General features: G+C 41.2%; 27 protein-coding genes, 1 long non-coding RNA gene and 1 pseudogene across 34 annotated transcripts; 16 read left to right on the top strand and 13 right to left on the bottom strand.

Annotated features, from left to right (window-relative positions):
* Positions 1-664: 664 nt before the first annotated feature.
* LOC115687427 (acidic leucine-rich nuclear phosphoprotein 32-related protein 1) lies at positions 665-2,784 on the top strand. The gene is made up of 2 exons (XM_030612986.2): positions 665-1,198; positions 2,168-2,784. The coding sequence occupies exons 1-2, from the start codon at positions 806-808 to the stop codon at positions 2,423-2,425; spliced, it is 651 nt and encodes a 216-aa protein (XP_030468846.1). The 5' UTR covers positions 665-805; the 3' UTR covers positions 2,426-2,784.
* A 786-nt stretch (positions 2,785-3,570) lies between these two features.
* On the bottom strand, positions 3,571-10,414 carry LOC115687426 (importin subunit alpha-4-like). 3 transcript variants are annotated; one of them, XM_056309397.1, is made up of 10 exons: positions 9,573-10,411; positions 8,552-8,648; positions 8,356-8,447; positions 8,110-8,241; positions 7,816-7,999; positions 6,662-6,827; positions 6,321-6,399; positions 5,950-6,078; positions 5,286-5,413; positions 3,571-4,593 (listed from the first exon to the last, which is right to left on the bottom strand). In XM_056309397.1, the coding sequence occupies exons 1-10, from the start codon at positions 9,762-9,764 to the stop codon at positions 4,239-4,241; spliced, it is 1,554 nt and encodes a 517-aa protein (XP_056165372.1). In that variant the 5' UTR covers positions 9,765-10,411; the 3' UTR covers positions 3,571-4,238. The 3 variants fall into 3 exon arrangements, with proteins under 3 accessions (XP_056165372.1, XP_056165374.1, XP_056165373.1); XM_056309399.1 differs by having other exon boundaries at positions 8,552-8,660; positions 9,573-9,713; XM_056309398.1 differs by lacking the exon at positions 5,950-6,078 and having other exon boundaries at positions 9,573-10,414.
* A 4,597-nt stretch (positions 10,415-15,011) lies between these two features.
* Positions 15,012-22,354, top strand: LOC115687425 (protein REDUCED WALL ACETYLATION 2-like). Of its 2 annotated transcripts, none has more exons than XM_030612983.2 (16): positions 15,012-15,376; positions 17,252-17,343; positions 17,868-18,005; positions 18,102-18,158; positions 18,275-18,347; positions 19,070-19,228; positions 19,554-19,703; positions 19,782-20,037; positions 20,118-20,239; positions 20,369-20,455; positions 20,566-20,654; positions 20,731-20,793; positions 20,920-20,976; positions 21,347-21,443; positions 21,519-21,677; positions 22,036-22,354. In XM_030612983.2, exons 1-16 carry the CDS (start codon positions 15,344-15,346, stop codon positions 22,039-22,041), a joined length of 1,638 nt encoding a protein of 545 aa, XP_030468843.1. In that variant the 5' UTR covers positions 15,012-15,343; the 3' UTR covers positions 22,042-22,354. The 2 variants fall into 2 exon arrangements, with proteins under 2 accessions (XP_030468843.1, XP_030468841.1); XM_030612981.2 differs by having other exon boundaries at positions 17,865-18,005.
* A 2,018-nt stretch (positions 22,355-24,372) lies between these two features.
* LOC115687503 (protein WHAT'S THIS FACTOR 1 homolog, chloroplastic) lies at positions 24,373-26,941 on the top strand. The gene is made up of 2 exons (XM_030613102.2): positions 24,373-25,860; positions 26,498-26,941. The coding sequence occupies exon 1, from the start codon at positions 24,553-24,555 to the stop codon at positions 25,777-25,779; it is 1,227 nt and encodes a 408-aa protein (XP_030468962.1). The 5' UTR covers positions 24,373-24,552; the 3' UTR covers positions 25,780-25,860; positions 26,498-26,941.
* Positions 26,942-36,565: 9,624 nt separating this feature from the next.
* On the top strand, positions 36,566-41,968 carry LOC115687491 (pentatricopeptide repeat-containing protein At3g48810). Of its 3 annotated transcripts, XM_056310136.1 has the most exons (4): positions 36,566-36,669; positions 36,749-39,101; positions 40,834-41,492; positions 41,688-41,968. In XM_056310136.1, exon 2 carries the CDS (start codon positions 36,870-36,872, stop codon positions 38,874-38,876), a length of 2,007 nt encoding a protein of 668 aa, XP_056166111.1. In that variant the 5' UTR covers positions 36,566-36,669; positions 36,749-36,869; the 3' UTR covers positions 38,877-39,101; positions 40,834-41,492; positions 41,688-41,968. The 3 variants fall into 3 exon arrangements, with proteins under 3 accessions (XP_056166111.1, XP_030468946.1, XP_056166110.1); XM_030613086.2 differs by having other exon boundaries at positions 36,576-39,101; positions 41,395-41,492; XM_056310135.1 differs by having other exon boundaries at positions 36,576-39,101.
* A 1,664-nt stretch (positions 41,969-43,632) lies between these two features.
* LOC115687507 (protein REGULATOR OF FATTY ACID COMPOSITION 3, chloroplastic) lies at positions 43,633-46,924 on the bottom strand. Its single transcript, XM_030613106.2, has 5 exons — positions 46,548-46,924; positions 45,809-45,863; positions 45,660-45,716; positions 45,034-45,111; positions 43,633-44,490 (listed from the first exon to the last, which is right to left on the bottom strand). Exons 1-5 carry the CDS (start codon positions 46,863-46,865, stop codon positions 44,006-44,008), a joined length of 993 nt encoding a protein of 330 aa, XP_030468966.1. The 5' UTR covers positions 46,866-46,924; the 3' UTR covers positions 43,633-44,005.
* Positions 46,925-48,225: 1,301 nt separating this feature from the next.
* LOC115687454 (uncharacterized) lies at positions 48,226-54,895 on the bottom strand. Its single transcript, XM_030613035.2, has 9 exons — positions 54,122-54,895; positions 53,548-53,677; positions 53,002-53,444; positions 51,321-51,401; positions 51,103-51,201; positions 50,425-50,583; positions 50,151-50,237; positions 49,876-49,947; positions 48,226-48,916 (listed from the first exon to the last, which is right to left on the bottom strand). The coding sequence occupies exons 1-9, from the start codon at positions 54,893-54,895 to the stop codon at positions 48,593-48,595; spliced, it is 2,169 nt and encodes a 722-aa protein (XP_030468895.1). The 3' UTR covers positions 48,226-48,592.
* A 3,585-nt stretch (positions 54,896-58,480) lies between these two features.
* LOC115687455 (F-box protein At5g49610) lies at positions 58,481-60,347 on the bottom strand. The gene has a single exon (XM_030613037.2). The coding sequence runs from the start codon at positions 59,988-59,990 to the stop codon at positions 58,911-58,913; it is 1,080 nt and encodes a 359-aa protein (XP_030468897.1). The 5' UTR covers positions 59,991-60,347; the 3' UTR covers positions 58,481-58,910.
* A 10,484-nt stretch (positions 60,348-70,831) lies between these two features.
* On the top strand, positions 70,832-76,265 carry LOC115687486 (gibberellin 2-beta-dioxygenase 2-like). The gene is made up of 3 exons (XM_030613075.2): positions 70,832-71,283; positions 73,846-74,182; positions 75,793-76,265. The coding sequence occupies exons 1-3, from the start codon at positions 70,898-70,900 to the stop codon at positions 76,051-76,053; spliced, it is 984 nt and encodes a 327-aa protein (XP_030468935.1). The 5' UTR covers positions 70,832-70,897; the 3' UTR covers positions 76,054-76,265.
* Positions 76,266-76,577: 312 nt separating this feature from the next.
* Positions 76,578-80,581, bottom strand: LOC115687485 (alkaline/neutral invertase C, mitochondrial). The gene is made up of 6 exons (XM_030613074.2): positions 79,482-80,581; positions 78,783-78,948; positions 78,387-78,598; positions 77,585-78,078; positions 77,412-77,460; positions 76,578-77,284 (listed from the first exon to the last, which is right to left on the bottom strand). Exons 1-6 carry the CDS (start codon positions 80,247-80,249, stop codon positions 76,958-76,960), a joined length of 2,016 nt encoding a protein of 671 aa, XP_030468934.1. The 5' UTR covers positions 80,250-80,581; the 3' UTR covers positions 76,578-76,957.
* A 17,381-nt stretch (positions 80,582-97,962) lies between these two features.
* On the bottom strand, positions 97,963-100,278 carry LOC115687493 (MYB-like transcription factor EOBI). Its single transcript, XM_030613089.2, has 3 exons — positions 100,116-100,278; positions 99,262-99,391; positions 97,963-98,896 (listed from the first exon to the last, which is right to left on the bottom strand). Exons 1-3 carry the CDS (start codon positions 100,276-100,278, stop codon positions 98,179-98,181), a joined length of 1,011 nt encoding a protein of 336 aa, XP_030468949.1. The 3' UTR covers positions 97,963-98,178.
* A 25,321-nt stretch (positions 100,279-125,599) lies between these two features.
* On the top strand, positions 125,600-149,780 carry LOC115687432 (E3 ubiquitin-protein ligase UPL6). Its single transcript, XM_030612991.2, has 26 exons — positions 125,600-126,189; positions 127,249-127,346; positions 127,661-127,788; positions 129,111-129,222; positions 131,277-131,457; positions 133,220-133,402; positions 134,018-134,200; positions 135,672-135,753; positions 135,926-136,044; positions 136,204-136,502; positions 136,596-136,692; positions 136,899-137,039; positions 139,229-139,312; positions 139,390-139,476; positions 139,644-139,784; positions 139,891-140,016; positions 140,514-140,612; positions 141,260-141,327; positions 141,622-141,688; positions 143,989-144,159; positions 144,240-144,329; positions 146,176-146,256; positions 146,829-146,902; positions 147,427-147,498; positions 147,649-147,738; positions 149,192-149,780. The coding sequence occupies exons 1-26, from the start codon at positions 126,031-126,033 to the stop codon at positions 149,256-149,258; spliced, it is 3,099 nt and encodes a 1,032-aa protein (XP_030468851.1). The 5' UTR covers positions 125,600-126,030; the 3' UTR covers positions 149,259-149,780.
* A 5,069-nt stretch (positions 149,781-154,849) lies between these two features.
* Positions 154,850-157,599, top strand: LOC115687428 (galactinol synthase 2-like). Its single transcript, XM_030612988.2, has 4 exons — positions 154,850-155,303; positions 155,731-156,051; positions 156,664-156,798; positions 157,185-157,599. Exons 1-4 carry the CDS (start codon positions 154,968-154,970, stop codon positions 157,398-157,400), a joined length of 1,008 nt encoding a protein of 335 aa, XP_030468848.1. The 5' UTR covers positions 154,850-154,967; the 3' UTR covers positions 157,401-157,599.
* Positions 157,600-162,341: 4,742 nt separating this feature from the next.
* On the top strand, positions 162,342-162,974 carry LOC115687464 (stress-response A/B barrel domain-containing protein HS1). Its single transcript, XM_030613047.2, has 2 exons — positions 162,342-162,561; positions 162,644-162,974. Exons 1-2 carry the CDS (start codon positions 162,422-162,424, stop codon positions 162,831-162,833), a joined length of 330 nt encoding a protein of 109 aa, XP_030468907.2. The 5' UTR covers positions 162,342-162,421; the 3' UTR covers positions 162,834-162,974.
* A 3,807-nt stretch (positions 162,975-166,781) lies between these two features.
* Positions 166,782-167,700, top strand: LOC130137799 (uncharacterized). The gene is made up of 2 exons (XR_008816241.1): positions 166,782-166,951; positions 167,100-167,700. It is a non-coding gene; the product is annotated as an uncharacterized LOC130137799 (long non-coding RNA).
* A 488-nt stretch (positions 167,701-168,188) lies between these two features.
* LOC130137749 (stress-response A/B barrel domain-containing protein HS1-like) lies at positions 168,189-169,674 on the top strand (annotated as a pseudogene).
* Positions 169,675-173,843: 4,169 nt separating this feature from the next.
* LOC115664048 (pectinesterase inhibitor-like) lies at positions 173,844-174,320 on the bottom strand. Its single transcript, XM_030585995.1, has one exon. It carries the CDS (start codon positions 174,318-174,320, stop codon positions 173,844-173,846), a length of 477 nt encoding a protein of 158 aa, XP_030441855.1.
* A 771-nt stretch (positions 174,321-175,091) lies between these two features.
* LOC115664049 (DEAD-box ATP-dependent RNA helicase 40-like) lies at positions 175,092-180,109 on the bottom strand. Its single transcript, XM_030585996.2, has 4 exons — positions 180,051-180,109; positions 179,466-179,805; positions 176,646-177,019; positions 175,092-176,554 (listed from the first exon to the last, which is right to left on the bottom strand). The coding sequence occupies exons 1-4, from the start codon at positions 180,107-180,109 to the stop codon at positions 175,477-175,479; spliced, it is 1,851 nt and encodes a 616-aa protein (XP_030441856.2). The 3' UTR covers positions 175,092-175,476.
* A 2,825-nt stretch (positions 180,110-182,934) lies between these two features.
* Positions 182,935-184,509, top strand: LOC115664050 (stress-response A/B barrel domain-containing protein HS1-like). Its single transcript, XM_030585997.2, has 2 exons — positions 182,935-183,122; positions 184,105-184,509. Exons 1-2 carry the CDS (start codon positions 182,983-182,985, stop codon positions 184,292-184,294), a joined length of 330 nt encoding a protein of 109 aa, XP_030441857.1. The 5' UTR covers positions 182,935-182,982; the 3' UTR covers positions 184,295-184,509.
* A 3,996-nt stretch (positions 184,510-188,505) lies between these two features.
* Positions 188,506-189,276, bottom strand: LOC130137747 (pectinesterase inhibitor-like). The gene has a single exon (XM_056309769.1). It carries the CDS (start codon positions 189,151-189,153, stop codon positions 188,587-188,589), a length of 567 nt encoding a protein of 188 aa, XP_056165744.1. The 5' UTR covers positions 189,154-189,276; the 3' UTR covers positions 188,506-188,586.
* A 558-nt stretch (positions 189,277-189,834) lies between these two features.
* Positions 189,835-190,660, bottom strand: LOC130137748 (uncharacterized). The gene has a single exon (XM_056309770.1). It carries the CDS (start codon positions 190,658-190,660, stop codon positions 190,220-190,222), a length of 441 nt encoding a protein of 146 aa, XP_056165745.1. The 3' UTR covers positions 189,835-190,219.
* LOC115687465 (ATP-dependent RNA helicase-like protein DB10) lies at positions 189,835-198,795 on the bottom strand. 2 transcript variants are annotated; one of them, XM_056309767.1, is made up of 8 exons: positions 198,643-198,795; positions 196,739-198,019; positions 195,785-196,006; positions 194,452-194,520; positions 193,656-193,925; positions 193,204-193,554; positions 191,390-191,667; positions 189,835-191,298 (listed from the first exon to the last, which is right to left on the bottom strand). In XM_056309767.1, exons 2-8 carry the CDS (start codon positions 198,002-198,004, stop codon positions 190,680-190,682), a joined length of 3,075 nt encoding a protein of 1,024 aa, XP_056165742.1. In that variant the 5' UTR covers positions 198,005-198,019; positions 198,643-198,795; the 3' UTR covers positions 189,835-190,679. The 2 variants fall into 2 exon arrangements, with proteins under 2 accessions (XP_056165742.1, XP_056165743.1); XM_056309768.1 differs by having other exon boundaries at positions 198,637-198,722.
* Positions 198,796-217,606: 18,811 nt separating this feature from the next.
* Positions 217,607-221,096, top strand: LOC115687514 (uncharacterized). The gene is made up of 6 exons (XM_030613111.2): positions 217,607-217,913; positions 218,799-219,180; positions 219,726-219,922; positions 220,009-220,147; positions 220,352-220,511; positions 220,806-221,096. The coding sequence occupies exons 1-6, from the start codon at positions 217,843-217,845 to the stop codon at positions 220,829-220,831; spliced, it is 975 nt and encodes a 324-aa protein (XP_030468971.1). The 5' UTR covers positions 217,607-217,842; the 3' UTR covers positions 220,832-221,096.
* A 1,345-nt stretch (positions 221,097-222,441) lies between these two features.
* LOC115687453 (protein GFS12) lies at positions 222,442-234,029 on the top strand. Its single transcript, XM_030613034.2, has 16 exons — positions 222,442-222,746; positions 222,866-222,978; positions 223,425-225,557; positions 225,793-226,120; positions 226,211-226,432; positions 226,589-226,661; positions 226,750-226,955; positions 227,040-227,102; positions 228,170-228,381; positions 228,517-228,628; positions 228,747-229,268; positions 230,275-230,582; positions 230,680-230,923; positions 230,999-231,072; positions 231,332-231,467; positions 233,661-234,029. The coding sequence occupies exons 1-16, from the start codon at positions 222,621-222,623 to the stop codon at positions 233,808-233,810; spliced, it is 5,022 nt and encodes a 1,673-aa protein (XP_030468894.1). The 5' UTR covers positions 222,442-222,620; the 3' UTR covers positions 233,811-234,029.
* Positions 234,030-237,728: 3,699 nt separating this feature from the next.
* On the top strand, positions 237,729-239,881 carry LOC115687511 (uncharacterized). Its single transcript, XM_030613110.2, has 6 exons — positions 237,729-237,876; positions 238,006-238,129; positions 238,235-238,404; positions 238,563-238,854; positions 239,307-239,473; positions 239,566-239,881. The coding sequence occupies exons 1-6, from the start codon at positions 237,846-237,848 to the stop codon at positions 239,718-239,720; spliced, it is 939 nt and encodes a 312-aa protein (XP_030468970.1). The 5' UTR covers positions 237,729-237,845; the 3' UTR covers positions 239,721-239,881.
* A 1,827-nt stretch (positions 239,882-241,708) lies between these two features.
* Positions 241,709-244,163, top strand: LOC115687510 (uncharacterized). Its single transcript, XM_030613109.2, has 6 exons — positions 241,709-242,131; positions 242,258-242,387; positions 242,478-242,647; positions 243,027-243,318; positions 243,759-243,925; positions 244,012-244,163. Exons 1-6 carry the CDS (start codon positions 242,101-242,103, stop codon positions 244,161-244,163), a joined length of 942 nt encoding a protein of 313 aa, XP_030468969.1. The 5' UTR covers positions 241,709-242,100.
* Positions 244,164-251,502: 7,339 nt separating this feature from the next.
* Positions 251,503-253,602, top strand: LOC115687509 (uncharacterized). The gene is made up of 6 exons (XM_030613108.2): positions 251,503-251,592; positions 251,757-251,886; positions 251,981-252,150; positions 252,355-252,646; positions 253,083-253,249; positions 253,348-253,602. The coding sequence occupies exons 1-6, from the start codon at positions 251,562-251,564 to the stop codon at positions 253,503-253,505; spliced, it is 948 nt and encodes a 315-aa protein (XP_030468968.1). The 5' UTR covers positions 251,503-251,561; the 3' UTR covers positions 253,506-253,602.
* A 17,530-nt stretch (positions 253,603-271,132) lies between these two features.
* On the bottom strand, positions 271,133-271,654 carry LOC115687466 (uncharacterized). The gene has a single exon (XM_030613049.1). It carries the CDS (start codon positions 271,652-271,654, stop codon positions 271,133-271,135), a length of 522 nt encoding a protein of 173 aa, XP_030468909.1.
* Positions 271,655-273,643: 1,989 nt separating this feature from the next.
* Positions 273,644-274,633, bottom strand: LOC115687467 (uncharacterized). Its single transcript, XM_030613051.1, has one exon. The coding sequence runs from the start codon at positions 274,631-274,633 to the stop codon at positions 273,644-273,646; it is 990 nt and encodes a 329-aa protein (XP_030468911.1).
* Positions 274,634-282,805: the final 8,172 nt, after the last annotated feature.

The following is a 282,805-nucleotide window of genomic DNA, read 5'->3' as shown; positions in this document are numbered from 1 at the left end:
TTAAGAGAGAGAGGCTAACATGAGGAGGCTAACACAAAATCAAATGCATTGACGATTTTACTATCCATCTGGAACCCCCCACTAACCTTGTGAATTAAGTGACACCCAAGTCAACAATCATTTACACGTGATAGAGTGGATAATCTAACACGCGCCATGAGTTTGATTTTGATCCAAACGCCAGATTTCGTTCCTTAAATATTACATGTCGATTTCTAATCTGAAAAAGTAATTGTCGTTTCGATCATCGTGGTCTATTGGAATTAAGCTCGAGATGTTTTTATTCACGACCTTCTTTTTAATGAAATTATGAAATCTTCATATATTAATTTCATATTGATTAAGCTGATCACTAACGATAAATGGCACCACAGGCCCAGGATAGAAACTAGCCCATGGCCCATGGGCCGTTCAACAGAAGCCCAAACCGGAAAATATCTCTCCACGTGACAGGCACGTGCCTGCCCAGGGCCATGAGGGCGCCGCAAAGCCGGCATCAACCCTAGATACAGGCCCTCGAACGTGGACCCTCCGATCGATCGCCACGTCATCGATCCGCGTCCGGGTTTCCTTTCGACGGCCGAGATCCGGCCTCAGGGCCGATGCTAGAACAAACGCACAGAGGCTCCTTCGCTCTCTCTCTCTCTCTCTCTCTGTCTCTCTTCCTCTCTCTCTTTCTCTCTCTCTCCTGTTTTTTCTTAATTTTCGCGAATTTTGATTTTTTTCCCTGGAAATTCCGTTCTGCAAAATTTTCCCGAGAAAGTTCCCCCAGGCGACTTTTTGTCCTTTCTCTCTTTCCCCGGAGATGAAGCTCGTGGAGGAAGAAGAGATAGCGTTCGTCGAGAAGGAGGAGGAGGAGGAGGAGGAGGAGGAGATTGAGGTCTCCAGCGGGGACGAGGAGGAGAACGACGGCGTGGAGGGCGGCGGCGCGGGGGAGGAGGAGGACGGCGGGGAGGAGGGCGACGGCGGCGGCGACGGCGGCGAGGACGACGACGACGACGAAGAGGATGGCGATGGCGACGAGGAGGACGACGACGACGTGCAGGAGGTCTTCCCCGCGTCCGGTGGGCCCGTGGCGGTGGGCGGCGACAGCGACGACGATGACGACGACGACGACGAGGATGACGACGCCGAGGGCGACGACGGCGGCGATGACGACGATGACGACGACGACGACGATGAGGAGGCTGAAGATGAGGTAATCTAATGACCTGAATCTTTGGCGGTTCCGCTTTAAGCTCAGCTAACTTGTTGGTTCGATTCGTAGCTATGCTTGAGAATTGCTTGTGCGTCTTTCCTATATGGCTGTTGAAAAATCGTTGCTTTACCAGTAGTCGTATCAGTTCGAGTTCAGAAAAATTTCATCTTTCTCGTGTCAGAATCCTCTCTCCCTGCTATGCTGTTCTAGATCGAGTAGGTTGCATCATGGAAACAGGATGAGAGAGAGAGATCCGCGTGAGCGAAGCAGCATCTCGTCCACTGGATTCACGTATCTAGGGTTTATCTTCGAGGCTAGGAATTTGGGCACGCTAGTACATGAAATTGCGGGAATGGTTTTTTCGGGGCTGTTGTGTCGAGTATTGAGATCCTGGATTTTCAATTTCCACTGTTCTATGAATTTCTCTTTTGTGGATTGTTTCTCTGTAGGGTTCAATCTTTCACCGTCTGTTCTGAGCTCTGTTCATTGGTGAAATCCTAAGTTCCTAGCACCCTGGTATCTGATCTTTGCATCTGCGTGATTTTTGGAACCTTTGACTGCTTCGATCTTGCAAATTTCTTGGGTCCTTCAAGATATCCAGGGATCTTTGCTGAAAAATTTGCAATCTTTTTTTACCGGATGAATTCGGTTTGTTCCGTCTACCGATTACTTGGATCTTTTCCAGGTATCTGACCTTTTGAAAACAGATTCTTGAATGCTTCAACTCAAAAATGGGATTTAAGTGGAAGGGCAGTCAAAGATTGAAATGGGTGTTTCTTGTTTGCTTCTCAGAGAAGTGACAATCGCGAGAACGTTCGAATTTTCGAGCTTTCAAGCTTGATAGATCTCTAAATCTAGGATTCGAAGTGGGAAAAGGAAAATGAATAAATAAATAAGACTGGTGCATCTCGAGTTTATGCTGAGTCCTTTCGCTTAAGCCTTGCTTACTGATGCAAATGAATTCTGTAGGAGGAATTGGGAACTGAGTACCTAGTCAGGCCTGTGGGTCGTCCCGAGGATGAGGAGGACGCGAGCGACTTCGAGCCTGAGGAGAATGGCGAGGAAGAAGACGTCGACGAAGAGGACGAGGAAGACAGGGATGGGGACAATGCTGGCGGGAAGGTCGAGGCTCCTCCGAAGAGGAAGCGATCGGATAGGGACAACTCTGACGACGACGACGGCGGCGACGATGGGGGAGAGGATGATGAGAGACCCTCCAAGCGATAGGCCGAGGGCGTGGCCCTTCCTGGTCTGAGCAATGACTTTGACTTATTTGACTCTCTATTTTCTCTCTCAAAGCCCCCTCTTTGCAGCAGGGAAAAAAAAAAGATAGCAGGTTTTCAATTGGAGTAAGCTTTTTTTCTTTTGGGTCGCTTGTATCCTCAAGGTGCATTTAGGATGAAGAGCATAACTCTTTGTATGGTCGAATGCATAGTCACATGGGGTTTCGACAAAACTGTGTTGCAACAAGCTGATTTAGACATGTGACTCCTTGTGTAAGTTTTAGGAGATTCGGGAACATTTCATTGGACACAGTTATGTTTTGTAGGGTTTTCTTTCCTATAATTTAAGAGTTTCTCTGGTTAGGGTCCTAAATCGTCCTTTTATGTGGGTCTTTTGAACGTGCGGTATGTCTCTATCTCGACACCTTACCTTCCCACTTTCCCTGTCTTTTTGGCCATTTTCTCGGTTCATTAAGATGAATATGATTTTTGGCGAAGCTCGACTTGGATGTCAGCATGGTCAGTTTCTCTTTTTCTTTTTCGATTGAGTGTGTGTTCCAAGCGGATGCGCCATCCCTTTGCGGTGATATGTTCAAGATGATGACAAATCCACACGAAGAGCTTCCTTTTTTCAAACTAAGGTGCAGCTGCAAAGAGCTTTTTTGAACGTTAAACCAGTCGAGATTTTATTTTTCTAACTGATGATCGACAGATGAATTCGACCCGCGAACAATGATTGACCGAGCAAGGATCAACTTCGAGTTGGCTTCTAGGATGGTTGTCTAGCGGTGGACTCGGTTGCTACGTCACCGGTATGTCCCTAACCAAGTCCCGAATCTCCTTACAGATGCAATGTAGATGTAGGTGATGACCCTCCAACCCTAACTCACACTTATTTACTAAAGTTGAGTTTCTGAGTTCCGACCTTCACGATGGTTTATGTTTCTTTCGTTTTCACCATTCTATAGTTTTGAATAAAGGAGTCCCCGCACACATTAATCTTTCAAGTATAAGTCCTCATTATCGAATCTAGCGACCACAAATTGCGTTGGCCGCGATTCCTTCGGTGCCTTCAACTAAATTACCCATATTTGTACGTTTACCTTCATTTACAAACATACCAGAGGGCTTCCACAGCAACATTAGTACACAGAGGAACTGAAACAGTTTACTCTTGACAAAAAAAACTTAGCATAGTATTTTTCCTGTTACAAACAAATGTAAATTCATGTATAACACTGTCCGTAAGTAACATCACATGTTTTGCTAGCTAATCGATGCCATCCATAAGATCGGCCAAGAGAAACTAGCCCTCCTCAGAAAACATCTGTAAGTGTTTTAGCTAAAGAAAAATTCTAATCAATGCCGGTTACTTACCAAGCAAGAAGCCATGCATCATGTCATCTGGTTCTCACAGATCTCAATGCCCTAGTCATCTGACACTGCTCGAGGAGGATTAATTTCTCTCGATTGACCATGGCTAGCCAGTAAAGCATTGCAACGTTTGCTTGTTACCATGGATAGTGTTATATAGACTTACATGCTTCAAGGAGCATTCCCCTCGTCCACAACTAATATGTTTCCTCTGGGATTCCTCCCCGACGTGATGTTGCACCAAAACTACTAAGGTAAAAAACGAGTAAACACAAGTGAGACATACCAGCCTAGCAGTAGCATATGATACTAATGTGCTGCCACAGTTATCCTCTGCAATAGCAACAAGCAGTGAACAACAGATCAGAACAGCATCACCTTGCAACTGCGTGCATCTTTTCGTAGCCAAACAACAAAAAGCTTCTCACAAAGCAAAGTGCCGATCAGGAGAGACTGAGTCTTCCAATATTAAATCCCGTGTCAGCTCCAAAATAAATGCTATGTAATTCTTCTTCTTCTTCATTTTCCTCCTTGTTGCAATACTTTTCCAAAATCTTCACGGCTTGTTCATAGACCTCGTTGTTCTTGTGACTCTGGAGGTCCTCGATTTTGTCCAACCCCTCACATTCATCAATCATGCGCAAATATACATTGACCTGGAAAATACCCCGTTCTTTGTTTGTTTCACCGCTCTCTAGAATGCTTTCCACACCATCTAGGCACACCATTATGATCTGAGGGTCGGAGCAAATAAGGAGATCGCAGAGCAGCTTGATACAACCCTGGCTCACCAAGTATCTGCAAAAACAACAAAGGTCGAAATTCTGTAAATCATGTTGAAGTGTTCAATCAAGAACTCACACTTCCATCTACTAATATAAATCTCTAAGCTAATCAGATGCAGTCGGATAATTCAATTTGATATCATCCAACCCTCCCCTGCCATCACTGTCGCTGTCACTTCATTTCAAATCATTTCCACACTTCTGGATTTGGTTTAGTAACAGCATGTGCGTGAGAGAGGGCTTTGAAGTGTTTGGACATTGAACACTACCACAATCCGCTTGCGTAATGGATGGATCCATTATGATCTCCGACAACACATTACTGCATAATACATTTAACAACTGAAAAATGAACTGCCGATTATATTTTTTCTAGTGAGACTTTCCTTTTTTTCCTTACTCTGCAAGTGCAGTCAACATGAATTGGAATTGCATTCCCTGCTTCATCAATCCTCGTAGGTAAAGGGATGAAACAACCCTAGACAAACCATATGACTAGCAGAAGACGACAAGAATGACAATCTCAAAGTAACTAACCAGTTAGTTTAGACATAGACATGAGCTACAGACATTTAATTCTCTTCAGCTATAAAAAATGAATCGCAACGGGAACAGTATGGGCATGATTTCCATCTTTTGGGTGATAACCAGCACGAGGTTCCACATGTTGTGTTGGAGCAGAGTAAATGTAGATAATAGACATACTGAATTTGTTCATGGGACCCGCCAGAGATGGCATTTGAAATAGCCCATGCAGCCTCTTTCTTAATTTCAAATTCGGCATGTTGAAGAAGGCTCACAACAGGAGGGATGATGTTTGCTTCCATCACAGCCTGAAAAGGACAATAAAACCGTTTTTACAAGTTTGTGCAAGCACAATGACCTATGGAAATATTTCTTAAGAGTGTCAACTTCATAATTAAAATGCTATGTCTGATAGCAAAATCCATACAGGTTGATCAAGTTATCATTAGGGATTAAGATCCTGACTTGTCTGGCAATGTTATAGATCTATCAGATAAGCAAAAGCTCCTTTTAAAAAATTTAAAAACAAACAAAAGGGGAAAGAGTGATAATTCTGGCATTCGATCTTGAAATGTACTTTTGAAATACATTGGAGGTTCCTTGACAAGAAAATCAAAAGTGAAAACAATTACTTCATTGAAGGAGAGACTGCTCTGTCCAGGGATAAGTGACAAGGTACCATCAATTATAGGAAGATTCACCCAGGAATTCAGGATAATGACGGGACAGTAATTTACAACAGCACAAACAATCAAAAGCAACTACAAAAAGGTCTTAATAGACACTTATTTCATATTCAATGGTCAATACAATATACTATGCTATCGTCGGATAGAGGTTTTGCCTGAATTTGACTTCTGTTACCCGCTGTAATATTTGAAATTACCCAACAAGCTTCTTTCTTGACACTCCTCTCACAATTCTTTGTCAGAATTTGATATAAAGGAGGCAGTCCTTGATTGTCAATTACAAACTGCAACCGAAAATCAAGTCTTTAGGTAAGGATAAAGGAAGCTTGGTTTAATCTTGGAAAGTATCTACGAATCCCAAGACCAATGAAACAAGTCAAAAACATCAGTCACATGAATGCAGTTACTTCAAGTTCAGAGATAATCGGAGATGCGTGTTGTGCTGCTGGGATTCTAAAAGACCTAATGCTTTCAAAAGACTGAACTACGTTTAGTATTTTCAGCCATATAAGGGAGATGGAAAGACCTGAGTCTGAGCATCGTTGCCTGACACAATGTTCCCCAAAGCCTGAAGAGTCGGTACCAGGACCTTAGGTGATGGATGCCTGCAAACGAACCACATATGAGAAAAGAAAGTGAATTGACACAAAAAAAAAAAAATGGAATCCTTAAGTGAGATATCCGCCCTAGTGTCGCTTTGTATATACCAAGACCCTATCAGTATTCATGAAGCTTAAGTGTTTCACCATTTTACTATGCTCCGTTTACAAATTGGCCTTCTGTATTTGCATGCCCAGACTAGAAATATATATGTAGCAAACCCGACATTCTTTTGCCATGCTAGACGGCCCATATATATCATCTTACACGAGAAGTTCTAGAAGCCGTGGACAAACTCCTGCTTCAATCACAAACTGGATATTCTGATTTGAGCCATCAGAAATAAAAGATAGAGCCCAGCACGCGTCAATCAATACTTCTACATCTTCTGAATTAATGAGGTGCCTGAGGGCTGGCAAGGCCGGCTTAACCTAAATGCAGCAAAGACAAATCATAATCCTCCAAATAAACTAATAAACTATTTTAGAATTCTGAAAGACAGGATCGGAAATTGTAACCATTAAATTATCTGACTCAAGTTCACGTTCAACTCAATAGTATAAGATGATCAAACTCGAAGGTGTGTTGGAGCAGAATCCTTTGTCTCAGTCATGATTCTTTCACAACTCAGGTTCAGTTAACAATCGAAGCACGGGGACTCAATGATATGGTGAAATTCACTGAAGAGCCTCAGTTTGTTGATTTCTACCAAACCTTTGTGGTTTGTCTCATTCTAACAACTTAAAGATGTACTAACTAAGATTTAAATCGCATGTGATTCTAACTTGAAATTCGACTACTAAATCGGCTAAACCGCTCGATCGGGACTAAAATCCTCATAATAGACATACTAATGCATTAGGTATAAAAGTCACATTTTGATACCCCTTCCTTGCCATGAACTAAGAAGCAACATTTCTTTTCCTTCCCTCGATTCTCTTATAGTCCATTAGAACAAATAATGAAGAGGGCAATATAACTTCTCCAATCATTTCTTGAACAATCAAAAGTCATCACAGGGTCAACATCATTACTCTTCTCAGTCAAGGGAGACATTACTTGAATCTGCTTTGTGTTTTTTTTTTTTTGGTCGAATCTGCTTTGTGTTTGTGTGTGTGTGCATGTATGTGTGTGTGAGAGAGTACTTATGGGTAATGAAAGAATTGCACTTGACAACTTCCTGTTTTACCTTTAAACTACAATTGATTCTCATAAAGTTTGATTAAACATGTTATATTGAATTTATTTTTGTAAATCCCAAAATGTGTAGTTTTGAGGAGCTGCACTTCCTTTTTCAGCTATTCTAGATCTCATCAGCAAATCTTATGGTCCACGATTCATTTCTACAAAAAATGTGACTTGCCATTGATGTTTCGGACCAGATTTTGACGACTACAGAAATTAACAACGATTCCTTTCCTGTTCAAATGGAGGCGGAGGCTTCCCACGGCATAAGTTGGATAAAGTCCAAGTAGTGCATTTTATCAGGGCCAACTTTGGATGTCCATCTAATTGAGCCAATAGTGGGACTAGAGCGCCTCCACTTAACACATGGTCCCTGCAATTTGGCGAGTCACCGGCAATGTTTCCCAGTGCCCAGACAACCTGCTTGATTCATGGGAATCTAGGTTAAATCATCTCATCCATCATATTCACCAATTTTTTTTAAGAAATCAACTCAAAGAATTGTTATGAGGTAAAACAAAAAACCCAACCTGTTCTCGAACATCAGCAACAGAAGAGCTAAGAAGTCGCACAAATTTAGGGATAGAACCGAGTTGGATGATGAGTTGTATGTGATCTAGTCTCCCAGAAGCTATATTGGCCAACGCCCACGCAGCCTCAATCTGAAGATGAAGAAAGATTATGACATCATGGCAAATGACGTAAATGATTTCCTTTTGCCTGCAAGAACTAAGATCTCAGTGAAAGAACATTGATAGAAACTAAAAGGACCATACTTGTAATTGAGGAAAACGATACTCATCAAGGAACTGCACGAATCGAGGGATGACTCCTGCTCCGACAACCTCGTCGATCGGAAGGCACTGATCTTCGCAAATATATGATTTCGACATTGATCATGCAAACATTCCGACGACAATCAAGCTAAGGTAAAACAATTAAAGGAGGAAGGAAAGAGGGCTTCGAAATTACCAGTCGATAATAACTTCCTGAACTGTGTGGTTGCTTCTAACTGCCGGATAGAATCACTCGATAACACTGCTTGAACCATCAGCGAAAGATGTTCCAACTGTCATGAACACTGGTCAGAAACTATTGACCCGACATTAGCATATCCACAGATGACTTGTTTTCAATGGATAGTACTACATTCTGCAGTAATGGCTGATGAATGCGAAAGCCTCATTCCATGTTAGTCATCGAAATAGAACTACATTTTGATTTTTTGATGTTAACTGAGGTAATTTAGCAGTTGCCCCGCCACTTTCAACAGGTTTTGATCGATGGGGTTGGAATTGGTGAGGCTGTTGTTGTTGCTCGCGTTTGATGATGTCGGTGATCAAGAATCCCACTGAATCTATTGTGTGATGTGTGATAATGAAATCAGGTAAAAACCCAACTCTCTCTCGAACTTTTTCTTCTTTGCCAGACTCTTTTAATTAACGTGAAAACTCTGTTCCCAATTCAGTTCCTTTTATCTTGACCATATATCGCAGAAGACGGCACCAGCACGCACATAATTGGTCAACCAGTCTCAAAGTTTATTAATGGATTGTGAAAAGCCAGGACTCTCTTGATGGAGCCAAACCCTCTAAGGACCAACCCAAAACTATTTCAGGGGATGAAAGTCGCATTTCGCAGGCCCACCTTTTCTGTTTCTGCCTAAAGCAAGTGCTCCAGATTGCTTTATTGCCTCGCTCAATCAACCCCATTCCTCTCCTTTCTTTTTCTTGTTTCGCCCCCAGCATTTTAGTTTCTATAAATAACAAGTCTTTACCATCAACAAGAACTATGACTCACCCAGAAAACTAAGTTACACAGTGACCCAAACGCACTCCAGAAAATAAAGAGCAACTGAGGGAAGTCAACAACAATTGAACACAATCAAACGCTGGGCAAGATGCAAAGACTGATAGAGCACACTAAACAACGGTAGAACGAATTAACATACAAAAGAAAAATGCAAGATGAGAAGAAAAGGAAAAAGGAAGACCTTGGGTTGAAGATGATGGAGGTGCGCATTGTCAATGAGGAGCGACCCATTACGTCGCTTCTTGAGACTGTCAAGCCTCTTGCTCTTCCTGATCTGCACCAGCTTCTCCTCCCTCTTACTCCTCGCCTCGTCTCCGCTCACTGCTTTCTTGTACCCGTTCTTGCGCGCCGCGCTGGACGGTCTCAGAGACATTGCTTCACTCCTCCACCCGCTCCGTCTGTCCAAGGTCCTCCTCGATCGTGGGTCTGTCGTCGGCAACCTCCAAGAAAGTGATCAGTGGAGAAAAGGGCGGATGCAGAGAGAGACTATGGCAAATGGGCGTGGGAAAGCTACTTTTGTTGGATAAAATAACAGCAAGACGAGGACCAAGACAGCCTCGGGCTTCGTGCAGAGTGGAGAAAATGTTGGGAGAGGGAGTGGAACAGTCGCCACTCATGATAGCGCGATGTCTTGTCAGTTTGACTTTTCTGCCGCGGGAGAGGGTCGTCGATCCTTCCTGCCTCCCTACCGTTACGAGCGAGAGAGAGCAATGAAAACGGAGCCCAAATAGGGGCGAGGGCGGCAGCGGTCGAGCCCACGGCGGCTGAACTACAATTCACTTCGAGACGAGCCAAGATCGTGGCGGCGGCACACGGCGTCCAGCTCGATCGAATCCGGCGGTTCCAAACGGTGGCGACGGCCCTTCCATGGCCGTCAACGTCGACGTCGCGGTGGCCATGGAGAAATCAGTGAGCTCGAAGAGGCTGGAGCGGTCATGGTGGGTGTTCAAGGGGCGACCTCTAGCGCAATGGTGGTGTTCAAGGGTGGCTATGGTGGCTTGCTGCCGCAGTGGTTGGGATTTTCTTTCATTGAAAGAACAAATTGCACAATTTTAGTCAAAGAGAATTGATACTAATCATCCAATTAATATTTATCCGTATGTTGCTGACGTGGCATCATCCCAGAAGAATACGTCGGGTGTCCGCATGGATGTTTAGCTACCGATTTAATGGTGTGTTAGTTCCATTTTAGCAATTTTCGTTCGTGCATTCAACAGGGACGCTATATTGAATTAAATCTTAAAAGTCGAGATACTCAATTAAATAAAAAAAAAGTTAAGTAGTTGATTGAAAAAAAATGGACAAAAATTCCGCGCGTCATTCTCCCTAAAATACATATGAATCGAACATAGATCTCCTAATCAAAGAGTGAATGGGAGTGGAGGAACATATGATGAGGAGAGATTGTTGCAATCATAATTATTTAGGTCATTAGTTACATTAATTGGAGGTGACCAAATAGACACAATACTAAAGGCTCTTTTTAGTCTCTCTCTCTCTCTCTCGCTAATTACTCCTCTTTGCATGAAGAGAGAGAGAGAGAGTGTCCCAAGTGGTGGGGAGGGGGTGGCTATCAGCCTATCGCTAGCAGACTCCTTTCGTCTTACTAATCGTGTGCGTTTACACCAAAATATAATCAGGTCATCGATAAACGCGTTCTAGGCACGTGAGCATGAAAGACTATGTAAGAAATAAGTGAACATTACCATGTGCATAGCGTTTTATCGATAATGGTAGAGGATGATGTCTGACCAACCGATGATGATGCTCCTCGGTGATATCTACTCAGTTATCGATACATGGCGATGTGGATATTGGCAACGAGCAAATGGCAAGATGCTGTCTGAAGATCTTTAGAGGCGCAAACAGCATAGTCATATGGCTACTAGTTTAAAGATAAGCGATCGAAAAGTAATGGACCCATCAATAGAGGGACACACGGAGGCATGATTGCGAGGTAGATGAGATTGGGAAGAAATGGACGCACATTTTTTGAGGAAACAGTTGCCATTTGAATATTACACCATGTGATGTGGAAGATAGAACCACAGAGCAGTACGATCGTGAGACAGTTGCTGATGGACAATCACCGGTCGTTACTAGAACAAAATCATGGAGGCAACGATGCTCGTTTTTAGGAAGATGACCATTGGAGAAAGAATCTAAGGATCGCAGGTAAAGAATGCCAAAGAACAAGAGAAACATGGAGACAACCACAGAAAACTGTCCATTAATAATGCAACTGCTGAGAACCATCTAGAAGCAGTTACGGCAAAGCCATTATAAATATCACCAATCATATACTAGAACCCATGCACAAATCAAATAAATTTACTATATTTCAGTATATTTACTAACATGTACCGCACTTTACTTTCCTAGTTATAACTCTTAGATTCGCGTCGTCAATTAAATTCCGGCATGATATTCGAAAAGCCAACAAACTGTCTAAATGGAGAAAGGAAGAAAGAAGCGGCTGAGGAGTAGGGATCGCCGCGCAGTGACGATGCCATTGTACAAGCATCGATGAGGAAGCAAGCGAACTAGCCACAATTGCCCTTGCCGAAAATCATATCCCAAGAAGAAGGGAGAAATTACCAAAAAAGTTTTAAGCATATTGCGCTTGTACCAATTCTGTTATAAACTTTTCAATTTGGCTAATTGAATCCTTTCGGCTAATTTTAGCCTGAAATCACTAACGTAGATGCTATATAACACGGGTAGTACTGACGTGAATATTTTTTTAAATATATTTTAAAAAAAATATTAATTTTTTATTGTATTTTTCTTTTTCTTTTTTCTCTTTGCTTTTTTTTTTTTTTTTCCATTGGGGCTACTCTTATTGGCCGTGAAGGCACTAGCAAGGCCACAATGGTCCTAGGCGAAGATCTAGTGAGGGTCATTGTGCCCTACCCTGCGATCGGCAAGGCCTTGATGGCCTGGCCCAAAGCCTTTGCGCCCTCGCCCACGGCCGGCAAGGCCACGATGGCCTCACCTAGGGGTGTCAAAACCAAACACAATACCCGAACCGAAACACGAACCGACCCGATCCGAACACGAAATTTTTTTATTGGGTCGGATTGGGTTTCAACTTGTTTGGGTAACAATAAAGATAATTGGGTATTGTTTTGTATTTATTGGGCTCAGGTACCCAAGCCCAACCGAAACAAGGAAACCCAAACAAGGAAACCATTTAGTTCTCTCTTCCACGTCTCTCTCACTCTCTCGCTTCTTCTGCGTTCTCTTCTGCGATTTCTGAGTCCTCCATCCAGGGCTTCCGCAGCCTCGCCGAAGGCAAGACCATCGAGTTCCCGATCGAGTCCGACGACAACCGCACCGGCGACATGGCCAACGCCAATGTTGCGGGGGGCACCCCCTCCCCCGCGCGGAGCAAGCCGGCCGGCGGAGAGGCCGGGGGCGGCCTGCTCGGGTCAGGCGCGTGGCCCGCCCTCCTGGCGCCCGCTAGGGCTCCCGCTCCTTCCTCGTCGAGGTCGTCGCCGGAATCCCCCGCGCTGAGGACTTAGCTGATGGGTTGTCGGAGCTGTTCATATCGGAGGTGATTTTTTTTTTTTGGGCTTTTCGATTTTCTTTTCGTTGCTCTGTTTGGTTACCCGAGACGTGTCTTTTGTATCTGGACATTATGGCGATCTTCTTTCGCTACTGGATTATTACTGGAGAGTGTTAGGAGCGTGATGCGTTGTGTATTGGATTTCTGCTGTGTGTTCGTTCAAATATGCCTCTGGAATTGTAGATCTTCTGCTTCTTAAAATAGAGCATGAGTGAACATATAATTGAATGCATAGGAGCAAGATAATGGGGAGTTGGGATGGATGAGAAAAGGTTCGTTTGGCTGAGTTTGAAACACGGAACCCGACCCGGCCCGACCCGACCCAATCACTTAGCTATATCTTGTTCGGGTCTTGTCTCGGGTCGGGCCGAGCACACCTGTCTAGTATTTTGGGTCAGGTCGGGTATCATGTAAACCCGACCCGACCCTACCCATTGACACCCCTAGCCTCACCTAGGGCCTTCATGGCCGATGAGGGCCTCTCCCCCGGATCTGGCGAGGGCCTTTGGGGCCTCACTGGCCATGAGCGAGGCCTTCGGCCTGCAAAGGTAGGGGTGAGCAGTTCCCGGTCAAGTCCGGTCCAACCCAAGAACTAGGAATTGGACCGAGAGGATCGATTTTCAGTTTTTAGGACCGAAGATCGGACCGGTTAGTCTTGGAACAGTGGACTGGTTCCAATGGGACCAATCACTTATTGGTAAAGGCAAGAGGGAATTGGGGAAATTAGATTAGGCTTTCTATTTTTTAAATTTTTTTAAAAAAGTAAATAAATATATATATAATTAGAAAAATATATATTTATTGGTCCGATCCGGTTTCTACCCTAGAACAGGGAACCGGACCGCTCGAAAATAGGTTCCACTTACAGGAACCAAGAACCAGACCGATATTCCCGAGAATCGGACCACACCGATCGGTTTGGTCCGGTTTCGATTTTGGCAGTCCATCTTGATCACCCCTAGGCGAGGGATGTCGGAGATTCTGGCCGGCCACAAAGAAAAAAAAAGCAAAGAGTATAAAAAATCAAAAACTTCAAAAAAATCATTAAAATATTATTAAAAATGTCAACGTCAGCGTCGCCGGCCGTGCCACGTAAGATGATCGGCGTCCACGCCAGCGATTTCCGATCAAAATTAACCGAAAGAGTCAATTGACAAATTGTCAAAAGGTTTAGGGATAAATTGGCTAAATTAAAAAGTCTAGGGCTAAATTAGTATAAGCACAATAAGTTTAGGACTTTTTTGATAATTTTTCTCGAGAAGAAGAAGCAAGAGGCAAGCAAGATTAGAAAGGCAGGAATGAATCTGGCAAAGCTAAAGATTCACATCGAAGTAAGAAGGGACATCGTGTCAACTCTCACGTTTCTCCTGGACATTCCACTTTAAGGATGATTACCGTGACTTGAAGTGAAGATGTATTTTTTTCAAGAGATAATGACAATAAATAGTTTTTGAATATTGGCTCAATGTGTAATATAGTACGTGAATTTTTAATTTATTAAATATGATCCATAAACTTTACTTCAATGTGCAATGTGATCCCTAAATTTTTAATTCGTTCAACATAATCCATGAACTTTTAGTACATGTCCAATTTAGACCCTGAACTATATGAAAATATTCAATATTGTCCTTCCATGATTTCAATTTTAGGGACAACATCGACCATTTTCTATAATCTGAAGACCAAATTGAACATGGTCAAAAAATTCATAAACCACGTTGAACAATTTAAAATTTTAGGATTAACATTATATATTGGGCTAAAATTTAGAGATCATATCAAACAAATTAAAAGTTCAGGGATTACGTATTACACATTGAGTCAAAGTTTAGGGACAATTTGTGCCATTTTTCCTTTTCTCAACACCGAACGGGCTCGTTTTCTCAACTGCAGGGGGCCATTCGAGACAGAAACTCAAGTTTCAGGGCCAATTCTGCGAAAGCGCGCCCACTTCAGGGGTCGAGTCGCAATTTTCCCCTAAATTCGTCGGTTGCGGATAAGACACGGCGCGGCGCGTGAGGCGCGATACCGTATAAATACTCTCTCCGTTCGCGGCTCGCTCATCTGTCCTCTTCGCTCTTCACTGTCACTCACTCCGACTTTAAACTTCATCAATGCGCCTGTCATCCACTTCGTAGCTCCCAACCGCCACGCGCTCCTCCCGCCGCGATCTCCCCTCGCCCGCCGCCTGGTGCCGGTCGGATTCTCCTCCCCCCTCCCTCCCCGCCGCTCCCGCCGCGCCGCCGGAAGCTGAGCTCGCCGGCCGGCGGATCCGGCTTCTTCGCCCCTCCAGCGAGCTCGCCCTCGCCGGTGAAATGCTCGTTGCTTGACCGGCCCCATCGCGTCCGAATCAACCGGCTCGGTGTTCGGATCCTCTAGCTATGGTGATCTCCGGTCCCGTGACTCCTGGCCAGGTGCGTCGCTGTGAGGACTAGCGTTTTTCGTTCTTTTGACGGTTTTGAGACGATACAGCGGTAGATCTCGCATTGCGTTGGTAAAATTTTGCTGGATAATGAGCATATGCTGTTGTGAAGTAGGGATTTGAGTTCGATTCTGGAGATGCGAGCATTGTCCCGATGCAAATTTGTGTCGGCGTGGTGTGACGGTGGATCGTTTTATTGAAAATGTTGTATTTTTTCTGTAAGTAGATCATCGCACCTTGTCTCTCATCAAGATATAAGGGAGTCAGTCCCTATTACGGTTTGCATTACTAACTGTGTCACCAAAAAATCAGCAAAAGGTAAGAACTTTACATTCAAAATTCGAGAAAATTGGCTCTGGTTCTTACTCCAGAGCTCACCATCTTCGCAATTGTCTCTAAAATGTCTACAGCTGAATCAAAACTCTTTCCATGGACTGCATCATTCATTTGTTCTCCAAAGAAAAGTAGAGGAAAGCATTCAAGACAAGCCTGATGAGAACAAAAAGTTCTAACATTCCAGCAAATGCAATTTGTAAAATCTGCTTGTAGAGAGACAACAGCTTTCCTTTCTTTTTGCTTTTGGCTAGTTAGAGATAAGTTACATTTTCTAACACCCCTTCAACGAGAGAAGTAGGCACAACAGCATTGCAAAACCTGCTCCCACGAGGGTTTAGTGGAAGCTGGGCAAATTTACATCAGAATTAGAACAGAAGCTTCTGTGAGATTACAATCTTCAGAGATAATCTTAGAAAATAAGATAGATCAATATTTCTCAACAGCTTTCCTCAGTTCCGCATCCAATGCCTCCGTATATTTATCCAGATTTGAGCCCACTGGAAACTCACGAATCTTCTCGTCGAGAGATGATAAGATCTAGAGTGAATGAACATCACAATTGTGTGGAAAGCTTTCAACCCTACAAGGATATGCCCCAATATGTGGTCATAAATCTTCTGGTGGTTAATAATGTTTGCACAAAATTTTAAAGTACATTCTAGTGATAAATAGAAGTCTAGTAAAAGCAAAGTGAGAGCACATGGGGCAGGGGCTGGTGGATAGGTTTATGATTTCTTTTGGAATAGGCTGTGAGTGGATTATTTATAGAAAACATGAAAATTGTAGCAATTCGAGATTGAGAATAATTGCCTATTTTTGACATCGCTCTTTCTTCCTTCTGCAATATGATGAAAGCAAAAATTTGCAATTTTGAGCTCTGAGCAGGCCATGGCATGGCCAGGATATAAAGCCACATCCAAAAGCACATTGCCATTAACATACTGTAGTACTGGAACAATGTAGAGCTTTCCAGTGACACCGTCACAAAGGTCTTCACATGTGTAAATCGCTTCTAAGATAAAAACATAGCAGAAAGCACGTTGCCTTTTACATACTTGAATACTGCACCAATGAAGAGCTCCGGTGACACCTTCCGAGAGGCCCTTCTTTGTAATGTGTTATGCTATATAACAAATAATAAACGAAACATATTGCCCCCAACTTGCACATTTATCAAATTACTTGGCCATCCTGTGATCTGCTCTCTATTACACTGTGTTAACATTCGAACTTTTTCTTACTTGGAGGCCGCGTATATGCATAAACTCTCAAAATCATCTCTCTTCTTCCAGTTTGGATCCAACTAAGATGCCGGTTACCAGATTTTCCAAGATCACCGCTGAATTTGTATCATTCTTTCTGGAGAATGATGTGTATATTGTTAATAGCTCAATAGAGTATTACCATAAGTTTGAAATACAAAGCATGAATGTTGAATTTAGCTTCAGTTTTAATTTGGTTGTGGTGTGGCATTTTAAAAGTGCATCTGATGTGATGTGGATCTTACTAGCGCATTCGAATTATTTATCAGGTTTCCTTTCTAATCGGAATCATTCCGACAATCGCGGCGTGGATTTACTCGGAATTTTTAGAGTACAAGAGAAATTCGGTCTCTTCCAAAGTGTAAGTTGGATTATTCCCCTACTGATGATGTAGAAGACTTATGTTACAACTTGATTTGGCAAAAGGTTTCAAATAACTCGTTTGGTTTCATCTAGGAAAATTGACTGAATTGATTTGTTTGCTGTCTGGGCGACATGTAGTTCTTGACACAATTTATTCTTAGAGTTTTTTATGTTGCATGGCTCCTATTAATTTAGCATGTTTTCTTTTATAATGACAGGAGATGTGTACGGTTAATAGTAACATCTACTTAGTTAGCATTTGTGTTGGTCAAACTTTGGTACGTTTTGCTCATAAAGTGTGGAAATTCAACTGAAGCGCACAGCCATGTGGCACGACTTTCTATATAAGTTAGTGAATAGGAACTGCAGTTCTCCTCTCACAAACTGGTTACTGCCGCAAACCACTTTAGGATACACCATGTTGGTGCTATTGGTCAACAAAAAGCTAAATCCATGTTAACTCATTCTATTTATATGTTTTTGCTTCTTTTGTCTCGTGCTAATTTGTTCTTCTGACAGTAGACGCTCTGATGTCAATTTGGTTGAAATGGGGAATGATGTGGTCAAGGAAGACGACAGAGCAGTATTGTTGGAGGGTGGAGGTCTCCAGTCAGCTTCACCCAGATCTAAAAATTCATCTGCCACATCCCCTATTTTCAGGTGAGTGAAAACTGGGAGCGATGATTTCTCTTTTATGTCCAATTCCAGCCATTCATCACGTGTGACTCAACACGTTACTTTCTATGTTTGCAACAGATTTTTGGTGATGGACGAGACTTTCTTGGTTGAAAATCGATTGACTCTTAGGGCTATGTAAGCAATTTAATGCATTTGTTCTTTCTAAAGATTTGCAATACCTGCTTTTCACTTTTTAATTATTTTTCAGTTAATTGCTCTCCGTCTCTTCAAACTGCTGTTTTTATGTGCAGAGCGGAATTTGGCATCCTTCTCGCGTACTTTTTCTTATGCGATCGTACTGATTTTTTTGGCTCATCAAAGAAGGTCAAATTTGCGAACTTTCCTTTTTTTATGATTGCTTAAGATTCATACTGCATAATGAACGTCATCATAAATACTTGCTTGGATAGACAGATTTCATGAGAATGTGTATAGTCTTATGTCGGGTAAATTCAGTATTTTGGATCGAAACTCAAAGACATTGTATTGCTAAGGGGAAATGATACAGAGAATGAATGCAACAACCTTCATATAATGCGATAATAACTTGGTTGAGTGTAAAGAGACTGGAATGCACCTTTTCTTTTTAAAAATTGCTGACTCCATGGCTTTGTTCTTGTAGTGTTTATAGTGTAGCAAAGCAATTCCCAGTCAGACGGAGCTTGTAATTGTATTTGAGAAGTACATTGAGTTCTTTAATGATCAATTTGGATTTTCTCAGCAAATTAGCATCAACATCTTCATCCCCAAGCGATAAATTACCATTACAGAAGGAGCATTCATCCAATTTTGTAGTGGTTCACCAGTTTTGTAGATGTGGTTTGCATTCCTTTTTCAACTTACATGGAATCCAAGAACTTGTGATGGAAATTATGCAAGATTTTTCTTCAAAGTAGCCTTTTATAACTTCCTTTAGTAGATTCCTCTTATTAATGATGTTATAAGCGCACGCTATATATGTATAGATTGCTAAAAGAATGTCTTTCAATCTTTGTAATAGACTTTTTTTCTGATAATGCTCTTTATACCCTTACCTGTCCATGCAGAGTTACAATCGGGACCTTTTCTTATTTCTATACTTCCTTCTCATCATCGTTTCAGCAATGACTTCTTTCAAGGTGCATGATGATAAGTCACCTATTTCTGGAAAATCTATTCTTTATCTGAATAGACATCAGACTGAGGAGTGGAAAGGTTGGATGCAGGTTAGTGTTTCTTTTGACCAAATTGTCAAAATTCTGAAAGTTTTTTTCTCGGTAGAGCTCTTCTACAGGATAAAGCTCTGCAGCTTTAGTTTTCACTGCTGATTTGACAATTAATGGCTACTTAGGCTGAGAATGTTGACTTTAGGGCACACAGACGTATGCGGGAAAATTCTAACTGTCGCAATCAGCTTTAAATTTTCAGATGATACCATGTGGTAGTCTGGTTCAATTGACTCTGGCTGCATAGAGTTATCTTCGTAGATGGAGTTCCAAAGTCCCAACTGTCTGTTTGGTCGGTTGCTTAGTTTTTTCTTCCATTGTGCAGGTATTATTTTTGATGTACCATTACTTTGCTGCCTCAGAAATCTATAATGCAATCCGCATATTCATTGCCGCATATGTCTGGATGACTGGATTTGGGAACTTTTCATATTATTATGTGCGCAAAGATTTTAGTCTTGTAAGGTTTGCCCAGGTATGTGAACTGCTTAGATGAAGATTGTTTCCCTAGAACTTGCCTTGCTTCCTTACTGAATAACCTCTTGCTGAACAGATGATGTGGCGACTTAATTTCTTGGTGTTATTTTGCTGCGTTGTCCTCAACAATAATTACACGCTTTATTACATCTGCCCGATGCACACTCTTTTCACCCTTATGGTCTATGGAGCACTCGGTATTCTAAACAAATACAATGAAGTTGGGATGGCGATTGCTTTGAAAATCATTGCTTGCTTTTTGGTGGTTATTCTAGTGTGGGAAGTTCCTGGGGTATTTGAACTGGTTTGGAGCCCTTTCACATTTCTTCTAGGTTAGTAATTTTCTAATGACATCCATATAGACATTGACGAAATCCCTAAATCACGCTAAGAAAACATTGTTGTCTTTCAGGTTATTCTGATCCAGATCCTTCAAAACCAAAATTTCCTTTATTGCATGAGTGGCACTTCCGTTCCGGCCTTGACCGCTACATATGGATAGTGGGGATGATCTACGCTTATTATCATCCAACTGTACGTCCCGTGTGAGATTTTCATATTCCTTTATCTGCTTAACTTAAATTTAGCTGGTAAAAGTCTACAGAAGCATTTGCATGATCCTCTCCTAATAGATGCCAAAATTGTGTGCTTCTTATATTGTAGGTTGAAAGGTGGATGGAGAAGCTGGAAGAAGCAGAATGGAAACGCAGACTCCTAATAAAAGGAGCTGTCATATCGACGTCATTAACGGTAATTCATACGGAGGACAAACAATGACAGTAGTATTGGACCATCCTACATTAGACAATGGATTAAGAGCCATTATCCCTGAAAACATTTCGGTCTTTTAAATTTTGCAGGTGGGATATCTGTGGTTTGAGTATGTATACAAGCTGGACAAGATAACCTACAATAAGTACCATCCTTATACCTCATGGATCCCAATTACGTATGATTCTCCCCTTACTTTGTGACATGAGCTTGATGAGGTTGCTTGTTATTAATGGATCATTGCTTTGTGTCAGTGTCTATATATCCCTGCGAAATGTTACTCAGCATCTTCGGAGTTGCACGTTGACCCTTTTCGCGTAAGTTAATTTTATTTGTATTCATATTGAAAGTTCTACGTTCCATGTTGACTGAGGAAGTCTTGAGTTATCTCAAAATTCGGTGGATGATCAATGGATGTTAACAAGGTCGTTTTCTTTTATAAGATGGCTTGGGAAGATAACCCTGGAGACCTACATCTCTCAAATCCATATTTGGTTAAGGTACATAAAGCTTATCAGATGTTTTCACATGCCTGTTGCTATGACTTGGATTACCCAAAATTGGGTTGGTTAAGTGACCATTTGCAAGGAGCATGTGGACCATGACTCCCTACAGTAAACCGTTGTACATGATACATTTGATCTTGTCGCCTCTCTTGCAATGACCATTTCTTTCCAAGGAGCTGCCTTTAAGTTCTTGATTCATGAAATTGGTAGTGATCAGGAATTATACAGCATCGCTTAGAAGTAGTGTTATCTCTCTCAATTCAATCATGAACTTGGTTTGAGCTTTCAGCTTTATTGGTATGCCTGAAGGGAAGCCTGTTGATATAAGTCCAATCTTTAATTCTTTCAATTATTGACCTTGCAGGTCAGGCATTCCGGATGGTCAACCAAAATTGTTGCTGTCACTCATTCCTGACTATCCAATGTTGAACTTCATGCTCACTACCTGCATATACATTGTGGTAAGTGGAGAATTTAAGTTTGCACTACACAGATCCTCTCAAATTCGCACATCACATTCTGTTTCTTGCTTGCAGGTGTCACACCGACTCTTCAACCTCACAAATACACTGAAAAATGCGTTTGTGGCTAGTAAAGATAACAAGCGTCTTTTCAACAATATGATCTCTGCAGCAGTCATCTCAAGTGTTTTATACTCTCTGTCATTTGTTTTCCTAAAGTTCCCTCGGATATGGGTAAGCATCAGTAAATTTAATTGATCTTATTTTCATATCTATTTTCAAATGAGAGTTAATGGTGATTTAGTTTGCATGGAATTCAAAACAATAAACATATCATACTGTGGAGGCGATCAGTAAGTCATAATGAACGATGGGTTCATTTGAGGCATTCCTTCATCATCTGGACTGAAAAGTTCAATGTTAGGTTTCGGCTAAGAAAGGTGATGAAAGTGAAATATACTTCAGTTAGTGTTGTTCATCGATAATTGCTCAGTTCGAGCGACATTGGTTACTGAAAAATAGCTAACCATCAGCTAGTATCTTTCGCCGTGTTAATTTGAAGTCTAAAGTTATGCTTAACTCCTTTGTGCAGGTATAAGATGCGAATCGTACATTCTTTGTATAGAATGATTATTTATCAGTCTTTTCCGTGGGGAAGAGAAGTTCCAGTCCGGCGCACATGTCCGTCATGGTGGATGTGGGAAGTTAGAGTTTTCCATTGGTGGTCGATGCTGGTAAGCAGAGGAAACAGGTGTGATACTTGCGAATGGAAGCGCACTATATCATTTACGACGTGTAAAAATGGCACCCTGGATTCGGCGGCCATGCTTGTCATTCATAATTTTTAACATTTCCACGGATCGTAAAAGAGCAATAACAAGACCGTAATAGCAATGTTTGCTTAGCGCCTCCCTCGCATGGTCCTACTGAACACCGACAAGCATGTCGTCCTCCCATTTGTCTCCCCTCTTGTGCTTGTTTCCGGCTGGAACTGCCTTCAGTTTCCCCTTTTATTGCCTTTAATTACAGTGAACCGTTTTATGGGTTCCATGCAAACATCTGGGCAGGATCTCAGGCGTTTCTTGATTAGCCGGCCCCGGCAGGACCTTTCCTGACGAGCCATGGATTTTGAGACATCAGGTTTTGACTGAAGTTCATGACCTTGTACTGTCATGCTCGAGTTCTACTTCGTGCTTTTCGAAGTAGAGTTGCTTCAATGCCGTGGATCGGAATCGCGATGATGTATCGAAATCCTGGTTACGCAAGAGCTGTTCTTCCTTGACCTCGTCGGGGTAGGTCGTGTTCCTTCGAAGAGGCTTTGCATTTTGGCCAGTTCGCAAGACAGCATTTCCAAACAGACATGGTTGTGGATTGGATGAGCTCCTTTAGCTCGCTCTCACTCTCTTCGTCAGAAATTTATTTTGGATAGAAAAAATTAAGAAGGATAGTTTTAGTTCTATTCATATATTTGCAAATTAAAATATTGTTATTGATTATAAATAAAGTGGAGGAAGGGTTTTGCATGAGATAAACCCGATTGTGCCATTAGCGACTCTTATTGGTATCCAAAAGTAAAGTTTGGCCTATGCGAATCTCAGACAAGCTGCAAGAATTAAAACGAATAAAAAAAACAGAAAAGGTGAATGCTTTAAAATGGCAACATATGATTAGTATATGGTTCAACTAAAATAAGATATTAAGCGAAAAAAGTTGGAACTTAGAGTAGGTAAATGTTTTTTTATGAATGTATTGAATGAGAGAATGTTTAATTTTAAAATACTGATTGTACATGTTGTGAGGGCAACTAATAAATCGAAAATTACAACATTTTCTTATTATGATGTTTGATAAGATCTTTTTACAAATTGTTTTCAAATGATTTGCTTTATTTACGCTATGAAAAGTTCGCCAATCACTCAAGTTGTGCACACATACGTTAATAAAGTAATTTTGTGGGTTCTGTGCTTTTAACTAGATATATAGCCTTTTAGGAACTCTATCGAAGGCAATCGTCCCCTGATGAGGATTTCGAAGCACATAACACAAATTAAGGGTGTGCAAAAGAACTGAAAATCGCCCGGAACTAGTTCGGTTCTTGGTTCCAATTTTTGGGAACTGGTGGGTACCGGTTCAGTTTCCAGTTCCAGGTATAGAATCGCTCGCCTGCCCGCCCGGACCGGACTAGACCGGTAATATAATAATAAATATAATATATTTATTTAATTTTTTTTTTTAAAAAAAAATCTAAATCCCTAAACTAAACTTAAATCGCTCACAGCTTCATATTGAGCCAAGAAACACCTTCTTTCGCTTTTGTCTCACGCTCACTCTCACTCTCTCATTCTTCTTGATCAATGCTCACCTCATCGTTTCCAACTCTCCATCTCTGGCTCCGTCTCCGTCTCCATCTTTCTATATCTTTCCTTGACTAGTGGGATCGATTCCATGGACCCACCCAGGAATCGGACCGGACCGGCGGTTCGATTCTCGGGTGAATCCATGGAACCAACGGGTGGTTCCCGGTTTCAATTTTTCGGAATCGATCCTTAGTGGGTGGTTCCCGATTCTAGGGTTGGAACCGCTCACCCAGACCATATTCATCCCTAATACATACAGATCGGCATTTATCGTGAAAATCAAATTCTAGTAACTTCAGAATGACACGTGAAGTTAAAATTACTAAGCATAATGAATTACCACGACGAATCAAATAGACTGTATTAATTTATGTGGATAAGATGTTGATATTCATAAAAGGAAAACTCAAATCTTAATTCCATTGAAATGCTTATATCAATTTATATATATTATTTTTTGGTCATAATATATCAATTAATATTGACATAATGTAAATATTTAAATAATTATAGTTGACAAAAAAGAGATTTTTTTTTTTTTGGGGTCCAAAAGTGGTTTGACTGAATATCCGTACTACCAGTTGGAGTCAGTAATACATGTAAATGCCTTCTGTTGAAAGCCGCAAGTCCACCAACGACGCCTCCACCTCCTCCGGCGACGACGGCGGCGGCGCCCCCTCCCTTCCCGACGACGCTGCCTCCTCCTCCGGCCACCTCGCCGCCTTCCAAGCGAGAGCGCGCCCATCTCAGGCATGCCCTTCCGAACTCGCTCCTCCTCCTCCTTTGCCCACGCCCTGCAGAAGCTGAGACCCACCACCACCACCACCGCGTCCTCCGCCGCAAGCCCCCCGCTCCACCTCCAGATCCGACCCATCTCCAGCCTCAAGGTGGAGTGGCGCAAGGACCCGAAGCTCGACGAGGCCATCGAGAACGACAAGCGCTACAACCTCTGCGCTCGCGTCGTCAAGGAGGTCCTCAACGAGCCCGGCCAAGTCATCCCGCTCCGCTACCTCGAGAAGCGGCGCGACCGCATGCGCCTCAAGTTCACGGTAAGGACCTTCCTGGATCGAAACCCGGGCCTTTTCGACACTTACTATGATAGGGTTAGGCCAAAATCGGATCTTGTCCCCTTCTTGCGGGCTAGCGATAGGCTCAGGGGGTTCCTTGAGGAGGAGGAGAGGATACACGGCGCGAATGAGCTGTTAATCGTGTCGAAGCTGTGTAAGTTGCTGATGATGTCGAAGGACAAGGTGATCAGCGCGGATAAGCTGGTTCACGTGAAGAGGGAATTCGGGTTCCCGAACGACTTCATGGTGAATTTAGTGCCTAGGCATTCGCGGTATTTTAGGCTTGTCGGGTCCCCGGGAGAGGGAAAATCCTTTCTGGAGTTGGTTTCTTACGAGGCGGAATGGGCGAAATCTGTGATTGAAAAGAGGGCGGAGGAGGAGGCGAGGTTGACGGGGATTCAGGTCAGGCCTAATTTCAATGTCAAGCTCCCGCCCGGTTTTTTCTTGAAGAAGGAAATGAGGGAGTGGACGAGGGATTGGCTGGAGCTTGATTACATATCGCCGTACGAGGAGGTGTCGCATTTGGACCAGGCTTCACCGGAGATGGAGAAGAGGACAGTGGGAGTCTTCCATGAGCTGCTCTCGCTCTCACTGCTTAAGAGGATTCCAGTGCCAATACTGGGGAAGTTCACTGAGGACTGTAGATTTTCAAATGCATTCTCGACTGTTTTCACTAGACATTCAGGGATCTTTTATATGTCCCTGAAGGGAAACATAGAGACGGCCATGTTGAGGGAAGCGTATAAGGATGGTGTGTTGATTGATAGGGATCCCTTGCTTGAGATTAAGGACAAGTTTGTTGAATTAGTGGAGATGGGATGGCGCGAGAGAAGAGAACGCGTGAGGACTCGAAAGGAAGAGTTTGAGAAGGATATTGAGATGATGGCAACGGGTAACATTAGAACGCATTGACCCGGAGTGAAAGCTTTCTACTTGAAGATTAGAGTCACATTGCAGCTTGCAATTATTGACGAATTATGCTGGAAATGAAAGGTAAAGAGCTAGACTTATGAACTGATCCTGTTGTACTAGTTCTTTTCCGAAGAGTGTCCTTCGGTATTCATTAGAAATATCAACTTTTGTGCTATTTTAATTGTCTGTGTTTGGCACAAGTGAGGGAAACAACATATGGATCTTCACATGGCGGTGGATTTTATTACCATGGTGGTTTTATAAGCGGAAGCGCCTTTATTATATTTTAGTCAGAAACTTTGGCCAAAATTTATTATTGGAGATTTTAATTATTCTCTTCAATTCATTTTTTCAGAGCGAATTGCAATCTTTAACTCTATGAGTTGTCGCTGGTCTCTATATTGCTGACAGAAGTCTGCGTCTGCCTTAGCAGTTCTCCTACTGGCTAGTAAAGCCACTCTTACTTGAATGCAACATTTAGTAAAAGTATGATAAGAGAAGTCCTAGGTATCTCATTCTGTCTCTACCCTTAGATAAGGCGGGAAAATGAATTTATTCAACAGGTTTAACTATTCAAGTGTGAGAATCATTTGTCTTACTACAAGCAAATCATCCATTTTATCTATAGCTGCATAGCTGGATAGCTAAGGAATTATATGATCGCAGTATGTTTGAAATTTTTTTTTGGGACTGAGAACGATCGCCAATTTTATTGCAGGAAAAGAAAGTTCTTATGGGTAAGCAGCACCCCTACCACCATGCTTGTGTCACGGGCCGAAAGCTGGCCTTGTGTTCCAGCTCATCAGGCACCTCAAAGGCTTGTCCTTGGGCGAGAAGCTTTCGGCCCATGACACTTGCATAAAGTTCCCTGAAATTTTGTAGGGAAGGCAATCGTGAAATGTCAACTGAACGTTTAGTGGACCAAATTGGAAACACTTCTGGATAGATTAGAATGCTCTTTCCTATTCAGAGGGAGAAAGCTCAGCCCATATGTAATTTTCTAGTCTTTTATCATGTTGGTATTAACGTGGAAGCTTTCACTTGGATTGAGCATGTTGGTTTGAGCAATAAAATGATCACATGCTGAAGAGAAGGCTGTGGTGTATGTACTATGTATGTGATATAGCGGGCAATGATAAGTGTATACGGTGCTTCTATCGGACTCGCATCTTGCAAGCAATCTTTCTTTTGTGGATGATTCGCTGGACATGAAAGCACAGGGAATCAGTATTACTTAGCTCGCAGAACCGATGAACAGAGATGGAGAATTTTAGTTCTAAGTAGTACTGGAAATTCAAGCATGAACTTCCTGTCAGAGATCTCCTGTTTAGTTCAACTTATTTGTCTAATTTGTGTACTCTCACTTATCTGTTGTAGGTTCTTGTTTTTTCTTTATCAGTAAGTATAATACAGAGTCGCATGGGCATAGCCTAGAAAATGACACGGCTCTATAGCCGAAACGATACAGGAACTAAACAAGTAGCCAAAGCAAACTTAAGGTCAATCAAATTACAATAAGATAAATGAGCACATGACTTAGCAAAGTTAATAGTAACTGCTGAAGGAGTGTGTCGATCCTGTTTTTGGTGCACTCTGATCCATCCATACATAATAAACACAAGCACTCAATATGCGCTTAAACTCCTTGTGTAGACTCAACGGATGGTTTTGAGGAATGCCACGCCATGCTGTCCTGAAGTTGGGAGGAACGAACACCGGAAGACAAGATGACTCAGTGAACCCTGTCGACATGAGCATAGGCAGCGCTCAATGAATTGGCAATACCTAGGCGATATAAGCGATCCCGAGGGGGAAGTATCTGCGAAATGACAAGCCACAAAACGAATGCAAAGGCGATAAACACAGTTTCAGGTATTGCCAGTATGAACGAAAGTGCTGGTCCTCCGTTGCTCTCTGCAACATACCCGAGAACACCTCCACAGCCAGGAGGAATTGATACAGGAATGAAGGATCTGTCTGACGAAACCCGCTAGTCCGCCATTTCAGGATACAGAAAACTTGGCGATAGTAAGACACCGCATGAAGAGGTCACTAATCCTCTTAGGAGAACCGCAGCGATGCAATGCGGCCCGCATTGCATCCCACTCAATCAAAATTTATAAGCTTTCGTCACATCCACCTTCAAGGTGCACCTCGCAGGCCCTCGATCAGAATAATAACAATGAAGTAGCTCATGAGCAAACAAGGTATTATCCCCAGTTCTCCTTCCCTCGACAAAAAGGAGACTGCTCGTGCCCAACCGACCCCGGCAACAGAGCACTAACTCGCGAAACGACAATCTTAGAGACGATGCAACGGAACGTAGTGTGACATCCCAAATTTCGTAATAGCATTATAAGAATTGCTATTGGAAATGACCAAAGGTCTATTAAGGTACTTGATACATTATGACCCAAGAAAATCATTGTGATGCATTGGACAATTTAAAAGACTAATATGTGGCCATATGCATAAGTTTAGGGATCAATTACGGTACATAGTTAATGGACACTAAGCAAGGCCCTAAGTGGACATTAAGTGCACTTAAATTGGACAATTGGGACACAAAAATTGTGCCCAAAATACCCCTGCATGGCCAGCCACATATACCCCTAATTTTTAGATTATTTCATTGATTTAAACCCTTAATGATTGCATGCCACCCATCTCACCCAATAGAATTTCATGCAAACGGGGGAAAGAGTGTTTAACACTCAAATTGAGCTCATGATGGGAAATTAACCCTATTTCCCTCCCCCTCTCTTCCTCTCCTTCGGCCAGACCCAAAACCCTCCTCACACTTTCATTTCTTCCTCTCATTTCTCTCAAGCACACTCACTTGCTCACTCATCTCTCTCTCTCACCGCCCAAAACACCTCCAATTCCAGCTTGTTTCATCCGTTTTTGGCGTGACCAGCACTCTAGGGGAAGTGTCGCCGGTCCTAGATAACCCAAGGCAAGGAGATGATGCTTGTTCCTAAGCCTATTCATCTCTCATTGGCCTTGGTTTTGCTTGGTTGTTGTTGTGGATGAATTGTTTGGTCTTGCATGTTGATTTTGTGATGTTAAATGAGCGTGCATGTTGCTGTTCAGGTAAGATTTTGAGTGTGCATGTGAGTGTACAAGGCTCTATTCACCTTGCATGTGTGTTTGTTAAATATGTCTTGAATTTTATGTACTCGGTCTGGTTGATGACCCGACCCGACATATTTTTTGTCCAACCCGAAAGTGGAGAGAAAATTGAGATTTGGTTAGTGACGCGGAGGGTTGGGCCGATAGGCCCAACCTGGAGCAAGCGAACAAATCTCCATGGTGGACCGTCCAAGCTGGAGTAAGCGAACCAATGTCTCGGGGGGGTTCGGGAGCGTAGCCCCCAAGGAAATTTTTTTTGGGGAGCACTATTTATACGGCGGCTAGGTTTTCTCATTGATGTACAGAGAGAATTTTGTTTTCTGAGAGTTTTGTGAGCCGTGAGCTTTTGTCGATGTTTCGACTTCTGAAAACTGTACTCTCCTTTGATTATAGTGGATTCTTGTCTTGCCTCGCCCGTGGACGTAGATCACGTTGTGATCGAATCACGTAAATCCCTGTGTTCTGTATTTGTTTTTCCGCATCTGTTTACAACAGTGTTCTACGGTAAGAACTTGTGGTGCATGTGACCTAGATGGGTGAAGATTGTTGAATAGAGGTGGAAATGGGTATTGCATGTTTATTCAAGTTGCTGAGTATGAGTTTTGTTGGATCAAATTTGGTGGTTTTTTCAATTCGGGCTCATTTCTTGCCCTTGTTCTAGAAAACCCAGATTCGGGTTCCTGTATCTCTCCAGTTTATTATTTTTGTGGACGCTTTTGTAAACCGAATTTCCAGAAATTTCCCTCTTCAAAGTTGTTCCACACATCTTGATGTTTAACATATTATAATTTCAGAATTTTTGGACTTGATTTGTGTAGTGCGAAATCCTACCTTCAACCAGTACAAAACTGCTTAGAATTTGATGTTTCTATGACGTCTATACTTTCTCGATTTTCCACAAACTTTTTTGAGATGATTTTGAACAAACTTCCTCACAAAATTTCTTGGGAACTTCTTCCTATACAACATATAAAAATTTTAGAATTTTTGGAGATTTTTTGGATACGATAAGAAGCTGACTTTGTGGAACCAATGTTCTGTTTCAGTGAGCAACATTTTTGGTAAGGAAAAAAAATGTTGCTCTAGTCTGTCTTTGAGCTAATAAACAAGATACTTACAAAAAGATTTGGGCTTTTAATTCCCATGAAAAATGTTTATCCAAGTGTCTTTCATAACATATCCAAAATTTAGAATTTTCGGAGTCCATTTACTATTTATTTTGAAAGGATTCTCGCTACTATGCAAAACAGAATTACCCAATTTCAAAGATGCATCATTTCTCACTTGAAAACATTGGAATCTTGACTTGATGTCTTCTGGAGATTTAATGTGCACATTCTGAGTTTTCAAATGAGATATGTTAGACTCTGATTTGAGGTCAAATGATGGGGGAAATGAGGTGATATATGTGGTGGCAGAATCTAAATGTGGTGTGAAAGCTACTGTGTATAAGAGAATGTGATGTTACAGTCGTGACTTGTTGTTTTGCACTCATGAGTTATCATATTTGCATGTCGTCATGTACTGGTTATACTTGGGCAATGTTTGTACGATGCCTACGGTCAACGAACCGTGGATGCCCCAGCAGAGGGTTGTTGATGTCGGGAGGAGAATGCCTTGGTTTCCTCTTTAAGGATCAAGATGCCCCGGAGTGTGGGATGATTAATTGTGAATGCCCCAGCGGAGGGTTGTTGTTGTCGGGAGGAGAATGCATTGGATTGTTAAGAAATCAAGATGCCCCGGAAAGTGGGATGCCTATGGTCAGCGTGCCATGGAAGTCCAGTTTGCATACCGGAAGTGACCCACATGGGCCGGCTTGCCACCAGTTGTACCATAAGATGGGGGTGAATCAAATGATATGTACATGAATGCAATATGATGTGTGTGACTATGTGATACATGATTGCTTGATACATATGATTTTCAAAAGAAATGCTAATCTTACTTGTTGGTTTGAAATGCAATTCATGTAGGTGTCCTAGGAATCAAGAGTATGTTAGATAGATAGATTTATGAACTTGTTTTCATCTCTTGTTGAGCTGAGCTACTGCTCACTCCCATTGATTTACTTCTTTTCGGATAGTTAGAATGGATGTCTCACCATTGTCCCGTTATGGATCGCCCGTATATTTTGATAGCTCTTGGGAAGATGTAACTTTTCCAACTTCGACTTTGCTGTTTACTCATCATGTGTCCGTTGTGTGGGTGGACGTTGGTCAGGCACCATTGGTGTCATATCATTTTGTTGCATGGTACGTGAAGTTTGGAGGCGAGCTGTTGGGACCCCTTCTTTTCATGGACGACGGAGGGAATGGAGGAAGCAGCGAGGAGAGCGACTCAAGTGAAGAGAGTGACCCCAAGGAGATGACTGAGACTTAGCGGATAGTAGTGGGGCACGCCTGGGACGTGACATCCCAACACATACATGGGCATTAACATCCAAAAGAAAACATTGAGGAATCCAAAAAGTTACACTCCCTACCGTCACAATGTGGCTCTATACATACACCGCCACTAAACATTATACCCATCGTCGTAATCCATACCAAAAAAAGACCATTACGACATCTTGAAATGGTATCCCCACTCACATTCCACCACCACCATCCCGCTAAGTCTCAATCATCTCCTCGGGGTCACTCTCTTCACTTGGGTCGCTCCCCTCGCTACTTCCTCCATTCCCTCTGTCATCCATGAAACGAAGGGGTCCCAACAGCTCGCTTCCAAACTTCACGTACCACGCAACAAAACGATATGGCACCAATGGTGCCCAACCGACGTCCACCCACACAATAGACACATAATGAGTAAACACCAAAGTCAAAGTTGGAAAAGTTACATCTTCCCAAGAGCTATCGAAATATACGGGCGATCCATAACGGGACATCCATTCTAACTATTTGAAAAGAAGTAAATCAAAGGGAGTGAGCAATAGCTCAACAAGAGATGAAAACAAGTTCATAAATCTATCTATCTAACATACTCTTGATTCCTAGGACACCTACATGAATTGCATTTCAAACCAACAAGTAAGATTAGCATTTCTTTTGAAAATCATGTGTATCAAACAATCATGTATCACATATATCACACACATCATATTGCATTCATGTACATATCATTTGATCCACCCCCATCTCACGGTACAACGGGTGGCAAGCTGGCCCGTGCGGGTCACTTCCGGTATGCAAACTGGACTTCCATGGCACGTTGACCATAGGCATCCCACTCTCCGAGGCATGTTGATTTCTTAACAAACCAAGGCATTCTCCTCCCGACAACAACAACCCTTCGCCGAGGCATTCACAATTAATCATCCCACACTCCGGGGCATCTTGATCCCTAAAGAGGAAACCAAGGCATTCTCCTCCCGACACCAACAACCTCAGCCGGGGCATCCATGGTTCGTCGACCGTAGGCATCATACAAACATTGCCCAAGTGTGATTTATGGACAATAAGCTTATATCATCTAGTATGTCGACCACGATCCAGGGCCTGTGACTTGATCCAACACGCCAAGCATTGAATAAAATCATACTTAGCTCGGATCCGATATGCCTCAATATCGAACCTTTGCCAAGCAAGTCTTGATCCAAACACCATAACGTTCGTACAAGACATACGTTCCCTCTTTTGCGACCGATTCGTGCTTGACTCTTGACTATGTCTTGCAAAACAACAAAGCACACAATCCACACAAACAAGTCTCTATCAAGGCTCGGGTAAAGACACAAGCAAACAACGCATCATATCATCATATCCCGAGATTAGGAAATCTACTTACTCTACTCGACAAAAGCAAGATCTAGTGGGGACCAAGAAGGTGGCGTGAGGGAGAGGTGGTGGTCAGCCAAGTGGGGTAGACGTGAGAAAGAGAGAGACGTGAGCAAGAAGGCCGAATGGTGAAGTAGGCAAGAGAGAGGGAGGCGTGAGAGTTGGTAATGGTGTGAGGAAAAAAGGGAGACTGAGTGGGGACAAGGGCTATTTATAAGATGGTCCACTAATGCCCTTTATGAATAAAGAGCCAAAATTCTAAGTTAATAATGAGGATGGTCTTGAAAGTCTTTGGCCATCATTAGTCTTCTTCTTCAAGCTTTAAATGAGGACCATATGTTGCTAACTTGGTTTCCAAGCTGCTAATCGAGGGTCATGATACCCTATTAGGTCATTCAAGACTAAGATAACAATTATAGCACTTCATTGCCCTTGGCTTCTTCCTCTTATGCGTGAATCACTCTCTCCTCTTGGCTTGGGTGTGTATCCTTAGTCTTGGTCTTCAAGACACAAAATTATTTGTGTCTTTCTCAAGACACCTCAATTATTGGCCCTAGCCTCTATTATTAATACCTTTCTTGACAAGTTCAATTATTGACAACTTACAAAGGAAGTTGTCAAATTGTCTTCTAGCCCATAATTCCCTTTTTGGGCGTGAATCACTCTCTAGACCCCTACGGTTATTGGTTCATGTAAGACAACTCCATTATTGATTCATGACTCTATTATTAGTGGCTTGAGGACTAGGTTTCATTATTGGCCAACTTATCCAAGAATTTGTCAATAATGCAACTACTAAGTCAAGTCAACTTGTCTTCTTATTCCAAGAAGCTCTTAGGCGTGAACCATATGTCATATTTCAAGAACACTCAATTATTGGGGTCCTTGCTTAATTCTAATGGCACATCTTCGTTTGAATACCCAATTTTCACTAAAACTTAACTTAATAAGGAACTAAAGTAATTAGGGGTTTTCAAGTGCCATAAACAATCGACCTTCCCATTTGGAACCGAGGTTCGGTGTAAAATATGTCCGAGTATGTTTGGACACGGCTGAGCCAAAGACCGAGTTGAACGGCGCAAGGTCGAACCAAACGGATTGTCCTAGTACATGGCCTATTCGGTCAAGCATGACTGAGCGCTGGGCCTGGCCGCACGGGCGCAAGGCCAGGACATGCGGGCGTCGGGCCAGCTGCATGGGTACAGGGTCGAATGCGTGGGCACAGTGCCAGGCCACACGAATCGCGTACCGAGCACATTGCCAGGTTGTACGAGTGAGGAGCCGAGCACATGAACGGAATATACAAATGAGGGGCCGGTTCATGGGCTGTACACATGCATTGGTTCATAGGCGGGCATAATGCATGGCCCGTGGCCAAGTCTGATTAGCACGGAACTAAGTCTGGGCCGGAACCGATGGGCACAAGGCCTGGCACATAGGTCAGGCACAATGACTAGCACATGGCTGGGTACGGGGCTGGCCCCTGGCCTGACTAACTGGCTCACGACTGTCCATGACCGGGCACAAGGCTTGGCTTGCATAGCCGGCACAAAGCCTAGTCTACGACCAAGCCACTAGGCTCTTGGCCTGGCACACGGCTCGTCCATGGCCTACCAGACTCAACGCAATGATCAATGGCCAATTTGTGACCGGTCTATATTCGAGCATCAACGATCCATGGTCAACCATTGGTTATCATGTAATCGCATGAAATCGATCCATGTTCGTCTGTAACCAGTGCATAGCCGAACGGAATCAACCGCAACCGACCCATGCCCGCACGGCATCGATCCATGGCCGGCCGAGATCGTTCCACTGCCGACCCTTATAATCGAATGGTCGATCCATGGTCGAATCACTCTAATCGACTTGCGTGATTGGGAAGTCATTTCATTGCCGATCCCTTGACCGATCCATGGACGATCCTTCGATCGAACCATGATCGATCCTTTAAATACTCATTCCGACCACACCAGCCGATCCATGATCGACCCTCAGATCGATCTGCTCTCCAATTCCATGGCCATTCCTTTGGTCGACTCGGTCCAAATTGGGGATGTCACAGAAATGGTGAGAGAGAGAGAGAGATGAGTGAGCAAGTGAGTGTGCTTGAGAGAAATGAGAGAAAGAAATGAAAGTGTGAGGAGGGTTTTGGCCGAAGGTGAGGAAGAGAGGGGGGGGGAAATATGGTTAATTTCCCATCAAGAGCTCAGTTTGAGTGTTAAACACTCTTTCCCCCTTTTGCATGAAATTCTATTGGGTGAGATGGGTGGCATGCAATCATTTAGGGTTTAAATCAATGAAATAATCTAAAAATTAGGGGTATATGTGGCTGGCCATGCAGGGGTATTTTGGGCACAATTTTTGTGTCCCAATTGTCCAATTTAAGTGCACTTAATGTTCACTTAGGGCCTTGCTTAGGGTCCATTAATTATGTACCTTAATTGATCCCTAAACTTATGCATAGGGCCACATATTAGTCTTTTAAATTGTCCAATGCATCACAATGATTTTCTTGGGTTATAATGTATCAAGTACCTTAATTATCGACGTCCCGGAAGTATTTCGTTAATTGTCTAATAGACCTTTGGTCATTTTCAATAGTAATTCTTATAATGCTATTACAAAATTTGGAATGTCACACATAGGACGGAAATCAACGAGCTTCATTTGATTATCCTTGATCAGTGTAAGAGAGATGATGGTAATTGTTGACCTCGTGAAGAAGTTTCCCCCTAGGAGAAAGAATCCACAACCGCCCCCAAAACCTGATCACCCAGTTTGTCGGCACATTTTGAAGAGCTCTGCATCATTGCCATCGAGTCCCGGAGCCTTGTGTTGACCCAAATCGAACATTGCCGATTTCACCTCATCTGTATCAACTGAGGCGAAAAGAAAGCCAAATTTTTATACTGCGCTCAAAAGAGGCGCAACACCTAACTCGATCAGGATCACTAATCATTGTCCCGTCCTTACGGAGATCGTTGGCCTGCGTGCTATCAGTGCTTGACCATGCTGAAGAAAAGAGCCGCAATGCAGTCCCCAAACTCCAGCTATCTAACCCCGAGCTTGCCGTCGTAATAGACTCCCTCCATCCCAACAAGCATATGAAACTCTAGGGACATCATCATACGGCTGTCCCGCCCCCCTCCTCGCGTACATCACCGTCGAGATCTCCTCCGCCTTAGCACGAGCCATACCCTACCGAACAAGTCACTCAGCTCCTCACGATTAAGCTTCTTGAGCCGCTTCTTGTGGGTCTTGAGTCTCTTGATACAACACATACATCGGGTACCAACAAGGGATGAGTACCCGGACCGGTTTAACTAAAGGACCGAACTCAACCAGCTTTACTCGAACAATTATAGGCCTAATCACATGGGGTAGCTTTTTTTTTTTAATCTTGCCCAAAAATTATAGGGATAATGACACAAATATTTCATAAACTTTGGCTCAATATCCAATGCGATCCCTAAAATTGTTAATTTATTCAATGTGGTCCATGAACTTTAGCTTAATATGCAATGTGGTCCCCGAACTTTTAATTTGTTCAATGTGATCCATGTACTTTTGATGTATGTTCAACTTAGTCAATGAACTATATGAAAATATTCAATATTGTCCTTCCATTAATTCAAGTGCACAGACAATATTAAACATTTTCATTTAATTCGGGGACTATGTACCAAAAATTCAGGGATCACATTAACAAATTGAAAATCCATGGACTGCATTGCATATTTGGCTACAGTTCATGGATCACATTGAACAAATTAAAATTTTAGGGACCGCGTTACACTTTTAGCCAAAGTTAAGGTACAATGTCCTTCTCGCAAAAATATATATACGTTGGACATGAGTTTCAAACCTAGGAAACTCAGAAAATCCGTAAAGACACAATGCCACTGATGAGTCTCGTGGTCTGGCCCCTCTCTCCTCCCTCTCACTTACTCTAAAGTTTGCATTTTTATCATGCGAACCGGTGAGTTCGCCCCTCCTCCACCTCCTGGCTTCCGCTCCTGTTGTAGAGCACTCGTCATCTGAGCTCCGAAGTATTGCAGTCCTGCATTTCCATGGTCTCCGCTTCCAGCTCTCGCGATCCCCGCGACGGGTTCGCTCGGTGACGCGTCTCCCGATTCGCGGCAGGTCGCCGGCGGTGCCGCTTCCTTCGGGGCGACGACAATGTATCTGAAACGAGGTTGTTCTCTGCTCCTGAAAGCGCAGAAGAAGCCCCGCATCCCGGTTTTCCTCAACGGTGACGCGACCCCGGTCGTCGGCCCGCCGGGCGAGCCTCCGGGCTGCGGGACCTCGGCCGCCGTCCTCCGCGAAGCCGACGTCGCGAGGAGGCTGCGCCGCGACCCCGACGCCTCGTCGGCCTTCCGGTTTTTCAAGTCCGTCGCGAACGGGGGTATCTTCCGGCACACCCGGTTCACGTACGAGATTGTGGTGAAGAAGCTGGGCCGCGCGGGCGAGATCGACGCCGTGCAGTACCTGCTGCAGCAGATGAAGTTGGAAGGGATCGGCTGCGGGGAGGAGCTGTTCGTGGAGGTGATAGACTCGTATCGGCGAGCCGGGTTGGTGGAGCAGGCGCTCAAGATGTTCTATAGGATTAGAGAGTTCGGCTGCGAGCCGACGGTGAAGATATATAATCACCTGCTGGATGCCTTGCTCAGTGATGATAGGTTCTCGATGATGAGCCCGGTGTATAGTAACATGAAGAAGGACGGCATGGAGCCGAATGTGTTTACTTATAACATCCTTACTAAGGCATTGTGCAAGAACGGTAGAGTGGATGGTGCGCTGAAGTTGCTCGAGGAAATGTCGAACCGGGGGTGTTCGCCGGATTCTGTAAGTTACACGACTATAGTTTCGTCCTTGTGTAAAGTCGGCAAGGTAGAGGAAGGGAGGGAGCTTGCCAGGAAGTTTGGACCGTGTCTCCCTGTTTATAATGCTTTGATTGACGGGTTCTGTAGGGGACGCAGATTTAAGGAAGCTTTCCGGTTGTTCGCCGAGATGGCGGATGAGAATATTGACCCTAACGTCGTCACTTATACGTCAATCATCAGTTCTCTTTCAGATGTGGGGCATGTTGAGCTGGCTATGGCAATTTTCTCTCAGATGTCTGTAAGAGGATGTCGCCCGAATATTCACAGCTTTACCTCATTAATGAAGGGTCTTCTGTTGAAAAGGAAGATTCATGAAGCTCTTGATTGGTGGGACAAGATGATCAGGGAAGGTTTTCTGCCCAATATTGTTTCGTATAATACGTTGTTGCACGGTCTATCCTCTAATGGGAATATGAAGGAAGCTGTACTTGTTGCTAATAAGATGGAGAGAAATGGGGTTCCTCCTAACAGTACTAGTTATAGCATTCTTATTGATGGTTTTGCGAAATCTGGGAGTTTGGTAGGTGCATCAGAGATATGGAACAAGATGATGTTCAGTGGTTGCCGTCCCAATGTTGTCGTGTATACCTGTATGGTTGATGTCCTCTGCAAAAATTTGTTGTTTGACCAAGCATATTCCTTAATATTGAAAATGGCTGAGGATGATTGCCCTCCTAACTTAATAACATTCAATGCCTTTGTTGGAGGTTTATGTGATGGTGGAAGAATTGATTGGGCCATAAAAGTGCTTGATTTAATGAGGAAATATGGGTGTTCCCCTGACACAATTACATATAATCAGTTGATAAATGGTTTTCTCAAGGTAGGCAGGTTTGCGGCAGCAATTGAGATTGCCAAAGAGATGAAAGAAAGGGGGATTCGGATGACTATTATGACTTACAATATGCTTTTCTCTGGTTACTGTCGCCAGGGTATGCTTCAGAGTGCCTTGCAGCTTCTCGGGGAAATGGTGGTCAGAGGGACAAACCCTGATGCTTATACATATAGCATGTTGACTTATGCCTATTGTAACCAGGGCAAGTTTAAGGAGGCCATTCGATTATGGGAAGCTAGCACCGAAGCTGGAGAGTGGCAACCTGACCTAACAGCATACACGCATCGTATTTGGGGGATTTGCAATTGTTTTGGCATGGAAGACGCTGTCGCTTGTCTCAAGAATATGATAAATAAAGGGATATCCCCAAATATTGTCATGTGGAATCTCTTAGTTCGAAATTTTTTTAACGGCATGGGTAGTTTGGGGCCCATTCACATTCTAGATGATCTCATAGGTAATGGATGAGATATGACAATGATGAATGCTTTGAATTTCTCACAGAACATGAGCAGCCAAAAGAATGTCAGGTTGAACCGGGGACAGAATTTGGAGATAGCGTATGAAATGCAGATATGAACTGAGTTGCAGATTCTTGCATGGCTATCTTATGTAACAATGATGTGCTCGGAGCATTTTGTTCCCTTCGACATGTACAACTGCAGTATAAATCCTCTGAGTCACAGATAGAAGGTAAAGGACCTGTATTTTACGTGTCTCTGGTTAAGCATTTTTGTTTTCCAGTTGAAATCGTAAGCAACAAGGATGTCCGATTTAGAATGTTACGAAGTCCCTTGTGATCCAGTATGCTCTGAACAATTTAATAGAATCGTTTTCCATCAGGAACATCATTGGTGTTGTAATATGCACCCATAATGCTTAACCAAACACTCTAAAAACCAACAAGTGTTTTCTTATCTTCAATACGTATGCAAGTACTAGGGTGTTTCTCAATATTTTGGCTTTGATGATGATGACAAAGCTAAGTTATGATAAGTGGATTCTAAACTTTGATTTCATCAATCAAGCCATAGAAATTGGAAGAGACTAGATGTTGTTATGGGCATAATGGGGTAGCACCTTTTTTAATTGATCTGTATTACCTTTGTTTCTCACAACTAATGCTAACCTATGGTGATTTTTGCCCGTTCAAGTGCCACCTGCCTGTGACAGAAGTATGCTTGTACCTAGGCTTGTTGCAAACTATGAAGCTTTAGATTTTGAAATCAAGCTCTGTAACAAAGCAAAACCCATATACCGTCTAATGAAGATAAAATGGGTCATATAAACGCCTGGAGATGAACTCTAATGCGTATTTGGTCCCTTAAATATCCTGAGTAAATAACATAGGGTTCTGACACTCCGTGATTCTATAGTTTGTCATGTAATCAACTTGTTAAGGGTGATGACTAGCATCTGCCTGGAGCTGGAAGTAATGCTATAATTGATATTTAGAGTCCCATAGGTGTGGCATTACATCCGAACAACTTAGCTGTAGATCAGGTGATTATGCTTGGGGCTTCCAATGGGTCTTTCCTGGTTAATAATCCATACTACTTGTATATAGACATTCCCAGGGCACTAGCTTGTATATTTTGTTTTCAATATCCCCAATAATTCTTTCATATGTTGGTCAGCTAGATCAGGTTGGCTTTGTAGATTATCTTTTTATTGGCCAGAACAATTCCTACTTGATAGTGGCTTCAGTGCTCATGACATCGTATCTATCTTCTCATGTACCATATCATAGGTAACTTGGCAGAGAATCCTTGGTATACTATTTTGGACAATCGTCAGTTGGGATTTTGAATACAATTGGAATGTATCCAGTTTCAAAGGGAATTCTCTGCAGTGCCCTCTTTAACCTTTGTTGGAATGCTTTAGTAATATCATTTAATGTGTATTAGGAAGCTAAACTACATAATACTAATTTTGTTCTTGGTGTAAATGTCCTAGTTCAAAGTATTAAAGCTGGTCTAAAACTTCAGATTAGTGGTTAGGATGAACTTTCCTTGTAGAATCACTTGCCTCTCTATCATATATATAGAAATTGTGGGGATTGATATATGATGTGAATTTCTGGAGCTTGAGCAGGATTAGTCCACCTTTTTGTTATTAGAAAAGGATTAGTTCACCTGCTTATTGTCTGAAACTTACCTATCTATCAGAAAATGAACGAACTCCTATGCTGATCAAGTAACTGTGCTTTAATCTAGTAGCCTTAAATGTAATTTCTTGAATGTTGTGTATATCTATCTTGTCGGTGCGGTCTCCTTGTCCCCTTTTCCATTTTTTTTTTATCTTTCATGCTTTGCTCTCTGAATAAGATTTATTTACCTTCATTTCTGCTTAGCTTAGTATTTTGTGAGAATATGTATTTAGGCAGATGAGGTGCCTGCTTAATCGTGCTATGATCTTATTTCAGGGGTCTTACTTCAGTCTCAAGGACTGAGGAAATCTGTGTTTTCTGGCAGCAAGCTTTCTCACCTGATGGTGTTATAAATCCCTCCTTCGTTTGGCAATTTTGCCTGAGATGTCTGATATTTTTATGCACTTGTGCTTTCTTTCAATATCAATATATGAATTCCAAATTCTGAAATTTAACATGGAATTGTTCAAAGATCTCCTTCTCATGTATGAATGTAACTGTAGATCTCGATCGAAATATACATGAACAGTGATGATTCCTTTGCATGTGTTTGCCGGTTCATGATTGACTGCATTTGAAGCAGCCGATGATGGTGATAGTAGCTTGATAAGAAAGAAATGATAGTTGTTTCCAGGTGACAATAGTTTTCTTGTCTGCCCGTGTATGTGCCTTGTCCTCTTTTCTTTCCAATACCATGTCTTACCGTCATGAACTTTACCCTCCTTGATGTGTTCTAGGAGATAATTGTAGCTTGTGAATGAAACTTGCGTTTACCAGTTTGCAAAGAGTATAGATTTTTTACGGTTTTCTTATGGTGAATGCTTCTATGCTTGATAGAATTGTCAGGTCTTCATCATCAGATGGAAATTTCTCTGTAGGAAGAGCATGGAGAATGCAATTTGGCGGAGATCACGGATATTAAATGGAGCATTTTGGTGTGTATTTCCCGCGTTCCAACAACATTTTGTTTTATTTCTTAATAGCTTTCTTTGATAGATTAGCTACCACAGACCGATTTCTATTAAAAAAAAAATGGAACTCTTAGATTCAATCTGTATTCAATGCGATTGCCACTGGAAGAATTCGCGGTTTATTTTTCTGAATGTCTTGTTTCTTCCTGTGTGGGGCAGGAGACCGAAGAAGAAGATTGCGTAGTTCTCGGGATGGGGAATGTCCTCAGGCTGCTGCAAATAATCAGGGGGATATTTTTTCATCAGTTATTGGAGCATTCTCAGACAGTCGCATCTGATATTTGCGGTCTGCTATATTTAAGGCTTCATGTACTTGGTTCTATTGTTGCTCGTGGTATCATTTTAATGCAAATTAGTAATGTTCTCTTGATGTAGGCTTGTTTCTTTTAAAGAGATGAGAAAGGAAGTGATTACTGCTGCTCTTAGGTGTCTTCTAGAAATTGGGCTTCGGTTAAAGACAGAGACGCACGCACTAGTCCCTTGCTTAACAAGGATTGTGATTCTAAAAATACAAACAAACCTGACTTTTCTCCAAGAAGGCCCGACTCCGATGAAGATGTAGACGACAATAACCAGGGATAAGGAACGAAGTTTTGGTAAAGCTGCATTGCTCTTGTACTTCGAGCAAATAAATCATATGAATCCCAAGTTCATACAGCGGAAAGTCTTAAATTCTTAGTTCTTACTGTAGATCACCATGCCGAAGCCCGAAATCAATGTCTTGTGCAAGAGCTACGTCAAGTTTGGTGGTCTTTAGGGGCCACAACTATCTAGCAAGGATTTAGAGGCCCTTTCTATTGAAGGGGCATGGTGGGCAGTCAGCGCTGCCCACCATGGAATGGTTGTCCATTGAATGATACATGACGTAAAAGAAGCGTAAAAGTGGTGCAGGTTTTTACATGCGCTGAACAGATGTTGCAATAAAACGACCATTGATTCCTAGTGAAATGACCAATTATGGCCCGTTTGGTTCGACTACGGGGGAATGTATTTGGGAGAATGCAAATATCTTTGGGCTAAAGGGATTTTCTAAAATGCAAGTAGTGTTTGGTAAGTGTTTTTTAAAATCAACTTGGGCTAAAGGACTTTTGCTAATATTTTTTTTAAGTGTTTTTTAAAATCAACTTGAGCTAAAGGACTTTTGCTAATATTTTTTTTTAAGTGTTTTTTAAAATCAACTTGGGCTAAAGGATTTTTGCTAATATTTAAAATAAAATAAAAAAAGCTTCGGTCGAGCTTAACCATCGGCTGCCGCTGCCGGCCAGATCTGATCGCCGACCAACCATCGACAGCCAGATTTGGTCGCCAGCCACTGCCGCCCGGGGTTGCGCAACCCCAGCAACCGCCGCGTGGGGTCGTCGGACCTCAGGCATTGCCTGGGTTGCGCAACCCTCAGGCGACCGCCTCTTGGGGGTTGCGCGACCCCCAGGCGATGGTCGCCGGGGTCAGGCTAGCCATCAGGCGGCGATCGCTGGCCGCTGGACTTGCCTCTGGGGAAGATGAACAGTAGCGATGAACAATTCAAGTTGCATTCTGAAAATGCAACTTCTCAAAGCATCTCCACCCTTGCATTGGCCAAAAGTCCCTTGGCGAGTATTTCAAATGCAATTGCATCTCCCCAAAGTGAGTAAAAAAAGTTGTCAAACACCATTTGCATTTGGCCAAGGGACTTTAGAGCCCAAATGAGCATTCCAAATGCTGAACCAAACGGAGCCTATGTAGTTCCCCAGACATGTCAAATGCTATGGAAGACAAGAAGTGTATAGCATCGGGGCAGAAAGATACATACCTGGAACAGTTTTTGTGGCAAATCTCAGAGTGAGAATGAGATAATGAAGGATGAATCGAAGAATCCGAGAGCAATTAAGCAGATCCAGCTAAGATCATCTACAAGGCACACATAGCTATATTTTGGCAATCTCTTGATATTTCTTTAATGTTGATGTTGATCTTCATGCGCGTTAAATGACGAAACTAAGAAGAAAGATGCAACGAATGTTCACATCCATGGTCTGGAGAGGCATGATGCACTTGTAGAGCTGATGCGACGCCATGTAGAAAAGAGAGGCTTTGGATGTCTTCAGACATCACACATAATGAAAAATGAAACCAAGCAAGTTCAGCTGCTTTAAAATATTGCTGTCAATTCACAGTGGCCAATTACAGGGATCCATCAAACTTACAAACCAAGCACCTCACTGCTTCTACTCCTAGAACAGAGGGATACCATTTTTGCCCCGTACAAATAGGACTGAAGTATGCATATATCCCAAAATTTCACCTCAGAATCTGTAACTTCAGACAACAAAAGACACGAAAAGAAGCTGTGACAAGAATTCATGTTTTTTTGCGGTCCAAATATTGTGCCTTCGGTATAGGATAGACTTCCAGGTAATGTACCCGGGAAAAGGAAAAAAGAAAGACAGGCCTAATTTTCTCTCTCAAGTCCAAAATGAGGCTGTAATGAGAACTTGAAACTACCTCAGAACTTTCTCTGCTCTTGATCTACTTTTCCCTTTTTTAACTGGAGAAGGTGATTCGCTGCTCTTAGTTTCTCCTTCATCTTCATCACTATTGACCATAATAATGCCATCTTCTTCCTCATCTCCATAGTCATCCATTTCATCCTCTACATCCCAGCTCTCCTCCTCCTCATCTTCTTCTTCATCTTCAAAATCATCCATTTCATCTTCACCATCATCAATGCCACCGCGGAGTTTGTGGAATTCAGGCGGAGGAGGGAGAACTTCTGTAATCGCCTTGTCTCTCTTCATCACAAGATGTCGGATGACCCTCTCGTCCTTATCCAACATGGTCTTAAAATCATTGATCCATTTCCCTTCCAATTCGAAGTTCATTAGAATGTAATGGGCATACTTAGCCTTTCTTATCTTGTATGCGAGTCTACGAAGACCCCAGTTCTCAAATCTCCATACTTTGCCCTTCTTCTCCTGTAGGAAATCTGCAACAAAGGTCTCACAGCTTCACAAACTTTTTGTAAGGCACTCATGCACCTTTAAATAGATCCACATGCATCATGGCACTTGATTTTCCACCATGTCCACCACAAAGAAGGGCTAAGTTTCATTTCAGATTTAGTCATAAACAAATCACTGTTCTAGTACCAGAAGTAATAACCCTGGAAATTTTTGCGATACCCTCAGCTGAGGATTTTTCCCTGAAAAAGAAAAATTCCAGGAAGTTGCCTACACTGTTAGCTCACAGGTAGCTAAAGTAAAAGGTCGTAGATATTAGTTAATGAAAGCGGAGTGCAAGCCAATGTACTTGACTTAGATGAAACCTCAAGAGAACCAAAACAAGTTCAACAAAAATTGATGGTGCAACTGCCTATAACACATCGAAGGATCAAAACGGATTACCAGTCATAGGTGAACCAATTCTATCAATTAGGTGGCTGAGAGACATCCTGCTCTAATTTGTGAACATAACAAATGTAGGATTGCCACTAAGTTAAAAATGATAAAGATGGAGAGGTAGAAATCACCTTCAACTTTTTGATTTACACTCCCAACCTCCTCCACATGCTTCTCATGGATTAGATAAACCACTTCGTAGTGGCGCACTGTACCCAAAGTTAAAGATAGCACTGAGAAGATCTGATGAAAGAAAAACTTCAAAAAAAAAGAGCTCGGCGAACATGAGCCTTATATCTTTTCCTTTGTTTGATGATCATCATCCATGCAAATAACTTCAACTTTGTTAACAGCAGTTATTCTATCTTTTTTGTCTCCAGATTCTTTAAACTAAACAGGAGGAGAAGCATCTCTCTATTTTAACAAGAGCAGCAGTCTCCCTATCTATATATACTGCATACTTCGGATATTGCATCTCAACAGATAAATCTCCGCAGGGGGCAAATCCTCCTACAAGCTCTAGAGTGAAACATTAATCATCGCGAATGTCCCTAATAATACAATGAGCTTCAGTTAACTACTAATGGAATAAATAAAAAAAGGGCACAAACACCAGACTTCGAATAGAGTATATGAAACTGTCAGCAACTCTAGAAGTGCCAGGCCTACAAACTACATGATTTACTCAACAAAAGCTGCAGAAGTATGAGCTTCTATATTTTGGTAGAAGGGGCTTTAATTGAAGTGAATTGCTTACTTTCTGTAACTTTTAAGTTGCTTTCCATCTGAAGGTTCAGATATTCAAAAAGCTCCTCTGCAAAACAACAAGTACTCTTGTCAAGTAACAAGTACGCAGAGTAGTTTCATTATCCACAACTAGGGAAAAAAAACCTGTAAGTTACATACTCTCTTCTGCATCGGCAAACTCAGGTATAAGTTTACCATCTTCCTGTACCTTTTTCTGAAATCCAAGAAGAAAATTAACGTGAGAAGATCCTCAATCATATGCAACAATATCACATTGCATAAATTTTAGAGATAAGACAGGTAATTTCAAAGCACGGCCACGCAAAATCGAAAGGACTTGTGACCAATTATTGTTGCACCGACATTGAAAACTGGAGAGACTGAAAAGCAGTACCAAACCCTTTTTTGTCTTTCCTTTTCCTACTCAATTTAATCAAGAATGTACAGATTTTGCTCCTTACAGCCATCGGGAAGCTGGTAAAACTCAGATGATGTTTGGCTTCTCCTTGTCCTATAAGTTGATTCAATTAGGGGGCAAAATATATTAGATTCTTTGCTAACAACATGTGCTTTTCACCCTAAAATCCAGTTGAATGAACATGCTCTCCAATTTAGAGTGAATAGACGCTACAGTTTCTCACAGAAATGTGCTCGCAAACATTTCAAGAACACCAAAAGTTACAGCAACAACAACACCATACACAAAGACCACATACACCCAACATTCTTCAGGCTCATTCTGTTCTACACCATTCCTCTCGCAACATAAAGTCCCGAAAAATGGACAGGATAAAGTTCCGACCAAGACGCAAAAGACCCAGATTCCAAAACATCAAAATCAGCTTGCACACCTCAAAAAAAACGAAAACGAAAACGAAAAGAAATGGAAGAGCGGGACCTCCTTGAGCAGCACTGCCTCAGGGAACAGCCCAGTGCTCTCGTCGGGTCCAAACAGATAGCCGTCCGAGCCTTTCTTCCCATCCTTGTCTCTCTTCTTAGCACCGACAGTCACGGATTTTCGGGTGCCAACAGGCAAGCAGTTTATACTACACAGAGACCACGAAGAAGGAGATGATGACGACGATGACACGTTCAGAAAAGCTGGGCAGTGGCTCCTTTTCCAAGAGAAACGATCTGGGATTACAAATTTAGGGATGGTTGAGGAAAGCTGCGAAGACGAACAGGAAGAAGAAGACGACTGGAGAGCGAACTCCATCGAGGTTTTTAGCTTTTGGAGGAGCAAAAGCCAGGCAAGGGGAAGGAAGAAGAGAGGCTTATCAGAAAAGCGGGACAAAAAGGACAAACCTTGCAAACTTTCCGTTCGTTTCCCAGTGACTTGCACAAAGGCCCCTATACTTTCATAAAATATGAATTTTGACCCCCCAAAATCGCGTGTAATTTTCGGATTATTATTACGCGCACTGCCGATGTAAAATGTATTCGCTTGCATAACTATCTCTGAGTATACGTGTCATCCAAATGTGGAATGTATAAAAGATTCTTTAAAAAACTCATAAGTTTTCCATACTGGAATTTTGGTTAAACTTTTTACTTTTGAGTAAACAAAATGCTTTTTGCTTCTGTTTAAACATTAAAGAAAAGTACAAGTTCAAACTCATACTTTTACCTCATATATTCATAGAACCTCATGCAACTATAATTTAAATTATCTTGCTATGTATTCTCAAATAGAATACATTACTTAGCCTACAATTCCTTAACAGCTTTTTTTTTTTTTTTGCAATTCGAATTTTTCATACAAAATCTCGATTGCAAGCATTTTCACTGGCAAGGATTTTCTCGATTGTTTTTGTCAATTGAGATGGTTAACCAATTCAACAATGATCTATTATGACGTAAACCATCCCATCTCTTTCTCCCCAACTCAGCAAATCTCTCTCTCTTAGAAGTGAAGGTGCTGGTCGTGGTCGAGTATAGTGCTGGCGATACAATACGATTTGTCGGGCGATGTTAGTTCTCAGTCAATTTCATAGTACTATTACTCGAGACCTGGTGACGCTCAATTCGAGTCACTTTCATAGTACTATTACTCGAGACCTGGTGACGCTCAATTCGAGTGTGGCATTGCTGCTCAAGATCCGGTGGTCATGGTGGTGTAGGTTGGGCCGAAATTTGTTGCGGTGGCTGGGCAGAGGTGGCATTGGTCGAGATTGGTGTCGGCGGTGGAGCTCAGTCCGTGGTGGTGTCGTCCAGTGCCCCGGGGGCAGGTGGCTAGAAGAGGGTTGAATGAGGTGATTTCGGTTTTCCTTGAAAAGGTAGCATTGCATTGTGCGTGAACGTAAGACGTTGGGAAGACAATCGACCTTTACATAAGTAATGGATGTTATTCTGTTCAAATCATAGTATAATTAGCATTACCTTGCTAATGAGATGAAATAGTAGAGAATTCTTATAACAATGCCACTTCCTAGTTAAACCTCTTTTCAGTTTATTCACATTAGGAGTGGCTAACGCCAACTCCTAAGCGAGATGACCTTAATCTTTCCTTTCACTCAATCAGGATAATCCTGCCAATGACCATGTATTCCTCCTGGACTTTGGTTTTTCACTAAATATTCTCCAGCAACTACTTCCATATTTCATAATTACTCATTCAAGAAATAGCCATGTCCAGGTGAAAATCACAGCCAGGCGCCTTCACTTCCTAACGATACAATATCGTCGAACCTCCCCCTCGTCTAACTCGCAGCTAATTTCACTGATGAAGCAAGATTAGGAAAAAGAACAATATTAAAAAGAAAATGCTATACAACCTCTCCTGCTAATCGAAAGGTCCTGCTTAATGTCGCAGTTATGCCCATGCTTCGGATACTGCTCAACTCAGATTAAACTCTCCTTAACCCTTGACCATCCCCAAAAATAAGAAGCTTCATCTCCAACTTTAGGCTAAAGATTGCTCACAATCTACCAAATTGGTTTTGCTTACCACTGTTTCTTCCCCTTTTTCTTCTTCTTACCGCCACTACTGTTGCCACTGCCGCTGAAGCTGCTCTTGGAGCTACTTCCGCCCCCTGGAGATTGGTTCTCCGCATAGGCGCTGCTGAAATTGTCGAAAACGCCAGCCTGCACTGCATTCTGCAACCACTCCAAGAATTCTTCTTCTGTCATGGTCTCCTCAACATTAGATCCTGGAACTCGACCGCCCCTTTGTCCAGAAGCAGTTCCCTTCCCAGCATTATGCTTTGCAGTCACACTCGTGTTCACGTGAAAGCTCGGCTTGTGTGTATTGGGTGCGCACCTCATTCCCTGCAGCAACGTTTTAGAATCATAATCATTATTGTCACAATAGGCACTACTAGAGTCCCCTGCAGAAATAGCGTCTGAAAATAGAAATTGTAGTCCATATCGCCACCGAGAATAAGCTCATGTTCTGCAGCACTAGGCTAATATTGATGGTATATGGTCGCATATAAGAGGACGTACTTCCAAATAGTTTAAGAACAACAAGCAATTCATGTAAAATATTGACCAACTTTAACTTATCCCTCAAATAAAATAATGATCTCATAATGGGTTGAATGCATCACTTGAGAGGCCCCCACCCTCCCCCCCAAATCCAAAGAGATAAAAATAATAATAACAGATATATAAAAAAAAGAGAGGAAATGAAGAATTCTTTTTCCTTCAAGTAAATGATCAAGCTCTTTTTATTCCTCTTATTCTGTTGGATTTAGATCAACAAGCACAGAAACTGGGGTTGACATTACATAAGTCAAAATTTGCATGGGTATATAATCATAAACACTGTGCAGGTGAGACTTAATGTAGTTTCTCCTGTGCTACATGGGAATCCTTTCTACAGAAATGTTCACGAGGCAGTTTTGGTAAGATATTATGGCATTGGACAAAATTTACTAAATTTTAAGAGCCAAGTATAGTAAGCCAAGGAAAAGAAAGGGATACAAACTCATTTCACGCCCACCTTAGAAAAGATGTTTTCATATCTTCATGAAGCATCGGAAGGGTCACCATAACTTACTCAAAAAGATATTATATTATAGGTTGATTTTTTTCAGAGGCAACGCATGCCAACAGTGGTAGAAGAAGCATTATAATGAATTTTTTACCCAAATTATCCACACGAATATAAGTAGATGCACCAGAAACACTTCGAGTAAACATAAAACTCATTGACCGTCTAGAGAAGATTTGGGTTAAAGCACAAAAAGGAGGAAAGAAAAGACTATGGGGACACATTACTTTACCTGGCAGATATACCATTCTGAGGCATCATAAATTCTGCCATCAGCACAAACAAACGCAACAGGAGCATTCATCTGCATGGACAATCATCACCATCAGTAGGATCAATCCACTTCATCAACGCAGACATTATGATCAGGCCTTCTCAGTTCTAAATAATTTATGAAATAAACCATTTAACTGCATAATGAGAGGACAACTGGCAGAACATTCAATAAAGCAAGATATAATTGGTGTAGGAAACCTTCATTGGTTCAATTTAAGAGTTAACAAATACCTTCTGCAATAGCCCAAAAAGTAAGGGTTGAGAAGATTGCTCCACCCATCCATCTCCATCTTTTGCCGGATGGAACTCCTTACAGTCCTTAGACAAGACAAAGGAAACGTAAATATCGAAGGAGAACATTCTTCACGCCAACAATACAGCACGGCACTGACTTTTAAAGAGAGCTTAACAAAGTCTTGCTCTTGCACCATGCCAATATGGTCAATGACATGAGAAACATATAATACATCAAAAGCACGACCAAATTCAGACGGCAAGGGAATACCTGGCACCATCTTGCTTGTGCTTTTAACTTTCTAGTTTGCAACCAGAGATGAAAGCCGTTGCACTTTTTGCAGGCTATTCGCCTCGAATCTCTCAAAGGAACTTCACCGTCGGTCTCTGAGTGAGCAAATCCAGAGGAGAAGAGACCATGACCTCCATTCTGAGAATTAGTTGCTTTTAGTATGATAAAACAGGAGACCACTTTTTACAGTCTCAAGACCCACAAACTTCAACATATCCACCCTCCATCCTCCCCTCTCTCAACAGTTACATGCCCAAGGGTGCACACTAACTTTCATAACAAGATCTCGGTTGTAAATCAGTGGCTAAACAGACCTCATTCATTCAAAGAACACAACGCCTCAATTACTCCAAATTGTCAGTGTAAACTGAAACCTAACCCCTGATCCAGACCTTCGAAAGAATGCAAGCCAGAACCAAGGCAAATTGTAGTGTCCTGGGCTGTCTGAGACAGAAACTCTGTCGTTGTTGCATCTATTGCTAGTCTGTTCACCAAATTTCGTATTGCATTCCAAATGCTCAAGAATTAAAATAACTTTCAGATTACTACATGAGAGAGGCACGTACTTCGGGCAACCCAGAAAAGAGGAATCAAGTCAACTTTCTTATTTTCTTGTAATAAGATGTGTGAGAGATAGAGAGAGATGCAAAAGAATACCTTTTGAGAAGAACTTTGAAACCTACGGAGGCAGTTTAGCAGCTCCTCCCTCCTTAACTCGTCATCATAAGCTTTTCGCTTTACAGAGTCGAGTAAAACCTTGAAGAAGGGTAAGAGGTATAGCTATATAAGTTAGTATAGATCACATATCTCAATCAATTAAATCCAATATCTGTTATTCGCATGATTTGTAGTTTTGGAAGAAAAACCAACTATACCTCATATGCATTTTGAAGCTTTTTAAAAGCCTCTGCTGCCTTCTCATTTCCCTGATTTTTATCGGGATGGACCAGCATTGCCTAAACCAATCAGAAGGAACTTAATTTAGTCAAATATACCTTTCTCTTCCTTCATCAAAATGCCAGACATTTAGATAAACAAGAATCATTTCACATGACAAGTAAAAATTTTACAAAATAACACAACTTTCAGCCTGAGATTTACTGAATTAGGCCAGTAAGCCTCTCATAATTCACAAAGGAATAAGCATTGGCCTAGAACCCGAACAAGAAGCAAGCAAGCCTTTTCTGCGAGTAGAGATGGGTACCTAGATTATTTTACTCCATAGCGCCCTCTTTAGTATTGAATCCTCTATCATACTGACGTTGGACGATGAGTCGCAAAGTGGTGAGAGAAATTGATTGAGAACGTGAAGAGAACTCAGAACAAAAGATAACTCAAAATGAGTAAGTTCCTTTAGGCATACACCTAAACTTCCTACACATCGCACTAAGGGTTTCTCAAGCATCAAATTTACGATAACGATCTCATCATATCATATAATTCAAAGCAAAGACTTGCTAAAGTTCGATATCCTTCACTCATTCTCAAATAAAAAGCAAATTACATGCGTAAAGACAAACTTACGAAATTCTACTCCAAATTGAACTAGGACACTTGAATAGAACACATAAATCCTACTTCACATAGATATAAGAAAAATGTTATCTCCAAACAAAAAAGAGAACTTTTTGAAATCATAATAGAGTTCAACTCAAATCCTAATACACAGGATTGTATTCAATCAGGAGAATCCTAATCCAATTAAGCTCTTCTTCGAGTTGCACAGTGACCCAACAATCCATCCCCGCCAATACTTGATAAAAACAGCGATATTAACAGGTATCAAATTGTTTGATCTTGTTGGCCACATCATATTTCCAAGTACTCAAGATCTTTAGAATTAAATCCTCTATATTATCCAAGTACTCAAGATCTTCTTTGAAGTATTTGTCCACATCTTTTCATTATTAAGCGGATTACTTCCCCGTGTCTTTTCTGCTGAGGAGGTATTGTAGCTCAGATCAAACTGATGGCATTTTTCTAGATACTTACTGTTATAATAAATTATTTTACCTTCGCATTATTCTGAAAGCACACGCATAACTTTACATTTCAATAAAATTTCAGTTTTCTCTGCCAGTTTTATCAGATCCAGCAATTATTAGATTTCGTATGACATTGAACTTCAAGTCTCTTCTAAAGAATAAATGACAATTATAAAGCCTATACAAAGAAAGGGCCAGAAGGGAAAGTTTGAACCATGGAACTCTCAAAATACGAGTTGCGCCGGTATTTGAAAAAAGATACATGGTCGCGGTGTAACATTTGTTTTATACATCTTACGCGTTGGCCATCTGACTTATGAGACAGAGATCTTTCGTTGAGTCAACTTTTACAGAGCATTATGCAATTATTAAAAGCAATTGAGAGGTAGCCCACTGTTCCAGGGGCAAGGAATGAGGGCAGTTTTAATGCTTTGTAGAAGAGTTACTTCTCATGCCATTTATTTGAACATGCACTTATTTCGTGTACGAGTCTGGGTGTGGGGCGTGTCTGGGTAGTTATCTGTGTGTGGGTGAGTGAGTTGGGCGTCAGAGAGAGAGAGAGAGAGAGTACCTTTTTCCTATATTCCCTCTTGAGCAAAGAAGCATCTACATTCTCATAACGATTGATGCCCAGTGCTGCATAGTGATCAGAACAACTCAACAACCGAACAACTTCATCTTCTGAAGTTATTTCAGGATTAGCCCCACTAGTTGAAGGTATTCCCGAATTACGATCAGCCGACAATCCAGGGGCAGCATCTGAGAATGAAGGATGCGATGCCTCGCTGAACGGTTGACCTTGCATTCCAGTTGCTTGTTTGGGTAGATCATTGGGTCGCTGAGGCTGATGTATATTATTCCTCAGGAAGTATATGAGAGCGTCGCTTGAGATGAAAGACAAATTCAAACCAAAAAGCAGGCTCATCCATCCAACATATGCCCAAGCACTGTACACGGCATAGATCGTTGATATGAAAAGTGCAAGGCGTTCATGGCTCAATGTGAATGATATACCTGCATGTACATGAATATTGGATCTAAGCAAGCTTACAAACTCAAAAGCACATTAATAGCAGACATCGAGTTAAGTCTTAAGAGAAAGCCTCGAAGCCATTACCTGCAAGGATGATTACAAGAGCTGTTGTCCAAAAACTTCCATAAAACCACAAGAAGACAGTGCCACAAAGTGCAAGCAGCAAAAGTGCAGCGGCAAACCCCACAAAAATACCCACAAGAACAGCTAGCACCTGAATGAATGCAAACTTCAGTCAGTAAAAAGGAATGCAGCAGAAGCAAAGTGTGCTTAATAGAGTTATTCTGAACATTTCAGAAAGAGTAACTGAGGAATGAATTCTAGGAACATAGACAAAAGAGGATCTGTATCTTACTAGATAAAATCCAGCAACAATACCGCGTGGCTCCAAGGAGTTTGGAAGTGACAACAGGTAATACTCTATGCTTATTTTGATTTCTTCTACTTTGACAGGAAGAAGGAGGAGTTGCACATATTTATAAGCTCAGTTCAGGATGAAATATTGACATACAAACATGAATGGATCCAGGGTAACAGGTCATGTCAGGATGGGAAAGGATAACTTGAACCAGCAATACAATAGGAAGTCAATAAAAGTAGCTTGTGAAGTGATGAGTGACTTTTCGACCTAAAAGGAAAAAAGTGATGAGTGACTTACCGAGACCACAAGAAACTTTAGCATGCCGACCATAGCGATAGCTGAGAAAATTCCACACCATATGATAGAAAAGAAAGATGTAGTCCCCATACGTAGGAAAGAATCGATTCCCCTAAGAGTGCAATCCAACCAAATCATTGATAAGAGAAACATTATGTTCCCAAAGTATACAAGCCATTTCAAAACAACCGGGTAGGCCAGCTCAATCTTCACTTTGACATAGTCACGAGCCTTTAGTATGTCACCTTTTAAATTAATGACAAAAGGTCTTTGTGACTCCAGCCACTCTCCAGCTGCCTTTAGGACACACAAAGCTGATCTTCTCACATTTCTAACAACTAAATTGTCAAATATGTGGACATTTTCTATTAGATTTGTTATATGCCCATTCAGCTTGTGGCCCAGGCCACCTTTTCGGCTATTTTGACAATTATTATCACAATCTAGTCCACCTTGTTCTCTCTCGTGGGACATGCCCATAGGAGATGCATTTTGAATATAATCCCCTGAAGATTCCCCAGACAGAACTGGGTGCTCTAATCCCTGAGCTGCATCTGTCCCTTGTTTATCCATACTCATTAGTTTCCCAGTTCCTTGACTCATGCTCTCAGCCGAAGCATTGCTCGAGTGATGACTGTTCACAGTTGTCTCTTTAGGAGGAATCTTCACGTCAGTAGCTTGTCTTCTTTCTTGATGTGTTTCTGAACCCTTCTTTTTGCCATTCTGTGAGGAACGACTAACCCCATTCTTCTGCTGATTGCCCTTCCTAGCCATGAGTCAATATCCTAGGAGATTCTTCCTGGGTTAGGTACCAAGTTAATACATCCCCATCAATCAAAGTTGGCTTGCCATGCTGATAAGTGTTCTACTGCAATACCATCACCCATATTAAAACAGATGTCAGAGCTTATCTATCACCATTTAGGAAAAATAAGATGCCAACCTCGATGACAGAGCACACTCCACAACTTGAAGATAAGCTTGGTCAAGAAGTTTATGCACCTAAAATCGTAATTTATACCTTCCAAAGAGATGAATTTTACAAACTATAAAGACCTAAAAACACAGTAACATTGTTTTTTTTTTTAAATTTCAACGCAGTAGCTTCCAGTTATAAGTACAAAAAAGCAAGGGAAAAAAAAATCAAAGGTGCTAGAAGTTTTGAGAAATCCATGGTCTAAACCCTCCAAAATCACTTGAAGCAGGGGGGAGCCAATTCCAAACTGAATTACAGGTCAGAACGACTTCACCAAGTAAGCTCTGTTACCCAAAGGCGACTCGACAGTCACTTAGCATAACAAAAGTTGCAAGCTTCCGCTATTTAACCAATACTACTCTGGGGAACAACAGACATAGGTAAGAACTTTCAACGGAATCGAACTGAACACATTCCCAAGCAAAGAAAAGTGCAAATTCAAGACCCAACAACCAAAAAGTTCACTTCCCCGAAAGCATAGCAAAAGCTCCGAATTTGAACACTCAGCCCAGTAATTCAGCTAACAGAACCCCGCTGGATACGAAAATCAAAAGCGAAGCAACACCACCGCCGCACCCAGAAACATTTTCCGACATTCAGCACGCACCACCCGTACTAAAATCACGAATTACAACACCCGAACCCCCTTTACCTCCAAACTACACTCGAAACGGTCGAGAACGAGCAGGAACGCAGCTAGAATCGAGCAATCAGGCACCCGAGAAAACGGGAGGAGCACGCAATCAAACGAACGAGCCGGCAATCGGGTGCAAGAATCACGGAACGCGACGACCCCATCCAGCGAACACCAACCGGAACACCCAAAGGGGAAGTACCTCGAGGCCAGCTCGGCGGCGCCGCCCCCCAATTCGGAGGAGGGAGGGGAGGGAAACACGGGGGGGGCCGGGGGAACGAGAAACCCTAGAAGAAATGGCGGCGCCGGAGAGGGGAACCCGAAGGGACGCGGGGCCCAGCTGCTGCTGCTGCTGCTCCTCCTCCTCCTCCTACTCCTCCGCGGCGGCGCGTCCTCTCCACCGTCATCGAAGCTGCGGTGCGAGGGGGGAGGTTCTAATCTCTGTGCTGTTGTTCATTTTGTCGAAAACCGGTCTGCGTTTGATGATTCCGTCTCCGTGCTGTGCTGTGTTCTTGCTTAGAGAGAGAGAGAGAGAGAGAGAGAGGAGAGGGAAACAGACAAACAAGGTCTCTCCGCGACTGGGCCAACGACACTCGCCGGGAGGCGCGTGGGTCTCCAAGTATGATTTCCCCTTTTTTTTTCCTGGGGTCGGAATTATTGCATGACTTGAAAAAATGTTTTCCTGGAAATTTACGCGAATAAATGAATGGAGGCATTTTTCATCGGCTAGTTATTTGAAACTGATACTAAGCAAATCCTTCCTAGAAAAAATATTTTCCAAATCGTTCGATTTCAATAAGACAAATAAAGCCCGAATGATATGTAAGGATTGAAATGTAGGTCGCCGGAACAACGTAATCGTTCGATCGCCCTGTATCGGATTACTGCTACTCAGAACAATTCCCCTCGAAAAGTTGAGATTGCTAACGGGACACGTCCCGAACCCATCCTCGTAAGTTGGACTTTGTTTCGAATTTATCCAAAACGTATAGGATATTGTGAATGTCATCTCATTCCCGGGGTTTTCGAATAGCTATTACTATCCATACAAATTACTATGTTCCCCCGATGTAAGTTTTTCATTAAGAAATTATCTACCTCCGAAATAAACAATATGCCACGATAGCAATTCGCCGAATAGCATTCTAGCAAAAAAAAAAAAAAATCGCCGAATAGCTGACTAGATTCCGACAAAAATGCATTGATCGCAAAAAAAGCAAAAAGAAAAGGAATGCAAGCTTTAGTGCATTCGATGATAAAAAAAATAAAAAAGCGGTGGGACAAAGAAAAGTTTCAAAAAGTCAAACTTTTTTAGCTTCAACTTTCAATGGCAAAAGGGCTCTTTCGTCTGGTGCCCGACGTCGCGTTTGACTTTCATTTCTAGGATTTTTCCATAAATCTACTTTGTAAGAGATGCTCTATTTATTCGTATTTTTTTATTATTTTCAGAGAGGAATAAAAACTTGCATATAATTTTTTTAATAAAAAAAAATGATGGGAGAAGAATTAGCTTGAAGAATGTACTTTCAATGAGGGCATTCAGCCCCTTTCTAGGCTTATTCTTCCCTGAAAGATAACCTTTTTCTATTCAAACATTCTCACATCTTTAGCTTTTCTTCTTGGTGCACATTTGCTTATCTTTTTAGTGATTAATTTCTAATTCAAAGGACCAAAGGCGAGAAATTTCATATTTTCCATCTTGCCCGATCCATAACCAAGCGTCGGACGGGTGTTTTTGTTGAAAGTAGTTCATAACAAAAGCGGCAAAATCATAGTTTCACAGCAATCCGGGCCATCATATTTTCGACCGGATCAATGGCAGCAACTTAAGAATTTCGTCAAGACGGCAAAACTATGGTATTGTCTCCTTAGGGTCGACCTAAGGTGAGTAGACTATGATTTTACTATGCTCTTGTTTAATCACCAATCTCAACAATCCATTCACCGCTACATGTGCAGACTTCTCGCAATTACGGTGTAACCCTTAACAATTTGAAGCCGAGCGGAATTCAAAGATTGAAAAACAATTCGACTTCTACCAGACATCCCGATCCAAGCAGCAACAGCCTTTCCACGAGATAACGAACCGGAGGCACTCGCCGGAAATAGCTGCAGGTGATTTCCTTCTGGTTCATTGGAACATGACACAGGAAAGTTCGATCCTCCTAGCTTACCAAGCATAGTTCAAATAACCGTTCTGCATCTATAAAGGAAGGCTCACTGGGACGCCGAGTGATCTAGCGCATGGGGAAGGCGCCATTGTCGTCTGCGACAACCCCTGATCTCCAAAATTATCATTCTGCATTTTTTCACTCTCCCATGAACTAGTAGAGTAAATGCACTAATCTTATGCATGCACGTTCGGATTAACTAGAGAAAAATGGAGATCAGATCACCTCCAGAATCCAAATCCAGGGAGAAACTCAAGGGCTAATCGAAAGTCTTCTGAAAGCAGCAAAAGGGCATTCTTCAACTAGTAATAAAACAAATGGCCATGCAAGAACTACGATCGAAGCATGACAGAAAGAGAGTGACCTTCCAAAATGAAATGATGGCAAGTAGAAACCAATCTGAGTCGTGGGCCTGTGGCATACCATTATCATGCAGCTACTAGCTACCAGATAAACTGTTTATGCACAGATTAGCTAAATTACACATTGTTACACCACTCATTGAAATTTATATGAAGTAAGAAAGAACAAACTGCAGTAACAAATTTAAACAGACAAGGAAGACAGACACGGCCACCTTAACAACCACAAAGAAAGAACTGTAAATGCAGTCAAAGTTAAACACACGACATGATAATGCTTTCCAGCATTTACATGATGATACTGGATACATATAATAGCAGGGTTTCTGTTGCTGAACATGGAAATTTGTGTGAACCAAACATTTGAACACCACCTACAAATTGTATTTTAGCTCTAATAGTCCCAGGACACCAATTAAGAGCATACTGACAGCAAGCTCACATCTTGAAAGGTAATTAACCTTCTTGAACTCTAATGTGAAACATGATTCGAAAGAGAATGTCAAAGACTAGTTGATTTATATGGCACACAGCCTAACCACATATGAATCATCATAGAAAAAATTTCCACACGCAACGAACAGCTGATTCAATATCAATACCAGCAACCAGTATGTACAGACTTTCACGGAAAGAACTACCAAACTCATTTACAAGAGAAGATCGCACTGCGAAAAGCATGGGCTGAAAACCACAAGGGGAGTGTCGACCCGTTCTTCACAGAGTACATCTCTTTCCACACTCTTCTCTTTCGTTGATACACCAACACCTGCTTATGAGTGGCCAAAAATAAATATTCACTCGTCTGACTTATCGGAAAAATGCCCGGCACCAAGCCTCGGATGCATCTCAGACTAACCCTATCCACCACTTGCCAATTCTCCATCACGTAATCTTTCAACGCCCAAATGATCATCCAGCCCTGTAAGATCTGAATTATCGATAAGCTCCCATCCAGCTCTAACAGATAAATCCTACTCCCTGCCCCACAACTCAGCTGCTCCGGCAAGGATATTTTCCTCCAGATGTCGTAATGCAAATCGAGTACAAGAATATACGAGGAGCTACCCGTCAACCAGTGAAGGGCGCCGTTAACGAACACGACCTGGTTCCTGCTCATATGCGTGAAATGATCTTCTTGAAACGAGACGATCCTCCTCCACCTGTTCGACTCCGAATCATAGACGAAACAAATGAACGTTCCATCAGGCCGGTGGCCAAAAGTCCGGTGGTAACCCGCCAGCACAACGCTGAAAGTCTGCACAGACAAATCGCAAGCCAAACCCACCAGGGTAGCCTCGCCGTCGGGATGAAACCTATTCATCGCCCTCTCCCTCCTCGGGAGCAACCTAAACTCCCTAGTCACCGGATTGCAGACATAGTGAACACCCTTATCAGGAATGCTCGAGCAACAAAGCAGGCCATTACACGAGGCCCTGACCTTAACTCTATCGTTCAAGAAACCGAGAGAAAAGTCAGAGACACCCCTCGAGCTATCGACGCAAATGAAGGTCGGCACCGAGTCCAACGACTCGGAGACCTCCACCACCACCATGGAGTCCCTAACGGACACTTCATTGTAGAGGCGGACAAAGTAATCCTCCGACAACAACCTGTGCCAGAGCTTGCACACGGTCCTTGCCCTGAACAGAGACTTGATGGGCAATCGGGAAAGAATCTGAATGACGACCTCGTCCGGAAAGAATTCAGCTCCTCGGCGCGTCATCCCTCAAAAACCTTCAATTCCCAACACAGATTGCCCAAGAAAAGCCGAAAGAAGAGACACCCACATCCGCTTTACCTCGATTACGGTCCGCCAGCGACCCGGATTCGGGCGATCACGCCGGAGAACGGAGGCGCGCGTCCTCGGCGACCGACGGAACGGCGCGTGGAGGGGAAGAAACGGAAGCTCATGGAGCCTCCGACGATGGAGATGGAGATGATGATGAGGGTGGGAGCGAATTCGAAGCGGGCATTTCGATCGACGGACCAAGGAAGCGAAGCGAGGAAGAAGAAGAAGAAGAAGCAGAGACGCAGGAGGAATCGTCTTGTCGGATCCATTGCGATTTGTGACGTAATATATATAAAAGCCCGACCTGTGTATTTTGGTTATCATCTGATTTCATTTCTTGGGCCTGAAATATGGTAACTGATTTAATTTTTTCAGATTATTCCCACCAAAAATGTTAATATTTTCCCCTCCCTCGGGATTGTTGATACCTAAATTTTTTCCCGTCAGTGACCCGAAAAATACCTTCCGTTAGATTTTCTATCCATAATTAAGGTCAATGACTCGAAATGGTGACTATCATAAATAACGTTGTGCAAACAGATCCGACGTAGCAATGGATAAGAAAAAACTGAGAGCGTTGCCGCCGCGCCAGTTTTAAACGGCCACACATGCTGCTGAGTCGGATTTCCAACGGCCATATGGAGAGGAGGTACTTTTGGGTTATTGGTACAAGCTTTAAGGGTAGCGGTGAGATAGGGAGGAAAAAAAAGTTTTGGGTAATGATATCCCACGAGGAAAAGTTTAGGATTTTGGCGGAATTGTCCTTATTCGATTTTTATTACAAATGAAAAATGAAACTAAAATAACTTCATCTTTGCCGAACTTACTGATAGAGTTAATTATAATGGATGCGGCTGCTTATGTTGTCTAAAGAGATTTTTAAAATTTTAAGATTCAGTTTAATAGAGGGAAAAAAAAAAGGATGAATTCACTAAGTAACTTAAAAAATGCATAAGAATGAGAGATCCGACGAGTAGTAAATTAGAAATAAGGCTCTATTTGTTTTACGAAAAATAGATTATTCGAAAAATAATTACCTAATGAATAAACGGAGCCTAAGTTTTTGACAAAAAAAAACCGGACCCTAAGTTTACTCGAGACACATTGAGGCCCGTATCTAGTTGGGCTTTGAAAAGCAAAAGCCCAATTGGACCCGTTTCTAGTAACTTTAGTAATCGTTACTTCACTTGGCCCATTAACTTTGTTAAAAAGTTTGTCAATGACTAGTAATGCCACTTCTATTTCTATATATAAGTTCAAAAAGATTGAATGTCTTTCGGGCACTTCTAATGGCCAAACGAAATGAAGATCTTGACTGTCTAATTCCATATTGACTAGCTATGATGCACCCGTTGTCTATCCATCCCAGAAGGCGATTTTCAGCTTGATAAGATGTCAATCGACGACGTGACATGTGACGTCTCGTCACCACGAGTTTTTTTATAAAAAATACGACATTCTATTGGGGGAAGTATAAAAGAAAAAAGTCTTAAATATATTGCATTTGTACCAATTCAAGTCTAAACCTTTCAATTGGATCAATTTAGCCGTAAACATTTTCACGTTTTGCCAATTGAATCCATCCGGCCAATTTAGGCTGACAATCACTAACGTGAACGCCGGCCGCACCCTACGCGGCATGGTTAGCTGACTTGGCCACCACACAAGCCATGGCCGGTGAGGGCTAGCCTCGGTTGAGCAAGGGTCAGCCTCGCTTGGGCGAGGGCAACCCTGACCGCCCATCAGCAAAGGCCAAGGAACAAAAAAAAGAAAAAAAAATGTTTATGTCAGCGCCAATCGTACCACTTAGGATAACCGGCATCCACGTGAACAACTTTCCGACTTAAATTGGCCAGATAAACTCAATTGGCAAAACGTGAAAATGTTTGGGATTAAATTGGTTAAATTAAAATGTTTGCGACTGAATTGACATCAATACAATAGATTTATGACTTCTTTTGTACTTTTTCCCGTTCTGTTTGAATATCGGCAACGTTAGGGTAGATTCAATTAATAGGCCCAATCCAACTCTGTCGAGCCAGGCCCACCCATCTTGTTATTATGATTTAAATTTATTTAATCTATTTTTAGTAAATAAATACGTGAACTTGTAGTCACGCTAAGGTAAATGACTTTTTTGAGTAAAGCAAGATATAAATTAAAAGTGCTATCTTAAAATATTTCATAATTGGAAACAAGAGAGTTGCATAAGCTTTATTACTTCATTTACAAGTATCATCGCGGCACATTCGAATATCTTGTTTTAACGTTGAATTATCGACTCTAGTAAATTTCAATCGATTTGAATTCTTCTGCTCTATTACGTAGTTTGCTGATTAAGGATCCAGTACACTTATGGTGCGTTTAGTAACCATTCTGTTTCCGAAAATAATTTCTGCTCAGAAATGATTTTTTTTTATTCTATTCCTGAAAATAATTTCTAAGTATTTGAAAGCGTTTAGTAACTGCCAAAAATTTATATTCTTTGAATAGAAAAGGAACAAAAATGCGTTTGATAGCTGCACAAAATTTCATTTTATTAATAATATTTTGAACTTTTTAATATTTCTTTCTCTTTTTTGCCTTTTTTTTCTTTTGTCTTTTTTTCTTCTCGTTCCTTGGCCCATGGCCAGGTCGCCAACGCCGGCGACTCGCCATAGGCCAGGGCCAGTGAGGGTTGGACCCTTGCTGCCGCCTTCACCCAAGCCGCAAGCTGCCCTTGCCTGATCCGACGAGGGTCCAGCCCTCGCCAAATCTGGCGAGGGCGGCTCGCGGCTTGGGCGAGGGTCACCCTCGTCAGCCCTGGCCTGTGGCTGGTCGCCGGCCACTAGCCACATGTTAGGAAAGAAGAATAAGAAGATAAAAAATAAAAAATTTATTTTCCATTTCTTATTCTTGTTCCCATAATCGACTTTTTTTTTATTTTTGATTCTGTTCCAAAACTGATTCTGAGAACAAATTTGTACTCGGAAATAAAATATTTATCAAACGTATTTCTGTTCTTTTTTTTGTTCTTGGGAACAAAAGAATAGAATCAAGTACTATTTGGCCGGTTACCAAACAGACCCCTAACCATGGATATGAAATGTGAAATCAAGTTTCTAGAAGGAGGAAAAGTTACCATTGATCACTAATTAAACCTACACTTCTTCAAATCGTATTGATTTAAAGTCGTGTATTTGACTCGTAGTTATAGACTCGGATCAATCGAGATCGAATTGAACGGCCAATATTGGTCAAATTTTTTTTCCCTACGAGATCAAGTCGATAAACGATTGAACCAATCGTTCCAGTCCAGTTTTGAAAATACCGTATGAGATTGGGAACATCATTTTGAATTTGCCGGATTGAGTTCCTACGTACACGAGACTGCGACTCGCGGTCATTTCAACTCCGAAAGCATTATCAACATCTCATACAACAACGTGTGAAGAAATTCATTCATGCTTGATTTAACTCTTTTGATGGTTAAGTTAATTGCGATACTTCTCTAGAAAACTTGTTCACATCGAAAGCTCCATATTTTGGCACGACAACAACACCCAAGACATTCGAAGACACCCCCGCGGGCGCGTCGAATTAAGCAAAGCTAAATTTTAGGGGTCAACACTCTTTTTCATTCGATATAATTTAGAATTATTTTTCCAAATATCAACGACTAAGTGACTAAGCTCACTAAGGTTTTTCAGTCAATTTCTGTCCTAATCCAATCTGTCTAGTGCTGACAAAGACTTTGATGACTCACCCTAGCTAACATCCACCGGGTCTTCCCTAAATTATACACTTCTAAATATGAATTAAATCAATATAGTATAAAGAAAATCCTTTTCATTGACTCGTGGCTTGAAATTTCTCGACCTAAAATGGGTTTTAATAATGCCCTCAAGTCACTCTTGCCCTTGTAAATATCTTATTCCAATAAGTGTACAATGATATCGGGTTCTTCTGCTGCGGTATTACATTCTATATTGGAAAATAACATGCCCACAGCGATAAAGGGTTGCGCTATTTCCACGCTTTGGATACGCACCTTTCTATGTGAATAGACTAATTTGAGCCCGTTTGGTATAATCGTCGCTAAATTGTAGGCGTTGTTGGGGTGTGGTTCATAATCCTTATTGACAAGAAAGCACGGGGTTCAGATTTTATTGATAGTTTTTGCTTAAACCCATGAATAGCTGCTGACTATATATAATATCTTTATTTTATAATTAAGAGTTGTGAGATGCTAATTATAGTGAAATCTTCTGCTGAATATAGCCATAGTTTAAAAGTAAACCAGGATAAACATTGCATCTCAATTTCTCTTTTTCGTCTTTACTCTCTATTTCATTATGTTTATATGCCTAATCCTAACATCTATTGTCGGGATGCATGTGTGAATTGTATTAGAGATATTCCACGTGGAGAATTAGTGCGGTGTGAAGAAGTTAATGTATCATAATTGACTTATAACTCATTGGCTTAAGCTTTTGAGTGAAGGTGGATCTAGCTGGATATGTTGACAGGTTCGGACTTTGACTCTCCCTTGGTGATCTTCCCGGGTAAAAGTATCGGGTTTCTGTTATACGCTCCCAATAGGCATGTTGTGATTAAAACTGGTGGCCTAGGCTGGACAGGCTTTTGCCAAGATTTTGCCCCTCCCCTCCCCATAAATTTTAGGCATGCTTATTTTTTGCCCACGGTCCTAGTTCGGACCAAAGCTACGTGATTTAACCCAGACTAAATAGGACCGGGCCATCTCGAGCCAATCCCGGCCAAAGCCGGAATTTCATATACATTTTTTTGTTGAAATTTTCATTTAATTCCATTCCATAATTTTCTTTTTTTTGCCTTACAACCAAAAAAAAGAATCCTTATGATATTCCATTCTTACTTAAACCGGATAAAGGAATTAAGATCCTCGTTCCATTTCATTCCATCGTACCAAACATGACATTTGTTCAAATTAAAGGACATGTCTTCAGCTATTTAGGTGTGGATAGGTCCCCTCAAGATTAACATACAAAATGGGATCCAGTAAACATTTTTCTTGTTCAATACTCAGAATCCCTCATGTTTAAACTCTAGATATTCTTTAGAGCCGACCGCATGGGATTGACTTAGCGGCACAAACACAAATAAATAGGTGGATTAGGCGCACGATTCAAATTCGATTTCCTACCGTACTAAGTCCAAGTGAACCGTAGTTCAAATCACTCACCCGAATTTAGGCTCGTGCCTAATTTGTTCCACGATATTAATGGGATTATTTTAGTCGACTTTTTGCTTTGCAAAAACTCGTGAAAATGCGTGTTGGTTTTCGTTCCTTTTTGTGAAATACTTTTCTTATTCCACTAACAAAATGAAGAATTTCAATTTATGCCTTTCCCTTTCTTTTGAAATTGGGAAAACGATTGCTAACTGCCCGTCTGAAATTTAGGCAGATTTTTAGGCCTTGCGTAAGTTCTGAAGTCAATCGATGACCAGATTTTCGTCCACCAAGGCCAAATAATGGTACCACCAACGATCGTGATTGATAGGTTCGTGCCAAACCATAAAATAAAAATCCCCATGCTTTTCATTCGAATTTTTACAACCATCGATTCTTGTAAACAAAACGGCGCCGATCCGAGTAAATTTGTTCACGTCAGATCGCCGGCGATAATCGAACTGCTATGTTAGAAATTTCAAGCGAAACTTGGTTGGAACCGGTCGATGATGACCGGACCGCTATATCGGCAATTTCAGGCGAAACTTCGTTAGAACGACACGATTGAATTTTCACGCATGGGTTCGGGACTATATCGAACCAATTGAAAGGTATACGATCGAATTAGAATCCGCACGATTACTTTCGGACTGAAATAACAATTCTCCCATTAAAGGGTTGATGGGGATTGCTGCGGAATCGAAGGAAATCGGATGCTGTTATACTGTGGTTTAAACCGACATGTATTTACAACAATATATAGATATCAACATGAGGTGGCTCCATTTGAAAGGGCACGTTTTCCCTTTCGTTTTTATTTTATTGGAGGCTTCATTATACAAATAACGTCCATATTTATGACGCAATAATAAGAAAATGGCCTAATTCCAAAAAAAAGCACAAATTTTAAGTCGAGTGATAATTATTGTCCGAATTTTATTTTGTTCTGTAGAAAAACACCAACTTTAGATAGAGCGAAAATTTTGGCCTCAACTTTTTTTTGTCTCATAAAAAAACACAAACTTTCACTTAAATCCAAATCTAGCCCCCATTGACTTAGATACATTGATTATCCAACTTGACTATTCCACCTCAGCAATAAATTCACGTGGCTTGCTTACTAGATTAAAAGCACTATTCATTGTCTTATTTTCTGAACCACAGCTTGAAGAATAACGGTGAAACTGTTCATTTTATTCATTTCACCGGTAAGTAAAAAATATCTCCAGATTAAATCTCTCTAGTCAAACTTCGTTGTTTTATCGTAATCTGAAGCTGAAGATCACCGCTCGTCGACAGATGCTATGAATGAGATCCGCTAAGCTCACCACCATAATCTTTTTTTCTCAAACAAATGTCACTTCAGACAGAGAGTCAATGAGGGGTCAGATTTATGATAAGGGTGAAAGTTGGTGATTTTTTATGAGACAAAAAAAAGTTGGAGCCAGAATTGTCCCTCGACCTAAAGTTGTTGCTTTTTTATGAGATAAAAAAAATTCGTGCCAAGATTATCACTCGATCTAAAATTTGTGTTTTTTTTTTAAATTAACCCATGAGAAAACAGGTAATATATTCGTTACGTAAAAAAACAAATTTTCTGGCAATAAATAGTACATGTTCAGATCAAGGCGAGGGGACAAGAGCAGTTTAGCAATAGATAGAAATGATTGTGGATAAGGTAAAAAAGGAGCACAAGGACAACGTTCAGCTCGAGCGAGGAAAGTGCAAAAGTAAAAAGTGAAATGCATGGGGGTGCAAACCCAAGCTACTTCCATTTCTAGGGTTCAACCGCCCAATAGCTTATTTATTATTATTATTAAAAACCACTAATTTCGGAAAATTTTAATAATAGATTATGCTTTGATTGATCAGCATTCATTCACTTATAAAAGAAGATTAACGCTTTGTAAATTAATAATACATTTTGAAAAAAGTAATATATTTCTAATAAAGTATCTATGCTATCGAAGCACGATTAGTCAATAATCTTGCGAAAATGCCAAGCGGTCCTTTATAACATTTTTTCTTATTATATTAAGGCTACGTTTTTTCGCGTAAAAATAATGATTTGAATTTTTTTTAAATGGTCGTTTGTATTGTTTGAAATAGTTAGTCGATGAAAAATGTTTTCATTATCGATAATAATTTATGGTTAAAAATTATTGTGATCGATGAAAATATTTTCTGCTCATTCATTTATTGTAAGCAATGTGAGTGATTATTTTTAAGAAAATACTTCGTGTTGATCACGATCATTTATTTTAAATATGATGAGGTAATTTTTTTCTTCTTTCCTACATATAAGATTTAGGGATAATGGCATAAATAGTCTCTAAATTTTGGCTCAATGTGCAATTTGGTCCATGAACTTCTGAACTTTAGCTTAATGTTCAATGTAGTTCATGAACTTTTAATTTGTTCAATGCGGTCCCTGAACTTTTGGTACATGTTCAATTTAGTCCATGAACTATATGAAAATATACAATATAGTTCCTGAATTTGAATTAATGGAAAGACTATATTGAACATTTTTATAAAGTTCAGGGACTAAATTGAACATGTATCAAAAGTCCAAGGATCACATTGAACAATTACAAGTTCAGGGACCACATTGAACATTGAGTTAAAGTTTAGGGACTACATTGAATAAATTAAAAGTTCAGGGATCAAATTACACATTAAGTCAACGTTTATGAATTGTTTGTGTCATTTTTCCTAGGATTTATTGCCTGATCATGTTAGGTTTTCACCTCAATTTATCACTATATGCACGATGAACAATGCAAATTGCCATTAGTGCACTAGTAGATCTAAATGCATGCCAATCAAGCGTCATCACTCTTTCTCTAAAGAAACTATGCTTTTGTGGTTTATCTTTCCGTTATAAGTTTTTTCTTTTTATGCGCTTACTTCATTCGAACAAACCCTAATTTTCTTGTTTATTGAATAACTTGATTTCACGAAATGAGAAGCGCATTCTCGTATTTCTTACAATACCGTGATTAGTTATATCTATTGCATCATTAATGAATATTATGGTTCTGTTTGTTTCAAGGAAAATAAATGATTTGAAAATTAATTTTTTTAAATAAAAAATATTCTCATCGTTGACAAAAATTCATGTTTAGGTATTTTCGTAAACGAAGAAAATATCTTTTATTAATTCATTTTTCTAAGTGATGCTAGCGATCGTTTTCCGGAAAAATTTTGTTCAAATCATTCGTTTTCAAGAAAACAAAGTATGTTTTTTTAGGGTTAATACCACGAAAAACCCCAAACTGGTACATCGGTGACAAATTTATCAAAAACTAATTTTTTGACAACAAAAAACCAAAAACTGGTACACTTGTGATAAATTTATTCCAAAATAATATTTTGATTATAAAAAACTCAAAACTAGTATACTTATGACAAATTTATCCTTCGTTAAATTGAATTAATACTGCAAAAAATCACAAACTGGCAAATATGCTAAAACCTTAAACTGGCACACTCGTCAACTGTCATGTGTCATCCAACTTAGTTATTTGACTGTAAAATATAATGAAAATTAACGGTGGGTAAATTTGTCATGATTATACTAGTTTGAAATTTTTTACAATTAAAAAATTAATTTAAAATAAATTTATTACTAATGTACTCATTTAAGGTTTTTTGCGGTACGGATCCATGTTTTTAAAACTTGCTAAATAACAGGTACATGGTCGACTGCTCAGGATCTTGCCAGTAATCAAAGTACATGCTATAGTTAACTTTGGTGCACTCCCTAGCCTCCTACTGTATTGACTTTCTGTAAAGGACCAGTAAATCTCACTGGTCGCTCAAAGCTCTAGAAAAGGATTTGCATCCACGTGTAATCTCTTATTTATATATCTACTAATTTAAAATATATATGCTCAAATCTCAATGTGAAATAATTGGCACCCAACTTTTCACTGCACCACTCATATTGAGGCATCGGTCGACCGATAGCCTCTTGCCATCTCGATTATTCAAAAGCCAAAAGATACAACCTACCTTCACGGACGTCTATGTTTCAACTTGAATCAAATCATTATTGCTTGGGAAATATAGAACTTTGGTAATGAAATCAAAGGAATAGGAGACCTTCGAGGGGGATCTCATCATTTGGCTAGGTCCTGTAGAGAAATTTTAAGACATTGTAACCAAGGGCTGGTAGATTAAAGTGAACGCGTAAGTACGATAATTTAAATTTGTGAAGAGAAAAGATGACGAGATGATTAAGAAAATTGAAATAAGGTTCTTTGAGTAGAGCTATCTTGACGATGAATGAAAGTGTACAAAAGAACGTATCGCACGCTACGTTGTATACGAATACATATCATTCTGTCGTATATCGTCTCTATTGTAAATAACTCTTAAAACTCTTTTAATCTCGAGTCATTTCTTTCTTGAAAGGCCTTACTTACTACAATTATAATCTTGTGTTACTATATAACGATACCATAATCACAGCTTTTGTTTCCCTTTTTCATGATTCTAATCTTTCCACGTGAGGCAACCTTTCAACCTTTTTTGGACCATTTGATCTTATGAACATCAAATCTTCATCTTTCAGGGTAGAAGAAATGTCCATCGTCATGACCCGACTCCAATACTGTTTTGAGCAAAGCTGCAGTAATTTTTCTCTTTCCTGTTCAAAAAAAAGAAGAAAACAGAAAATCTCAAATGCATAAATAAACCACTGGAATCTACTAAAGTCAAAACGGAAAAATGCTAATAAGGGTAAGTCTGAATTTAAGGGGCAAATCAATACTTAAAAAGGAAAACAAGGGTAAAAAGTGTGATTAAATCCAGGTCCAGCCACAGCATCGTCAAAAGTCCATGTTCTTGTCGTTGGATTGGACAGGTGGCTTCCTCCTTGTAATAACTCCAAGGATAATACCATTGAAAACCCCAAATCCATCTATTAGCGATAAATTTACTTCAAATTAATTAAAAATTTCAAATTAATATATTTGTGATAAATTTACCCTCCATTAGTTTTCATTAAATTTTACCGTTAAATTGCTAAGTTGGATGACACGTGACAGTGAACGGGTTTATTAGTTTGAGGTTTTTCAGGTTTATCAGTTTGTTGTTTTTCGTGATATTAATCTAATTTAACAGAGGATAAATTTATCATAAGCATACCTGTTTGGAATTTTTGATAGTCAAAAAATTAACTTGGGGTAAATTTATCATTAATATATCAGTTTGGGATTTTTGATAGTCAGAAAATTAATTTTGAATAAATTTATTACAAATATATTAATTTAAGAATTTTTTATGGTATTAACCCTATCTCTCTTCCTCCATAAATTCCTGCTAATTGGAGAAATTATTGACAAACATATCATACATGCTAAAGTGAATTCGGCACGTCGGATTTGATGGGATTCGCGCGAAACTCTCGCGAGATTTATATCTTTATCGGTCAAGATTTAATTTAATATATGCATTGTACTTTTATAAAAGTTTCTCTTTTGACAAACACTAGGTTATCGACGACTTGCCGAGACAAGAAAAGAACTCCCTCCATACACTACCACCTTTATATATATGCATCGTCACCTCTCTCTCCTTCTCTCTTTCATGTCCGTGTAAAGGGAAAGAAGAACAGAGACAGAAAACAGAAAAGCCAGCGGCGATGGTGGTGGCGAGCCCGAGCCCGAGACGGACCGAGAAGGTCATCCAGGCCGCGGAGCTCCCGGCGGTCGACCTCTCGCCGTCGGGGAGATCCGCGGCGCCGCGGCTCATCGTGGAGGCCTGCGAGAGGTACGGCTTCTTCAAGGCGATCAACCACGGCGTCCCCGCCGAGGTGGTGTCGAGGATGGAGGAGGAAAGCGCCGGCTTCTTCGCGAGGCCCGCCTCCGAGAAGCGGCGCGCCGGGCCGGCCGACCCGTTCGGGTACGGCAGCAAGAGCATCGGGTTCAACGGCGACGTCGGGGAGGTGGAGTACCTGCTCCTCGAGTCCGACCCCGCCTACGTGTCGCGAAGGTCCGCCAGCATCTCCGACGACCCCACCCAATTCAGGTACGTTTCCTGGATATTTTGTGCTCCAAAAGCGAATGATTAGTACCACCGATGATCTGTTCTTTAGTCATCGCGTGCATGCGTGCGTTACTTTTCTTTCTTTCGAGCCGCGTTGAACAGTTTGCAAAGATCATTGGTTCTTGAAACCAGATATCTATATAAAGTAAACGCGCGAGTAGCTATTGAAGTAAGCCAAACGGTTTAAATACTCTACGACAATCGCGAGTTAGCTCAAATCATCTGTTTCTTAGGTTAGCCTCGATGCTGTCGATGATTGGTCACCGACGCCGACGCAAAGAGAAGGGTTTTTACGTGGGTGGGTCTGTGGTTTTGTCCAAGATTCCTGCTCGAGGATGGTGCAATCTTTCATTCCCATGCACGCTGATCCATGTGCTAGAGAGAGAGAGTAGAGAGAGAGAGAGGGATTTTGAAGATTAGGAGAACTTGTACGATCTATCTGAACTTCTGAAGCAACTGCATGCAATCGCCTGGTCAAATGGAGGGCTATGAATATCGACCTGATGCACAGTAAAAATGGTTGGAGACTGGTTTTTGCTGGAGGGTTGGTAGCTTTAGTTTAGTTTAGACTGACGGCACAGCTGGGGAAAACAGTAATAGTCAAAGGGACACAGTCCGTACCTGGAGTCCATGACCGGTGTGATGTGTTTAAGATCTCATGTCCTCGAAGTTCAAAGCCAAATCTATTAGGAAAGAATTAGTTGCATATTGGTCCATAATTTTGTTACAGTAAAAGAAAAAAAAAAGCATCTAACCCTAAGTTCGGCGAGTTTGTTCCGCACAAAGCCAACAAGTTGAAAACTATATGTCTTTTAAAAAAATGATTGGTTTTATGTTTCCAAAATGAAATAACAAAAACCCTTTTCGTTTTCATTATCCAAGAAAATATTTCGGCTTAAATTGCTCTTGATAATAAAAGATAATTTTCGCCAACTAGTTTTTTTAAACGATAAACATAATCATATTGAGAAAATATCTTTTCAAAACATCGGTTTTTTGTGGAATATAACGTACCGGCCATTTTTTCTACGATGAGAAAATCCATCTTGGTTAAGATAAATCTTGGCTTGACGAAATTATCTCCCACTTAATTTTGGAGCTTATTGTTTGGTTCAGATGCATTACACCCTTTGTTTGAACAACCGCTTCTTTTTTACTTAGAGAAGACCACTAGCATGCATTTTCACAATTTAACGGGAGCACAAAGTTTGTTTATCTCAAGGATCTAATTAGATGACATGGATAAGCCTGGGTAGCTTTAGCAGTTCTCCTAGAAGATGGGACAAGCTGTCAGAGTTGACGTTTGAAGAGAAGTTCTTTAGGTAGGTTCCACCTTAATCGCAAGAATCTAATTAGATTAATTCATCATTGGAATTCTCAACATCCGTTTGTTTGAAGACTCTACTTGCTTCTTTTCGTTTAAAACATTTACCACTAGTGTCTTTGTTTAACACTCACAGTTGACTTTCAAGGAACACCCCGTCTCCCGATATCTCGAATCTTTTAAGTACTAATTTAAACATCTGAAATCGCATTAAACTCGAAAATTAGAATAATTCTCTTACACTGCACCGAACTAAATGCATCGCTATGCGACGACCGACCGCTCCCATGTATGTATTTCTAAAGTGTTCAACTAGACATCTTCATGTCCAATTTCAGAAGGAAGAGAGAGAGAGGACATAGGCCACTCTCCCTCCAGTCTGGATACAGCAATTAGTAAGGTGCCCAAATTATAAATTTTTTTTTTTGAAAAGAAAGGCTTCAAAATTAGGGAAATTTTGCAAGAATAATGTGAGGGGAAAAATAGAAAAAGAACTAGTGGTTCGAGGACGAGGAGTGACGTGGTGCAATGAACATGAAGTGGCCCCGCCTCCTGCTGCAAGAAAAAGAGAATGGGAGCGAATGACCTTTCGACCAAAGACCAATCACATCACCACCCCCAGATGAAATTTCATACCCAAAAATTAGATAAAAAAATAGGAGACCAATAAATAAATAAATAATAAATAGTGTAGAAGTGACAGGAAACTGAAAACCCCCCTCCTTCCCTTGAGAAAATAGAGTAAAGCATTGGTCACTTTTCCAACCAAATGAAGCAACCCCCAAAAAGAGGAGATTTTTTTTTTAAAAAAAAGGGAATAAAAAATCAGGCATTTAAAATAATATTTTACCTTAGTTATAAAAGAAAATCACGCGGCTCGTTCCAATGTCGGCATATGTGTATTTTAGAAGGTTCTATATATTTTTTATTAGATTTGAAAATAGAAGGTTCTCTAACATTTGGGATGGAAAATGCCTAATGCTCAAATTTCCCACTCTTTTTCTTCACAAAATTGGCAAATTTCCACCCGAATTGTTAGCTCTTTTTTAATTTTTTTAAAATAGCACATAAGCTGATAATTTTATTATTAAATTTTTTTATGTAGAGCTGTGGTCAATGTCAGAGACACATCCATTGAGAGAGTTCAACTTATCAACTTTCTGATGAATTTGTTGTACTTTCCTCTCAATTTTTTTCCCTTTCTTCCCTTTTGGTGACAGCGCTGCTGTGAATGGTTACATAGAAGCGGTTAGGGGCCTGGCCTGTCACATATTGGATCTGATGGCGGAGGGCCTGCGGGCCCCGGACACGTCCGTCTTCAGCAGGCTCGTCCGGGCCCCCGACAGCGACTCGGTCTTCAGGATCAACCACTACCCCCGGTCCGGCGCCGTCCTCCACGGCGAGGTCGGGTTTGGGGAGCACTCCGACCCTCAGATCCTGACCGTCCTCAGATCCACCGACGTGGGCGGCCTCCAGATCTCCCTTGAGGACGGGGTGTGGACCCCGGTGCCCCCTGACCCCGCGGCTTTCTGGATCAACGTGGGTGATGTTTTGCAGGTCTCTCCTTATATCTCTCTTTTTTTGAATATCATCCTGCGAAAGTCTAATTCAAGGAATTAAAGAATTTGTGGACAAGTAACTCAAATATCATGATCCCTAAAAATAGCAAAAAACCCAATTTTCAACACCATCTAAACTGTCGACCCAAAAAAATAAAAAAACACCATCTAAACTAAATAAATTTCATATTTGATCTGTTATATCGGGATTTAGAGTTTCCATCTTGCTTAAAGAACGATGAAGAGGTCAATTTTTCACGTCGTCGGGATTTACCCGCTTATAATGGGTCACCTCGTCGTACATTTAATAGAAATCTAAATGGAATAATCAACAATTACATCTTCAAAGTATTGATCAACGAGCCTCAGAAAATTTTGTAAGGATGCTTTTGTATAATTCTCAATAAAGAAAAACGAAGGAAGGGAAGAAGAAAGGGGGGGCTTCAACTCAATTTGATTGATTGATGGGAGGTAGGGAAGAGGAGAGAATCAGAATCACTGCAGAATGAATCTCAGAGCCTTGCCATGTGGGGGTCCATCCTGTCACAAAAGAGAAAGTACATGGGTCTTTTTTATTAATTACGAGGACTTTTGTGAAAAATTACTAGAAATATTGGGGGGAGAAACTTGAAAAAAGGTGTGTCGAAGGGACTTGCCATTTATGGTTGGCACTGTGTGAGGAGCAACTTCCTAGGAAGATGTTCTGTTTTGAGTCACCCCTTTGGTTCTTTGCTCATGGTAACTTACCCTTTTTGATAAAACTGTCAGAGAAAGCATTTCGTGACCAATTATTCGACCAACACCCATCTGCGGAATTTTCAAGTTGGGTCAGCAACATATTTTTAATTTTTTTTCAATTTCCGACCAACACCCGTGGTAGACGCATGGCTCGTCTTGTCGAATATTTTGTTTTGATACGTAGATATTTAATTGAAAAGACGTATGGAGTTATTAATTGGATCGCGCCATTGATGTATAACTTAATGTCGTAATTTGATTTAGTAATTCACTTTCTTGTAGTATTAACCTTTGGGATTGGGAGTTTATGATTAGGTAAAAGGATAGCTTAGCTTGTCTAGGAACATGGTGAAACTGACATTGGACTTGCTCATCTAAACGTTTCAAGAAATCTTGCAGGAACAAAAATCATTTTTAGCAGGAGTTATGTCCTTTGGTAGATGCCCAATTTGCATTCTTTAACTATTGCATTCTTAGGTTTAACTATTGGCCCGGACGCCCAAACATCAATATATCCTCTAGCGCGCATCATTATCGATCTAACAGACCACGATCCACTATGAGAACAAATTAGATTGAACTTTTGAAAGATTTCCGGGAGTGGTTTTCACTTTTGATTTGCGGCGCACACATTTCGACCCCCAATATTTTTTACTTCAAAATTAAGATCTTGAACCTTTCATTCAAGCTTTTTGATAATTTTTAAAATTTTGCATGTGTGTGTGTACGTATAAATATATATATATATATATATATATATATATATATATATATATATATATATTAGATTTTGGCTTGGTTTATAGATGAAATGTCTCTATTTCTTGACTTAGCTTCTTTTTGTGTTTACTCTTACTTGACTTGTTGCAGGCTATGACGAACGGGAGGTTCTTGAGCGTGAGGCACAGAGCACTGACCAACCCGTTCAAGCCAAGAACGTCCATGGCGTTCTTCGGGGCGCCTCCGCTCCATGCACGGATCGCTCCCCAGCTGGAACTGGTAGCTCCTCGAAGGCCCTGCCTCTACAAGCCCTTCACCTGGGCCGAGTACAAGAAGGCCGTCTACTCCCTCAGGCTCGGGGACACGCGGCTCGACCTCTTCAGAGCTAGCAAAGAAGACGGCATCGATTAGCGAGCAGGTGAAAAGGAGGAGGAGGAGAAGATGGTCTTCTCGTTTTTGCTTTTTTTCTCTCTTTTGTTGTTGGGTCTGTCGTGAAGTGAATTTTGGGTGTGCGGGTTCTTGTCCCCTTCCTCTCTGTTAGCAGCAAGAGAAGCTTCCCGGTGTTAGTGTCTGGATTGGTGTAAGTAAGGGCGAATGAAAGGTATCTTAGGCGATAAATGTTATATTTGGGGGCTTTTATCTATCAACTGATTTATCTCCCTTCGTGTTTGTATCTATCGCATGAGGCAAATTGAGAAAGGTCACGAACACTAGGGTGCCCTTCGCACCGATTTTTCAAAGTCGATATAAAAGAGCTGTGGCTGACGTTTATTTAGCATTAAACGTGACCTGCGATGCAGCTGAAACCATGCAAAATGGTGTGCTGTGGCTAACGTTGATCTAGTATTAAATGTGACCCGCGATGCAGCCGAGATCATGCAAGATGGCGTTTGTTCAAGTACCGATGTTTCTACCAAGTTCTAATGAAGATATACTTTGCAACTTGAATGATACCCATTAGCTTAAGCATATGGATTGAACTTTCTAAAGGTATCATTACGTGTCTGCACTCTACACTGGTTTAGAAATGTGGTGGCGCTTGTGAAAATACAGCCACCTATGACTGATAACTCCTTCTGAACTACAGAGACAATTGCTTCACAACGGTTCAATTAGCCATACAAGTAAATGCTCTACAGCAATGTTGGTTAGAACAAACAGAGGAAATGTCAGCTTCATTCTGATACTTCCCTACCCATTTCGAGTGACATGACATCCATGTTCGTTCGGAAAATGCAGGTCGCTTGATTGTAATTATGTTATCAAGCCGGAGGCGCCTTCTGTTGTCCTTATTATTCGATAAAAGAACACTGCATCAAGTTAAAGACTGAGGTCTAGAGTTGAGCCGCGAACACTTCTTTCGCCCAGATTTACCGAGTGAACAAACACATATCTCCAGAAGCTCGTAATCTTCTTCCCAAAACAACATGGAAGCCAACTCCGGCTTCTCAAGTAGCATTTTCGAGGTTAGAAAACCGGCAATCGTCCATGTTTGGAATAGCCTCGATTGCTTGCCGATGAATCTCCCGCTCCTCGTGTCGTAATATTCAGGCCAATCATCTGCAGAAAGCCTTTTCTCAGCCAAATCGACCGCCTTCTTTGCTAATCCCGGCTTTCCCATCTTGATGCAGGCCAATGTGAACTGAAATAACAAGCAGTAATGATATATACATAGCCATCTTAATTAATTACAGAGCGATCTTATGTTCTTCCCTTAGATTGAAAGAAATATGCCCTTTTTTCCCCTCGAACTGCAAAAGAAAATTTACCTGCCATAGAAGTGTTGGCCAAGATCCGCCGTTGTGGTACGACCATGGGCTGCAAGCAAATGGTGGGAATCAGCATCAGTTATACATTGGACACGGACTGATTGGCGAAAAATGTCAAATAAAGCTATTGAAGAGAGTATTAGACACGAAATGGAATACTGAAAGAGCCTTACGTGTTCTTGGGATCGCTTCCAGTAATTATACGCCACTCTTCAGACTCCAAGGCGGGGTAACAAATCTTTAGAGGCATATGAGCCACAAGATCATCCCATTTGGCTTCAATTAAGTTCAAAATACCCTCGTTCTGCTTCTGGGTACCCAACGAGGAAATGATGGCCCACAGATTTCCAAGTGTGAAGAACCTAAAATCCATATGAGCAGGCTGTAAATTGCCAATGAGATAACCACCCGTCTCCGGAATCCAGTCGACCAGCCAAGACGGGATCTGATCCGGGTAGATATTGAACTTATTTATGGCTTCTGTGGAATACTCCTCTGTATTATATCGGTATATCTCATTGATCTTCTTCATGTCCACCCAATAATATTCTCTTATGTGGAATGAGAGTGCGCTGAGTCGGTTGTTTATGGCAGCCACCAACTTCTTAGTTCCATCATTGACAATGAGAATTTCTCTAGAACAACGTAAAGCCGAGTAAAACAATGCCTGCATATCAGATTCAATCAGCTAATGTTGTATAGAGACGGGAAAGGCTGATGAACAGAAGGTTAAGAAAATAAAGATCAAATGCTGGCCCTAAAACAGTTGTATCATTGTAGCTACCTCATGCCACAATCATGGGTACTGAGCGTACATGCCAAAAAAATTGTGACACAAGACTTTAGAGAATCAGGTCATATTTGGTCATTACACATAAGGAGATATCGGACGCTTTTAAAACTGTCTGCTCTAAAGCAAGAAAATGAGCACATAATCACTAATGTAATAAAAACATTCGGGACATTTCATCTTACTTGAATTTCAAGGGGGTGTCCATGGATTCCCATCCTCCTATCGATCATGCAGGAACCATCGGTGACCAGCAATGTAGGAAACATGTCGAAACCATCAGTTAGACACAAGTTAAGGATCAGTCTTATGCCTGTCTGAACTTCTACTCTCTCTTGCAAAGCATAGTCACCAGTGATCTTTCCGTAAGCTCTCAGCAGTATAATCCACCATAACCCTGCCAGCCGAATATAGTCACATATGGTTCAGATTAATCATGCCAACCATGTCAATAAAATGGAATTATCTTGTAATTCAACTCAGCAACCCCACAAACTCATCTCACAAAATCATTAGCAACAAATCTTCTAATGTTTCGAATGAATCTATCGATATAGATGGATAAACAGAAAGTCTGATACCAGAATCAACTGGAGCAACACGGCCAATGGCTGATTCCCCAAAATCTGGATCTAGAACTTCCTCAGATGCTCCATCACTTCCTTCAAGAGGTACACTACGGACTTTGAAACTAGCTGGCATCAACCCTTGGCCAGGACTATAGCAGTCAACTGTCTTCTCCCAACTCTAACATTAGAGAGAGAGAGAGAGAGAGAGAGAGAGAATTAAACCCAGGAAGGAAAGAAGAGGGGACAAATACTCTGCGAGAGAGCACAAGTCCTCTATGGCAATCTAGTATTATAAATCACTTTCTTGCTGGACAATCTAGTATACTCTTCCATATATTACCTAACCAGGGGTAAAATTATGCGTAAATCAGAATTTGAGTTAATTAAGCGGCTCAAGTGGCTATTTAACATGTATTAAACATGGTTATCAAATATATTGTGTCGGTTTCTTTACACTTTATAATTTTGGGTTCTTGAACAGAGTGAATGGGCATGCTCTTAAGAGCAACCAAAACCAGCCTGCATATACTTTCATGCCTCAGATGGACATGTATCGGTCCTGCATATCATAGATTCAGCAGGAGATAAAAAAACTAGTTTTCTCGCTTCTATAATGTGGAACGAAAAAAAAAAAAACATTTAGAATTTCACACACAAAAATTGCAATAAGAAATGCCAAAGAAGTACAAGCTACTGCAGACATAACGGTACCTGCAATTGCAAGGTGTGAAGCAGAAAGTTCTTGACAATCTCTCCTTCTCCATTAAGCAAAAATGCCAGCGCAGAGGGGACAAAATCACGGATGAAGACCTGATCATAGTTGAGAGCTTGCTTGTCCAAGAGATCGTTAGCCGCGACCGTACCTACAGGGTTCCCACAATAGTTCACTACGGCACTCCGGAGCAACTTCCACGCCTCCTTTTCTATCTCAGACACTTCTCTCTCAACCGTCTTCTCTTGCAACCCTTTCAAACTATCTATATTTACAGTAGAACCATCAGCCTCTATCCTATCGCGATCTTCTTCCTTCGCGATGCCATGATCCGTCTCAATTCTCTCAATCACGAGAGGCTTCACATTCAACCCACCTTGAATGTATATACTCTCGAAGCTCTTCTGATTTACATGAGCTTCGATTGATGTCGAATGGTTCCTAAAATCAGACGCTACGCGGGGTATTACTAAAAGACCCCTCCTACCATTTACCCGACAGCTACCCACCCTAGACTGGCCCCAGCTCGAATCGGAGATACAAAAGGCTCTCCGATCCGGATCCACCGCACACAGATGACCCGAAAACCGGGGCTTACCATAGCCGCGGCGAAACGCGTGCTTGAAGCGTGATTTCGACGAATTGTTGAGACACGGGCTGTTCGACTTCGTGGCCGAGACCCCGAAGATCGAGGAGGATCTGTACCTGATCAGGATTCTACAGCAGGGCTTCACAGCAGAGATCCCAATGGAACTGCTGGTGCTCATCCTGTTCTATATACCACCTGATGTATACTTAAAAGACTAACTATAACCAGGGGGTGATTCTGAACAACACCCAATACAAAGCTCTGCTAAATCTCTAGAAAAGCTAGATGAACAGAGAGATATACAGCGGCTATAACAATTGGAGACTTTGAAGATCTACAGTGACAACAAGTATGGACCAATTGGGCACCACAAAAGAAGAACAGTATAACTTAAGAATTACAGAAGAAAAGAGGAAGAAGAAGAAGAACTAGAACTGATTCGTGACTTACAGTTTCTAGCAAACAGAGGGCGTTGAACGAATGTGTTGGATTTGAAGATTGGTAGATTTCGAGGGAGGGGTTCGAGTTGGCGCATTTATAGAAGAAGAAGGGGAGAGAGGAAAGTTCGTTGACGGTGAAGGTTGGGATTTTTCTTGGAATTTTTTTATTCGGAAGCACGTCGAAATTACTTCCTTGGCCCTTCTTTTCGGCCCCGCACGTGTAAGGTGTTTTTCAAAGGTTGGTGGTGAAATTACTGTTCCGGCCCCGCTCGGGGAAGTGCTGGAGAGGCGGGCGATGCACGGGACATCACGGGCAAATGCGTCAATTGATAATTCCATTTTATGTCCCGTAATTTTCTATTCTAGGAGCTTATACCTTCCGTATTGCCACAACAACCTTCCAAGAAAAGTTCAAATCTCAAAAACGATTTTCTCTTCTTGTCCACGCGCGTACAACTTTTACTTTTCGTCGCATATTTTAAAAGTATTTTCTTTGATACGAATAAATCTCAATAGGATTTTTTTGAAATGTCGCTTCCTCGTATACACAGACGGCGTGTGTACTTTCGCCGGTAAGATTGACGATAAACCATTTGACCACGAAACTAGGAATTTACAAAATTTACTGTCTTGCGAATTGTTCTCTTGAAATCGCGTTTGCATAAAATCACACATTAAAACCCCATGGTATTTCGGGAGTGAAAAAAGAATTTGGTTGCTTCACGCATGTTACAACGTCCGACAAAATTCAACATGGAGGATCAAGCAAGACTACGATAAAATCTTGCTTCATAAAAATCAAAGTTGTTCAAGTATCGACGTCGACAATTAATTAACAGATGGAAACGAAAGCAAAAAAAGATACTCGATAATTAATAGTTGAAATTTGAATATTTGCGCGTCATTAACTATTCAATAGAAACCCGCTGATACGACTACCGTCGTCGCATAAGGTACTGGTACGAACCGTTCTTCGCCGGACATTTTTGGTCGCCGGTCGGATCATCTTGTTATCGTACGCAATCTCTCCGTGTTTTTCCTACGAGCAAATATCTTTACGTTTCGTACCTTTTTTTGTGGTCCGACTTTTTGGGGGTACACGTCACCAATCTTATCGGTCGTCGAAGGGGCAATTTGGGGAGTTCAACTCGGAAGGGGGGGACCACACGCGCGAGGGACAAGAGAGAAGGTCAGAATCGTCAATTCCGAGGGCTCCTTGTCTTTTGAACGGATGATGTGGGTCGGTCGTTTCTCGGTTTCTGTCCCTAAAAAAAACATGTGCGCAAATCGAGAAAGCTCTGTTTTTAATTTTAATTTTAATTTTAATTTTGTGTCTTATTTTCTCAATCCTTTGGAATAGTAAACGCTAAACGGGCCATCTCTCCTGGAAACCCACCGTATAAGCTACGTATGACCCAGCGTACTGACACACGTGGCTGTCTCCAATTGGTCCGGGCATAAGGTGGAAAGTTTCTGGGGAAGGAGACGTATCTTACCTCAGAAAATATCACGATATTATTTAGCGCGTCAAGTCGAGGGAATTTCCGAACAACAAAAAAAAAGAAGTTGGGGAAATTTTTCGACCAGATGTCCGTCTCATGCCCGTATTCGCAAGGAGTGCTTCAATCCGTTTAAGGCATCATTTGTTTCGCGATAGAAAATATAATTTAAAAATAATTACTTATATCGTTTGAAATAATTGATCATTGGTGTTTTCATTTTTTATAATAATTTATATTTAAATATTTTTAAGGATGATGGAAATATTTTTCTTTTAATCATTTTTGTAAGCGAAACAAGAAATCATTTTTAAGAAATTTTTTTTCTAAACCATTCATTTTCCTAATAGATCATTTTAGCTTTTGAGTAAGGTTATTATTGTAAATAAACGCGAGTTACATATCCATCACTTTCCGACAATCTCCACGTTTTTCTTTTTAGGCTTTTCTCCATGCATTACATTCACTTCTCTCTTGCAAACGTGCACGTGGTACGCGTGCGCTTCGAAACACAAATCACAAATTTAGGTGTTGTTTTTGTTTTTTTTTATAGAAATTTGTTGTAGATTTTTATTTTTGTTACCCTTAACGGCTAATTGGACTCTAACTTAAGTAAGGATATTGAATTTTACTAACGATTATCAAAAATATAAAACAAACTGATGGGTTTTAGTAAATAAATGGGCCGCCCATGTTGGGCCAAACCCAGCCCATAAACCTTAAAAGAGCCCATGAAAGAAATAACTGCAAATGTCAGTTATTTTGTGGGAACAAAAGTGAGATGAGAAAAACTCACGTAGGTTCTGAAGTGTGTATGAATTTATTTCATAGTCCAGAAGTAAAAACTCTCACTCACTTGAAACTAAAAGTGAAGAAGGATAGCTATCTCTCTCTGCAGTAGGGGCATTTAATCTGTGGCAAAGAGGTATGTTCGTTTACGTAATATGCTTTGTCCGATCGGTGATTCAAGTATAGAATGGGTACGTTTTCCGCGTTTTAGAATGTGTTTTCGAGATTGTGTTTCTCAACATTGGTATCAGAGCATGTGTTCTTGTTTCCTGATTGTTTAATATGCTTATTACACGGATTGATGGCCGGAATTCGTGAAACGGCGCTGACGAACGCTCGGGTATGAAAACCGACACCCAACTGTACTGTTCGGGATCGTTTCTCGAAATTCCGTGTGATAAATTTTATTTTTGAAGGCATAGGGTCGTAGTGCTCGTTGAGACGAGCAAAATGACGGGTGGAACGCCGCCGGGGGAGGCCGGACGCGCCTCCACGCGCCGCCGCAAGCGGCGGCTACGCCGGCACGTGAGTCGCACGTGCGCATCGGTTACCGCCGCACACGTGCGCTGCACGCGCCATGCTTGCGCGTGTGGGCGTGGCTGACGTCAGTGCCGGTTATATATATTTTTTCTGGGCGAAAGGCCCGGCCCGGTAGGCCAAATATGATCGGTTTGGTCCGATCCGACCCGGTTGCTGACCCATGACCCGACCTTGTTGACCCGTTGACCTGACCCGGTCATTCGTTGACCGTTGACCACCGTTGACCGGCATTGACCACCGAAAAAAAAAAAAATTGGTGCTGAAAGGGGGCAGAATGTGTTTCTTGCAATATTGTATCATGGATTAAAAAGTAATCCTTTGAGTTTTTCTGCATTTGTTGCAAGAACAATGGTACGAAGATGTCAAACCCCCATTACGGCTAGGACGCCTGAACAGAAGGCAAAACTTGCAGAGTTGAGAGCTGAATTAGATAACTATCGATGGGAAAATGGTAATTTGGAGGATCACGTGGTCAAGGTCAATGAGATGATACAGAAAATCATTTGGAACGGTTATTGTATGCCGGACTTTGAGAAGATGAATGTTTTGATCAACACTCTTCCATCTGAATGGAAAAAGGTGTTGCATCAACTATGGAAGGTCAACGTGGTCCCAGCCTACAAAAAGCTTGCAATGGATTTTGTAAGAGAATATTATAGGATTGAGGCAACAAAGATTTCGACCCTAGGGATGAATACAACTTGGCGAAGAATGAATGCGCCATGGAGAAAGCCTAAGGGATACCCGACAGTCTTTTCTTGGTTGCCAAAGAAGAAGATTGATTTTTCTAAGAACTTTGATGAATCTTTCCCTGTGTATAGGAAATTGATAAGGCATTGATTTTATTTTATTTTAGTTCGGTTTTAGATATCTTAGGTGGATAGTACTGTTGGTGTTCATGTTTCTTTTCTATGCTAGATTTGTTCCTTATGTAAATAGTACTTAGTGAATGAATGTTGATGGATATTTTTTTTATTGTGAATAGTTTATGGTACTATTCTATTATGATATCTGTCTTATTAGTATTATCTGGTTGAGTGGGAGTTCTAAAAGTTTTAGTAACTTCAAAGAACATAATTTTACCTTAATGATTATATTAACGATATTTTCACATTAGGATTTTAGACGATGATTGGGAACATAGTGAACTTTCGAATCTAAAACCTAAGTGAAATTATTCATTAATATAATCAGTTTGTGTAAAATTGATGCATAAATAAGTGGCATTAATAATTCGTGCATGTCTGTCTGATATGTTCAGATTCAATGGCTTCAGCAACTAAGAACATAGTAGCTGAGTTGAACAAAGGAGAAACATTGAACGGCGAGAATTATGAAATATGGAACATGAAAATCCAATATGTGCTAGAAGAACAAGAAGCACTAGAAGCTCTTAACCAACTTATGGAAGAACCTGAGGATGGGAACACTGCACAGCATAAGAGAGACAGAGATGCATTTGCTGTATGGAAGAGGAAGAACTCGCTTGCTCGCATCACGTTGCTGAGTAGCATGGAGAATGATATCATTCGAGAGTTCAGGCGTTTTGAGAATGCCAAGGAAATGTAGGAAGCATTAGCAGCGAGATTTGGTCATACGTCGGTGACCAAGCTGAGACAGCTCACTATAAGGTTTGACTCGTATAAGAAGCCTCATGGTCAGTCCATGAAACAACACCTGAGAAAGATGTCGAACATGATCGTTGAGCTGAAGGATGCTGGACACATTCTGACTGATGAACAGCAAGTGCAAGCAGTGATCCGTTCCTTGTCTCAAAGCTGGGAGCGCATGAAGGTGCATCTGACCCATAATGAGAATATCAAGACCTTTGAAGATGCCATGCGCCATCTTGAGTTAGAAGAGGATCGCCTCCTAGCGGCGAAACCAGAAACCGACATCTATTATGTTGGTTCTAGCTCACATGGGGCTTTGAGCTCCAAGCGCAAGCGCGTCGAAAGGTTCATGAAGTGGAAAGGCAAGGGAGCAAGTTCTTTGGGTAAGAAACCAAAATTTAATCAACAAGACAAAGGAAAGCGTTCTTTTATTAAGAAGATGTCGAGGGTGAAATGCTACAACTGTAGCAAGAAGGGCCACTTCGCTCGCGATTGCGACGAGCCAAAGAAGGTAAACTCCCCTTGCATTCTTGAGAACTTTGCCTATGTGTCAAGTTTTGTATTTTTAACTGAGTCAAATCCTTTGTGGACTGTAGATTCGGGAACAACAGACCATGTAGCGAAGGATAGAGATGCCTTCGTGGAGTTCCGACGGGTTCCGACTGGAACGAAATGGATCTATGTAGGGAACAACTCTAAAGCTGAAGTTAAAGGAATTGACATCTGCCAGTTGATGATGCGTGGTGGACGCACATTGTTCCTACATGACGAATTATATGCTTCGGAGATTCGTCGGAATTTAGTGTCTGTGTTAGTGTTGGTTAAACTTGGTTTTAATTTAAACTTTCATAATAGTGGTGTTGATTTGTATCTGAATACGAATTACTATGGTTGTGGATACTTTTTGAATGGTTTTATTGTACTAGATGTTGACTGTGGTAATGTTAACGTTTGTTATTCCCTATTTACATCTTCCAACTCCTATGAAAATGATGTGAATGTGTGGCATGCTAAACTTGGTCATATTGGCCAACAACGAATGCAAAGATTAGCCAAAGAGGGCTTATTAGGCAATATTGAAAAAGTTGATTTGCCTATTTGCAAGCATTGCCTGGCGGGGAAAACAACAAGGAAACCATTCGGAAAGGGTACAAGAGCTGAGTTTCCTTTGCAACTAATCCATTCTGACATCTGTGGTCTAATGAATGTAAGAGCAAGGCATGGGGCTGTGTATTTCATCACATTCATTGATGATTGTACTCAATTTGGATATGTCTATTTGATTTCTCATAAATCTGAGGCATTAAGTTGCTTCAAGAAATTTATGAACTTGGTAGAAAATCAATTAGATAAGAAAATAAAAACGTTTAGATCCGATCGAGGTTGAGAATATTTATTTGATGAGTTCAGAAATTTATGTGATCAAAAATGAATAGAAAGACAGTTGTCTATTCCATATACTCCTCAACAAAATGGTGTTGCCGAGAGGAGAAACAGAACCATATTGAAAATGGTTAGGTCTATGATGGTACAAGCTAACTTACCTATCACTTTTTGGGGTGATGTTTTGTTAACTGCTGCCTATGTACTTAACCGTGTGCCTTCTAAATCAGTTACTTTCACTCCGTATGAGTTATAGACAGGTAGAAAACCCGATTTAAGTTTTCTTAAACCTTGGGGTTGTGCTGCTTATACTCACGAGCCCTCTCACAAGTATGGGAAACTGGGTCCTAGAGGCAAGAAGAGTATTTTTATTAGATACTCAGAATACTCAAAAGGGTATGTGTTTATAGGTGAGCAAGAAAGTGGGAGTATTACTGAATTTGAATCACGAGATGTCACATTCTTAGAGAATGAGTTTCCTAAGAAGGGCGAAATAGGTGAGGACTACTCACTTTTTGAAACCTTGGATCATGATAATGAAATTGATGAAGATCGTCCAAGTGGGAGCAATGTGAGAAATGAGGAATTAAATTCGACTCAATCTCAATTGCAATCGTTTGATGAGACGATACCCTCATTATCTAATCCAAGTGGGAGCGTAATGGAAAGTGATGTACCACGTGTACAATCTCCCGTACGGCGAACAAGTCGTAAAAGTGTTCCCCGACGACGTTTTGACATTGAAGGGGAAACTTTTATGGTCGCTCCACAAGATGAAGATGAGCCAAGAAATATAAATGAGGCTCTAAGTTGCCATAATAAGGAAAAATGGATAGATGCATTGGAAGAAGAAATGGAGTCAATGAAGTCAAACCATGTTTGGGAACTGGTTGATCTTCCAAAAGGACGCAAAGCTATTGGGAACAAATGGGTTCTCAAAATAAAGCGAAAAGCTGATGTCTCAATAGAAAGATATAAGGCTCACCTTGTGGCGAAAGGGTATAATCAACAGGAAGGAATTGATTATGAGGAAACTTTTTCTCCTATAGTGAGATTTACCTCAATTCGCTTTATTCTGGCAATAGTGGCAAGTATGGATCTTGAATTACATCAAATGGATGTAAAGACTGCTTTTCTAAATGAAGAATTAGAAGATGAAATTTACATGGAGCAATCCGTTGGCTTCATTGTGAAAGGCCAAGAACAAAAAGTATGTCGACTTTTGAGATTGATATATGGCCTTAAGCAGTCTTCAAGACAATGGTATACACGTTTTCATAATGCCATAGTGGCCTATGATTTTACAATGATTGATGAAGATCATTGTGTATATATCAAAGGATCTAAAGATCAATTTGTGATCTTATCATTATATGTTGATGACATACTGATTGCCGGAAGCAATATGGAGTTGGTTAATACTGTTAAAAGTTGGTTATCGTCCAATTTTGAGATGAAAGATATGGGTGAAGCTGCATATATTCTTGGAGTTAAGATTTCAAGAGATCGTTCCAAGAGATTATTGTCTCTCTCACAAGAGACTTATATCAACAAAGTTCTTGAACGATTTTGTATGCATGACTGTAAATCCATGGATACTCCTATTGCAAAAGGTGAAGGATTGAGCCGTAGGTTGTGTCCTAAGACTCCACAAGAGAAGAAACAAATGAAACGCGTTCCTTATGCTAGTGCAGTTGGGAGTTTAATGTACGCTATGATGTGTACAAGACCTGACATATGTTTTGCAGTTGGAATGGTAAGTAGATACCAATCTAATCCGGGTCAAGCACATTGGAAAGCCGTCAAAAGAATCATGAGGTATCTAAACGGTACTGCTAATTATTCTCTGAGTTATCAAGGAAAGGATCTGCGACTTGAAGGCTACTCAGATGCTGACTGGGGGGGAGATTTAGATGAAAGGAAATATACCTCTGGATTTGTTTACTTACTGAATAATGGCGCCATATCTTGGAGCAGTAAGAAACAAACATGTATAGCATTATCCATCATGGAAGCCGAGTTCGTGGCATTGTCAGCAGCAATACAAGAGGGAGTTTGGCTTAAGAGATTTTTGGATCATTTAGGTGTTGTTGAGTATGCTGCAAGTTCATTGTTAATCAATTGTGATAGCCAAGCAGCAATAGAATTCACCAAGGATCCGAAATATCATGGCAAGACCAAACATATAGATACCAAGTATAATTTTGTTAAAGATATGGTAGCACGAAAGGATGTGAACTTGCAGTACATATCTACGCATAGAATGATAGCATATCCTATGACGAAGCCAATTCCTAGAGATGTTTTCAATGGTCATGTAAAATCTCTAGGACTGCGTAGATGCTGATGTACTGAATATTGTAATTTCCCTGAATGTTCACATTTAAATGAAATTGTTATATCATCGTTAATGCCTATGAGTTTTTTTTTAATATTTATGCATCTTAATACTTAGTGTATTATGTCAAGAAAGTATATCGGACATATGAGATTAGCCTACTCACACGGGTAATCGCCTCTATTTACCGTGTAATAAATAGAGATGAGACAATTTTAAGCTTATTATCCAGGTGATAATCGAGAGCTCAAGCTTAAAATAAAAATGTCGCCTTAGCTAAGTGCTAAGATGAGGACATAACATTTACTATGTCCGAAAGTAAAATAACCCACATATTTTGCTTTATCTGTCTTTGATGCCATATGTGAGTTCTAATGGATTCTTTAAAAGAGTAGATACGTGAACTCAAGTTTAGACATTTAGTATGTCTGAACTATCATCTGTACGGTATTGAATGTAAAGACATACGCTCCACGGGAAAGGAGTTAATACCGTAGTACGTATTTCATACTACGTATGCATGAGACGACCGAAAAGAGTGGCAAAAGTTTTTGATCTCAACTTTATGCCGTGTGAGACTCTTGAGGATATGAGTTCCTCATTTAGTGCCGTCACGACTCTAACTTATTCTCAAAGTTTCTATTCAGTGGTCGCTATCTTAGGGTGTTGCCAATGGTCATGAATGATTCGATCTAATGGGGCATTTCTAGAAAAGCGAGCTGGACTGAAATAGATAGGTTTAAGGAAAGAGGAAGATCAATTTATTATGATGTCACATCCTATTTTTGTATTCACAGGTCGACTAATTATGATTTTAAGTAAATTATAGTTGTGAATACAATATACGAGATACTAAAAGAGATCAAAAGAGATATAAATGTGACTAATTAATCTAGGGTACTGCATACTATATCTACTCGAAAACGTTATGCCCAATTTGAGCTGCTATGTATTCCTAACAGATGCATGGCAATGAGCTCTCGAAGTATGCTGGTCGCACGGATTATTTGCTAGTATGAATATTGCGAAGAAGATAGAGTTATGTTTAGCCCACCATGTGCGAGTGGGAGATGATGGGTTTTAGTAAATAAATGGGCCGCCCATGTTGGGCCAAACCCAGCCCATAAACCTTAAAAGAGCCCATGAAAGAAATAACCGCAAATGGCAGTTATTTTGTGGGAACAAAAGTGAGATGAGAAAAACTCACGTAGGTTCTGAAGTGTGTATGAATTTGTTTCATAATCCAGAAGTAAAAACTCTAACTCACTTGAAACTAAAAGTGAAGAAGGATCGCTATCTCTCTCTGCAATAGGGGCATTTAATCTGTGGCAAAGAGGTATGTTCGTTTACGTAATATGCTTTGTTCGATCGGTGATTCAAGTATAGAATGGGCACGTTTTCCGCGTTTTAGAATGTGTTTTCGAGATTGTGTTTCTCAACACAAACGATAATCCTTATTCACTTTCTCCATCATCTCTCTCAATCACATGTCGATGACTTTAAATTTCTTCAACATAGCCTTATATACAGCTGGTGCATGCGCCCGCTCTCTCAAGATATATACTTCGTCCCGATCCTCAATTTTCTCCAGCATAAGCCCATAAACGCGCTTGGCACACTTGGGCACAAAACACAACATGAATTTACTTTTAAAAATGAATATATATTCGAGATAAATAATTTCCATTTTTTTTCCTTTTCTAATATTCCAACAAGCAACGACCCTAAATGACGTAATAACAAGCGTCTCAAAACGCATTGATTACATAGAAATATTTAATTTTGCAAGACTCTAATGCCACACGCTACATGAGAAACTTGTGTACCAAAAATCCAAAAAAGAAACCATAAATTTTGTTATGCGTTAATACCAAGAAAAACCTCAAACTGGTATGTAATAAATTTACCCTCCGTTAATTTTTGTTATAATTTACCTTAAAATTGCTAAGTTAGATTACATGTGGCAATTTACGATTATATGAATTTAGGATTTTACCCTCCATTTATTACAGGTGTACCAGTTTGTGATATTTCATAGTATTAATCCAATTTAATGAAAACTAACGGAGGGTAAATTTATCATAAATGTACCAGTTTGGGGTTTTTGGTGGTGAAAAAATTAGTTTTGGGTAAATTTGTCATATGTATACTAATTTGGGGATTTTGAAGGTAAAAAAATTAACTTAGGGTAAGAGGTTTTTTTGGTGGTATTAATCCATTTTGCCTTTATGTAATTATAATTCAAAGTTCAACGCTGAAAATCTCTGTCCACTTCTTCCCCCATAAAATGAATAAAAATTGAGAAAAAGATCTTTTGTCCTCCCCGCACGCGCTTGTTTGCGAAAGTGAGATTCACGGCCCCAACAGGCCTTCTTTCTCTCTTTGGGCCCGGCCCAAAAGCCGAAGCGTACCCCTAAGTCACAGGCCTCTATTGGGCCTCAAACTGTCCATTAAGATTTGCCATGTCATCTAGGGTGTTAAAAAAAAAAGGGAAAATGACACAAACAGTCATTAAACTTTAACTCAATATACAATTTGGTCCTTGAACTTTTGATTTATTCAATGTAGTCTATGAACTTTAACCTAATATTCAATATGGTCCTTAAACTTTCAATTTATTCAATGTGGTCTCCGAACTTTTAGTACATGTTCAATATAGTCCTTGGACTTTATAATAATGTTCATTGTAGTCCTTTCATTAATTCAAGTTCAGGGACTATATTGTACATTTTCATATAGTTCAGGGATTAAATAGAACATGTACCAAAAGTTCAGGGGTCACATTGAACGAATTAAAAGTTCAGGAACTATATTGAATATTAGGCAAAGTTCAAGGACTATATTGAACAAATTAAAAGTTTAAGGACCAAATTATACATTGAACCAAAGTTCAGTGACTGTTTGTGTTATTGTTCCTATTAGATATTGTAGATTTGTAAACATAGCCTTTCTATATTATGTCTAACATAATATTTCTCGAGATTAGTAATAGACGTCCATGCTTAGAGATCGCCGGCGTGCGCCTCGCAGAACGTTGCTCCGTGCGGGAGGGACTCAGAATCAAAGGCCACATGTTGGATTACTCTCGTCTTATTGGGATGTCATGGAGAGTGTTAACTCGATGAGTTTGGAGTTAAACCCCTCAGGGAAGACCTAACCTGCCCACTTGACCTTTTTTAAGTGAGCTTGATGTCGGCACATATGCATAACACCTTCTTTTTTTCTTCTCAATTCCTTTTTTTCTTTCCTTTCTCTTTTTTCTTTTTTCCTTGTTACCCTCCCCCAATCGCCAGCCGTCGGAGGTCGCCGGCTGCTAGCGAGGGCGAGGGTCGGGACACCCTTGCCGGCCACAGGCGAGGCCGACCCTTGCTCACCGGCCTTTAGTGAGGGGCGGCCTCGCCCAGACCTTGCCAAAGGTCGGCAAGGCCCCTGGCAATGGTAGCAAGGGGCCTTCTCGGCCCTCACCCTCGCCAGTGGCTGGCAACCTTTGTCGATTGGTGGAGGTTAATAAGGAAAAAAGGAAAAAGAGAAAGGAAATAAAAAAAAAAGAGAGAAAAGGATAAAGAAAAGAAAAAATTAACTAAAAAAAATTGAAAAAAATATTTTTGAAAAATGTCTACGTCAGCGCCGGCCGTGTCACGTCGGACAACCGGCGTCCACACCAGCAATTTTCGGCTTAAATTAACCGGATGGATTAAATTGGTATCAATGTGAAAATGTCTAAGACTAAATTGATCAAATTGTAAGGTTTATAACTAAATCGGTATCGATGTAATAGGCTTATGACTTTTTTCATACTTTTCCCGAATTTGAAGCATCTCTATGACCACGAAAATGATTAAAATTGTGGATTGAAGGTCTCGGTCGGGCCCATGCAAATTCAAGTTTTGACCTATAGAAATGACTATAATTCTTAAGACTAGGGCTTCGATATCCAAATAAGAATTGTGTTCAGGTATCTGTATCTAGGAGTACACACATCTAATTCTTATATAGGTCCGGACACTAGCCAAAAAAGGAAAAATGATTAACATACATGTGATGCGAGAATCCAACGCAGCCTTCAACGTGTTTTCATGAGTGGAATTCTTAACCGCCCGAAAAAGAAAAAACTCGCGACAATTCGATCAATCTAGTCCATCATCGGCGCGATCAAGTCATTGATTAAGATGGATTTCTCAATCATCATCTCTTCTCAAATGATAAAAGGCACTAACCAAGATTTCCAATGCGAAGGAGATGGAGAAATTTTCTAATAATCAAAGCCAACGTTCATACTATACCTAGAACTCCATCATGAGTCCATACCGAATATGTTGCGGCTTGGAAATGTCTTCGATGCATTTCAGGAAATAAGGCGACATTGGAGCTGATGGACATATGAATGACACTTACCTACTTTTGTTATCCCCAACAGATGATATGTGGCTGTGGGGGCTCGCTTGCAACCCAAAGCTTCACGCAAGCGATCGACCGTGAGGTAGAGCTAGAAGGAACTTTTGATATGTCAACACTAGGTAACAAAGAGAGAAATGTAAGTACACCATGTGTTGCATATGATTAATCCGTCCAATTATTCAAGTTGGTGCTATTCAAGTTGGTGCTGGGACAAGAGTGCCCGTGTGATGACCCGACTCGATTTATGTGGGCCAATCCTCTTAGAAGAAGTACTCGGTTTAAGGAGGGTCTCACGTCGCCTCCACAACCCTCCCTCCCCAGCTAAAGCACTGGAATCTTTTGCCGTTTCCGACCTAAAGTAGTACCATAGTAGGCAAGTAGGATTCTGGAGGTGTACCTAAGTTCTAGAGGCAGCTTCCACGATGTAGCACTTTATTTAATGGTATTCAGTTTTCACACTTCTGATCGGTGCATTGCTCTGATACCATCTTGAATTCTCCTCTTGATCTGCCCTCGTATGATCAATGTTTGGGGCTTCGCTCTCATTGATCAAAGTCCAGTTGTTGTATCTTGATAGATGAAAAGAGCTTTATTGTGTGCATTACCCATTTTGTCATCATCTAAACTATATTGGACTTTGCATCTTGATGAACTAACCCAGAACTCACGCCCATTCAACAGGTACCAGCAGAGGGAATGGCCGTGGAGCAGGCCATGTCGATAACCTCCCGTCCTCACCTGCATGACATCACACGATAGTGAATGTGTTTCCAATCAAGAACAAAAGTTCTAGTCTCGAAGCTATACCACTAGGTCCACTAGATTTGCATCCTCAATTCTAAACTTTCCATTTGCAATTTTCGGTATTGTGCATACACTTCAAATTGCATCTAACATCACTTAGTATTTTCTTCTTATCTACCCATTGCCATTTCTCCTCCAAAAATACCCTTCACTTTTCTAAGTCATAATGGAAAACCTAATCTAAACGACCGATTCTTAGCCACCACTTGTCTCTTGTCCTCATCTCCAGCGTCGTCGTGATCACCTTGTCATCGCCGCCCCGGCAATGCCACCACCCTGCGGCATTCCGTCCCTCGTAACTCCATAGTCAGTCTTCTCTCTCTCCCTCTATTTATATATGCATACATACACACACACACCTTAGGTGCCCCTTTTGGTCGTTGTTGAGCTCAGTAGCTCTTCCTTGCCAGAGGGCCATCGAGGTGACCTTCGGATTTGGAAAATCTCACATTGGTATTATTGAAATATCCCACGTCGCTTGACTATGGGGTTTATATGCTTTTTGTACACATATGATCTTCCTCTACCTATTAGCTTAAGTATTTAGGTTGGACTTTCTAATAGACATCAAGTCTGTAAATATTCTAGGATCTTCAAGAGATAGGGAGAGAATAGAACAAAGACTACATTTTTACTCAATTAACTTTATTTTACACTTTATTATAGAAGGGTATTTAAAACCAACCAATATGCATAGGAAAGGAAATAGTCTAATATAATAAGGAAATCGGCTATCTAAGCAAATAACAAAATATCGAATAATATTAGGGGTGATCAGTTCTAGGGTGGGTTGGTTCTAAACTTGAAACCTGAAACCGATCCTGCTATAACCGATTTCTAGTTTTTGGAATCTAAAACCTACCCTATTTGCCTTGGACCCTGTTTTGGAACCTACCCTGTTTTTTCGGTCCGATTTCAAGGTCTACCCAAGAACCTTTTTTTTTTTTTTCCTTTTTGGTTTCATTTTTTCCGGGTAGCAAATAGGAAAACTTATAACAAAAATCAAAGGTTATAAGTTTGATTATGCAAACAATCTTAAGTATTCATACAAAAGCATATTATCTTAATCCCAATAATTTAATGGACGTAATAAAATAGCATAGGTTTTAGTTGGATATGTAGTTTCTTCGTTACAGAACAAAAATTTAAAAAAAAAGGAAATTGCTCTATATAATGCTTACAAGCCCTTGAGTTAGACTATCTGCAAATAATGATCACCTTCCTCATCCTTTTTGATATAATGCTTTGAATTCTGGCCATATAAAATTGCAAGTGGACCTTTATATAAAACCGATTCTAAAACCGGTCCGGGTGGGTTTTCACTTAGAACCAGAAATCGGACCAGTTCTAACCGGTTCCCAGACCGATTCAAACGGGAACTGGTTCTCGAACCTATTTTTCGGGTGGGCTGGTCCGGTTTTCGGGTAAATCCGATCCGGTTGCACACCCCTAAATAATATCCTTAATATTTAATAATATCTCTAAGAATATTTTCTAATAAGGAAATCTCTAATCTCCATAAATATATTTCATCACTCTCCCTCAAACTAAATAACCCGATTTGACAAGCATTGAAGAAACATATGATTATAAAGTCGACACATTATTCTCATATAGCCTTGATAGAATCGTGTGGAAAGCTAACTTGAATTGCAGCAAACTAAACTGCATCCCCCCGCGTTGCTCATCTTTAGCTACTCGATGCAAGTATGCTTGACTCCGGCACTCACAACTACCTAGAGTTACCGAAGATGAGATGACTAACGAAGGCATAAAGGAAGAGAAGGCTAGGGTTTGTTTTGATTCCTTCTCTTTCGGTGACTCTGAAAATACGTGGGATTTTGTGAGACCACCGCCAATTATTGTAAAACTTTAATTTATTAGATGAATGCATGATTGATTATTTAAATATTCCAAAGCTCCTCAGGTTGGACTTTGGTCTTAGTCTAAAGTGTGAAAATATGCAACTGGGAAGGCAAATAGAGATTTGGAAGATTTGAATTCAGAATCTGTTCTAATTCCACATAAAATTTTGCGAAACATATGCCGATTGTTCTAAAAATCTAAACTCTTGGGTTGAACTTTCTATCAAAGTCGAAGCTAGCATTGCATTATGACCTTAATATGAGGTCGTGACGGCCACGACATCCCTCGCCGAGATCAGAGAGAGAGAGAGAGAAGGAGGGTCGGCCGTGAAGTCCGCGTGCGTCGGATGTACCTAATTTTTTCTTTCTTTTCCCGAAGAGAAGAGCTTTGAGGATCAACGAACGCATGGTGGAGTCCAGCTGTGCAAAACACAGAAGAATTTCTCACCCTGTTTGCAGCTCTTTGAGGTGGTCTCTACGCAAAACTGGGTGCGTACCGTCCGAAGCAAAGTCGTGCGTGGCGTTCCACGACACGAGGAGCGCCATTTCAATGACTCAAAAGCTTCTAGCTTCCGCCAGATTGCGACTCGAGATTTGACCGCTTCTCGGCACGACGTCCGACGTGGCGGACCCTCAGCGACCTGACACCTTCGGGACCACCTCCGGAGGCGTCTCTCGGAACGAGGCACGCGTCCTCCGACCGCCGTCATTCTCTCTCTAGAAGAAGAAGCGCCGCTGCAAGTCGGAGCACGTGATAGATAAAAGAGTAATTCGATATTTTGACATTTCATGAGAACGCTGTGGTATCTATTCTTCACGTTTTGATTATTAAATGAAAGGCCTCGTTTGGTATTCAAAGCTTTTCCATCCATGTAATTCACGTGAAACGAAAATATTTTAATTATCGATAATAATTTATATTTGGATATTGTCGTGGACGATGAAAATATTTTTTTTGTTAATTCATCTTTTCAAGCAATTTAAGCGATCAATTTTAGGAAAATATTTTTCAAATTGTTCATTTTCCGCTGAAGAAACGGAGCCTTAGATAAATGTGATGAACATTGTTGACAAATAGTCGACTATAGTCATGTGTCCGGCCAACTCTACGTGAGTCCTCCATTCCTCTAGGACGTTTGTCTTCTTAAGAGAAAATGTTGGCGGAAATACATATGCCCCTCTCATGTCCCGACTTCTTTGAACTTAGGTGGTTAAGGATCATTCCTTACTAACGTATCAAGATTGATGCCACCGGTATGTAGATATACATGTCAATTTAGTGAATCTCTAGGTTCTTGGAATGGGGTTAATATATAAAGGGATAATTACAAAAAAAAAGTCATAAACTCATTGTACGGATGCCAGTTCATTTCAAACCTTTCAATTTGATCAATTTAATCTTAAATATTTTGACGATTTGTCAATGTAGTCCTTCCTATTTTGGCTGGTAGTCACTAACGTGGATGCTGACCGTCCTAACAACCGGCGCTATCGTGAAATTTTTTTTACAATTCTTTTTACACTTTTTTTCTTTTTCTTTTCCTTTCCTTCTCTTTTTTTCCTTTGATTTTCCCTTCTTCCTCGGCCAATCGCCATCCTGCGATAAGCGAGGACAGGCGACGACCCTCGCCGGGATGAACATGAGTAGTGAGCCGATTTGCCCAAGTTTATTTCTTCTTGTTTCTTTCCTTTCCTCTACATGACAAAAGTATCCTTCTCTTCGTCCCAAAAGTCGATTGAAAACGCTATCACCCACAGTGTTCTTTGTCCCATTAATGGGCTCCAGTCACCCTTTCCGTACTGCAATCAGCAAACGACAAACTAGGGTTTTGGTTGCGAAGTACGTCCACTGTCCGCAAGCGTGATAGCCATTTTGCCTTTCCATCATCATTATTGTTATTTAAAGGAGTTCCCAATGGCTAGCTCACCACGATAAAACATAAGTTGATGAATAATGCAATGCCACGTCTGCAAAATCATTGCCACTAAGCTTTTTAGCAATCTAGAAGATGGGGACTTTAGCCTGGCTCAGGCCCCATGGACATATGTGTTTCTTTATAAAGTTTGCATATGCTTTAATTAAAATATCAAGCATTAGCTCTTAATGAAGTGCTTGAGTGAAAGATGGTGGAACCAATTATTCACCTCTCAACATTATAGAAATCATTCCCAAACATGCTCCCAAAGATGCAATTAGTGGGACACATAAAGTATAAAGAGAATTTGCATACAAATGATTCGATTGATATAGAGAAACCCTAATCCAGACATGCTTCCCCACATAAACAAACAAGCAAACAAGATCCTCAATCAGGACCCTGTTCGTGGCAAATCCTAAAAGCCTGGCGTAGATTATTCTATCTGTCATCCTCTCCTCCATCTCTCCTTATGTTAACTGTCGTTTTTACACAGACACCATCACTGACAAACTCTCTCTGTTAAATGGAGTTAAGCTGTTGCTGCAAGTACAGAACATTCTCGGCGTTCCACAAGTTGTTGGAAAAGTCCCCACCGTCCAACCAAAGCTGATTATTCTGATCCATGGCTTGGAAAAATTCCGATCCGTAGTTGAGGGAATTGCTCGAAGGACTAAAGAGTGAAGACTCCTGGTAGGCAGCTTGGTTAGCTTGGACATAACCCTGATTAGGGATCTCATAAACTGAGATACTATAAGGATCGGCCACGTCGGAAAACGGTGAGACTTGAGTTCCGAGTGAGTCAGATGATGCTGCCGTGCTAGAATTCTCCGGGGTATAATAACTTTGCATGAGTCGAGCACTCGTGAATTCGTTGTTCATGGTTGAAATGTCTGGCAAGACTAGATGTTCAAGGTTACCATTGATTGGTCTATAGTTGGTGCCATTGTCGTTGTTGTTGTTGCAGCTGCTGCTGGTGTTGTTGCTGCTGCTGCTGTTGTTCGCTTTGTAAGCAGCAGCGGCAGCGGTGGCGGAAGCTGAGGCAGATGTGGAGGCGGCAGCAGCGGCTTGTATTCTTTCCACCAATCTAGGCATCCACAAATATCGCATGGTGTCCTTGAATTGCTTGCTATTCACGTCACATTTAAGTTGCTTTGCGTGCTTTTGGACCCGGGTTCTCCAATAATTCTTGATCTCATTGTCAGTTCGACCCGGCAAGTATTGTGCGATTTTTGACCATCTGTAATAATTCAATGTTAAAATTTTACTAAATGGAACTCATCGGACAAAAAAAAGAATTACACATGATGGAGTAACAAAACCAATCTACTAAGGTAACCCCTAATCGTGAAAAACTTCAATAGCCACAGATTGACGCGATATGCAATTCATCTTCATTTTTGGGTAAATCATGATTTTCATGTTAACACGATCTTAAAGTGAAGTTTATGAGACCCAGTGGAAGCAATATAATCTCTTGTTCGAATGATTTCGAAGAAAATTAGATCACAGAAGAAACGGCCAAGCATGCTTTTCTGAGAGAATCACATGTCATGGAAGAATCCATAACCCGGGGATCTCGAGACAGACGGAAAAAAAGCATACCGATTTCCCCAGCGGGAATGGAGATCGAGAATCAACAATTGTTCTTCCAGGGTTATGTTTCCGCGTCGAACATCCGGCCGGAGATAGTTCAGCCACCTTAATCTGCAGCTCTTTCCCGTCCGTCTCAGACCTGTTTCGATTCAAAACAATGTTTGTATCAGAAACTAAGGAGCTTAAATTGTTTTGGTAAAGTTGCTCGCGATGAGAATCGGCAGAAGAGAGAGAGAGAGAGAGAGAGAGAGAGAGAGAGAGAGAGAGAGAGAGAGAGAGAGAGAGAGATATCATTTTCTCATGCAACTTTGGGGGTTAGTGAGTATTGCTATCACAATAAAACTTTAAAGGATCAGTTCTCGAGTGGGTATGTCCTTTTCTATAAATGGGAAGAGATAGAATACCATCAAGTTGCTATATATCAATATCATCTAACTTTCCAGGGAAAATATGAAACTCAACAGGGTCTCCCTCTCTCTCTCTGTCTCTCTCTCATATGCACATGACCATCAAAGTTTCTTTGTTGAACTTTCCTTTTATTTCCAGAGAAAACGTGTAGCTTTCTCTTTCATTTGCTTCACGTTCTATTCTAAGCTTCCCAGGTGCAACTCATGATGATAGATCATGATCCTATACATAAATATATTCCGACATAACTGGAGAGAAAGGAGAGAGGAAAACTAATTAATGTGTGAAAGTCATCAAACGAAACAATATTTATCAACGTCCTAAGAACAAATTCAGCTTAGGGCAAGATCGAAGTATATCAAGGATTCACACTTTCACGCCACGAGTTTCGAGGTCCTGTGAAATCGTGGGAGTTCTAATTAGATGGTCGAGAGAAAGGAGGAGATATAACCGACCTGCAGAGCGGGCGAGGGAGTTCCAGCGGCCTTCGCCGTGGTTAGCGACGTAATTCATGAGCGCAAGGTCTTCTTCGACGGTCCACGGACCTCTTTTCAGATCCACCGCGTCTTCTTCGCTGTGAACGTTGGAATCGCAGCGCGATCGCCCTCGAACATCCATCCTTCTCTTCTGTCCCTTCAATGGAGGAACAAGTTGATTCAACCAGAGAGAGAGAGAGAGAGAGAGAGAGAGAGAGAGAAGAGGGTATAGCTTTGGTAATTTCTCAGAAAGGACCAGATAGAGAGAGAGAGGGAGAGAGAGAGAGAAGAGGGTATAGCTTTGGTAATTTCTCAGAAAGGACCAGATAGAGAGAGAGGGAAAGAGAATTTTGTAGAGGAAGGATAGAGAAGGAGGGTTTTTATAGAAGCTTAGGTAGGTTTGAAAATGGAGAAAAAGGGGGAGAGAGAAAAACAAGCCGCAATGAGGAGCTTTGGTTTAAGTGATTTAATTAAAAGAGCACTTGGGCTTGTGAGTAATTATGAATTGGGGCTACAAACTTTGACATTTTGACTTTTCTTATACTTCTCTCTTTATTTATCTGTTTATTTTAGGAATTTATTTTAGTTTGTGTGCGCACGAGGGAGTTTTTTTATCTGCTTCCTTGGAACTCGTTTCTTGTTTTCCAAACAAGTTGCCCAATGAGCACCTCATCCACATTCCCACCGGGTCTTCAAAATGAGTGGAGGACATCTTGGAAATCGAAGTACATTACGTAGTTTCTGTTGGATAAAGTAGATCATATGTATGTATACTTATTTAGGGATCGACATCATCTCGATTTAGGGATTCAAATTATATATTCTTACTTATTTTGTATTTTATGTGACACATTTGTTTTTTGTGACTTAGTAATGACCACAATTAAGCTGAACAACCCTATTGTCTTGTTTTGATCATGAGTATCGCTACCATATTTGCCGGACAAGGATCCAGTTTAAGATGTGCATATTATGATATGGATAACATGTCCACCCATGATCGCTAGACTCTCGCTACCGTAGCCTTCGGTCAAAGCCGCTACTAAAGCTAGAGTTATCAGCATAGCTTTCTCTATCTCTCTAAGTATGTGTTGCGAGCACTTGCACATGTTGTCTGTTTATCTGTATAGTCTCGAGCTTAAATCAATCTCTAACTTCTCAATTTTAGTCATTGTGAATATCAATAGGCACGATTCACCTATTTCCAAAGGTCAACTATTACCGTAGGTCTCTAAATAGAGGTCCTCAACCTCAAATCAAAGTCAACCGACTATGATCGATTGCAAGATGAGGATGAACGACTATCGAGCTTTGCTTATGATTGAGATTATTGAGAAGTTTCATTTATAGGAGGGAGGAGGGAACGAGTCACTTATTCCATCATTATGCACTACTCTTTCAAGGTGCAACCACTCCACATCGTCATTGCCACCGCCACCGCCACCGCCACTGCCACTGCCACCGCCACCGCACGCAATAAAGAGAGCGGTTAAGAATTTCTAGGGTTTGGGTGGATTAGAAAATTTTATAAGTGTGAGGGTACTTTGAGTGAAATATAATTATTTGAAGATGTGTCTAAATGTGGACCTCAATTATTTCATTAATGACGCATCATCCATTTAAAGGGCCGCCAAAAGAAGTTGGGAGGATCTAAATGCCTAAATGCCTTACTTAGGTACTCATTTCAAGCAACATAACACCTTTAATGCTTCCTTTCCATGTAGAATTCTATTGTGCACTGTCCAAAAGTACGGATTTTGTTTTGCGCCTTGGTAAATTCCAATTGGTAAATGTAAAAGGAAAAAAATAAACTGCTCGTAAATTAATTGATCGGTGATTTTTTTTTAAAGTAACTTGTCAATAATTACCTACACTTTTGTGAAAATTATCAAAGCTCCGAAAAAACTAACTCTTATTTGGGATTACCAGTCTAAATGAAATAGAGTTATTAATTTTTATTTGTCTTGTTTAGCAACCCCTTACATTAAATACTCTTTTTATAGATTACCAACCTACATTAGTGTTACTCGCCAACCTTTTTCCCATTAGACTACCACATATTATTGAGTTACCAATTCTCATTTGAGCTACTTATCGACATTTATTTGGTGTTTCTTTAAAATGCCAATTGTTCTTAATGTTTACAAATTTTTATGGTACTTCTTTGTACCGCCTTATTATCAACCTTGATTAGAACTACTTACTAACTTTTCTTTGATTAAATTACCCACTAGTATTGGGTCACCAACTCTCATTTGAGTTACTTGTCAAGTTTATTTTTCTTTCAATTACCGGCTTTTCTTATATTTTAACAACTTTTATTTACCTTTCTTAATTACACCATTAATTCACCAACTCTTATACGAAATTGCTAACTTAAATTTAATTGATTTATCAATTTTCTCCAATTAAGTTACGTTTATGGATTACCAAACCCTCATTTGAGTTAGTTACCGACGGTTATTTTTTTATTTACCAACTTTCTTATTAGTAACCGAATAGGGAATAAGTTGGCATGTCAACAAATAAAGGTTGGCAATTTCATGTGATAGTTGGTAAATTTAAGATGTTGATAAGAAAGACAACTAAAAGTTGGTAAATACCAAGATAAGTTTATTTTGTCATAAATAAGAGAAGATGGTAATTTGGAAAAATACGAAAATGTTGGTAACTAAGTTAGTGTAAACGATAGTATTGTAAAATTAGTAGATAATTTAATTGTAAATTATGGCTGGTAATAAAAAAAATAGGACAAGTGAAAAACGTAATTTAATAGAAAAACCGGTAAATAAAAAAATAAACATTTTCAAAGACCTTAAATGAGCGTTAGTAATCCAAAATTAATTGGTAATTTAAACAGGAAAAAGTTAGTTAGTTCCTTAACTGTGATCTGTATTATGAAGATGCACTCCCTTGAAGCAAGTTCGGGCAACTTTCTAAAAGTTGTTTGAAGTTGCTGCAACTGCAACTATAAGGTCTTTGCAAATCACCTCATAAAAAGTTACGGCTAGCTGAAACTGCTGTGGAAAGACGTACCGGACAACTTCTTTCTCGTGTTGGGTATTAACATGATTCACCTCGATAAAAAAAAAATGTCAATTGTACCATGCATGGTGATTGATGAGTCAATTGAAGGATAGTTCATCTGCTCAACTGAACAACAATGCTTGTAGACATTCAAAAAGGGATGGTAATTTATGTTCACACGTACAATTCAGGTAATGAATTCATCACTAATGTTATGTTTGTTTCGCGAAAAATGAATGAAAAAACGATCGCTTATATTGCTCGCAAAAACGAATGAACGAAATTTTTTTTCATAGCCCATAAAAATATTTAGACATAAATTGTTGTCGGTAATGAAAACATGTTTTCTTGGTTAATTATTTCGAGCGATATAAGTAATCATTTTTAAAAAAATATTTTTTAAATTATTTATTTTTCCACAAAATAAACGGAGCTTAAATATAGATCTAAAACCACAAGGTAGATTAGGGTAAATTAAAATCTCACCTCTAATGGAAGGAAGAAGCAATGTCTAGCCATTTAGAGGTGACCCTTCTTTCCCATCAATGCTTTAGGGCCAGCAAGAGAGCCCCATAATTCATCCGTAGAACGGCTATTTAGTACTCCCCTTTCTTCGCCAACCTATCTATTTAGATTTTCACCTTAAAAATGCACAAAATCACTTTTGTTTTTTGCTCAAATATCAAAAGCGCACACATTGCTCAGATGCAGTTTTAGGAAATTCTCTAAATTTCTGTTCTTCTAAATTTCTTTTTCTTTTTCTTTCTTTCATTATTGGATTTCGGACCGGCATGTTGCCATGGCCCCGGTGACGGCTGGCGACCCTTGTCGGTCACAGGCCAAGGCCTCCACGCCCTTGCCTGTGATTGGTGACCTCCGTCAGCCATCATCGATCGCTGAGGCCCGACGATTGGCGGAGGGAAATAGCGAAAGAAGACAAAAGGGGAAAAAAATTCAAAATTATAAAAAATTATAAAAATCATCCACGTTAATGCTAACCGTGCCATGTAGGACGGCCGTTGTTGATTGGATCACCACGTCAGCGATTCCCGGCTAATTTGGCCGAAAGGATTATACTAGCAAATCATCAAAATGTTTAGGACTAAATTGACCAAGTTGAAAACTTTAGGATTGAATTGATATCCATATAATAGGTTTAACACTTTTTTGGTATCTATTACTTATGAGCGATTCATAATTGGTTTGTAAAGAATATATATGTGAAGATCGGTAATCGAACAGTGAAACATTCATTCCGAGCCGGAAAAATACTTCTTGATTTGAACTTAGACAGTTTTATGCATATCGTACGTTTTGTCGACTTAACACACACACACACACAAAAGGAGGGACATCACACGTGATGTTGAATCGAAGGTTCGTAAGATCATTCTTTGTTAATAAAACCTTAATATTCTATGTTGTAACTTCATAAGAGTATCTTTTCCCCTTCTATGATCAGCAATTTGTTTAATAGGACTAATGTTTTTGCAATATCCAAAAGAGGAACCTAACATATAATTAAATGTTCAAAGCCAATTCACATATCTTAATGGTTCATATGATTCTCGAGGGCTAAATATCATAAAGATTATTCTAATGAAAAACCGGTACGGCACACCTGCGAAAAGCGTGTCTCGTCGCCTTTTCATAGATTAAAGACAAAAGAAACCTTAGTGCGTCCGACGTGTCTCCAGAATACAAATTTCATAAATTACCAAAATGTCGTGTACAAGTGGGAAGTGGCCACCATCTGGCGTTGTGGTCCGTCTCTTTCAAGGTCGCTAAGATTTGCTTCATCTCTTCTTCTTTTTCTGGATAATGCTTGTTCTAATTCTTTTGCTTTTCTTGGTTTTTCAAGATTCCAACAAATGGAAATTCGTAACATGTATTGGGGCTCATGGTATTTGTCAAGGGAGATGCATAGTTTTGTATATATATTCGAAGTTTCATCAATCGATGTTGATAAAGGGTTAGTTCATGCATAGACGTTTGTTCTAATGGTCGTGCTTTTCCTCCAATTGAGATATGTGCTAATTAATTGTAGGGAAATTACCAAAAAAGTCTTAAGCCAATTGTAATTGTGTCAATTCAGTCCTAGACCTTTTTTTTTGCCAATTAAGTCATAACATTTTACATTTGTGTCAATCTAGTTCATCCGGTCTATTTTAACCGGAAATCACTGACGTAGCACCGGCCTTGGGCGACGATTTGCCCTCGCCAGCCCAAGGGAGAGCGGCTGTCACTTGAGGCTGGCGACCTCGAGAAAAAAGAAAAGAAGAGAAAAGAAAAAAAAATGAAAAAGGGAAAAAAGTAAAGAAGGAAAAGAGAAGAAAGAAAAAGTGCAATAGGTTTAGGACTCAATTGGTAAAAGTGCGAAAGGTTTATGACTTAATTAGCACAATTGCAATAGGGCTAAATTGGCAAAAGTGCGATAAGTTTAAAACTTTTTGGACAATTTTCTCACATAGAGGCTATCAATCGCACTTGAACGACTTGCCTTTTTTAATTTTTTTGAGAAAGAGAGAGAGACACTGGCGGTGTTGGGGGAGTTAACAGTGGCCTCGACGAACTCAAGGCAGCATAATTGAGTTGAGCAAAGCAGTAGAGAGAGACGGAATCATAATTTCTCAATTCTGGAAATAAAGTTACCTATTTTAGTGATTGCGATTTTAATTTATTTATCAATTACAAATTGGTTGGAAAGAGTTTTCTTCGGTCATCATTAGAAATTATCATAGCCTCATTAGAAAAAAATCAATGAGGCGGGCTTAGTGGTTAATGAATAGACTTTGGTTGTGGATTAGACGCTCAACACATATTCGATTACTCAATTCACTAAGTGCAAGTAATTCTACATTTTGATCAATCACCCATCCTTCGACCCGCACTTCACTTGGTCCGTGTAGTTAGTGGGGTAATTTGGGGGACCTAGAGGTTACCCTTCAAAAGCGGGCTTCCTTACCGTAGAAAAATTAACTTTGAAAGACGAACTTATGCCAGTAGATTATTCAGACATGAATGACACCTTCGTCGAATAACCTAAATCACAACCTAATTAACACTATTTGAATTTTTCAGATTTTATATCTATAATAATTTTTGCATTTTAGTCTTAACCAAGACCTAGGGCTGCACCTAGGGAGCCTTCGTCCATTGTGATATCAAATCACGCATTTGTCTAACAATCGGATTCAAAATAAGTTGGTTATGATCTTGAAATTCAAACATGCTAGGATATACGTATTTGCTATGTCAAAATTATGTAGGATAATTATCCAAATAGTTCTAAATTTATTGTATGGAAGCTAATTCAGTCCTAAATTTTTTAATTGTGTCAATTTCATCCTAAACCTTTTAATATTTGTCAATTCAATATAATACGCCAGAAGGGCTACATTGACAAATCGTCAAAATGTTTATAACTAAATTAACATCTTTAAAAGGTTTATGACTGAATTGGCTACCGTATAATAGATTTAGGACTTTTTAAACAGTTTTCCCAATATATGCACCTGCAAAGCACCAAGATAAATTGAAATTGATCGAAAGTGTAATAATTCACATGTGACACATATTACGAGAAAACCAAGCGTGCAAAGAATCACCTTTCTACATTTCCAAAGCCCATTTTTTATACTAAAGTTGGTGTCCTAATCAAAGTACATGTTAAGAATATTAATTATTTATTTGACGATTATTCGAGGATACTTCACCGCTCTATAATTACAGGAAGCTTTTGCAGCAGCTTGGGGTCAAGGGGCACATCATCTCATAGCAAATGTAGAATAAAGTTGAATTTATCCACTATGCTTTATGGTCGAATATTAAAATGTACCGTCCGGATTAAGTAAAAGAAATCCACTATTTGATCCACCCATAATGAGTTTCTTGCAATTAGTGAAGAGATTGCTCGGAATTAATTAAAATTAACTCATTTGTTTATGCAAAGAATAAAACCAATAAAGGGAAAGAAAAAGGGAAACGAAAAGAGAGTCCCTTTTAGACTTTCTGCGCATATATAAGAAGAATTTAATATTTCCCATTTGATAACTTTAATGTTAAAGATATTGAAAAAAATTAAACGCAATAGAAACCGCAAAAAGAAAAATAATTAGGTTATATTACAACTTCAAAAGTTAAACCTTTGCGGTACATATGAGGTAGAAATCATCCTTATAACCTTTTGGGGGGGACAAGTGCTCGTGGATTATCAAATGCAATTGGTTCTAGTTTTTCCTTGGGAAAATGATACAAATGGTCCATAAACTTTAGTTTAATATCCAATATAGTTCATGAATTTTTAATTTGTTGAATGTAGTTCATGAACTTTAGTCCAGTATATAATGTCGTCCCTGAACTTTCAATTTATTCAATGTGGTCCGTGAACTTTTGACACATGTCTAATCTAGTCCCTTGACTATATGAAAATGTTTAATGTTGTCCCTCAACTTGAATTAATGAAGAATAATATTGAATATTTTCATATAGTTCATGGACTAACTTGAACATGGACTAAAAGTGTAAGGACCATATTGAATAAATTAAAAGTTCAGGGATGACATTGCACATTGGACTAAAGTTCAGGGACTATATCGAACAAATTAAAAGTTCGGGGACCACATTGTATATTGGGCCAAAATTTAAGAAATATTTATTTCCTTATCCCTTTTTCCTTTTTCCTTAATTGGCTTTTAGGGTTTTCTTTAGAGAGAGAGAGAGAGAGAGAGAGAGAGAGAGGGGGGGGGGGGGAGTGGTAGATAATACAAAGAAATTGAGAATTCGACCAAAAACAAAGGGAAAATTCCATTTTGGTACCCAAAGTGGAAGCTTTTTCTCAATTTGGTACCCAAAGTGGACACAGTGTCAAAAAAGGGCATGAAGTGCTCAATCAGTCTCAAATAAAGACCCAAAGTGCTCAATTGTCTCAAATAAGGGCCTGGGTTCGCCGGCCAGTCAAATGCTCACCGGCCGGCAAAAAAGTTATTGTTTCGGCACCGGAACAGTAATTTTTTATTTTTTTCTTTCTTTTTTCCTTTTTCTGTTTTTTTCTTTTCCTTTTCCTTTTCCATTTATTTTTTTTTTCTTCTCTTCCCTCCGCCGGCCAAGGAAAAGAAAAAAACAGAAAAAGGAAAAAAGAAATAAATAAATAATAAAAAATAAAAATTACTGTTCCGGTGACGGAACAGTAACATTCTTGTCGATCGGTGAGCATTTGACCGCCCAGCGAACCCAGGCCCTTATTTGAGACTAATTGAGTACTTCGAATCCTTATTTGAGACTAATTGGGCACTTCAGGCCTTTATTTGACACTATGTCCACTTTGGGTACCAAATTGAGAAAAAGCTTCTACTTTGGGTACCAAAATGGAATTTTCCCAAAAACAAATTATTCTTTGTTCGTGGGAAGTGCGAATGAATATATGCATATTCGTTCACATTCATTATATATATGTTTGGTAAAGTGAACACGTTATAGGGCATGAATCACATGTCTCTAGTCCCTTGACAAATAGGAATTGCCTTTCACTTGCTTGTCCTTGCACTTTCTAGGGCTTCTCATTGAGCGTAGAATCCAATACCTTGTTTGTCTTTGAGTGTAGGGCACACCTTTTATACGCCACTACATTGCTTACCGTTCCCCCCTAGGATGTTTTCTCATGTCATGCATAGGAGACAAAGGTTTTTCTTTTTCGTTGTTCAGGACTTTGAGAATAGAGACCCGATTACTGGAGATCCATTGAGCACCCTATATGCTCCACGAATCAATTAGGTATAGGCCTTTGACCTGTGTAAATGGCCATAGTCCAGAGCAGTTTGCATATAAGCGGTGAGATTTGAACAAGTAATTTTTCAATTCCTTAATTAGAAATCCCTTACTGGCCTAATCAATTGTGCCCACCTCGAGTTAAAAGAATGGTGCTTTCATACCAATCTCGTTCATGGAAGAAAAACTACTCACAAGCGCCTTCAATATCCTCGCGAAACTTTTTATCAATTTAGGTAACTGATTTCATGAAAGGTCTCTTAATAAAATTTCCTTTTTATCATCATTAACGACGGTGTTGTTGCAACTTTTATAATGTGCTTAGTGAACACCTTAAAATCACAGCACTCCCAGCAGCAGCTTACAATAACTTCTACGAAACTACCTCCATCTAACTTTGAACTTTAAAGTGCTTCAGTTTTATAATGGGCATCACCAAATACATCAGTTACAACACTTTAGTTTACATTACAACTACACTACAATATAGGCGAGTTTCATTATTTTTTGAACTGTGATCTATTTGATTAGGTAGGGTGTACCTTACCCAATAGCCTTTTTATTTCATCTAATATGGAGTATCAAATCCCCCCATAAATGAATGCATCTACAAAAAGAAAAAAAGCAGAAAAGGGGGGCCACATCTCCCCGCAGATGCATTGTCCCTAATCCATGTACAAGCTTTTTTGCTTGGTAGGTCCAATTCTTTTGCTTTTTAATGTCTGATTTGATGGAGTTAATCAACAGAAGAGGCCAATTGGGGTGTCCTATGCTGCCCCAGTTCCCATAAAAATGCTTTTGTCGGCATATCATGTGGAAATTCTGTAGAGAATATAGAGGGGAATTGGCGGGCGATAGGAGAATGAAACACTTTCTTTCCATTTCTTTATGTCTTTTCCTTGCAAGGTGATCAGCTTACCACGTCTGTTTTAGACACTAGTTAATCATATCTTTGGTTAAGCATTATTCTAGAGCTGCATAATAGAGAGTGAAAGTGAGAGAGAGATACTCATTGTGCGGCGAAATTAGAAAAGCGAAAAGAGATCGGTAATCTTTTGATGTAATTGGATTTATAAATCTTTCTTCTTAAGGGAGAATCTAATGTCATGTTACCGCCGCTATTCACCTCGTCCGTTTACGCTTGTTGAAATGTTTTGCATAGCTTTGAATATATGATTTTAATGAGTCCTGTATGCGTGTTACTAACGCTCGCCTTTTGGCTAATTTTATTTACGATGGTATAGCAGTCTTGATTCAATCTTTTGATAATGGAAACCAGATAAATGCAGTATCTTGGCCTCATGTATTTCTATTTCACTTCGCTTTTCAAGAAATAATCATTACACATCACTTCAATGATTCCATGAACTTTGGCGTCACCAATAATGATCTTGCGTCAGATTATTGGCATATATGTATGTAAGGACTTTAGCAAAGCTCTATACATGACAAATTCCCAAGAACTGGATAAAGGTGGTGAATGCAAACTATTGCTTGAAAGTTTGATGCTCTCATAACATAGTTTAATAAAAGGGACCAGATCAGAACCAAGCATTTTCTTAATGGGTATGTGAACATCTAATCTACTTGTTCATCTGTATTTCAAAAAGTTATGGGATAAGTATGAGAATCCACTAAAGTGAGAGAATATGCTGGTGGTGGTGTGAAAGTGGGTTTAGGTTTTCTGATACAGTGAAGAGATTCCGTGTGGTTCGTGGGTTTTTTTCCTTGTTACTCCCCTAAAGGGAACTGGTTTGGAATAGGTAAAATTAAAATATATCATAAAATAACATAAAATTAATAAAATAATTATAACCATTTCTCCTTTCAGTATACTTTATCCCACCTTGTATTGAAATTCACCTTTGCATGTTCTTAAAATAGTATTGACTATATAGGCATGGACATCTCATATCAAACATTGGGTTTCTGGAAATTTGGAGACTGAATGTCACTGCTTTTGGAAAAGAGCCTCATGACTCGAAGTCTGAGGTGCTATGTGGACAATAACGTGCAATTTTAGGATTTACAGATTAGATGCTGATGTGAGCGAAAAGTAAATCCCATCTAGACTAAATGAGGTCAAAAGGAGTTGTTATTAAAATTTAATATTTCCCTAATTCGGTTTGATTAAACTTTTATAATCTGACCGAATATGTTGTAATATGGGCTCGACTCCAATTGGCCCTTTTTGCGTATTACAATTGACTTTTCTTCGCAGTAACTCCTAGGGTTAGTTTTGTCCTTGTGGAATAACCGTGTGCTCCAGATTAGACATACAACACATGCCCAATTTCACGCGACATCAAATACATGCGATTTTACGAACCTAAGCAAATCCTTAAAAGACTCCATTTTCGTTCTCATCCGGATCTCGGGATCACCGGATGTAATACTTCTAGAGAGTATCCTCTCTCCATGAGGAAGATAAAGATACATCACTAACCTGAGCAAGTCCTTAAAAGACTTCATCTCGATCCTCGTTCGGATCTCGGGACGTAAAACTTTTAGAGGATATTCTCTCACCTTAGGGAAGACAAAGATATAGAGGAATTGAAGTGCGAGTCGTGCGAGCACCGACTTCTTAAATAAGGAATGCATCCATGAAGCCCATCCATAGGATGGGGATAGGTCGCAGAGGCTCTCGTATGAGTGAAAGCTCCTTTCATTTAGTGATGTTACTTCTTAACCGAGCACCAAAGATCCAAAGAAAGCCTACTTTGTTTGTTACTTTATTATCCGGCCTATGAGGTTGGTTAGGTATCTTGTAGATACATGAATTACCTTATGGGCTCCTTGTCATCGACATGAAGGATCTTCGATTGAGACTCCGACACCTTTTAGAGGTTGTTTCATATAAATTTTACTATAAGAGTTTCAACTAAGAAAATGGGTGCTTCGGTTTTCACGAAGTGCTCGGCAAATACCTTACCGTGCTATCCAGTTTCATGATTCTATGGTTTTAAAATATGTGCACACAATTTCCAACACTCAAACAACCAATAGGGATCGAGCTTTAACAAAATTACTCCTCACAAAATTTTGTACACTTTGACGTTCTTCTTTGCCCGCATCGATGGGACTAGGAAGCGGACTTAAATCCGACGATAAGCGTCATGCATGGTACCGCCATGCAAATCTTATCATGTATGCATGTAACATGAATGCCTTGCTTTTGATCGAATCAAAGCTATCAAATCGAGTCGATACCGCTCATGCTACGTACTGTTGGTGTTTGTTTGTAAAACAAACAAAAAAAGCTATTTCCTTGTCCCACATAGGAAAGAAAGGAAAACTTTGGCCTATTTATAAATTAAGGTATTATCCTTTATTATAAATGGAGAAAATGGGTGAATGTGCTAGAACCCACAATACTCGTGTACGGGTGCGCGATTTTAACGTGCACTTGGCGCTTATCACACATGCGTGTCGCGGACCAAAATAAGACTAAATCAACAATTTATTTATATTTTATTTATTAAATTTCGAATTTATTATTATAAAATAATTGTTTTGTCCTATTGAAACAGTGTGACCGTTCGCAATAGAGTGACCATTATTTTTTAATAATTTAATTTCGAATTTTTATTTTTTGCCTAACGGTAATTAGGCTCTCTTATAACCTTTGGAAGGTTGTGTCTGTTTGGACAAAACTGTCCATTTTAGGATACGAAAAAGTATATCCAAAATTGACAGTTTTCATGCTTGAAGAGTTGTGTTCGAATTGCAACTTTTCGGACATGAATAGATGTGTCCGTATTGGCAGTTAGACACCAAGAGTTGTGTTTTATTTGCTTATATATATTGGACAATTCTGTTCAATTGACAGAAGAATAGAACTCCATTCATTTTCGTTTTCTTTAAGAAAAAAAAAATGAGAAAGCCATTTTCTCAATTATTTCGTAGAGAGTTTTAGGAGATTTACTGGAATTGCTATCAAGTATTCTCACCGTGACTTTGTTGTATCCTGAAGGGAATTTGCCAGTAACCTATAGTAACTTCGTAGGGCAAATTGATCCTAAAAGAGAGTGATTACACGCCTCAAAGTCCGACTACATTCCAATTCCTTTTCCTACAAACATATTTTTAATTTCACAACATGTACCACCTAATCCCGTTTCAAACCATCATCCTATTGTTTTCCGATGGAATGTCAAAAAGCAAAGCCGGGTTTTTAGGGGGGAGATGGAGTGGATTTTCCACTTGGACGGTCTGACTTTGATCGTGAACTAGGGCTTGACTTCTCTGCACAATCGAATGTGTACCCGTGTTACATCATATTCACTTATAAAATCAAACTGTGTACTAGCCAGCATTCTCTTCTTCTTCCTCTTCCTCTTCTTCTTCTCCATCTATGAAGCGTCTTTGACCAAACTTGTGCTTCTTAACTCATTATATCTCACCAAAATTTTTGACCTCCCAGCCCGCCAAATACAGCATATGCGTAATATCTCCCTTTTTCTTCGGATAAGTACGAGTTAGGTATACATTCAAAGGGTGTTTGACGAGCGTATCCGAAGACTTTCATGTCACTTCTTCATTCACAAATAAATAATTTAAGCGGTCTCCTATGTCATTAGCTTTTGGGTTATAGCATTAAGCATGGCATGTTTTTAATGAGTAAAAGCTTACGGATACGTACCAGGAAGCAAATTGTATGGGACATCTACGTATATAGACACGCCTGCATGACTATACGAAGAAATTCTATGAAAATAGATATGTTTTTTTTGAAAAAGTATGGTAACATGAAATTAGATTCCATGCACTTATAACATGGTTTACTTGTCTGAACAGCGAACAAGAATTATAATTTGATAAATTGCCCAATGAATAGCTGGATTTTTCTCTAGCATTATTTGGATTTTACAGGAGATTTGTCAAATCCCCAGATGCATCATTGATTCATTATAATAGTAATTAATCTCTTGTGGGCTTCCAGAAAATCCCCAACTTAAAACATGATCTAGATTAGGCAGCAGAAATTAGGCTTTAATCAAGTTCATCTAGTCAAAAGATGGGCGCATCGTTGTTGCTGAATTGTATATACGATAATGCGTATTCGGCGATTTAGACCTCAAGAATGGTTTTGTTTTGTGCTTTCGGAACCATCTTTTTGCATCATGTTGACGGTGGATGAGAGACTCAAATTTGGACATTGCGAACACAATGGGCGTTGAATTCTTTGTTTTCTAATTAACAACTTTGGTCCGGAAGACCATGAGACCGTGCAAGTCGAGACGAGGTTTTTGAAACCAAAAAAGCCACGGACAAAGGGAGACACGAGAGACCAAGAAAGAGAGCTCATCTCATTACACGAAAAAGTTGTGCATTTTAGCGATTAAACTATGAAATTGTGTTCCCTACAGCCTCAACCAGACAACCACTAATGCCAAGCCTACGTAACCCTGTTGATTTCAAACTCTGCAAACACAAAAACTGCCAAGAATCCAAGAATAATCGTCACGTGTCTATGCGAAAGTCGTTTGATACAACACAACATCCGATCGTGCACAATTAGCACTAAAAGGATCGGTAAAACCTAATAGTTTTTCAATGTCATGTTAAGCACGCACGGTGACTCTGCTACATATCAATATCCAAGAAAAGGGAGGTTGTCAACGTTTCTTTTCACTGATTGCTCCTGTCAATTCCCCGCCAAAAGTGATGATAATTGATAGGCAAGATCTGATCCGGGGGCTGCCGTGGCAGCGCCACCCGATGGGGTGGCCCTTCTGAGTTCTCGGCACGTGTCCTTTTGCAGTCCAAACATGGGAACCCACTTTAGGGTTTTGCGACCTTTCGGAAGGAAGACGAGTCTCTTTCTTTCTTTCTTTTTCTACCCTTTTGAGTCATTTAGGGAGAATCATTGAAACTAGTCTCTTTTAACTAGATAGGTTCCTGTCTGTTTTCATAAAACCCTAAAAAGCGGAGTATAATGTCAACTTTGGACCAGAAGGCCAGGTCACGTGGCGTGGACGAGGCTATGCCAAGCAATTTTTCGTGGATCTTCGTCATTTTCTTTCAAGTGAATGTTTCGTTTAAGGAGAGAATCGATCGCCCCCATATCAGATACGATGTGCTCTGATTACCTTCCAATTGTCACGTTTTCGCGTAGCAACGTTGACCCGCAAGAGTATTCTTGGCAACAAAGCTCACGATTTAATCATTAACTTAAGGAGACCCCAAGTCAACTTTCGTCTGAACGTATATTCATCACAATACGTAAGCTTTAATGGTGTAATAACTAATTTGGGAGGCGGATGAAGTAGGAACGGGGAAGTTCAGAAGGAGAAATCGTTTCTGCCATGATCAGGGGTTGCTACGAATAAAGCTCGGTCCTATCTCGATATCGACTCGACCGATTTATGGTGTGAATTCTTCGTCGATGTGACAATGACGATGGAAATGACTAAAGATCACGCATGGCCTTAGCATGCTGATGGGACATGGAACTGCCGTTGCTGATAAGACCGTGATGTATGCGAGACTACAAGGGGAATTTTAGGGTTGGAGTTGGATGTACGCATGACCTTTTTGCACAACCAGGTCCGGATTCAATGGCCCCTCTTCTCCTTTTGTGGAGTCTTTTTCCATGTCATTTTCTAATTACAGATATGTATGCTGAATTTACTTAACTTGTATTCTTTGATCAAGTACTTTTTTCGGAGATAAAGATATCAATAATTCTTGAATTCCTGCGCATGGCCGGGTTGGTGGGCGCTTTCCTTCCCTCCTGGAGCTTCTGGGTTCGAATCCCCGCTCGGCTCCGTAATTTAAGTGGGGGGCCCTGGCAGTGGGTTGCTGGGCTAGTCTCCCCCGAGGTATAGGCGCCCCGATTACCCGTGCGGGCTTGTCCCCGGGGAATGGTGACGGATCCTCGGTTACCAAAAAAAAAAATAATAATAATTCTTGAATTTTTTTATTTGATTTGATTTGATCCCTAAATATTTCTTTTTGCCAGTTAGGTCCTTGGATTATACGGTTTTTTTTTGTTATCATGTTAGTCCATGTGTCAAATGACATATAGGGACGAGAATGATGACATGACAGATTATCGATAATGCCAAATTGGTGCTGACTAGAAAAATAAATCACTGATGTGGAATTGAGAAAAAGGGAAGAAAATCCAAATCGAGATCAGAAACTCTAAGGAGAGATGGAAATAGATGGGGATTGGAGGGGGAGGGAGAGGCTGGGCGGCCCTGTTACGCTTAGAAGGGGGTCCCGTTGGGAAAAAGCCAATCAATCAGAAAGAAGAATGGAAACAGACTTTGAATAGTAATAATACTTTTTTTAAGAAATTATTTACCTCACAACGTTATTAATAATTATTGACAAAAATCCTTTAAGATATAACAAAGTTTCGAAATAAGAATACCAAATAGCAATTCCGGTATTTTTTTAAGAAATATCAAAAGGGAAACAACTGGAAAAAAGTTTATATATCTCTTGAAAGAAAACGAAAATGGAAGTTAAAAGTATTGATAGGAAATGGTGAATGCATAATAGCGAAGAAAACAATGTTTGAACGGATACAACCTTTCAAAAATTAGGAAGTTATGTCCGAATATGCACAACATTCCAAAGGTTAATAAGTTATGTCCGAATAGACACAACCTTCCAAAGGTTGTAATAGCGTCTAATAACTGTTAGGCAAAAAATATTAAAATTCAAAATTAAATAATAAGAAATAACCGTAACTTTATTGCAAATAGTCACGTTATATAGTAGGGTCCAGCTCATTAAGCCCACCATCTTCATTTGCAAGAATAGAAGACTTTCACACTTATATATTGGCCCACACATTCACATCTAACAAGTCCTAGGTCTATGTGTTTAAATGGGTTCATGTGAGCGTGCTGCTCCCTCCGCCATCTCAAATGTACTCACCACCCCCCTCTCCCCCCGCGCCAACTCACACACAGACAGTTCGTCCGCTACCTCAAACGAACACGACGAATTTTAAAGTTGAGCATGCATGGACCATGACCAAAGGGTGCAATGCTGTGCGGCCTTGAGGTGGGAGCTACTTTCAGTATTATTAGACACAAGATGAGAATGTTATATGAACTATCACCCCACATCCATTACGAATGGGTTGTCCATTGATACATAAGTTTTGTGTAACCATCAATAAGCACGACATTTTGAAGGCTATGTGGGAGTCAGCGAGTCACAAACAATATCATGTGGGCGGCGGGCTTGGCTGAGGCTAGCTATTCGCGTTCAATTATATTAGAGCAACGATGGGGGTGTTAACTGTCACGACCTGATCCAATGAGGGTGGGGAATGGTCACCGAAGCAAGAAGGCTGGGATAAGGAGTGTCTCTTGATAGACTTCTAAGATGACGAAGGGTGCAGAAATAAACCGAATTGCGCATCGAATAGGGGGTAAGTATTTCCTAGAATATATATGTGAAATTCAAATCAACTCATTAGAGGTGCCTTTTGATATATCAGCAATCTTTAACATTAGAACTTCAATGTTAAGTGTGCTCAAGTGAGAGAACTACCAAGTTGGCTGACATATTGGTAAAGTGCCTACCTATACATTAGAAGACAAAATCGTGAAGCTTAGTATGAGATAAGCCAAATCAAACAATATCTCGAGTAAACTAATCTAAGAGTGTCACAATATGTTGTCGGAAAGGGATCCCCTCTAGTCGGTGTGTGAATCTGGGACGAATCACGCGGAAGCTAGTGGACCTGTAATGACTAGGTCTAATAAGAGTGGGGAGTAATCACTGAGGCAAGAGGGTAGGGATAAGGAGCAGAACCTGGCAGAATTCTAGGATGGTGAATGGAGCAGGAATAAATTGAATTGCGCAATAAGGGAAGAGCATTCCTATGTGGCACAGTCGGACGACGGTCGTATTCGACATGGACAATTTTTTAAATATTTTTTTGAATTTTTTATTAATTTTTTTCTTTGGCCTGTGGCCGGTACTCGGCCATGGCCACCGACTGGCCATAGGCGAGAGCCACCCTCGCTACCTCAAGTGAGGGCTTGATCCTCGCCACCTAGGCGCGGGCGCCCTCGCCTAATTTGGCCAGGGTCAATCCCTCGCTAGATCTAGCTAGGGTGACCCTTGCTTGTGGCTGATCGTCAGCCATGTCGAGTAACAGCCACTAGCCAAAGGAAAAGAAAAGGAAAAAAATGAAAGAAAAAAAAAAGAAAAAAGGTAAAAAAATTAATAAAATATTCGAAAAATTATTATAAAATTATAAACAAAAAAAGTTGTCTACATCAGCGCTAGCAGTGTCACGTAGGACGACCGGTGTCTACATCAGCAATTTTTGATTAAATTGGCCAGATGGACTCAATTGAAAGGTTTAAGATTGAATTGGTATCAAGGCAATAGTTATAGGATGTTTTTGGTACTTTTTCCTGCTTCAAAGCCATGAGAGCGCAAGCGAAACGCGATCTGAATATACAATATCGTGGGAGCGATGGATCCAAGTGCGACTACCCGCCCTCGTTTAGTAAATCTCGGGACAAAAAGGAACGACTGATCGTCCAAAAAACAATAAAACAACAAGCACTAGTGTACTTTACGTGGACAATGCGGGCTGGCCTCAGAACAAGCAAGTGCTTGGAACTTGCGAATGACAAGCACGTTCTCATTTCCTAAGTAAAGAAACAAGTACAAGGGAACGTGCTTTTCTCACTCTATTCCTTGCGTTGCAAACACTTTGGTTGGTTAAAGCTCGTGCACCATCATAAAGAGGGTCGAATAAAGCTCGACCAAAGGGCCAACAACTTGGATTTAACTACTATTTTGCCGACATTGCCCGGCATTTAAACAATAAAGGGACATGCATCACGCTCTTAGCCAAAGAGCAGATGATTAGAGAAATGCCCAGGTCTAGAAATGAGCCAGTCATTCATACGAAGCATATAACTTAGCATCTCACGGGGTTTCGTCTGTTTCGCGAAAGATGTATGATTTGAAAATTATTTTTTAAAAAATAATCGCTGATATTGCTTACAAAAATGAACTACGTCACATCCTTAGCCAAGGAGCTGATGGTTAGAAATGAGCTAGTCATACATACGAAGCATATAACTTAGCATCTTACTTAGGCTTGGTTTGTTTTGCGAAGAATGAATGATTTGGAAAATATTTTTCTAAACGTTTTCCAAAAAATGATCACTTGTATTGCTTCAAAAAATGAATGAAAAATGTTTTTTTCATTAATGAAAATGTTTATACATAAATTATTGTCGACAATGATAACATTTTCCATTGATTAATTATTTCAAGTAATACAAGCCATCATTTTTAGGAAAATATTTTTCAAATTATTCATTTTCCGTGAAACAAATGGAGCGTTAGAATTGGAGAACTTGTTTTTGCACTGTTTATCACTTGAATAATCTTCTTTTTACTAGCAACAGAAGAAACGCGCACAGGCCAATTACAAAAGTAGAATTAAATATTTAAAGGGGGCAAAATATTTATGTAATTTAATAATTTTATGAAAGTTATTAAAATGGTTATACGATGAAAAGGATTCAAATTCATGTTTGAAATGTGAGAGACTAATGGAAATTGAGTGATAATTATCTTGAGAATCTCGAATTAAAGATGTCCATTAGATAAACACAAAAAAAACTTGTTAGTTTAGCAATTCATATCATGTATGGGCTTTGATTGAACTTTGGGGCATAAAGTTTGAGATATAGACCCTCCTTTTTAATATATAGATACGTTGTTTATGTTTCTACTAGATCACAATGCATTACTTTTCACTCACAACGCCCGTCAAGATCATATATCGTTCAAATTTTAGAAATTGTGAAAGATATATATGGAATCTATACGTGGACATCAATATACTACGGACGTTTCAGGTGCTTAAAATATATAATAAAAAACATATAGAAGTGCATGCGCCCATAAGATTTAGAAAAAGTAAAAACCAAAGTGACTTGAAACTAGTCATTTTTTTTTGTGAAATTACATCCGACGGATTCAAAGTCTAATAATCACTATTCTTTGACAAAATAATAATAATAATAATCACTATTCACCTTTAAATTGTATATTATCACTAAAATAATAATAATAATAATAATAATAATAATAATAATCACTATTCACACTAAGACAGTACAAGATTTATTTAAAAACTTGGCATCGTGTACCGAGCCTCCTACCATTATTCCTGCATAAGGTTTTTCAAAACCTATGTGAGTCTCTGAGTGAATCCCTGCCCGTGCGCTTAATTTTTAATTTTTCACTTGTCAACAATGGATGCTTTCTCACTGCAATATTGTTTCTTTAAGGACGATAGCAAATAAATGGGCAAAAGTCACACCTTTAAATTGTATATTATTGACTCCGGAATTAACGCACTTGATTGGAGTATTACGGCAATTTCAGCTCAGGAATCGGAGGTCGCCTACATGCAAGTTGCTCTCGGTCAAGGTCACCTGTACAGATCGCAAACCTGAAATTTAACCGGTTTATGGATTTGCATGGTATCCATGGACATAGCCGGATCTCTTTGCCCGTGCCCGTGAAGAGACAGAGAGAGAGAGAGGGGGGCGACACCTTTAGGGTATCCTAATCCATGAAGAGGAAGGCTGTGGGCTTGCCGAATGGGCCTTAAGCTTTGGATCTTGGCCCTTTGGTGAAGGTTTGATTACTCAACGGACGGACTGATGCACGAGGCAATGCAAATCGTGGGCTTTTCCCTAACTATTAGTCCCCGTCATCGTTATCCAGCAGCATTTTCATTATAATCAAAAGGCACGAGCGCAGAGTCTCGATTATTCGGTGACCCAAAAGACATCCTGTAAGTCCCACGAACTGCTTAAGCCTATGCTACTGACCTGTGCAAGCGCCCCTAACCCAATCCAACTTGCACGGTACATGGCAGCATTGTTGCCAAGGAATTATTTTCGGCCATTTGCATTTAGAGCAACGGATGCGACACGCGTATTAGCGCTTGATAATCTGAATATCTTCTGTCTTGTTACTTTAAAGCATTTTCGTGGTCAATCTGCTATCTTCCTCAGTGCATATTACAAAGTTTCTGGTAGAGCTCACTACAAGTTGACCAGAACTTTGCTCTTGCAGAAAGCATCAACGCTTTGACCCCGGAGAATGTCAACGGTCAATGGTCAACGAGTTGTTTTATTAAAAGAAAATGGTAAGGGGTCAAACGTGCCGGGGCAAATTGGAGGGTTCGAAGCTATATACGGCCAAGCCCCCAGAGTGTTTTTAAGTCGGCGAGTAATAGTGGGTCAGCTCAAGAAGCATTTTGGATTCTAACTAATGTTCAATACGATAGTATTAGGATCGTACTTCGCTTTCAAAGGGAGTAACGAATTGCAACTTGTTCGTTCTGCTGCAACGCCTAAATCGCCTTTGACCTTAAGAGGATGGTCCTTGGCAAAAACCCTAATTTTTTTGTCACAGTTTGACTTCGGCTCATCCGCCTAATCGTAGAAGAAAAGGACCCCCCATCAAGTCTATTTTGCCGGCTCGATGATATGGTGATTGGGGCTCCCTTTTGACCTAGGGAAGGGGGGCGCGCAAAGTAAGTATTGGTTAAGGGGCCTTAGCCCGTCCACTAGTCCGGCCGATCAAGAACGTTCCATCACTTTAATGCCCCACTTGATTACAAGCTCGCGTTGGTATGCTCGCCACGCAAATGCGATGCCGTTCTTGTATAGCTCGGCATATCCAATATCACGCGTTTGTCGAGTTATCATGTCATGTCGACATTTGCCATGGCATCACATGCCGCATGATCGTTCGCTCATACCGTCTCACGCAGTTGACACTTCGTCGTATGTCGTGTCATGCCTTTTCCACATTATCATTTACTCGTGAGATGTTGTCACATTTCACTCATCGTACCATACTTGTACTAAGTCTCACCCTTTTCTATCAATATGATGAAAGTGTTCAAAGCGGGTTTCGGCGATCGTAATTTCTGACCTAAACCAGTCGAAATGCATTAGATTTTGCAGATGAGCATATCACATGTGCATAATAGAGGTGGAAGGCCAGAAATGCATCCACCAAAAGACTTCTTTTCCTACATGTAGCAATGGCCCTTCATAAGCAATAGCACATTATTGTGCTACTAGGCATGCAATTTCTCTGTGCCGGGCCCAGCACTGTTTCGATCCGGTTTTTTTAAAAAAAATGTTAATTTGATTTCTTTTTGTAATGGAAAAATTCGAACAAACTTGCTCCGATTTTCTTTTTGAATATTAAGAATAATACGGAAATTAATTGAGGAAAATTTGTGAAAGAACATGCCTCCGTTTAAGCAGCAACGAAGTACGAGGACATTTTCAAATAATTTTCAAAAAACCTCACACATACGAGTGCCCTAATAATGAGTACACGCAAATTACACCTAAGAGAATGTTTGATAAATTATACGTCTTCGGTCCCTTGCCATGATTCGGATGATACAATGTCATTATTGTTCTCCTCTTCCCATTGACGTCGTCGAGCATGTTTAGCTGGAGTCAATTTTTGCAAATACCGATCACACCCCACGACAGTCATTTCTAAATTTTTCTCGAACAAGCTGCACCTATTGTCTTCCAAGATCTAAGGGCTAGTACTGAACGTGGAACCCAGTGGTACCGTAGACACCAATGGGGTCATAAGTGACGAGCCATGGTGGAAAGAATCGAAAAACTAGCGGCCTGTTTGACTTGACGATAAGCTAGATGATTCTTTGCCACATATAGTGTGAATAGCTTTTTCGAGCAATTGGCAGTGAATTGAGCTAGAATGTCCCACGACTCTGGACGTTCTTGTCTGCGAAGCCGACGACCTAGTTGCTTGGAGGATTTTCTTCGAGGACAGGGGTATCATCTGAGGAAGCGTCTTAGCAAGGACTATTTTCCAGCTTTCATCCCTGCGATTCCACTCAATATTTTGGGTCATTGTGTCTCGCTGTCATCGAATTCGGCTTGTTGCAGGGGTGAAGCCGACACATATGCATTGTTGGATTGAAACTCACCGAACGAGTCCCACTCCGGCCGCACGATGAAGTTTGGAGTAAGTTGGGATGATTGCAGTTGTTGTTGTTGTTGTTGTTTTTCATTGTGATATCCAAAACACGATAAAATCCTTGTAAGGAGAAGGGAAATAAACGAAGTAAGTGATATGCGAGTGAGAATTGAGGAATGGTAAAAAATGGGCACTTGCCTTGACGTTAGACCTTAAAAATTTCGAGCTTGGCCACATGAGTCCTACCATTGGTTTACCTTTGGAGGCTGGTCGGCCCATTAGGGATCATGGGCCTAACTCGACCCAGCCACGGCCCACGACACAGCGGGCTGTGCTGGTTGTTCTACTTCATCCATCTCAATTCAAATTGAGATTTTGAATTTGAGTGTCCATAAAATTCCAAAAAATACATGCTAATTTAAGTGTCATTTTCTTTTTATAAAATTTAAATTTACGGTGCGAAAATGTTTCATGATTTAGGCATCGGTCTATTTGATTGCTTACGTGCATATACATTTTTTTGGACGTCGGTGTTGATCGCAAAATTTAAAGAGTACCAATTCAACCCAACATGCGCGTGCCATGCATGTGAAAAATAAAAAATATCTCTGATAAAATGACACCCATGGCGCTAGAAATGACTATGGTTATATAAATATTAATCACAATATACAATATTTGATTATATTGAAATAATTATTACATTTTCGACAACTTATATTTTATTTAAGGGAAAAAACCACCAAAAACCCTAAACTTTGTCACATGTGACACATTTACCCTAAATTTTTTTTTGTGACACCAAAAACCCCAAATTATACTATTTGTGACACATTTACCTCAATGTACTTTAGTCCATGGGCATTTTCGTCTTTTTTGCTTTTTCTTTTGTTTCCCTTTCCGGCGAGGGTCGCCTCGCCTAGGTGACAAGGGCGGCCCTAGCCCGACTCAGGTGAGGGCGACCCTCGCCGGCGTCGGGCGACCCTCGCCGGCATCGAGCGACCCTCGCCAGCGTCGGGCAAGGGTCGCCCTCGCCTGAGTTGGGCGAGGGCCGCCCTCGCTTGCCCAGGCGAGGCGACCCTCGCCCGACTCGGCGAGGGCGACCCTTGCCCGATGCCGGCGAGGGTCGCCCTCGCCAGATCCGGCGAGGGCCGTCCTCGCCTGAGTCGGGCGAGGGTCGCCTCGCCTGGGCGAGCGAGGGCGGCCCGAGGTGACCCTCACCCAACGCCGGAGAGGGCGGCCCTCGCCAGATCTGGCGAGGCCACCCTCGCTTGACGCCGGCGAGGGTGGCCCTCGCCCGACGCCGGATCCGGCGAGGGCCGCCCTCGCCGGAAAGGAAAAAAAAAGGGAAAAAAAAAGAAAAAGCAAAAAAGACGAAAATGCCCATGGACTAAAGTACAATGGGGTAAATGTGTCACAAATAGCATAGTTTGGGGTTTTTGGTGTCACAAAAAAAAGTTCAGGGTAAATGTGTCACAGGTGGTAAAGTTTGGGGTTTTTGGTGGTATTTTCCCTTTATTTAACAACTATTGTTATAATAATCATTGGGTTATCATAAATATTATTAATTTTTAATGAACAGATCATTAAGATAACAATTAATTAACATCATATAGCATCATTAAGATAAGAATTAATTAACATGATAGGTAGAGGGAGAGAGAAAATAGACAGTTGTTTTTCGGGTGCATGAACTTCAAGTAATAATCAATACTATGAGTAAGTATTGTAGTAGTTGGCAAACCCATAATGGACCCATGATGGAATATCAATTAATATAACTAAATGTGACTATTGAGCACAATAGGCAAATACAAAACACCGAAGAAAGGTTTAGGGTGTGTTCGTTTCTTACTTTATGAAAAGCAAAAAGGTTGCCCCACATTCAAAAATATTATACTGATTTGAAAAATAAAAACGAAAAAGTTAAATGCGAATTTAAGTGTCAATACTCATATGATGCGAAGATTTCATATCATATCTAATTAACATTGGAACTGAAAAGTACATGGTCACGAGGTTGAGATTATGCGAAAAAATAGAAAATGACACAAATAGTCTATGAGCTTTGACCACATGTGCAATGTGATCTGTAAACTTTTAATATGTTCAATGTAGTTCCTAAACTTTAACCCAATGTTCAGTGTCGTTACCAAACTTTCAATTTGTTTAATGTAACTCCTAAACTTTTGATACATATTCAATTTAGTCCTTGGACTATATGAAAATGCTTAATGTTGTCCTCGAACTTGAAAAAATAAAAGATAACGTTGAACATTTTCATATAATCTATGGACTAACTTGAACATGTACAAAAAAAATCTATGGACAACAATGAACAAATTACAAATTTAGGAACCATATTGCATATTGAATCAAAATTTAGAGATCGTATTGTATATTGGGTAAAAGTTCATGGACCGTTTGCGTCGTTATTCAATGGAAAAAATAAAAGTTTGAAAAGTCGATCAAAGACAAGGCACGTGGCGATAGATTCCATCGAAACGCGAGGACATACCGAGGAATAAAAGGGCATTGGGGATCGGGTCGACCCGCCCAGCGGCCCACACCCACCCGGATCCACTTGATCCGATCCGATCCGATCCGATCCGACCCGATCCGACCGCCCGCCCGGCTCCCGGACTCCATAGTGGCGAGCGAAGTTACCTACAGAATTACAGAGAAGAAGTCGTCGTCGTCTTCCTCCTCCTCCTCCAAGTTACGCAAAACGAGCTCCTCTTCCTCCTCCTCCTCCTCCTCCCTGTCGCCCTCACCGACACCGCGAAGGCAAGGAGCGCGAGCAAGATTCGACCTCCGCCGCAGCACGCCTTCTTCTTCTTCGTCTTCAATCGATCGTCCGATCCTCCTCCTCCCCCTCGCTCTTCCAGCTCCGACGCCGTCGGCATGCAATCGGAGCCGCCGATCTAATCCCCTCGTTTCTCTTCGCATCGCCGCCTTCGGACGACTAGGCGACGACTGCCGCGATTCTCTCGTTCGCCGGTAATTCGCGTCGCCTCGCCCGGCCCCCCGCGATCGTCTCGCGCTAGGTCTTTTTTTTTTTTCTGGGGCGCGGGGGCGAAGTTGGGGGGGACTCTTTGCCTGTTGAAGGATGTTCTTCAGCGGCGATCCCTCGTCGCGCAAGCGCGTCGCTCTCGGGGGCCGCAGCACGAAGGAGAGGGATAGGCAGAAGCTGGTCGAGCAGACTCGGCTGGAGCGGGAGCGGCGGTCGTGGTTGCGGAAGCAGACGCTGGCGGCCATCAAAATTCAGGTTTGCTCGGCTGAGGATATAACTTAGCATGTAGAATTGCTGCTTTGTGCGCGCTTTGGTGGATGACTGAATGGTGATGTGGCTTTTTTCTTGGACGAGCTTCTAGTTGTAGTGATGTTTCGTGGCGCTACATTGGAGTTGAGGGCGATTTCCAATTTCGAGTTTTGTTGAAACTTGATTTGCATTGACCGGGAATATTGTTGTTGTGAAATGGATGGGTGATGATCTTGTATATATCTGGATGAGTAAATTCTGCTTGGCAAAGGGGCCAGTTTTAGTGGGCATGTTAATTTGGGTTTGTCGGCATTCCTATCCCTTTCAGTGGCAAATGCTTATGTTTTGGTGGCATCATTCTTTTTGATGAAATGGAAGCTTCTCTTCTCCGCGTAGTATTAGTTCGATAGATTCGCCATGATAGTTGCCATGCCCCTTGATAAAGTTGAAAGGCTTTAAGTGTCAAAGAATCAAATGCTTTCAGGTGCTACGACTATTGATAACGTTTGCCAAAAATACACATAGACAAGTAGAGATAGGCAATGTAAAAGTATGGGCATCAATTCAGATGGTTTGATTCAAGTTGGAATAACAGTTCATGGATCATGGGAAAGATGATGGAATTTGATTTATTCCTGATGGTAATATGTATTGGTTTTTGGTTTATGGACCCCTGCCCTGGTATCAGTCTTTATTAAATCACGTTTCTGATTCAACTTCAGGGAAAAATAAAGTTGTCCTCTTCTTTTTCTTGATTGAGGTGGGGGTAGAGTTAAGCTTGGAAGAGCCTTTCGTAGTCCAAATTTTACAATTCTAGCCAACAAGTAAAAGAGAAGTGTTTGCCGGAGCAGAGGTTGATTCTAGCGTTGTTGAAGCTATTTGCTCATATGAAGAACTACAAGGCATCTTATCTAGTCTAAGATTGTTGATTGTCCTTATTGATATTTTCTCACTTTTCTCAATCCCAAGTAATTTCAAGTCCTTGATCGAGACTATCTCTTCGAGTGGCAAAATGAATTGTGGTTTTGTATATATGTGAATGTGTTGACCTACTTGTACATGCAGAAAGGCTATAGAGGAAGAAAGGATGTGGAAGCTGCCCGTTTGGATGTAAGAATGGAATTCTATAGGACATATGGGAAGAGATGTGAAAATGTCGACAGGTAGATATGTTAAACCTTTACTTTTAGACCATTGCCCTTAGCTATACAGTGGTAGAATAAAATGTTTTCAGAAAAGTGTGTGTCATGGCTGTCACTCAAGTGCAAGATCATTTATTTACAAGGAATTACATATTTCAGGTCAGAAAATAGAAGGAGGATGTACTAGTGAACATCGTGGAAAATGTTTAACGTCTCTTATTGTGCCCTTATTTCCCCTTTATTTTTTTTTTTGGGGGGGGGGGGGGGGAGGGTTGATAGATTATTCTCCTTCGTATAAGCAATTGATTTGTGCTCAAATTTGTTGCGTATTCCAGGAATTGTTTTGGTCCAGATTCAGTGTTCCTTCGTCAGTTGCTTTTTTTCTTCAATGCACACATTGATGGTGACCTATCAATCCTTCTGGAGGTCTGCTTATTTATTCGGAGATACGTTCATGATAGTGGTATGTTTCCCCACCATTTTTCTCCGAAAGTTTCTCGATTGTGTGAGCTGACATTATATACTTGTATATAGTTTGTTACTTGTTTTTGGGACCTTTGATGACTTCTTGCTTGTGGACACTGTTTAGTTTCCAGGCATGAAACTATTCTCACTTGCAGTTTGATGTTCTTGTGGGCTTGCTTCCCAATTATCATTTGCTAGGGTTGGATTCACATGCTAAATGCTTTGACATTGGGGGGCTTATTTAGAAACACAGTGGGTTTCTCCATTGCATTTTATTCAAAGAGTCAAATAAGGGGAAAAGGGAATTTCATTTTGCTATCTACTCTTACACCCTCCGGCTAACGACTGCCCATTAAAGCGGTACGTGAGCTGAGTTCAGAACGTCATGAGACAATTCTGTCCATATCTGGTGTGGGTGTTAGAGCATTGAGTGGACCTTTCCCTAGTACGAGGGGACCGGGAAGGACGCACCTCTTGGGTATCGGTTATCGTGTCCATTGTTAACGCTGGGTAGCCAAGTGCTGAGCGGATAACTGTTGCAAGCATCTAAGTAGTAAGCCCACCCCAAGATGAGTGCTTTCCTATTCTATCTTCCTTGGAGCCTTCGGTCGCGCACTTGAGACAGTGACGGGTTCTTTGCCCTTGCGAGGATGGAGTGACAGAAATTTTGAGAATACAAGAGAAGGTCATAGCGAGACAACGTTCTAGTGCGTTGTAGATGCTTATCCAATACTTGTGTCATTTGATGATAACATGTGAAGTGTGTGGCTAACCCAATAACAAAAGTTTTGTAAGGGGACTGGAGCAGGCTACCATGAGACAAAAGATCTTCTTCCTAAAGATATTCGATTCGGAATTATTATATGTCCAAGGTCCAATATTGAAATAATTTCAGAGGTTTTCCCGACTTCGTCCATGTCAACATACAATTCGAAATGCCTCGACTTTTTTAGGACAGGTCTAAGTCAAATATCAATAATTTCGGTGGCTACGATGGTTTTTCTCCGAGCTGCCCGAATCTTCGAATGTCCCAGCCAGTCATATATCTTGTGAAAGTCTTCTAGTGTTTACTCTTCTTCCTGCGAGTTTTTTTCTTCATATGCTTGGGCTTTCAAATAATAGGGACATAGTTCTAGTTTGACCATGAATTGCTAAATTAGACTCATAGTTCTTGACATTTGGAACCTTCTTATTCTTTGTTGCCCATCATCTTGTGGTTTCATATTTATCTTTCTTGTTCGTTGCTTGGAGTTAGGGATGGTTCAATTATGTTTTAGTTAATTTCTCTCTGCGAGGGAAATAATCTTTGTTCTGCAACAGGTGACCTTGTGAGCCTCTTTGCTGGAGAAGATTATCTGTCCAGGCAGGCTTTGGTGGACTTTAGAGTGAAACGACTTGCATACTCTTGCATTGATGCTGTATATAAAAATAGGTTGGTTGTATTGAAAGATGTTTTGGTGAATAGAATTGCTGAGTTATTTTATTACTTGCAAAGGGAGAATTATATTTTTCATCCTATATCTTTGGCTTAGTTTCACCTTACATCCTCAACACAGCGGCAACAATAGTACTTTTAGATTGTTGGATATAAATGTCACATCCTCCACCTAACATTATTATATTTCACCTCCTAATTCTCCCTTTATTGTCCTCTTCATACTGATCCTTTATCACTACTATAACATTTCTTCAAAGCCTTGAACTATTGAAAAAGGCTAGAGAATGAGAAGAAACAAGTGCTAGTGGCAATCATGCATATTTCGAGAGGGAGTGGTGCTTGTTTGTGTCAGGTCATCGCAATAAACAAGAGACAATCATATAGCAGGTGAAGGTGAGGAAAAAAAGCCATTGACATGAGCAAGATAAGGTGTGAAGATCAGTTGGACCTTAGGAAGAAAATCTGCCAGAAATAGGGCCCTCTAACTTCATTGTTTTTGGTTGTGGTGGGGGGGAGTCTGTCTAGCCATTTCCAGTGGTTATTTGAATGTTTTGGATGGTCATGGATGTGGTGGTGTCGCGTTTGTCTGCTGGGTGTTCATGTGTATGGTGCCTATAGTGAAGCTTTGTAGTTGGTGTTTGTTGGGTGGATTTATGGGTAAATCATACATGTTGGTTGGACGGTGCAGGGGGTGTTGCGGTGGCAATAGTGGCTGTGGAGGGCATGTTGGTGGTGCCCAATAGGACATTTTGTGTAGGGGTGGTTTTATTGAAGCTTGAGAAAGGATGGAGAGTGGTCATGCTTGCTTGTCGTGTCCCATTTCTAGAAATTTGAAATCATAATAATGTCATTTCCATTATCAAGTGAAACATTAGCTTACACTGGCTTTAATGGGTTTCCAAACAACAGTGCTAAAGAGTTTACAGATATTGTAATCGAAGGGCGAAAAATATAATCTGTGAAAAAGGATGTATAGTGTAATTGGACCTGATATATACGGTGTGAACTGTAGTTTCCCATTTGAAAATAAGTTTCATGCAAAATTGTAATTTTGTTTATTAATGGCTTGATTGTTTGTTCAAATATGGAACCCTTAGAAATCTATTTATATTGTATGTGGAACTGCTGCATTACTCATGTTTTCTGCGATATGTGAACAAAAGCTTAGAATCTGCTGTGATGAGTGGTTAAATAATTATTATAGGACTTTTTTGTTGATTGAGCTTCCATCAGGTGAATACTTCACTGTTTGTGGGGTTTGAACAAATCATTGGGCACTAGCAATAACCATTGCTATGTCCCTGCAAAAGACCCTTGTATTTATTTGGCCATCGAAAAGGCAATGTATAAGGTTTAGTCCTTATTGTGAGTACTCTGGATGTCTGCTAAATTATGTCCCTTGTTACTCTTTACACCGTATGAAGAGTTTGCTAGCTGAAAAGGACTCTAGGAGCCTTATAGAGATCATGAGCAGTGTAGTTGGCCACACCACACCTTGTGTTTTGTGATCTCATCATCCATCCCTTGTACATGTTGGTTAACTGTGCAAATTAACATCTGAACTAGAAATGCAAATGTGGAAGAAGTTTGGTGGTGCATAATGATGACACGATGAGATTAACTCATCTCTGGTGATTTGGACATATGAGAGGCAATTTGAAAAAATCTCCAGTCCAAAGATGCAAGGACTAGGAATTAGGTTTTTGGCCTAGGCTAGATGAAAGTTTTGTAAGAGCTACATTGAAATACTAAAGATGCAAGCGTTAAGAGTTGTATTTAGTGTTGCACTCCTGTTCGGTAAGACTTGTTAGCCGTTGTCTCTGGCAACTCCCTTGCATTTTAGATTTATTTTTTACTGCTTTATGTTATTAATATCTGTGATGTTGTTAGTCATTTCATTAATATGGTAAGTTGACATTGGGTGATGGATTTTCAGGGAGCTTGCTTCCAACTAAAGAGTCTTCTTCCTCATGATAAACATAAATAGGGAACTTTTCAGTGATTTTAATTATAATCTGACGTTCTTATTTAGCCTTTTGTCATTACAGATATAAATTCAGGGATCAACTTATCACGACATCGAGTGAATCTAGCCAACCTATAACTCTCTTGCTGGAGGCAGTAGCTCTGCTGATAGATCCTAGACTTCCATGGGTTTGTAAGACGGTTGGTTATCTCTTGCAGGGAAGTGTGTTTGCTAAGTCTAGAGAGATTGTTCTAGCAGGGCAGGTATCCATCTTCTCTACATTGTATTTGTGTCATCTTTTTTTCTGGTAGTTGTGTTAAGTGTGAACCCCCTTTTTTCCGCCAAGCTTCTTTATTCGGCCTCATTATAGTCAAACATGGGATCATGGTCTGTCTCAGATGACTGAAACAGCACCAGTTAATTTGGCTGTGACTTCTGAGCCTTTAATGTTGGATGATGTTTAGAGGACTACGAGTGGACCGTTGTATAAATACATTTCTGAAATTTGGAAGAACTGAACAAGTTTTTGTTCGTCTAGGTTTTCTCTTTGGCATGTTTGTCCTGGATAAACAAACATTATAGGAAGTCTGAAAAAAGAAATCTGCAAGAAGGAAGATATTTTCATGCGAAAGGCAGATGTGGCAACTGTAGAAGCAGATGAATATGTCTATAAACACAAATATAGTGGATCCTCCGATGCTTGAGGACGACATCCTCAACATCTGAAATTTTGAGTTCATATATGTGAATTTCTTGAAAATATACTTCCACATTTGTTTATGCCCTTTTAACCTCTAATTTGTCGACCAAAAAAAACCTCTAATTTATAGCAGCTAATGGCGGTAGAATTCCTTTAGAATTTGCAATTTGTTGAGATCAAAGTTGTAGTGAATCCAAGTCAATTCATGCAAGACCTTTTGCTAGGTTCCTTTGTTTTTTTTTTTTTTTTTTTTAACACAGTCAATCGAGGAAATAAATGGTTAGAGAAATGATCAGAATGTCTTTATTAGAATACGAGGGGTCTTGCTTGAAAGTTTGATTTTGGTCTTTTTCTGTAGTAATTCATGAATTTAGAGTTAGTAGGATGTCACCTAAGCTTAGGTTTGTGTCTTACTTGTTTTGTCAAGTTATCCAGGATTTGGAGTTCCATGTCATCAGAAAAATAATATTGGTAAATTGCTTTTTTTTCGTTCATAAAAAAGTCTTATTTTTTAATTATCAAAATGATGCTTTTAGTATATAATTTTTTCCTGAGAAACTTTGATTAAACAATGCAATACTAATTATTTTGGATAAATTCATTTATAAATTAATCTCTTGTAGCAATAAGTTGCTTCATGATATGCCAAAAGAAATTGTCTACTAAAGCATCTAAACTTTGCCCTTTTATCTGTTTTCAGAAGATTCTTGTGTTATGTAAATAATCTTAAAATTACTTTCTTTTTGAGTGAGAACAATTGCTCTGACATTTCTGTCAATTTCCGCTGGCCTATATCACGGGGGCTTCTCCAAGTGGCTTGGCCTGAACTATTACAATGTATGCAATTATGTTGTGTAGCTGTTCAAAGGATTCATCATGCAGTCCGTCCTGTTCCCCTTAAAATGAACTGTAAATATTTCGAACCTCCTGCTCGGAGGTGTGCGCTCGTTGTTCCATGGAAGTGTTTATTCGTTTCATTGGGTGGAAATTGGAGGAATTGCTCTTGTTCGGTCATATTCATCTGGGTATATTGATCCTGAGTTCATGGTTTAGGCCTGATTATCTGATCATGTGTTATGAGACTGAAATATATTGAGGGTACCATCTATTCTCTGTTGAATGACTTGACTAGAGAAAATCTGTAATGGATTGGTTTCATATAAGATTTGTAGATGTAGTGTCATGGAACTTCATTCAATGTGTATCTGACTTTTACCCATTACTATTTTTGTGTCGGTCCATTGGTAATTTGTTTATAACTGAAACTAGATATGTTTTGTATTCTCTCTTGTTTATGTGACATCTTAACCCATAATAACATGCAGGAAACTAGGAAAAGTTTTATTTTCAGTAGATCTATCTCTGCATTGGAGTGTGTTCTTTGCCAAATGATCCCTCATACCGGTCAGGAGCCATGTAATTGCTTAAGTATCGATCCTCAACGGAGTTTTTCGTGTCAGCTTCTTACGATTCCTTTCTTATGGCAACTTTTCCCCCATCTGAAGGAGGTGATCCTTTCTAATCTTTCTCTGTTTAGATCAATGTACATTTGCATCTCTTCATTAGGGAATCATCTGTACTAATCTTTGTAATGCCAGTATCTTTGTATTCGAACATTGCGTGTATGTCAGTTGATTAGTTACTAATTATATCAACAACTGTACGTGAGAAAGCAAAAGTCTCCTGCAAAACCATTTTATCTAGATTGTTTAGAACGTTTTATAATTAGTTATTGAAGATTAAAATGCATGTGCAGTAATTGCTTTAATGGACGATATAAATTCTCTCTCCAATGAGCTCATATATGGATATGTGCTCCCTGTATGTACTCTCAACTTCTGTTCCTCCTTCAGTGAAAACTCTAATAAGCATTCCCTTCCCCATCACACACTCACGCAAACACACACACACCAAAGAGGAAAGGAAAATACAAAGATAGAAGACACATAGTGAAAAAGGAAGAATAAGATAAAGCCACTTTGCACCCAACTATTGATAGTATCCTTCTTTTAAATGTGTAGGTTGTCAATTCTTTGGATTCTTCAAACTGAACTACATAGAAAAATACCTAGAAAAAATATTTTAAAACAAAGGCTCTGATGATGGATATGCTCATTTTCCAGGTTTTTGCAGCACAAGGCTTGAGTCAACACTACATACATCAGATGGCACTCTGTGTGAACAATCATGCTAATATATTACCAAAGGATTTATCTCTTGATTTTCCTGCCTATGCCTGCCTCCTTGGGAATGTGTTGGAAACTGCTGGAATTGCTTTATCTCATCCCGGCTGCAGTTTTGACATGGTACAGCAGTTGCAGTTCCCATCTGTTTGATTAACCTTTCAATAATCGTAGCACACAGGATTACCTCCTTTTAAAGTTTTTAACAAGGAACGTAGTACACTAATGCTGAGAAATAATTCGCTGATGAAAGTGCAGTGATTATATCCCCAAACTATGGTAATTCAAATTTGTCTTGGGCAATTTTCGTTCACTCATGAACAAAAAGACCCAGTATTTTCCTTTCTCGTGTATGAGCTGAAAAGTTTTAACAAGGATTAATTAATTTTTATTGGTTGTCCTTACTCTAAGAAGATTCTCAAAAAACTTTCATCCTTCTTTCCATGCTTTAAACTATGTTTTTTAAAGAAGAATATGCTTCAGAGGTTTTATCCATATCCTAGTTTTGTCCTTTGCTAATTGCCAACTGTCTTAAATCTTGATGTCGTCATGCTCTTGGATAAATGATAGCAGGCATTGGGATGCCAAGCCTAGGAAGTGCAGTTGCATATGAGTCGTATTAAATCTCACCAGTTTTATGTTATGTAATCTTTTGCCTGAAAAGGGATGGATGAACATGGATGAAAGAAACTTGTAGAGGGTGCTTCACCACCTACGGTTTCATTTTTGAAGTCTTCTTATTATTCAAATTGTTTTACTAGAAGCTTTCTGTTAAAACTCTTCTCATGATTTGAACTAAAGTCTGGGGCCCATGCAATTTGCTCAATTTATTTAGCTGAAAATAGACTGGTTCATGATTACACAGGAAGTTGGCTGAAAGGAAGAATCTAGTTTGTTAAATACATATGCAAAACGCATATTCTTAATTAGGATTTTTAGGTTAATCACCACATAATATTTCTAAAATCATATCAGTCAGGGTCGTTGGTGCTTGCTTCAGCTAGATTGCCTTGTAGTTCTCCACTTCCATTTTTTCCTCGTAGCAACTTTACAGCTGAATGAAATTACTGCCACAGTATGTAATTCCAAAATGATAATATTTTAGATTGAAAGCAAAAGATGTTCATAGATTGTTTTTTAGTCACAGATGTTCATAGATTTAAGAAGTGGATATCCTGTGACTAGGGTCATGAAATTATGTGTTTTACAGTTTCTGTTATTGTGATTTTCAGAAGTATGGTTCTAACACATGTGAAAGAAGGATTCACTGTCACTGAACTGAACATTTGGAAACTCGTTAGTAGCGCGCATGGCATCTAGCTGCTTCCCTTTGGCTATTTCTGAACACTAGTTTTTTAGTGTTATTGTTGTATATTGTCTGTTCACTTTAGAAAGGATGCCAGCAACAATTGCTTGAGTTCATTAGTAAAGCATAGTATGGGATATTATGTTCATTTATCTTTTCCATTTTGGTGGTTTTTCCAATCATTTTTTTTTCATTGCTGAGGATGCTGGTTTTATATGATCTAAAAGAACTATTTGTTTGATAAATCTGAATCTCACACTCTCATATCTTCTACAATCTTATGATCAGGCTGTAGATATTGCTGCTGTCGCATCCTTTTTATTGGACGCCCTTCCTCCTATAAAACAACCTAGTATGGAGATCAATGAGGGTAAGTTTCCTTGTGAACTATCATCTTCATCAAGCCTTTTCTCTGTCGTGTCCTTTCAGAGATTTTTGGAGGTTGCTCATTTCTGTACCTGGTTGTTAGATGATGACCACGATTGGCACTGGTTGTGAACTCTTTTTTGTGATCGCTAACTGTATGCATGTACGGTGTTCAGGGTCTACATTTGGTGAGGACGACATCATGGCTGGTGATGAAGTGATAAAACCATCCTTAGATAAGGACTTGGAACGGCAGATAGTCAATGCAATTGATCCGCGCTTTCTTCTCCAATTGGTGAGATAGCTTGTAGTAACTTTTCAAGTAAAATTATCAGATTTCCTTGGATTCTCTGAAAGCTTTATTGTTTTTCGTAAATCCTACTATTGTATCTCTTATGTTCTTCTTCTTACTTTATTTCTATGGTTCTTTTACCTTTGTCATTATATGGAGAAGACAAATGTTCTGTTTGGGGGACTGTCGTGCGTTGTTGGTTCACATAATGGAGTGGATGAGAAAGAGGTGGCATCCATCAGCGCTGCTTGTGCTTTTCTGCATGTTGCATTCAACACTTTGCCCCTTGAACGAATCATGACGGTGTTAGCCTACAGAACAGAGCTGGTACCTGTTCTTTGGAATTTTATGAAGCGATGCCATGAAAATGAGAAGTGGTCAACTTTGTCTGAATGTGATTATTTGAGAGGTGAATCATCAGGGTGGCTTCTACCGCTGGCTGTTTTCTGCCCGGTATACAAGTAAGATAAAATCTTTGACTTTGGAGTTGTACTCCATTAACATTTATCAGCTTTTCTCATGATTGATTGGAAGTGCTCTTTGGTTTTGGCCAGGCACATGCTTATGATTGTTGACAATGAAGAGTTTTATGAGCAGCAGAAGCCCCTCTCCTTGAAGGATATCAGATGCTTGATTGTAATTTTGAGGCAGGTAAGATTTGTCAGAGAATCAGCATACTGTCACCTTGTGGAAAATGTGATAGATTACTATTTTGCTTCCAGTGGTTAAAGAAAATTTTTTGTCAAGTCTGATCAAGATGTGTAATAAATGGAAATTCATAAATCAATGCCTTTGATCAGATGCTACAATTAATGTCTGTGAAATTACATACATGGATTTGGTCCTCCGTCCTGCAGGCGTTGTGGCAACTCTTGTGGGTGATGCCTATGACCGCTCCAAATCCACCGAAATCTTCTAAAGCCCCTGCTGATGGCATGAATCGCCTAGATCTCATTAAAGGCAGAGTCAGTCTTGTAGCTTCTGAGCTTCTTTCTCAGGTAGTTGTTTGTTCTTGATTTGTTCTGGTTTTCCTTTGTCACCTTGGGAAAAAGGCTGAGTTACAGTTATTTTAAAGTACACTCGGTGCATAAACTAATCAGTACTATCCTATGAAGGAAGACTTTCCCTCTCGTATTCACCTAAGTAGTTACATGCTCATCTTCTTAAAGATACTGAAATCATAGGCGAATAGGAATAATATTGGCAAGCCAGGAAAAATAATGTGTTAAAGTTATTCCCATACTTATTAAAAATCAGTACTGATAATTCTTTCATGCACAGCTCATGGTTAAGAAAGCCACCAAAGGAACTTCATCTCTCTTAAATCCATCCCAAGGTTTTTTGTTTTTATTTTCAAAACACATCTTATTGTCTTAGTGGTAGCAAGACTTGATAGGAGACAAATGTTAACTGTTTATTGTTTTTTCAGATTCATTTTGATCTCGTCTTTTCTCACTTGACTGCACTCGATCTAACGAAGAACTCTTATGTCTACTAAACTAATTTTGTGTATATGTTGGTGTTAATCATTCCAATTCCATGCCATACAACATGGCTGGTCATATTTCCATCTTATGGAATATTTTCTTAAGCTTAAGTGTTATACGACTGTTTTGCAAATTACCATATATACTTCTCCACTTCATCCATCCTTTTTGTACTTTGTGGGTGAACTCTCCAGCGATTTCTCCATCCTTTTGCAAAGAAAAATACTAGATACTGGAATTGTTCAATTTTTGGTATTTCTTGGTCCCTAATTTTCAGTACTGTTAGAATTTCTACTAACTTCTATAGTTGCATGGTCATTAATGGTCCATGGTAAATCATTTCGATAGGGTTAACATGTATAATATGAATGTAAAAGTTGGAAAACCGAACAACTTTTCATTAGCATGCTAACTCAAACAACTCTATTAGAACAAGTGATCTCAAATCATAGTTCTTGTGATATTAGCTTCTAGAATTCTACTGTGGCATGCACATCAATTGCAGTCTCTTCAGGTTGAAAGACATAACTCATTGACAGGTGTGCTGACATGAGATAAAAGTGAATCTTGATTGAAAACTGTGAAAATCAACTTACATAAAACTGTTACTTTTGCTTGATTTTCTCTTCTTTCTCACTCTTTTGCTATCTTGATTTTTCTCTTCTTTCTCGCTCATGCCTTTCTAGAAAGTTGATGATGCAGTGAAATTGAGAGTTCTCTCTAGCTTGTACAGTCGTTGAAGTATAGAGATGAAGTGGTTGGGCAGCTTGAATATGCTAATTTTTCATGCTTGTAGCACCACAGTTTTGTCTAAACCGGATCAATCGGTTTCTTATTTACATTCTGTATTTTTTGAATAGTTATGTTTAGTTCCATTCATTAGAAGAGAAGGTTACCTTTGATTTATTCGATACATTTATTCAGAACGAGGAAGCAGTACTCCTCACCCTCCCAAAAGTCTTCATTGAAGAAAGATTAATAAAAAAGTTCAAAAGAACCACTATGAATATGCAAGTTTAAGCATAAAAATCAGATTCCTGCGAACTTTCTGGTATTCAGTCACCATAGGGATTTTGAGATAATAATTCTATATAAATTGTTTTATCTCCTATGGTGATGGAACTTTAAAATTCATATTAAAGTTTCTTATAATGATTGTTCTGAAGTTAATTTTAGGAATCACAAGGACAACGTTCTGATGTAATTAAACTTCCAATTCACAAGTACAACTATGGAGAAAAGCATGGTGATACTTATAGATTCTATACGTTTATGTATTTAAAATCTGATGCATCTTATAAAACTAATGAAACTTGACTTTTACAACTATTACAATCTGCCAGTACAAAACAGCTAGATGTTATTGCAGTTTGCTTGCCAAAGAGAATTGAGTGCCACCCAATCCTTGCCCCCACCCTAAAAAAAAAAAAAAAAAAAAAACTAAAACCAACAATTAGACAATTAATCATCAATAGGTTCTTCAGCCCAAACTAGTCTCAGTATCTTGAACTTTAGCTTGTTGCAAACATAGAACAAAAGCTGTCTTATCTGCAAACATTGGGCATGAAATTTATATTCCCCACGAGTTAGCAAGTAATTCTGGATAAACTGCGATCTCTGTTATTTTTGAGAGAACAAAAGTAGTATTTTGAGAAAGCTGTGATGTGGTTTTCCCTTCTAACTTTTGAAGTCCTATGAAGTTGCAAGATTGGAACAACAGAAGACAGTTTGCTCCTTCCAGTGACTTTCATGCGGATGGCGTGAACGAATTTTTTATCTCTCAGGTACCAATTTTGAATTTAATTTTTGGGATTGTTGTGCCATGACTGATGCAGCTACTTGGCCAACGCCATTTTGTCAGGCTGCAATGGAGAATACCAGAGCTAATGACATATTGAAGCAAGCTCCTTTCTTGGTGCCGTTTACAAGTCGTGTTAAGATATTTGCTGTAAGTGATTAGAACATCAGAATTTTTCCTTTGATGAGTAATCTTGGCTGTCATGCAGATTGGTTATTTCACGGAACTTTGACATCGTCATTGTGATTGAGGGTCATGCAAATTTGCTTGTGTTTACTTAATATTCCACGATTAATTTGTTTAAACCGATCTTGCAGTCACAGTTAGCAGCATATAGGCAGAAACATGGCTCTCAGTCTGTTTTTACTAGAAACCGGTTCAGAATACGGAGAGACCATATCTTGGAAGATGCTTATAATCAGATGAGTGCATTATCTGAAGAGGATCTTCGAGGACTGGTAAGATTTCTCTGATTACTTTTTCAGTTGACATAAGCTTAACATAAAGGGCAGGAAGGAGTAGCTTTGTGTTTGTTCAATGCTGACATGGCCATTTTACTCGCAGATTCGCGTATCCTTTGTCAATGAATTAGGTGTTGAGGAGGCTGGTATTGATGGTGGCGGAATTTTTAAGGATTTCATGGAAAATATAACACGAGCAGCCTTTGATGTGCAATATGGATTGTTTAAGGTTTGGTTCTTTATAGCTACGAACTTCAGTCCTTCATTCGTTTTTTCTGCTTATGCACAATTTCCCATCACGATCCTATGCATGATTGAAATTGTAGATGCTTAAACTTTTTCTAGTTGATTCAAACCTTTGCTTTGAGGAAGAATGCAGGTTCTGTTTCTTAATGCTTTATAATATTTTCCTGAAATTGCACTCTTTTAGGATACGGGACTTCTCTCCTCTAGTAAAGTCATAATGAGATTGCTCTATATGGATCTTGGTGGCCTCTAAGATCTGCTGATATTATGCTGGTGATTCTTTTTGCTTTTTCGTTTTCTGCTACAAAGTATGAGGTGGCCACTAGTTGTTTTCCTGTAATCTAGCAAAAGTTAATATCCTCATGAACAAGTTGGTATATCTGAAGCTCATCATATGGACAACTTAGACCTTTTTGTAATTGCCTCTAGGTTTGATGTTGTCATGAAACATCTGTATATTGACTATTCTGCATGATACAGGAAACTGCTGATCACCTGCTCTATCCCAATCCTGGGTCGGGCTTGATACATGAACAGCATCTCCAGTTCTTCCATTTTTTAGGTACTCTTTTGGCAAAGGTATTCTTCCTACTACTGATGCTTCTCTTCATGAAATGTCATCTCTCCTTGTTTTGACGGCAAAACATTCCAGAAGGCATAATTAAACAAGCATTGGGGACTGAGAAAGCCAATCATTAAAAAATTACTAGTTTTGACAGCATGAAATGTCATCTCTCCTTGTTTTGACAGCATCTCCTTGCTTCATGTGCTAAACAGGCATTATATGGATTAAAATTACTAGTTTTTATGTACCAATGGCCTTTTTGTTAACCTATATTATAGTTTCACCACAGAGAAACGATGTTTTATACAGGTTTTTTTTCTTAAACAAAAAGGAGATGTGCCAATTGTGAGAGTGGATAGTCACTTTATTTTGTGCCTTTCTAGCTTTCCTACCATAAAGTTCAAGTAGGATTGAGCCCAATCTACCATCACCTCTGATAGGGCTTAGCTTTTATGGAGCCATAGGTTCTCACTCATGTTGTGTTCGTTACAAAACTTATTTTGACTTATTGTCATGTAATGTTGAATTGTTTTGCATTACATAGGAACTGAAATTTTTGTAACGGTACACCAAAACCTTTATTTGTACCACTCTTATCCATTGAATCAGTTCAAACTGTTTGATAGCGTTGGGCAGGTTTTAATAAATCTTCTACTTGTAGGCAATGTATGAGGGGATTCTCGTGGACATACCATTTGCGACCTTCTTCTTGAGCAAATTAAAACAAAAGTAAGATTTTGTTACCATTTCTGCACTCTATCAATGTCAATAGCCATCCATCAACCATGGTAATGTGTATACATGAATCTAGGTGTGTCATTTCACACCTGAAAATGTTAACCATTTAAAGGATCTGAACTCTACAAATTTGTGTGAAAGTCACTGGCGAACAGAGGCTGGTTTTTTGATAGGTCATTTGGCATTAAAAATGTAACTAATCGAGCAATTCTATTTGGGAAAAAAGAATAAGACTGGGAATTCTGTTCCTTTCTTTGTTTCTTATATTTGTACTATTTGCATCAGGTACAACTATCTCCACGACCTGCCTTCGTTGGACCCAGAGTTGTACCGTCACCTTATTTTTTTGAAGGTAATTTTCTTATTCTTCTGCTTACTCACGACAGGCAAAGGTTCTTGGTTCATGTGCTATGCTTGCCAGTGTTAAACTTTTGCTATGGCTGGTGAGAGGAGAGAGACAAGTTATGGTATCATTAGAATAACAAGTAGCTATAGTAGAGAAAGTGTTCCACTACATTAAAACAAAAGAAAATAAGAAAGACAAAACAAAACATAGCTAGCAGATGAAACAATAGGCAAAGGAGAGACTACCCGGCTTCTGGCACGCTGGTGGGGCCGCAGTGACGGGCTGGCACGCCTATTGGGAGACTGAGTAGCTATCGTTTGAACCGAACATTCAGTTAAATATTACTTTTAACTGAAAAATTGGTATCTGTCAGGTACAGCTAGTCCGAGAGGCACAACTCAATTTCCCATTTATTATTTATTGGCATTTAAAAGCTCGTTTGCCAAGTGTCTGTGTAGAGAAATCCCAGTTCTTACTTCCAAGAGAGTCTGTGTTCAAGTCAATCAATAATACTTAGGATACTTCACCTTCTAAGAGAATCCTTGTTCAAGGCATAAAATATGATGCTAGAATCACGTTAGAGTCCAATTGTTTTCCCTTTCCTGTCCTTAAGATGGACATGCTGAAAGAAAGCCTCCCTGTTCTATTGTAGCTATTTCCAAAGTGCTAGACAATCCATTTGTGAGCTATGTTTTTAATTTCTATCCTTTGAGAAGACATTCTTTCCTGCCAGCATCCTTTTGCACTATGAATCTTCAAATTACTAGCCTAATAGAGCCTTTTGAAAACATTGGGAGGATTGATACCCAGACACCCTTTGTCCATGGGCCGATCAACTGCTCCCAATCTAGCAATGTGATACTTGAGAGCATCTTCGGACAGACCTGACGAGATCACTTCAGTGTCTACCCAAGCCTCCAAGCAATTGAGATATGAGTTGGGAATGAAGATAAATCTCTACATTGGACAATGCACTCTTTCTGAAGATAGTGATTCTTTTGAACAGGCAAACTTTTCTGATTTTCTTTTTCTTTTTAAGTGGATCTCAGACTACCTTTCTGGTTAGATCCTTCATTGTGGGATTCACAGATAATCTGTTAGAGAAGAACCTCCTTTTCCACCCTGGGATGCTGGCCAGCTAAGAACCATCGACTCCCTCACCAACTACAACCGATGGACTCTTTGACAGTTTTTTTTCTCTGATTGTGAACAGCCTATATATACATTATAATGCATTTTTTATTCATGCTTCGTCAGGCTCCACCATATAAAACTGGTTATTGTTTGAACAGCAAACAAAAGGTGAAATCATATGATTTCCTATCCTAAAACTAGTCATAAACCTCTGTCAGTGGCCTGGTCAATCATGCTGAATGCTTCCATACAAAAAAGATCATATATATATATATATATATATATATATATCTCAAGCAAGGTAATTGGTGGAGCTAATCGAGATTATGCCAGATGCACTTTTAACTAGCTCAAAAGCTGAGTTGGCAGAACCACCTCTGCACAAGTTATCTTAACCCTGATTTTGGCATGAAAAGTTCTGCATCAATTATGCTTACATATAAAAGTTGAGCATTTATTGGTCAGTTTAGTAGAACTAAGCAAATTTCCTTTCACTTCAGTTGCCAAAGATAATTCTATTACCATTTTTTTGGGTTAGTGAGTTACAAAGAGTTGAAGAGTTCCTTGGCGACTTGTGATGTGACCATGTTCTGAATTTGGTCTGCTAGAAAATATAAAGAACGAAATTTTACTTATTACGAAAAATTTCAACTTCGATGAGATAGAGGAGAGTAAGGGTCTATTTGGAAAGGACTTAAATAATATTTGAACGGAAAAGAATATATTGTGATATTGTTGTCAAGAAAACTAAGTTGAACGATTCCTTGGTAAACCAAAAACATGATAGCCCATGACCTTTTGTTAGATGATCGATGGCTAGAAATATCCCTAAGAACCTTTTGGGTAGATTTTGTGCAGTGGATGTAACATCTCAAAATTCACTAAGCTTCTGCTGGACAAGTTCATGGGAATTTATCAAATTCCATGGAAATATGCAAGAGGTTTGGTACTCCAAATTAGGATCAATCATTATCAGAAACTATGCAAGTTTTACAAGCCCTAGAAGAGCATTTATCTTGTACTTCCTTCTAGAGTTCATACTCCAGTTGTGATTTAGCTTTTCCAGATCAATTGCCTACTCGGCTGACCATAAATTCTATATTTTCCTGTATGGTTGACTAGATAGGAAACAATGAGGTTTTGATGATAATTTCACCGACTATTGTTGGCAGCATTATGACGGTGACATATCAGAGTTGGAGTTGTACTTCGTCATTGTGAATAATGAGTATGGGGAGCAAACAGAAGAAGAGCTTCTTCCTGGAGGGAAAAACAAGCGTGTTACTAATGAAAGTGTCATCACGTTCATACATCTTGTGGCAAATCATCGTCTGAATATTCAGGTTTGATGAATTCCATTTATTCCTCTTTGGAGTTAGTTTTCCTGAGTGCAAATATGACATTTCATTTAATGTTATTTCAGATAAGGCAACAAAGTTTGCATTTTCTGAGAGGATTTCAGCAGCTCATACAGAAAGAATGGATAGATATGTTTAACGAGCATGAACTGCAGGTACTGCCTTTACAAAAGAAAAATGCCATACTGCAATATGCTTGTAATTGCTGGCTGTCCTACTTTTAGTCTTACTGGCAATTGAAATTTTGGTAGATATTTTAACTTTCGGTCCATCCAGATTGAAGAGAAGGAGATAGCTTTTTAGCCTAAATTTTTTTGGGAAAAAGTTGAGACTAAGTTAACACTGGTTACAGGTTTTGGGTTATCGCTAGTTTTGAAGTTCCTAAGTTTTATGGCATGATTGGTTTATGGGCCATACTTCCATGATTTTCTAAATACATATTTTTTCTAACTGGGCCACTCGTTTTCTTATGGTAGGGTTGTACCCTTTTATGGAGTCTGTTAGTTTTTTATGCTTTGACTTTTATAGTTGTCTTAATTCATTGCCTGAACCATCAGATGTTCTTCCATGGGTTTTTTGTTCATTATTCTTCTTCGCTAGGCACATGTCATTGGCTATATATCATAGTAGAATTGAAAAGGAACAACATTAGTGATCTTGTTGGACCAAGAGGCATAATTGATTTCATGTGTCTAAGCTAAATGAATTAGATGTTATTTTGGAAACGCCATGGGTTGGGTGGAAGCTGAAAGACTAACTGATTGAACGCAATCAGCTCAAGACTGATCCAGTTGGACACTGGGGCATGGGTGTTGCCTGACATTTACTCAAACATTTCCAAATTTCTCCTACCTATATACTCAAATTTTCAAGTATTTATTAGTGTGAATTAACAGCATTAAGTAGGTCGAAAGGCACGCATGAATACAAATAAGAAAATGTTAAAATGATAAAGTGAAATAATTCTTGGCTGAAGCTGGTGATACCGATAATACATGAAACTATAATAGTGGGTAGATTATAACTTTGGAGTTAAGCCACCTGCCACATGACCACTAACCTCCATTCCACTAATATTTTAAAAGTCGCAAAGTAGTCTTTTGATCATCACATCACTCCCCGAGCTTTCCTAGATGACAACCTTCTCATCCCATATGACTTTATTCAGCCTGATTTTGTCAACTTGGTTGTAAAACGTCTCAATCTTTACTGAACATATTAATTCTTGTAATATTGTTCTTCAGCAAGTGCCCCTCCAGTGCTGCTTAGATTTGTTAGTATAATTTCTTCAACTCTCATCAAGGACACCTTTCATCTTATTTATTAATTTATACATTGTCTTTCCTTATTTTGATTTGGAATTCTAATTACCTATTTCAGTATCTATTGTTTTTATTGATTTTCTGAGTATGCTACCCTAAAACACAGCTAATACTGCGGGACCTCTAGTATACTTTTTTTTTTCTAGTATACTTATTCATACTAATATGGGGGCATTATGGGTATGTGGAAGGTGAGAGATTGTCTAGTTGGTTTTCTGTTTTAGAGATTGTAACAAGTAATTACGAGGACTAAAGACTGACTTATACCATATGAAAGAGTTCATAGAGTTTTTGTTTTTATTTCATTTTCTAAAAGTAAATGCAAATATCTTTAGAAAGACAAACGAGTTGACTAATATTTATTAGCAAATTAAGTCAACTTTTAAAATGCTTTAATTTGGGCGTAGGATATTCATAATGCGTCGTTGGGATATAGTCCGCTTCACATCTCTCTTGTCCGAATAATTCTGGCCTGTTAATTCCAAGCGTTCAAAGAGATTTGGTTGGTTATTGTCTATTTCGATATCTAGGTTGGGACAGGGCCTTAAGTTGGATACATTTGGGCTAAGAGGGTTCTCTCTGTCTGTCCGTTGTAGTTGTTTGTTGTCATAGGTTCTTCCTACACCGGATTCTTGAATTCTATTTCTATGTGTATGTGATTCATCCTTTCTTTCTACAGCTTCTTATATCAGGTTCCTTGGACAGCTTGGATGTTGATGACTTGCGGAGTAACACCACCTACGCAGGCGGTTATCACAGTGTGAGTTTCTGTCTTTACCAGGCACGGGATTATGTTGCTAATTGGTAGAATGATTTTGTACTTTTGTTCGGCTTGTGGATCTTATCTTGGGTATTGTTGGCTGTCTCTGAGCAAGCTGTTGCATTTTGTTCTTTAAAATGAAGAGAGTGAGTATTGCTTGATTGCTTTGAGGGATGGTAAAGCCTCTTTTTCTCTTATATTTTTGAAGATTGAGAAAGGCTGTACAAATGAACAAACTGGTGGGTTTGTGAATTTGCTGTTCATTAGCAAAGTTTTATAATGGGAGTTTCATTTGGCATTCTTATTATATCGCTGCAGGGACCGTTGATGTAAAATGAACCTTGTAAGTTTGTGGAATTTGGTTTTCATGATTTTATTTGGTTCGGTGAGACGAAAGACTTTGCAAAGTGCTACTGCTTATGTTGCTTATACAAGATTTAATGGCCAGTGGTTGTCTTACTTCATATATCATCGAAATATTACAGGATGTATTTGCGTTATTAAATATCTAATTGTTGCAGGGAGACTATCTGATTAGGTTACTTTTTTTATGCGTGTCCTTAATATGACAGGAGCACTATGTCATCGAGATGTTCTGGGGAGTTATCAAGGGTTTCTCATCTGAAAATCAAAAGAAATTTTTGAAGTGAGTTTGACACCTTTATTGCTTCTATGAATTTCATTTAGGCAAGATTTTAAGCTGTTTGATGATTGGTCCAGCTAGATTCTAAGCTATGCCTTGGAATTTTCTCCTCATCTATGGAACTTCTTACCTTTTCATAGTTTTAGATCTTTTGATTTTTTCTTTCATGTGTTTGCCTTCTAAACTATTGGATCCTATCTTTCCTTTCGATTTGTATAAGTAATTTATTCATAGGGTAATGCTTTTATTTTTTGCTAAGAGTTGACGTAGCGAACACCTATTATGTGAATTAGCAAGTGGGTACGTTCATTAAATGATGGGACACACAAAATCCAATGGATGTTTGCCTCTTCAACTCTTTGTAAAAGTTTTGGAAAAAACTTTTCTGCATATACCATTACTCTGTTTTATTTGATATTTGTTGTCCCAGGAACTTCATGTCAGTATCCTGCTCTATATTTTGCCTTGAAGAATTTCAAATCGACTCGTGAAATATACCAATTAATAGTCAGTCTCTTTTGCTTCAGATTTGTGACAGGGTGCTCTCGAGGACCATTGCTTGGATTCAGATACTTGGAGCCGTCATTCTGCGTACAAAGGTAAGATACATCGAGCTAAATCTGCTTCCACAAAAGGTCTTTCTATCCTAGTTTTATAATTGATGGGTATAAATGTGCTGTATGGATGTTCTTATCATGTTTGTCTGTGATTATCCTTTTTCTTTCTTATTTGAGTAAAAGTTTTGCCAGGGCTGCTGGTAGTGCTTCTGAAGAAGCTCTGGACCGATTGCCTACATCAGCCACTTGTATGAATCTGCTAAAACTGCCACCATATAGAAGGTTTGTCCAGTTCTCCTATATGTTTTTCTGGGGCCTAATTTTGGATCTTCTCCTGCAATATCCACTAGGATCATCCTCACTGCTTGATAACCTAAAGACACATGCATTTCCGACATATATGGTTCCTTGCTGCTGTCGGTGTCTTGAAACATCGTTGCTCACATTTGCTTGAGTTGCCAGCGATGCAAGTAATCCTAGCATGGTCAACATGTTAAAACATTATTTTACTTGAGCAGGACTTATACTATCCGTGCTATGCACATCTCGTAATCTTGTTGGTCTCTTTCTATTTTGGTGGGATAAGCTCTCTTTTGAAAGATCCGTGCGATAGTACGAGATTGAATTGGTTTTCCCTGTTTAATCTTATTATAAAAAAAAGAATGTATTCTTAACCTTTTCTTCCACAAAAATCCCATTGACATGACTAAAATATAGATTTTTTTTTATCAATGATCATGGTTTTACTAATTTTTTAGACAGAAGAAGTTGTCATCCAGTCATCTGCATTATACTTCGTACAGGGATGTAGTTATTGAAGAACCAACATATTGCACCTGTGCACGTTATAAGATTTTATCATGCAACTATTTCATCTATTATCTCTTTGCTTACATGATTTGAGACAGTGTGAACTCTTTGTCTATGAATTATTCTATTGGTTTTGGGCTGTATAATCAATCTACACGTCTTGCTGATGTATTACATGTAGAGCCCATCTTTTATGTACGGTCGGTTGAAGTCATTATGTGGCACAACCTTCTTCATTGTTATGGCACTACATTAGTTGGTGTGTTAGCACAACTCTTGGCAGTTTTTTTGTTGTATCACTTTGCCAACCGTGTGAATCCATGTGCTCACTGCTTTATGTCATTATCTTCCTAGTAATTTTAACTTTTTTATGTTGAAAGGAAAAGTAATTTATCCGCTTATTTTCCCTTCTAACAACGCAAAAAGAAAAGGAGAAAGGAAAAAGAAATAACACTATTATATACGAAGAGCTCTATGTACAGCAGCGCATGATGCCGACAGGCCAAATATGCATGTTGCCATTAGATTAGAGCCTCAAACAATATTCACTATACAAGGAGAAAAGGTCATGTTTATTTTTCACATGTTCTTCAGTCTTCAGGGATTTCATCCATGCTTTATTCAACCCTTTTCGTCATTTGCTCAAAAGTTTCATACTTTTGGATAGTGGAAACTTGCATATGTATGTAAATGCTTAGGTTGATATTTGGTTGATGTAATTTATGATTTATCATGTAGTTGAGCGCTCTTTTGGTTATGATATCTGTTTTGTGTATGGCTTTAGTTTTTTGAGCTCTTTTTTCATGTGGGCTTGCTCCCCTTTGGTGCCGTATAGTTGATCTTTCTTATGTATAAACGAAATAATCCTCCACTGGGTTTCTATTAATTTTGTGTAACGTGCTTTTAAACGCCCAAATCTCTGCAGCAAAGAGCAGATGGAAGCAAAATTGCTGTACGCAATAAATGCGGAGGCTGGTTTCGACCTGAGTTGATCTACATGTCACATTATCTTCCGAGCACGCTCTGGAGCGCTCCTATGTCAGGGTTCTCGACATTCAGTGGGCGCGAGGCCTGGGTTTTAGATGTCACTCGTGCAAAGTCTCCCAAGGACATCTAAGCCTCCACAGAACTGTGGTGATTGCTGAAGCCCAGGTCGAGTGGGTGTCGATTCATGGGGGGCCTGGTACTGTACATATGGGGTTCGTAAGATGCAGTAGAGAGATCCTATGTATATTAATTGGATGTACGAAAAGCTTTCGGAAGTTGTCTTTGTCATTTAATTTACAGATCGATCTTTAGTTTGTATCTAGGAAAGCATATCGAGTCGTGTACAGTGAAGGTTCAGCTCTTGTATCTGTGTCGATGATTGCATCTCTCTGGAAGCCACCAATTGATGGCCCTATCTTGCAGTTGGATTTCAAGAAGAAACTTTCGAAATGGTATTTTGTAGAAATCAACGGAGCGTTCTTCATCGAAAGAATTACGTTGGGATGAATATAATCTACTTCTAGTCTCGGATGGGTCCGAATTCATTCGCGATGTTATTATGTTAATATTTATGCTGGTATTGATGGATTAAGGATCAAATCAGATTTGGCTGAAGTCCTTTTTGTATTCATATACACGATGCATACATATCTACTGTTATACGTATGATTAGTCAGTTTTAGGTAATTCTGATTCCTTGGAGGTTCACTTGGATCTCCATTGAATTCTTGTTCAGGTATGAATGGAGTTGCTATTTGAATTGGAAAGAAAGATCCTATCAAGTTGTGCTGCCAATGTCGATCTCCTTTATTGTGCCATCGATGTCGGTTTTTATGAACTTTTCATTAGTTGGGCTTCGACCTGCCATGTCCGACAGTGATAGTTGTCATAGGTCTCTCTCATCCATTTCTCGGCAATGCTCTTGATGAGCAATGGTTATCGACGGGCTTAGGTCTCTTCTCTACGTCCTGAAAGTTCGAATCGTTCGCGTTTTACGATTGTCTTAAATTAGCTTATTCCAAATAGGAAATCCCTGTCCGTAGAAGGACCTTCAAATGCCACGTCCACGAAAGAAGGCCAGGTACGTTCCGATCAATATTATTTCCTTTGAGGGAGAGATTCTGTTTGGATTTTTTTATCATGATTTTGGCAGGACTTTAGGCGTGAATATTTACTTGCTATAAAAGGGTTTATCGATTTTACCATAAATGTCGATGTAATGCGATTCTTTCTCTAGATAGATTCCAAGAGTTTTGCTAAGACTTGGCCCTTATATTCCTTGCTCCTACATTTGGAAGGAAAACGTGCGAGGATTGACAATAAAATAGAATCTTGGGTTGCAAGCAGTGACTCGATTGATGGTAAAGAAATATAATTCTTGGTTCAGCTTTCCACCTTAGCGGCAAGGAAAAAGGATTGATCAAATTCTATAGAGTTAGACTCATAGTGATCATTTATTAAAAAATGACTATGGTTATCCAATGATTGAATAACCGGGAGCAGTTTACTTACGACACTTAGTAGTTTCTTGCTATTTGATTCTTCTCCTCTTCATACGATTCAGAATCTATTTGATCATGTGCTTCTGTCTCACTTCATGTGAAGTACGTTTAACCTTTCTTTTTTTCTTCCCTTTTTTTTTGGTTGTAATTAACCCCTTATCTAATGGTATGGAGACAATTGTACCAAAAGTCCAAAATCTATTATACAATGGCCAATTCAATCTTAAACTTTACAATTTGAGTAATATAATCCTAAACCTATTGAAGATTGGCCAATTTGGTCCTTCCAGCTAATTTTGGCAATAAATTGGTAACATAGATGCCAATCGTTTTACAGGGCACGACTAACGTTTACGTGGATATGTTTTGCAATTTCTTTTAACTTTCACGCATTTTTTCTTTTCCTTTTTTTTTTCAATTGTGGGCTGGTGAGGACTCACAGGCCCTTGCTAAATCTGGGCGAGGGCCATATTCCTTGCTAGCCCACGATTGATAAAGAAAACAAAAAAAAAAATTTAAAAATTCAGAAATTTTTTTAAAAAAATGCATAAATTATCCACATCAGTGCCGGTTGCCCATCGGTCGTACCACGTAAGACGACTGACTTTCATGTTAGTGATTTCCTGCCAAATTTGGTTGGAAGAACTAAATTGGCAAATTTCAAAAGATTTAAGACTAAAATAGATAAATTGAAAATTATAGAAATGAATTTGCTATTGGATAATAGGTTTTGGACTTTTTAGACAATTTTTTTTATAGTAGATATAAGAGATAAAGGAAAGAACTAGGGAATTGTCTATCTTTATAACTGGTATCTTATCTGCGTATCCCCGCCCCAAACGGAGTTCAAGAGTTCCCAATCTTGATATACTCGAAAAAAGTTGTCTTCACATAGAAAGCAAGAGTGGATGGTCGTCTATTGTCCTTGCTTTCTCCATTGCAAACTAAAGAAGCACATACCAACAAAAAACTTTTTGGCCGCCATGGACACTTGTTTACACACCATGTGAGGAGAGTGAAAGTGGGCCTACAATTTCTTTTTTGCTCATGCGGAGAATAAAATGGAAATGACCGCCCCCAAAATACCCCCCCCACCCAAAAAATTGGCAAGAAAAGCTTATCTCCACGTGGTACAAAATTCATGGATACACATGCAATAAATTTCTTAAACGTGTAGATTCTTTCCATGATGAAAGAGACCACCTTAAAATAGAAACTCCGAATTCACAAAATATCTCATTTATAGCGTAAATTAAATCAGATAAGAGTTAAAATCCGGTCAGTCGCCGAAAAAAAAGACATGACTTATAACTAATGATATTGTCGAGAGCGAGCGTGTGTCAGCGTCTTCAACCCACATTTATACAAGTCCGTTACTTAACCAATAAACCGAAAGTCATATTACCGCAGAAATTTTTGCGCACCAAAGTCAATTGCTTTAGTCATGATTGCCTCATGCTAGAGCAGTGCAAAGCCATTTCTTTCATGCAATGATAGGTATGCACCACACGTTCCTGCCTAGTCATGCATTGAATCATTCAACACATCAATTTTGTGTTAAACTCGTAGCTTTCTGCAGTATTTAAGCTTCTCATCAATACCGAGTCCTTTTGGAATTTCATTTTCGGGTCCTTGTAGAAGTGGTATCAACGTATTGCGGTGAAAGACACCATCACCAGAAGCTGGCAAAACCGCAAAGGTGGTGAGCTGCGGTAAACGACAGGAGATGTCTGCATCTTGTGTGCAGAATAATGCCACCTCTTCAAAAACCTAGCAGTGGCTTCAGATGCTGAGAAACCCTTTCGTATATACGTTGCATTCGATTGCAGAGTGTTAGAATCGTGCGGATAAAGATGTTGTTCTCTCCAATCCAGAAAGGGGATTCTCTCTCTCTATCTTCTTCGACTCCTGCGGTGATCCCTTTTTAGAAGTCCACAGTGTTTCACCCGACATAATCCTTTGGTGTTGGCATATGCCTAAAAGGACTTAAGAACTGATGCGAATGTCTAAAACATTCTGATGGAAAAGGAGTACTGGGTACTGGTTTTCAAACATCACCAAGACCTGCTTATGTATTGGGCTGCTACATTGTCTATATCGATATTATTTTCTTTTATTAATGAAAGGATGGAAATGGCTGTCAGTGCCCGTGATCAGTATAGACATCGCCATAGAAATCTTCCGCCAGTTATGGAATGTTTGGTTTGAGTAATAACTACTTCACATCACCGTTGACCCAAAATGAGGCTGGCAAGCCCATTGCCGCAACCTCAAATAAGACGCTAGTAGTCAGGAAATCTCTCCACACGAGATATGGCACATTTAGTCAATGCAGCACAAGCCGTTTAGATGCTCATTCACGACCTGAATCGAACTCGTGAATTCATGGAACATAGTCGAACTCCTTTATTTATCACTTGTTCAATCATCAGATATGTGATCCCACCAAAAAAAATCGTCATATATGTTAATATTATTTTGTATCATACAAAGAATGAATGAACCACGAGATTCCACGCCTTTGGACGAAGCTGATCTCTAAGACAGTCAATTCTCATTGTTTTCAACTTTGTAGTCACCTATATATTATCTAGATATAAAAAAAAATCAAGATTGCCCCTTAATTTCGAGTTTCGACAAGTGTAGAAAAGGAATGAAATAGTTAATTATCCCCTATTAATTAACAAGATAAAAAATCAATAGGACGAGGATTGCATTTCCTTAATTTAACTGTAATTCTATCCAAATAAACGATAAACCGTGAATATATTCCTAGTGAGTTAACCACGGTCCTTGAATCATCCAAAAGGGTTGTCCAAGATTACGTGATCTTTCCATCAATGGTTGGCATTTTTCATATCTTTTGCAAAAACAAAAAAGGACATTTTTCCGTTGAAGCAACACAAGATTCTAGGGAAAAGTGTTGAAAAAGTCATAAACTTTTTGCATTGGTGTCGATTTAGTCCTAAATCTTTTTTTGGTGCCAATTGAGTCCTAAACCTTTTATTTTTGTGCCAATTTAGTCATTCCGGCAAATTTTGGTCGGATTTTGTTGATGTGGACGCCGGTCGGCCGGCCACCGGTGCCGACGTGGACAACTTTTAATAATATTTTTTGAATTTTTATTTATTTATTTATTTCTTTTTCTTTTTTTTTCCTCCCCTCCCTCTTCCTCGAGCAGGTCATCGGACCGGCGACTAGCTAGAGGCCGGCGAGGGCTCTGGAGAGCCATGCTGGCCACAGGCAAGGCTCGCCCTCGCCAGATGGCCGTGAGGGCGGCCTTGCGCTGGACTGGCGAGGTTCGCCCTCGCTGGCCATGGGTGAGGCTCGCCCAGCCCTCGGTAGAGGCCGCAACCTCGCAGCCTCTGGCGAGGGCTGGGCGAGGCATGACCTTACCGGATCTGGTGAGGCTCGCCTTCGTTGTTGCCGGCGAGGGCGAGCCTCGCTCGTGGTCGACGTGGCTTGCCAGAGGTCGGCGAGGTCGACCTCCCCAGCCTCTAGCCTCTGGCCGGTCGCCGGTCCAGCGATCGGCGGGAGGAAGAGGGAGGGGAGGAAAAGAAAAGAAAAAGAAAACAAAAGAATAAATAAAAATTCAAAAAAATATTAAAATATTATTAAAAGTTATCCAAGTTAGTGCCGGTGGCTGGTGGCCGGCCGGCAGGAGTCCACGTCAGCAAAATCTGGTCAAAATTAGCCTGAATGATTGAATTGGCGTAAAAATAAAAAATTTAGGACTCAATTGGTACTAAAAAAATGTTTATGATTAAATTGACACCAATGCAAAAGGTTTAGGACCGTTTTTAAAACTTTTCCCCAAGATTCCATGGCTTATCTTATTCAAAGCAACCCTACTTTTAGTGTGTCGTGTGCTCAGATTTGGCGAGTGTAAATTTTCTTTTGTAAAAGGAAAATCTGACATTCCTCTCACCTTATAGACACGTGTAAAATAAATATAATAGAATCTTGATCGTTGAAATCACAAAGATGCTCAAATTATTCACTCCCATTGCCCCACCCACCCACGCCCCCCGATATCTTTTCATTCTTCCCATTTCGACCCCCATTCTCCATGCTTATATAAACACCCCACCTCTCTCCCCACAACAAGAACTCCATATCTTGCTTTCCTTTCTTATCATATCTTCTTCCTCAGAGTTCGCATCTTCTTGTCATCGTCTCCTTCGTTCGCCCTCTTTTCTTGAACTGATAAAGATGGCACCACCGGTGGCGATGACCGAAGCAGTGAACGGCAGAGATGGTGATATCGTCGGCAGCGACGTGCCGAAGAGAGCGTACGTCACGTTCTTGGCCGGGAACGGCGATTACGTGAAGGGCGTGGTCGGCCTGGCCAAGGGGCTGAGGAAGTCGAAGGCGGTGTATCCTCTGGTCGTGGCGTGCCTGCCCGACGTGCCAGAGGAGCACCGCCGGATCCTCGAGTCGCAGGGCTGCATCGTCCGCGAGATAGAGCCGGTGTATCCACCTGAGAACCAGACCGAGTACGCCATGGCCTATTACGTCATCAACTACTCGAAGCTTCGCATTTGGGAGGTGATGGAAAAAGATGCTTTTATCTAATATGCGTCAATCATTATTAAAAGCGCAATTCCATGCATCGAAATTTTGTCTCTCTATATTCACATGTGCCTCCAATCTGTTTTTTTTTGTTCATGAAGATGCTATTTTTCAATGTTAATGGATGTCCTCTCCTTGTCATGAAAAGAAAATTTCTTTAATTAGACTTTTGCTATTGGTTTTGTTAAAATGCCCATTTTGGAATTAAAGAATGCTGTTTAAAAGCCGTTTTGGAAAGTTTGTACACAATATCTTCACAAGCGGTTCAATTCAAATTTTTGATTGATTTATCATAACCTTAACAAGTTTTCTCGCATATTCCCACTTTATTTCCTTTTACATGCGAATATTCGACATATGATCTGACAGTGACTTGATCAAATTTTGTTGGTTTGACTTGCAGTTTGTGGAGTACACAAAGATGATATACTTGGATGGAGACATACAAGTGTTCGACAACATCGACCACCTCTTCGATGCACCGGATGGCTTCTTCTACGCCGTTATGGACTGCTTCTGCGAGAAGACCTGGAGCTCCTCCCCTCAATACAAGATCGGGTACTGCCAACAGTGCCCCGAGCGAGTGCCATGGACCCCGGAGCTCGGCCCGCCCCCGCCGTTGTACTTCAATGCGGGCATGTTCGTGTACGAGCCGAATCTCTCGACTTACCTTGATCTGTTGGAGACTGTCAAAATCACTCCTCCCACCTCATTTGCTGAGCAGGTATACAAAAACCCTAATCAATTGCTTTCATTTTAAACGCGCTAATTTGCATTACGAGATAGTCAGAATATAGACATGTTTACACATAAAGGTGACAAATCGAATATTACACCACATTAGCATAGCCACAAATTTGAGGCTGTCGATATAGCTCGTGCATGTCATTTGGATGTACCCTAGTCTCTAGCTAGAAGACATCGTTGCCTGCATGATTGCCTTTTCATTACACTCTAATATAAGAATGGTTCGGTCTCTCTCAAGTCACACTCAACCATGGCCATTCTGTATTTGAAAGAAGCTTCTCAAAGTCCGACTCAGCATGTACATGAACGAAAAATTTATGTGATGCTTTGTTCTATATGTACCGTGGATGACTTGGTTAGTCACGGCTTAAAATCGGGAGCATCATGTAATTCTAAGCAATAATTCACTTAGGTTCAACATGACTCATTTACGCATACAATTATCTCGTCGCATATACATATATGTAACGCGTCCAACAACTACACCAGACTTGCTTGGCAGACTGTCTTAACTATAATTGACCCTAATGACCGCACAACAACGTATATCTTGTACTAATGGGAGATAAGTGTATGTTTCTTCCTGCAGGATTTTCTGAACATGTACTTCAGGGATATATACAAGCCAATTCCTCCAATGTATAACCTTGTCCTGGCGATGCTATGGCGTCACCCTGAAAACGTTGACGTCAAACAAGTGAAGGTTGTTCACTATTGCGCGGCGGTGAGTGACTCCACTCTTATATTAACCACCAAAAAGCAATACAATGCAACTTGAATGTAGGCAATTAATTAGCTAACCGGGATTTTGCTGATATGATTCTTCTCACAAGAACTGTTTTTAAAATTATGTAGGCCATCCATAACGAGAATATGGAACATATGAAACATTGATTTCTAGCTACAGACACAGAACGTTGTTTTTGCTTCATATCTATATCAATTAGTATCTTCACAAGATTTGCATTAGATATCTCAAGATTAGAACCTATCGTCTTGATATTTTATACGTGATATATCCTCAGAAAATGGGTAAACTAAAAATCCAAATTAGGTTTTTTAATGGGCGGTGTTTAATCAAGCCAATATTTGCTTGCTGATCACTGATAGGGGTCAAAGCCATGGAGGTACACTGGGCAGGAAGAGAACATGCAGAGGGAGGACATCAAGATGCTGGTGAAGAAATGGTGGGACATCTATGAAGATGAAGCTCTGGACTACAAGAACGCCACTTCAGACAGCTCCACAAAGTTTGGGCCCTTCATTGCTGCTTTATCGGAGGCCGACGCAGGCGTTCAACAGAGAACTGCTCCATCTGCAGCTTAAACATATAATGAATTATCATGATTATCACCTTTTATGTTGCTTCTGGACTTAACTTGGATGCTAGAGAGAAAAATGCCATGAGATGTGTTGATTATGTAAGCTGCCACCCATGGCATGATTTCTATGCGAGTGAATAAACATCGAATGTTATGATATAAATAATCTTCTTAATCAAGGTCAAGTGAGGTTTCATGGTAAAGCAACGTCTCTTGTGGATGAAAGTAGGAGATGTTTCGTTATCTTTGTTGGGGTGGTCCGCCTCATGGGGCCCAGCTCATCATTTAAAAAAGAAAGAAAAAAATTCAAATGAAATAAGGATCGACGGTTCTGCGAGGGAGAAGCAGCAGCATCCTTTCGGCAAAGATTCGACACATCCTTTCGGCAAAGATTCGACGATGAAATCTTGTTGGAATCGGCTGAAATTTTAGTACGTGGTTCGTAAGATCAAGAGCTACAAAGTGAACGGTTCCAATTGCTGAAATCATTCTCCAACTTATCTCACGGTCTCTCTTATTGTGTTAGATTTTTTGTTTTTGCTCTTTTATGTTAATACATGAAAAATTGTCCAAAAGGTCATAAACCTATTGCACTTTTGCCAATTCAGTCCTAAATCTTTCAAGTTTGCCAATTGAGTTCTAAACCTCTTCATTTCTTGCCAATTGAGTCCATTGGGCAAATTTTGGCCGCCCGGAGCTGGCGTGGCAATTTTTAATATTTTTTTTTGCCTTCTTCCCTCTGGCCGGTCCAGCCGGCGAGGTTGAATCGGCTAGAGGCAAGGGGCGGCGAGGTCGACCTCGCCGGCCTTTGGCGAAGCTCACCCCCGCCGGCCACTGGAGAGGGCGAGCCTCGACGGCCCCTGGTGGCGTGAGGTCGAAACTCGCCCAGCCAGGGGCCGGCGAGGTCGAGCCGGTGAGGTCAACCTCACTGGCCCTCGCCTTTGGCCGGACCGGCTAGAGGGAAGAAGGCTAGAAAAAAAAGAAAAGGAAAAAAATAAAAAAATATTAAAAAATTTGAAAAAAATATTAAAAATTGCCTCATCAGCATTGGCTTGACGACCAAAATTGGCCGGATGGACTCAATTGATAAGAAGTGAATAGGTTTAGGACTCAGTTGGTAAACTTGAAAGGTTTAGGACTGAATTGATAAAAATGTAATAGATTTAGGACTTTTTGAACAATTTTCCCTGTTAATTCGCCTCTGTGGTGATGATGTATTATTGAATTGTTCATGTGTTGAGCCTCAAGTTGTGTGACTAGAGATGAACTATTGTGTACTTGGTAATTAGTGGGAGTTTTGAGCGGTATCTTGAGGTATCTCTGATGCACTTCTAGAGTTTACTTGTGTTAGTAATATGGGAAGCCGGAGTTGAGTGGCTACTCAAATGCAGAATATGCCAGTGATAATGACTCGAAAGTATGATGACTTTTGTTTGGGGAGCAGTTTCCTGGCAATCAAGATTATGAAAATGTATTGCTGTGTCTACTACAGAAACATACTACATTGTTATTACTGAAGGAGATAAGAAACTCTTGTGAAAGAAGAAATTCTTACAAGAGTTAGGCTTGAGGCAAGAACAATTTGTTTTGTATCATGACAACATGAGTGCTATCTACCTTAAAAAAAACTTAGTGTTGCATTCAAGATTGAAGCATATTGATGTGAAATATCACTGGATTTGAGAGAAATTAGAAATCAAGCTCTTTTTATTTGAGAAAGTCCACATCGACGACAATAGGTCCGATATGATGATCAAAACCTTGCTCATGGGGAAAGTTGATTATGGTAGGAATAAAGCAGGCGGATAAAATTTGTGCGTGGGGTTTTTCCTGCTTTTGCTTTTTATATATCCAGCACTATATTTACTCGTCTTGTCGTTGATATGGCTGGAACATTGTGGTTGGTTGCTGCTCAGGTTGATTCAATATTAGTTGGTCGGGTTTTTGAGGAAGATGTTGATCCTGTACATATTTAAGATTTCCGTAAATTATTACCGCTTCTCCCCAATAACCTTTAAGAATACTTTCAAGCCCATGAACCAGGCGTAAACCCACCTATCTAACCTTTTAACGCCCAATAACCGACTACAATAAGCTGCAGCTATGCAACCCTTTTAGTTAATAGCCCTAACCAGATTAATAAGCTTACTTTGTTCGATCCCCCCCTATGCAGGGTTTGCTTAATTCGAAATTCAAACAATAAAACTAGCAGAGTAATGGTCTGGTCATTTTCGAAGGAGTGGATGTTCCTAGAGAGGAGTTTCGGCGTGATTCATCATCGATCACGCAGCGACATCCCTCTATGTTAGCGATGTCACACTTCATTCAATGGATGTTCCCAGACAGGAGCTCTCGTTACATCCATCTATCACGCAGTGACATTCCTAATCCCTGGTGGTGTCAACTTCCTTCCATTTTAGTGGATATTCCTAGGAAAGAATTCTGGTGATATCCATCATTCATTCAGTGACATCTCCAAGTGTTTAAGTAAAACTCAATACAAATTTTACAATTTCATATTAGTTCGTTTGCTTTGCTCATTTCCCAGGACATCGCGATAGTGTTTATCAAGGAACTCAATGATTCAAAATAGAAATGCTTATCAACTGTGGATGACAAAGATGTCGAGGCTGATAAAGGTTTAACCTTTCTTGTCAATAGACCGATGGCTGGCCATTCTGCGGCTTGGTGTCCTAAACTCCTAAATTCAAACCATCTGAAATCTTGGACGAGCGAAGTATCAGAACCGTCATCTTCCACCCAAGCACTGCCTTTGTTGTCTCCTACTCATACATCTTCCTCCAAGCGGAGTTCATCTGTCACTGAGAAGAATTTTTGCCGGTGAAGTATGTGGGGCAGGGCAGTTCCCTCAAGATTTTGGGGGGGTTTTTGTACATTCCAAAATACTGGAAATAGCTTGAGGACGTGATCCCGAGGCATAAGAGAGACTTATTGGGTGACTATCTCAACTATCCTGTCGACCATTCTTGGTATACACATGATTGCAACAGTGACATTGTTGAGCTTTTCGTGAAGCCTGGTGTCCAATGGCAAACACAGATGAACACATGCTTTCTATATATGGCGACCATTACCGAGAAAGTCATTCCAAGCTTCAAGGAACCGAGTTGGGATGATAGGCCTCTTTCAAGATGCTGCGAGTACCTGTTTGCAGCTTATCATCATTCTTCGCAAGACGAAAGAGGGAATCCACAAGTTGAAGCTCGAAAAGTGGACTGGATTTTGGTTTAGGGGAGAGCAAAAGGATCCATGTATTTATTGAAATCGAAAAGGAATTTCGAAACGTACCTTTTGTAGATCGAAGATAAATCGGCAACCGATTGTGTCTGGATTAGCTCCCCAAGTGTTGCGCCTCTACGGGTATCCACACACACAAACGGAATTCTCCAACGATCCACGTGCTAGCGAAAGATCTTGAAGTTCCTTTTTTCTTGAACGCCTTTTGATTTTCGATACTCTGTCGAAAAAACCCTAGACAGAGAACGATTCTCTATCTATTTATACAGCTTCATTATCCAGCGGAATTAAAAGAAGTGGGCCGGGCGATTTGGGCCCGCCAAACCGTCCACCTTTAATCGTACGTTTAATCGTTATCTCATAATGCGCACGACCGCATAGATAATTTAAATAAGAGAATAAATTAAAATCTACTTCTTAAGTAGATCAAGGTGCACAGAAAATATTAAGTCCGTTCGCTATTATGTGCGACCCTGTAGGTTCACTAAACATTAGCAGTGTGCTCAAAACTTTTTTTTGGCCCACAAGTCATAAGCGGTCTCTAGCAAGACATTATGACTACCTAAGTATAGTGAAGGTCGATTTTCCGACACAACCTAATCCACAACTAATATTAGAATATCAACCTTGATTGATTCCTAGGGCAGACCACTAACAACACAATCCTACCAGCAAATTGAATGACCCGTAGCCTAGGACTCACGAAGAACAACCATTCCTGGAGTTAGGAGGTGATGAAGAACTTCGCGAGAGGACATACCTAGCAGCATTCTTATCATGCTGGCTGTACGTTTTTGTATTTCCATAAAGCGATTTTAACCGTGTGCAACATGAAACTTTTAAGGCTGCAAGTATGATGGACAACTAATATTGTCTGGCACCAATTTTTTTAGTCTACTTCAGCCTTGAGAATCGATTGTGTACAATTGCAAGTAAATGGGCAATTATTATATAAAAAAAGAGGCGAATATACTAACAGAATGAGAACGAGATTGAGATGAGAGCAAGACGGAAATTACAGGAGATTTGAGATTGAGAGCCAAGTGAAGAAATTGTGAGGGTCGAGTGGAATGGTGGGACAATGCATAGAATTTTTTTTAATTTTTGGAGTGGCTAAGGGAGAGTGATCAGTAGCCCTTTAGGCTAAAATAAATTTGAAAAATAAAATCGGCCCGGCCTGGCATATGCCTCATGTCATGCCGTGGAGGGTCGATGTGATGCGTCAAGCCGGCCTACCACAGCCAGACACGTCAATTCGAGCCGGCACAATCCATAGCAATTTGACATTCCTATATATTCTACGACATGAAAAATTCATGTTAAATGTTATATCTCGCTCTCTCGAGTTCGTGGGTTTCTAAATTTTTTCCTCTCTCTGTCCATAATTATTAGTTTCTTGGATGCGACAAGTGGCTTTGCATCGTTTCAGTTCAAACCAAACACTGTTTATAGAAAAATATCTAAGAAGCAATTTGAATGCCAATTGATCACCACCGACGAATTGAAACGTACGACACCATCCTTCTAAAATGGCATCACGTGATGAAATAACAATTGAATCACCCGTGACGACGGAGATGCGGAGCGACGCGAGACAGGAAGGACTCATCGCCATCTGTTTTTCTGTTGTTCAAGAAGTTCATTTAGAAAGTTTCAAAGGAAAGAGTCGTGCAGACATGGGAGTGGTGAAAAGTATGCGCAACTCAGCAAAACTATAAGTAAGGGACCGCCGAAGGACAACCGAAGTACCCAGAAAAAAACTGAGAAATGGAGGAAGCCAAAGGTCTTGTGAAGCATGTGTTGCTGGTGCGGTTCAAACACGACACCACGCCTGACCAGATTGAAGAACTCATCAAGGGCTTCGCCAATCTCGTCAATCTCATCCACCCCATGAAATCTTTCCACTGGTCTCTCTCTCTCTCTCTCTCTCTCTCTCTCTTGCTGATCTAAAAGAGGTTGTGTTATCATTTCTGGTGTTGAATGTTACAGGGGAAGGGATGTGAGCATCGAGAACGCCCATCAAGGCTTCACCCATGTGTTCGAGACAACGTTTGAGAGCACGGAGGGAATAGCAGAGTACTTACCTCATCCGGCCCATGTCGAGTTCTCGAAACGGTTCCTCCCCCGGTTGGAGAAGGTCCTTGTGGTCGACTTCAAGCCGACCGCCGTTCACACTTAAAACTGAATCGAATTGCACTATGTTCTGCGGGTGTCATGCTTAAAAAAAATTTGTACTGTATCCGAGTAGAAGCTTAAATTACGTTGTACTATTACGTTGGTTAATGCGATCGATATGGTTTGGAGACTTGTATTTGCAAAATATTCGTATTTTTTGTGTGCAATATGGCAAATTGTATGTTTCAATGGACAGTTTTTATGACATAGTTGTGGTATCACATTTGACTTTGTAAATTTGTCACATGTGTACCGATTTGGAGTTTTACGTGATCAAAAAATAGTTTGGGGTAAATTTATAACAGGGGTGCCTGTTTAGGATTTTTCGTGGCATTAACCCATTTTAATTTGTTTGTTTCAAGTCCTTATTATAAGATATTGTGAGACCACTGCTAATTGTTCTAAAAACTTAAAATGTTAGATGAAGGCGTGATTTAATATTTAATTATTCTAACATTCCTCCTCACACTTGATCTGGTCTTTTTGCCCAGCAATGAGGCCTGTAAAGATTTGAACTCAGGACTTCCAGCTTAAATTTTGTGGGATCAGTGCCAACTCTTTTAGAACCCCTCATCATCACTAATGAAACTTTTTCATATTATCCTCCGATTAAAATTGGACCTATTTGTTTCTCTAATAAATTCATTTCTCATCGAATCTTTTTAGCCCTACTACTATTCAAATTTCACTAAATAACCAGCCTTGATCTTTTTTGGCACTTAAGTGTGATTCTTTTATTTTGCATGCTTTTGTATCTTGGTGACGCCCTAGATTTAATTCAGCTAAGGTATTGTCCACTTTATCGCATCCTATACTGAGCTTCACAATTTTGTACTTAGGCGTAAAGGTGGACACTTTTCCAATAGGTCACCCATCCTGATAGTGCTTCACTTGAGCATATTTAACTTTGGAGTTACAAAGCTAAGTGTTATCGTTACGTCAAAAGGTGCTTCCATGAGTTAATTTCGGTTTTCACATATATATCTCAATATCGCTATCTCCATATTCGATATACAATTCGGTTCATTTCTGCCTCCTTCACCATCCTAAAAGTCTGCCGGGAGCCACTATTTGTCCATGCCCTCGTGCCTCGTGGTAGGGGTGATCGGTTCCAGGGTGGGTAGGGTCCAGACCTGGAACCTGAACCTACCCTGTTACAACCGGTTCCCAGTTTTTGGAACCTGGAACCTACCCTGTTTTCCCTAGACCTTGTTTTGGAACCTACCCTGTTTTTCCGGTCCGGTTCCAGGGTCTACCCGATAACCTTTTTTTTTTTTTTTTTTTTTTTTTTTCTGGTTTCAGAAATTTGGAGCAAAATAAACAATCCACAAGCACCTTCTTCCTAAACACCAAAATCCCAACCCATCCCCTCGGAAACTTCTCGAAGTAAAAGAGCGGCTTTGATGAAGGACACGACAGGCAGTGACAATAGATCTAAAGATCCATGTTGTCCCTCTCCAATCCTGCAAATCATCCTCACCAGCCAGGCTATTCAAACACAAGGCCTGGTTAATCAAAGAAGGGGCATGGTCTAAGGTCAACTCAACTGCTTTTTTTGGCAAAGGGAAAGATGGGAACATCAGCCACCGTTGCCGATTCACTCCGAGAACAGAACCAGAGCACAAGATTTCAAGTGGCGGCAAATAATCCAAGGTCTGGGGTCACTGAAACTCGGACTTAGGCAAGGGGAGAGTATCGAAATACAATATGCGACGTGCACAGAACGTTCAATTCCCTTCCCTTTTCGAGTTCTTTCACGACACTTCCTCGTCACAAGCGATTCGATCGTTCTCGTCTCTTTTTTCCACATCGATTCGCTGTCACACAGAAATCGCGCGCTCTAAAAACAACAGTAGTAGTGGGAGCGGGATCGAGGGGGGAACCGTGAGCTGACCTTCGCGGCGGCGTAAGGGTTGGACGAGCTGGGTTGCGGCGATTGAGGTGGCGAGCAGCCGCAGCGACGAGCGGCGACGAGTCGGGTTGCGGCGACTGAGGCGGCGACGAGGGGCGACAAGCTGGGTTCCGGCGACGAGCGGCAACGAGCGGCGTTACGGCGACTCAGGCAGCGAGCAGCTGTGGCGATGAGTTGGGTTGCGGCGAGCAGCCGCGGCGACGAGATGCGGCGAGCAGCCGCGACGAGCTGGGTTGTAGCGACGAGCAGCCGCGGCGAGCAGTGGCAGCGACGAGTTCTCGCGAGCAGACTGAGAAGGGCCAGAAGAAAGGGGACTCGTAAACTGGAAGAGGAGGGAGCGACTGAGAGTAACAAATGCTAGGGTTTTTTTACAGTAACTTAAAACCGGTTCTAAAACCGGTCCGGGTGGGTTTTCACTTAGACCCGGGAACCGGACCGGTTCTAATCGGTTCCGAAAAAATAGAACCGTTTCCCGGACCGGTTCAAACAGGAACCGGTTCCCGGACCTGTTTTTCGGGTGGGCCGGTCCGGTTCCCGGGTAAACCCGGTCCGGTTGCACACCCCTACCTCTCGGCGATCACTCCATGCTCTTGTTGAACTGGGTCGTCACAATTTTCAACTGACATGCAAGCTGAATTAGTGTTTTTCTCAAAACTTGTCAAAGATTAAGTCATAAAGCTACGTTACATAGATTCGCGTCACCAGTGAAATATGTTTATAAGTAAAATGAACAGAAATCTAGCGTATGGGAGCATATTCTCAGATAATTGAAAGGGGAAAACCTAGCGTACTTAGCTTGACTAATCCGCTTTAACCGTTGAAAAGATATATAGAGTAATTTAAGCTAAAAGGGGAAAACCAAGCCTATGGGAGCGTAGTCTCAGATGATTGAAATGAAGTGCTTACCTTGAGCTGATCTGCTTTAAATGCTAGAAAGGAAAAATTGTCCAAAAAGTCCTAAATCTATTATACTTTTGTTAATTTAGTTCTAAACCTTTTAAGTTTGCCAATTCAGTTCTAAACCTTTTCATTTTTTGCCAATTGAGTCCATCCGATCAATTTTGGTTGGCTGGCGGTGATGTGCTAACGTGGCAATTTTTAAATATTTTTTTTGAATTTTTTAATATATTTTTCTGCCCTTCTTCCCTCTGGCCGGTCCGGCGAATGGCCAGAGGCGTAGGCTGGTGAGGTTGACCTCTAGTGAAGCTCGCTCCTGCAGCCACCGGTGAGGGCGAGCCTCGCTTGCCACTGCTTGGGTAAGATAGAGGCCGACCTTGCCGTTGTTGGGTGAGGTGGAACCCAGCAACGGTGAGGTTGGCCTCACCTAGCCATGGCGAGGACGACGGCGAGGTGAAACCTAGTGACCGCGAGGTCGGCCTTGCCATGGCTGGTCGAGGCTCGTCCTTGCCAGATCTGGACGAGGTCGAGCCTCGCCCAACCAAGGCGAGGCTGGCTAGCGCCGTCGCAAGTCGGCCTCACCTTGGCTGGGTGAGGTCGAGCCTCAACCATCCATGGCGAGGCCGACCTCACCGTCGCTGAATTTCACCTCGCCCAGCGACAGTGAGGCCGGCTAGCGCCGTCGCAAGTCGGCCTCGCCTTGGTTGGGCGAGGCTCGACCTCCCCTAGCCATGGTGAGGCCGACCTCACCATGCACTGGGTTCGCCCAGTGATGGTGAGGTCGGCCTCACCTTGGCTGGGCGAGGTCGGCTTAGTAGCGGTGGGCGAGGCTCGCCCTTGCTAGTGGTCGGTAGGGGCGAGCTTCACTAGAGGCCGGCGAGGTCGACCTCGCCGGCCCATGCCTCTAGCCGGTCGCCGGACCGGCCGGAGGGAAGAAGGCATCGAAAGAAAGAAATATTAAAAAATTCAAAAAAATATTTCAAAATTGCCACGTCAGCGTTGGCTGGACGGCGGGCAGCCACGTCAGCGCTGACCGGCCAAAATTGACCCAATAGACTCAATTGACAAGAAGTAAAAAGGTTTAGGACTGAATTAGTAAAAGTGCAATATGTTTCGGACTTTTTAGACAATTTTTCCCAGGAATTTTGAACTCCGAAGAAGAAAAGGCGGACAATGGCAGAAGGGAAGGGAATGGCGAGGCATGTGTTCCTTGCCAAGTTCAAAGACTGAACCCCACCTGCCCTGATCAACCAAATCATCAAGAACTACCCCAATCGCGTCAACCACATCGAACCCTTGAAATCTTGGCACATGTAATTCTTCTGTCTGTCTAATCTCTGTGTTGTTTTTACCCCCTTTCCTTTGTGATCATATAAATGTCTTGGTGATCTGTCATGGAATGTTCCTTAGCAGTTTGCTGAGATGCCTGATCTTGGGTTGTCATCTCTCTTGTGAAACTAGGGGAACGAACTTGGTCATCAAGAATTTGGACGAAGGCTTCACGCACGTCTTCGACTTAACGTTGACAGCGCCGAGGGATTAGCAGAGTTCATGGATGATCCTGTTCATGCTGAATTCTCGAACCAGTACCGTCCCTATCTGGATAAATTCATCGTGATCGACTACGAGCCGACTCCTTTCCGTGCCTGAATTGACATCGCATCGCAAGCTCCGCCGGTGTCGTGTTCAAACAATAAGTCTGTTATGTATGACAGAACTGAAGTTCGAGTCTGCCGTTAACTTGGGTAAGGATATGGTTCAGACTCGAGAGACTTGTCTTTGCAAATTACAAGTCAGGAATAGTGCAGCATCTAAATACAGATTCATGAAGGCAGCCCTGGTCTGTCCATTCATTGGGGTTTTGTGTCTCTTGATTTTTCTTTAGGTTGACATGGAGTTCTTAGTAATGTTCATGCCTTCGGTCAGATCACTCGTAAATCTTACCACATCTGTGTAAATAGACATTACCATCCCCGAAAAAAGGCATAACATTCGAGAGAAGAATAGGACATCTATTGTAACAACTTGTTGTAATGGTAAAGCCTTTTTCATTAGGCGTCAATTCTCTTATCTGTCTTGGATTTCATATCGTCTATATGAGGCTTGTATGCCAGTAGATAAGTTTCGGACGACCTCAAAGTACATGACCCGTCTTAAAGCCACGTGGGTGTGGATGAGCCGCGATCAGAGCCGACACTGTCATGCTAGCAATGGACCTGCATGTTAAAACTTCTTTAATGTGATAAACTTTTGAATTGGTATGAACCGGATTAAAATAGAACTCTCAAACGACTCAAAAAATTCAGTCATATGAACTCACCTTTACGATTATAAGGAGGGTAAAAGAGAGCCTTTCTTAAAAAAAAAAAACAATGAAATAAAAAATACATTTTTGTTTATGCTAAAAGAAAATATCATGGGGGTTAGGGGGATCAACAAATCCAAGGGGGTACTGTGTAACAAATCGAAAATTTTTTGGGTAAAAGTATAATACCCAAAACTTGGGTGAAGTTTGTGTAATTTCTCCAAACAACTATAAATGAAGGGATGCTGTAGCGGGGACAAGTAATTTTGAACTCCGAAGTTAGGAAGCTGAAAACAATGGAGGAAGCGAAGGGGTTGGTGAAGCATGTGCTGCTCGCCAAGTTCAAGGACGAGACCCCACCTGACCAAATCGAGCAACTCATCAAGGGTTACGCCAATCTCGTCAACCTCATCGAACCCATGAAATCTTTCCACTGGTATTCTTCTCTATCTGTCTGATCTCTGTGTCTCTTTTTGTCTCTCTATTGTTTTTTTTGGGCTTTTTCCCGTTGTTCTCCCTCCTTTTGATGCTTGTTTGAACCCAGTTTTTGTAATTGGTTTTTCTGCGATCTTGGAAATTTTCTTTAGGTGCACGTTATAGATATTTGAAACCTCATCGTGGAGTTGAAATTTTGTTTGTTGTTGCTGTTTCTGTTGTTGTTGACGTCAAATCAAAGAGGGCAAGTGGGTTGTGGTTGGCTTTTTCGGTCTGATTAATGGATAATTGGGTTTGCTGAGATTGAGTTTATCAGAAGAGAAATCGGTGTAATGTTGCCTGACATTGGTGTTTTAAATCCTAGAGAATTTGTCTTCAAAGATTGTTCTTTGTTTGGTTACTTCATTGCATCCGCATATTGGAGTGTCCATTGTCCTTCTCTGGATTGGAGTTGTTCTGAGCTTCCAATTCAATCTTCCAACTGAAATAGGACCCTGAAAAGTGAAAAGAACTCTTTGATACAGAGGTTCTTTGGAGAAATAGATTAGCGAAGATTGACCGGTAATAAGAGAACACGGGTTTTTAAGCTGTAGGACTCGGAGTTTAGTAGATTACATTGTCGTGATCTCGATAGATCTATCCTTCAATAGTGAGGATCCAAAGCATTTTGGAGTATTCATCCTCTTATCTCTGGATCAGAGTTTGTTCTGAGCTTACATTTGATTCTTGCAACCAAATTAGAATGCAGTAGAAACACCTTCAATCGAAGAAGCCTTTCTGTCGGGCTAGATTCACAACATTCAACTAGTAGTGAAAGGACATTGGCTATTCTCTTTATGCCGTAGTGATTCAAGATTTTTGATCAATAGAAGTTGGGTGCGCTAGAGTTCTCATATTTATGTCTTGGCGATCTGTCATGGAATGTTCCTTAAGAGCTTGTTCAGATGCCTGATTTCGGGTCATCATTTCTCATGTGAAATTAGGGGAAAGGATGTGAGCATCGAGAACTTGCACCAAGGCTTCACGCACGTCTTTGAGTCAACGTTTGAGAGCACCGAGGGAATAGCAGAGTACATTGGTCATCCTGCCCACGTCGACCCGCGAACCTGTTCCTTCCCTGTCTGGAGAAAGTAGCCGTGATCGACTACAAGCCGACCATTGTCCGTACCTGAGTTGACATCGCATTGCAAGCTCTGCTAGCATTGCGATCGAATAATAATTTTGTTATGTATGACAGAACTGAAGTTGGAATGTGCCATTATGTTGGGCAAGGTGATTGATATGGTTCAAACTTGAGAGACTCGGTTTGCAAATTACAAGGCAAAATATAATGCTGTATCGCCGTGTGGAATATGCTTTATCTAAATTCAGATTTTATGAGGACAAACCTGGTCTGTCCATTCATTGCAGTTTTTCTTTAGGTTGTCATGGAGTTTTTAGTAATGTTTATGCCTTTGGTTAGATCACTGGCAAATCTTACTGAATTTTGTAAGAACAGACAATAATATGCGGCAAAAAGCAGAAGGTTTGATAGAAGAATCACTATGACAGGAAAAGCCTTTCATTGGGGTCAATTGTCGTTTATGTCTTGAATCTGACGTCGTCTATGTATGGGATGCTACGCCGGTAGATAAGTCTCATGCAATCTCAAAATACATGACCCGTCCTAGAGCCGGGCGGGAGTGGGTGACCCATGATTAGAGTCAACGATCTGATTATGGTAACAGCTGGTGCAAGAGGAACAATCTGATTTCTGATCCGCGAAGGACGGGCATTGATCCTTAGTTAAAATGACACTTATAATAGCACACATGCTTCATTTAATATGGATCTTCCAACAAAACTTCAATACTTCAAGCCGAATCTGATACAAGTCTAGGTTTATTTTTGGCCAACCACCGATACAAGTCCAGTTGAGAACTAATCCCGGGAAACTTTTCTACTATTCGTTGGCCAAAAAAGGGATCTTTTTTCATGCTGGTAAATTACTTAAGGGATCTTATAAATATTGTCCACGTTAGTACCGGCCGTCCCACATGGCACTGCTGGCGTCCGCGTCAGCGATTTCCAGCCAAAATTGGCCAAAAGGGCTACATTGGTAAATTGTCAAAAAGTTCATGACTAAATTGATCAAATTGAAAGGTTTAGAACTGAATTAGCACAAATGCAATAGGTTCAGGACTTTTTTGGTAATTTTTCCGATATAAGTACGGCTCTATTTACTTTGCGAAAAAACTGAAAAATTTGGAAAACATTTTCCATAAAATGACAACATAATTAGTGAATGGAAAACGTTTGCATTATCGACAACAATTTATGTCTATACATTTTCATGCACAATGAAAATATTTTTCGTTTATTCATTTTTGTAAGCGATATAAGCAATTTATGTCTATACATTTTCGTTTATTCATTATTAGGAAAATATTTTCCAATCATTCAATTTCAGCGAAAAAAACAGAGCCTTCGATAAAGATTGAAAATTCCCAAGGGATCATAAGCTATATAAACATGTCATTTCTTTCCACATTCAACTATTGATAGAATCATACAAGGTGATCAGCATTCCAACCAAGAGGAACATCATTCATGGCCTTCTCCGTCTACAAGTTTGCAGGCCCCTCCTTTGCTGACGGTGCTGCGCCGGGTTCCGGAGCACCACTGTCCCCTACGTCGAAGTTACGACGGTTTGTCGATTGGGGGTACCGGACGAGGCCCGCTTGATATTCAACCGATCTAAGGGCGGCATTGTCGACACGCTCTTCCTCTGTCCGGTCTAAAGCGGGAGGCAAGTGAGCCGAGACCGGAGCAGACAAGTACATCAGAGACCTTCGGTAATGTGACCCTCTTTTTGTCCAATTAGGACTGCCTACAAAGTCCTGATTCAATCGCACCCAGAAATTGCCATTATGATCAAGAAAATAAGAAGTGTTGGTAAGTCTCGACTCTTACGTAAAGAGCTGTGTAACCGCAGCTCGAAACAAGATGCTTGTGAAGTTTAAAATAATGTAAATCTGTAACTGATTGTCCAACGTTATCAGTCAAAAGGGACAGATTCTTAGGGCCCGGTAGATACGATCCGTTTACATGACACGAATACGATAGAAAATGAAATATTGAGTGAAAATCGGAATACAACTCAATACGATACGCTTAGATGTTAATGCAGATTGACATGAATTAATATGCTTTCGTAGCATGTCAATTATTTAGCATCTGAAATCGAAATTAAGATGTTTTAGATTGATATGAATTAACACAAATTACAGACAAGATCAATCACACGCCAATACGAATCATTAGCCCCACTCAAGTTGCCTTTAACTTTAAAGGCTATTAAAAGGATTACGTTTAAACAATCGCATGATGTGATTTTCCATTTTTTGAATTCTTTTTCTTTTTTCTTAGCGAGTATTCTGAAGTAATTTGTTAAGCATGCTGAATGAGGAATGCTGCAATTTTCACCAGTGATTATACAAATCACGAAAAAAGCAAAATGACATACCGTAAACTGTAAGCTTTTCTTAATTGCTTGTTAACCAAGTTCCTTGAGGGCACTCATTAGCAAGTTCTTTCTTTCTTATGAGCCCTCGAGGCACTAATCAGTTTCCAAAGTAACGATTACGCATATAAATCAGTAAATGAAATCAGTAAAGTTTTTTTTTTTTTGGTAAAGTAAGATGTATTTATACTTTTAACGCACCAAGTACAAAGAAAGGACGTCGTACTCAAAACCTCGTACCCTAGGGAACAAGGATGGTGTTCTCACGGTACAAGGTGTACGATTGAGAAAAGAAAAAAGCCGCGAGGGCGGAACAAGGAGGCCGAACACTCCGGCGAAAGCCAGCTATACAACTGCTAAGCAAATACTAGGAATCAAAAATAGAGGCAGAGATACCCCAGTTTGCTTGAACTCTTTGGTTGCGGGGACTATCTTCGACGGGTTTAAAGGATAAACCTCTATCTCTCGTCACCTTAATAAGATGGTTGCGGATGGCCGGTATAAAAAGTGGTTTGCTCCTAAAAAGGATATCATTTCTTACCGTCCAAATAATGTGGCATAAGGCGCTTAGGGAGAAGCGAGCAATGCGTTGGTGGAAGCTATGGCCACCAATGACCCGTATAGCCCATCGGAGGTTGTTAAGCCACGGTTTATTGCGCCAGGAAAGATTGCATTTGGAAGCCCAAAAGCTAGCAAGGGAGCTCGTGATATTACAGCCGAAAAAGAGGTGATCGGTGGAATCCGGTCTGTAGCGGCAAAAAGCACAGGACCTTTCGTCGATCCTATGGTGCCTCAATAAATATTCCTGCGTAGGAAGCCTATTCAGAGTAGTGATCCATAACAGAAACCCGTATCTGGGGGCGATGGAAGGATCCCAGATGAATGAACTCCATTTAACTTTCTGGCCCTTGATCCTTATGGATTCCCACGCCTTGGCAGAAGAAAAGTCGCCGGAGGGATGTCCCTGCCAAGAGATACTATCGCTAACTCCCGGTTGAAGAGAACCGGTGGCGCCCGGGAGCGAAGTGTGTCTAGGACCGAAGACCGGGGCCAATCGGATGAGAAAAAATCACTAACGTAGAGCTTCGCGGAATCCCGGAGTTGTAAATATACCTGTCTGTGAATAATTTGTAAAGAGGACCCCTAGGGTGCCAATTATCAAACCAAAAGGAGGTGATAACTCCGTTACCAATGTGCCAACAGAAATGAAGTTGGAATTCATGACGGAGGTCTAAAATTTTTTTCCAAGCCCAAGAACATACCGTTGGTTTGGGCGCAATCCAGAAATTCTTGTTCTTCAAGAAATTGGAGTGAATCCATTTACACCACAAAGATTCTTTATCAGTGAAGAGAATCCATATGTGCTTGAGTAGGGCTACCCGATTGCATTCAAGGAGTCTACAAATTCCCAGTCCTCCCTCATCCTTAGGAACGCAGACTACATTCCAGGACACTTTCGCGCCCCCTGGCCCCAGATCCGGGCCTTTCCATAAAAATTGCCTAAGAATCAATTCAATTCTGGATAGAACAGATCGAGGCAGTGGGAAAACAAAATCAGTAAAGTTTTCTTAATTAGTTACCTAACAAGTGTCTCAAAGCACTTGTTATCAAATTTCTTTTACTAAAACATGCTTTCGCTGCTTCCCTCAAGATGCTACTTATCAAAAGGACATTTATTATAGCATGCAGGCAAGATTACCTCTTCATAATCCTAATTACTATCCATTAATGTATATTTAACATGGGTCTCTCAACACAGAATATAGATCATTCAAACAAAACTCTGGCCAAATAATAATTTTGACTACTGTAGATTTGGTTTGGATTTGGTTCGTGCAATAATTTTTTTACTGGGTTATAATTCCGTTTAATGAATCGTGTCTTGTAGAGAAATATTTAGATTTTTAGATGTTATTCATGGCCCTAGGACTTGGCCCAGCATTGATACAACTCTTGTTGAGAACTAATTCAGAGCAAGCAAACGATTTGAAATAGCTAAGATGATGCTGCAAGTACGCTTCAAGTCATTGTTCTTGACACCGATTGAAGCTCGACCTGCTTCTTCTTTGAACTCCAAGGCAGTTCGGCACCGCTTGACTTGAGCCGCAGCACCTGAAGCTTGAGTTCTCAGGTTAACATAATCCCCCGAAGCGACGAACTTGTCCGCGTCCCTCAGAGCGGAGACGGCCGTGCCGTAAGCGGCCAAACACGCGGCAAACGCCTCCCTCAGCTGCGGGTCGCCGGTGTCGTTGATCCTCGCGTGGATTGCGATCTGCGTCTCGCTTGCACTGGCTTGAGCTAGGTCCAGAGAGAACAGCGCAAGGCTCCTGAGGAGAGCTGCGCCCTTTGTTGGCGGGTCATATGCTAGAATCTGCATGCAAAAGACACGGTCTTGGGTCTTAGAACAAATTTCCTTGACCATTCTGTCCGAGTCCTTCATTTCTAGAATTGCAGATGATGAGAAATTGATGGATAAAAGCACGAGCATGAAGCAAGAAAGAAAGGAGGATATGATGTGAGCAGAACCCATTTTTTTCCTCTCTCTCTATGATGCTATACTTGTTCTCCCTCTGATTGTTAAGGAGACGATGTGCAAGAGCCTTTATATAGAGCAAATAGAGTTTTCCATGGCTAGCAGGCATTTAAATAAACTCCAAAATTCAAAACAAATTAAATTGAATTCTTCTCCTACCGAAAGGTTGAGAGACGTTTCCTCTTGGTGAGTGATACACGTGGTTACTTTGGATGGGAGCACTCATGTGACCACACTAGGATTAGTCGAGTGCTCGGCTCAACTTGATAATAAGAGCCCTAACCGAAAAGTGCGCCATGGCTTCTTTTAAGAGTGGAATGCGATCAAAATGCTAATCTTACATGTTGAGTTCATGGTAAAACCGGGCATCCGATGTAACTATACTGGCTACTGAGTGTCCGTTGCTCTTATTCCGGTGATCGGAGATTGTCTATGGATGTGGCGCCATTTCCCCACGTAGGTTCATTTCGGAAAATTTAGATTCTTCGCAGCTGGTCTCTCTGCTATAATGCCTTACCATGTTTATCTTAGTCCGGTCCCCAGTTATTTAATTCTCTGTGCTTACTAATCAGATTATTGTACCATTTCAAACTAATGATTGAAGTTTAACGAAGAACCAAAGCCTGGCCCCCGCTCGGCAGGATCAATAATTTAGCAGAAACAATTGAATTCGCAGTGTTATGAAACAGAGAATGCAATAGCTAGCTGCTTCCTGAATCCTGAATACAAAAATCCCACCACCAAGTATCAGACCAACTATTACCTAAAGTCCCACTTCGGCACGGGCACCCCTTGAATCCGGCAAAAGGAAGAAACCCCTCCTTGATTCCGAGCTCTATCACAGCTGATAAGTTACTCAGTGCACTACTACAATGACCTACACCCACAACATCCCACGCAATACTTGACATCCAGCTATTAAATTCATCCCCATGCACGACAGCGACTTCAGGTATTCATGTATTGGCCAATCCTTCACTAAGCTGCATCGCGTAAAAGCAAAATTTGGAACCAATGACCTGAAAGAAGATGAATGGCTACCAGAAAACGCCAAAATCAAAATTCATGGCTCTGCCACTGAAGGCTCTGCCTCAGTCACAGGAGGCACATTCATTGTCTCAGCAACCAAAGGCAGATCCCCAGCCGGCTCAACGCCTGAAAATGTATCCGGTGGCATAACCGGAGGTGCAAGTGAAGTTTCCGACACAGGAGGGGCACCGAGGCCTGAAGCATCCGGTTCTTTCTGATCAAATTTGGAAACACGAGGCCTCCTGTTTCTTTCATAGCTGCGGCTGCGACTCCGGCTCCTGCTCCGGCTAGGGCTCTGGCTATAGCTACGGCTCCGGCCCCTCGACCAACTCCGGCTTCGGCTGCGACTCCTGCTCCTGCTCCAGCTCCTACTGCGACCGCGGCTCTGGCTTCTGCTGCGGCTTCTGCTGCGGCTCCGGCTGCCCCACGTTCGAACCATATCTGGGCTACGACTGTAACTTCTACCTCTACCCATATCTGGAAGGTCTCTTCTATTACCAAACCGCCCCCGTCCACGCCCACGTGCATAGCCACCACGTCCCTCCATATCAAACCGATCATTTAGGCCACGGTCATTCCTATCCCAACCAACCTGACCACTGCCTGGCGGTCCACCAAATCCTCGGGGTCCTCTTCCACGCCTGGGAAAGAATTCGCCTCTTCCACCACGGTTTCCGAAGCCATCCCGGCCTCCTCCACGTCCCCCAAACCCACCATCTCTTATTCCACCCCGACCACCAAAGTTCCCGTCCCTCATACCACCACGGCCACCAAAGTTGCCACCACCCATACCACCGTGGCCACCAAAATCACCACCACTCATCGCACCACGACCTCCTGAATCCCAACGTCCACCACCACCAGAATCAAAACGGCTGCCCCTTCCACGATCTTTGCCAAAACCAGACCCACCCCGAGAAGCCACCTCTCTCACCTCAGGGGGAACTTGCTGGTCTGCCCCCTCTAGGACTTTTATCAAATCAGCTGCATATTTCCAGTCCTGCTCAGAGAAGAAAGTATACGACACTCCAGTTGCACCAGCCCTCCCAGTTCTCCCTATTCGGTGGACATAATCCTCAATCCCGGTAGGGAAATCGTAATTGATCACTACCCTGAGACACCAACAAATGCAAATTCAGGGATACGAGTACTTCAAACAGACCTTGTTGCTTACTAGTTCAGAAAGGTAAACAAAGAAGTAACCTGATATCTTTTATGTCAAGGCCCCGGGCAGCAACATCAGTGGCAACTAATATAGGGCTCTTTCCACTCCGAAACTGATTTAGAGCCCAGTCTCTCTCGCCTTGAGACTTGTCTCCATGGATAGCAACAGCTCCAAAATTACGTCCAATGCTGCGCGCAAGCTGATCACACAACCTCTTCGTAGAACAAAAAACAATTACCTTAGAACCCCGTTCTTGGGAACGAAGGATCTGCTCCAGACGCTGCTGTTTTTCCATTTGAGGTACCACTTCAACATGCTGCACAGCAGAAAAGAATTCTTTGAGCAGAATCTCAGAAAGATTATCAGGCCATGAAGTAAAGGAAGCAAGATTGAATCCAATAGCAGAGTTGAACTAATGAGTAGATAAGAGTACAAGATTAGCCCCCAACCTTGTCAAACCTAGAATTTCATTATCAGAAAGAGCTTCATCTCATAAAATCCAAATGAAAGGACCGCACCCTTTTGTAATATGAATCCAATAGAAACGTGATCAAAACAAAGATCATATCTCATAGAAAATTGTTAATCAAAGAAAGGTAACCAGGTCAAGTTTTTAAACTTAACCCATACCTTTTTTTGTAATATAATCATGCACGACTTACGTAAGCACATTAAATCTATCCAGCTTTACCTTACAATCAAAAGAGCGTGAAAAAATTTGGCATATCGTGCGCAATTGCTTACCCTGGCACATTTTACATCCCACTAAACACAATAACTAGCTGAGTATCTGAACACTTACAGGAGAAGGCTAGTTCTTTATCCTTAAAAGTCGAGATAAAATCTATATCAGGGTCACATTGTCCACAAATTAAATTTTAAGGTTGCATCGAAACGGTTCCTCCCCCGGTTGGAGAAGGTCCTTGTGGTCGACTTCAAGCCGACCGCCGTTCACACTTAAAACTGAATCGAATTGCACTATGTTCTGCGGGTGTCATGCTTAAAAAAAATTTGTACTGTATCCGAGTAGAAGCTTAAATTACGTTGTACTATTACGTTGGTTAATGCGATCGATATGGTTTGGAGACTTGTATTTGCAAAATATTCGTATTTTTTGTGTGCAATATGGCAAATTGTATGTTTCAATGGACAGTTTTTATGACATAGTTGTGGTATCACATTTGACTTTGTAAATTTGTCACATGTGTACCGATTTGGAGTTTTACGTGATCAAAAAATAGTTTGGGGTAAATTTATAACAGGGGTGCCTGTTTAGGATTTTTCGTGGCATTAACCCATTTTAATTTGTTTGTTTCAAGTCCTTATTATAAGATATTGTGAGACCACTGCTAATTGTTCTAAAAACTTAAAATGTTAGATGAAGGCGTGATTTAATATTTAATTATTCTAACATTCCTCCTCACACTTGATCTGGTCTTTTTGCCCAGCAATGAGGCCTGTAAAGATTTGAACTCAGGACTTCCAGCTTAAATTTTGTGGGATCAGTGCCAACTCTTTTAGAACCCCTCATCATCACTAATGAAACTTTTTCATATTATCCTCCGATTAAAATTGGACCTATTTGTTTCTCTAATAAATTCATTTCTCATCGAATCTTTTTAGCCCTACTACTATTCAAATTTCACTAAATAACCAGCCTTGATCTTTTTTGGCACTTAAGTGTGATTCTTTTATTTTGCATGCTTTTGTATCTTGGTGACGCCCTAGATTTAATTCAGCTAAGGTATTGTCCACTTTATCGCATCCTATACTGAGCTTCACAATTTTGTACTTAGGCGTAAAGGTGGACACTTTTCCAATAGGTCACCCATCCTGATAGTGCTTCACTTGAGCATATTTAACTTTGGAGTTACAAAGCTAAGTGTTATCGTTACGTCAAAAGGTGCTTCCATGAGTTAATTTCGGTTTTCACATATATATCTCAATATCGCTATCTCCATATTCGATATACAATTCGGTTCATTTCTGCCTCCTTCACCATCCTAAAAGTCTGCCGGGAGCCACTATTTGTCCATGCCCTCGTGCCTCGTGGTAGGGGTGATCGGTTCCAGGGTGGGTAGGGTCCAGACCTGGAACCTGAACCTACCCTGTTACAACCGGTTCCCAGTTTTTGGAACCTGGAACCTACCCTGTTTTCCCTAGACCTTGTTTTGGAACCTACCCTGTTTTTCCGGTCCGGTTCCAGGGTCTACCCGATAACCTTTTTTTTTTTTTTTTTTTTTTTTTTTTTTTTTTTCTGGTTTCAGAAATTTGGAGCAAAATAAACAATCCACAAGCACCTTCTTCCTAAACACCAAAATCCCAACCCATCCCCTCGGAAACTTCTCGAAGTAAAAGAGCGGCTTTGATGAAGGACACGACAGGCAGTGACAATAGATCTAAAGATCCATGTTGTCCCTCTCCAATCCTGCAAATCATCCTCACCAGCCAGGCTATTCAAACACAAGGCCTGGTTAATCAAAGAAGGGGCATGGTCTAAGGTCAACTCAACTGCTTTTTTGGCAAAGGGAAAGATGGGAACATCAGCCACCGTTGCCGATTCACTCCGAGAACAGAACCAGAGCACAAGATTTCAAGTGGCGGCAAATAATCCAAGGTCTGGGGTCACTGAAACTCGGACTTAGGCAAGGGGAGAGTATCGAAATACAATATGCGACGTGCACAGAACGTTCAATTCCCTTCCCTTTTCGAGTTCTTTCACGACACTTCCTCGTCACAAGCGATTCGATCGTTCTCGTCTCTTTTTTCCACATCGATTCGCTGTCACACAGAAATCGCGCGCTCTAAAAACAACAGTAGTAGTGGGAGCGGGATCGAGGGGGGAACCGTGAGCTGACCTTCGCGGCGGCGTAAGGGTTGGACGAGCTGGGTTGCGGCGATTGAGGTGGCGAGCAGCCGCAGCGACGAGCGGCGACGAGTCGGGTTGCGGCGACTGAGGCGGCGACGAGGGGCGACAAGCTGGGTTCCGGCGACGAGCGGCAACGAGCGGCGTTACGGCGACTCAGGCAGCGAGCAGCTGTGGCGATGAGTTGGGTTGCGGCGAGCAGCCGCGGCGACGAGATGCGGCGAGCAGCCGCGACGAGCTGGGTTGTAGCGACGAGCAGCCGCGGCGAGCAGTGGCAGCGACGAGTTCTCGCGAGCAGACTGAGAAGGGCCAGAAGAAAGGGGACTCGTAAACTGGAAGAGGAGGGAGCGACTGAGAGTAACAAATGCTAGGGTTTTTTTACAGTAACTTAAAACCGGTTCTAAAACCGGTCCGGGTGGGTTTTCACTTAGACCCGGGAACCGGACCGGTTCTAATCGGTTCCGAAAAAATAGAACCGTTTCCCGGACCGGTTCAAACAGGAACCGGTTCCCGGACCTGTTTTTCGGGTGGGCCGGTCCGGTTCCCGGGTAAACCCGGTCCGGTTGCACACCCCTACCTCTCGGCGATCACTCCATGCTCTTGTTGAACTGGGTCGTCACAATTTTCAACTGACATGCAAGCTGAATTAGTGTTTTTCTCAAAACTTGTCAAAGATTAAGTCATAAAGCTACGTTACATAGATTCGCGTCACCAGTGAAATATGTTTATAAGTAAAATGAACAGAAATCTAGCGTATGGGAGCATATTCTCAGATAATTGAAAGGGGAAAACCTAGCGTACTTAGCTTGACTAATCCGCTTTAACCGTTGAAAAGATATATAGAGTAATTTAAGCTAAAAGGGGAAAACCAAGCCTATGGGAGCGTAGTCTCAGATGATTGAAATGAAGTGCTTACCTTGAGCTGATCTGCTTTAAATGCTAGAAAGGAAAAATTGTCCAAAAAGTCCTAAATCTATTATACTTTTGTTAATTTAGTTCTAAACCTTTTAAGTTTGCCAATTCAGTTCTAAACCTTTTCATTTTTTGCCAATTGAGTCCATCCGATCAATTTTGGTTGGCTGGCGGTGATGTGCTAACGTGGCAATTTTTAAATATTTTTTTTGAATTTTTTAATATATTTTTCTGCCCTTCTTCCCTCTGGCCGGTCCGACGAATGGCCAGAGGCGTAGGCTGGTGAGGTTGACCTCTAGTGAAGCTCGCTCCTGCAGCCACCGGTGAGGGCGAGCCTCGCTTGCCACTGCTTGGGTAAGATAGAGGCCGACCTTGCCGTTGTTGGGTGAGGTGGAACCCAGCAACGGTGAGGTTGGCCTCACCTAGCCATGGCGAGGACGACGGCGAGGTGAAACCTAGTGACCGCGAGGTCGGCCTTGCCATGGCTGGTCGAGGCTCGTCCTTGCCAGATCTGGACGAGGTCGAGCCTCGCCCAACCAAGGCGAGGCTGGCTAGCGCCGTCGCAAGTCGGCCTCACCTTGGCTGGGTGAGGTCGAGCCTCAACCATCCATGGCGAGGCCGACCTCACCGTCGCTGAATTTCACCTCGCCCAGCGACAGTGAGGCCGGCTAGCGCCGTCGCAAGTCGGCCTCGCCTTGGTTGGGCGAGGCTCGACCTCCCCTAGCCATGGTGAGGCCGACCTCACCATGCACTGGGTTCGCCCAGTGATGGTGAGGTCGGCCTCACCTTGGCTGGGCGAGGTCGGCTTAGTAGCGGTGGGCGAGGCTCGCCCTTGCTAGTGGTCGGTAGGGGCGAGCTTCACTAGAGGCCGGCGAGGTCGACCTCGCCGGCCCATGCCTCTAGCCGGTCGCCGGACCGGCCAGAGGGAAGAAGGCATCAGAAAGAAAGAAATATTAAAAAATTCAAAAAAAATATTTCAAAATTGCCACGTCAGCGTTGGCTGGACGGCGGGCAGCCACGTCAGCGCTGACCGGCCAAAATTGACCCAATAGACTCAATTGACAAGAAGTAAAAAGGTTTAGGACTGAATTAGTAAAAGTGCAATATGTTTCGGACTTTTTAGACAATTTTTCCCAGGAATTTTGAACTCCGAAGAAGAAAAGGCGGACAATGGCAGAAGGGAAGGGAATGGCGAGGCATGTGTTCCTTGCCAAGTTCAAAGACTGAACCCCACCTGCCCTGATCAACCAAATCATCAAGAACTACCCCAATCGCGTCAACCACATCGAACCCTTGAAATCTTGGCACATGTAATTCTTCTGTCTGTCTAATCTCTGTGTTGTTTTTACCCCCTTTCCTTTGTGATCATATAAATGTCTTGGTGATCTGTCATGGAATGTTCCTTAGCAGTTTGCTGAGATGCCTGATCTTGGGTTGTCATCTCTCTTGTGAAACTAGGGGAACGAACTTGGTCATCAAGAATTTGGACGAAGGCTTCACGCACGTCTTCGACTTAACGTTGACAGCGCCGAGGGATTAGCAGAGTTCATGGATGATCCTGTTCATGCTGAATTCTCGAACCAGTACCGTCCCTATCTGGATAAATTCATCGTGATCGACTACGAGCCGACTCCTTTCCGTGCCTGAATTGACATCGCATCGCAAGCTCCGCCGGTGTCGTGTTCAAACAATAAGTCTGTTATGTATGACAGAACTGAAGTTCGAGTCTGCCGTTAACTTGGGTAAGGATATGGTTCAGACTCGAGAGACTTGTCTTTGCAAATTACAAGTCAGGAATAGTGCAGCATCTAAATACAGATTCATGAAGGCAGCCCTGGTCTGTCCATTCATTGGGGTTTTGTGTCTCTTGATTTTTCTTTAGGTTGACATGGAGTTCTTAGTAATGTTCATGCCTTCGGTCAGATCACTCGTAAATCTTACCACATCTGTGTAAATAGACATTACCATCCCCGAAAAAAGGCATAACATTCGAGAGAAGAATAGGACATCTATTGTAACAACTTGTTGTAATGGTAAAGCCTTTTTCATTAGGCGTCAATTCTCTTATCTGTCTTGGATTTCATATCGTCTATATGAGGCTTGTATGCCAGTAGATAAGTTTCGGACGACCTCAAAGTACATGACCCGTCTTAAAGCCACGTGGGTGTGGATGAGCCGCGATCAGAGCCGACACTGTCATGCTAGCAATGGACCTGCATGTTAAAACTTCTTTAATGTGATAAACTTTTGAATTGGTATGAACCGGATTAAAATAGAACTCTCAAACGACTCAAAAAATTCAGTCATATGAACTCACCTTTACGATTATAAGGAGGGTAAAAGAGAGCCTTTCTTAAAAAAAAAAACAATGAAATAAAAAATACATTTTTGTTTATGCTAAAAGAAAATATCATGGGGGTTAGGGGGATCAACAAATCCAAGGGGGTACTGTGTAACAAATCGAAAATTTTTTGGGTAAAAGTATAATACCCAAAACTTGGGTGAAGTTTGTGTAATTTCTCCAAACAACTATAAATGAAGGGATGCTGTAGCGGGGACAAGTAATTTTGAACTCCGAAGTTAGGAAGCTGAAAACAATGGAGGAAGCGAAGGGGTTGGTGAAGCATGTGCTGCTCGCCAAGTTCAAGGACGAGACCCCACCTGACCAAATCGAGCAACTCATCAAGGGTTACGCCAATCTCGTCAACCTCATCGAACCCATGAAATCTTTCCACTGGTATTCTTCTCTATCTGTCTGATCTCTGTGTCTCTTTTTGTCTCTCTATTTTTTTTTTTGGGCTTTTTCCCGTTGTTCTCCCTCCTTTTGATGCTTGTTTGAACCCAGTTTTTGTAATTGGTTTTTCTGCGATCTTGGAAATTTTCTTTAGGTGCACGTTATAGATATTTGAAACCTCATCGTGGAGTTGAAATTTTGTTTGTTGTTGCTGTTTCTGTTGTTGTTGACGTCAAATCAAAGAGGGCAAGTGGGTTGTGGTTGGCTTTTTCGGTCTGATTAATGGATAATTGGGTTTGCTGAGATTGAGTTTATCAGAAGAGAAATCGGTGTAATGTTGCCTGACATTGGTGTTTTAAATCCTAGAGAATTTGTCTTCAAAGATTGTTCTTTGTTTGGTTACTTCATTGCATCCGCATATTGGAGTGTCCATTGTCCTTCTCTGGATTGGAGTTGTTCTGAGCTTCCAATTCAATCTTCCAACTGAAATAGGACCCTGAAAAGTGAAAAGAACTCTTTGATACAGAGGTTCTTTGGAGAAATAGATTAGCGAAGATTGACCGGTAATAAGAGAACACGGGTTTTTAAGCTGTAGGACTCGGAGTTTAGTAGATTACATTGTCGTGATCTCGATAGATCTATCCTTCAATAGTGAGGATCCAAAGCATTTTGGAGTATTCATCCTCTTATCTCTGGATCAGAGTTTGTTCTGAGCTTACATTTGATTCTTGCAACCAAATTAGAATGCAGTAGAAACACCTTCAATCGAAGAAGCCTTTCTGTCGGGCTAGATTCACAACATTCAACTAGTAGTGAAAGGACATTGGCTATTCTCTTTATGCCGTAGTGATTCAAGATTTTTGATCAATAGAAGTTGGGTGCGCTAGAGTTCTCATATTTATGTCTTGGCGATCTGTCATGGAATGTTCCTTAAGAGCTTGTTCAGATGCCTGATTTCGGGTCATCATTTCTCATGTGAAATTAGGGGAAAGGATGTGAGCATCGAGAACTTGCACCAAGGCTTCACGCACGTCTTTGAGTCAACGTTTGAGAGCACCGAGGGAATAGCAGAGTACATTGGTCATCCTGCCCACGTCGAATTCGCGAACCTGTTCCTTCCCTGTCTGGAGAAAGTAGCCGTGATCGACTACAAGCCGACCATTGTCCGTACCTGAGTTGACATCGCATTGCAAGCTCTGCTAGCATTGCGATCGAATAATAATTTTGTTATGTATGACAGAACTGAAGTTGGAATGTGCCATTATGTTGGGCAAGGTGATTGATATGGTTCAAACTTGAGAGACTCGGTTTGCAAATTACAAGGCAAAATATAATGCTGTATCGCCGTGTGGAATATGCTTTATCTAAATTCAGATTTTATGAGGACAAACCTGGTCTGTCCATTCATTGCAGTTTTTCTTTAGGTTGTCATGGAGTTTTTAGTAATGTTTATGCCTTTGGTTAGATCACTGGCAAATCTTACTGAATTTTGTAAGAACAGACAATAATATGCGGCAAAAAGCAGAAGGTTTGATAGAAGAATCACTATGACAGGAAAAGCCTTTCATTGGGGTCAATTGTCGTTTATGTCTTGAATCTGACGTCGTCTATGTATGGGATGCTACGCCGGTAGATAAGTCTCATGCAATCTCAAAATACATGACCCGTCCTAGAGCCGGGCGGGAGTGGGTGACCCATGATTAGAGTCAACGATCTGATTATGGTAACAGCTGGTGCAAGAGGAACAATCTGATTTCTGATCCGCGAAGGACGGGCATTGATCCTTAGTTAAAATGACACTTATAATAGCACACATGCTTCATTTAATATGGATCTTCCAACAAAACTTCAATACTTCAAGCCGAATCTGATACAAGTCTAGGTTTATTTTTGGCCAACCACCGATACAAGTCCAGTTGAGAACTAATCCCGGGAAACTTTTCTACTATTCGTTGGCCAAAAAAGGGATCTTTTTCATGCTGGTAAATTACTTAAGGGATCTTATAAATATTGTCCACGTTAGTACCGGCCGTCCCACATGGCACTGCTGGCGTCCGCGTCAGCGATTTCCAGCCAAAATTGGCCAAAAGGGCTACATTGGTAAATTGTCAAAAAGTTCATGACTAAATTGATCAAATTGAAAGGTTTAGAACTGAATTAGCACAAATGCAATAGGTTCAGGACTTTTTTGGTAATTTTTCCGATATAAGTACGGCTCTATTTACTTTGCGAAAAAACTGAAAAATTTGGAAAACATTTTCCATAAAATGACAACATAATTAGTGAATGGAAAACGTTTGCATTATCGACAACAATTTATGTCTATACATTTTCATGCACAATGAAAATATTTTTCGTTTATTCATTTTTGTAAGCGATATAAGCAATTTATGTCTATACATTTTCGTTTATTCATTATTAGGAAAATATTTTCCAATCATTCAATTTCAGCGAAAAAAACAGAGCCTTCGATAAAGATTGAAAATTCCCAAGGGATCATAAGCTATATAAACATGTCATTTCTTTCCACATTCAACTATTGATAGAATCATACAAGGTGATCAGCATTCCAACCAAGAGGAACATCATTCATGGCCTTCTCCGTCTACAAGTTTGCAGGCCCCTCCTTTGCTGACGGTGCTGCGCCGGGTTCCGGAGCACCACTGTCCCCTACGTCGAAGTTACGACGGTTTGTCGATTGGGGGTACCGGACGAGGCCCGCTTGATATTCAACCGATCTAAGGGCGGCATTGTCGACACGCTCTTCCTCTGTCCGGTCTAAAGCGGGAGGCAAGTGAGCCGAGACCGGAGCAGACAAGTACATCAGAGACCTTCGGTAATGTGACCCTCTTTTTGTCCAATTAGGACTGCCTACAAAGTCCTGATTCAATCGCACCCAGAAATTGCCATTATGATCAAGAAAATAAGAAGTGTTGGTAAGTCTCGACTCTTACGTAAAGAGCTGTGTAACCGCAGCTCGAAACAAGATGCTTGTGAAGTTTAAAATAATGTAAATCTGTAACTGATTGTCCAACGTTATCAGTCAAAAGGGACAGATTCTTAGGGCCCGGTAGATACGATCCGTTTACATGACACGAATACGATAGAAAATGAAATATTGAGTGAAAATCGGAATACAACTCAATACGATACGCTTAGATGTTAATGCAGATTGACATGAATTAATATGCTTTCGTAGCATGTCAATTATTTAGCATCTGAAATCGAAATTAAGATGTTTTAGATTGATATGAATTAACACAAATTACAGACAAGATCAATCACACGCCAATACGAATCATTAGCCCCACTCAAGTTGCCTTTAACTTTAAAGGCTATTAAAAGGATTACGTTTAAACAATCGCATGATGTGATTTTCCATTTTTTGAATTCTTTTTCTTTTTTCTTAGCGAGTATTCTGAAGTAATTTGTTAAGCATGCTGAATGAGGAATGCTGCAATTTTCACCAGTGATTATACAAATCACGAAAAAAGCAAAATGACATACCGTAAACTGTAAGCTTTTCTTAATTGCTTGTTAACCAAGTTCCTTGAGGGCACTCATTAGCAAGTTCTTTCTTTCTTATGAGCCCTCGAGGCACTAATCAGTTTCCAAAGTAACGATTACGCATATAAATCAGTAAATGAAATCAGTAAAGTTTTTTTTTTTTGGTAAAGTAAGATGTATTTATACTTTTAACGCACCAAGTACAAAGAAAGGACGTCGTACTCAAAACCTCGTACCCTAGGGAACAAGGATGGTGTTCTCACGGTACAAGGTGTACGATTGAGAAAAGAAAAAAGCCGCGAGGGCGGAACAAGGAGGCCGAACACTCCGGCGAAAGCCAGCTATACAACTGCTAAGCAAATACTAGGAATCAAAAATAGAGGCAGAGATACCCCAGTTTGCTTGAACTCTTTGGTTGCGGGGACTATCTTCGACGGGTTTAAAGGATAAACCTCTATCTCTCGTCACCTTAATAAGATGGTTGCGGATGGCCGGTATAAAAAGTGGTTTGCTCCTAAAAAGGATATCATTTCTTACCGTCCAAATAATGTGGCATAAGGCGCTTAGGGAGAAGCGAGCAATGCGTTGGTGGAAGCTATGGCCACCAATGACCCGTATAGCCCATCGGAGGTTGTTAAGCCACGGTTTATTGCGCCAGGAAAGATTGCATTTGGAAGCCCAAAAGCTAGCAAGGGAGCTCGTGATATTACAGCCGAAAAAGAGGTGATCGGTGGAATCCGGTCTGCGGCGGCAAAAAGCACAGGACCTTTCGTCGATCCTATGGTGCCTCAATAAATATTCCTGCGTAGGAAGCCTATTCAGAGTAGTGATCCATAACAGAAACCCGTATCTGGGGGCGATGGAAGGATCCCAGATGAATGAACTCCATTTAACTTTCTGGCCCTTGATCCTTATGGATTCCCACGCCTTGGCAGAAGAAAAGTCGCCGGAGGGATGTCCCTGCCAAGAGATACTATCGCTAACTCCCGGTTGAAGAGAACCAGTAGGCAGCCAGGAGCGAAGTGTGTCTAGGACCGAAGACTGGGGCCAATCGGATGAGAAAAAATCACTAACGTAGAGCTTCGCGGAATCCCGGAGTTGTAAATATACCTGTCTGTGAATAATTTGTAAAGAGGACCCCTAGGGTGCCAATTATCAAACCAAAAGGAGGTGATAACTCCGTTACCAATGTGCCAACAGAAATGAAGTTGGAATTCATGACGGAGGTCTAAAATTTTTTTCCAAGCCCAAGAACATACCGTTGGTTTGGGCGCAATCCAGAAATTCTTGTTCTTCAAGAAATTGGAGTGAATCCATTTACACCACAAAGATTCTTTATCAGTGAAGAGAATCCATATGTGCTTGAGTAGGGCTACCCGATTGCATTCAAGGAGTCTACAAATTCCCAGTCCTCCCTCATCCTTAGGAACGCAGACTACATTCCAGGACACTTTCGCGCCCCCTGGCCCCAGATCCGGGCCTTTCCATAAAAATTGCCTAAGAATCAATTCAATTCTGGATAGAACAGATCGAGGCAGTGGGAAAACAAAATCAGTAAAGTTTTCTTAATTAGTTACCTAACAAGTGTCTCAAAGCACTTGTTATCAAATTTCTTTTACTAAAACATGCTTTCGCTGCTTCCCTCAAGATGCTACTTATCAAAAGGACATTTATTATAGCATGCAGGCAAGATTACCTCTTCATAATCCTAATTACTATCCATTAATGTATATTTAACATGGGTCTCTCAACACAGAATATAGATCATTCAAACAAAACTCTGGCCAAATAATAATTTTGACTACTGTAGATTTGGTTTGGATTTGGTTCGTGCAATAATTTTTTTACTGGGTTATAATTCCGTTTAATGAATCGTGTCTTGTAGAGAAATATTTAGATTTTTAGATGTTATTCATGGCCCTAGGACTTGGCCCAGCATTGATACAACTCTTGTTGAGAACTAATTCAGAGCAAGCAAACGATTTGAAATAGCTAAGATGATGCTGCAAGTACGCTTCAAGTCATTGTTCTTGACACCGATTGAAGCTCGACCTGCTTCTTCTTTGAACTCCAAGGCAGTTCGGCACCGCTTGACTTGAGCCGCAGCACCTGAAGCTTGAGTTCTCAGGTTAACATAATCCCCCGAAGCGACGAACTTGTCCGCGTCCCTCAGAGCGGAGACGGCCGTGCCGTAAGCGGCCAAACACGCGGCAAACGCCTCCCTCAGCTGCGGGTCGCCGGTGTCGTTGATCCTCGCGTGGATTGCGATCTGCGTCTCGCTTGCACTGGCTTGAGCTAGGTCCAGAGAGAACAGCGCAAGGCTCCTGAGGAGAGCTGCGCCCTTTGTTGGCGGGTCATATGCTAGAATCTGCATGCAAAAGACACGGTCTTGGGTCTTAGAACAAATTTCCTTGACCATTCTGTCCGAGTCCTTCATTTCTAGAATTGCAGATGATGAGAAATTGATGGATAAAAGCACGAGCATGAAGCAAGAAAGAAAGGAGGATATGATGTGAGCAGAACCCATTTTTTTCCTCTCTCTCTATGATGCTATACTTGTTCTCCCTCTGATTGTTAAGGAGACGATGTGCAAGAGCCTTTATATAGAGCAAATAGAGTTTTCCATGGCTAGCAGGCATTTAAATAAACTCCAAAATTCAAAACAAATTAAATTGAATTCTTCTCCTACCGAAAGGTTGAGAGACGTTTCCTCTTGGTGAGTGATACACGTGGTTACTTTGGATGGGAGCACTCATGTGACCACACTAGGATTAGTCGAGTGCTCGGCTCAACTTGATAATAAGAGCCCTAACCGAAAAGTGCGCCATGGCTTCTTTTAAGAGTGGAATGCGATCAAAATGCTAATCTTACATGTTGAGTTCATGGTAAAACCGGGCATCCGATGTAACTATACTGGCTACTGAGTGTCCGTTGCTCTTATTCCGGTGATCGGAGATTGTCTATGGATGTGGCGCCATTTCCCCACGTAGGTTCATTTCGGAAAATTTAGATTCTTCGCAGCTGGTCTCTCTGCTATAATGCCTTACCATGTTTATCTTAGTCCGGTCCCCAGTTATTTAATTCTCTGTGCTTACTAATCAGATTATTGTACCATTTCAAACTAATGATTGAAGTTTAACGAAGAACCAAAGCCTGGCCCCCGCTCGGCAGGATCAATAATTTAGCAGAAACAATTGAATTCGCAGTGTTATGAAACAGAGAATGCAATAGCTAGCTGCTTCCTGAATCCTGAATACAAAAATCCCACCACCAAGTATCAGACCAACTATTACCTAAAGTCCCACTTCGGCACGGGCACCCCTTGAATCCGGCAAAAGGAAGAAACCCCTCCTTGATTCCGAGCTCTATCACAGCTGATAAGTTACTCAGTGCACTACTACAATGACCTACACCCACAACATCCCACGCAATACTTGACATCCAGCTATTAAATTCATCCCCATGCACGACAGCGACTTCAGGTATTCATGTATTGGCCAATCCTTCACTAAGCTGCATCGCGTAAAAGCAAAATTTGGAACCAATGACCTGAAAGAAGATGAATGGCTACCAGAAAACGCCAAAATCAAAATTCATGGCTCTGCCACTGAAGGCTCTGCCTCAGTCACAGGAGGCACATTCATTGTCTCAGCAACCAAAGGCAGATCCCCAGCCGGCTCAACGCCTGAAAATGTATCCGGTGGCATAACCGGAGGTGCAAGTGAAGTTTCCGACACAGGAGGGGCACCGAGGCCTGAAGCATCCGGTTCTTTCTGATCAAATTTGGAAACACGAGGCCTCCTGTTTCTTTCATAGCTGCGGCTGCGACTCCGGCTCCTGCTCCGGCTAGGGCTCTGGCTATAGCTACGGCTCCGGCCCCTCGACCAACTCCGGCTTCGGCTGCGACTCCTGCTCCTGCTCCAGCTCCTACTGCGACCGCGGCTCTGGCTTCTGCTGCGGCTTCTGCTGCGGCTCCGGCTGCCCCACGTTCGAACCATATCTGGGCTACGACTGTAACTTCTACCTCTACCCATATCTGGAAGGTCTCTTCTATTACCAAACCGCCCCCCGTCCACGCCCACGTGCATAGCCACCACGTCCCTCCATATCAAACCGATCATTTAGGCCACGGTCATTCCTATCCCAACCAACCTGACCACTGCCTGGCGGTCCACCAAATCCTCGGGGTCCTCTTCCACGCCTGGGAAAGAATTCGCCTCTTCCACCACGGTTTCCGAAGCCATCCCGGCCTCCTCCACGTCCCCCAAACCCACCATCTCTTATTCCACCCCGACCACCAAAGTTCCCGTCCCTCATACCACCACGGCCACCAAAGTTGCCACCACCCATACCACCGTGGCCACCAAAATCACCACCACTCATCGCACCACGACCTCCTGAATCCCAACGTCCACCACCACCAGAATCAAAACGGCTGCCCCTTCCACGATCTTTGCCAAAACCAGACCCACCCCGAGAAGCCACCTCTCTCACCTCAGGGGGAACTTGCTGGTCTGCCCCCTCTAGGACTTTTATCAAATCAGCTGCATATTTCCAGTCCTGCTCAGAGAAGAAAGTATACGACACTCCAGTTGCACCAGCCCTCCCAGTTCTCCCTATTCGGTGGACATAATCCTCAATCCCGGTAGGGAAATCGTAATTGATCACTACCCTGAGACACCAACAAATGCAAATTCAGGGATACGAGTACTTCAAACAGACCTTGTTGCTTACTAGTTCAGAAAGGTAAACAAAGAAGTAACCTGATATCTTTTATGTCAAGGCCCCGGGCAGCAACATCAGTGGCAACTAATATAGGGCTCTTTCCACTCCGAAACTGATTTAGAGCCCAGTCTCTCTCGCCTTGAGACTTGTCTCCATGGATAGCAACAGCTCCAAAATTACGTCCAATGCTGCGCGCAAGCTGATCACACAACCTCTTCGTAGAACAAAAAACAATTACCTTAGAACCCCGTTCTTGGGAACGAAGGATCTGCTCCAGACGCTGCTGTTTTTCCATTTGAGGTACCACTTCAACATGCTGCACAGCAGAAAAGAATTCTTTGAGCAGAATCTCAGAAAGATTATCAGGCCATGAAGTAAAGGAAGCAAGATTGAATCCAATAGCAGAGTTGAACTAATGAGTAGATAAGAGTACAAGATTAGCCCCCAACCTTGTCAAACCTAGAATTTCATTATCAGAAAGAGCTTCATCTCATAAAATCCAAATGAAAGGACCGCACCCTTTTGTAATATGAATCCAATAGAAACGTGATCAAAACAAAGATCATATCTCATAGAAAATTGTTAATCAAAGAAAGGTAACCAGGTCAAGTTTTTAAACTTAACCCATACCTTTTTTTGTAATATAATCATGCACGACTTACGTAAGCACATTAAATCTATCCAGCTTTACCTTACAATCAAAAGAGCGTGAAAAAATTTGGCATATCGTGCGCAATTGCTTACCCTGGCACATTTTACATCCCACTAAACACAATAACTAGCTGAGTATCTGAACACTTACAGGAGAAGGCTAGTTCTTTATCCTTAAAAGTCGAGATAAAATCTATATCAGGGTCACATTGTCCACAAATTAAATTTTAAGGTTGCATCGTAACTTCAAGTGCTAACTGAGATCAAAAGGTGTCTGTAATGCAAATTTTTCAGCCAGTAAGATCTCTACTTGCTCTTCTTATCATCCAAGTAATGTTAGTTAGATTTGATGTGTTCAGCTATGATAATGTGGAATTTAGTCACAAGCTAAAGTATTGGCTAGACTTCAAAACTCAACCAAAGTTCATGTTCTCTCTTTCTAATTACCCTTACCGGAATATCTTAAACTTTGACTCGCATAATAATTAAAGTTCATTAAGGTACCATTCATTCGCTTCTATCGTTTATAAACTTGCTTTACATCTTCATTGCAATTTGTTCCATTATATACTTTGATTCATTCATTTCTATGTACAGTATTAGGGTTAAACGCTCTTAAATTTCCACCACTCTACTTGGAGTTCTGTGAGTAAATACTTTGACCTAGGTTAATACTCTGATGAATCTATTCAAATGAACATGGCCATTATCTGTGTTTAAATTCAACACGTAACAATTTTTTTCCATAATTCTTGACATATTTCAGATTTTAAGTGCTAAGCAACACTACATATTGATTTGAAACTTTGCACGGCTAATTAACTAGCGAAGAAAATTCTCACAGCAAGCAGCAAAGTGACAAAGTATTTAGTTCACCACTTCTAACATGCTAATACATAAACGCCTATTAAATAATTATGCATCAAGTGTCCCACTTCTTATCGGCTTTTATTCCAGGAAAGACCATGGAGAAAATGACAATAAGAGATGAAGGAACGGTTAGGTTGTGAAGCAGATACCAAAAATACCACTAACTATTTCTAAGAATCTTAATCCCGGAGAACTTCAAGTAAAGATGTATGTGACATAAAAGATGCACATAATACAGTTTATATCACTCTCAGGTTCGATGAAGATCAATGATAAGGGGTTACTATCATTAATTATGTCACTAAACAGACAAGCATTTTGCATTTGCTACCTGTGTAATTGATTTGTTAGCAGCAAGCTCATCAACACTGCCAATGTTAACCTGAACAGGGTTAACAAGAAGATCACCCGCTATCTTTCTCACTTCTTTGGGCCATGTTGCTGTGTACATCAGAGTTTGTCTGCGAGGTGGAAGCTCATTGACAATCTTACGGATCTGAGGTTCAAATCCCATGTCAAGCATGCGATCTGCCTCATCAAGCACAAGGAGAGATATTTGGCTTAGGTCTATCTGCTTCATTTCAAGGATATCATTCAGCCGTCCAGGAGTTGCCACCACAATGTCAGCTCCTCGATCTAATTCCTTCAGCTGCGGTCCCTTTGGAGCTCCACCATACAAGCACTGCAAACAAAAATATAGACGAATTCAGTTAAGATATGTTGCCAAGCTATTTAAGGGGGCGAAACGTGCTAATACTTAAAAAAAAGTTGAAATAAACCCACCGTGCAGCTAAACCTCGATGAACGACCAAACTTGATAGCCTCATCTTGTATCTGAGTAGCAAGCTCTCGTGTAGGGGCCAAAACCAGTACTGTCGGGCCATTCTGAGGATTGTTACGCCTCCTTCTAAGAAGCATGAAGGCAGGAATCAAATACCCTAATGTTTTTCCTGAACCAGTTTTAGCAATTGCCACTATGTCTTTGCTTTGCAGTGCAATTGGCCATGTTTGTGCCTGTATAGGTGTGGGAAAAGCGAAACCGGCAGAATGCATCTGGAAAAGAATAAGGCACGTTATATACCCATTACAGATTACCAAAAGAACGAAAGACACCTAGCATATCTATGCTTAAGCAAATGGGGTTCAACTCAATCATATCAAAGCAAATAAAAAAAAAAAAAAAAAACGGAACCCATGGGTGTGGGTTTGCTTACAGAAGCAACTAGAGGCAACAAAAGAGTGCAATAAAGACATAGGACGCAGAGCCAATGAGCAAGAAATCCCAGTCAATCAGGTGTGAGTTGGACAAAAGGCCAATCACCCCGCTAGAAGATGACCAACAAAGGCTCCAACATTCCATTTTGCCTCCACCAAAAATTAGGATAATTGTGCCAATAGCAGTGCAGCGTACGACATATGCTCCTCCTCCGGAGCAAATATCGCACCTGCGACAAGTGACAACAGATGAGATTGAAGTAAAACAATAAGTTTAATAACCAAGTAAGGCAATGAAATAGTTCTCCAAGTTTCTTCTAACCCCAGAACTTCCACGAATCATCTATGAAGCACAATAACTTACCTCTCTCAGAATCTCTGGAGGAAATCCAGTAGCTTCAAACGTCATAAATGGTGCTGGAACATTATCACCCTGTTCATTATGTATCATAAATCAGAAGCACCCAAAATACTTAATATTCTACCAGATCCATTATCAAGAAAGAAAAACTGATAGAAGTACAACTATTAAACAATCCAAGAGAGATATTCATGATCAAAATTGCATAAACAGGAAGAGAACTGCCGATCTGAAATATGCCAATATTAGCAAAAAATATATATATTATGAAACACAAAAGCCCATCTTTATATTGTACGACACTTGCATCTTCTCCTAAAAAGAATTTAGAGAACAGGTTTTAAATTAAAGAATCAATTAAAACGAAGGTTACCCAAAACGCATACACCGAATAAAAAGGAGAATACAGAATGCCGCTTCACTCGGTACGTGGGACTTGGGGCTAGACTTCTTCGGAGTGTTGCAGAAGAACAAATTTGTTGGTCCAAACAATATAATTTGAAGTATAGGACACAAGAAATTTTTTGGACAAAATACATTTAAACATATATAGTAAGCGTTATCTAGGCCAACACTTTTCCTATTTAAACAAGTAAACTTAAAGGCTCAAGTTAGCTTATTGCTTTATCGGTAAGATAAACAATACGATTCATTGTCAAATAAAAAAAAAACTTAGCAAATTCCCTTGTAACCAATGCAGCACATATATTATCTGAACGTTTTTTCGAAAGAAGACCCAGCACGTGAGGTTATTTTCCTCAGTTTAAAATTTCAAGCATTTCTACCACCCCGTCAATTGCACCTGTGTCTTTCCCTCCAACAATACGTTTTTTAATGCAGTCACCAGAACACCATATTGAGCGACCCAGATTGCGGAACATACATTCCAGATCGCAGATCATAGCCTCACTAGCAGTTTCTGGTAACTCTGAGTATGATATACACGAAAAAAAAAATCTGCTAATTCACTGAGTTTATCCCCGTCAAACTTCCAGACAATAAATGCCAGCTCTTGAAAAGGGGGAAAAACTAACAAGTGAACCTTTCCTTCAGCTTTTGAACCCCTTATGTACACCATTTAGCATGAGATTAAGTGCCAATATCATTTCAAAAGACTCAATTTCAGATCATTCCTTAACAGCTTCAAATTAGCAAAATAAGAGCTCTTTTAAGTATATATAATACCAAAATCACCCTAAATACCCTACATGATCCTCCTTCATAATTATCGACGCATTAGGCTGTCAAACTTGTAAGTTCCAAGTATTTAAATATAAAAACACATGAAATGTCAAAATCCACATTAATATGACTGATAAAAGTCCAAAGTTCAAACCGTTGCAGTAACTTCATGCTGTTGACGATATACTTCAACAGGTGTGAGATTAGAAACATCTGAAGGTCCACCATAAGGTGTTCTAGGAGCATCATTTGCAAATGGAGGACCTCCCATAGCATGATTGTACATGTTAGGCATCACATTCCCAGGTGGAGCATGCAATCCAGCACCATGTCCAGGAGCAATATTTTGGAAAGGCAAATTACCCATTGTCATTGCCTGATTTCAAGATTTAGTTAGCACTCAAATCAAAGTAAAAGACCTAAAATCCATCTCACTGAGACACAGTTCTGTTTTTCTGATAGACAATAAAGGACTTCACTTATATCAAAATTGTAGTACATCAGAAATGAATAGGGATAGAAAAATAGAAATACAATAAAAAAGCAAAAAATCAAAAGACTATACAAGCCAGAACTAGATATCCAAAGCCAAATAAAAAAGCACAACACAGCAGCAACTGAAGATTTTAAAACCTCAAAGTAATCTTTATTGTGGGTTATTTACATAATGAAGTATTAGAAAATAAAAAGAATGGAGAATATGGTCATCCTCATCAAACCAAATCCAAAACATTTCAACTATCATCAAGCAAGAAGCTTTTGACCTGAAGTACTTTTAAGTAGGCGGGGAACTTGAAGAAACCATGCTAGTGCTAACCGAATGAGAAAAGCAACATGGAATAGCGCTCATTTATTACAATACAATGGTGGCCACATGAATGACAGTTCTCCAAACTGAATAATATGTCCAACAGTGTCGACATTTTATTTTAGACAACCAAGTAAAGGAAAATCGATCGATCTAGAGAAGATTTTCCTCATATGCCTCGCAAGTGCAACTCTATCAGCCATCAAAACCATCTCCCACAACTACTTCAAAATAAACAATAACACTGGATTTGGAGATATTAAGAGAGCAATAGGATCTGTGTCGGAACACCAAAAGTACCTGCGGATTTCTTGCCATGGGTATTGCTGCAAGTTTGGGCTGCTGTGGACTCTTCATTGGTCCTTCCTTGTCGGCATTATGGTGATATTCACTTCCAGATCTACTGCGTAAATTATCTTCATAACCCATTCTCAACCCAACTGGAGGCACACTAGGCTGTTGCGCATGCATCATGGGGGCAGCCATCTGGTTCTGAAACTCAGGACTCTGTTTCTGACCATACGAGCCAACCCCGGTTGGCTGGAACTGAGTAATGGAGCTTCCTTGATGCATGTTCACTGGAAAATGACCATATGGCAGAACTTGACCAGAATGGATGCCCATCTGAGGAATCTGCCCCGGGTTGGATCCAGGAGGCAGGTTTTGAGCAGATGAAGCAACACCAGGTTGAAATTGTGGAGGAGAAAATCCGACTTGATTAACCTGTTGAAAATCAACTTCTTCCCTCTTTGGATATGCTGCTCTGTATTCTTGTTGCATCTGAAGTGACTGTCCAGGTGCACCACTCTGGGTTTGTTGCTGTGAACTTTGTTGCTCCTGAGGCGGACTTTGCTGATACCCCATATATTGCACGTGCTGGTGTGAAAGCTGATGTACTTGAGGATGAGCCATCTGAGAGCCTTGATGCTGCATCATTTTCTGACCAGCTTGCTGTGACACTGGCTCAACAGCAATCTGTGACATTTGTTGTCCAGACTGCTGTGGCATTTGCTGGCCCAGCTGGTGCTGCTGCAATTGCTGAGCCGTTTGCTGCAATTGCTGAGCCGTTTGCGGCAGCATTTGCTGCTGCTGCTGCTGCATCAACTGCATCCCCAATTGATGTGGTGCATAACCTCCCTGTTGCAGAGCAGAGTAATTCGCCGGAAGAACCTGTGGTTGTCCAGGTTGGCCAGTTTGAGATCCTTGCTGGAAAGCGACATGCTGTTGAGGTAACTGGTTTCCTGGCAAGACCTGCTGGTGCAGCCCTAATGGAGCTTGTGACAGATGTCGTCCCTGATGAACCACCAAGCCGTTTGGTTGCATTGCTTGGGCAACTGGAGTTGAAGCCAGCTGAGGTGTAGAAGAGGCAGGAGGAGGTAGGCCTTCGGGCAATGGAGGGATCAAAGCAGCTGGCTTCTCATACTGCGTAACATTGGTTTCCGGATTCCAATAATACAAGTTACCAGTGCTTCCATCAATCAAACCCTTCCATGGTTTAGGAAGAGATGGATCATCTGGGGCATATCGCGGACCAAGGGAAGTTGATGCTGACTCCGCCGTCGCCATAACCCGCTATGTTATCTACAGTAGCACACAAAAAGATAAAATAGAACATCAAGGAAGTATTAAGGAAGAACACGTATAACCTTTCAATTCAAATAAACAAATATCAGTGACACCACAGTCATCCCAAAAATCACATGTTTCCATTCAGTCAATGACAAAACCGAATTCGACAATCACAAACAAGCCAACACCCGTATCGCAAGAAGAAAGCCCAGACTAATACGGCTAACAATTCAGCAAGAAGCTTCCTTTCGCCCGGCAACTCCATATTTTTACCCTCGAGCTTCGCACCCAAGAAGGGAACTTCATCAATGACCAGACATCAACTCAAAAAACAAGTGCCCAATTCCAAGATTAAGGGGAGAACGAAAGGAACGAATTCATCAAACCACATATCACCGCGAAAGATCGATCTACCCAACGCACTCGCACAAGCAACAAAGCAAGCAAACTTATCCAAGCAATTCCTGATCAAAATCACGCCTCAAGCAAGGGGGGGAAACAACAAGAAGAAAACACGACGAAACCGCGGCCCACAACGCATTCCACCGCCCGCGAAAAGCCCATTTTCAAGAACCGAAAACCGATCAGCTCGCGGCAGCGCAGGCGCACAAATTCAAGAATCGACGAACAGTAACCTCGAGCCGCAGGGCAACGGGAGATTGGCGGTGACCCCTCGTCGCGGAGGAAACCCTAGAATCGGCGAGGAGCTCTAGCCCTCATGCAGCGTGAGCAGAGCAACCCCTCCGATGGAAGCGAAGGCGAAGCACTTTTTTGGGAGGAGAGCACTTTCCTTTTCCCCCAAGTGTTTTTAGGGTTTGAAAAGAGCCGGAGAATATTATGGACCGACAAGGCTTAATTCGGTTGGACGTGTGCTCGCGATTTGGGAAGTGATGATTTTGGACGGTCGAGATTGAAAGTACCGAGAAAATTGTGGACATATTGTTCGGATTTTCGGGCGCATGTGAGCCTAATGTATCTGCGGCGACGACGGCGGTAGGACTTAAACGACATCGCGCGATCTAAAAAGGCTTGAATGTATTGAATTTGCGTGCGCTCGATACAGCCTGATGATGGCTCGAGAGATGGACGAAGAAATATGATCGGAACAAGTGAACCTAGAAAGCCTGAGCAAGTGTTCCAATTCGACTTTTCCTGAGACCTGTATAAATTTAAATCGGGGCTTCATGGAAGCAAAGTAGAGTGGAAGAAATGCAAAAGAATTGACACAATTGGATAGTGGGAAGAGTTTGTGCTACAAATATAGGGGGCAAAATGACACTATAAGTACCATAAGTTGTGTACGGAGGTCACTTTGGTGCCATAACTTTTTTTCGGATCACTTTAGTGCCAACTTTTTTTAAAACGATCACTTTAGTGCTAATACTGACATGACTCGCCGGAAATCTGACGTGGCTCTTTTTTATTAATATCCGATGCTGACGTGGCTGGCCGGAGAGTCCAGTCAGCCCTTATAGCGAAAACGATGCCGTTCAACCTTTCTTACCTTAATATAAGAACCCTAAATCGGCTAATTGGACATATTCCCCAATTGCAAACCCTAACCGGCCATATTATTTCCCTGTTTTCCCTGAAATTGACAGCTGAAGGTTGCAAATGGATGGCAGGAGCTTCACTAGCGGCTCGAATTCGTTTGAACAAAGCGAAGAAGAAGGTCGGTTCTTCTGCTATTGTGGGTTACCAAGTCCAAGAAGAACATCTTGGACTCGATTGAACCCCGGGAGAAGATTCCATGGATGCGCCAGGTATAGAGAAGGCTCGAAGTGCAAATTCTTCAAGTGGGTTGATGCGAAATTTTCAGATCGAGCAACAGAGGTGATAGTGAAGCTACTTGAAGCTCGACATCAACCTCTACCTACATTAATGGACGAGTTGGACGATGTCTACTCATTGCAAGCTGAAATGAAGGCTTTAATATCTCTGGCCAACAATTTGAAGAAGGAAGTTCGAAGGAAGAAAATTAAAAGAAAGTGTTATCGATTGTTGATTGTGTTATTGATATTTTTTATAGCCTATTTTATGGTAATGTCAGTGATGAGCAAAAGTTTCTTAGTCTACCATAATTTAAGATAGGCTTGTACTATGTACTTGTATTCAGCAATTTGTAGCTATGGTTGTGTTATTAGTTTGCTGCAATTTATGTATGTAACAAGAGGTTTGCTGCAATCTATGACAAATGGAATGTTGGAATTTATTAGTTCTCAATCTTGAGTTGTTTAGTATTTTATTACTGCATAATTTGATGCAGTTTTGCCTCATTGGCAGCATGTTTTGCTGCATATTTTTGCTCATGTGCTGCACTTCCTCATTTGCTGCATATTTTTTGCTCATTTGCTGCACTTCCTCATTTGCTGCATATTCACTTGCTCATTTGTTGCATTTTTTCATCTGGTTAGATGGTTGCATATTATGGAGTAAGGCTCACTATTGAAAAATAAGGTGCTGCAAGTGCTGCAACTCTGCATAGCAGCAAATCATGGAGTCGTCACAAGTTCAGCAGTTGACATTTTAGTGCCAAATATTTATAATCGTGATCACTTAAGTGCCAGTCGTGGTTCAAAAGTGATCACTTAAGTTTCAGTCGTGGTTCAAAAGTGATCACTTAAGTGCTAATTGTGGCTGAAAGTGAATCACTTAAGTGTCATGCCGTGTGTTTCTTTGAAAAGGGGAGACTTTGATTCCAACAAACTAATCTTTAAACCAAATCATTACAGGACCAAAACAGTAACTGTACCAGCACTGCTCACCAGCACCAAACCGCCCCAAACCATACTCATAAACTGGTTCAAACGGCTCCCAAACCATATTCAATCACCAGCACGAAACAGCCCCCAAACCATTTCAAAAAACCAGTTCAAAATGCTTGCACCAGCACGTGCTGGCGTGCAGGTGCAAGCACCATACTACACTCCCAAACATGACAAAATCAGCAACTGCCATACTGCACTCTCAAACAGTACAAAATCAGCAGTTGGTGCAAACACCATACTACACTCCCAAACAGCACAAAATCAGCAGCTGGTGCAAGCACCATACTGCATCTGAAAATAGCACAAAAAATAGCACTGGCAGCACCAATTCCCACCCTCCCCACCAACTGCATTTCAGTGTCAAACAGCACATACTGAACCAGTTTCTTTGAATATTAACTTATTTGTGCAACTTACAACCACTCTACTACACCAGTACTATACTAAAACAGAACAAACACGTGTGTAAAAATATGGAAATCACAACCACCTTAACCATGGTAAACATCAAATTTAGTCTTTATGCACAACATCCCATTAGTAAATAACATTCCAGGACCACAAAAAATCAACCTCCCATTAGTCAATATGGTAAACCTCCCTAATTTCCCAAAAACTAACAACCACCTCAACACCCTCCCATTAGTCAATAGTGATAAGTCCACCATTTCCTTTTCCTTTCGACAGCTTCTTGAATTGGTTCATAATTCTTTGACTCTTTCGAACTGGAGGAGCTGCAGGTTGTTCTTCTGAAGATGCAGGTTCTTCAATAGCTAGAGCTGCTTCTTCTTGAACTGCTGGAGCTGCTTCTTCTTAAACTGCTTGAGTTGCATCTTCTTCAACAGCTAGAGCTGCTTCTTCTTGAACTGTTTGAGTTTCATCTTCTTCAACAGCTAGAGCTGCTTCTTCTTGAACTGCTCCAGCTGCATCTTTTTCAACTGCCGGACCAGCAGGTTGTTCTACTGGCCTTCTTGCTCGAGATTTCTTCTTTGGCGCAGCAACTGTCTTCCTCTTACTGGTGTTGGTGGCTGTTTTGGAGCTGTCAGCATGTGCTGGTTGATCAGGAACTAGTGTTGGGTTCTTTGTTGGTGGCCGTTTACGAACACTCTTTTCTACAGCCACCCTTCTTCTCTTCGGACCAGTCGCTTGCGACGTTGATTGGGTTCTTTTTTGTGCAGCCCTTGACTCTTGGCTTGGGCCAACTTGAGATATGAGAACCTCTGAACTCCTCCCAAGCTATAACAACATAATCATGGATGAGAAGAAGCAATATTGTCATAAAAGTGAAAAACTCAAAAATGAAATGCATGAGATGTACAAAATCTACATGCAAAATAGTCATTATAGTATCGAAGTCCGTATAAATTTCATAACCATATTGCCTTAATCTTTTGCCGAGGACCCCTCTTGTTTGATATGGTGCTTCACTTTGAGGAACTTGAGCTGCTTGTTCAGTTGGTCTTCTTCTCACCTAATAAGGACAAAACAATGTCAACTAAAGCCAAAGTCTGCTTGCCAAAGTCTGCTCACTAAAGATTAATACAAATACATATAGTGTATAGCTTACTAGATATTTTCTCCTAGCTTGTGCAACAGTCAAGGAGGAGGTTGCCCTTGAACCTGGGCCTCCAGTTGGCTCTTCAGCTGGTTCTTAAACTTATCCTTCAGTAGGCTCTTCAGCTAGACAATCAGCATGCCTATCAGCTGGCCCTCCAGCAGGCATTTCAGCAGCCCCTTCAGCAGACCCTCCAGCTGGTTCTTGTGCTGGCGCTGCACTTGATCCAATTTGAGTCCTTCCACTTGGCTGTTGAAGCAACATTAGTTGCTTTTTCAAATGACAACCACTTTTGTTGTGACCTTCCTCACGACAATATGAGCATCTCACCTTTGCACCTGACCTGCTCATCTTCTTACTTCCAGGCTCTCCCTCTTACTTTCTCCGTCTCCTTTTAGGCCTTCCTATTTGCTTCTTAAGTGGCAAAGGATGAGAGGCTTCATGATTTGTCGACTCCCATAATTTTGTCCTTCTAATAAGCTGCATCATGTACTGGTATGCAGCAAGATATGTGCTTTTGTGGTAGCAACCATGCAGGTATTCCTTAGGATTTTGGTACTTTGCTTGGATGGCATAAATGGCATGTGCGCAGGGAATTCTAGAAAGTTACCAAGCTCGACATGAGCACTTTCTTTTGTCCAATTGGACAACATACTTGTCTGTCTTTTCCATGACCTCATAGCCATCATCTCCATTCTAAATAGAATGACAGAACCTACTACTCACCAAGTTGTCATCCAATCTTTTTAGCAATCCTAGGACCGCACTGTCTAGTCCACTTCGCAGCCTCATCTCTCTGTTTTTGCACCATTGTCATGACTATCACTCGAATATCCTCAAGCATACTGATGATTGGTTTGCACCTCGCTTCTAAAATTCTGCCATTGAAGGCTTCACTGAGATTGTTATCGATGATATCACTCTTGAATTCTTCACTGAAGAAGGCCTTGCACCAATGCTTGGGTTCAGTTTGGAAAAGTGCTTCATAACCGTCCTTCGTCAAGTCAAGCAGCTGCTGTTTGTGAATTCTAAAATCAGCCATGTTAGTGCTCTTAGCTATCATCCAAAATTGCTTATGTAGTTTCTCCCCTTTGTAGATCTTTGCCCAGTTTGCATATATGTGCCTCGCACACATCCTATGTTCAGCAAATGGTATCAACTCAACTAGAGCAGGAAGAAGTCCCTACAAGAATTCATACATCAAGGCATTAATAAAGGCATGTGCAAGATAAAATATATCATAAATATTATTTGTGCAGTTGCATCAGCATTACCTTTTGTTGGTTGTTCATGAATGCCCAACCTCCTCCATTAGTGATCTCAAGGTCCGCCATCAAATTTTTCAGGAACCACAACCAAGTGTCCTTACTCTTTACCTTCACAATAGCCCAAGCAATTGGAAACATCTGGTTATTACCATCCTTCCCAATGGCAGCCAACAATTCTCCCTTACACACGCCCTTCAAGAAACATCCATCTAACCCTATGACTCGTCTACAACCAGCAACAAATCCCCGCTTGTATGCAACAAAGCAAATATAAATTCGGTCAAAGTTAGTCCCATGGTTAGACAGTGGCCGCTCCACAACCTCAACATAAATTCGACTAGCCGGGTTTTGCAGCCTACATTCTCCAGCATATTCCTAAATTTGACCATATTCTTCCTTGTACCTCCCTATAAGTTTTTTCATCACCTTCTGTTTAGCTCTTTTGCACTGATTGAGTGACACATTAATCCCTATCTGCTCCCTCACCAATTGCTTTAGCTGAGGATACTTCACATCAGGCATCGCTTTGATGGTATTGAAGAAGTGCTTCGACAACCAAGCACTCGTTACCCTTTTGTTGTCAAATATGATGAAACAAGTATGTTCCTCCTGGAGTGACCTTATTTGGAATAACCCGTCCCTCTTTGAACGTGCGCCATATATCTTCCACAAACAACTAGGTTGAGAACACTTTGCTCTAATATAGTCTTTCGTATTTCGAGTGAACTGAAAACTCCTCTGTTCAGTTATTGAATACTTGATAATCCCTTTTTTGAACTGCTTGGCATCAGAAAATTTCATACCTACAGTCAACACCGAAGAAGAAGAGCAAGGATCATAGAACGGATACTTACATTTCCTTCTACGCACAACGGGATCATCATCTTCATGCTGATTTTTAGAACTATCATTTTGTTCATCAGAGCCACTTTCTTCATAATCAGTGTCGTTACCTTCAGCTGGAGCTCCATCAGTGCTATGTCCTGATTCAGCATCACGCAATCCTCCAAGTGCAACTACTGATTTTTTTTTCAAATTCACTTTGCTTTTGCGTTGACTGTGCAAGTTCCTCATCGTCATCATCACTTGGGAAATTTACATTTGCCACACCCTCATCATCTGATTCACTAGATGCAGCAACTTCCCACGACAATCCAGTGAACTCAAATCTAGTGAACTCTTCACTCATTGCATGGCTTGCCTCCCTCTCCTCCCTCTCTTGCCTCTCCTGTCCAGCTTCATCTATAATAGAACTAGCACCAACCTGAGTACTAGGTAAAGCAGCACCATCCCCTACGTCTCCTCCCTTAGCCCCTTCATCAGATTCACCATCACTATAGGACTCAACGTACACAACAGCTTCTTTTCCATGAAGATAATGATAGATGATATCCTTAACATCATTATCATCATGAAAGTTTCTAATGCCGTCCTTCAAGCTGCTTCCAGGAACACAATAATGCAAACTTCCTATTTTGCATCTTAATTGTTGAACTATATCCCTCACGAGATTAATTTATGCTGCCTTGCTTCTATCGAAATAAATAGTACCTTCAAGTCCCCCAAAGTATTCCCACTCGTCAATGCCGATGACAAATTCTCCTCCATAACGAACAATGATGCCAAGAATTGTGTCTTTATCCCCCATGTCGACCCTGCATTGAAGGAAAAAAGTCAAAAAAGTCAATATTTTAACTTTCGGGACCACACCACATGAGAAAAAGAGCACAGCTTCACATGGAGATCCCCCACATGGTCAACAAGATTGAAAAAGCCACCATCAGACCACATGGGTGACAATGACAGAGGTCCCCACATGGACCACAGTCTATAGCATATACTCAGCTCGGCACCAACACAACCGAATCTACTTCAAGCCCTAATATCCGAACAACTAGCCATCATTTATGATTTATGAAGTTCAAGCTTTAATTTCAGAAGTTCAAGACCTAATTTCAAGTTCAAGCCCCAATTTCCCAAGTTCGAGCCCTAATTTCTGACTTCAAACCCTAATATCCCGAAGGCAGCCCTAATCTACCAATTAATTAAGTGAAACATAGGACAATGAGGCACAATGTGTCGATCAATTCAGCAAAATAGAAATTAACAGCCCTTATTTGAAGACTAACCTTCGTAATTTGCCACGGAGACGGGATCGACGCCGATAGGATAAGTGATGCTCAGTCCACGGGATGAGGGAGCGACGTCGACCAACCATGGGGGGAAGGCAAGAGATGGCAACGGCGACGGGATGAGGGCACCACGAGCGACGGGCGACGGGCGACGGCGACGGCGATGGGATGAGGGCACCACGAGCGACGAGCGATGAGCGACGGGCGATGGTGATTGGACGAGGGAGACAAAGTAGAAGAGTGGGTGTGACTCGCGACGAGATGACAGCAACGACGCGATGCTAAGACCTTTGATTGAGCGACGTTGTTTTGCTTGTCCACGTGGAAATCAAATTTTGAACCGAATATCTACGTCACGCTCTTTTTTTAAATGAAAAACGCCAGGTCAGCTTTTTGGCCGGAATTTTAGCCGGAGTCACTAAAGTGATCTCTTTTCCTCCGACTTGGCACCAAAGTGACCTCCGTACACAACTTATGGCACTTATAGTGTCCTTTTGCCGAATATAGGGAGTTGGATAATTATCATCTTGGACAGTCTCTAAAGACAGGTTTGCTTGCCCGCGCACAAACTGATCGGGAATTAATGATGCTTTCCTTATTTAATTTATGTTAAGAGTTTCAAAATTTTACATTTGAGGGGTATAAAAGAATGAGATTTCCACTTGCCTAGAAAACTAAAATAAGTTATTGTGCTGAAATGATATACATGTCTTGCCCATGAGACTGGATGTCCAAGCGAAATGAGGCGTGATATGATCAATAATGATGATGATGCAATTGTCATGTTGTTTTTAATATCTTTCATGTCTTGCTTGTTGTGCTAGTAGATAAAGATATTACAAAATATCAATTTAGCAAAGCGCATATTCCCCCAATGTTATTAGAGTTAAAGGGTTGAGTATGTAGATCGACAGTTCAATTTGTTGACGTACTCACAATCAAAGTGTCAATTTGAATGGCTGACATTGAAGCTACTAAGAAAATGTGGGAGCCCATGAAGGATGGGAAATATTCTCAATGATCTAAGTACTTGTGAAATTAATGTATCTGCGCCAGCGATGTTGATGAATATACATGGTGTCACGCCCTGGTCCTATTCCCTAAGGCTCGGGCGCACGACTTCCCTTCATCGGTCATTGAATTGCGACGTCCTAGGAGGCGTCGCCGACCCATTCTTTTTATCTTTTGATTAACACATGTGGAAGCGAATCCTATATCTCCCAACCAACAACACAAATGGGATAGCATGGAAAACACATATACAAAAGCACACTTCATATATATGCATCATCGATCCACATCGGAAGTTAGACCAATTACATGCCCGTTACTTAGGCCCTTTCCGATTACATAAAAAAAAAAAAAGAGAGAGAGCGGGGTCGGGGTTAAATTAGCTCCTCTACCTATGAGGGCTATCTCCACAAAAAAAAAATGGCCTCCTCCATACTTGGGCATGCTATGGCTCAGGTTCGAGGTCGTAGTCCGGATCCGACTCCGGGTCACTAACGGAACCGTCAAGGACGTCCATCACCATAGGGTCCCACGGGATCGCGCTCGGCGCACCTAGAGGTCCAAATAGGTCCCCTTCGAACCATACGTACCATGCCTTGAAGCAATGAGGAACCAGTTGCTAAGTCCCTCACTGACTCAAATGGTCGTCGTGTACTCCTCATACACGGTGTCGGTCCCCGGTGCTATAAACTCTACAACCCCCACATCTTAGTCCACGGGGACACCAAAACGCTCGATCCAAGTATCCATTTCCTAGGGCCTTGAAAAAGGTTAAACAACAATACATGAGTAAACTCAATAAGTAAGACCTCTAAACCTCGTATAGGAGGATACCTTGCCTCAGAAACACGCCAAACATAGGACTTAACAAGGCGATGACAGATCAACTTATCTATAAACATGAAAGGTAACCTCATCATTTCGGCATGTCAAAAACACAATCAAATAATCACACGTGAATTATTGCCTCCCATCGGCACGTAAAATTCACACGAATAATCACACGTGAAGCCTCGCTTCTAATTGGCATGCAGCAAATACACATAGTAATCAAGAACACTTCATATCACATATTCATGCACAATGCATCCACACGTATTCCGATTATTACGACCACTCATGGCCACGACCAACACTCACATCGGTGGTCTTCCGGCGTAACCGGGTATCGTCCCACCCCATCAGGCACGGCAACGTCTCGACCTTACCTGAAGACGGCATTTATTTAAGAGCATCGTTCCGAAATCCATCTGCGAACGGCTTCTGAAATTCCATCGGGCATTATCCCCCGCAATCATACGGGTACAGAACCATTTGTGTGACCACGCAAGCACAGTAAGTACTCAAGCCAATTATTATCTTTCACTTTAGTCAATCCAAGAGTATTTAATTCTCACACAGTCCCGCACACATAAAAATGCACGAAAATTACACGTGAACAACTGCAATCCTTCGACATGTGAAATTGCACATACTTCACTTACAACCTTTCTTATAAAGATGGACACACACAAAATGAATTAAAACGTCGGTTTCTCATAATCCGGCAATCACACGGCAAGATTAATCCTTCCTTTTAATCAACTAGGCACGCGATCGACATACTAATTTCCGAACCTCATACCTCAAGCATAACTTGAGCAAATCACACAAGATTGCTATACGGGCTTCCACTTCCTAGAACAAGCAATAATCAACCCTAACAATCACGGAACCTAAACTCGAAACTTAACCAACTACGTAGAATCAAGTCCTATCCAAAGTATAGATAATTTACCTACGACACAGGCAATATCATTATAGAACAAGCTCAAATAAGACTCAACTTAGGTCCGAAACGCGTAGAATAACACTCTATCCAAGGATTAGAAGAACTACTTACTAAATCGGTCGAACAAAGGACGAAGACGAACGAATAAACGAACGAACGGTGACGACGAAGAGGTGCGGTTGGTGTGAGGACGGCATGGACGATGTCACAGTGGCACGGTGGTGAGGTGATGCGGTGGTGTGGCGACGATGGACGACGGCGGTAAGGCGATGGTGGTGGCCGAATAGAGAGAGAGAGAGAGAGAGAGAGAGAGAGAGAGAGAGAGAGAGAGAGAGAGAGAGAGAGAGAGAGGGTTCGGTGAAAAGGGGGGGCGAATGAGGGAGAGAGAGAAAGTGAGAGTGAGAGTGAGTGAAATAAGAAAGGTTCTCTTCTTAAGTGCTCTTGCAAGAAGGCTAATAATGTAATTGCATTTATGAACTCTACTATCTACCCTAGCTTAGGTCTTCCTTAATTTGGCAAAATGACACTATAAGTGCCATAAGTTGTGTACGACGCTCACTTTAGTGCCAAAAGTTTTCGCCGGCTTACTTAAGTGCCAAATCGGAAGAAAAACGATCACTTAAGTGCCAAAAGTTTTTTTTTGATCACTTCGGTGCTAAAATTTTTGAAAATAGATCACTTAAGTGCTAAAATTTTTGAAAAACGATCACTTAAGTGCCAATCTCCGACGAGCCACGTCAGCTTTAGAAATTAATAAAAAAAAATGCCACATCGGATTTCCTGCGGAAAATTGTGTACGGCATCGAAGTTGGCACTTAAGTGATCGTTTTTCAAAAATTTTAGCACTTAAGTGATCGTTTTTCAAAAATTTTAGCATTAAAGTGATCCAAAAAAAACTTATGGCACCAAAGTGAGCGCCGTACACAACTTATGGCACTTGTAGTGTTCTTTTGCCTCCTTAATTTGCTCCCATCCAAGCAAATATAAGGCCAAGAGGCCATCTTGAATTCTTCTACATCAAGTCTCACACTAAGCTTGAATGGCTACCAATATAAGCACATGCATTTAATTGAGAACTAACCAAGGAAACCAAACAAGAAACTAACTAGGTTGTTCTCCTCCTCTTCTCTTCTTAAGTGGCGCCCACTCCTCCTCAAAGCGAGACCAACTTTGGTTTCTTCCCAATCAAAGCTTCTAGAAGGTGCATTAAATGCTAAACTATAGGTTACTATACATAGAACACTATTCATGCACGTGGCACATTAATGTGCAATCTTCCAAAAATCACCAAAAGGTCAAATGTGGGCAAGATAGGCTTTTCTCTCTTGATGGGCGCCTAACAAGGCTGAACAAGTTCATTGGACTTTGTCTTGGGCGTGTGCCTTCGTTGGGCTTCTAATGCTTGGCTTGCGTCCACCTATCCGAAGATTAACGGTTCAATGATGCTTAATTAAGCGTCGTCCAAAAAGGTCGTCTCTTAATTATCCATAAACCGATACTCGTAACTGGACTGAGTTCTATGGTCAAATTCACTTGGAAGAGCCTCTGACAACAAATAAGAGACTTTCAGGGATTAAGGGCGACTCGTGATTAATCCAAAATCGATCCACGTTTAAGCTTGTTCGACTCATGGTTTATCCATGCTATTAGTGCTTCAATAATTTATACCATTTCCTACGTCTCAGACCGGGGTCGAATTGAGAATGTCACACATGGAATCACATAATATAAAAGACTTGAATATATTGGACTCTTATGCTCCTGATGCACCTAATAATGGCTTGAGAGACGAAGGAAGAAATATGAGTGGGCCAATCAAACCCGAAAAACCTTTTTGTGTTCTAGTTCGAATTTGTCAATATTCATATAAATTTAAACCAAGGCTTTGTGATGGTGACGTAAAGTGGAAGAGATGCAGAAGGATTAACCCAATCAGATTATGGGAGGATGTTTGTGCTATGAATTCAGGGAATGGGATAATCATCATATTGGCTCCTCGTGCACGAATTGGTCGGGAACTAATATTGCTCTTCTTATGTTAGGGGTATGCAAAGGAACCGGGAATCGCCCGGAGCACCCGAAACCAGACCGGACCGGCCCAGAATCGGTGGTTCCTAATGGCCGGTTCCAATAATTGGAACTAATGGGTACCAGTCCAGTTCCCAGTTCCAGAAATGGAACCACCCACCCAGATTGGACCAATAAATATATATAATTTTTTAAAAAATGAACAAGGAAAATATGTTTTTTACTTTACTTTGGCTTGAAATTCCTCTCCGAACCGTCGGGAGGGGGAAGTTAGCAAATGCTGGTGTTGTTGGACTTGTGTCATCGAGATTAGGAACGTTGGGAAGAACTGGGCTAATGCCACCAGAGCCACAATAATGCTCAAACCTATAAAGTGTTAATCAATGATACTAATAAATCTAATAATGTTGATAGAGGTCCATCGCTGGAAGAACCATCACGGTGGAGCACTAGAAGTTGTTGGGTTTGTTGTAGGTGACTCGGCTAGGCAGGGACGTCGCAGTTGGGCATCGTGTGAGGCATGGTGGGATCGGTTCTATGGACCCACCCGAGAACCGGATCGTGGGCGATTCCTTATTCCAATTTTTGCGTAACCGATCCTTAGTGGGCAGTTCCTAGTTCTAGGGTGGGAACCACCCATCCGGACCACGCTCACCCCTACCTTATGTGGCCATAAAAGAGTGAAATCAGTTATTGTGTTGAAGTGATATGTAACTCTCGCCTAAAAGACTAGATGTCCGAGTAAAGAGGTATGGTATGGTTGGTTTTCATGTCTTGACCATCCCGCTAGTAGGTAGACATATTACAAAACATCAATTTAACGCAATGCATTTTTTTCAATGTCTTTAGGGTTAAAGTGACATCCACGGTTTGAACCTCGAATCGACCAAGGAAAATGGCCAGGGAATTGGCATGTGGATCGATCCGAGGGTCGGCCATAGACCAATTGGTTTGGTCGGAATGGGTATTGAAAGGATCGGTAATGGTTCAGTCGAAGGATCATCTATGAATTAACCAAGGAATCGGTAGTGAAACGACCCCCCAATCACGCGAGTCGATTAGAATAATTCGATCATAGATTGACCGCTCGACCATAAGGGTCGGCAGTGGGACGATCACGCATCAATTGATTGACGGATGGTCATGGATCAATATCGTGCATGCATCTGTCGGTCGTGGGTGATTCCGCTTGGCCATGCACCGGTCACGGGCAATCATGGACCGATTTTGATGTAATTGATTCCACGCGACTACATGATAACCGATGATCGACTATGGATCGTTAATCCTCGAATATGGACCGGTCGCGAATCGGCCATGGATCGATGCGGTGAACCGGGATAGGCCATGGACAGGCCATGGACTAGGCCAGGAGTCTTGCCGCTTGGTCGCGGACTAGGCTTTGTGCCGGCCGTGCAAGCCCGGCCCTGTGCCCGTCAGTCAAGCCACGAGCCGGCCTTGTGTTCGGCCGTGTGCCAATCACCGCGACTGACACTTGTGCTAGTTCTTGTGCCCGGAAATTCTGGTCAATACTCGATCCACTGCCGATTAGGCTTGGCCAAGAGCTAGTCATTGCGCCCGGCCGTGTGCTAGTGCTTGTGTTCGGCACATGTGCCCGGCCCCTTGCTCGTACAGCTTGGCCATGTGTCCTACACCGCGCCCCTGCAGCTCGGTCCTATGCCCGTGCAACCCGACCCTATGCCCGGTCAGGCTCGGCCGAACAGGCCTTATGCCTGGTCCGCCCGGTTGGTCCGGCCTTGCACTGTTCTGCTCGGTCTTTGCCTCGGTTATGTCCGGTCATACTTGGGTATATTCCAACCTCGAACCTCGGTCCGAACGAGATGGTTGATCGCGAATGGACATATAAACTCTCACTTATCTTAGTTGCCTCTTAAATTAAGCATTAGTGAATTTTAGTGTCCAAGAAGAAGATAAACCGTTAGATTAAGTGATATGCACCAATTATTGAGTGTTCTTGAGAAAGAGCACATGATCCATGCCTAAAGGCTTCATGAACAAGAGGACAAAAATTGACTTAGCCAAGTCAATGGCATTATTGGCAACTTCTCTTGCAAGTTGACCGATAATAGAGCTTATCTTACAAGACACCCATAATAAAGACCAACACTAATAATAGAGACCATGGTCAATACTAGAGTATCTTGAAAGTGAAGATACGGTGTCTCACGCCCAAGACAAGGAAGAAATGACAAAGACAAGTATAGAAAGGCCATCAATGAAGCCTTGGTCTTAAATGGCCTAGTAAGGCATGATGACCCTACTAAGCAACTTGAAAGCCAAGTTAAGGAATGAATGGCCCAAGTTAAAAGCTTGAGAAAGAAGATTAATTATGGCAAAGACTTTCAAGACCACATTCATCATCAGTTAGACTTTTGGCCCATTCTTCATAATTAACTTTGCAGGCCATACTATAAATAGGAAAGTGTCCCCACTTGGCCCATTCTTTCTCACGCCTACCCCACCTCATTCGGCCAACCCCTTCCTCGCGCCACACACACTCTCTCTCTCTCTCTCTCTCTCTCTCTCTCTCACGCCCCCACACACACTCGGCCAACCATCATCCTCACTCTACTTTTTTCTTTGGTCCCCACTAAGCTTTGCCTTTTGTTTAGTTGTTGTAAGTAGATTCCCTAATCTCGGGATAAGATGTTGTGATATGTTGTTGACTTGTGTTTTTACCAGATCCGTGCTCGAGACTTGCTTGATGTTTGCTTGGGTGTTTTGTCGTTTGTAAACCATAGTCACGAGTTGAAGCAAGACTTGACCGCGAAAGAGGAAACGTATGTCTTGTACGCACGTTATGGCGTATGGACCGGACCTTGCTTGGTAAAAGTTCGATATTGAGGCGTATCGAATATGAGTTAAGTTTGATTCTAGTTCAACGCTTGGCTTGTTGGATCAAGTCAGGGGCCCTGGATCGTGGCCGACATACTAGATGCTTATGGTTTATTATCCATGAATTTCACTTGCATTCACGCCTTAGGACCCTTTTGTTTGCATGGACTAAGAAATAAAGATAAGAAACCGGATTGCTTGAGGTTTGATGAATGGACACACGAGGGACTAAAGCCGTCCACGATGGATTTCGGATGCTCGATGGATTTCGAATGCCCGGTGAATTTCGGATGCTCGATGGATTTCGAATGCACGATGAATTTCGGAAAAAAAACGATGGATTTTGGTTAATAATAAATGAATCCCGTGTGTTTATTTTCGCGTGCTCAAAATACCATGTGTTGATGCATGCGTCGTTTATGTACCATGCTTGATGTTCTTTTGGTTGATGCGTGAACCCTGAATAGTACGTGGCCAAGGTAAGGCACGTTTTTGCTATTGATTTGCCATCGATACCCGGGGCAATAAAGGTTTGGGCACATGTTCGCCAACGATTGCTTCCTCCTAACTTGAAATTAGTGGATTTACTTATTGAGTCCTTGACTTACTCCCCGTGGTTTTCCTCAGATTTGTAGGATAGCGTCCCCACCCATTCGTTTTAGTACCCTAGTGGAGTTAGTAGTGAACGAGCCTGACTTCATTGATACGGGCGCGGGTAGAGCCTACCGCAAGGTTATTTCCTTGGTCATGGTCTGGACAACCCCGTGCCTCACACCTATGAGGTGTGGTACATGTGGACTGAGGGTGGTCTGTTCAGCCCCCTTCGCAAGTTCAACGGACCATTCGAGGGAGTCAATGGTCTCGCGCCCAGGGGTGCCGCGAACGGGGTGTAGGCGAGATGGACGAGTGGGGAAGGAGGTCGGCTTTTGGGAAGATAGTTTTGAGAACGTTTTGTGAAAGTCACGGTAGCGGAGTAGGATAACCCAATCGTGTGTTTTGAAGGATGTACAAGCGGCTAAGGGCCTGTAGATAAGGGCTTGTAATGATAGCCATTATCATGTAAATAGAAGCGTGCTTGTAGTGTGTTTTCTAACCCCGTTGTTACTTGATATTGTTGTGATTGTCCCGAGTCTATGCTTCCGCTTGCTCATAACAAAAGATGAAACAATGAACGGAACGTCGCAAAAATAACCCCCACGGATCATGATTCCGACATGGGGCGTGATAGTTAAAGAGTTGAGAATCTAGACCGATAGCTCAATTGCAATCGAAGTGTCAATTTGGATGGTTGACATTGAAGTTGTTGAGAAAATATGGGAGCCCGTTAAAGATAGGAAATAATATGAATCACCTTAGTGCATGCTAGCCTAATGTATTTGTACGCATTGGTGGATTTACGTGGAATCACATAATCTAAAAGACTTGAATATATTGAACTCGCATGCATTCGAAACACCTAATAAAGGCTCGAGAAATGGAGGAAAATATATGATTGGGCCAAGTGAACCCAAAAAGCCTATCCAAATATCTCAATTCAATTTTTCTTTATATCCATATAAATTTAGAGCAAGCCTTCATGATAGCGAAATAAAGAGGAAGGGTCCGAAAGATGACCTAATTAAACAGAAGGAGGGTGTTTGTGCTATGAGTTCAAGGAACAATATAATTATGATCTTAGACGATTTGCTAAAGATGGTTTTGTCTACTCGTGCGTAAACTGATTAGAAACTGCTCTTCTTATGCAGGCCACTAAAAAGTCAAATCTATCCTAACAGAAGCCAAAAAGTTCTTCTCTCTCTCTCTTCATTCTCCACTGTCTTCTTCAAGTTTCAGCCATGGGGAGGGTTTGAGCTAATCTCACCCTCCCCTCCCTTGATTTTGTTTGAGTCTTTTTGTTCTTTTCTTGTTTTTTCTTCTCTCTTGATCTAAATCATGGAGCTCTTTTCTCTCGGTCTAATTCTAGATCTAAGAGATTGAACTCTCCTGATTTAGTTCTAGATCTAGGAACTTTACTCTCCCAATTTAGATTTAGAAGTTTAATAATGTTTTCGGGGATTTGATACCCTCATGCTCTGTCCATGTACAAGTCCTTTACCTTCAGTTTCATTGATGATTGTAAGAGTTTTGGCGTCTCGCTGAGCCACAAAGATTTACTCTTCCAAAAGTTAGATCTGTGTATTTTCAACCCGTTTTGGTTGTCTCCATCCGACGATGGTGTAGAGGAAGCCGAACCTAGGCGTACACCACCAAAAGGCAGCGCCATAGTTTTTGGAGAAGGACTTTCCAGTGGTGCTCATCACCGATGATGATACGAAATCTAGTGATTAGCCGCAGATTATTTTGCTTGACAAATCCGTTTCTATGGAGTTTGTGTTTAACCCTGCCAGTGCTATGTTGATTCTCCTTGTTTTCTGGATTTGACTTTATTTTGTTGTCTTCCGGGATTTGCTCGGCTTCAATTTTCTTTACCAGTTCGGTTGACGTACCCTCATTGAAAGCATCAATTTGGACAGCCGACATTGAAGTTGCTTAGAAAATGTCGGAGCCTATTAAAGACGGAAAATATTCTTAATGATTTCAGTGCACGTGAGCCTAATGTATCCACGCCCTCGATGTTAGTGGATTCACACTGAATCACATAATCAAAAGGACTTGAATATATTGGACTTGCACGCACTTGATACACCTAATGATGGCTCAGGAGCCGGAGGAAGAAGAAATATGATTGGGCCAAGTGAACCCAAAAAGCCTATTCAATTGTCTCAATTCGATTTTCCTAAAGTGAGGTTTCATGATAGCAAAATAGAGTGGAAGAGATGTGAAATTGACTCGAGTGAAATGAGGCGTTTGATGATGATGATGATGCGATTTTCCATGGGAAAATTGTCCAAAAAGTCCTAAACATATTACATTTTTGCCAATTGAGTCCTAAAAATTTCAATTTTATCAATTGAGTCTTAAATATTTTCATTTCTTGCCAATTGAGTTCATCCGGCCAATTTTGGCCGGAAAGTATTGACATGAACGTCGGCCAGCCTATGTTGACAATTTTTAATATTTTTCTTTTCTTTTTTTTTCTTCCCCTTCTTCCTCCTCTAGCTGGTCGCCGGGTGTCGGCAACCGGCCAGAGGGGAGGGCCGACGAGGTCAACCTCACCGGCCTCGGGCGAGCCTCGCCCCAGCCGACCACTGGCGAGGACAAGCCTCGTCGCCCTTGGCAAGGCTCGCCATGGCTGGGCGAGGTTGGCCTCGCCAAATCCGGCAAGGTCGAGCCTCCCCCTACCTAGCAACGGCGACGAGGTTGAGCCTCGCACTCGCCCAGCAACGGCGAGGCTTGCCTCGCCCAACCATGGAGAGGTCGAGCCTCGCCAAATCATCGCCTATGGTAGTGGCCAGCGGGGGCGAGGTCGACCTCGCCAGCCCTCCTCTTTGGCCGGTTGTCGACGCCTGGCGACTGGCTGGAGGAAGAAGAAGGAGAGAAAAAAAAGAAAATGAAAAAAAAGAAAAATAATAGAAAAGAAAAAGAATAAAAAAATCGAAAAATATTAAAAATATTATTAAAAATTATTCACGTTAGCGTTGTGCAGTCCGGCCGGCGTCCACGTCAGCGATTTCCTATCAAAATTGACCGGAAAAACTCAATTAGCAAGAAATAAAAAGGTTTAGGACTCAATGGGCAAGAAGTAAAAAGGTTTATGACTAAATTGACAAAATTGAAAGGTTTAAGACTAAATTGACAAAATTGCAATAGGTTTATGACTTTTTGGACAATTTTCTCGATTTTCCATACTGGTTTTGATATCTCTTATGGTCTTGGCCGTTTAGCTAGCACAAAGACATTTCACAAAACATCAATTCGACACGTCACATTTTGAAAACGCGCAGACGAATTGCAATTCTGTCATGCAATGTCTTGCTGGCGGCGGCGAGCATGCGGACGAACCGCAATTCCGACATGCAATATCTTGCCAGCGGCGAGCCCCGGAGGGAAGCGGTGCTCGCATCCACTTTCGGGTCATCCCGCGATGCGGCCGGCGGTGTTGCCCTAGGCGGCGCCGTATCTGGACTTCTTCGGTCCCTCCCCAAATTCATTTCGTTTACCTTTTCCTCCTCGTGCTTTCCATCCGTCTCTCCGCAATTTCTCTTTTTTCTCTTTTCTTACTTTTCCTTAATTTTAAGTAAAACAAAACGTGACAACTCCCAAGTCCCGAGGCCTCGTGCTTATATGAAGGACGAGAAGGAACAGGAAGAGGAGCCCAACGTCACTGGAACTCTTCTCAGACGTGCAAACGCACGGTTCTTCTCCCATTTTCGCGTCGCCTCCGGAGCAGAAGCTTCCCTTCGGTCCGAACGTGAAAAGGGTCTCTGGGATTGCGATTTCGGGACACGGGGATAACCCCGCCGGAGGAGGAGGAGGAGGAGGAGGAGCAGGAGGAGGAGACCCGTCATGGCGGTGGAGACCGACGCCTCCGCCTCGCCGGGGTTGGCCCTCGCCGACACCGACATCAACTGGGACAGGTCATGTTTTTTCCGACGCTTTTCGCATTCCAATGGGTCGAGGAACTTGTTGGAGCTGCTTTCCTCGCTTTTGTCGCTGTTCTTGTTTTTGCTTTTGCTTTTTTGGCAATCATTCTCTGTCGGTGGTTTGCAGCGTGTTGTGAGAACTCTGCGATCTGCGAATGTTTGCTATATTCGTGCTGGTTTTTAGAATTGAATCATCGGCTTTTCGTGCTTCGGGGATTCTTGGTTTCGAGTCTAGGAGAAATTCTTCAGTGGGTCGCTTGTTATTTTGGTTTGCTGCCGTGCTGGAAAAGGTTCTCTTCGAATTTTAGTGTTCCACGGGAAATGAGTTCATAGTAGCTGTTGCATTAGGTTCCAGTAAGAAGGAGGCAAATCGTTCGCAGTGGAAAGGGAGTGCATAAATTGTAGAAATATTGTTTCGATCATCCTTACACTGGTTTTCGATTGATTGCTGCAGTTGGGCATGGGATGTTTTGAAAAGCTATATGTAACAACAGAGTGTAAAAATTTGAGGAACTATGTGTACCTTCAAGTGACAAATTGGGGTGGCAGAGTTAAGAGTGCAACCAGATTTTTGAACTCGTGGCTCTGTTTTTGCGACCTTTTATCCCATTACCATCCCTCTGTTCAACGATTGAGGAATTCAATCAGCCGATCACGTCCAGTACGGGATTGTGGATCCTGCATGAACTCCTCTTTTCTGATACCTGCCGACATTTATCAGGCTTGGTTATTCCAAATTCATATTGTATAGGTCTATGTCATTTTTGTCATCTATTCAATGGAGTACATAATTTTCAGTATAGATCTGCTTAGCTTAATAAATGGGCTTATATTGGTTACTGAAACTGGAATTTGCGACCCTTTGTTTGCACCAATTAGGTTGGACAAGATGAGATTTCATATAATTGGGGCTGTACTCCTCACCGCTCAATCTGCATTACTACATCCTGCGGCAGTTGTGAAGACTAGAATGCAAGTAGCTGGCTCTGGAATGTCTCAAATGCGTGGGATGGTTGTGTTCAAACATATACTGAGAAATGATGGTGTTCCAGGCGCATATAGAGGTTTCGGGACATCTGCTGTTGGATCATTGCCCGGCAGAGTTCTGGCTTTGACGTCGCTAGAAGTATCGAAAGATACGACGCTGAAATATATGGAACGTTTTGATATGCCCGAAGCCACTCGTGTCGGCGTTGCGAATGGTGTGGCAGGCATGTTGTCAAATTTAGTTTCGTGTGTCTACTATGTGCCTTTAGATGTGGTATGTATTTTTTTCCTGTAACGATCCTGCCTTGTTTTCGTGTTGGTAATCTACAGAGTCCAAGGAATTTTACCGGATGCAGAGTCAGGGACTCCTTGTTAACTGGTTTACATAACCCTCATTGCAGAGGCTGTGTAATTCTACCAAACTTTTAAAGCATATTCGTGGTGTGGTCGTCAGGATATCTTTCTAGTTATGGATGCCCAAGATCTTGTATAAGTGTTAATGAACTGTTCCTGTGGAGTAGCAATGTGGATAGACCTTTCCCCCTTCTCCATTGCAAATAAGAGTTCAAATTAGCTGCCAAAGTAACCCAATGTGGAGTTTAGCTCTTAGTTGATTTTCCAAAAAATTTCTAGTCGAGTTGTCTTGAGGGTTTAACATACTTGAATCTCCGTATGAGATTTTTCACTCACACTGTGGTCTTGATCATTGTTCGTAATTTCCTGTTGATTTGGAAATAAGTCCTTTCTCTGTTCATATTTTTGTAATCTTTTCTGTGCACCACTCAAAATTTCTCTCACAGTTTTGCATTGGACCATCAGATCTGTCAGAGGCTAATGGTGCAAGGACTTCCTGGAACTGCATCATGCAATGGACCGTTTGATGTGGTTCGTAAAGTCATGAAAGTCGAAGGAGTACGTGGACTTTATAGAGGCTTTGGATTAACGGCTCTTACCCAGTCTCCAGCATCTGCACTTTGGTGGGGCGCCTATGGAGCAGCCCAGCACATTATCTGGAGGTGAGCTCATGAAATATGGTTGCAGTTTCATCAATATCAGAATTCAGCACGAGTCAATATTCAATATCACGCTTTCACTGGTCTAGGAGCTTGGGATATAAAGATGAAATGGAGAAGCCATCTCATACTGAGATGGTGACAGTACAAGCTACTGCGGGATTGCTGGCTGGCGCTTGCTCGTCGATCATTACTACTCCTGTAGACACTGTAAAAACACGACTTCAGGTTAGACTCTTTTAGGCAGAAGTCGGTGAAGATCAGTTTCTTGGTCAAGTGTTTTATCTTCAAATTGACCGTTATTATGTTGACACAGCCTCAGTTGAGAACAGTGTTCTGTTCCAGGCACATTCGGTAGACATGTTTCTTTGGTAGTTAATTAAGCAGGCTCTTATGACAACTATTGCTGCATTTGCTTGTCTTGTGTTGAAGGTCATGGACAATTTTAGTGGGGGAAGACCCTCTGTGCTCAACACTACAAAGACATTACTCAAAGAAGATGGGTGGTGGGGGTTTTATAGGGGTTTCGGACCACGGTTTCTGAGCATGTCGCTCTATGGAACGACTATGATCGTGACTTATGAACTGATAAGTACGTTTTCCTCCCATCTCTGTATTGAAGATGAGCAAGAGCAGTTACACGTACTTCATGTTTCCACAAGAACTATTCCATGTTTCCGATATCTGCTTCTTCTCCGGGGTTGCGTTTGACACATTGTTTCACTATCTGCCGTTCTTATAGTCGAAAAACTCGAAAGATTGTGGAGACAACTCCGAAGTAGTTTTGCAACTTTGGCCTCATCCCTCTCTATTTCCAATGAATAGAAACTCTGCAAGTGATTCCTAGACTTCATCTCCTCTTTTCTGTCTTTGTTTTGCTCTGCAGAAAGACTATCGTTGAAGCAAGACTAGCTGGATGGCCGGCAAACAATTCCGGAAACTCTGAGTCGGGAAGCTGTCTCGCCGAAACACCGAAGCTGATGATTCTTTGCTTCTTTAGGTTTTCTGAATTGAAAGGTGCAGTTTGTACCTTTCTCAGATTTTGCAGACACTTTAGATTTATTCAGTACCATGTCGTCATTATTTGATGTTACCGGTCCTAAAATCATCGACTAATTGTTGATGGTCATGACCAATGTGATTAATAAAATCAAGGGAAGTGCTGAGTTTTCCTAAACCATTCATTAAAGCTTTTTCAAGAAACTTTAGTAACTGGTCTCTCAATTTTGTGCATTTTTTCCTTTTTGCGATAAGTAATAAATGCCGCATTTATTTCGCGGAAAATGAATGATTTGGACTCACATGTATTGCTTACAAAAATGAATGAAAAAGGATAGCTTGCTATATGCCCGAGGTGTTCCGAAAGATTCGTGAATTGGGGATACCCCACGAGTAATTGTGCGACCAAAGTTAAGACGAGCACCCAGTGAGTGTTTGACCAAACATTTAAAGTTTGATTTCTCCCTCATTTTATGCGTCCGATCGACTCGACTCGATTCTTTATGCATTGAAAAGCTCGTGAATCCTAATTTCAGAACTAGTCATCAAGCGCCGGGAAACGACAAACTTTCCGGCGATGTTAGAATCGGGTGTTCGCTACTTGAAAATGTTATGTGGGTTTTATGAGGTACAAACTTTTGAGTTCTCAAATGTAAGATGATCTTTGCATTGTCCCCGTGAATGATCAAAGCCCTGGTCAAACTGTCAACCAATCGATCGAACTTTTCTTCATTCGAAAACAAAAGGCTGAGGTATCAATAATTCTACACGTCATTGTTTCTTTTGCATAGCTTAAAAATTTTCAGATACTTTTTTTGGTCTAAACAAAAGGGTGACTTGTCTTGTAAGTGACGCGATAAAAAAAAATGAAGTGAAAAAGTTAATAGCACTTAAATAACAATGGAAAATAGCATAGCATTATCCAATATTCATTAACATCTCGAAAATATTTTTCCATATTTGAGGGAGCTAAACCAACTCTCATGCAAGCTACCTAGGCTTAATTGACCCATCTCTTACATGGTTTAAAAGTTTAAACGAAATGGTCGATGTCATTATATTTCCGTCATGGGCATTAGAACATCAACATGACCTTTCCCTAATATGATAGGATCGGGGAAAAGACGCGCCTTTTGTAAGCCAATTATCTTGCCCATGATAAATGTTAGGTAGCTAAATGCGAAACGATCGACAACGTCTAAATAGTGAGCCTAACAAAAAATGAGCGCCCTCATATATTCAACTGCTCATATGAATCTAAAGTTTAAGGACATTATCGAACAAATCTAAAGTTCGGGAACTAAAATTACAAACTAAACCGAAGTTCAGAAAGCCCAGTTTGTGTGTCGTTTTCCCCTTCTTCTTAGAAGACTCTCCACCCTTCTCCACCTCTTTCGCCCGTCAAATTGTGGAGCTTTCGCGTGAAACGAATGAAAAAGCCATCCAAAAACGGCGCCGCGTTTCGATTCTTTTCTGCCCGCAACTTCTTCAGCGCTAAAAGAAACAGGGGAGGAAGGACTTCCTTCACCTGTCGATCCAAGCGCAAAAATAACAACCCTCCCGTCAAACTCCCCGGAAAAAAAAACTCGAAGAAGAAAGAACTCGAAACGGTACTCTCCGCCAGCGTCGACGATGGCGGAACCATCGCCGGAGGGACGGCGGCGTTGATCTCCGGCGGGCGGCGAAGGAGGAAGAAGAAGAGATGGAGAGCGGGTTCTGCTTCGGCTGCCTCGAGCGCCGGATCGCGTCCGATTTCTCCGGCCGCCTCGTCTTCTCCCACGGCCTCGCCGATTCGCCGCTCCCCTTGGGATCCTCCGCCGTCGTGCAGGTCCCGCCCTCCGCCTCTTTCCCCAGCTCTCTCTGTCTTTCCGTGTCCGTGTGGTGTTCGGTTAATCGTTTTTTGTTTTTTTTGTTTTTTTTTTTTGGAATGGTGTTGGTTGGTTGCAGATGTCGAGCTCCGACGGCGAGGCTCCGGCGTCGGCTTCGGCTTCGGCTGCGGCTTCGCAGTTCGTTTTGCACTACTTGCCGGCTCGTCGACACGCTTGCTTGGCCAGATACATGTAAGATCGTCAAGGCTCGTATCTTGCCTCGTGTTTGACTTTTGCTGGAATGCTTAGCTTGGTTCGTAGTTATATATGTCTTAGGCTAGTGTTCGAAATTAGGATCAACTGTGAATTCTTGGTCATAATGGTCCCGTTTGGAGACTTCCTTATAGCAAAGTGATATTTTCATGCCTGATTTCGCAACTTACACGGAAGGTAGTATGCGGAGGGAGATTGATTTCTTGGAGGTTTCGCTCAGTAAATGCGGCGTACTGCTGTTTCGTATGTCATCGTCGAGCGTGTAAATGTGCTGTGAGTATGTGGTGTACTGTCAAGTAGTACAGGTTTGTGGGGATTTAGGGGCAGGTTTTGGTGAAGCACGTCATTCTCTCAATGTGCTTCTACTTTTGAAGTTTCTGGTGCAGTTGAGTTTCCCATCTGTTGATATTTGATTCATCATGCAGCGATGAGTATACTGAAGAAAATCCTCAAGAAAAGAACAGCGATGAGATTGTTTCTACGGCTTCGTCCAAAGCGAACAAAGAACATGATAATGCTGCGCTTTTTGACAATGAAGCCACTGAGAAGCCTCCATTAAGTGGACCTGTGTCCTTTTTGAAGGATAGTGGAAGAACATCATGCTCTGGGGCATGGGGATCTAAATGTACTGGTTGTAATTATTCTTACAAGTATTCTCGTGATAGGACAATTACTGCATTGGCGCCAATAGCTTATGTTGCCCCTTGTTGCTACTCCGGATTTCAGGAACTTGCTTCTAGCTTCTTGTCTGGGTCGCTGGAAGATCATGTTTTACTCTCGCTCTGTCTCTTAATTGAAGGAAAGGCCACAGGACGGGACAGTGTTAACTTCCTTAACCTAATTGGGGTGCCTTCATATGGTGAAGATGGTTTCCCAGGATGTTTGAGGCATCCAAATATAGCTCCTGTTCTTGGGATGCTTAAATCTTCTGATCATATTAATCTGGTGCTCCCTAAAACCCCATATACCTTGGAAAACATTCTTCACTATAGTCCTGAGACTTTGATGTCTGAATGGGATATAAGGTTCGTGATCTATCAAATTCTATCAGGTCTAGCATATATACATGGATTAGGCATTACTCATGGCAATATTTGCCCATCGAGTATAATGATGACCAAGTCATACTGGTCCTGGATTTCCATTTTTGATCAGTCTAGCTCGTGCTTGATGGACGGTGAATGCACTACTCCTCCAAATAACAAATTTGGGATTAGCTGCGATGTGGATGACTGTGCTTGTCAAAGACTCTATGCAGACTTGAAGCTGTCCCAGTCTGTTGATTGGCATTATGAATTTCAGCAATGGTGGAGGGGGGAGCTAAGTAATTTTGAGTATCTTCTCATCTTAAACAGATTGGCTGGGAGAAGGTGGGGAGATAATACGTTTTATCCAGTAATGCCATGGGTAATAGATTTTAGCACAAAACCTGAAGAAAATTCTGATGCAGGGTGGCGAGATTTACGCAAGAGTAAGTGGAGGTTAGCAAAAGGGGATGAACAGTTGGATTTCACCTATTCAACATCTGAAATCCCTCATCATGTGTCAGATGAGTGCCTTTCTGAACTGGCTGTCTGCAGCTACAAAGCAAGGAGGCTGCCTTTGAGCGTACTACGGCTGGCCGTACGATCAGTGTATGAACCCAATGAATATCCCTCGACTATGCAAAGACTTTACCAGTGGACTCCTGATGAGTGCATCCCAGAATTCTACTTTGACTCACAAATTTTTCATTCTATACACAATGGTATGGCTGATTTGTCTATACCGTCCTGGGCTAGTTCCCCAGAGGAATTCATTAAAATGCATCGTGACGCGTTAGAAAGTGACCGGGTGTCGTGCCAAATCCATAATTGGATAGATATCACCTTCGGGTATAAAATGTCAGGTGAGGCAGCCGTTGCAGCCAAGAACGTTATGCTGCCATCAACAGGCCCCACAGTGCCTAGATCAGCTGGACGCCGTCAACTCTTTACTCGACCACATCCGATGCGCAGGGCTATTTCCAAGAAGATACGCTATGTAGACAATGGATCATCTGAGTCTCAATGGCATGATAACAGTCTTCTTTCTGAAACTGTTAACCTGCATGAACTGGAAGAAGCGTTTGCATTTTCTGAACATGCTAGGCATTTAAATCCGGCCTATTGTTTCAATGAGGATTCTAACGAAAACATCCCACATATGGAAGGGGTGGTCAATAATAGCATTAAAGAACTCATATCTGATGTTGGCCAAAAGTATGGAGTGCCACATAGTGTTGATCTGAACAATCTTCTCGAGCACATTGAAGTGGAGGATGAAAGCTCCATGGGATACCAAGAGATACTGCTCTGGAGGCAAAAATTATATTTGTCGAAGACTCCGTCCTCAGGTGTGGGGAAAGATATATTTTCCGTGGGTTGTGTCTTAGCTGAACTTCATTTAAGGAGGCCACTTTTCGATCCAGCGTCTCTGGCCGAGCACCTAAAGGATGGTAGATTGCCAGGCTTGCTTCAAGAACTTCCTTTTGACACCAAAGTGATCGTGGAAGCTTGCATCCAGCATGAGTCGAACAGGTAACACTTGGCATTGCCTTCTTAAAACTCACAATGTTAAATTATTTGGTAGTGCTTCTTCTCTGTGTGCTTATTGCTTAATAGCGACACATACATAATATCACTTGTCTATGGATGTAATATGCACCTATCCACAGAGAACCCATTATAGTTCCTTATAAATGCGGGGAAATATGATTGACAATGCATTTTTCTGTGCTTAACCTGACGTACTTTTCTTTGGCATAATAATTAGGTGGCCATCGGCCAAAGCTCTTTTGGAATCTCCATACTTTCCTGCAACAGTCAAGTCTTCCTACTTGTTCATTTCTGCGCTTCAGCTTCTAGCGACAGATGCATCCCGTCTTCGTTACCTTGCAAGTTTTGCAAAACAAGGAGCCTTTAAAGCAATGGGGTCATTTGCAGCTCAAAAGTGTGCTACCTATTGCTTGCCACTTTTGGTGACTCCCTCATCAGATACTGAAGCTGAATGGGCCTGTATAGTACTCAAGGAACTTATAAAATACCTAACGCCTTTGGCATTAAAGACAACAATCTTGCCTTCTATCCAGAAGATTTTACAGGCTAGATATGAACTTCATCTATACATCTTATATATCAATTGTATTCTGAACTATCCTTTCGATTTATTTCTAATTTGACGATAATTTCAGACCGCAGGTAATTCGCATTTAAAAGTATCTATACTTCAAGACACATTTGTGAGAGAGATATGGAAACGGGTCGGTAAAGATGCATATCTGGAAACATTACATCCACTGGTCATATCAAACTTGCACATTGCTCCACATAAGAGTTCTGCTGCTGCTGCTGCTGCTTCTGTGCTGTTAATTGGCTCTAGTGAAGAGCTCGGTATACCAATTAGCGTTCACCAGGTTAAGCACTTCCCATTGTTATCCACCTTCTATTATTTGAGGTTTGCTTAGTTTAATGTTGTTCTGGCATTTATAGATACGTCCATCTGGTTGAATGTTGAACCTATGTAATGCCTGTTCGAGTATGTCATGCTAAAGATTTGAGCCTTGACACAGACAGTTTTGCCTTTGATTCACTGCTTTGGGAAAGGACTCTGTCCTGAAGGAATTGATGCCCTTGTTAGAATTGGTAATTTCGTTCTCCGGTTTTTCTACAACAGTCTTATATAGAACTAAAGGGTGCATCGTGTTAGCTATAGTTTTGGCTTTGGTTTCAGGTGCACTTCTTGGGGACTCGTTTATTGTGAGACATATGCTACCATTGCTTAAACAGGTGATTCATTCCTGTCTCAACGTTTCGTGCATGAATAAACCTGAGCCCTTGCAGAGTTGGAGTGGTTTAGCTCTAGTCGATTGTCTGGTAACATTACATGGTTTAGTTGGATTCTTGCCAAAAGACCTGGTTGTGAAAGAGCTGATCCAAGTATGTACCACATGCTAATTTTAATTTTCTCAGTATTATTGAATATGTTTCAGAAATAACTTTGGAAAGTTCAATGTCCTGCAGGATCACAATTGTCTCCATGTTATCATTCTTATGCAGCCCAATATAGAAACTTCGGTACTTCAGGTGCTTCAAGTATCAATTTCGGTGTTCCATTATGCATTTATATATTTTTCTTTGTTAAAATGTCCTTCCAATCTACCGGTGTATCTTGTCTGATGCGAGAATACTTTTTCTTGGCTGAATGGATGTTAAAGTGGTTTATGTGCCGTCATAATGGACCATACTATGCATGAAGGTATTTGCTTAACATGTAAGGATTCGAATATCACTGTTCCACATGTCTCCTAGTTTGAATTAAAAAGTTTAAGTGGGCATGGCCATCTGGCCAGTGAAGATTTTGACTCTTCACTTCTCAAATTCTTCTGCTCCAAGGAACCCATGTTTGTTCTGGTTGATACTGCTGCTTTTATTCGCTGTTTTCAAAACTGCTCCCGACCGGCTGGTTCATCCAGTTCAAGTGAAGCATCTAAGCTGTCTTCGTCATTTTACCTGGTTGAACCACGTACTAGGTTAAATGGGCAGTTGAAACGGCTCAGCTCGGCATTGGAGCTGCCAACGAAAGGATTCAAATCAATGACCTTAAAGAACCCGAGTCAAAGATCTTGCCCCTCAACCAAGTTATGTCTTTATCATCACTAGTAGCTATAGATATATATATATTGCAGATACTGCAGCCTAATGCATTAAATAATGGAAAAGCATGTGGGGTGTGAATGTAAGTGGTGATCCCTGGGTATCTTAAGTGAACTCTGTAGACACTCACCCACCTCGCCAGCATTAATCATGGTCATGTGTTGACACAAGAATCTTTTTGGTAAATTTGATTATAGAATGGCTCTGCTGATTGTTAGACCAGCGAAACCAGTAGCTAAATATGATTGTCTAGCGGTTCTGCTGACGGTTAAACCAAAGGAAGCAGTTGACCCACAATCTTCCGGTGACTTAAGCAGGATGCCGACACTCCAGTTTTCAACACTGCTTTTATCTGCATGGCACAGATGTTCTATGGTTTCTTGTCATTATCTGGATCCTTTATTTCTTAATCTCGTGATAATTTCGTGCAATATTTTTGGCATGTCTGATATTTGCTCTAGATTATCCAATGAAGCATTATCCTTTTCTCTTGCCAGGTTGCTGCTAGTACCTTGTTGGCAGTATGTCAGCAGATTGGACCTGATTTAACTGCAGCTCATGTTCTTCCACAACTTAAAGAGCTGTTTGATGAGCTTGCCTTCTCTCAGGATACTGCCAGCAGAGTTAGTGGCTCTGTTGGCAGAAGCTCGAAGCCTTCCAGAGCAAAGATTGATGGGCAGGCTCATATTGGGAGCCGTACAGACCTTGTGTATGTGCCTTATCTTTCAAATTAAGGTTTTTTTCTGTAAATTGTGGTATCTGATTTCTTCTTTTAGTGTGCTTCGCCAAGTAATGTCAACGAAGTAGTGTTCCTCTACCTATTACTAAGTAATAGCATGTACAGGTTGCTTCTGTATCCTTCATTTGCATCTCTTCTTGGAATAGAGAAACTCCGCCAATGCTGTGCCACATGGTTGCTTCTTGAGCAATTTCTTCTGCGGTGTCATAACTGGAAGGCATGTTCACTTTATTTTTTGGATTTGATTAGTTACTCCACATCAAAATTCGTATGATGTGAAATTGCCCTCATGAATTTTTATACACTTCATACATCTGATTTTCTCATTCTTACAGTGGGAATGTACAGGAGACTTGTCCCGAAGCAGCTCTGAAAATGCTAGTTCAAAGAGGCCTTTTATTAGTCAAGGCTCTTCTTCTGAATACAGTCCTGCTAAGATGTTGCTTAATGGGGTCGGATGGTCTGTTCCCCAAGCACAGGGTAACAGAGGTGTGAAAAACTCGATGCCCCAAAGAAGGTATAGCAGAGTTGATGAGACTCTCCCTGATGGCCACGTAGCGAACTCAAGTCTTGTACACTATGAACATTGGTTCTGGTTCCCTAGTCCAGTCATTAGCTGGGATGGACCAGAGTTTCTTGCACGTATGGGAGGTCTAAGAGATGAAATTCCATGGAAAATCAGAGCATCTGTAATACATTCAGTTCGTGCACATCATGGAGCCCTAAGATCTTTAGCTGTGTGCCAAGATGAGTCTACTGTTTATACTGCAGGAATTGGTCCAGGTTTTAAAGGAACTGTCCAGAAGTGGGACCTAACTAGGATGAATTGCTTATCGGGCTACTATGGGCATGAGGAGGTTTGTTTCTCAGAATACTTTTAAGTGTCAATTAGCACATGCGTGCTGTTTAGCCTCTTAATTTTGGTAGCTTCTTTGCCTGGGAAGCTCCAGTTAGCTCCTCATGATATATACTCGTGCATCTGCAAGTAAGAAATCTTTGTACTTATGCATGTGAAGTTAGGAAGTGGGGATGAGAGGAAGAAGTGTCACGTTTTGTAACAGGTTAGAGTTAGACTACGACTTCAGATGATGTAATTGATAGGGGTTCTCGATCTTCAGTTGGCATGGTTCTAGATCTAACATACTTGCTTCTAAGATGTAATTTCATGAATCCTAGCTCACTTTCTCCTCTTTTTCGAAAATCAAGCCTATTTCTTCTCCCTGATGAGTTGTAGTAGGATTATACATGTTCTGAGATTATCTATAGCCTAGGAAGAGTTTCTCTTGGGCATAGCAGCCATCACAAACTTATTTTGTTTTACTATTACTGGATACTGAGCATCATTATAGGTTGAACTGTGAAGGGTCTTTTGGTCATGGAGAGCACTTTTAAGGATGAAATCAATGATTTTCCAAAGAGATTGTGTCTCCTTATATGATCTAGAAGTGACATGTTGAATCTTGTTGCCTTAGTTGAGAATATTCCTATACATGTAGGCTTGAAGTAACATTAGCAGTGTTTGCTTTTGAAAATTATTCCTTTGGAAACGTGGTCATGTTCTTGTCCTTGTAAACTGACACGTCAGAACTAGATGAACTGAAACGACAATGATATGACTGATCTTGTCGAGAACAACATGACACTAACATAATGTTAATATGTTTACCCTATCTTTCCTTTCTCTATGCACTAGTCCTCACATTACTAGTTTTGAGTGCCTCAAAAGGCATCAAGTCCCATGTATAAGACCTGTTGAACTCATCATCGTTAAACTTGTCCGAATTTCAAGTTCCAAGATTTCCTATTTTCCAGTAATGTAGGGGATTTTCCACACTTCTTACTTTTCATGGTTCTATTAATCAGGTTGTAAATGACATATGTGTCTTATCTGGTGGACTGATGGCATCTTGTGATGGAAACATACATGTATGGAGTAGCCGAAGTGGGAAAGTTACGTCTGTTTTTGCCGAAGGATCAACAGATTCTGCACACTTTGCTAGTCCAGTGATAACTGCGTCAGGCATCAGCAATGACCAGATCAATATGCTGAACTCCAGTACACTATCAAGTGGGATATTGACTGGTGCATTCGATGGGAGCTTGTACACTTGCATGCATCATCTAGAATTTAGTGAAAATCTAGTAGCTGGAACGGGAAATGGTTCTCTCAGGTGATATGTAATTGTCTGTTTGCAATTGAGGATGACATCTATCAAAACCTTTGTCTTCATGGGTATTAACTTTTTTAACATCTAACCTACTTTACAGGTTTATTGATGTTTCCAAAGGTCAAAAGCTTCATTTATGGAAGGGTGAATCCATTGAATCTGGTTTTCCCTCTCTTGTCTCGGCCATTTGCTCCTCCGGATCTGATGGAAGGTTTCCAAAGAGCACATCTACTTCGCCTTCTTGGATTGCAGCTGGGTTAAGTTCTGGTCATTGTCGACTATTTGACATGAGGACCGGTGATATAGTTGCCTCTTGGCGAGCTCATGATGGATACATAACGAAGGTACTTCAGGTTCCTAGAGAAATTTCTTTTGGTCTGTACCAGATTACCAGTTGCTAATTGCAATGTTACATGCAGGTTGCTGCATTGGAGGCCAATTTGATTGTTTCTAGCTCTCTTGACAAGACCTTGCGAGTTTGGGATATGAGAAAGTACGGCCTTTATATCTTTTTTCTTCTTTTATATTTGCATCGCTTAGTTGCTTTAGTTATTTGACTTTTGTTAACTGTGTCTTTTTTTTTTTACTTTTAAAGTGTGCCAATGTTTAATGAGCCCCTCTCTCTTTATTTGATTCCTTTCTTAGTCAAATGTCCTCTTCCAGCTACTTAATAATTGCAATTTGAAATACTGTGGAAAAAATCTATGCATGTTCAAGCTGTTTCTCTCATTTATGTAAAGCTTAATTTGCAGGAATTCCTCGTCCCAACTTGCTGTCTATAGAGGCCATACAGATGGGGTGTCTGGTTTTGCGCTGTGGGGTCAAGATGTCGTATCGATATCAAGAAACAAGATTGGGCTTTCATCTTTGTCTAAGTCTGGCAATGAGGTATGTAAAATAGTTTATTTCGTTGCATATTCTTCCTGCCAAGAGTTCACACCCATATAATAATAATAATAATAATAATAATAACAATTACATGTGAATATTACCTTGTCGTGTCATGTGGGCACTTGGCCAATAAATTTTTTACAGTAAGCAGTATATTAGATTAAGGTTTCATCCTCAACTATTGTCATGTTGTGTTTGGTATTACAAGAGTGGAATGAAATGAGATGATGAAATTAAATGGGAATGAAATCTTTGTTCGGTAAGTTTATTTGGATCCAACACTCAATTGTAAGTTAAAATTAATTTTCGCTTTGGATGTTAAATGAGATTTCATTAAGGTACCATGGGCAGCCCCTATTTGAAATCGCTTCCGATAGAAGCCACCAATATACAAAATTATGCACAAAAGACTCTTTCTAACATTTCCAACGAACTAGATATATGAAATTGAACTTTCCTGCTATACCAACAGTGAAGAGTGCACAACCAATATTCCTAAAAGAAATTCCCAAGGGGATTTGTCTCCTTGTTCCTCTCTCTCCAAATTAGCCCCAAAAAAATGCAGAGGAATTATCTGAGGAATCTGCTTCTTTCCAACATATGAACTGAGTCTCTCTCCAGGCCCAAAGTTCATGTTCCGTAATACTCGAAATCACCCAATATACTGCTGAAATTGCAAACATTGTAGTCCAAATCTTTTTTGTCCACTACAATGTAAAGGTAAGTGATTCGCACTCTCCTTTTCGCTCTTGCAAAAAGTTTAATCTATTAACCAGTTTTTTCCTCACTTCTGAGGTTTATCCTAAGTAACAATATGTCCCCTAGCTGCTTCCATACGAACAAGGAACCTTCAAGGGAACTGAACGTTGACTTTCCGGATAGAGTTCACGGAAAGAGTGTGCTCTGTTATAGTTGCATCTGAGTAGAGATGATTTCTGAATAATAGGATCTGACAGAAAAGGTTCCAGAGGTGCAACAATTTTGCCGTAGTCTATTGCCATCTCCCACATCTGACATTGCTCAATACAACTACTGAAAAAATTTTGAGAGAGCTTCGAGCTCCCAATCTTGAGCTCTACGTAAAAAGTCAATCTCAACCCACCATTTCCATATCGTTAGTCTTTCCAACAATCAGCCACCCCAGCTCTCTTTTTTCTTGCTAGTGCAAACATACCTGTAAATAAATCTTTGAAAGCAGTGTCTCTACAACACATGTCATCCCACAACATAGTATTCCTACCATTTCCCACTCTAACATAAGTTCTGTTCTTGAAAGCCCGACTCCAAGTGGATCCCGATGGCAATCCCAGGTACTTTATAGGTAACACGGCAACCTTACCACCAAGAATACAGGACATTCCTTGCACATATACATTCTCGCCCAGAGGAGTTAATTCACCTTTATACAAGTTCACTTTTAGTCCCGAAACTGCCTCAAATCATAGTAGTACAGTATGCCTTTTAGGTGCTGAATTTGTTGAATGTCATTCTCCAAGAAAATTATGGTGACATCCTGAAATAAAGGATGAGATGTGGAAACTTCGTTACAGGCATTGCCGACATTGAAACCACTAATAAAACCTTCATTATAGCTTTAATCAACATCTTACTCAATACTTCTGTGAACCTGTTGCTTATCATTTGTCTTTTTTCTTGTTTTCCTCCATTGGAAAGAGAGTAAAGTGGCTCTCAGAAATGGACTTTTTGTAGGCATCTGGTTTCTAAACATTATTTAGAGCATGTTTCTTGCTCACAATTTAGAGCATGTTTGGTGTGAAGAAAGGTGGAAATGATGAGGATAAAGTGAAACGAGAAGGGAATAACTAAGTTGGTATGCCAACTGCTAGGAGTTTTGATAGATTGATTGACTTTCTTACACACAAAGTCGTTTTCCCATCACGGGTTCTGCTCCTAGGGAATGGAAGTATGCCCTCAAGTTCTTCAATTCCTATGTTTTTATGTAAATATCGTCATTGATGAAGAAGATTGCGTTAAAAGTCCACTTGCAGTTTTTGATACATTGCAGTTTGCGATAATGTGAAGGAAGAATGTTTTCGATTTCAACGGGCAATACATGATCGATAGGGAAACATAATTTTGATACAAGTGATCTGTCTTTGAAGGGTGTATGATTCATTTTCTTGTCATGGCTTGATTTACGTGTTGACAATTCATGTGTGCCCGCCGCAGGAGGGGGTGCACCGCATTATACCTCAGAAACTTCATGTCGGAGATCAGGGAACAAAAAGTCCGTCGGCATTGTCCAGTATAAGTATTCTCCCTTTCTCCCGTTTGTTTCTTGTTGGAACAGAAGACGGCTATCTGAGAATATGTTGTTAAGTTTTCGCTTCTCTTTTGTAAATTCAAATGCAAGTTCTTTCCAATGATCCTCTCCTCCATTTTCCGTTTACCTTCTTCACTCCTTCCTTTCTTAGGCACTAAGTTATATCTCAGAAATGACAGTAGTTTAGGAGACACATGGAAATGGCCAATGCCCCGCAGGGTATTATATGCCGACACTTCAGTATCTCACATGAATAAGTGAAATTGCTCGATCCATCAGCAACGCTTTATCATTAGACACCGCGACCTAATATGTTCAATCCTCATATTCATGTCCTAGGTACTCGTAGTTTTTTTAAACCTTGCGAGGAAAATATTATCTATGCAGTTTTCATGTTCGGTTCGAACAAAAACGGGCCACTGCAAGTACCACTAAGCCACCGATTTTTGTAAACTGTATGATTAATCCATAGTTGAGTTGATTGTATATGTTACCTTTGTCAATTAGAATTTTTCAAGACTAAACATATGTATTAGAGAGTAGGCGAGATGTCTTCTACTTAATATCCAAATTTCAATATTTAATCCGGAACTTTAAATATCTCTTCCCTCTATAGATATTGAGAAAATTCAGACTAATACTTGTGAGAATCCCTTTTCAAGACCATTAGGCTCATTTTCTGGGAAAATCTTATTTACAAGATATGCTCGGCCAAAGTTCGGTCAATATGATATTTATTGGAGGAAAGTACTGTTTGCATGACATGTAGCAGACTTACTAGAGGATATTGCATTACGCTGTGTAGAAGAGTTCAGCTCCAAACTCAATCGGATGTGCGAGGTGCGAATGTTTCACCAAAAACATGTCGGGAAAGCAACTTTCATGGAGAAACTAATTTTGCAGAATTAAGATGAAAAACAAAGGAATGCCGAAGTGTGTAGTAAAGCAAAATTGGGAACTAGAGATTGGACTTGTTGGTCCTAAGACCGGAAACATGTCACTTAGGGTTTAGTTTACATTTTATTAATTTTTGTTAATGACTTTATGTCAATGAAGTTTACTTAAGGTTTAGTTCACATTTTACTAATTTTTTTTTGAAGAAATAAAAAAATAAAAATAGTATGTGTAGTCGGTCTGGTCCGGTTCCTCATTGGAACCAGGAACTAGACTGCTCGAACACCGGTTCCACTTATAGAAATCGGGAACTGGACTGACTCTCCTCGAAACTGGACCAAACTGGCCGGTTCCCGATTTGGGCGTTCCGTTTCGCACACCCCTAGTGATTGTGTAAGACCACGAGATTCACAATGTTGCCATGTCTCTTGATATTGATCGAATCACCACCGACTTTGAGTCTCTCACGACACAATCCTTTCGGCGAGGACTCACTCTCAATCGTGAATATAATCACATAGCCAAAAACATTGTGTTTCCATGATTGAGATGAGCAATGGAAACTCAATAGTTTCACTGGAAGAGATACCCAAAAGGAAGCTCAGGTCTTAGGGCTCGTTTAGTTCAACTTTGCAAATGAGTCTTGGGGAATGCAAATACCTTTAGGTTAAAGCTCATTGGGGAAATGAAAATGGCGTTTGGTAAAAAATTATTCGTAAATCTACTTTGGCTCAAGTTGTGTTTAACAATTTCTTTTTGCGAAAGGGCTTTGGGATTTTCTTTTTTATTAAAAAAAAAGTTTACCCTTCGCTGAAGTCGACGAAGGGCTACGGCCGCCGGTGAGTCAGATCTGGTGCCGGCGGCCATCGCTAGAGGTCGGGCTACTCCCGGTGAGGGTCGTGCGACCTAGGCGGCCGTCGCTTGAGGTCGCTCGACCCAGGTGACGACGGCGACCCTAGGCAGCCGTCGCCTAAGCGGTTGCGTGATCTCATCGGCCCGTCGCCAGTCCTTCGCTGTCCCTATCTGGTGTCGCCGGTTGCCCTCGCGCAAAGAAGATGAACAATAACTACGAGGGGCAAAATCGGAATATTAAAGAATAAGTGATGGTAATTTGAGAAGAAAAAAATTGATTTCAACATTTGCCAAATGCTGAAAGCTCAAAGCTAGTCCGAACCAACTTTGAGCTTTGAGCATTCTCAATGCTGGCTTTCGAATGCTTGCCAAACGCCCCAGCATTTCCCCAAGGGACTTTCGAGGGAATGCTGAACCAAACGAGGACTTAGTTATCCAGTTGGACCCACTTTTAATTACCCAGTTTGACCTACTTTCACTAAAAAATTTAAACTAATAAATTGCGAGATAATTAAGATATATTAAGTGTCTCATCTTAAACTACATCTCCAATGCGAGACTTCTCTTGCCTAACACTCGCGCATGGGAACCTCAACATCAACAACCAAAGTAAGCTTTCGACTTGAGAACCATTGAAGAACCCTAATTTGGAAGTTAGGATTTTCTCTTTGGATTAGAGAGAGTAGTTGTGGAGAGCTAGAGGGGCAATTGCGCATCTTGCATTCACTTATACACTTAGGCTGCGTTTGGTCGATCGGATAAAAGTCAGGATAAGATATGTTTTATCCTATTCTGTGTTTGGTGGTAGTCCAGGATAGGATAAGGTCGGATATAGACCGGATATAGCCCGGATAAAAAAATCCGAGGGGGGGTGGGATAGACCTGGATAGGATTTCTAATGTCTATTTTTCCAGAAACCCTACGCTCCACTCGCCGTCATCTTCATCCCCACACCTTGTGCGCTTTTACCAAAAAAATTTCTCGGCTTTTTTTCCTTCACCGACTCCTCCGGACCCGTGAATAGCAAAAAAAAAAAAATTTATCCTATCCGATTTTAAATCCGTAGTCTACCAAACAGTGGATAGGATATGAAGAAATCCCAGGATTTCTTATCCTATCCTATCCAGTTCTATCCTGTTTAGAAATCCAGACGATCAAACGCAGCCTAAGGGTGCGTTTGTTTGAGAGAAAGTATTTTCCAAAAATCCGTTTTCCGGACTTTCACCCATTTGATTTGCCGAAAATGGTAAGTAAACTGAAAACACTAACCGGTCAAGGAAAACAAGTATGTATAAAATTAGGAAAATGAATTCCCTAATCTAAGAAGTGAAAACACTTTCCGGAATTATTCATCTTGAATTTGTTAATATTTTTTCTTTTTTTTTCTTTTCTTTTTTCTTTTTTTTTCTTTCTAAGAAGGAAAACATTCATGTATTTTTTTTCTTAATAAAAATAATTTAAAAAATATATATTTTTTTTGATAATTTTCACTATCAGATTTTCATTACCAACAACCGAAAATACATTTTAAGTCTTTCTTAGGTTTTAGCCAAACATCGAAAAATGAACTCATTTTCCTAAAAAATGATTTCCTGAAAAGTATTTTCCAGAAATTGTACATTTTCCGTGAAACAAGACTGCATTTGTTTCGAAAAAAACTTCATGATAAAGGAAATCATTTTCAGAGAAATCATTTTTTAGGAAAATATTTTCTTCTGGAATTTATTTTCCTAACTTTAAACATTCTTATTTCTTTGATAGCAAATGATTTTATGTTTGATAGATCATTTTCAGCAAACCAATCGCGTGAAAGTCCACAAAATAATTCGCATAAATTTCCCTTCACTCAAACAAACACACTCTAACTCTTTCCCTTAACCTATGTACGCTAAGATAACTGGACTAAATCGGCCTATCCACAACGGGCTTCTACATCAAGTTCCGATTACCAAATCTCGCCATAGGACACGCTCAATCACATCTACGTTTCTGGAGGTTGTCTTCTTTTGATTGCACGATATTCAAGAATTCGAAGATTTGATCGTATTATCTGAAGCTTCATGACTCGATTGCGTTTCAAGACGAGACTGGTACTTTGGGTGAGCTTGTCCTTTTAACGTGCGAATGTGCTTTACCCAGTATCTCATTTCTATGTAGGATGATGCCAATGCCATGACTAGCAAGCAGAGGAATCAGGGCAAGGATTGGATACTATCTCCAGAGCGAAAAGTTATTCTTCAAAGCAAAGCATAGCGGTCATGTAAGGCAACTTCAACAAGGCTAGCAACCTCGTATATAAGCCAGCAAATTTCACGAATCCTCTCATCGGTCTTTTTGCTCTTCAAATGGCTAATCCTGCATTTGATGACAAACAAGGTACGTGACTCTCTCTCTCTCTCTCTCTCTCTCTCTCTCTCTCTCTCTCTCGTAAATTGTATCAAAGAACATTAAACATGGGCTTCACTGCCACCAATCTTTTGCCTGCTGTTTCATTTGCAAGAGCAGAGAGAATGGTGTCGGATGCTCCACCAGCTCACTACGTGCTCAGGATACAATCATACTCATTGCTCTCGAAGAACTCTGTTGACAAGTATGAGTCCGGGGTCTTCCAAGCTGGAGGCTACAAATGGTAAAAATGACTTCACTTTTCCCATCCACATAATTCGTTTGCCAATCTTTTTGGGTTCATCGGACAGTGATTCTTCTTTTTGCTGTCTCTTTCTTTTTTCCACAGGAAGATGATTCTTTACCCAAATGGGAACAAGAGCAAGAACGTGAGAGAGCATGTTTCGCTTTACCTGTCAATGGAAGAAACAAGCTCACTCCCCTCAGGTTGGGAAGTTCGTGCTTTGGTTAGATTCTTTCTGCTTGACCAGGACAAAGACAGTTACTTGACAATCCAAGGTATAGATAACTTCAAACCACATATTATCTCGTCATTTTGTCCTCATTTATATAGTTTGGTAAGATTGTAAAAAAAAAAGTAAGCTCTTCGATTAGCAAGTTAGTTAAGCAGCTGAGTGTCTGTTGATAGACGTGATTCTTGTTTTCTTATTCCGCAGATGCCATGAGAAAGGAATGGCGCTTTCACAGGATGAAGCTCGAATGTGGCTTCGACCAATTTCTTCCTCTGAAGACGTTTAACGATGTGCAGAACGGATATCTCATGGATGATACTTGTGTGTTCGGCGCGGAGGTTTTCGTGACGAGGGAAAAGAGCACTGGCAAAGGAGAGAATCTGTTGATGATAAAGGATGCAATCGGTCAGAAGCACGCCTGGAAGGTCGACAACTTCTCAAAATTGGACGAGGAATTCTCCGAGTCAAAAGTATTCATAGCCGGAAACCAGAAATGGTATCGCTCTCAACGTTTCTGATATAGTCATGCACTAAACAATGGATGTTAATCTCCTCTGCTCACTTGCCTCATGATGTGCTCCTACACTGATCATGGAGAACAATGAACTGTCTTGACAAAAACATTTTGGGTCATATTTTTTGAGGAAGTTTCTTCAATTTGTCTTCTGATTGGTGGGTCACAAACAACGCACGTTCATTTTGCTAAAATTTGTATAAGGGTGATACCTATATTGGTAACCCAACATTTAGATGCATGTTTTTCTTGCTGGAGATGGAACTACAACACTGAAAAAATCCTCACCAAGTTCAGTACCATCCGTCCTTCCAGGAGTGAATAGGATTGGGCATTTAAGCGAGTGAACCACTTTATTCTTCCATTAAATGTAGTCAAGTCTTGCAAACAAGAATACATTGATTCATCATACGATGCGTATGCCATTGATTCAGGAAGATACGGCTCTATCCAGACGGAAAGGGAAGCGGACTCGGAGGTTTCGTCTCTCTATATTTAGTTTTAGCCGACGCGAACACCCTTCCTCCTGGCACTAAAGTATATGCAGACTTCTCGCTGCGCATCATGGATCAGCTTCAAGGAAGGCATTTCTCTGGAAAAGGTGATTACTTCTTGTAAGAAATACAGTTACGAGCGATTGAATTCTTGTTATTGACATTGGAAACGCATTCTCTATCTCTCTTTCTTATGCAGCTAATCACTGGTTCAGTGCCTCGACCGAGGAGTCTGGTTGGGCGAGATTCATTTCGCACGCCACCTTCTATTACCCCAACATGGGCACTTTGGTGAAGGACACCTGCGCAGTCGAAGCGGAGGTCACCGTCCTGGGCGTGGTGAACGCGGTATGAAGCCGCCATTCTGTTGAGATTCACACTGTCAATCAGTAGCATCGTTGTGAATATTCGCATACCAGCACTGTAACGATAACGATACAGACTATTTCCAGGTTGCTTTATATCAGTACATGACTCAAAAAGAATAAAATTAAAATTTGAACCCTGATCCGAAAGATACGCACCAAAGCACACATTGTTCTTCTCCGCAAAGTCTTTACTGCCAGTCTGACGATAAATCAATTTTGCTATATGATGAACTTGGTACTCGTCAAAATAACTTCTCCTCCTCCCCAAAAATTTATTATTTTGCTCCAATGAGCTTAAAGATTTTGTGCACCAGCACATTGTTTCCAGAGACATAATCTTGGCGCGAATTGTCCCTGAAAGTTCGGTCTTTGTACAAATTCTCGAGTGCGCCCACCCGGGCACGACCAAACCCATTTTAGATGCTTATTTGAATGTTAAAGGGCATTCAGTTCTCTCCAATTTTCAGTCGATTTGCATGTTCAAATAGGAACATCTTGTTGGTATGCTCTGCTAGGACACCACCCAAAAAATATAAAGACGTATCCGAATTTCCGTCTAGATACCCACTTATATACCTCTTTCTCTTGAAATACAAGTCTGTACCCTAAATTTAGCGAATTGTTCATCTATTTACGATTTTGTCACTTTCCTTTCCAAATATTTCTCTCTTCATTTTGTTCCGCACGTCTCCCTCTTCTCAAGCTCGCGCCGCGGCCGCGGCCGCCGGAGCTCGAACTCCGAACTCGCGGCCAGGCCTGCGAGGTCTAGTGGCCAAACCGAAAGTGATTAGCGACGGACTCATACAAGCGAAGACAAGGAAGGATTGCAAGAACCGCGCATTGAATTGATTCCCGCTTTCAGGGGCTGATTACTGTATATTTCCAACCAATTTCACCTACTCGCACGCTCCTTTCAATCTTCTTGCTGGAGCGTCGACTTGGTTTGAGCTCGAAATCGTTCGACCATGGCTTCTTCTTCCTTCCCTCCCTCGTGATAACATCGTCCGCCCATAATGCGATTTCTCATGAAACAGCAAAATTTGTCCTTCTGCGAGATATCATCCGTCTTCGTTTTGTCCCCGAAGGAACGCCAGATATGGCCACGGCGAGCGGCGTAACGTTGGAGGGGCGGTAGGAGATGATGGGGTTGCCGGCAGAGAGGAATGGTGGCGGTGGACTCAGGTTGACCGTGACATGAGATTGTACTCGCCACAGCCAGACCAGTATAAGCAAATATGGCGTGGGTTCACATAGTAGTCATAAAGAAATTCATCCCATCTAGATTGGTTCACGGTAGTCGTCTTCTCGTTCCATACAATGCTCTTGGAAAAAAAAAGAAAAAGAAAAAGAAATTAGGATGAGTTATTTAGCTAGACAAAATCAAATAAGCAACCTGTTGTATAAGTCAAAATTCACCATGCTGATGCATTTTTGGTATGCGATAGCAAGAATGATTATCCTTTGTCACAGATGGAATTCATAATTGAGCTTTTTTGCATGAGAGTTGCGAAGGATCCTTCAACTGAAAAGACGAAATTACCAATACCTTTTTCTTTTGGCCAGAGAATTACCAATACTTCTGTGGTTAAAAGACACAAACACGTATACACTTGGACTCCATTTGTTTCGCGGAAAAATGAATGCTCTGAAAAATATTTTCCGAAAAATGATCGCTTGTATTACTTGAAATAAAAAGTCAATTAAGATCTTGAAACAATACATGTCTAAACATCTTCTTGGACAATGAAAATATTTTTCATAGATTCATTTTTGTAAACGATACAAGTGTTCATTTTACGCACCCTTAAATTTGATCGAATGTAGCGGCACACTTTATGTTGAGTTGAATCCATTTAGTTTTGAAAAAATTTAACGTTACCTGTAAAAGTTTTGAGTAAAAATAAAAGCTGCCACGTTAAATTTTACCGTCACCTTAAACTAAGACCTTACAGAGATATTTGATTTTACGATATCCTAGGACTTGATTTTGTTATTGGAAGTTTCGTGACTTGGCTGCATTTTGAGAAACAGTTAGTACTTCCGGTGTGCTTGTCTTTCTGACGTGCCAATGCACATACCAAATATCTCATTTTTATGTATGATCATGCCATGACTAGCAAGAAGAGAAATCAGGGCAAGGATCGGAACTTTCTTTTCCTTGCTAGTGTTTTTGCTTTCACGGTTCTTCAGTGGAATCAGGGCAAGGACTGGATTCTATCCCTAGAACGAAAAAGAAACTCGTCTTTAAGCAAAGTATAGCGGTGCTGTAAAGTAACTTCAAAAAGGCTAGCAACAGATGCATATGAAATATTATATATAAGCCAATAAATTTCACGGATCCTCTCATCAGTCTCTTTACTTCGCAAATGGCTAATCCTGCATCTGATGATCTACAGGGTATGTGACTCTCTCTCTCTCTCTCTCTCTCTCTCTCTCTTCTCTCTCTCTCTCGTAATTTGTACAAAAGAACATCGATCATGTGCTTCACTGCCATCAATCTTTTGCCATGTGTTTCATTTGCAGGAGCAAAGAGAACGGTGTCAGAAGCTCCACCAGCTCAGTATGTGGTCAAAATACAATCATACTCATCTCTCTCAATGAACTCCGTGGACAAGTATGAGTCGGGGGTCTTCCCAGCTGGGGGCTACAAATGGTGACGATCCTCCACTTTTCCCATCCACATATCTATTTACCAATCTTTCTGGGTTTACTGGACAGTGATTCTCCTTTCTTGTTTTCAAAGGAAGCTGGTTCTTTACCCAAATGGGAACAAGAGCAAGAACGTGAAAGAGCATGTTTCGCTTTACCTGTCAATGGCAGAAACAAGCTCACTCCCCTCAGGTTGGGAAGTTCATGCTTTGGTTAAATTCTTTCTGCTTGACCAAGACAAAGACAGTTACTTGACAATCCAAGGTATAGCTTCAAACCACATATTATCTCATCACTTTCTCATCTATTTATACTCTTCAATAGTTGTGCCACATGGTCAACATGCATTCTCTTAATGCATGCATGATCAAGCAACATACCATCTCCTTTATACCAAGTTTTATTTATAATTATAAATCCATGGTCAATATGGCTACCCTATTTCGCAAAAAAGGGAAAAAAATATTGAATTAAGTAATAGAGAATAGGAACGCTCTTTTCCTTTTCATGCTTTGAGTCATTTAAGTTTGAGTTTATCCTTGTGAGTATACTCTTAATGGGTCTAAGCAATTAAGCAATGAATGTTCATGGTAGATAAGCAGCAAGAATTGGTTGATTGATTCAATTCTTGTCCTTCCCGCAGATGCCGTGAGAAAGGAATGGCGCTTTCACGGGATGAAGCTCGAATGTGGCTTCGACCAATTCATACCTCTGAAGATGTTTAACAATGCGCAGAACGGATATCTCATGGACGATACTTGTGTGTTCGGTGCGGAAGTTTTCGTCACGAGGGAAAAGAGCACCGGCCAAGGAGAGAACCTGTCGATGATAAAGGACGCAATCAGTCAGAAGCACGTGTGGGAGGTCGAAAACTTCTTACAAATGGACGAGAAATTCTACGACTCGAAAGTATTCATAGCCGGAAACCAGAAATGGTATCGTTATTGACGTTCCTCGTATAGGCATGGGGCTAAAAATTGGATGTTAATCTCCTCTGCTCACTGGCTTGTGAAATGCTGCTATACTGATCATGGAGAACAATGAACTTTCTCGACAAATGTATTTTGAGTCATATTTTTCCGATAAAGTTTGTTCAACGAGTCTTCTGCTTGGTAGGTTAAACAGGACATTACAACATTTGCAACCCAACAACAGAGGCATGTTTTTCCTGCCGGAGACGGAGGAAACACGGTCCAAAACTTTTGCTACAACTCAAAAAAAAATCCTCACCAAGTTCAGTGCCATCTGTCCTTTCAGGAAGGAATGGGACTGGGCATTTAAGCTAGTGAATCACTCTATTCTTCGATTAACATTGCGAAGTCTAGAAAACCAGAATACATTGATGGATCAGGTGTTGTGTGTGTCGTTCATTCAGGAAAATACGGCTCTATCCGGACGGGTCGGGAATTGGACTTGGAGGTTTCGTCTCACTGTTTTTAATTTCCGCTAACGAAGACACCGATCCTCCTGGTACTAAAGTATTTACAGGCTTCTCGCTGCGCATCATGGATCAGCTTCAAGGAAATAATTACTTTCGAAATGGTATCCATTTCTTGTGCGAAAACAAGCTACGAGCGATTGAATTCTTGTTTTTGACATTGAAAACGCGTTCTCTCTCTCTCATGCAGCTAACGCCTGGTGCAGCGCCTCGATCAACTGGGGTTGGGACAGATTCATGTCGCACGCCAACTTACGTTCTCCGAACAGAGGCTATTTGGTGAGGGACACTTGCGTGGTCGAAGCAGAGGTCACTGTCCTCGGGGTGGTGAATGCGCTGTGAAGCCGCCATCCTGTCGAGATTCACACTGTCAATCAGTAGTATTGTTGTGAACATTTTCATACCAGCACAGTAGTGATATGATACAGATTATTTCCGGGTCCTGATTCTCTCATGCCATCCAGTCCAGTCGTCTCTATGGGTCTCCAATTGTTGCTTGATATTAGCATATGACCTCAAAAGAAACAATTAGACATTGGACCTTGATCCGAAAGATAAGAATCAAAGCATACATTCCCTCAGCAAAATCTTAACTACAGTCTGAACCGCTAATCGCTTCAACAGATCATTGCACTCTTCTCATAATATCATCTGAGTATCACTATGTAAATCAATTCTCCGCCTGACTAAATATTTATGAACTTGGTATTCATCACATCACTGTTTTTGCCCCCCCAAAAATTATTATTTTGCTGGAATATGCTTAAGGTTTTGTGCATCAGAATATCGTTTCCAGAGACATAATCTTTGCGTGAATTGTCTCTAAAAGTCTAGCCTTTGTACAAATTCTTGAGCGCGTGCGCAAATTATGATGCTTTATCTGGGCACGACGAAACATTTGTAGAGGCTTTGTTTGAATGTTAAAGGGCCTTCAACTCGCTCTAAATTTTAGTCAAATGTGAATGCTAAAGTAGTAATATTGTGTCGGCATACTCTGTCAATAAAAATAAAATAAAGAGAAAATATCGAAAACATATATGAATATTCACCTAAACACCCACTTATACTTCTATTTTTTATATAAAAAAATACATTTTTGCACCCTTAATTTAGCAAATTGTCCATCTATTTACAATATCGCCATTTTCCTCTCCAAAATATACCCTTGCTTTCTCACATAATAGACAATCGCAACCTCCTCTCTCTTTTTATCTCGTTTATCTCTCTCTTTCTCAAGCTTTGCTAGTGGCCAAACCGAAAGTGATTAGATTGCAAGTGTGACGGCCCAAGCCAAGTGGCGGAGCGTGGGGAGGAGGGATGGCGGTGCGTCCGCGCCACTACCCCGCACGTGTGCAGGGAAGTGGGGTACCTCTCTTGTCCCACATCGCCCAGGGGGGAAGTTCTGGGCTAATTGATAAGCCTTGGGTGGCCTATATTGTGTAACGCGTTTCACACAAGCTTCCGCTGTGATGAGAACAAAGCCTTGAGAGGGATGGCGGTGCGTCCGCAATATTGGGCTTGGGAGAGGGATGGCAATGCGTTCGCGCCTCTGCCCAAGACAACGCGTCTTCTGCTCGTGCTTAGACTTGGTTCGAGCTTGAAATCGTTAGAACATGCCTTCTTCTTCCTCCTTCCGCCACGACGACGACATAGTTTATATCCATCACACAATTTCTCGCGAAACAGCAGAGTCGAACCCCGATACGAGCTCGCGGCCATGGCCACCACGATGGGAGTAATGTTGGAGGGGCGATCCGAGACCGGCAATGGGGAGGGGGACTTACGTTGAGAGTTTAAGTGTGTGGATTTTGTCTAGAACTTTTCGGAGATGAAGGGTATTTTCGTCATTTTAGTACCACGGAGGTATGAAAGTTGTGTGTCGGGTGGTGATGAAAACTCAAGTATGTATTTGGTAGTTTCTTTACAAGTACTGTGTATTTAACTAAAAATACACAAAACTAAATCTTAAAATTACCAAAAAAAATTGGTAGTTTTCGATTCAACAACTATTTTGGGCAAAGTTGTATGAAGAAAAGATCATAAGTCCTAATAAGATTATTAAGTCAAATTATTATTTAAATTGATTTTCAAACTTACACGCCATCTAAGTATTTCTCAAGAACATATTCTGAAGTCAGTACTTAGACATGACCTGCAATTGCGTGACATTCTCATCATATTTGCCGCGGCTACCGCTCCATGATGCTAATAACTTATCTCTCGATCACATTCATTCCATTTAAAGGCAGACATTTATCACCTTGAATGAAGAAAAAGAGATAAATCACCAATCGGTGGCGACTTTCTTCTCACCTGTCACGCCCCGTACCTTACAAACACGTAACATCCCGCCGCGGTCGTTGAGAATGCGACTCCCAGGATTCATCGCCGACCCATTACCATCGAATAAGAGAATATACGCGGAAGCCAAATGAACACTCCATTCAACAAACCAACAAACCATTTTATAAACTTAATGTCACATACAGCCAAAACATATAGAAGCCTTCCTAAAGGCCACAAACTCAGACTACGCATACTCAAAAAGGGATAGGGTGGTCGATCTGCTCCACTACTCTATTCAAAAGAGGAGCTCCAAAAAGATAGGAATTTCTAACCCTATCAAAAACCTCCACAGCATCCTGGCGGCGCTCCTGGCGAAGTCGGGTCAGATGCCTCGCTATAAGAACCAGGCGGCAAAGGCTCCGGTTCAGGGTCTGACTCGTCGGACCACGCCTGGGGTTCCGTAACCATCGGTTCGGACTCAGGATTAACAACAACTCCATCAGAGGGAACAATCTCCATAAGATCCCACTCTCCTAAACCATCGTCAGGGGGAATATCAAATTCCCGGAGAGGACCAAAAGTCTGAGCTCCATTCCTCAGAAACCATCCCATATACTTGTGAGCTGTCAAGTACTGCTCACAATCATCTACCCAAATTGTACTCTCATACTTCTGATACTCCCTATTCTCACCAGCTGGGTACTCAGTCACCCAATGCTCCATTTCCGTTGGTACCTCGAAACGTAGCGGAGGCTCAGTCATAATCAAGGTCGAGGGACTGAAATGTTTAACAACGGAGAATGAGATAAAATCTCAATAAGTAAACTGCCTAAGTCTTGACTAGGGCAATACGTACCTCTAGCACCCTAATCATGCAATTCTAACCAATAGGGTAAGTTCCTATCAAACGAACAATGGTACTACATACTATGCAAAGTCTCGAATTGCATCACAACCATGGCATACTATCAATATGCATAACAACAATAATAATAATCCAGACATACTCAATCATTCACACGAGTCTCGATTATAAGATGAAATCACTTCGACCTGTCCTATATCGTGCCTCACGATTTTATCCCATAATCAAGCGCAAAGCATGCCATATGCACATAACACTTGAAGTTGTCCAGATTATTAACGACCCACCAAGGTCACACCGAACTCCAGCCGGTCTTCCGGCATAGCCAAGCATCACCCTACTACTTTGGGCATGGCAACGTCCAGGATCGAACCCCCCAACAAGTCGGGTATCGGACGGCATTCCATTTAGGAGCATCGATCCGGCCTCCACCGCGATCGGCAATGTCTAGGATCGAAACCCCCCCCCCCCCCCCCCCACGATAAGTTGGGTACCAGACAGCATCCGAACTTCCCCCGGGCATCGTCTAGAACTCGTCTTGGACGGAATTCACCATGGCTATACACGTAAACAACCACGCATTGCCAATTTTAATCTTCCTTAATTAGCCAATGCAAGTGTTTATGACGTGCAATTTACTACGAATAAATATGCCATGAATCGCACTCGTTTTCGTATCAAACATCAATATATGATCACGATATGCCATGTTAAGCCAACAATAGCCATAATTAACCACACGATCCACTTTTAAAATCCTACGATTATTCATCAAGTGCAAGATCAACCATGAAATATCAATTTCAACCATACGATCTTCATTCTAGGCCACGAAATCGTCATTCCAACCACACGATCAAGCCATAGTCAACTACTCAGCCATGATTAAATAAATTAACCATACGATTAAACAATTTAATCATGCGATCGGCATTAAACAACTAATCCACCACACGATCGTCATTAAACATTTAATCGGCACATAATCGACTAATTAGCCATGCGATGGTCAATCAAAGCCACACAATCAACTTCAAATCTCTAATAAGCCATATGATCAAATTTTATCACATCCTAATTTAATTTAAACCGTGCGATCAAAATTAGCACATAATCATGTTAATTAAGCCCTAAAATTAACATTAACCAATCTAGAATCAATGGGGGCCATATGATCAATGTCCAAATCATCCAATTCAGCCACTACCACATGATTATTGCAGCCACAAGACTAACCCACGAATTTAATTAAAACAACCAATAAACAAACATAATTAGCCAAATTAAGCACAATTAGCAACATTAAACATATGCTCAAGCTCAAGTCACATAATCTACCTATCTTAAAATTCAGATCAACCATATAATCATCAAATCCAGCCACCAACAAATCCTTAATTCAGCATCTACCATAACCCCTAAATTACCCTAACAACCCCTAAACACTATCCATTGGTAACCTACTAACCTAATCAAGGTTTAGGGAGTTACTTACCACTAATTTAAGCTAAGAACTAAGCCAAAACCAGCAGCACCAGTCCCGGCCAAGCCAAGAGCTCCGGCGAACGGCGGCGGCCCAAATGGCGATCCGGTGAACGGCGGCTGCTTTGGGTGTGAACGGCGGCTTGGGGGCAGCTCACGGTGGTCCAGGGTGGTGGCGTGAGGTGCTGGTAGGTGGTGGACGGTGGTGGTGGGTGTCTCGGTCAAGGGAGAGGGAGAGAGAGAGAGAAAAATGAAGAGAGAGGGAGAGAGAGCAAGGAAAAAGTGAGGAGAGAGAGAGTGAGCTGAACATATCTCTCAAATGGATGGCTTGGATGAGTCCTTGATGCCCAAGAAAAATCCAAAGGCTAGGAATGCATCTTGACAAAAGGCTTCTAGAATGGCATTTTTGTAATTAATCAAAAAAAAGCAAGGGCAAAGCTATCCAAGAGAGGGAATTTCGGCCACTAGGGTAAAAAGATCATTATGTCCTTCCACTCAACAAATAAACTCTAGAACACACAGGAGTAAAATCGTCTTTTCCAATTTCCAAGCCAATTTTCACTTTTTCGAGAATTTCTGAGCAAACCGATAATAAAGTGAGCTTAACGCGGCGTCGTCCAATATAATAATTTTGATATCCTTGAAAGTTCTATACCCAAGTTCGGATTCCAATTCGTGGCCAAAATCGATCAAACGCGACTTTCGTGTATCTCAAACTAACGAGCGGCTTTTAGGGTTTACGCGTGTCGACCCGTGGTTGATTTGATATCAATCCACGTTTAAGTTTACTCGAGCTATGGTGACTTCAGTTGTCATATAATTACGAGAGTCAATCACTAGTTCCGAATGACATGATTGTTAGAAATTGATTTTGGAACGTTCGGAATGCATACAACGATTAAACGGAATCACCCGTGACTCAATTGTATAACATTGTTAAATTGTTCCATAATCATTCTTGGATTGGCCTATAATGGCCCAAAATATCCCCTCGTCAATCCTTATAGTCGAAGTGTCGATCCAGGTTCGAGTTCTTGGGTTGTGTGTACCAAAATCCTAACTAGCCATTCCTTAATGGTTAGTATTCTCAAGAATGGCCAATTCCGAGTGAGATATAATAGAAAGTGCATTGATGATAATATCATTTCATAAATCCCGAAAGTGGGTTGAAATTCAGAATGTCACATCACCAAATGGTTCGGACTGAATTAGCCAACACATTGAAATCGAGCATGTATCATAAGTAGATGGATCGATGGAAATCCACGGCGATCTATAGATTAGGTATAAATATTGTTTTCTCAAATTATTAAATTTGAGAAGTAGAGACAAAAAAAGTTTTAAGGTTTTTCGAGCTAACTTTTGTAATCCTTGAATTTCTATAGCGGATTTACTTCTCCCCCGTGACTTTTCTCGCAAGGATTTTCTACGTAAATCTCTATGTTCTTTTAATATTCTCAGTTTTAATTTCATTGTAACTTTAGCATTGGTCGTAACGGATGGGGTTGCCAGCAATGGGGTATGGAGCCGGTGGACTTAGTTTGACAATGACATGCATAATATCTTGTGCTTTGCCCTTGGCCATGTATAGGCGTGATCTTTCGAGAGCATCTAAAAATCTCTTTATTGATCCCGACATGAACTTGACAAAATTGAGTTGACCTTAATTTCATTTTAATAAAAAAACAAGATCAGATAATTTAATTTTGACATTAAAATAGTGAATTCCTAATTATCTTAGTGCCAAAGTCATGTCAGCCAGCTTGATATGATTACTATGGGTTTGCTTTTGAGATCAACCTAAGCAATTCCATTTACTATGGATTCATTTGCATTTTCTCTATGATAATTTAGCCTCTATCAAATCATTCCATCTAAACCACTGGCGTCTTGGCCAATTGGCCAGGATCCCACTTGGGATCCCCGAATCGATATTTGTGGGGAGCTGATGTTTCGACTCTACCTTCGGGTGCCGAGTTCGAATCCTCCTTCTCGCATTGTCAATTCAGACTTACGCAGTACTGGGGAGTTGGGGCCTCCTTGCACCCGATAAGGTTTTACTCGCCACAACCAGACCAGCACAAGAAAATACGGCGTCGGTTCACATCGTTGTCATTCAGAAAACCATCCCAACTAGATTCGTTGGCGATGTTGAAACATAAAAATTGTGCCCCTTACGGTAGTTTTTCGCTTGAGAGTTGCAGAGGATCCTTCAACTGAAAACATGAAATTACCTATACCTTTTTCTTTTGGCCAGAGAATTACCAATTCTTCTGTGGTTAAAAGGCATAAACACACACTTGGACACCGTTTGTTTCGCAAAAAATGAATAATCTGAAAAAAAAATTTCCGAAAAATGAACGCATGTAAAGTCAATGAAAATCTTTGAGTTTTCGTCAATGATATATGTTTAAACATTTTCTTAGACAATGAAAATATTTTTCGTAAATTCATTTTTGTAAGCGATACAAGTGATTATTTTTAAAATATATATATTTTTTCCAGATTATTCATTTTCTGCGAAACAAACGCACATTTTATATTCGATCGGATATAGCAGCACACTTTATGTTGAGTTGAATCCACTTAGTTTTGAAAAAATTAATCGTTACCTGTAAAAGTTTTGAGTAAAAATAAAAGCCGTCACGTTAAATTTTACCATCACCTTAAACAAGGATCTTAAAGAGCCATTTGATTTTACGATATTCATGAATTCCAGGACTTGATTGTGTTATTGGAAGTTTCATGACTTGACTGCATTTTGAGAAATAATTAGTACTTGTGGTGTACTTATCTTTTTGATGTGCAAATGCACTTACCAAATATCTCATTTTTATGTATGTTCATGCCATGACAAGCAAGCAGGGAAATCAGGGCAAGGATCGGAACTTTCTTTTCCTTGCTAGTGTTTTTGCTTTCACGGTTCTTCAGTGGAATCAGGGCAAGGACTGGATACTATCCCTAGAACGAAAAAGAAACTCATCTTTAAGCAAAGTATAGCGGTGCTGCAAAGCAACTTCAAAAAGGCTAGCAACAAATGCATATGAAATGTTATATATAAGCCAATAAATTTCACGGATCCTCTCATCAGTCTCTTTACTTTGCAAATGGCTAATCCTGCATTTGATGATCTCCAGGGTATGTCACTCTCTCTCTCTCTCTCTTCTCTCTCTCTCTCTCTCTCTCTCTCTCTCTCTCTCTCTCTCTCTCTCTCTCTCTATCGAGCGCGCGCAATTTGTACAAATGAACATTGAAAATGTGCTTGACGGTCATCAATCTTTTGCCTTGTGTTTCATTTGCAGGAGTTGAGAGAATGGTGTCTGCAGCTCCACCAGCTCAGTATGTGGTCAAAATACATTCGTACTCATCTCTCTCAATGAACTCTGTGGACAGGTATGAGTCGGGGGTCTTCCAAGCTGGGGGCTACAAATGGTAACAATCCTTCACTTTTCCCATCCACATAATTTATTAACCAATCTTTCTGGGTTTATTAGACGGTGATTCTTCTTCTTTCTTATTTTCAAAGGAAGCTGGTTATTTACCCAAATGGGAATAAGAGCAAGAATGTGAAGGAGCATGTCTCGCTTTACCTGTCAATGGCAGAAACAAGCTCACTCCCCTCAGGTTGGGAAGTTCATGCTTTAGTTAGATTCTTTCTGCGTGACCAGCACAAAGACAACTACTTGATAATCCAAGGTATAGCTTCAACCAGATATTATCTCGTCACTTTCTCATCTGTTTATACTCCTCAATATTTCCTATTCATGCTTTGAGTCATTTAAGTTTGAGTTTATCCATGTAAGTTTACTCTTAATGGGTATAAGCAATTACGCAATGAATGCTCATGGTAAATAAGCAGCGAGGACTGGTTGATTGATATAATTCTTGTCCTCCCCGCAGAAGCCATGAGAAAGGAATGGCACTTTGACTCGATGAATGTCGAATGTGGCTTCAACCAATTCATTCCTCTGAAGACGTTTAACGATGCGCGGAACGGATATCTCGTGGACGATACTTGTGTGTTCGGCGCGGAAGTTTTCGTCACGAGGGAAAAGAGCACCGGCCAAGGAGAGAACCTGTCGATGATAAAGGACGCAATCAGTCAGAAGCACGTGTGGTGGGTCTTTAACTTCTCACAATGGAACAAGGAATTCTACGACTCGACAGTATTCATAGCCGGAAACCAGAAATGGTATCGCTCTCGACGTTCTTCATATAGGCATGTGGCTAAAAAATTGGATGTTTATCTCCTCTGCTCACTTGGCTTGTGAAATGCTGCTATACTGATCATGGATAACAATGAACTTTCTTGACTAATGTTGGTTCATAATTTTCTGATAAAGTTTGCTCCAACGAGTCTTCTGATTGGTAGGTTAAAAACATGGACATTACAACATTTGTAACCCAACAACAGAGGCATGTTTTTCCTGCCGGAGATGGAGGAATCACGGTCCAAAATTTTTACGACGACACAAAAAAAAATTCTCACCAAGTTCAGTACCATCTGCCCTTCCGAGAAGGAATGGGATTGGGCATTTAAGCTAGCGAATCACTTTATTCTTCAATTAAAGTTGTGAAGTGTAGAAAACCAGAATACATTGATGGATCAGCGCGTATCATTCATTCAGGAAAATACGGCTCTATCCGAACGGGAAGGGAAGCGGACTCGGAGGTTTCGTCTCAGTGTATTTAGTTTCTGCCGACGTGGACACCCTTCCTCCTGTCACTAAAGTATTTGCAAGCTACTCGCTGCGCCTCATGAATCAGTATCTAGAAAATGCTTACACTGGAAAAGGTAACCATTTCTCGTAAGAAAACAAGCTACGAGCGATCGAATTCTTGTTTTTGACATTTTAAACGTGTTCTCTCTCTCTCTCCGTCTCTCTCATGCAGGTAATCACTGGTTCAGCGCTTTGAACCAGGAGTCCGGTTGGGCAAGATTCATTCCGCATGCCAACCTTCGTTCTCTGAACCCAAACTATTCGGTGAAGGACACTTACGTGGTCGACGCAGAGGTCACTGTCCTCGGCGTGGCAAGTGCGGCGCTGTGAAGCCGCTATCCTGTCAAGATTCCCACCGTCAATCAGTATTATCGTTGTAAATATGTTCATACCAGCACAGCAATGATATGATACAGACTATTTCCGGGTCCTGCTGATTCTCATGCCATCCAGTCATTTTCCTTTGGGTCACCAATCCTTGCTTGATATTAGCATGTGACTCAAAAGAAAAAATTAGAATTTGGACCTTGATCCGAAAGATAAGAATCAAAGCATACATTCACTCAGCAAAATCTTAACTACAGTCTGGCTCACTAATCGCTTCAACTGATCATTGTACTTTCCTCATAATATCATCTAAGTATCACTATGTAAATTATTATGAACTTGGTACTCATCAAATCACTGTTTTTGCTCCCCCAAAAATTATTATTTTGCTAGAATATGCTTAATAGGGGTGAGCATCGGTCTAGGGTCGACCCTGGACCAACCTTGGACTGGCCCAACTTGGCCGGTCCTGGTCCAGTTCCTAGGGGGTCTGGGTCGGTCCTTGGTCCTGGGATCCTTGGACCCTGCACTGTGTGGGTTGGTCCTCGGTCCTAAGAGTTTAGAGTTAGTCCAACTCGGATCAACCCTGTATATATTATATATTATATATAATATATATTATACATTATATGCTTTTATCTACTCTGAACCCTAGCGTCTCCTCTTCTATTGTCTTCTTTCTTATGCAGTTCAATTTGCCATGTAAACAGAAAGTATAAAGAAACCCAGCTCTACTTCGACAAAAAAAATAGAAACCCTTTTCGCTCGTCTCTGCCTCGCTCGATCGCCTTGCCTTCTCGCCTATGTTCACTCGCCTCGCCCCTTGCCTCTCTTTGCTTGCCTCACTCGCCTTGCTGCTCACCTCTATTCACTCGCCTCTCCGCTTACATTGCTCGCCTTACAAGTGCAACTTAGTTGGACAATTATAATTTGGTAAGTATTAATTATGTGTGTTGTTTATTTTGTTTTTAGGTGTTCGGAAGTTTAAGCGATCATTTGAAAATGAACAAGATATGAAGTTATATAATTCATGGTTTATATTACGTATTTTGAACTTCTTATGGTTTAATTGTATGTCAGGTGTTTGTTTTCTTGGTTTGTTGCTTTTAGCAAGTGTGAATTTTATGTTGTTATGTACTGGTGTTTATAATTTTGTTGCTCAATGTCCAATTATTGATGGATATATAATTTGAAATAGTATGTCTGTCTTTTCAAGGAATACAAAAAGTGAAACAAAAAAATAATCAATTGATCCCGGGGTTGACCCTGAAACCGGACTGAACCCATAGGATCGGTCCGGTCCTCGGTCCTAGGCTCAACAGGATCAGTCCTCGGTCCCAAAAATTGGGGACCAACATTGTGTGGGTTGGTCCTTGGGTTAGGTGTTGGACTGGCCCAATCCGAATCATGCTCACCCCTAATACTTAAGGTTTTGTGCATCAGAATGTTTCTAGAGACATAATCTTTGTGTGAATTGTCTTTAAAAGTTTGGTCTTTGTACATATTCTCGAGCACGCGTGCGCAAATTGTGATGTTTTGTCTGGGCACGATGAAACCTTTTTGGGGGCTTTATTTGAATGTCAAAGGCCTTCAAGTCGCTCTAACTTTTATTCAATTCGAATGCTAAAGTTGTCGGCATACTCTTGCTTATAAAAATAAGGGATATGTTCATTGAAAGTCCTAAAATTTATCAAGAAAATGCATTTGAGTCTTAAAATTTGCAAAAAGTACAATCAAGTTCTAAAACTTGTCAAATTGGTTCAATCGAGTCCTAAAGTTAAATTCGTTTGATTTGGCTAACAAAAAATGCCGACGTGACTTTTTAATTATTTTTTCTATCCTACATGGCAATGACATGGCTTTTCTTATAATTATTTTAATACATATTTTATTTGAATTAAAATTTTAAAAATAAGCTTGCAGCCCTTCCCGCCTGACTTCTCCTCATCATTTTTTTAATATTTAGCTTAAATAAAATTAGTATTAAAAATCAAATTTAAGCCAAAATGACATCGTTTTAGTGTTATGTTTCATAATTTAGCCACACCGTCGCCACGTAGGAGAGAGAAACTATTAAAATAAGTCACGTCAATGCCACATCAGCATTTTTCGTTAGTAAGTTAGACGGTATTAACTTTAAGACTCGATTGAATCAATTTGACAAGTTTTAGGACTTGATTGCACTTTTTGCAAGTTTTAGGACTAGAATGCACTTTCGTGACAAGTTTTGAGACTTCCAGTTAACATATCCCTCATTTTTGTAAGCAGAGTACGTCAACAAAATATTGCGACTTTAGCATTCGAATGAACTAAAAGTTATAGCGACTTGAAGGCCCTTTAACATTGAAATAAAGCCCCTAAAAAGGTTTCGTCATGCCCAAATAAAACATTGCAATTTGCGTGTTCGCACTCGAGAACATGTACAAAGACCGAATGTCCGCCGTCCGTGATACGTAGAATGGCCGGCGTCCAAGTCACAATTCCCAACTTAAATTGGCCGGATAAACTAAATTGGTTGCAATTTGAAAAAGTTTAGAACTAAATTGGTCCAATCAAAATAGGGAAAATTGTCCAAAAAGTCCTAAACATATTACACTTTTGCCAATTCAGTCATAAATCTTTTTCACTTCTTGCCAATTGAGTCCATTCAACCAATTTTGGTCGGCTAGCGCTGACGTGGCTGCCGGCCGGCGCCGGCCAATGCTGACGTGGCAATTTTCAAATATTTTTTTCTTTGTTTGTTTTTCTGACTTCTTCCCTCTGGCTAGTCCGGCGACTGGCGAGAGGCGAGGGCCGGCGAGGTCAACTTCGCCGGCCTCTGGCGAAGCTCGCCCCTGCCATCCACTAGCGAGGGCAAGTCTTGCCTAGCAAAGGCAAGGTCGACCATGCTGTCGCGACCCATCTCCCTCGCTTGAGTTGTGACGGCGAGGTCTACCTCGCCTTTGCTAGGCGAGGCGACCTCACCCAACTAGGGGCCGGCGAGGTTCGCCCTCGCCAGTGACTGGCGGGGGCGAGCTTCGCCAGAGATCGGCGAGGTCGACCTCGCCGACCAGAGGAAAGAAGGCAAAAAAAAAATTTGAAAAAATTAAAAAAAAATTGAAAAAAATATTTAAAAATTGCCACATCAGCGTTGGCCGGATAGCCGGCGTCCACGTTAGCTCTAGGCGGCCAAAATTGGCCGGATGGACTTAATTGGCAAGAAGTAAAAAGGTTTAGGACTCAATTGGTAAATTTGAAAAGTTTAGGACTGAATTGACAAAAGTGCAATAGGTTTAGGACTTTTTAGATAATTTTTCCAATCGAAATGTTTAGTATTAAATTGGTACCAACGCAATAATTTTAGGACTTTTTTGATACTTTTCCCCACCAAATGATTCGGACTCAATTTGCCGGCAAATGGAAATCGAGCACATATCATAAGTAGATGAATCGATGGAAATCGATAGTGATCTATGGATTAGGTATTGCCCCGACTGGCATGGGATTCCTTTATGGCAGGATGGAAAGGGAAAATTCTCTAAGCCCATAACAATTTCAAGCCAAGTGGGGCAAATGTGAACATTGAATTGCCAAAACAGAAGGTCCTTCCACACAAAAGGGCCACAAGATCATGAAGTGACAAACTTTTTAAGGGGACAAGAGCCACATTGTTTAGCAGCTTAATGTAGGACCCATGGCATTTAATATCTACAGTGGGGGACCTAACCGTATGCTACTTGCTAGTTTTGGCCTCTCTCTCTCCCCAATACTTTTATTTTCGGTACTTTAAAACTACATCCGGTTCTTCCAATTTAAGTATATCATCGCACACCGAGTATTATGAAACCATCCTAACCTTCTTATAAGAGCGATGCAAACAGCGATCTGCTTCAGTGAATGAAAAGGTCATACTGAGGAACACGACGTTTCTCTTCCCAGGAGAAATTATACGATGAATATGTTATATCTACTATGCTGAATATGGATGTTTTTCTCATTTAAGTATATCATCGGATGCCGAGTGTTATGAAACCGTCCTGACCTTCTTATAAGAGCGAGCGTCCAACAATCGGCTTCAGTGAATGAAAAGGTCATACTCGAGGAACACGGATTTTCTCTTCCGTGGAGAAATTATATGAAGAATATGTTATATCTACTATGTTGAATCTGTCGTCAAACACACACACACACACACACACACACGTATATATATATATATATATATATATATTTTATATGTTTCTCTGTCCGTACTCCGTATTCTCATATTGCACTTGCAAGTGAAATTTCTGATCAAATTTTTGGCCTTCATGGGTCCTTCCGTGGCCTCGCATTGACATAAGCCCGACAAACGGATTCGCAACAAATCTTCTGCAATCATCATTCCGGTTCCATCGTTTTCTCATATATACACACCCTACAAATTTCATGTAAGCTTTTTAGAAAGAAAATTATTTTTCACCATACGATATTTGCGAAATAAAATAATATAAAGCGATAGAGCTTACAGGCAGTACTCTCCTAGATAGATAAATATCAGGCTCACAATATATCTTTTTGATCTCGTGAATCGGGTTCGATGCGACCAAAGATCGAGAGGATGGTCTGGTCAAAAGATTGCCTTACACTTGAGGACGTAAGGACTAAAACATGTTATCTGCATTTAAAATTGTCGCGACCTCCTCGAACCGGCTCTCGCCGCCTAAGGGGTTTGGCTAATGGATTACTAAGTTTAAATCTAGCTCGAGCTCTCCCAAGCCCATACTAATTCGCGACTTAGGTTTATGTTATTAACATGTAAATCAATTTCATTTAGGAGTCGTCACTAATCATTTTTTGGTGGGTCGATTAGACACCCAAGTAAAGCATGAGAGACTTGCTTCACTTCTACGAACCAGAGATTCTAAGGGTTCGGGGACTTGATTACACTAATTAACCAACTAGTGCCCTCTCGGTACCTAACATTGTTCAATCACCGCCTAACTTGTTCACACTAATCAGGAATCTCAAAATTCCACCCCTAATCCAGCTATGGGAAGCAACAATCAATACATGAACCTATAATGCATAATCAACCACCCGTGAGGTTAAACTAAACGTGCAATTCAAAGTGTGTGAATCAAGCAACGTGCAATCAAACATGACACTAATCACACAAAAGGGCAAGAAAAATCAATTCCAAAGCCCAAATAATATTTTTTGATTCTCCGGATTTTTTTTGGAATTTTTCTGAATTTTTTTAATTTAATTTTTTAAAATTTTCTGAATTTTTCAATGTTTTTTTAATTTTTTCAGAATTTTTGGATTTTTAAACATTTTCGAATTTTTTTGAAATTTTTAATATTTTTATATATATTTTTATTAATAAAATAAGAATTCCGGACCAGGTCGCCTGACCCGACTCTCCGACCAACCCAGACCCCCCTTTAGCAATTTTTTGTTTCTTTTTCTTTTTCTTATTTTTTTTTTTTGCTTTTCTTCTGGTCTTCCTCCTCCTCGTGCCTTCGTGCCCAGAATGTCCCCTCCTTTGCTGGGACTTCTTCACCGAGAGCTTCCCCCACACGCGAACTTCCACCGTGACTACGCCAGGGGACGCCCACCACCGGTCGTCGGCTCAAGCCACCGGCGCCAATGACCAATGCCGGCCTTACGTCGTCACCGCCAGCCGACACTCCGGCGACGATACCGGTGGCTGAAAATGACCATATCTCCGCACTTTCCGACAATCCAACATTCGACCCCAACAATAGACGCTAAGCCTGAACACACAAGCATACACGCACAAAGTAAAGCATATAAAACTAACATGGTGGGGCTCCAAACCAAGGCGTCGCCGGGAATGAGCAGCGACTCCAACTCATGTGCTCATCCATGGCCGACGTCGGGGAAACGATTTTCATGCCACAAAATCACACGAAGTTGCAAAGTTAGTCATCCAACATTAGTCTTAAGACAAACATAACGCAAATCGAAGGTTCTACGGATTGATTTCACGTTCTTTCAGTTTCGACCCTCACTTTGACATTTTATCGAACGGGTGGTATACGAGTTCAAGCGAAGACTTTAGGCCGAGATTCAGGGTGTTCCTCGGCTCAAACGTGATGTGTGAAGCTTTAGAAAATCATATTTTGCAACACAGTGGTCGCGGTTTGCAATAGAACGCTACATAATCACACACACAGATCTGGCATTTCAAGTTTGAAAGGCTTCATTGAGGCATTTTAACAAACAGGTGCTAGGCGCTTAGAAAAGGGAGCTATAGAGCCGATTTTAACAAGATTGATGGCCATTTTTCGATATACAATGCTCAAGTCGGGCTCATGCAGTGTCAAACAAGTGTTAGCCTCCGTCAATGGGGCCGGGCGATCACCGAATGGACTCGGTGCGCCCGGGACCCGAGAGGCAAGGGAGAAACAGGGGAAGTGCGAGGGTCTCACCTGTTCGCGGCTGGTCAGAGGCTCGTCGATGGCACCTCAAGGTCTCTTTCAGGCGGATGGGGGCCTTCGCTCTCAGGTTTTCCCCCCGAACTCTCTCGGTCTCTTCCTACTCCTCTCCAAAACTCTCTCCAATGCTCTCGGAAATATCCACGCCGGGTAGTGAGGTGTCGGGGATGCCGGTCGGAGGTCGTAGGGGTGCGACGAGAACACGTAGTTGGACTGATGGGGCGAGACTGAGCGCCACTCTTCCATTTCACTCTCGGGTTCCCTCTCACGATAAAGGATGGCTAAGCATCCCGAAACTCTCAAGCACCTTCCCTCTCTTTGAAGCTCACGGCCATCACTCTGCCCCCAATCTCTCTGCCTCCTTCCCTTCTCTGTTCTCTCTTTTAAAATTAACATAGGTCTTTTTTTTGTCTCGACCATCAAAAGCCTCCGCTGGTCAACCATGCCAGTCACCTTCCCCTTTCATTTCGAGCTCAAAGGCGCTATTGATCAGTGTGCTTTCTCTGTTTCTGGATATGCCAGCAGCCAGTCCTCTTCTAGGGATTGAATCAGGTCTGTTTTTGGCTAAAACGGCTGCAAGTCTTCTTGGGGTTTTGTCCAGCATAGGATGCAGCGATGAGCCATCACTTTCCTTCTTCTGGAATCGCTGTCGAACCTTCCCCGATGCACCCCCTTTCTTTTGCTTTGTCACTTTTGGTTGTCTGCTCTGCCTCTTGTCACTTCTGGTTGTCTGCTCTGGCTGAGCGTGAGGGGAAGAAGAAAGGGCTGAGGGGCTGGGCTGAGTGGCTGGAGAAAAGGCCAAAATGGGCCGGAGCTGTCGGGCCAAAAACAAGCCAAAAGTGGGCCAAAAAGAACAAACCCAAAAAGAAGGAAAAAAAAAAAACAAACGGGTCGGGCTCAAACAGCTAAAATAATTATTAAAAAAAAAGGGGCTGGCCCTATCGGGCAGGACCAAATTGGCCCGACTGATCCTCCTCCTCCTCCCTTTTTTATTTAAATTTAAATTTAAATTATTATTATTATTTTTTACTTATTGTCTCTCTTTTACATTAATTTGGCCCACTTACAATTTAAGCATTGATTTAACGAGGGTGAAAAAATTAGGTGTCAACAGTTGTCTCTCTTCGAAGGAAATTTCAACGAAGTTCCATTCGAAGACAAAAGGGCACCTATATTTTGCCCAAGAAAGATATGGGATGGTGTAGCGACTTAAGGCGTGAGAGATGATTTATTTATTTATAAATTTTGATTTTGATTTTTTGATTGATTTTTTTTTATTTTGATTTTTTTTAACGAAATAAAACTAAAAGGACGCCTAGGGACTAAAACCCTATGAATGACTAAAGTGGAGGGAATAAAACCTTGAAAATACGCCTAGGGACTAAAACCCTGTGAACGTCAAAGACTCCGTCTAGGGACTAAAACCCTATGAACGGTAAAAGGATTAAAATCCTGAAAGGACGCCTAGGAACTAAAACCCTATGAACATCAAAGATTCTGCCTAGGGACTAAAACCCTATGAACGACATAAGAGATAAAACCCTGAAAGTAACAATATTTCCTATCAAAAAGTAGAGGATCTCTATAATGACCAGGTCAAAAGAGATGTTACAGGCTATGGTAATGCTCCGTGTAGAGAAAGTGCTTCAAGCGACTGTTGAAGTTTGTTGTACATCAACTTTACTGGGGAAATTTGCCATATGGCAATGATTCTGGGCTGTTAAGGCTTACCGCGCTTGTCGATTTGAAAGCTTATGAAGCGGTCACTGCACAATCTAACAAAATGTGTCATAACAAACTCCTTGGTAGCGAAGGCATACCAGGCAGAATCATTGTCATTTCAGTACATGTCAGGAGAAAGTGTTGATTGCACGAGCAATTCAAGCTGATTTCAATATTCTAGCAAACATTCGGCATCATTCAATATCACCAAATTGCCATCGGGCTTGGGAAATGTCATTAATCGTCAAATTCCTTTTAGGAGAAAGTCTTTTGTCAAAATGATTCTAACTCATGAAGAGAGCCCATTAAGAATGCCAAACAAGAACTCTTTAGCTTGAAAGGGCTTCTCACATACTCTCAAGAAGGCTGTTTGATCCCATTCATTAATGGGGGGAATGGTCTAATCACTCAATACACCTCTCATTACCAATGTCGAAGGCTTTGAGAATCATTCGCAATAAATACACATTGACCAATCCATGAGGTCTTTTATAAGGACTATAATGCAGGCTTGGTCGTGGTTTCAACAATGGATTGGCGGCTAAGAAATGAAATAATCATTGATCATCATTTTCGCCAGGTTTATAAGTCAATAAACCTCAAGATAAGATAAGACAATCTTGCCTCCACTTCTTCAAGCGGCAGCTTCTTTGTAAAGTCCTTATTTTCACTTGAATCATCCCAATCAGAAGAGACTTCGAGAAAGGGTTGTAATGTTGGTTCGGTGAAAGTCTCGAAAGGCTCAGAAATTCTCAAATGAGATTTAAGAGTTGGTGATTATCATGGCATCATTACCATATCATTCAATCTTTTCGAAGGCATTTGACTTTTGAAATCCAGCTTGTCTCGAAAGTCCATTGGTTAATCATTTCAACACAAGAACTTTGCTCTTTTCTCTAATGACTTTTGCATTTGCAATGATTTTCTTTTCAAGCAGGCATTTTGCTTTTGACACTTTTTTTTTTACAATGGGCATTGGCCTTGCTTTTACTAGGCACATTGCTTTTTCATGCCCCCCAGTTTTCATTTGACTTTTGCTCTTTTGATTATTTATTTATTTATTTATTGAGCTTTTACGACTTTCAAGATGTCTTCCACATTGTCTCACGAGTCCCCATTGTCTTGATAAATCACGTGCTTTGCCCTAGTGTAGGGAGATAATCACCACTTGGGCTTTAGAAATGAATATCCATGCTCAACCTGGCTGAACAAAGGGTGTGAGTGTTTGGGTAGAGAAATGAATGCTCTTTTTCACTTTGGGATGTTTCGAGCTTCCACAAGGATTTACTTGAAGTTACCACAAAAAGATTAATACCAATGAAAGCAAATAAATCTTTCTCATCTTTTTCGCCAAATAGTATCAACCAAAATCTCCAAATTTGCCCCCAGCGTGGGGTAGTTCTTGACAAGGATATTTTGAGAATTCTTCACATTTAAAGGCTAAAATGAGCTTAACAAGGATACTTGCAAATGAATCTCTCATCCTAAGACATGATTTTTTCCGCACTTGGCACTCAAAGTGTTTATAGGATGTGCTTGGGAATGGCTTGCCTTTTCTCATTCTAAGTGTTCCTCACTTAGCATGATCAACGTATTTCCTCTCATTTTACTGAGATCACCTGAGTTGATTAATCTCCACAGGGAATTTTGATTCAAAATGAATGATCCATCAAGCGTCAAGACAATTTTAGGATAAGGATGATAGTCAATTTTTTTGTGAAAAGTTTGTTTTCACAATTTGCACTTTTATGCTGGTTTTTCTCAAACCAGTCAAAAACCCTTTTTTTCTCTTTTTTTTCACTTTGCCTTTTTTTTTTTGCAAAGAAAATTTTCCATTTGAATTTCTTTTGGCGTTAAGAAAAAGGGTACTTACCTACGGCCCAATGACTTGGTAACCCTACGAAGGATAAATGAGTAAGGAGTAGGAATCATTTGAGGAGTGCAAGATTAGAACGATATATTATTACCCCCCCCCCCCCCTTTTGCATTTGGCTTGCTGGATGCTTGCCAAGACTGTCCAATCATTTGTAGTTCATGTGACATTCCGAAATTTGCCCATTTGGGATTTATGAAATGAGTGGTTTTATGAACGTACTTGTTGCTAGGTCTCGCTCGGAATTGGCCATTCCTGGTATACTAACCGTTAGGGAAGGGCTAATTAGGGATTTAAATTCGTGCGACTAAAGAAATTCGATCGTGAACTGACTTTCGACCATAGAATCGTCGAGGTGACATTTTGAGCCAATGTAGGCCGATCTTAGGATAGTTATGGGCCGGTTTGTCATTGTCATACGAGTGGATCACGGGTGATTCCATTAAACCACGAGGTGAGTTGATGAACGATCCAGAACCTATACCGAACGATCACGCCCGTCGGAACTAGCGATCGATCCTCGCGATTACATTGACAACCGAGGTCGTCACGATCCGAACGAACTTGTACGTGACTTGATTTAGTATCAGTCACAGGTCGAATATGCGAATTTCCCCAAAAGTCGTCCGTTAGTCCGAGACACGCTCAAGTTACGTTATTTAAAATTCAGTTATTAAATTAGAGACCAATTTGAGCATTCAAAATTTAGGAAGTCACGACAGGACATTTGGACGACGTTGTTATTAGCATGTTCAGTCTTGGATTTTCCCGGATCCTTCAAAAAAATTAAATTTCGGCCAAGGATGGAAAATGACCGTTTTACCCTTAAGAGTTTATTAAGGACGAGTGTTAAAGGAGAAGGGCATTTTGGTCATTTTGCCCTAACTTCAGAAATGGACAATTTTGCCCTTGGAATTTTGTGAAATTCTCAAATTGCCCTTGGATATTTTTGGAAAAGATTTGATCTCGGCCGTCGATCTCAGGATAAGAACGAATCTCGGCCGTTGATTGAAAAGTAGAGATATGGGCAAGATGGTCATTTTGGCCATAAAGGGAATTCAATTATTGGGTGCATTATTTAAACCCATTTTCTCTCTCTCACCTCTCATTTCTCTCCCGTCCCTCACGGCAAACTCTCTCTCTCCCCTCTCCCCCTCACCGATCACCCTCTCTCCCTCTTGGTTACGCCGCCGCCGTGCCACCGTCCGCCCGATCGCCATCCGCCGTCGCCGAACCGCTCGCCGTCACCGATCGCCGCCGTGAGGCCGCCGACCGCCACCCCATTTCACTCTAGCCGAGCTAGCCTAGAGTCCAAGTAAGTCGCAATCTAACCCTTGCCTAGGACATCGGGTATTATCGGACTCGTTTATATGCGGTTTAGGGTAGTTTAGGGGTTGATTAGGGTGTTGATCGTGGTTGTTGGTGGCTGATCATGGCTGTTAGTAGCTGTTGCGTGTTGGATTAGACATTTGGGAATGAGTTTTGTGGGTTGGAGATCCATGGGTGTGAGCTAGAACTTGAATCTTGGTTGTTTAGTTCAAAATTCGGATTCGTGACTACTGTACCCATCTGATTTGCTATTTTTGTAGAGAATTTTGTGGGCCGAATTTGAGGAAGTTTTCTTCATGAAAGTTTCTCCCAACATCTTGAAGTATAACATATTTTAAATTTGGAATTTTTGGAGGCCATTTGGGTAGCACGAAAATCCATTTTCAGACCGTCTTAAAACTGTCCGGAACACTGTTCATCCCGACCTTCTTGTCTTGCTGAATTTTTATAAAATTTTCCAGATCTATTTTAAATAAACTTCCTTCACAAAGTTGTTGGTAACTTTCTTTTCTATGACATATAAAAATTTAAAAACTTTTCAAGGTGATTTGGGTGTTGAAAGAAATGTATTTTGAGGACAAAATAGTCTGTTAGAGCTAACTGATTTTGGTCTGATTTCAAGGGACAAAAAGGCTTGGTTGCAGATTGAACCGGATTTCGTGTTCTTCATAAGAAATGTTTATCAAGATTTTTTTTATGATATATCCAAAATTTAGAATTTTTGGAGTTCGTTTACTATTTATTTTGATGGGATTTCGGTCACTATGTAAACTGCCCAGATTTACCCTGATTCTATGGATGTTCATTTTTATGAGCGGAATGGTGGGGGTGTCGAGGTTCAATAGTTGCTGCCCTCGTAACTGGAATTGATGTTTGATGTGTGTTTGTATGTGGGCTGAATTGAAATGGTTGAATTGGGTGCATTTAATTAATGTTCGAGTATGTGAACGTGTGAGATTTGAGGCGTGTGATGTGCGTGTGATCACTAAAAAAAGCCCTGAGGCGTGTTTACGCGGGGTACAGATAAAATACGGTGTGTTGGTATGTTCGTGTGATCACTAAATCCCTGAGGCGTGTTTACGCGGGGAATTGAACCGGCCTGATGCGTGTTTATGCAGGTCGTGATACGACTGTGGGATCGGACCGAGGCGTGTTATGCTCGGGTCGCGATTATGTAGGCCTGATGCGTGTTTACGCGGGCTGAGGAAAGAAAGTGAGAATGGGATCGGACCGAGGCATGTTATGCTTGGGTCGTGATCATGTAGGCCTGATGCGTGTTTACGCTGGCCGAGGAAAGAAAGTGAGAATGGGATCGGGCCTGAGGCGTGTTTACGCGGATCACGATCATGTAGGCCTGATGCGTGTTTACGCGGGCTGAGAAAAGTGATTGAGCACGAGATGGTGTGATGTGGCAAGTTAAATGAAAATGATGTGGTGGTGCGTGAACGAGTGTGAATTGTGGAGTTCGGAAATGTGGTGTGTTTGACATGTGCCTTCGAGCATGAGATTGGGTTGGAAAGTGCATGCGATTTGTAAATGTGAATGTAAGACTAACGTGCAGGTTGCGTGTATTGAAAACCAGGTAAGTACGATTGTGTGGACGTTGTTTGTGTGTTGCTTGATTCGGTGTCTGGACTTGTCTGGAATACGTGGTAGCCTAGGTAAGGTTTAGGTTGTGTACTTATTGAGAAGTGTCTCATGGTTGTATCAACCAAACCATTTCAAAGCACCCGCCCGAGCCATGAACCTTCCGTCGCCGCCGCCGCAGCGTTTTGGGATTGTTATGCACACTGATCATGATGTACTAGAATACCGGATCGAGATTGAGGCCGATTCGGAGTCATCGGATGAGCATGTGCCTGATGAAGATTCGGATGAGGATTCCGAAGAGAGTGAGTCAGAGTGGACGCCATCTAGAGGGCATAGGGATTAGTTTTGGAGCTGAGGGAGAGTTTGGAAGTGTTCCATTTTGGTGTAGTGCTTACCCAGGCTACTGATTTTTCTGTGATATCGGTGGTTTGCAGTTTGGTAGTTCAATGTGCATATTTTGCTTTGTGGTTTGTAAATGGCGGTTGTGGCATAAGTTGATATTGTAAATGGATATCGTACTTAAATCGAGGTATAGTATAAGATTTGGTGGTTTGGCAATTTATTCTCCCTAGTACCCCTGGTTAATCATTGTCTAGGTGTTTGTTGTTTCCGCCGCGATTAAACTCTGATGGGTTCGATTTGGGTCGGCGACGTTTCCTGGGACGTCGCACTAATTCGACCGAAGAGGGATGTTGCGTACTCGATGGGGGTTCTGGGCGTGACAGTTCAATTTGCGGATTTTTTGAAACCTACAAAACAAACATGTGTGCATGTATGCGTGATATGCATGATGTGAATAACCTACAATGGCTCGGATTGCATCGAAAATGGCTCTCGGGCCTTGGATTTCATTCAAGAAAAAGACTTTTTCACCGAATCGACATTTACAAGCTTTGGCAACTCTTGGCCATCTATTTCTACAAGAATTAAGGCACCTCCAGGTAACACCTTTCTAGCAACATATGGACCCTCATAATTAGGGGCAAACTTCTCACCTAATTCTAGTGTGAGGGACAACACTTTCCTTAGCACAAGATCTCCGGCTTCGAAATGCCAAGGCCGTACTTTGCGATTGAAGGACTTTGCAACTCGCTTTTGATAGCATTGACCATGGCATAAAGCCTTTAGTCTTTTCTCATCGATCATGTTCAACTGATGATATCTCTGTTGAATCTATTTTTCCTCAGAGAGCTCAACTTGTGAGAGAATCCTTAATGAAGGGATTTCAACCTCAACGGGCAAGACCGCTTCCATACCATAAACGAGCGAGAAAGGAGTCGCCCCTATTGAAGTGCGAATCGAAGTTTGGTATGCCATCAATGCATAAGGCAACCATTTATGCCAATCTCGATAATTGTCGGCAATCTTTGACAGGATCTTCTTTATGTTCTTATTAGCTGCCTCCATAGCTCCATTCATTTATGGGCGGTAAGGTGAGGATTAGAGATGACGAATATGAAATTCGTCGAGCAAGTCATCCATAACCATGTTGTTTAGATTTTACCAATTATTAGTAATGACTGCCTCTGGGACTCCATATCGAGCAATGATGTCACGACGAATAAACTTGGCTACATTCTTGGCAGTGACATTGGCATATGAATTCGCCTCGATCCACTTGGTGAAATAATCAATGGCCACCAAGATGAAGTGATGTCCATTGGAAGCCTTAGGATTAATTGACCCAATCATGTCGATCCCCCACATTGATAAGGGCCATGGCTCAAACATTTGACGCAATTCGTTCGGCGGTACGTTGATTTTATCTGCATAAATCTGGCACCAATGATAATAACGAACATGCCGGATACAGTTAGCCTCCATAGCCATCCAGAAGTAACCCAATCCCATGATTTTTCTAGCCAGATGATGACCGTTCATGTGCGGACCACATTCCCCTTCATATATTTCTCTTATCAACTAATTAGCTTCTTTAGCATCCACGTATTTCAACAAAATTGAGTCCAAAGACGTCTTATAAAGAGCATTGCCACTTATGAAGAATTTTGACGCTAGCTTCCTTATGTATTTCTAATATGCTAGTTCACTTTCATGAGGGTATTCACCCTTTTGAAGATAGTTCATGATATCATAATACCATGGCTTTTCATCAGATTCGTCTGCGATTGACGAACAGTAATCTGGACGCCTTAAAATTTCAATTTTCAGTGGCTCGATGTCTAATCGTTTCATAACTTGTAGCATTCATGACAATGTGGCCGGGGCATCGGCGAACTGATTCTGCGATCGGGGTAAATACTCAAAAGAAGTCTCCTCAGATTCCTTTATTAATTCCTCAAAGAATTCATGGTAAGGGATCAATTTGTAGTCACGGGTTCGCCATTGACCTTCTGTCTGAAGAATGATGAGGGCGGAATCACTGTAGACTTGCAGCTTCCTAACTTTCGTGTCGACGGCCAATTGCAATCCAAGTATGCAAGCCTCGTATTCTGAGATATTGTTGGTATAAGGGAATACCAATTTGGCGGCCACAGGGTGGTGTTGACCCATTGGGGATATAAGAACTACCCCAGTCCCAAAACTAGCTAGGTTAACGGCACCGTCGAAGTACATAGTCCACTTATCACTCACTATTTATGAAATGCGCTCCTTTATGGGATCTGACTGATCATGGTTTTCCAACCTTTCGAAGTTTTCTGCTAACATGTCAACTATGGCTCTTCCCTTGACCGATTTTTGCGCCATGCTATGGACATCGAATTTGGACATCAGAACTTGCCACTTTGCTAACTTTCCGACCAATGCGACTTTTTTTCAGCAAGTGTTTGATGGGATCATTCTTAGTTACAAGCAGAATCCGATGATGAAGTGTGTATTGACGTAAGCGATACAATACCCACACCAAAGCCACATACGTTTTCTCAACTCTGGGGTAATTCATTTCGGAGGAAGTAAAATTCTTACTAAGATAATATATCGCACATTCTTTGTCATCACCTGGTCTCTTCTAAGCTAGCAAGGCTCTCAACGACTCATCATGAATAGTCAGATAGAGTATTAATGGCACTCTAAGAACAAGTGGCACCAAAACCGGCAGATGGAAAAGATATTATTTTATTTCCTCAAAGGCCTTTTGACAATCGGCGTCCCACTCAACTTTGGCGTTCTTCTTCAAGAGCTTGAAAATTGGTTTAGCCGTCTCAGACAATTGAGAAATGAATCTAGCCACATAGTTCAGTTTTCCTAGCAAACTCCGAACCTCTTTGACAGTTGAAAGAGGTTTCAAATCACAAATGGCCTTAACCTTTGACGGGTCAATTTCAATGCCTCGACTACTGACCATAAACCCCAATAGTTTCCCAGACTTTGCCCCAAGCACACATTTGGCGGGGTTAAGTCTCAACTTGAACTTTCGGAGTCAATCAAACAATTTCTGCAATACCTCAATGTGATCCTCTCCATGTTTGAATTTAACAATCATGTCGTCTACGTAGACCTCCACTTTCTTATGCATCATGTCGTGGAACAGAGTGACTATTGCTCTTTGGTACGTTGCCCCGGCGTTTTTCAAGTCAAAAAGCATTACCTTGTAACAAAAGGTCCCCCATGGGGTAATGAAAGAGATCTTGCTTTTATCTTCTTCTTTAATCCGAATTTGATTGTAACGAGCAAATTCATCCATAAAGGAGAATATCTCAAACCCCGCGATACTGTCGACCAACACATCAATGTGAGGCAGCGGGAAGTCATCTTTTGGACTTGCTCGATTCAAATCGCAATAGTCAATACAAACCCTGACTCGTCCATCTTTCTTCATGACAGGGATGACATTGGTGATCCAATCATAATAGTGTGACACTTCTATAAAGCCCACTTTTAACAACTTCATGACTTCTTATTCGATTTTCTTGGAAAATTCGGGCTTTGTTCTTTTGAGCCTTTGTTTCTTAGCCGGGATACTCGGATCAGTCGGGAGAGCAAGCTCTACAATTTCCCTATCTAACCCTGACATATCCACATATGACCATGCAAACATGTATTGGTATTCTTTCAAAAGCTCGACAATCCTTTTAGTCTTGATTTTGGAAAGGCCAGCTTCAATCTTAATTTCTCTAACAATCTCCGAATCACCCAAATTTATTGTGACTGTAAGCTCTGTGGTCAACAGTTTAGACTCTTCATGACGAATCCAATCTCGTTCGATGTTTCTCTGATCACAGTCATCCTTGTCATCATTGGACCTGGAGGAATTTCTGTCGAGCAAATCCGACTCACATATGCGCACCTATCATGATTATGTGGAATGTTATACCTGAGATACCACGAAGAAGGTTAGTAAGTAAACGGGCAAATGTTATTGCAACTGATGATATGCATCTATTTTGAAATCATTTTGAAAGAGTTTTCAACATAGAAAATGAGGGATCTGTCCTCATATCCTTAGACGTCCCTATCCACAAAGAATTTTGGAAACTAAGAAGCGTGTGGAAGTCCAGGCCTCAAAGCATCATCATCAAACTGGTTTGGATACTTCCACATATCCTTAATAAAAACATGATCATGATTCTATTAACGTAATAAGGCCGTTTACATAACTCGAGGTCTTGGACTGACGGCTCGCAGTCCAAGATTTTGATTACAAAGGAAAGTAGCAGCCAGACCTAAATAGACTTCTCATGCAAGGGATAAACATAGAATCAAACAAGACGAAACAGGAAAGAAAAGCAGCATTCCTACTCGTAAGGGTTGGCAGTAGCAGCAGAGGGCTCAGTCTCCTCACTTCCCATGATAGCACAAGCAAATTCTCCCTTGAATAAATCAACTAGGCCAAGAATGGCCCCCTCCTCTTCCTGCAACAACTTGGGTGGAACTAGGAAGATCTCTTTCAACTCCGGAAAAAGTAAGCCCTTCTGACCTTCCTCTAATCCAAATAGACTTCCACGACCTCCGCAACCTCCATGATTAGCTAGGCCTCCATAGTCACCACGACCTTCATTGCCTCTACGGCCACCATAATTAGCTTGGCCTCCACTGCCACCACGGCCTCCATGATTACCTCGACCTCCGAAATCGCCTCGTCCTCCATGACCTCGGCCGCCAGAATTGCCTCCATGATAACCTAGGCCTGCCCTTTTGCACCACTTGGAAACCTGAATAGGTTCTTTGATACATTGGCCATGCAGTCCCAAGTCGGCTATGGGGATATGACCATTTTCGAGTAATACCTTACTCGACATCATCGAAGGCTTAGCCATTTCTAGGTTTCGCATAATAGTTCCAACAAACAAATGGACCATCGAGACTAACTCCAAAGTCTTATTGCTTGATTCAGCCTTGTTTTCGGGCTCTATGTACGAAATTGCATTGTCGTGAAAAATCTTGAAGTCGGTTTCTCCATGAACAATTACCAGCTTTCCATCCACGATGAACTTGACCTTCTAATGTAAGCTCGAGGACACGGCTCCAGCGGTGTGTATCTAAGGTCATCCTAATAAATAATTGAAGGCACTAGGAATATCCAAAACTTAGAAGTTGACCAGAAAGAGGATTGGACCAATCAAAAGTTCAAGCTTGACTTCGCCAATAACTTCCTTCTTCATACCGTCGAAAGCACGAACGGTAGATTTAGATGCCAAAATATTGTCTTCATTCACTCCCAAACGGCGAAGGGTGGCGAGTGACCAAATGTTTAATGCAGACCCATTATCAATTAGCACTCTCGCCACCATCTTATCACGACACTTAACCGAAATAAGTAGCGCCTTAGTATGATTGCGAAGTTCCAGAGGAAAATCTTCATCTGCAAAAGAAATATGATATTTCAACAAGATTGACCCAATAAACTCCTCCAATTGGGTGTCATTGATAGTTTCGAGAATGTGCACTTCATTTAGAACCTTGAGCAGTGCATTTTTGTGTTTTTCAGAGGATTTGAAAAGACCCATAAGTGATATATGGGCCGGCATCTTCCTCAACTGATTGACAACATCAAACTTGCTAGTCTTAACAATTGCTAAAAACTGCTCGGCCTCTTCATTTGAAACAGCCATTTTCTCAACCACCTTGGTGGGATCATAACATTGACCAGAGCAAGTGACATCATCGATTTTATTCACCTTGTAGCTCCAAGGGACCACCTTAGTATCGTAACTAGGGGCCATCTCTACTATTATGTCTTCCTTGTCCTTGGACAGGAGTTCAATCACCATCGGTTCCATGGCATAATCCTCGATTTCTAGAGTAGCAAACTCTTCGGACGTAAGGTCAATGACTACATGCTCAACATCTTGTTCATCGGGGTCCGATAGATCTTCTTCGACCGACAGGTCAATGACCACAGGGGTGATCATGTTGACTATCTCCTCCTTGGGCTCAAGTGGGTCGTCCATACCTCCCTGTCCATCAGGAACAACATCTTTGGGATCGATGAAGAAACTCGATGGGGGTGAATACTTTACAAAATAGTCGAATTTGTCACTAGGTTGACCTAGTGTGTCGACCACTTCCCTATTCTCGCGGGCGATTTTCATGAATTCATGGTTCCAATCAACATTGCTAGCTTGAGGCTCGTATTCATCATATGAATTGTCTCCTTCATTGTCGGTCACAATTAGATTCTCTGACGCGCCATCATTAGTCAGTTCATTAGTCTGTGTAAGCTTAATAGGTGTCTCCTCCGACCCCTTCTTGATCTCACACAATGAGTCTATAATAGCTATCAGGGTCATCGTAACACCCTCCTTCATATTATAGATTATGCCCATGTCTACCATCCGAGTGATACATTTCAACTTATCTTCCGTCGGAATATCCTCCCCATCTTCAAATTGTCCAGCTGACACTAGTAGCTTATACAGTTTATGAACATCCACCTTAAAGGTTTGATTAGTCTCGTTACCCTTCTCCGTAACCACGTTGACATTCTCAGCATAATTAGGTAACGGATTTTGTTGGATATTAGGGGGTGGATCCTTGAAAGATAAAATGCCTTTATCGAGTAAATTCTGAACTTTGTTCTTGAGAGTGAAGAAGTTATCTACATCATGACCCTTCTCGCCTCTATGGAACTCGTAGGACTTCGACAAGTCGAACCTGGGAAATTTTGGAGGATTACCCTGAGGTACATCTTTGGCTATCATTCCCCTTCTCAACAGCATGGGTAACAACTTGGATAGAGGCCTAGGCAGGGGAGTGAATTGCCTCAATGCCTTTTTTTTGAATTCATAACTCTGATATGCCCTCTCTCAGAACACAGACGGGACTTGAGAGGATGAGGCAGGGGGCCTTGTCACAAGCGGCGCTTGTATATATGTGATCTCCACATCCTTTTCTTTTCTATTCGGTATCTTCCGACTAGTCCCTTCGTTCAATCTACCATCACGCATGGCTCCCTCTACCCTTTCTCCGACATCTACCAACTGAGAGAAGGTTAGGCATCCAGAACCCACCAACTTCAAATAGAAATTATTAGGTAAGGCCTTGAGAAAGAGATCCAATAGCTCCTTTTCATCGAGTGGAAGACGAACTTGATCGGCGAGAGTATGCCATCTTTGAGCAAAAGCTCTGAAGGACTCACTTCTTTTCTTTTCAGTTCGAGTCAATACTTCACGTGTTAGAGCTATCTCAATGTTGTATTTGTATTGCAGGACGAACGCTTCGGCCAACTCCTCCCACTTCTCAAACTTCTCGGGCTCCGACAAGACATACCATTGCAAAGCAGGCCTCGTCAAACTCTCTTGAAGAGTCTGAATCATTAATGGGACATTCTGGGCATATCTCGCCATTCGATTCAAATAGTACTTTAAGTGGATCTTTGGGTCTCCGGTCCCATCATACTTAGTAAAGTCGAGAATCTTGAACTTCTCAGGAAAGCTCATTTGTGTATATCGAGACAGATCCTCGATCATGTGCTCTTCATATCCTCGTAGCGCACGGAGTTTCTCTTCTATCTTTGTGAACCTCTTGTTACGCTCTTCCTCCAAACGGGCCGTGACGGCTTCCGAAATGGGGTCTAGTTTGACCATTACGGGTGTAGAACCCAATGCCTCCTCAGCAACATTCCTTCTCGCAGGCCCTTCTACGGGCTTAGAGGCAGCTTGAGGTGTGACTTGACTAGCATTTGGTGCTGCCAACGTGGCCCTGATATCATTGGTGAACTGAGTGAGCCGAGTCACAAGATCATTGATCTTGTTGTCGAGAGCGGTGAAACTGGTGTTTTGCTCCTCAATATTCATTCGTGCGGCCCTTGATCATGTACGAATAGACGATTGCCTTGAAGTCGTAACTTTGGCTTAGCGAAGAAAGGGGGTGTTGGGAGTCGTCAGACTCGGCTTGGACACAGTGATCGCCAGAAGGTCTCTCTCTTCGGCCTCTTGGTTTCTCGATTCCTCTCTTCGCGTGTTGAATACAGACGATTTGTGATCACCCGAATCATAAATAAGCGAGCATACATAAGTGCATGAATTATATAGAAGACGGGTCCATGACAATGGTCTAGCCGCTTTCATTCATTCATTAAATAGTTCTTAGTTGAATAACACTCCTAAACTCGAAAAGCGAACTAGAAATTGAAAACTCAAAGATCCTAAACATCAAGCTAATAAAGAAAATAAAATAAAAGAAAAGAAACGAAAATAAAATAAAAACCTAAGACAAATGAATTAGGAAAGGAGCTACTAGATCCAAAACGACAAACTCGATCCATTTTACTCCTCTTGATCTATATGCGAATGGGAAGCCAATGCTCGATGCAATTGCCTATTCTCCTTAGCAACATGCTTTAGACTTCCTTCAGCTTTCTCCGCTCTCCTCTTGAGATAGTTGATTTCCGCTTGGCGAGTTGGCTTCTTTGTCACATCCAAGATCTTTGGGAGAAACTCGGTCAGGATCTTATGCCGACGGATGTATCGGGTTGTGGCATAGTATGTCTTTTCCTTCTCCTCAAGCTCGTCTTTGGGCCAATTTAGCTTTTGGGCACGACAGGCGAGCTAGGCTTGTTCAACATGGTGAAGCTCTCATTTGTAATCCTCTTCCTTTCTAACAAATCGGACTTGGAACGAATCCAGCTTGAGAGGGGGCGGTAGATCTTGGACAACCCGATATTGGTGGGCCACTCGGAGTGGGTACTAGGAGGTGGTGCCAGTAACTCCAAGCAACGGGATCGGTTCATTATCGCCATGAGAGAGACGTGCCTCGCGATGTCGGAACCACTTAGTTTGCCATAGGAAAATCTTGGTTTTTGGATTCTTCAACAAATTTACCCATTCTGAGAAAGAAAGATTCGGGGTTTGATCTTGATGATTCTTAAATGCCTCAGTAGGGTGATTAGTCTCATTAATGTCACGGATGTTCATGTGAATACCAAACCTATTTATATGGGAAAAAAACCAGATTTGTAAAAGTTCCACAGGAGCACGGAAAACCTTTTCTTCGTTTTCTTTAAATCGGGTGAGTGATAAAAATGTTTCAGCCAAGATAGTGTTAACAAAGCTAACTCCACCACATATTTGTCTGACCACCTATGCAATAGATGGATCAATAGCATTCTTACGAAAGGGAAAGACTATGAACCCAAAGAAAGCTAGAAGAAAGATCTTACCTTTTAAAAGGGTCTCGGCATTCGCAAAACACTGACCTAAGAAAGAGAGTGGGCATACATGACAATTATCGTTTAGCACTGTTCTTATCCACCCTAAGAAAGTTAGACAAAATCGATTCCGGCTCTAACTCGAGGGGTGGATTGATTAACTCTAAATCCAAAGGTTTTCCTATGGCAACGCTATATTCTTCCAAAGTTGGAGTCAACTCATGCTTATCAAATATGAACATGGATGTTTGGGGGCACCAGAAATGAGCTATTGCTTGCATGACTCCGCTTAAGATGTCGATGTCGAGGAGGGGCAAAAGGTGACCAAGTCTATTCTCCACATAGGCTCGGCCTTCACGATCCAATTGGTCCCACCATTGCTTGAGTTCGGCCTTCGGAGTAGGAATGAATCGAATGTCGGATTTTCCCATTGCATATAGACCAAGACTCGACCAGCCTAATTGTCACGGACCAGCCAAAGCATAAAAAGGAAAGTAAGTTGCAAAAGTAAAGGGTAGGGAACTTACTTCACTAAACAATCATGACAAACACATAGACATGCACATGAAGCGTGCTGCTCGACTTCTACCCTAGGTGGCTCAACAAAGTGGAGTTACGAGGGTGGGATGACTAGTCGCGGCCTCGCACACTAAGCCAAGTCATCATGACCCCGGCTCAGTCAAGAATGATACCCCAATGCGACGCGGCCTTACAGTCAAGGGTAAGCATTCTTGACACCAGAATGAAGAAGATTGCGTTAAAAGTCCACTTGCAGTTTTTGATACACTGCTGTTTGCGATAATGTGAAGGAAGAATGTTTTCGATTTCAACGGTTAAAACATGATCGATAGGGAAACATAATTCTGATACAAGTGATCTGTCTTTGAAGGGTGTATGATTCATTTTCTTGTCGTGGCTTGATTTACATGTTGACAATTCATGTGTGCCCGCCGTAGGAGGGGGTGCACCGCATTTACCCCAAACTCCATGTTGGAGATCAGGGAACAAAAAGTCCGTCGGCATTGTCCGGTACAAGTATTCTCCCTTTCTCCCGTTTGTTTCTTGTTGGAACAGAAGACGGCTATCTGAGAATATGTTGTTAAGTTTTCGCTTCTCTTTTGTAAATTCAAATGCGAGTTCTTTCGAATGATCCTCTCCTCCATTTTCCGTTTACCTTCTTCACTCCTTCCTTTCTTAGGCACTAAGTTATATCTCAGAAATGACAGTAGTTTACGAGACACATGGAAATGGCCAATCCCCCCGGGGTCTTGTATGCCGACACTTCGGTATCTCACATGAATAAGTGAAATTGCTCGATCCATCAGCAACGCTTCATCATTAGACACCGTGACCTAATATGTTCAATCCTCATATTCATGTCCTAGGTACTCGTAGTGTTTTTTAAACCTTGCGAGGAAAATATTATCTATGCAGTTTTCATGTTCGGTTTGAACAAAAACCGGCCACTGTAAATACCACTTAACCACCAAGTTTCGTAAACAGTATGATTAATCCATAGTTGAGTTGATTCTATATGTTACCTTTGTCAATAAGAATTTTTCAAGACTAAACATATGTATTAGAGAGTAGGCGAGATGTAAACAGTATTCTTCTTCTGCTTAATTAAATTTCAATATTTAATCCGGAACTTTAAATATCTCTTCCCTCTATGGATATTGAGAAAATTCGGACTAATACTTGTGAGAATCCCATTTCAAGACCATTAGGCTCATTTTCTGGGAAAATCTTATTTACAAGATATGCTTGGCCAAAGTTCGGTCAATATGATATTTATTGGAGGAAAGTACTGTTTGCATGACATGTAGCAGACTTACTATAGGATATTGCATTACACTGTGTAGAAGAGTTCAGCTCCAAACTCAATCGGATGTGCAAGGTACGAATGTTTCACACAAAACATGTCGGGAAAGCAACTTTCATGGAGAAACTAATTTTGCAGAATTAAGATGAAAAACAAAGGAATGTCAAAGCGTGTAGTAAAGCAAAATTAGGAACCGAAGACAAGACCTGCTGGTCCTAGGACCGGAAACATGTCACTTAGGATTTAATTCACATTTTACTAATTTTTGTCAATGAATTTATGTCAATGAAGTTCACTTAGGATTTAATTCACATTTTACTAATTTTTTTTGAAGAAATAAAAAAATAAAAAAAAGTATGTGTAGTTGGTCTGGTCTGGTTCCTCATTGGAACCGGGAACTGGACTGCTCGGACACCTAACTAGTTTTAGAAACCGGGAACCGGACCGACTCTCCCGGGAACCGAACCAAACTAGCAAGTTCCCGATTTGAGTGTTCCGTCTCACACACCCCTAGTGACTGCGTAAGACCGCGAGATTCACAATTTTCGCCATGTCTCTTGATCTTGATCGAATCACCACCAACTTTGAGTCTCTCATGACACAATCCTTTCGGCGAGGACTCACTCTCAATCGTGAATATAATCACATAGCAAAAAACATTGTGTTTCCGTGATTGAGATGAGCAACGGAAACTTGATACTTTCACTGGAAGAGATACCTAGAAGGAAGCTCAGGTCTTAGGGCCCATTTGGTTCAACTTTGCAAATGAGCCTTGGGGAATGCAAATACTTTTTTGTCAAAGTTCTTTGGGGAAATGCAAATGGTGTTCTGTAAAAAATCTTTTGTAAGTTACTTTGGCTCAAGTTGTGTTTGGTAAATTCTTTTTGCAAAAGGGCTTTGGGATTTTCCTTTTTATTAAAAAGAAAAAAGTTTACCCTTTGCTGAAGTTGACGAAGGGCTATGGCCGTCGGCGAGCCAGATTTGGCGCCAGCGGCTGTCGCTAGAGGTCGGGCGACCCCCAGTGAGGGTCGCGCAACCCAAGCGGCAATTGCCTAAGGTCGCTCGACCCAGGCGGACATCACCTGGGCAGTCGCGTGACCTCGTCGGCCTGTCACTAGTCCTTCGCCGTCTCGATCTGGTGTCGCCAGCTACCCTCGCGTAAAGAAGATGAACAGTAACTACGAGAGGCAAAACCAGAATATTAAAGAATAAGCGATGGTAGTTTGGGAAGAAAAAAATTGGTTTTAGCATTTGCCAAATATTGAAAGCCCAAAGCTGGTCCGGACTAGCTTTGAGCTTTGAGCATTCTCAATGCTGGCTTTCGAATGCTTGCCAAACGCCCCAGCATTTTCCCAAGGGGCTTTCGAGAGAATGCGAAACCAAATGAGGCCTTAGTTATCTAGTTGGATCCACTTTTAGTTATCCAGTTGAACCAACTTTCACTCAAAAGCTTAAACTAATAAACTGCGAGCCAATTATGATATATTAATTGTCTCATCTTAAACTACATCTCCAATGCGAGACTTCTCTTGCCAAACACTCGCGCGCGTGGGAACCTCAACATCAAGGACCAAAGTACCCTTTCAACTTGAGAACCATTGAAGAACCCTAATTTGGAAGTTAGGATTTTCTCTCTGGATTAGAGAGAGTAGTTGTGGAGAGCTACGGGGGCAATTGCGCATCTTGCATTCACTTATACACTAAGGGTGCATTTGTTTGAGAGAGTATTTTTCAGGAATCCGTTTTCCGGACTTTCACCCATTTGGTCTGCCAAAAATTATAAGTCAAATGAAGACACTAACCGGTTAAGGAAAACATTCATGTATAAAATTAGGAAAATGAATTCCTTAATCTAAGAAGTAAAAACACTTTTCGAAATTATTCATCTTGAATTTGTTAATATTTTTTCTTTTCTGTTCTTTCTTTTTTTTCGTTTTTTTCTTTTTTTTTTGTCTAAGAAGGAAAACATTCATGTATTTTCTTTTCTTAATAAAAATAATTTAAAAATAACAAATAATTTTAAAAATATAAACTTTTTTGACAATTTTCACTATCAGATTTTCCTCACCAAACAACTGAAAATACTTTTTAAGTCTTTTTTAGATTTTAGCCAAACACCAAAAAAAGAACTCATTTTCCTGAAAAATGACTTCCTGAAAAATATTTTCCAGAAATGGTACATTTTTCGAGAAACAAAAGTGCATTTGTTTCAGAAAAAAACTTCATGATAAAGGAAATCATTTTCCGGGAAATCATTTTTCAGAAAAATGTTTTCTCCTGGAATTTATTTTCCTAACTTTAAACATGCTTATTTTCTTTGATAGCGAATGGTTTTCTGTTTGACAGATCATTTTCAGCAAACCAATCGCATGAAAGTCCACAAAAATAATGCACATAAATTTCCCTTCACTCAAACAAACACACTCTAACTCTTTCCGTTAACCTTTGAACGCTAAGATAACTGGACTAAATGTCACGCCCCGAACCCCCATCGAGCTCGCGACATTCCCTGCTGAGGTCGAATAGTTGCGACGTCCCAGGAACGTCGCCGACCCAACCCAAACATCAGAGCCACATGCGGAAGCGAGAATAAAAACCCCGGACAGAAAGATGACGACAACGGGATAGAACACCACAACAATCAAACAACAACATCTTCATACAGCACCAAACATACAAACATCATATTACAGACATAAATACAGACGAACATACTCCGCCACAGTTTTAACAAAAGATTAAGGTCTGGTTAACTTAACTTCCCTACGGGTTAACCCGATTCACACAACCTCTAAAACCCTAGGGAAAACCTAAGGATCGCCCTTCTCCATTCTGCCCCTAATTCATCTGGCTCAATCCTCCGGAAATCTCTTGGGCATCGCCTGCGAATCCACCGGCACCATGGGTGGCTTTTCGAACTTCCAAAAAGAGGAGGCAGACTTCCCGGGTCTAAGGCTGGGGGTCTGAAAGTGGCGGTTATACAACCGTGAGACGAATCTCAATAAGTGTACAACCCCAAACCCCACGTAGGCACTCACGTACCGCCAGACGAAAACACACATAACACACAATGATCAGCCAAACTAACAATCACATGCGATCCTACCTGGAATTCCTCACGCACGTCCATGCACGTTAGTCAACCACACAGCCAGTATACCACAGAAATACATCACCGCCGCGCGAGTGCCCCGATTATAGAGCAAAACCCACTTGGGCACGTCCCATACCATGCCTAGCAGTTTTTACCCCATAATCGAGCATCACACCACGCGATACAAACACACTCGCACACCAACTCACACCACACGCCACTTTCTTAATTTCACTCGTCCCGCCAATTCTTGCTCATTCTCAGCCTTTCCACCACTACCGCGCCCGCGTAAAACGCATCAGGCCAACGGTCTTCTGACCTCGTCAGGCATCGTCACTCCGTCGGGCCCGGCATCGTCACCTCGTCAGGGAGGGCATCGTCCCGCGTAAACGTACACGCCTCAGGACGGAATCCTACACACACTTTCCTTCTACCGCGCCCGCGTAAAACGCATCAGGCCAACGGTCTTCTGACCACGTCAGGCATCGACACCTCGTCAGGCCGAGCATCGTCACCTCGTCAGGGACGGCATCGTCCCGCGTAAACGTACACGCCTCAGGACGGATCCTTTCCAACCAATCCCACATTCCCGTACCTTCATTCCACTCATTCCACACATACCACACTTACACACGGCCACACCCAATTTCACGCCACACATACAAACAGCCACACACACACAATCTCACACTCCACATCCACTTCGCAAATGCACATCCTCGTCACACGAGCGCACCACACAACCACACACACTTAGCACGCGACCTCAATGCGCGATCACATCACCACACCTCACGGCCACACACCTGGCACACATGGTCACACATTTTCAGTCCAATGGACACTCACAACCAGCCAACAATCACTAATCACACAACTATATGTACAAGTCCATTCAAAACGTAATTCTACCAATCATCAAATAATTCAGCCCCTAGTCGGTCCACCACACCTCGCAGCTACACAATCACACATGCAAGCCCATTCAATCATCAAACTACCCGTCAAAATGCCACGATAACACCGAATAATTCTCGAGAGAGAGAAAAACCGAGAATATATAAAATCGGGTCCAAACTGGGCAGTTTACACAGTGACCGAAATCCCAATAAAATAAATAGTAAACGAACTCCAAAAATTCTAAATTTTGGATATGTCATAAAAAACATCTTGATCAACATTTCTTATGAAGAACATGAAATCCGGTTCAATCTGCAACCATGCCTTTTTGTCCCTCGAATTCAGACCAAAATCAGTTCGCTCAAACAGACCGTTTTGTCCTCAAAATACATTTATTTCAAGATCCAGATCACCTTGAAAAGCTTTGAAATTTTTATATGTTATAGCCACAAATGTCCCCAACAACTTTTTTGAAGGAAGTATTTTGAAAATATGCCTGAAAAAATTTATAAAAATTCGAACAGACCCGAAGGTCGGGTGAACAGTAAATCGGGCAGTTTTATTTCGGTCCAAAGATGGACTTCCTAATGGCATCAAATGATTTCCAAAAATTCCCAAATTAAAATATGTTATACGTCAAGATGTTGGGAACAACTTTCATGAAGAACACTTCCTCAAATTCGGATCACACAAGTCACAGTAAAAAATAGCAAAAACCAGCGACGCAGCAGCAACCTAACTGGGAAATCAGCCAACACACACCACCGAGCAAACCAGCCACTAAATTCATTCTAAACCGAGCCCTAAACAAGCCTAACAATACCCAAGGTCCTAGGCGACATTTGGGGAGGTCACTTACCTAAGAAAGGCGAGACGAACGGGCTGGATGGGAGGCTGAAACGGGCGGAACAGCAGCAGCAGCAGCAGCAGCAGCAGCAGCAGCAGCAATGGGAGGAAATGGCTAAGGAAGAGAATGAAGGAAGAAAGGAGGAGGAGGAAAACGT

The sequence above is a fragment of the Syzygium oleosum genome, unplaced genomic scaffold (assembly GCF_021117445.2).
Source record: "Syzygium oleosum isolate NSW1041296 unplaced genomic scaffold, Sole_v2.1 Sole_v2.03, whole genome shotgun sequence".
Classification (NCBI taxonomy): domain Eukaryota; kingdom Viridiplantae; phylum Streptophyta; class Magnoliopsida; order Myrtales; family Myrtaceae; genus Syzygium; species Syzygium oleosum.
This window is presented reverse-complemented; position numbering and strand designations above follow the sequence as displayed.

Bases quoted from the DNA above. Each gene is read 5' to 3' on its own strand.
- LOC115687511 (XM_030613110.2), top strand. From the start codon at position 237,846: ATGGCTAATCCTGCATTTGATGACAAACAAG. The intron at 238,130-238,234 runs GTAAAAATGACT...TTTTTTCCACAG, and splicing joins CAAGCTGGAGGCTACAAATG to GAAGATGATTCTTTACCCAA. The intron at 238,405-238,562 runs GTATAGATAACT...CTTATTCCGCAG, and splicing joins CAGTTACTTGACAATCCAAG to ATGCCATGAGAAAGGAATGG.
- LOC115687454 (XM_030613035.2), bottom strand. From the start codon at position 54,895: ATGGCTAGGAAGGGCAATCAGCAGAAGAATGGGGTTAGTCGTTCCTCA. The intron at 51,202-51,320 runs GTATAGTTGGTT...CCCTTCTTCAAG, and splicing joins AGCTTCAAAATGCATATGAG to GTTTTACTCGACTCTGTAAA. The intron at 49,948-50,150 runs GTATTTGTTAAC...TTGTCCATGCAG, and splicing joins TTTTTGGGCTATTGCAGAAG to ATGAATGCTCCTGTTGCGTT.
- LOC115687426 (XM_056309397.1), bottom strand. From the start codon at position 9,764: ATGTCTCTGAGACCGTCCAGCGCGGCGCGCAAGAACGGGTACAAGAAA. The intron at 5,414-5,949 runs GCAAAACCTCTA...TGTCCTTTTCAG, and splicing joins GTAACAGAAGTCAAATTCAG to GCTGTGATGGAAGCAAACAT. The intron at 4,594-5,285 runs GTATGTCTATTA...TTGTTTTTGCAG, and splicing joins GGGTCCCATGAACAAATTCA to ATACTTGGTGAGCCAGGGTT.
- LOC130137748 (XM_056309770.1), bottom strand. From the start codon at position 190,660: ATGGGTAGAGGTAGAAGTTACAGTCGTAGCCCAGATATGGTTCGAACG.
- LOC115687432 (XM_030612991.2), top strand. From the start codon at position 126,031: ATGTTCTTCAGCGGCGATCCCTCGTCGCGCAAGCGCGTCGCTCTCGGG. The intron at 136,045-136,203 runs GTGAGATAGCTT...TATATGGAGAAG, and splicing joins CGCGCTTTCTTCTCCAATTG to ACAAATGTTCTGTTTGGGGG. The intron at 141,689-143,988 runs GTAATTTTCTTA...TATTGTTGGCAG, and splicing joins GTCACCTTATTTTTTTGAAG to CATTATGACGGTGACATATC.
- LOC115687466 (XM_030613049.1), bottom strand. From the start codon at position 271,654: ATGGCTAAGCCTTCGATGATGTCGAGTAAGGTATTACTCGAAAATGGT.
- LOC130137747 (XM_056309769.1), bottom strand. From the start codon at position 189,153: ATGGGTTCTGCTCACATCATATCCTCCTTTCTTTCTTGCTTCATGCTC.
- LOC115687509 (XM_030613108.2), top strand. From the start codon at position 251,562: ATGGCTAATCCTGCATTTGATGATCTCCAGG. The intron at 252,151-252,354 runs GTATAGCTTCAA...TCCTCCCCGCAG, and splicing joins CAACTACTTGATAATCCAAG to AAGCCATGAGAAAGGAATGG. The intron at 252,647-253,082 runs GTATCGCTCTCG...TCATTCATTCAG, and splicing joins ATAGCCGGAAACCAGAAATG to GAAAATACGGCTCTATCCGA.
- LOC115687453 (XM_030613034.2), top strand. From the start codon at position 222,621: ATGGAGAGCGGGTTCTGCTTCGGCTGCCTCGAGCGCCGGATCGCGTCC. The intron at 226,433-226,588 runs GTTAAGCACTTC...GCCTTGACACAG, and splicing joins TACCAATTAGCGTTCACCAG to ACAGTTTTGCCTTTGATTCA. The intron at 231,073-231,331 runs GTACGGCCTTTA...CTTAATTTGCAG, and splicing joins CGAGTTTGGGATATGAGAAA to GAATTCCTCGTCCCAACTTG.
- LOC115687486 (XM_030613075.2), top strand. From the start codon at position 70,898: ATGGTGGTGGCGAGCCCGAGCCCGAGACGGACCGAGAAGGTCATCCAG. The intron at 71,284-73,845 runs GTACGTTTCCTG...TTTTGGTGACAG, and splicing joins GACGACCCCACCCAATTCAG to CGCTGCTGTGAATGGTTACA. The intron at 74,183-75,792 runs GTCTCTCCTTAT...GACTTGTTGCAG, and splicing joins ACGTGGGTGATGTTTTGCAG to GCTATGACGAACGGGAGGTT.
- LOC115687491 (XM_056310136.1), top strand. From the start codon at position 36,870: ATGTATCTGAAACGAGGTTGTTCTCTGCTCCTGAAAGCGCAGAAGAAG.
- LOC115687514 (XM_030613111.2), top strand. From the start codon at position 217,843: ATGGCGGTGGAGACCGACGCCTCCGCCTCGCCGGGGTTGGCCCTCGCC. The intron at 219,181-219,725 runs GTATGTATTTTT...TTGGACCATCAG, and splicing joins ACTATGTGCCTTTAGATGTG to ATCTGTCAGAGGCTAATGGT. The intron at 220,512-220,805 runs GTACGTTTTCCT...TTTGCTCTGCAG, and splicing joins CGTGACTTATGAACTGATAA to AAAGACTATCGTTGAAGCAA.
- LOC115687467 (XM_030613051.1), bottom strand. From the start codon at position 274,633: ATGAATATTGAGGAGCAAAACACCAGTTTCACCGCTCTCGACAACAAG.
- LOC115687425 (XM_030612981.2), top strand. From the start codon at position 15,344: ATGGTGATCTCCGGTCCCGTGACTCCTGGCCAG. The intron at 20,038-20,117 runs GTTAGTAATTTT...GTTGTCTTTCAG, and splicing joins CCCTTTCACATTTCTTCTAG to GTTATTCTGATCCAGATCCT. The intron at 20,456-20,565 runs GTAATTCATACG...TAAATTTTGCAG, and splicing joins TCATATCGACGTCATTAACG to GTGGGATATCTGTGGTTTGA.
- LOC115687465 (XM_056309767.1), bottom strand. From the start codon at position 198,004: ATGGCGACGGCGGAGTCAGCATCAACTTCCCTTGGTCCGCGATATGCC. The intron at 196,007-196,738 runs GTACTTTTGGTG...TCTTGAAATCAG, and splicing joins CCATGGCAAGAAATCCGCAG to GCAATGACAATGGGTAATTT. The intron at 194,521-195,784 runs GTTTGAACTTTG...CATAATGAACAG, and splicing joins AGCATGAAGTTACTGCAACG to GGTGATAATGTTCCAGCACC.
- LOC115687464 (XM_030613047.2), top strand. From the start codon at position 162,422: ATGGAGGAAGCCAAAGGTCTTGTGAAGCATGTGTTGCTGGTGCGGTTC. The intron at 162,562-162,643 runs GTCTCTCTCTCT...TGAATGTTACAG, and splicing joins CCCATGAAATCTTTCCACTG to GGGAAGGGATGTGAGCATCG.
- LOC115687503 (XM_030613102.2), top strand. From the start codon at position 24,553: ATGCCCTTCCGAACTCGCTCCTCCTCCTCCTTTGCCCACGCCCTGCAG.
- LOC115687507 (XM_030613106.2), bottom strand. From the start codon at position 46,865: ATGGAGTTCGCTCTCCAGTCGTCTTCTTCTTCCTGTTCGTCTTCGCAG. The intron at 45,864-46,547 runs GTCCCGCTCTTC...CTTGGATTTCAG, and splicing joins AGGCAGTGCTGCTCAAGGAG to AAAAAGGTACAGGAAGATGG. The intron at 45,112-45,659 runs GTAAGCAATTCA...CTTTGGGTACAG, and splicing joins CAACTTAAAAGTTACAGAAA to TGCGCCACTACGAAGTGGTT.
- LOC115687493 (XM_030613089.2), bottom strand. From the start codon at position 100,278: ATGGATGTTCGAGGGCGATCGCGCTGCGATTCCAACGTTCACAGCGAA. The intron at 99,392-100,115 runs GTCGGTTATATC...GAATCGAAACAG, and splicing joins CTCCCTCGCCCGCTCTGCAG to GTCTGAGACGGACGGGAAAG. The intron at 98,897-99,261 runs GTATGCTTTTTT...GAATTATTACAG, and splicing joins CATTCCCGCTGGGGAAATCG to ATGGTCAAAAATCGCACAAT.
- LOC115664048 (XM_030585995.1), bottom strand. From the start codon at position 174,320: ATGAAGGACTCGGACAGAATGGTCAAGGAAATTTGTTCTAAGACCCAA.
- LOC115687455 (XM_030613037.2), bottom strand. From the start codon at position 59,990: ATGACGCGCCGAGGAGCTGAATTCTTTCCGGACGAGGTCGTCATTCAG.
- LOC115664049 (XM_030585996.2), bottom strand. From the start codon at position 180,109: ATGTCAGTTGAAAATTGTGACGACCCAGTTCAACAAGAGCATGGAGTG. The intron at 177,020-179,465 runs GTCAGCTCACGG...TCTACTCATTAG, and splicing joins ACCCTTACGCCGCCGCGAAG to TTCAACTCTGCTATTGGATT. The intron at 176,555-176,645 runs GTTACTTCTTTG...TTGGTGTCTCAG, and splicing joins CTTGACATAAAAGATATCAG to GGTAGTGATCAATTACGATT.
- LOC115687485 (XM_030613074.2), bottom strand. From the start codon at position 80,249: ATGAGCACCAGCAGTTCCATTGGGATCTCTGCTGTGAAGCCCTGCTGT. The intron at 78,599-78,782 runs GTATCAGACTTT...TTCGGCTGGCAG, and splicing joins TGTTGCTCCAGTTGATTCTG to GGTTATGGTGGATTATACTG. The intron at 77,461-77,584 runs GTAAGGCTCTTT...ATTTGCTTGCAG, and splicing joins GGAAGCGATCCCAAGAACAC to CCCATGGTCGTACCACAACG.
- LOC115687510 (XM_030613109.2), top strand. From the start codon at position 242,101: ATGGCTAATCCTGCATCTGATGATCTACAGG. The intron at 242,132-242,257 runs GTATGTGACTCT...TTTCATTTGCAG, and splicing joins TGCATCTGATGATCTACAGG to GAGCAAAGAGAACGGTGTCA. The intron at 243,926-244,011 runs GTATCCATTTCT...TCTCTCATGCAG, and splicing joins AAATAATTACTTTCGAAATG to CTAACGCCTGGTGCAGCGCC.
- LOC115687428 (XM_030612988.2), top strand. From the start codon at position 154,968: ATGGCACCACCGGTGGCGATGACCGAAGCAGTGAACGGCAGAGATGGT. The intron at 156,052-156,663 runs GTATACAAAAAC...TTCTTCCTGCAG, and splicing joins CCACCTCATTTGCTGAGCAG to GATTTTCTGAACATGTACTT. The intron at 156,799-157,184 runs GTGAGTGACTCC...GATCACTGATAG, and splicing joins TTGTTCACTATTGCGCGGCG to GGGTCAAAGCCATGGAGGTA.
- LOC115664050 (XM_030585997.2), top strand. From the start codon at position 182,983: ATGGAGGAAGCGAAGGGGTTGGTGAAGCATGTGCTGCTCGCCAAGTTC. The intron at 183,123-184,104 runs GTATTCTTCTCT...ATGTGAAATTAG, and splicing joins CCCATGAAATCTTTCCACTG to GGGAAAGGATGTGAGCATCG.
- LOC115687427 (XM_030612986.2), top strand. From the start codon at position 806: ATGAAGCTCGTGGAGGAAGAAGAGATAGCGTTCGTCGAGAAGGAGGAG. The intron at 1,199-2,167 runs GTAATCTAATGA...TGAATTCTGTAG, and splicing joins ATGAGGAGGCTGAAGATGAG to GAGGAATTGGGAACTGAGTA.